The 257580-nt window shown below is 47.2% G+C and overlaps 5 protein-coding genes across 10 annotated transcripts; 2 read left to right on the top strand and 3 right to left on the bottom strand.

The window, feature by feature from the left end:
- Positions 1-794: 794 nt before the first annotated feature.
- LOC146198084 (integrin beta-PS-like) lies at positions 795-49937 on the top strand. Of its 2 annotated transcripts, none has more exons than XM_084593397.1 (21): positions 795-1141; positions 18885-19283; positions 22341-22448; positions 23656-23722; positions 24392-24523; positions 29823-29919; positions 30464-30554; positions 30622-30708; positions 30776-30859; positions 31132-31209; positions 33033-33218; positions 35544-35623; positions 35711-35765; positions 37797-37943; positions 38329-38462; positions 39164-39239; positions 39375-39683; positions 40616-40751; positions 40865-40981; positions 45247-45413; positions 46829-49937. In XM_084593397.1, the coding sequence occupies exons 2-21, from the start codon at positions 18900-18902 to the stop codon at positions 46910-46912; spliced, it is 2619 nt and encodes an 872-aa protein (XP_084449523.1). In that variant the 5' UTR covers positions 795-1141; positions 18885-18899; the 3' UTR covers positions 46913-49937. The 2 variants fall into 2 exon arrangements, with proteins under 2 accessions (XP_084449523.1, XP_084449524.1); XM_084593398.1 differs by having other exon boundaries at positions 40616-40748.
- Positions 8642-14299, bottom strand: LOC146198085 (uncharacterized). Its single transcript, XM_084591851.1, has 4 exons — positions 14124-14299; positions 13793-14011; positions 11545-11728; positions 8642-9082 (listed from the first exon to the last, which is right to left on the bottom strand). The coding sequence occupies exons 1-3, from the start codon at positions 14297-14299 to the stop codon at positions 11698-11700; spliced, it is 426 nt and encodes a 141-aa protein (XP_084447977.1). The 3' UTR covers positions 8642-9082; positions 11545-11697.
- An 8613-nt stretch (positions 49938-58550) lies between the features above and the next one.
- Positions 58551-196629, top strand: Utx (Utx histone demethylase). 2 transcript variants are annotated; one of them, XM_084593399.1, is made up of 25 exons: positions 58551-58749; positions 59298-59364; positions 59944-60217; positions 63409-63458; positions 71421-71479; positions 159663-159783; positions 160048-160102; positions 160890-160924; positions 161766-161859; positions 162523-162748; positions 163320-163640; positions 164990-165209; positions 166876-166995; positions 167950-168147; positions 168851-169084; positions 170432-170653; positions 171307-171406; positions 172621-172691; positions 176646-176780; positions 182701-182985; positions 183677-183836; positions 185975-186281; positions 192316-192442; positions 192868-193035; positions 195131-196629. In XM_084593399.1, the coding sequence occupies exons 1-25, from the start codon at positions 58673-58675 to the stop codon at positions 195155-195157; spliced, it is 3753 nt and encodes a 1250-aa protein (XP_084449525.1). In that variant the 5' UTR covers positions 58551-58672; the 3' UTR covers positions 195158-196629. The 2 variants fall into 2 exon arrangements, with proteins under 2 accessions (XP_084449525.1, XP_084449526.1); XM_084593400.1 differs by lacking the exons at positions 58551-58749; positions 59298-59364; positions 59944-60217; positions 63409-63458; positions 71421-71479 and adding an exon at positions 116361-117424.
- A 2862-nt stretch (positions 196630-199491) lies between these two features.
- Positions 199492-220564, bottom strand: LOC146198087 (lanC-like protein 2). Of its 3 annotated transcripts, none has more exons than XM_084593403.1 (10): positions 220429-220564; positions 219952-220040; positions 219223-219343; positions 215836-216043; positions 214928-215075; positions 212939-213079; positions 212192-212374; positions 204885-205061; positions 199753-199825; positions 199492-199694 (listed from the first exon to the last, which is right to left on the bottom strand). In XM_084593403.1, exons 2-10 carry the CDS (start codon positions 220027-220029, stop codon positions 199618-199620), a joined length of 1206 nt encoding a protein of 401 aa, XP_084449529.1. In that variant the 5' UTR covers positions 220030-220040; positions 220429-220564; the 3' UTR covers positions 199492-199617. The 3 variants fall into 3 exon arrangements, with proteins under 3 accessions (XP_084449529.1, XP_084449528.1, XP_084449527.1); XM_084593402.1 differs by having other exon boundaries at positions 220355-220488; XM_084593401.1 differs by lacking the exon at positions 220429-220564 and having other exon boundaries at positions 219952-220341.
- A 4560-nt stretch (positions 220565-225124) lies between these two features.
- On the bottom strand, positions 225125-248251 carry Rala (Ras-like protein A). 2 transcript variants are annotated; one of them, XM_084593405.1, is made up of 5 exons: positions 248064-248251; positions 244751-244880; positions 242398-242606; positions 236157-236331; positions 225125-226331 (listed from the first exon to the last, which is right to left on the bottom strand). In XM_084593405.1, exons 2-5 carry the CDS (start codon positions 244853-244855, stop codon positions 226218-226220), a joined length of 603 nt encoding a protein of 200 aa, XP_084449531.1. In that variant the 5' UTR covers positions 244856-244880; positions 248064-248251; the 3' UTR covers positions 225125-226217. The 2 variants fall into 2 exon arrangements, with proteins under 2 accessions (XP_084449531.1, XP_084449530.1); XM_084593404.1 differs by having other exon boundaries at positions 244751-244883.
- Between the last annotated feature and the right edge of the window lie 9329 nt (positions 248252-257580).

The following is a 257580-nucleotide window of genomic DNA, read 5'->3' on the forward strand; positions in this document are numbered from 1 at the left end:
ATACGCAAATATGAATGAGCACAATAAAAAAAATATTAAATTTGTTTTTATCGATAGTTTCGTGTCTTAAAGAAATGGTTTTAAATTATCATTTTAAATGGTTATACGATAAATATGTCACTTCCAAGGGCAATTTCGCCCAGATTGAAATTGTTAGAGGGGAGGGGTTCCGCAGAAACAGTTCACATTTTTGGTAGTCATTAGCGTAAAAGCGCAGATACCACTTGTCGAACTAATGGGTCGATCCACTGCAGGGAAACCATTGTACAGAAGCCTGACCTATGAAGCAGCCCTGCGGTCGCAGTACATCTCCGCAGTACCGACTGTCAGGCAGTCTGGCTGCATTAGGGTTCAATATATTCGTCAATTGTAATGGTATCGTGGTCGCCATTACTATTATTAGCTTTTATTATTATTATTATTTTTTTTTACGCGATCAAGCTGGATTAACCAACGCCTGCATCAGTCTAACGAAGGTGTCTGTATTTTCTTTTTTTTTTTTTTTTTAGCAGAACCTATGTAAGAGTCGTAGCCTAGTTATATCGTTATATGCCTCGATAGAGTGCCAGACTTCACACCTTCACATTGCCAAATGGCGCTGTCTTCTCTTACGTCAATCCTTTTTTCCTTCCTCCATGCGTCAATCGCTAGCGCAGCTAAAGCCACGGCCAGTCTCGAGGGAGAGCGCGTTTGCCAAAGCGAAACCGTTTTTCTACCTTGATAACAGCTGGCGCCACCATACCGCTTTCAGCTGGGTTACTGTTTGCGCGCCTGTCTGTAAACAGGTGCGAGCGTCTGCTGCCGTAGTGAGCAAGTTGGTAGTGAGCAATCGCCGGCATGTGCATCAGCGTGTTCCCGCCGTTGCAGTAGAAGGTAGACTCGTGGTGCAGCTCGTCTGTTCTGATCATCGCTGTCAGCGCCTCGCCCCCTCCCGCACAGGCCCGCGAAGCAGAGCCGGTTCGTTGTGCACCGGCTACGGGACTACTGCGCTCTAGTGGAGTAGTGCGGGTTACGCGTCGTCATCACGGGCCGCAGCGGGAGTCTTTGAACCTCCCGCAAAGGCCGCGCGCTTGGCTCGGCTGAGTTGCAGCACGACGCAGATATCGTCGACGCACCGCCACCGGAGGCATCGAGATTGTCGGTGAGTGGTCGCTGCTGTGTATAACTTGCACATGACGAGAGGCCTCCAGCGAGTCCCTTCTACTGAACGTGGTAGTACGTGCGCGTGACACATCATCGGTTTTGAGCACGCGTGATTCGCATCATGAACATCGTTGTTTGTATTCGACGCTGGTTTAGGATAATTCCGAGCAAAACAAACTGCAAGCCACTAAATTTGTGTCATAAGACAACTTTGACGCCAGATTAGGGGCAGGTCCACGAACAGCTGCCGCACCACAGTATCTCTCACTGTGCGGCAGGAACGGCCGTTTATATTGAGTTGCTCGCTTGCGCGCATCTTCCCGTGACGTGCTACCTTCTCGCAAACAGAATTCTGCGTTCATGGTTGAGAGCGCTTTTTGTAGTATTATTGTGGCCCATTGCAGTTACGTGTATAGTTCTGTGAGCGGTGTATAATGCGGTTACATTATCTAATCATCAATGGGATGTCTTTAGTTGGCAAATGACGCTGAATCAGTGCAGTGCGCTGATATTTTCATGCATTTCTCATCCCTGATCTGAAAATCAGCGTTGACATGAATCCCCATGTTGACTGCTCCTGCGGTGCCGTGGTCCTGTGTCGGCAGCCATACTAACAGCTTGCTCTGTCCACTTCCATCTTGTCAAATCTATACCTGCAGTATCATCGAGAGCGTAGAGAACCATGGAAGAGCATGCGAGCAGTGGCTAGCCACATTTATGACACAGTACCCTTCACGACTGCCTTGCTGCCGCAGGGTTTAAATACTAGCGCCAGTAAATGTACAGTATCTCGTGGAAATATCTGTACTAGCGAAATAAATCTGCCCCACCATGCTGTGCCGCTGACAATAACGGGAGCTCTTTCGTAGGGCGGATAAGCTGCTAGGCGAAAAAGTTCCTTCTCCATACGCCTAGTGATTTAAGAATGCACTTAACATCGCTGAGGAGGTGATAATCGGATGCTGGGCCTAGGCTTCGCACTTGTCACTCTCGTTATCTGTCATACACCTTGAGGCGGCGGTGGCAAGTGGAAAACCGCAGCGCCCTCGAAGGAAGCACGTTCAAGTACTGGGGCTGTCAGGTCGCATACCACACGTATGTACGTCACTTGAACTTGGTCAGGTTACGTGTCTGTGAGGTGAACTTGCATGGCTCCCGAAAGTTTCTTCGGAGCATTCTGCCGCCGCGTTACTTCACGCGAGGTCCAAGTATGAATTCATTCCAGTCATTCACACGGCTGTTGCCCGGATAACACGGCTTCCCCAGTGTTGCTCGGACAGAGGCTGCAATGTGGTATCTGTGGCGGTTCCGACTGGCCAGTGGTACACTCCGCTAGTTCCGACAGTAGTAAACTTTACGTTTACGCCGCCAGCAGCGAGTGTCTGGCCACGCCCAGCAGATAAAGACACTTAGTTCTTCGGACTCACGAGGCGCGTGTGACGTGTCAGCGCGTCTCCAGCGTGCGACGCGGGTTTCGACCGGATGGACGTGAGCGTGTTTCGGGGAGTCCGAGACGCACTCTTATCCGTGCGTCGTCGGCGCTTATCGGAGCCAGTGTTTGCCGAGGTGCGATTGCTGGACGTAGCAGGGGGCAGAGCGTAGCAGGCCGCGTCTCGATCCATGCGGCCATCTCTGTTAGGCACTGACGCCCAAGTACCTTACCTCGGTGACAGTGCACCCATGGAGGACAGTCGAACAACGGGCTTACTCTTTGAGCTCCGCTCCAGTCACGTACTCTGAGTCACTTTTCAGGAAATCGACTCCAGTACCTTTTGGGAGAGCCGCTCCGCCCTAAAATCAGGATGCTCCGTCACGTGCTCTACAAGCAGCGATTTCCTCTACTTGGCGCTCCGTACTATGTGTTCTGAATGCAGTTCTGAATATAAACAAAAGCAATGCAGCAAACAACGTCGCTTCTCCATCCTCAAACGAGGATGCAAAATTGGATGTTATTCTACGACGAGGTATTCAGAGTTTAATATTACTGAGTATTAATTTTTACGCGATGCAGTCCAGAAGGCTACTGAACGACCGCTCGTTTGCTGGCATCTTGCGCTTGTCAGTGTGTACTGCATGCTTAGTCCTGAAATTTGTCCGTCCGTGCTCAGTGTCGCAAAAGATGACGTTCGAACGGAATCGCAGGTGACGGACTTCTTTTTTGGCTGTGGTATCGTGTTTAAAATATTGAACCCAGCTGAACAACAGGCGCAATTAATACACAAGCGGTACGCGTGTATGACAGTTGTCGTCGCGTTATTCTCGGAATGTCCAGTTAAGTGGCCGATGTCTGAGAAGACATGGAAATGCGGCTTATGGCATATGCACAGGGAATTGGGGAGCGATGCATTAAATTTTCGGAACACGCCCGTGAATTCTCTCCCCCTCGGTTTTCCTCAACCGCTTTAACTACGCTGATGGAAATGCACAGGCCTCCAGTAAGTTGCGTCTCTAGTATTTACGCGCGCCAAACTATCTGCTGTAGCCTCCTATTTGTAAATACGAAACTATACTCGAAAAAAGCTGTCGCACGGCTTGTTATGACAGCGTTGGTGTGATCCACGAAAAACTAAAGCGAAGAGATAAAAGGGTGGAAACTACCGTAAGCTTTCATATTATGTGAAAGACAGTCCGACATAAAGCCCCGCCTTAACCAAGCTATTACAAAGGTGACTGCGTGTTCTAGGAGTAGGAACTGCTTCGGAATGAAGGAGTCTTGAAAAGTTCGATTCGCACCACCCCATCTGGATGGAGAAGCTCGCGTTGGCAGCGCTTGCCAAATAGGCCACGTCACGTTTTCTAGTGACGTCACATAACCGAACCACCAATCAGGGCTCGGTCATGTCAGCTGCAACTGCCGCGTACTAGGGGCATGTGCGTGATTTTTATCTCACCATGCTGACGCCGGAGGAAGAGGAAAGGCAGGGAGGTTAACCGGAAGAAGAAACCGGTTTGCTACCCTGCCCTGGGGGAAGGGGGCGAGTGGATATAAGAGTAATGGGTAAAAGAGGATTACAGAAATATGAAGTCAGCAAATAAGTGAAGTCAGTATAGTCACATCACAGCAAAATTACAGCCTTTCGATCAGGCCCGTTGTTTTCATGAAGCGGAGCAGTGCCCTTCACGCCGAATTTTCTGTAAAACTGAGTTTTCTCCACACTGCCGGCGCTTTTCATGAGGGATGATCACCTGTCGCCGAGCGTACAAGGGACAAACGAGAACCACATATCTGCGTTTATAGGGATGGCATACGGGAGTGTATCTGGAACCAAATGTTTATAGGCCATTCTTGAGGCTAGAAAAAAAAAAAAAAGCAGCGACTGCGACAGCGTTTCCTCATTGTAACAGCATGCAGTCTGGCGGACGATTCGCCCAAGCTGCCTTCTCAGGTCGCGAATAACCTTTGATTTGTCAAAACGTTCTGTGACCTGGCTTTGAAAGCTCGAACCGGCTTCCCTTTGCTACCGTGAGCCAGGAACCTGTTCTCCCTTCTTCGCGGGACCGTGAATGGACGGGCGTTCCCCCTCCCTCCCTTTGAGCCAGCAAAAGCCCCAGCGTGCAGCGCTCACAAATGGCTTTGTGTTGGAAAAGCGTTAGTACTACAATATACTTGTAGTTTAAAGGGCCCCTGAAACGCCATTTAAGGCCGTATTTTGATGCTACATGTGTTTAGAGGTGGTCTTAGTGAGCATCGAGATCACATTCAAAAAGCTCTGCGTGTTAGCTGTAATTTACAAATAATTTTGGAAAATTGCCGCTCGCAGCCGATTTGGGCGACACACCACCGTGCGTTTTCAGCCGCCCAGCCCATGCGACGTCATTGGGGTTAGCGTTATCATTGGCCATGGCCATATGACGTCACGTGTAATTTTTGCAATTATAGATTTTAAAATTAGCACTATTCTTCCTGAAAGAAGTATTTTATTCGTTAGTTATTATTGTACATTAAAGAAAGGTAAGAATTCTGCGCGCATCTTGATAGAAGCGGAACACTTCCGGCCGAGAGAGATCCGTCTGCTCGCAAAAGCACGTGTTGCCCGGTTGTCAGTCTTGAAATCTCGCGATCTCAACTGCTGCTGCTTTTTTTCTGGTCTGCAATGGACCACCATTGCTGTGTAGTTGGCTGTAAAGCCGAGGACAGGAAAGATGTTATAATGCGACATCGTGTCCCTACAAAGCAAGGTGTCACGCGGGAAAGCTGGCTCCAACGCGTCGGGCTGTCATCGTCGGACAAGCGCCAGGAGCTCAGAGTTTGTGGCCGCCACTTTTCCCGTGACGCATACCAGTATAATCCCAGTTTGGCGCAGCAAACTGGCCTCAACATGAGACGTCAACGCCTCAAGTCCGACGCTTTGCCGACGCAGTTTCTCCCTGGAATGGTAAGTTTTCTGGGTTGCGAGTTATTGTGGAAACACGCGTAGCATGGCTCGGAGTCTCGCATGGAAGTGCATGAAGCCTAGCGCAAGTTTTGCAGGCGCAGATTCCTTGCGCGCAAATCGCTCTTGCGAGAGGACCACTACAAGTTAAGGCGCTGAAAATGTATGAAAGGGAGCTCTCGCCCTGCGGCGCGCGGATAAGGGAAAAAAAAAAAAAAAGATAAGGCGACCTGCGCACATGGAACCATGAATTAACATACACTAACGTGTACGCGATCACAACAATCGCAGTATAATTTGCCTGGGTGGTGCAGTGGGTTAGGGTGGTCGACTGCTGTGCCCAAGGCACAGCGGCCGCTTTTCGACGGAAGCGCAAGCAAGGTGCCCGCGTACCGGTGCGGACAAAAGTAAACGGAGCACGCTTTTTCTTCATTTTTCACTCGGTGCATATTTGAAACTGGTAGTCGTGGGATGCGTGGACCGGTAGTAGACGCAAGTGCCCTTTCACGGACAAATATTTCCTGATCTCCAGTGAGGAAGGCAATTTGACTGAAAAAGCCTAGCTGCTCCGTTTACTTACGTCCGCACCTGTACATGTGCTGTGCGATGTCACTCAGTGCTGTGCGGCGCCTCGTCTGAGTCGAATTTGGGGCGTTGAACCCCATAAACCAAGCCTGACTTGTAATAAAAAAATACCAGCACACTAATAATACAGATCAACTGCATCCCCCCCTCCCCCACCCCCCATCCACCTAAGGATATGCTTATTTTACAGTGCGTTTAGTCTGCTCTTGATCTTTGCCTTTTAACACCTGTATATGCATGTCTTTCTCATTCATGAAGCGGAAAATTGAAGGGGAAATTGGCTCGTTATGATACAATTAATGAAAGGAGCCAACAGTCGAGTCCAAGGTAAATGTAGGTTTTTTTTTAAATACTTTTGTGGTGAATATTGATCAGAATTAGTCCTGTAACGATTTTAGGCAGAAAGATGATTAAATACCAAGTGGAAGGAAAAATAACATGTGGTATATAGATAAAAAAAAAAGAAGGTATCCCCTATGACCTTGCACTTGCAGACTTTTGTCTCCTTTCATTCTCATTCATGTGCAGAATAATAAAACTGCCATTAACACAATGTTGATTACGCACAAATTTCCTTTCTTTTCCTAGCATGGCAAACCATCATTGCCAGGAAGCCCGAAAGACCTCAGCACTACACAGGTTTCCTTTGGACAGGTTAGTACTGTTATCATGGTATTAATAACAATGTATATATACTTTTATATTTATATTTATGAATATTTAGGCCACATATATAACTTTGGAATATGTTGCACGCATATATGATGGCTCTATTGCTAGAAGCTATATAAACTAGCACAACTGTTGCTATGTCATTATGCTTTCATGCAGTTAGTTACGTGTTCAACCATTGCTTCAGGCACCTAACGGAGGTGATCCAAATACCACAGCTCTTCCTGTAGAGGTGAGAATATTTTGGATAGTTCATTTTGTCCAGTGGATGACGCAAGTGTTTTGACATATGTACACACTTAATTTTCAACTGTACTGAACAGCTTTGTATTATATTGCATATGATGGCTCTATTGCCAGAGTAAGTAAGCTATGCAAATTAGTGCAAATGTTATGTCTGCTTCCATGCACAAGCTCGGTCATCGCTTGAGGCACCTTCTGGAAGCAATTAAAATGTAGCTCTTCCTGTATAGATGAGATTATTTTGGAGTTCAAATAGTTAATTTTGTTTAGTGGATGATGCAAGGCTTTGGTGTGCACTGGCACACCAAAAAAAGAAACTCGGAGCACATATATTAACTGGATTAACATGGGAGACCCGACGTTCAAAAATAATGAGCTGCTGGATTGGTTCATGGAACAGTGTATTAGTCGACTGTCCTGCACTGTGTCTTTTGTTTGTGCTGCTAACATGCCTCCAAATTTTTCAGGGCTCTTGAAACTCCACAAACTACAGCTTGTCTGTGCAAATTTTTTAGTCATATCAGTTCTCCACTTTCAGAATATTTGTGTATGTGTAGCAAGTTGACAATGTTTGCATTTTGTTACGGGCAATTCTCTATACAGCACCTGAAAATGAAAGCATGAAAAATTTCAAATCTGCAACCATCATTATAATTATGAATATCTGTCTGCAGGAAGAATCACCAGCGGGGCCTTCAACTACTCGCACGCATACTGTGGCAACACAATGTGGGAGTGCCATTCTGTTGGTAAGTCATTATTGATAAAGATGTTGTAGTGTTGTGAAAATGTATTAAAGAGCTATATGATTGATTACATTAAACGTAGATGGGGTGCTTGCGAATAATTTTAAATATATGAAATTTTTCCAGGCACACAGGTGTCTATTGGATTTAAATCTCTAGTCAGCACCAAGGTTTAAACAGAGAAGCCTGCCACCAGAGAAGTCGGTGGCAGGCTGCTATCACTGGCCAGTTACTGCTATCACTGGCCGCTCGTTAGAACTTCTTTCATCCACTTTTGTGCATTTGCTGGCTATGGCAGGCAAGAAAATTTGTCATATAAGCACTGTTCATTAGGCAAAAAAAAAAAAGAAAACTTGACGAAATACGTCACCTATGTGTCACATATTCACTCATTCAAACCTGCAAATATACCCTCCCTGTGACACAGTCCATTCAAATGATAGCGTTCATAACTCTCATGCATGGCTTGACATGATTAAGGATGTGGTAATACTCACAATGGGTCAACAAATATTGTCTTGATGAGTCTATAGAGACCATGCCTCATACATACCTTGCACACCACTAATCTCGGACGTGGTGTTAGGTTATTCACAGTTGCGTCAGGTAGCAAAAGGGCAATTTTTCCTTACATAATATGGTCATGCTGTGTCTGCCTAGTGTACATTAGTGCTGTCTTTAGAGCTACTACGGAGCCATCACATGCACTTTGAAGTTTAATTTTGCACAAATATTTGAACAAGTCACTAAGATGCACAAGGATATTTGATTCTGTTGTGAAAAAAATATAAGTTGCGTAGCCCTAAAGTGTACCTAATTTGCCATGGCATTTTTCTGTTCCCTGTTGATAGAATGAAAAAAAAAAATGCATACCTACTATAAACTTTGACAGCAGCTTTATTTAGCACATTTTACAGCCAAGACATTCCGAGATGAACATCCACGGCTGCTACGTATTAGTTCATAATATTAACAATCACACGGCACCAATCGCTGACATCACTGCACTTCTTTTTCAGCGACCATCAGGATGAAACGGCCCAGTCAGCGATTGAGGAACCCCTCTACAAAGAGCGAAAATTCCTTGTGTTCGAGGGTTGCCTGCGGCAGCTTCTTGAGACCTGAACAATGTGCGGGCAAACAAGAACCCTTTACTTTAGCATAGCGGGAAGCCTTGTGACTGTGAAGGGGACATGCTCACTGCAGCATTCTTTCCTCTGAAAAAGCCAACCACTGGTTGAAGGAAAAGCAGCAAGAAATGTCCTCCTGGCTGCAGGCATCTTGTTCTCTGGCTGCGGTATAGCTTCAGTTCTTCGGTTCCTGCAATCCATTGGGGTGCAAGGCATCACAGAGAGGACCTACTACAACTACCAACGGGCATACTTGCTACCTGCCAAAATGAGGTTTGACAATAAGGATATCTCTCATACAACATTCAAGTCAAAGTATATGTCATTAACTCGATAACTAGATGCCGCATCCTTTCATGACAACAACTTGAAGCTACAATGCAACATATAAAACATATAAAATGCAGCATATATGCAACAGCGCAGGCATTGCAGTGCAATGCACCTGCTACTGCACATCTCTGTTGCCTTTGGCTACATGTTTAATAGACCAGCTGCATGCTCTAGCACTGAAGGCATAATTTTTGCAATATTTTTTTTTAGTAAATGTGCTGTGAGAAAAGTAAAAAGCAATGCAGCATTTGAAACCTGCCCCCCTCATCCTAATATGCATTAAGGCAATCACATGACTGCAAGTTTGTAGACTCTAAATTGAACATCTCCTTCTTTGCAGCTTTTTCAGCAAAGGCAAGCAGAACTTGCTAGTAAGCTTGTAGGGACAACAAAAGACCTGGCAGGGGATGGTCGCTGTGACTCGCCAGGCTACAGCGCAAAGTACATGACTTGCAGTGTACTAGCTGTGCAGAATGGAGCCATTTTGCACACTGCACAAGTTCAAGTCGGTGAGGTAATGCGACTCATCCTTTCCGACAACTGAGGTTCCTCCTAACATCACATCCTATCTTACGGCATTTCAACTCTTCTGCTCCAACTTCAGTGCACACGGACGCAAGTGGCATAGGCCTCAGTGCTGTCCTCGCTTAGCGCTATGACGACTGTGAACATGTGATTGCTTACGCCAGTCGGACTCTAAGCAAGACTGAGCACAACTACACCATCACCGAGCAGAAATGTCTCGCGGTTGTTTTCACCGTGCAGCGGTTTTGCTGCTACCTGTACGGAGAGCCTTTCGTAGTAGTAACCGATCACCATTCCCTATGCTGGCTACTCAATCTCTGTGATCCGTCTAGTCGCCTAGCCCGCTGGGCACTTCGCTTGCAAGAATACGACTACAGCATTTCATACAAAAGTGGCCCACGGCACGCAGATGGAGACTGCCTCTCCTGGTTGCCACCTGCCACGACGGAATGCGACGCGGACAACTTTGATCATTACGTCACTGCTTTATCTCAGAGATTTCCAAATACTCATACCTTTTGAACCGAGGAACACACCGATCAGCATCTGGAGTCGTTCTTAGCTGCTGCTCAAGACCCAACCTCGAACAGCCAGTTTTGCCTATGCCTATGTGATGGCCTGCTATACAAAAACGTTTACTCTCGTGGCTGCTTGCTCCAGGAAAGTGTCTTGTTTTTTTCACCCAGCCCACGACCAACTTGTCGTCCCCACTCCCTGTACGGCCGCCGCTACCGGCCAACTCTGCGATTACGATACTTCATTAGATAAGAAGGCTGTGAGAATCCGTTTTGCTACAGACTGTCGGTTAATTGAATATTCTTTTTGGCTTTGTTTAAACCTTGACCTGGCTTAGTATTTTACGCTGTGTTTTTGTGTAACTCTCGCCGTTACTTACTATCTCTGGAATACTTGCTTTGTTATTTTATAGTCTTCTTTATCGCAGCGTTTGTTCATTGTCGGTTTTTTTCTCTTGTCATTTATCGAGTCGTTTTTTATTACTATCATGTCCTGGTGTTTTATTAATTTTTTTATGCAGTGTAATTTGGACTACTACCTATACATGTTCCCATTGTGTGTTAAAAAAGTGACGCATAAATTTATTCCTTGATCACACACCAACACACGCACTTCACTGGTTGACCGGCCTAACTTTTAACTGTGTTCTCAAACCTCATAGAGGGACGACGGGTAACCGTAAAGTGGATCCCGCGCCTCTGTTAATCGTTAAGGCGGGGTCTGTGACAATATAAAACAGACCAAAACTGCAGGAAAGGTATTACATATGCTAAAAAATTACAAAAATTACAAATAGGTCAATGAGCTGCAAGGATTCATGCGATTTGCCAACTTTGAGAAAAATTTGTGGTACAACCTGCATACTCTAGTGCAGTGAAAAGAACTGCTCCCCCCCCCCCCCCCCCCCCCCACCCCTCCAAAAGAAATTGCACGAGTGCACTCAATTCTGCTTAGGTGCAGTAATGTGAAACCACTGCGAATTATGTCACACTGCTTAAATTGGTCCGACACTGCGCTAGCAAACCTCGGCCGCACTCGTCCAGATGGCGTACGTGTATGCCATATTTACCCAGGTTAAATGAAGGAGTGGTGCAGATGGTACTTCATGAAGATCACAATGTTTGAACTTGATGAAGAGAAGGATGCTTACTGCACAGCATGAGAGTGTGTTGCAAAGTGCATTGCTCGTACCGTAGACTGGGAATGCCTCAGCCCACATAACCAAAGTAGAAGCCAGCCGCTTGGAACCGTCAAAGCCGACAGCCCACCATCACACACCCACGTAACTGGTCGGAATGCTCTGCCCCAAGGCAGATGACCTCTTTCCCTTGGATAAGTGCTCCCTTCTTCTCTCCTTGCAAATTTCATCGTGGTCTTTTTCTGCAAAGCTGTAAATTCTTCAGTTCTGCTCCTTCTATCTGGTGCTCTGTTCTATACTGCCTTTCGTTTTCCTTTGACTATCCTGCACAGATGAATAAAATGTAAACACCAACACTGGAAAAAGCGACCATGAAAAGAAGCCACAGAAGAGGAGATATGCAGATAGAAAAGCGACAGTAAAAACTAGAAACATATTCACAGATCTCAAGGAAGCAAGATAACAAGCCAAGCTGTCAACAAAGTTCAGGCCCCAGAAATTGCAAGAGAACAAGTTAAAAACATCCTTATCAACAGTGCCAAATGAATGAATTATGAAAGAAGCTCCTCGCTCTATAAAATGCCAGAGGGATAAATATTAGAACAGGCAATGACAAGGTCTCCCAGCCCAACTAAGTGATTCCTGCGGTACAGGCTACAAAATGAGAAGCAGTGGCTACCTTAGCTGGCAGAATTTGTGTACATATATTCACTGTGAAAGGAGAGCGATGTAATGCACAGTTAGATACAGCTGATAATCAAGAAATAGGGAATTATGTCCAGGCATGACAGCTGGTGATAGCCGAGACAGCTAAAATAAGGCTTTTAGAGCATTCGCTCTACTTCTCCCGTGCACAAACCTCAAAGTGAATGCAATGTTGACTTTGAACTCTCACGCTGTGCAGCAAACAATGTCATCTTTATAGCTTAGACATGAGAGCACTATGCTATTGCCACAACCTATCACACCTCGTAGTAAAACTACAACACACTCTCCTCTGTACAGTAAACATCGCCTCCATCAATTTCTAATTGCAAGACATTTTCGTGCGCTACAATGATCATCGTCTTAATGTTTCATCTACTCCTTCTCCTTCATGAAACTTACGGAAATACACCATGCACATACGCCACCTCACTATAGACGGAGGTTGCAACCGTGCCAGACAGCCTGCCGAGACCATTGAACAAAGAGAAGCCAGACTAGCCCATTGCCAAAAAGCTGAGCAAGAGTGCAAGCGAGCCAAGATCGAAGTGGCAGCAGCAGCTGTGACTGCGGCCAATGGCTAACGCTCATGAAATTTGGTTCAAGGACGGTTGAACCTGCACAACGTTTTGAAAATATGCAGTGCTGCCCCTACACTTTGGCAAACACACCTGAAAGGGACCAGCTATTACTGCAGCTTGGAGATAAGAAATGTAACACTCTGCAAGCGTATTAGACTGTAAATAAATTCAAATTAATAATTCAGATCAGCAAATGCAGGAACAAGAGTTGTGGTTTGATCTGTGCTTCACCTGTATTACTCCACTGCTGGAATGGATGTATTCTGCGATCTGTTGTCATGTATTCACGGCTAGGAGTATCAATAAACAAACCTTCAAGCACTCATTTCATTGTGTCAGTATTGAGCACTCACACACTCGGTATCATTCAAAACACAGAATGCTTGTGCTGCCTCGGCATAAGCATTCTGTGTTTCGATTTTAATTTTTTTTTTCTATAAAATTCCATTCCAAATAAATGAATGTTTACGGTAGATGCTTAGAAGCATGTGCTCAAGCAGACTTGGCGATGCTCGGCATTGTCCTCCATTTTGGATTGTTTTTGGATGTGTATTTTTTTTTTACTAGGATTTGAATTTTCTTCCCAGGCTTTATTTTTCACTAACTAACAGTTCTACACCTTTCTTGCTTAGATATCTACAAGTTCTGGCACTTTAGAGGAACGAAATGTCTGTTCTTAAACAGTGCCACAAAACAGACACTTGACGCAGTGCATAACTTGGCGTTCATAAAATAGCATTCTCTATTTTTCCACCTTAAAAATAAACGCACTTCCATGCACCACTCGAAGCAGTGCGCCTGCACATGTGATAAAGTTTAGAATACAGCATGCAGTGAAGCGACAATCACCTGAGATTAAAGGGGAGGGTGCCTGAATCCCATGTAGCTCGCCGACGGAAATTCACGCCGAACCCGGCAAACGACGCAGGCTGGCAGGACCACCCTGTTGCCTTCGCCCAGCCTGCCCCAAATCCATTTGGTAAACAAGCGGTAGGCTATGAAGCGGTGCTGCCTGAAAATACCACGCTTTACAGTAAACGGATCATACACACACAAAAAAAAATAATGCGAATCTGTCACCTGACGCTTCCGCACTACCTACTTGTTTACATCTCCGTCTCCATCGATGTTCGCTCCCTCCTCCTCTCGTGCAATGTGCACAGCCCGAAGGACTTCGGGCGTTAGGCACACGCTTTGGAACGCTGGGTGGATCGTAATGCAGCCGCCGTCCTGCTGGCACACCACCAGCACCTCCGGCATGCTGCGGCAGCACACATCTTCTTCAGGTGTGGGCATGCTTTCGCAGCGGCCGCAGCGGCACCTGCGCATAAGTAAAATGTGAAAAGGCCGCGAAGCAAACACGAAATGGCATTTCGTGAAATAAGAAAGTTGTAATAACTTATGTGCAGTGGCGCGTGCGCCACGGAACGCACCATAGTAGGCCGTCGTCTCCGTTGCCAGCGGGTGGTTCAGAAGGGCCAGTCGATGGCGTGCTGCTGTCGTCGCTGTCTAGCGGATCACGAAACGGAGTATAATCATATGGATCAAAGTCCAGCTCGGCAGCGGCTTCACGCAGCCTCGCTTCGAGCTCGGGATCCATGCGACCCATGGCGACCGACACGCGAACCGCCGCTCCGCAAACACGAAGGGGAAAAAATCGGAGCACTACCGGAAGTAAACAAACCGAGAGTCGGTGGCGTCACTTCGTGACGCATTATGGGCGGGACGTCGGCCCGGACATTTTCCTTTTTTTTGGCCGGTGCATCGGCGTGTATGAGTTGAGGGCTACAGTGACGGGAGAGGAGGAGCGTCATTTTTAATATGGAATATCTGCGCTATTAAAGATGTTAGCCTAAAATTTTTTTGCGCTTTGCTGTCTAGCGAAGGCACGCCGACCGCTCGTGCGCCTTTCTTAAGCACGGCTTCAAGCTTTTCATGGGCCCTTTAAGCATAAAGTTTCTCGTATGGGATGCTGTGCAGCAGTATATAAAACTGCAAGGTGTCTACTCAGCAGCACAACCTCTCCCAGGATGCGTCACTGATTAAAAGAGAGACATAAAGATGAATCGCCCGCACACTGCACGATCTTTCAAGAGAAAAGGTGCGTCGCGAGTCGTTTCCTGTCTGAGGAAGGAGCGGCACTTCGCCGGCGGCGTTTTGTTTTTGCGCTTGAGGTACGGACCGAGATAAGAATCTGTACGTTCAAAGAACAGATCAGCCTTCACCCAAACCCCCCATCGTTCGCCTTATAACCCACGGCGTCCTTTGAGGCCTTTGTTCTGACAACGAGCAGCGTCAACGCACAGGATGTCTCCGAGGCCAAAAATTAAAGCGCTCTTACAAGTGCCTGCGTGCGGGCGTCTCAACGCTCTCATCTCATGTAGCAAATGCCTGAAACTTTTTTACACAACCCATAGGCGGTTCGAGTGCACTCGTAAACCACGAAAGGAGACTGGAAACGGCCCCTTCCAGTAAAGGCGCGCAAAGAAAGGAGAGTAAATTTAATACGACCGGCATTGCAAGTAGTTAGATCGCAATTGCAAGACTGGCTGTCTTTAACGTACAGGAAATCAAGCGCCTCCTTTATTCTTGTATATCTGTTGGACGATTTTATCTTTGTTCACTACCTCTCGATGGAAACTGAATACTTCCGCACTACAGTGCCAAGAGCTCTGAGCACCAGACGTATCTTAACGGACCTCTATGTGAGAAACGCTGGCCTAACAGAGTGCAGGAAGCAAATAAGACAACTCTAGGCCGGCGCTGTTGGTTCCGGACTTGTATAAGTGAAGAGCACGGAGAAAGGAATTTGAGCCGTAATGGAAGTGATACGCGGATGATGATTCTGCGTTGACAGCCGGTATGAGTCGTGGCCCCGACCTCCTAACTCACCGCCGTGACCAGGAGCTCTACATCCGAGTGCATCGCGTGCTTTCCTTGAGCCCCAGCTTCCCAGCAAATGGCGGCCTTACTTGTCTGGCTCCATATCATTAGCCCATTACAGATTGGTCAGTTCCTCCCGCAAGACTCCCTTGGAGAAAAGGCAGTTTCGCGCTAAAGACCTGCCGGCCGTCGTGCCTACCGACGGGGGGTAAAACGCGCGTAAGTGGCGACGGGTGAACAGCAGGAGCTTCTGTCGAAGATGCTGCGCTAATCGCGGCCCCCTCGATGAACCGTGCCTCTTCCCTGGTGAGGCGGCGCTGGGCGCAATTAGGGGCCCCCCGGCCGCCGCCGCCCGCGAGCCCCCCTCGGCGGGCCGGTAGCTGCTTGCCGCGAGTGGAAGACGACGGTGGGCCAGACCGCGCGCTCTACGTAGGTGTTGTTCCGGGGCGAGTGGGGTCCCTGCCCGGGGCATTTTGCCCTCTCAAGCTGGGCACAAGGAGCGGCCGCGCCAAGGTGCTTCGGTTCAGCTCCCTTTTACCGGGACGGTGCGCCGACCGCGGCCTTTGCAGTCGCGCCGGTGAGCGTATGAAGTGGCTCTCCTTCCTCTCTTCCGACGGCAGCGTGCTTTTCTCTTTTTCCGCGAAAGGGGCAGCCCCTGGTGCACACTGCCCCCTCCTCTTCGGGGGCTGCTGCAGCGCGATTCCATCGCTGCCTGCTTCGAGCCGGAATGCGAGTCTCTACCGGCTGGCGCCCCGTGGCGAAGTGCGGGGCCGGCATCGGACGGGAGGGGGCGGTAGGGATGAGGGGCGTCGTGCATTGGCAATACAGTCTTCGATGGGCTAGTCAATACACAGTAATGCAAACGACACGAGCGTAGGATATTATCTGTGAGAAGTCCTAGTGACATTGTGTGTATGGCGTCACATGGTTTCGGAATTCTCGCCCTCTGGCTTGAGTTTTAGATTAGATCGCTGCCATCGTATGTGCTTTTGTCGCAGACAACCATACCGCGATATATAAAGTAGATTGAAGCTGCTTTTCTCTGTGCACTTTAGCGCCCGTTGGCACTGTTCTCATTAATGAGCTTGCTGTGGTTGATCAAAGAGGGAAGGCGTGAATGTCAGTATTGATAGCGAAACGAACACGTGGGGAGCGGGGACGTAGGAGAGCAAGCAAAAGTATACGAGTGCCAATCTTCCCTAAACGCCTGCTTTCGTGCTCACATATTTTTTTAAAGAAAACCGCGACGAAAAGAAGGGAAAATGTCATTGGTGTTAACGCCGCAATGGCGAAGCGATATCCAGTACAATTAGAAAGACAGCAATTAGAAAGAAAAAAAAAAGAACCAATTAGAAAGACAAAAAATAATAATAATAAAAGAAGGAGACGCGTGAATTTTGGGTGCGTGCGAATATTCGAAATCTTCAAATAGCAAATCGATTCTCATTGTAGTGAATTCGGTAAACGAATCAAACAGTGCATGTTAAAAGTAACGAATCGAATTCATTTTCAAGATATCGAATAGGGCTCGCTGTGGTTTATTTCGAAGTCCGTTTCACTAATATGGGGGACACTTAAACTCCACCTTTGATGACCCATATATACAAAGCCCCATTTAACCAAGCCGTATGAATGTGCCTGCGTGGCCTAGGGTAACGTGCATAGGCATGCGCAGGGTTCTGCATTAGGGGGAGCGAAAATTGCGCTCACAACGAGTAATTAAGACTGCCATATAACGCCAATGGGTAAAGTGTTTAAGTAAATGGTGCATGAATGCACCATTTTATGGTTATAGTTATGGTGCATGTATGCAATAAGTAAAAAAAAAAAAAAAAAAAAAAACTACACGTACAAGAACTCTTTCCCGGGATGTCAGATTTCCTAGGTATGAGTGAACTCAACTCAACAACGTACTTCTGCGCTGCATGAAAAAAGAAAAAGAAAGGCATGGTGTTGAGGTTGTTCGTTACTTTCGGAGTGTTGCGGGACTGCAATGACAGGTTACTCCCGACGTCACTATAAGGCGCCAGCGAAGGAGGGAGCTGTCGGCACAAGTGGTCGTATAGAGACATTTTGTTTTGCTGACTATCGTCTCGTGGTCGTGGGACGCAGTCATCTCGAGAAATGATCAGTGTCCCCGTTCTATCATTGACTGCTTTTGTCGATCTATCAGTTTCAAGCTGTATAACAGCTGTAAAACCTATATTTAAATGTTCTGGAGTTAACACACGGTGATTAGAAGTCACTGAATCGCCGAGCCTATAAGGTATCCTCATGAGAAAACGAAACAAGTGAGCCCTGTTCAATAAAATATATGTCATGTAACAGATAGCCACCCGGTTTTAATTGGTAATTGGTAATTTTCGACCCCGTTGCTTGTATTTTACTTAAACTTTCAGGATATGATATTCGTGATGTTATAGTCATATGTACAAAATTTCACTGCGGTTCGATGATTCTTGTTTCTGCGCAAATGAACTTTAAAATTTCCGATCTGCCTCATTCGGGGAAGGTCATCTACGGGCAGCCTTGACCTCACTGGATGCTCGCGACCGTCTATTCGCTCTTAGTTTGCGGCAGGGAAATAGTTTCAGCAGAGTGGTTTAATGTTTTTGCTCATTTCAAACATACAGTATAGCTGTCACCTACAATCGCCAGTTTAGATAATCTATACGCGCACGATATAGGCTTTGTTAGTTTTGTTGCCGTTCGTGACGTCAGAGGTTGGTGTGTCGTCGTATGATCATTTGGTCGATTCCTACTTTCGATTATTATTTCATGGCTAATTTTTCTCTTTGAAAGTACTTCTAATGGGTATGGATTGAAAATTTTTGTCTACGGTCAATAAACGGGGGCTCTATGGTATGTACTCTGGTCATCAGGTAAAAAGAAGAATGTGCAGAAAACCCCAGTAGTTGCCCTTCTATATTACAAATGCATGTTCGGAGGTATGATATTATGTGCATGTTGTATCAAGAAAGACATAGACCGAAATTCAGAAGTCTGCATGAAGTGTTTTGTAATTAACCCACCGTGGTAATCCTGTCGTCTATAGTAACATTCATAATCATCATCCCAGTCGCCCCCAATTCATTCTTTTACTTTCCTTTTCCAACCTCTTCAGTTTGGAGTAGCAGGCCAGGTCTCCACTACAGGCCGACATGTCCACCTTTCCTTTCATTAAATCACTTTCTTGCGAGAACAGTACCGAGTGGCGAGAGCGGCTGCAGCAGGGCTGCCAGCGTCCATCAGAATGCATCATCCTTATTTATTCTAGCCAGCATTTGCAGTGTCTGCCTGTGGTCACGCAGAGCACAACCACGGCGATGAAGATCTTGGCTCTCTATTGCTGCCTGGTTTTTCTGCTGCTGGGGCCTGACTCTCCGGCGGAATGCCAGGAGACATCATCAGACCAAAAGCTGCCCCCAGACCACGAGGAATCTTCCGGCCATGACTCTTCGCCAAACCAGGAAGTGCCTAAGGAGCCGTCTCCGGACCAGGATGTCTCCGGGACTCAAGGAGTACCTTCGGTAACGGAGCCAGCCTCAGAAAAGGAGGCGTTATCCCACGTTGAAGAGATGTCCTCTGGCCAGGAGCCCGTTGAAGGCCCGGAAGCATTGGCTGCCCTTTCCTCGGACCCGTGCGCTTCGAGTGCCGACAACTGCTCAGAGTGCCTCAGGCACCCTGAGTGCGCCTGGTGCTCACAGCAGGTATGTGTTCCAGCTGCCCGGGCAGGTTCTCAGGTTGGCCATGCTAGTTCCCTTTTGAGATAAGAGCAAGTGCTTAGGATCATTAAAGTGCTTCTAATGAAGTATGAACGACATGGATGCCGCCTGAACTGCCTGGCCCGCGTGACGAGAATATGTAATGTCGCCGTGCGCAGTAGCAGCGCTGCAAGGATTTCTCAGGGCCAGTGTAATACGCGCAATATGAGGCTGAATCAGGAAAGGCCGGTAATTTTCTACGAACGAGCTGCGGGTATGCAGTTCTCGTTGATTGCTTTAGCTCGTCACCTCACCAGTCACTCAAAAGCTGCCGGTTGCCCCAACCGCTCCGATTGGTCCTTTGTGGCAGCCGAGCCAGTGCATTGACTCGTATTCGTATGCTGGTCCACAACCAGCTGCCGAGAACTGGTAGAACCCCACTGGCGCACCTGTTAGGCGCACTATGCAAACCTTCACCGCTGTCGCGTTGCAGAGAGCCTGCAAATAAGTTTGGCAAAAAAAAAAAAAAAAAGAGAAGCTGGCTTAAGAGAATAAACAAAATAACGTAATCATGAAACGATTATTGTACGACTACATTATACATATCTCAAAGCTAAATCAAGCAATAAAAGCAAAACAAATGATAAAAACAAAGAGGACGAGTGGTGCCTTTGTCGATGGAGGGAACAGATGTGTGCAATGCGGAATTCGACGCTCACGCCTCTGCTGGGCTGTTTTGTCTAGCCGCCAGGCCCTCTTCCGGCCGGCAACCGGCGCTGCATGCTGGAGAGGGCCGTAAGAGAAACTCGCGACCGCTAGCGCCGTGCTCGCGACGAGGGCCCTTGAAATCTGCCGCATGACGAGACTGCACTGTAGGGAGGTGGCTAAAAATGGTGCATGCAAGCCGACGATTCTGAACTTAGCGACAAACGTACCAAGGTCCCGATCCTGATACCGCCGCGCTTGCAGTGGGATCAAGTTGTGCCAGTCGCGACCCGGAGATCATTTTACCCGTTCTTTGTTTCTTTATGTTGCTGCTGTCTTGCGTGCAGATTGTTTATTCACTGATGAGCTGTGCTGGCATGCTGGCCAGCCTGTGTGGCCTCAAAACGGAGCGACGCTGTTGACCGCGAGGATCGATGCCGCGGGTCCCAGAGTGTGTTTAAACCGTGACAGCTGTTATTTAATAAAGTAAAACTGACTTTGTTGGTAGAGCAGTTTGGAAAATTACCAGCTCACACAAGACAGGGCTTGTGGTGTCCTCTTTAACGCGAAAGCCTTTCTGGCTCATGTAACGAAATCCCGTGCGCGAGATCTGTCATGTTCCGTGAGATTCCACGATAGTCCTTGTCTAGCGTTCTGCCATCTGTAATGCCATGCGCGCCAAGGAACGCCACGTGACAGGAGCGATGGTGTACCATCCAAACTCACACCGGAGAAAGCGTAACATATACTGTGTCTTTCCTTTCCTGTAAACCAATTATAATTATATGTAGCGCTGCGCAACGAACGCCGATAAGAGGCAAGCGATGAGAGGCACATGATAACAAAGGAAGGGTATGCTTTCGCCATTCTCTTCTTAAGATACCCTCAATTTTCTTGTCCCTGTCTTGTGTGCGCTGTTATTTATTCAAGTACAGTATTTCTGTATTTTTAATAAAATCGCGGGAGCGTCGAGCACACGAGGCTTGTTCATTGCGAAGGCTTGGACATCCCACAATTCCTGTTGCTGAATGCAGCGTCATCTGGTAGCCTGTTTTTATTAACGTGAGGCAGCCCCTGCCAGACATCGGTTGCTATGAATCGGAGCCCCGGAAGCTGCAATCAATTTTTTTGTCCTCTGCATACGGTGCGTGGGATATCGAAAAATCACACATTTGTGATAAACAGCCTAACATGCACTAGGAATCACTTGCAGGCGTTACGAAAAGCTAACTGTGTATCATAATCGGAGTGGGTGCATTGTAATGAGGGAATGATTACTCATTGGCGTCCACCCAGAAACATCGTGGGGTAAAGGAAAAAACCGTCGTGACGCAGATTTGGAACCAAAGACCTCCCTATCGGGGCCAGTACGGGCCGGTCACTTTACAAACTGAACTAACGCGGAAGGCTAGCAGGCCGGATTTCGAGAGCTAATTGGCCAAGAGTTGGCGCATGATAGCCGCAGTTGCTTACGCGCCATAAAAATTCCACATGACTGACCGACTGACCGACCTACCGACCAATCTACCGACCGACCGACCGACCGACCAGGCTCGAAATGGGAATGATGTTCCAAACTTTGGTAAAGTAGATTTTAATAAGCGTGTAATTACTTATTAATATTAATAAAACAAATGCTTTGGAGATGCTACCCCATAAGGCGACTGGAGCCTGCAGTCGTGCTTGCAACGTCACGCGTTTGCACTAATTCACTGCCATAAACAAGCACCAGATGGAACATGAACGAAGCGTTATCAGAACCTCGGCGATAACGCTTGTTTCATGGGCATTGCTTCTCACGAAGCAACTCTTTCCCTCCAGCAGCATCACTGACGAGCATGCTCGTTCTCTCGCTCGATTTCCGCTTTGCTTCGCTTTGGCGCCTTTTCGCCGACAAATCGACGCTCGCGCGATATCATTATTTATTTATTTATTTATTTATTTATTTATTTATTTATTTATTTATTTATTTATTTATTTATTTATTTATTTATTTATTTATTTAGCAAATACTGCCGGCCTGTGTCACAGGCCTTAGGCAGGAGTGGTGTACAAACATCCTGGTAAAAACAAGATGAGCATTACAGCAGAAGCAGGGAACAATCAGAATAAAAACCAGAGCATGCCACACAAAACCAAGTGCAGAGGCAGAGAGTTGACAAACGATGTCTAAGTTAAATATCTGGAAGGCTGTACTGCAGGATTTTCCTACTGCATCGAAAATATAAGCCTAGCTTCTTGACAGATCAGCGCTGAGAAAAATAAGAAAAATAATTCGACTCCTCGTGGAAGCAGAACGATCGTTGCTCGTCCTCTTGTTGTGGGGTGACACTCATCAGGACGTATGCCCCGACGCAGAGCTTCCCGCGGGGCGTGGCCCGCTGCAACCCGGCTTCGGTGCTCGTGGAGAGCGGCTGCAGCAAGGACGCTATCGAGGACCCGCAGAGCACCATCGACGGAGTCACGGTATGCGCCAACAGCGCTTGTTTTCCTTGTACAAGATGTGTTTGCGTATCGGGCGCCAAAAGTTTGCAGACCACGTGAATTCCTTGCATTGAAAGGTTTTCTTTTTATTCCTCTCTCTCTTCGGTCGCATGAGCAGAAACTGTAGGAGCGTTTTTCATAAAGAATAGGATAGATGAGGCAGTCGCTAGGACGAAAGAAGCCAGAATAAAGAAACATTGTTATTTTTCCCGGCTGCAAACATCAGTCGCGCCTGCCGGCTGCTCGCTGTTTCCTCTTCCCGCTCCCACCCCCTCCGTCCACCCACTCGCACGTTCGGTCAGTAGCGAGTCGGCGTTGACAGAAACGGGAAAAAAGAGGCAGAGGATGAAAGCCAACGTTTGCAGGCTGCAGAGTGGACAGAGCAGAAGAGGTTTCAGCCTCCTCTCCGGCGCTGTACCACCTGCTCCCCCCTGTCTGCCTCCCACCCCGTGTTCCGTCAATCAAACCTATTCCGCGCGCGGACGTGCGGTGGGGAAGTTGCCGGTGAATGGCTAGACTCGCTTGGCCTGAAACCTTCAAAAAGCTCCCTGCGACAGCACAGTATTTTGCGTCTCACTTGTAGTTTTCGAGAAGGGCTTAGATTAAAACGAGCGTTCTTCCCTCTCAGCGGGGTGTAGATGTTGCTCTGCGCGCACGACCGCGGCTGCTCTCCTTTAGGCTGTTTTTCTTTTGTGCCCTCACTGCGAGACTGTGGGACATTTACCGGCCCTGCGCAATGAGCATATGATATCGTGCAGGCATATTCTGTAGTAACGAGATCTGTATCTGCAAGCACAAGTGTAAGCAGGAGACAATCTTTGTCATATACTATATTGACCGCTTGTTTACTATTCAGAATTGTTGGTCAGGAACGGTTGGAAATAAACCTTACTGGAAAATACTCCAGTAATCTACAATTCACTTTTGACAGTGCTTTGCTGAGTAATTCTGGGGACGGATTGCAAGGCATTATACGTGATTAACACCGGAAAAAGCTGAACTTTTGGTGAAAATAATATTGTGAGGGGGTTTGAAGTAACCTTCAGTAGCCTCGACAGGGCACGACATTCCGTGTCCGAGAGAAGCCAAACATAGCAGATGAGATCATGAAAATTATGATGCATATTCAAGGCACAGTCTCCTGAGCACAGGCGTGGTTTGTGATGGGGTGCCTTTTTCTCCCTTTCAGCCCGTAGACAAGGCCGGAACTGACGTGCAGCTTCAGCCCGCGGAAGTGCGCCTGTCGCTGCGCCAAGGTGAGATGCACCGTCGCAGTGCCCCTGTTGCTATAGCATTGATGGCGAGTTTTTCGTGGCCCTTGCTTCTTGCCCTACCCCTTGGCCAAGAGCTGCAACTCTACATAAATATACCGCTTTGTGAGTGTGTGCGCTTCCCTGTAGACGACGTGCTGAGCGGTTTGTCGGCTGTTTGTGCTTCACTTTTATGAGGGCTTGACGCGTACCTCGCTGTCACACAGTAGATCTATGCACCGCATGAGAGATATTCACTTCAGAGCGTGCGAGAGCAAAGAGAACGGAGTCTGATCGCAGCTTGCGTCTTTACCGGTAGTATAGAGTGCCGACATCCGCGTGACCCCTCTGTTGATGCAGCTACAACGGAAGGAGTGCCAAGGGAATGCGGCACAAGTATTCATTTTGAAATATTGGAGCCGCTAACGTACGATGCTTCCTCTGTGGTAATTTCGACACGCTTGCTGTAATTATACCGTTGACGCCAAATGAGCGCTCTCCAGTGTTCACTTGTAAAGACCCTATACGCTCGTTAGTGATATATCGAGAATTGTGTGTTCGTGGAATTTGCTAATTCGCAAGCGCCTGTCTTGCCAGGTGTTAAGGTTACGCACAGACCCTTTACCTCCGTTTTGAAAGTTCCTCACCTCTTGCCGCTCCCAACGTCGCGTGCAGGGTCCAAGCAGACGTTCACCGTTCGGTTCCGGCAGGCGGAGGACTACCCTGTCGACCTGTACTACCTCATGGACCTCACGCACTCCATGAAAGAGCATAAGGAAAGGGTCGCCGAGCTCGCCGACGATCTCGGTGAGTGTGCCGCTGGTGGCGAACGACGGCCTTCTCCTGCGTCGCTGCCGCTCATGTGTAGCTCAAATATTCGCTCTCTTTTTTGGGGGCCTCGGTGGCTCAGTGGATTTGTAGGCTGCAGCGCCTTAAGCCTGGGAATGCAATCCCGATCATGCGAAACCCCCATTACAAATTGAACTTTTTCCCGGTGTGACGGCCTAGTCATGAAATGAGCCGCCATCGCGCGGATAGTTCGATGTTTACAGGACGGAAAAAATGTGTTTAAGGCGTCCGTTGATTTGCTGCTCAGGGCTGAATGAGCTCAGGGATCAGCCACGAAGCTTGGCCCCAATGAAGGTTTACGTCAGCGCAGTGCGCGACAAAAAAAATAAATAAATAAAAATAAAAATGACAGTGTGACGATCGGCTGAAGGCATCGTAAAATCTCTTGCCCATCTGTGCTACACAACATATATAGTTAACTCTCCAGCCTGCTGTGGCGATGCGTCACTCTGCGGGCGTTCGGGACACTCGCGCTGCCGCTGCCTTCTCAAAGCTTCGGGCCATCATGCTTTGGGTTGCAGCGCCGGCGCTAGCTGTTGGGCGGTCGGAAACGCATCCCTTCTCTCTGGAGATGCAGTGAGCCGGTCGAAAACGTGGACTTCGGACTCCCGGTTTCTCACGCGCTCGTTTTGTACTAACTCCATCGTGCCCGCACCGCTGGTTACCTTTTCTTTACTTGCTTGCTTTGTTCTTTTGGGCCGCTAAATATGGGTGCAATGACCCCCTGTGGCGCCGCTCTTACGAATTAAGTTACCCGCTTTCGGCGCCTTTCCCTTCGCTTCTCCGGATCGGACGCTTGTGCGAGGACTTAGACCAGGCATTTTGTTTGTTCACGCATCGCGTGCTATTTGAGGTTTAAAGTTCCCAGGCGGCACACGAGGCTATGAGCACGCCGCAGCGAGCTGTGGGGGATTACTTCGGCGTGCATGCGCTGTCATCGCATAGCCCACGGACTTCTTTCGAATTTCGCCTTGAAATGCAACCGCCGCTTAGATCTCGCGATATTGGGACAAGCAGCTCAACGTCAAAGCCCATGAGCTACCGCGGCGGGTTTTTAAATTCACGATAGCGCTCAGAAACATAGTCTACCCAACATACAGAGAGCACTAATCCACTGTGAAAGTATGAGCGAAAATGTAGCAATTTATGAAGATGTTTAGAAAAAACTTTTTTTTTTTTGTCAAGAGAAAAGCCAGAACCAGGAGGGTTATTAATTATGGCTTGTTTACAGTAGACGTGAACAGGATTACAAGGGAATTACTTCATCTCATATTATATTACGTTCTTAATTTCTTCCTATTTCTACTCTTTTTTTTTTTTTCTGTATCGGTTTGGCTGCGATTCTCGCGAATAGGCCGTCATTTTCGCTTCTGCACCAAAATCGTCGAGTCACGGCTATGATTCCAATTTGCATCGTGCTTAGGCAGAGAAGCTTGAGTGAGTATAGATGGGATCATTGGTGGACGCGAGTAGACGTTGGTATCAGTGAGTCACTCCTTAAAAAGCCGTGATACGCGCGGCTACTGTTGGAATTACATGGAAGTCAACATATTTGTCAAAACGGTTATTTCCTTCCTCCTCATTTCACTCTTGCTCGAATAGAAATATGCAGAATAATTCTTTTTTTTTTTTATTACGCCGTGTATCAATAGACAAACCGAGCATTAATCTTTGTATTCAAAGAAATTAACATTTTTTGACTTACATTCACTTTTGAATGCACCCGTACAGGTGGGGCCAAAATATTACGGCTCACGCTTTGTCTCATGGAATTTTCTCACGCGCTCGGAGACACGATAGTTTCCCGGACTCATACGCGGGCGTTCCAGAAATGCATCAAGCACCGCCTAATTTCCGTTACGTAAGGCGTGGCAACAGTTTGATCCTCTAAGCGTGCTCCGTAATATTATGGCTGAGACTGCTACACGTGGAGCAGTAGTACTTGACCTTGAAATTATAGGCGCACGGTTACCTATCATCGGCGACAGAAGTGGTCAGGACACCGAGCCGATCAGCGAATAGCAACATCGTTCGCCGCACTGCCAGCGTCGCCTGTAGGCGATCCGAGAGTGGCGCGTCCATTTCGCCTACACGATTACACCTTGAGTGGACGGCAGCGATGAAAAAAAAAAAAAAAAAAAAAAAAAAGAAAAGAAAAAAAAAAGAAAAAAAAAAGGGACACATGATTTAATGCAGTTATTCCGTATGGGGATTAGATGCGCTATAGAACGTCGGGTTTCACTTAGTCCAAGGCCCGGTTGTCAAGGTCAAACAGGCTGCATACAAATGCGGGCACTGCAAAATGGTTTACTTGTATAGCGTGCTATGGATATGCCATGACCTTGTGTTCAGGAGCCATTTCACACGGGCCCCGTCGCGGTGGTTCAGTGGAGGCTTCTCGACTGCTGAACCGTAGAACGAGGGTTCGATCCCGGCCGCGGTTTAGATGGAGGCTAAAAGCAAGACTTCCGTGCACTATGCATTGTCACGACGCGTTAAACAACACCAGGTCGTCGAAATTTCCAGAGCCCTCCAGTGCAGCCGCTTTGGGCCGTTGAAACACTGTAAATCAAACTAAATCAAAACAAATGCAATAGCCAGGCGTGTTTATCTATTTTTATTGTGGTTTCTTTCAAGCGCAAGGAGGACCAGACAGACAAGCAAACATCGACGAAATTTCGGAGTGGCGGCGTAATGCTAGCCCACTAAAAATATATCTCAGTCAAGGAGACATTTGCGTGCACTCGTGCATGGGTCCTTGGCGCTTCTGTCCTCGACTGTACGGGGGTCGTATGCATAACAGGGGTTTTTGCGAACACTTTCAGAAATTGTGAAATATAGGTCAGCCGAAAATTCTTTTTCGACTATTTGGGTTTTCGGTTTTCGACTAACTCGAAAACTCGTTTTAGGAAGGAATATTTAGCCTTGGTACTGTCGGCGATTTTGACTGTTAATTATCTAAAATTTACTAATCACAATTTTTAATGCGGCGCGTTAAAGGCCCGCTCTCCAGAAAATCCGGATTTGTCGGCGTTGGCCTAGTGGTCTAAAAATCACCGGCATGGCTTTAGGAGTTGGCATTTGGCAGGTCACGTGGTCATGGAGGCACTGATTCGTCAGTGTGCAGTATGACGTCACTAGACAATATGCCCGACCATATAAAGGAGGCTATGGCTCACTTACCAAGAGCCGACAACTCGGGCAGCTTGTTTGAGACGGAGGTTGAGTATCGCAAACGCGGTAGCTTATCGCAATGAAAGTTTGTCAACAGCTGACAGCGCGCGTCTGTAAAGCGAGCCGGAACCATCTGGTCGCCTGTTGCTATGTGTGTTTGCTGACTCCTAGGGCCGTCTGTTGTTGTTATGTCTGCCGTTGCATGCTCCGGCCCAGCTCGTGTTCTCCCTTCTTCTTACATGCTCTCAAGCCGAGAATAAACCTGAGTCATTTGCATGCGCGGCGCTATGGGGTGAAGGCGCTATTGGGTGACGGCCGGCCGGCCGTCATTGTGTAGCATTACTAATCCAATGAGGGTGATGGAAGCGAACCCTTGAATAAGCGCCACTCTTATAGGCCACGCAGGTGCGTTAATTTGCATGGCTTGGGCAAAGCGAGGCTTCATATCTAAGTCGGGTGGTCTTTCACACAATGTGGTAGATTACGACGATTAGTATGTGTGAGATAACAGAGCTGCAGATTAAGATAGTGATTAGGCGAGCAGCAAACTGCGCGAACGTGGATCCGCGAAGGAAGCCGGCAGACAGGAGCCATCGCGTCATGCCCTTAAAAGAGGAGCCAAAGTGTCCCCTATATATTTTTAATTAATTAGCTTGTGCTTTCGGGAAATGGCGAATTCATAGACGCGGAAAAGAAGCCGTAACAGTTTTTAAGAACAAAAGTTCAGCTCTCACTGAACTCCGGCGGCGCGAGGACGGAAACCGCGCGGAATCAAAATAGCGCCATGATCTAGATCAGCGCCAACTCATCGTCTGGGTCAGAGCGGCAGCGGAAGCCACCGGTGTTATGAAATAAAAAAATGTCCAGTACGTACGTTCATGCCCTGTAATTCGCTCGATAAAAGTCCACTCTGTCAGTCAGAGCGCGTGAGAGAAGCGGCGACTTTTTCGTGCTGCAAGGTCTACCGACCCCAGCTCTAACTTCCTGAGGCTACAACACTGTACTGTGCAGTTCCTTTTGCGTTGTGACTTGGAGTGAGAGAAAAAAAAAAAAAGAATCGTCAACGCCAACCGCATGACCGCCGTTTCTGAGAGCAAAGAAGCAAGAGAGAATACATACGCTTGTACAGAGCAGACACTGCAACGCACCACCAGCAATTGTTTACTTTTCACCGAACTTCCGGCGCACATCAGGCGCTCTGCTGCGCTTTCGAAAGAGGGAGGGGGGGGGGGGGGCAGCAACGGATTTCCTCGCGCTGTTGAGCTCTGGGAGGCAACCTTGTACTTGTTTAAAAAGCTGATATAACATCTTCTTGTCCGTGGCTAGGAACAAAGGGGTAACGAAAGATGTTATAGTTAATATTAGTTCATAAGCACATTTTTGAAGCTATAGTGATACCCTCAGCGTGTTTTTTTTTTAATATTTCGTCTTGAACAAATGATGCTCATATTTCGAATATTTTTATTTTATTTTAATTTTTGAAAATACCCTCGGAAACATCAGTCGTAAGATCATAGCATGCAGTTGGGATGGTGAAACTCCGCTTCAAAAAAAAAAAAAAAGAGTGACCCGCTTCAGCGTCTATTTTTCAGGTGCTTATGAAGTGTTGCGCCGTCTAGAAGCGGCCAATAAAAGCTCTTTGGTGTTGCCAATTGCCTTCTGAAAATCGGTTCGTTTATTGTTTTCTTTTTCCTCTTAGTTACCTCTACGACTCTTACGCCTAAGAGTTTGTACTAAAGCACCTCTTCAGCTGATTTTATTTGTCATGTGATGGTGCATTTATCAACAATGTGAAAATTAACAACTTAGACACAGTTTCCTTCAGTCGCGGACGCCGCCTATCCGTATGCATGCGAATTTTAACCGATAAAAACCGCCGTTTCTTGATTCATGGGCCCTATGGGCATTTTCGCAACTGGTAATATTAAAGAGCGACCTGACATGTTCGCTGCTCAAGCCGTGCTCTACAGTCGTAGGAGTAAAAATGGTTGATGTAACCGGCATATATAATGAAGGGCTATTGCAAATGCAGTGGCTGCTTGCTTTCAGTTCATACAAAGTGTGCCAACGTATATAATCGCAGTGGAGAACATGCTGAACGTGACTAAGAACTTCCGCCTTGGCTTCGGCTCTTTTATCGACAAGGTGGTCCTGCCCTACGTGGATACCACGCCCGCCAGGTGAGCGCGATCTCATTACCATTGACCTCCTCACCGTTAACCGTCTCAGCTCCACCAATTGATAGCTGTACTTCCTGCATGTTGCATAATAAGTGGCTTGTACTGCAACCTTAGTCCAGTGAAATCGTTTGCCTTCAATGCTGCGCAACAATTAATCTCTGCACTTCCATTAGCGGTGATTCTGGTTAAACTTAACCATATCATCTTCTGTAGCAGGATGCGGGATCGAATCCCGCGGCCGCGGCGGCTGCTTTTCGGTGGAGGCGAAAAGCAAGTCGACCGTGTGCTGTGCGATGTCAGTGCACGTTAAATAACCCCAGGTGGTCGAAATTTTCGTAGCCCTCCACGGCGGCGTCTCTCATAGCCTGAGTCGCTTTGGGACGTTAAACCCCATAAACCGAACCAACCAGCCTATATCCTGTAGCTGTCACCGGCGCGCCTTGTGGATATCTGTCGCCTCGCCGGTATTCGGCGTAGGTCTGTGCGTTTGCATCGCGGCGCTGTCGAGTGCTGTTAGATCGTAGACATGTTGTCAATGGCGCAGGCTGCAGAACCCGTGCCACGACAGCGAGTGCGAGCCACCATATGGATTTCACCACCAGCTTGCGCTGACGCCCAACAGCAGCCTCTTTACCGTAAGTATATGCGTGCTGCGCACTCATCGGGACCACGCTTGTACTGCAACGTGCCCTCTGGTCGCAGGAGAAAGTGTCCTCGGCGGGGCTGTCCGGCAACCTTGACAACGCGGAGGGCGGCTTCGACGCCATCATGCAGGCCGTCGTGTGCAAGGTGTGCGCAAATCATCCAGCGCCCTGCCTCATGTGTGTCATCACGCGGCTCCATCGTATCTTCGCAGGACGCCGTCGGCTGGAGCCAGAGGTCCAGGAAGGTCCTGCTGTTCGCTACAGACTCCATCTTCCACTCGGCGGGTGACGGCCTGGTACGCGGCTTTCGGCCTCTGTAGGCTAGCATCACGGCAGGCAACGTAATTAACAACATATGCACATAAAATGAAAGAGCTGTGACGTATTCCACAACTTTCTCCGTCTACGACAAAATCATGTTCGAAAATGAAGACGTCCGCATTTTTTGCGGGGTGCATGCAGTCACAATGACCAACCTAAATGTTAATTATTGCCTTCAGATATTTATAGATGCTTAGCTCTCCTTTCGCGGTGCTTCCCTTTTTCTGATCACCAACCCCGCTTGCAGCTGGGGGGTGCCATCAAACGCAACGACGAAGAGTGCCACCTTGACGAAGACGGCTTCTACTCCGAGAGCACGGAACAGGTACGATACGTGGCTCTTCTCTCGTCGTGTGCACAACCTCGTCGTTGACGAGCGTTGTGAGCGCACGTGCGTTGAGTGTTAATGCGCAGTCTTCGAAGAAATTTGTGCGATTCCACTTGATAAGCATCTAACGGGCAATGTTTAAAGCGAAATTGGCATGGTAGTCACGATGGATTCCTTACAGTATTTATTTTCAGACTCACGTTTTAGTACATATACATTTTGTATTTTCTCCAGCCATGTATTTGTATTCTTAATGGTTTCTACTTTGCATTGCACATTTTACTATTAATTCATATCTTTTATGTACTGACAAATATTTTTGCCCTTCCTGCTTGGGCCTATTGCAAGGGTCTGTATTATTTTCTAATAAATAAGTAAATAGGATGGCTTTTATAGAGTGCTTTTGGTACCCGCACCGCCATCTGTTGGCTGAAACAAAAAGTTTGTGTAGACGAGCCATACTCGTTATAAACGGGACACAGGGAGTCACAAAGCGCACGACGATCCAGCTAGGCTAGGAACTGAAACGACAGTTTGCTTGTAAAGAACCTGGTTCGTTCACGTTCGCTACACCATGGGTACAAAATTAAACTGTTATGTCGCGCGCGTGTACTTGTCGTTCGCTTGTCGTCCTTTGATGTGGGCTATTAGCCGGCGCTGTTTTGCTCAGTATCTCCTTCGAACATGCAGTGCGAAAGTCTGAGTGCATATCATCTTAGTAAATGACACATATAGCAATGTCGCTAGATTTCTGCGGCTGGAAGCAGGGAACGCCTGCTCAGCAACAGAATCCCACCGGCTTGAGCCGCCGCTGCGGGCACGGAACGAGAGGTTATTTTTCAAAGGTGCTGGTCAGAACGAAGGAGGAGGAGCAGTCTGTGTGCATCGAAGCGTCTGTAACTACATACAGGCGACGGGCAAGAGGTTTAATCCTACGCTTCATATGACCATAGAGCATATGTAAAATTTTCTGAAACTTAATTTATTTGTTTCGCTTCGGAGTTCTTTTTCTGCGAAACCTTCGCTACGCCATGTACCAGCCAAGATAACCTGTCCAGCCGCATGACCTTCAACGAACCAGACGTCACAGTGTGACTGTATAGTTTAACCTACCACCACTCGACCTTTGACGGCAGGTACAGCACTGCGTGTTCCCTCTTGTAGTTGGCGGCGTCCTCGACTCCATGATCGTGGCAATGTAATCACGGCAAAACCATGTCTGCTCATGCCTAAACTTCACGAAAGCAAAAACAAGCAAAACCGCGCTTTCGTTTACTAGGTTTAACAGGGTTAAATCTTATCCGTTTTTGTGTTCTTACCGCTTGCTTGTACAACTGTTTCCGCCCACTTTTCGCCTCACTTGTGTAAAGTCCTTTTACACTTGTGTAGTGGTTCTCTTTGCGTCTGCTAATAATATATATATATATATATATATATATATATATATATATATATATATATATATATATATATATATATATATATATATATATATATATATATATATATATATATATATATATATATATATATATATATTGTTTTCTGCTTATTCTTTATATCATGTAGTACAACGTATTTCGTTTAGATCGCATGCAAAGCTCTTGCAAGTGCAGCTTGTGTCATCGTTGTTAGAAACCGAATAAATGCCCTGCCAGCTGAGTGCATACAATCTTTGACGAAGCACTCTGTTTTACGCTGCGCTTGCTTACAACGCTGCGTGCACGTCGCTGCTTCTCTCGGTCTATCTGGGTTGCGAGCAGGGCAATTTATTTTATACAGCCTAAACTAACTAATGTCGATCTGGGTCGCCGTCGCAGGACTACCCGTCGCTGAGCCAGATTGTGCGCGTGGTGCAGCAGCGCAAGATCAACCTCATCTTCGCAGTGCCGGAGAAGGCGTTCGACGTGTATGACACGTTGAGCAAGTTCATTGAGGGCTCCTCCGTGGGAACGTTGGCCGGCGATTCGTCCAATATCGTCCAGCTTGTCCGCGACCAGTACTACGTGAGTGATCACGCATGTTCCTTGAAGCCCAGACTGGCGTGAAAAGCAGAGACACTTGAGCCGGAGCACTATATAGCGATGGTCTGGGTCAGGGCGCCAACAAGGAGAGAGTAACAAGAAAAAAAAAAAAAAAAAAAGAAAAAAAAAAAAAAAAAAAAACAAGCTGCTTACGGGTACGTGAGGCATGCCGTGTGCATGACTAATCTGCGAAGAAGTCCAACCTTGGAAGCGGAGCAGCGTCTAATTACTGCTAAGCACGGCGGATCACTGAAATACCCGCCGTGACACAAAACTTACTACTTTAGCTCCAGTTGTCGCTCGTTTGATTAAGTACCTTGCGCACCAGAAGCTGAGCTTGGCATTTGAACAAAGAGCGATCAGCCGTGATGCCACATTTGCCTCTTCCAATGTGCTTCAGCTTCGCTAACGGCGGTAGGGTGATTTAAAGGGAGGAGAAACTGAAGTTGGACCATATAGAGAGGTTAGCGACAAATAGGCATTACTTTCACTGAAAACGGAGCTTTTTATGAGGTGGAAAAAGTCGGAAAAGAAAGAACAGGTGTTGCCACCAGCAGCAGATTTGGCAGGAAAGTTGAACTGTCGCATGAATCCCAGAGACTTGCCTATATACCTCCATTCACTTAATGGTAATCGCAGACTCATTTTTCCCGCATTGCGGTTACCGGTTTAAATCGAGCTTCGGGGAAATTAATAAAATCAGTTTTCTCAGAAGAAAATGCAACTTTTCCGACCAGCCAATTAGCCTAAACGTAGCCAATAATGATTTCGTTTATTATATGTATATATATATATATATATATATATATATATATATATATATATATATATATATATATATATATATATATATATATATATCGTCTACCCATCGTTCTCAAATTTTTGGGTCTCGAATTCTTGAACAGTGTCGCACTTGGAAACGCACATGTGGCGTTTCATCTAAAAAAAAGTGGCAATTGATATTTGTGTTCGCGTATTCTGCATTTGCCGACGTAAACATCGTTATGTTGGTCGTTTCATTGCGGTTTATTACTCAGATGGGGGAAGTATATGTCTGAGTTCGTCTCAGTTAGCGACGCATAAAGACACAGGTCGAAGCAATTACTAGGTATCACCACCAGCGGAGGCACGTTAACCATGCATCTCTAACACGATTGATAGCGGTGACATTGGCGTAGGTCGGGCTACTCCGGGATCAGTTGCATGCGAGAGCACTCTATACCGCTGAGCGCGCATACTGTCGCGTCCCGATTGAGACATCGAAACGGGTGCTCCGCGAAAGCCGGAATGCGGGCGACATTGAACACGATCTTTTACGGTAACACCGGGTGTATAATGTGGCGGCAGGCAGCTCCTTCTACCTAGCGTAGACTCAGCGCACTCGCCCTTGGCGAACTTTGTGTGAGTGGCAGAGAGACCTGAAGCTCGCATACAGAATGCAACCGCTCTTCTACATGTTGGATGCGAGCTCTCCCTGCTTCCTGCATTCCTGACACCATGCTTCGCTCGTACTCTGCCTTATCACAACGACAACGCCCAGCCGTTCCGAGTTGCGAAATTGGCTATATCGCTTTTTTTTTTTTTTTTTCTAGCTGCAAGTGACGATGCTTCGCACTATCATGGTGTGGTCTGTCAGATATGCGTTACTTGTGCTTTGCCTGATTAGGAAGTTATCACAAGGCGGCGCCTACATTTAGCCCTTGATGTAAGGGAGGGCGAGAAAAAAAAAAAAGAACGAAAGACGCGTGGTCGAGATGGCTGGGAGAGAGCCGGACAAAGAGTTTGGCGGAACGCTATGCGCGTTGCTTAGCCGAGACGTCATATACGGTAGCGTGCCAAAGACGTTGCAGACAGGAGTGTCGATGCTCCCCGTTTCCATACTTTTACTTCACGGCCTTCATCATAGTGTTCGAAAACGCGGTATCAGCATTCTGATCACGAATGGGGAATTTCAGCCGGCATTACGCATGTGTATTTCCTCTGCTGTCAAGCGAAACCGTTGACTTGTGCAACCACCATATAGTGGCGGCTCCTTCTAAAGTTGCGTATAATTACAAATTGCGGGCCTGATATCGTAATTAGCGACTTATTGCCACGGGTTCTTTCGGTGACCCGAGATGGTAGTGGACAGGCCTGTCCTTTGACTATATATTGAAGTTTTGCAACCGAAGTGGTCACCATATACCTTCTATTTAGTGGATTGTATTAAAGGCATGTTAAATAAATTCCTGCTCGTTTTTCCGCCGTTTTCATGGCCGGCCCCGTTAGTGACCATAAAGTGGTGTGGTGTGCCTCGTGTTGCAGAAAATTCGCTCCGAGGTGGTCCTCAAGGATAACGCGCCCGAATTCCTAAAGGTCAGCTACAAGAGCCGCTGCCTGCGCGGGTGAGTGTCACAATTAAGCCTCACATCGAGGGCTGCGGGAGGAGATATCCCCATCCGGCTCATTCTGCAGCGTGCGTCTTCCTGCAGGTCCGGGTCCGAGAGCCAGACCAATGCGTGTGAAGGCATCCGCGTCGGAGACGAGGTGAGAGTTGAGGCAGATTCACTTATCACTTATGCTTGTTCTGCTTCATATTGTGCAAAAGGGACGAGCACAATTAAGCACAAATATCATAGACGCGAAGAGGCAGTTATATCTTATTTCAAAATAGTCTTTTCTCCATGCTTTGGCTGTAAACCACTTAGAGTCGGAATTTTACGGCGAAAGACTTTTTTCTAGCCGGCGTGTGCGTGCGTGCGTCCGCGGCAAGAATGATTAGGATGGTTTCAGTACTAATAGTTAATTAATGATGTAGTAATAGGTTTACGAACATTAATTAACAATAGCTAGTTAATTTTAAATAATTAATTAAATAATAATTATACTTAGTTACTTAGTTAATGCAAATTAGTCAATTACTATTATTACATGCGTGTGTACGTCCGCGAGAACTGTCCCACTTTACGAGATTCCATGGGATACAGCGAGACTCCGACGACATATCACCATGGTGACCTCATGACAAGTCGTGTTTAATAAACGGAACTCACGCCATCATGATGTCATGCCCTGTCATGACCGATGATGCCACCTTGAGACAACCAACCAACCATCTCCCAACCTTCTGCCGATGAATATGGTCTTCCATCTGTCAGTGTGTCTCCGGCCAACCAGTGATATATGTACCTCAAGGTTCGTTGCGAGATGTGGCTTCAGGTTCCTGTAGATCAAGGGTCTTAAAGTCACATTGTTAGGCGGGCCGCGAGGAGCAAATGTCGCCCCTCGTGGGCCATTAGCCGAAAATAAAAATAAATAAGATAAATTAGGCAAAAGAAAACAATAAAAATAAACCAAAACATCTGACACTAAATACTAATAAATAATAAAGTTAAGATCAACCATATGTCGTTCCCAGATATCGCCTAGCTCTCATTCTTGAAGGGAAGGAAACGCGGCGAGTGCTAGATCGATTAAACGATGGGCGGGCGCCACTTAGGTTTGCTCGGAGAGAGCTACTGAAAGGGTACAACGCAAATACCACTTATCCCCAAGGATAAAAAAAAAAAAAAAAGTAGACGTTAGATGAAAAAACCGGTTGTCCGGCGCTGCCTCTTGGAGTTAACTGACGCCTGTCCGAAATTAACGCAAATTAGGGAGCCAATCGCTCTTTTTAATTCCACAAAGAACGTATACCGTCTGGGAACGAGGCCATCTAGCTTATTTTAGTTGGAAACTGAATGTCGTGGTATGAAGCCCACTCATTAAGCTGGGCCATGCATTCGGAACAAAGGCTGGAATTTTCGAAGCCGGCGTTCCGCGTGTTCGGTACCTCTGCTATAGATCTAAGCGGGAACTGTGAAGTAGTGAATGTTCAATTTACGACTATATTATTGGAAAAATGACACACTGGAGACTCCGCGGAAAACATTCTCTTGAAGTAATTTTTGTTCGTTTGTACATTTATCCTAAATTTATTGCTCGCTAAAACACCTAGAATTTTCTAGAATAATTTTCTACTTTGAATATAGCATTTAAAGAATCACGACGAAATTAATACAACCGCACGCAAACATTTCGACTACATAATTAAAAGAAAAACGAATTCTTGTTGAATATTAAAAAAAAAAAAACAATTTTAAATTAGAGAGCATTGTGTATAGTATCAAGGACAATCTTCGTTGCAGTGAATTACATAACAGTAACTATAGTTGACGTAAAGAACCGAGATAAACTTACGCGTGATTCGAAAATGAGAAAAACGTAGATGTTATCGCGCACACCAGAGGAGAAGTTCGTGTACGGCCACTTTCCGCCTCGGCGGAAGGCGCGCAGGAATAACTGTTCTGGTATAAGCAGAGGAGAGATGACCAGAGTGTTTAGAAATTGAGAGTCCTCAGATATGTCCTCAACGGTATCTCTGCCTGCTGTCTTTAAGCTGTTAGCCCAGGGACAAACCAATAACCGAATATTTAATGGCAGGGCAGAGACTTGAAGGTGAGCCAGTGGTCAGTGGCGCAAAGGATTCTTTCTTCCTGTCGAGGTTGCGGGCACTAACAGGAATGATGCGGCGCACAGGTCGAGTTCGAAGTGAGCGTGGAGCTGCCCCGCTGTCCGGACGACGACGCGCAGAGCACAGCGTTCCGCATCTCCCCCGTGGGCGTGGACGAGTACGTCCAGGTGCGGGTGGAACCCATCTGCCGCTGCGCCTGCCAGGAGGTCGCGGTGAGTGCGCCTTCCTCGAATGGGAGAGATGTGAGGAAGATCCTCCGAGGGAGGAAAACCTTCGCATTATTTCTAAACAGCATATCGAAGGGAACCGAAACCTGTCAACATATATGTCACCTTAACCGGCGACCCGCCGCGGTGCTAATATAAGCACCGCGTGTTATATATGTAAGACCTTATATAAATCTTAAGTAATACTTTTCTCCATGGAGTGATATACCTGCAGAAAATGATTTTGTGAGTGGTAATGAGGTTATACTAATTCTTCGCTTTTGTTGTTTCCTGGCCTGTTGATTGTTTCCTCGCATGCTTTACCAAATTTATGTGGGCATGAGGTTGTTATGATTCTCGTGATGTCATTGTGCCGTCATCAAAATCGCAGGAAGCGAACAGCAGCGCGTGCAGCGGCCGCGGCAGCGCGGTGTGTGGCGCCTGCGAGTGCGAGCCCAGCTTCTACGGCAAGCACTGCGAGTGTCTGGGCACCGAACTGCAGCTGCACACGGCACTGTGCCAGAGGTCAGTATTTTCTGCCCCGAAAATACGCTAAACAATTACGAAATCACGATATATGCTTGATCGAAAAGGCTAGATTCAGTGGAGGGATTAAAAAAAAAAAATGTTGAAAAGGTGTTCCATCGACAGTGAGCACCTCATAAACGGACTAAAGCAGCACCTTTTGTACCTAGCACTACTCTGCATTCTGCAGCACAAAGCTGGGCAGTGCACATGCACACTAAGTTTTGACGTTAACCAGCAGGTGACGCAAGCGCACATTAGGGCCACTGAGCAGCAAAACACCGCGAGTCTCCTCCCGCCATTTCTTTTCTTGTGTGCGTGGCTACACCTCCGCTTTTATTTCTTACTATTTCAGGACACAGACTGTGACAGGACGCGGTCTCGCACATTTAATCGGTGGCTATATACATTGTACCGCGAATGCGGTCGCCTGTGTCTTTCACCGCGCGGCTCACGCACCATTTCAGGGCCAGCACGCTTCCGGTGCCAGATCATAGCATGTAAGGTCAAGTTGCACGTGAGGCCTCGGAGCTTTCAGAGGTGCACAGTGCTTTGAGCCTATTTATTTATGGAATTGGATGGATAGGAGCTGCAAGGTGCACTACAACTCGCATCCCTCTTCGGTGCGATTCTGGCGGCACTTTGCCGAACGGCCTTCTGACCGAGTGTCACGATCTCATTTTCTCGTCCACGTCCCGCAGGGACAACACGACCAAGGAGCTGTGTTCACATCGGGGTGACTGCGTCTGTGGCGAGTGCAAGTGCTACGATCCACCGGTTAGTATTCATCGTGCGTTTGGACGTGGGAAAACTTATGCCTTGGCCACTTATGCACACCCTGCCGGCAGGGCAGTGTGGCAGGGGGATCACCTGTAGTGCATTATGTGCATGAAGCACGCTCACATGGCGCAGGGCGTTCCGGGCGGCCGGGTGTTCGGCCGGTGGTGCGAGTGCGACACCTTTTCGTGCGAGCGCGATGTCGAGGGCCGCGTGTGCGGAGGCCCCGAGAGGGGCGTGTGCTGCGGTGGTGAGTGCCGCTGTCGGCCGGGATGGCAGGGCGCCGCCTGCGGGTGCCCCGCCAGCACCGAGACCTGCGTGGCACCTCAAGATGCCGACAGCGGCCGTCTCTGCTCGGGGCATGGCGAGTGTGTGTGCGGACGCTGCGTGTGCAACGCCGACGCCCGGGGACGCTTCGCCGGACCCTTCTGCCAGGACTGCGCGGTGAGTGGGACATTGGACTCCCAGCAGAGCGTCTACTTCTCTGTGCTGCCCAGCTGTATACAGTCTCACGTAGCAATTGTTAAAGGACACATGAAAAGCTATTTCGTGAAATAATAAAACGTGCACAAGCAATAGGTGTTCCATCAATCATCCTCACAGCGCAAAACAATTTAAGCTAGCTTCATTAGCACCGAACTTGTATACGATCGTAAAGGATTGCTGCTCCTCTCCCCCCTCAAGAAAAAAAAAAATCGCGATGCCGCCCGGCCCGTCCTGGCCACGTTACTAATGGGCGTCCAATGAGCGGGCGCGCGCCCAGCAGCCCCACTGACGTCAGTGGGGAGGTCTGCGCGGGGAGATCTGTCGCCCCAATCGGTTGCGAGCGGTCGCCAGGAGCACTTTTAGGAATTATTTGCAAATTATCGGCTCCACGCAAACTTTTTAAATTTGGCTCGAAAACGCACAACGAAACCTCTATCAATTTTTTCCATTATAATTTTACCGCAAATACCATTTCAAGGGCCCTTTAATTATTCACTTCGCTGTTACACCGATAGCAGCTGTGTCAGAATAAAAATATGTAGGAGCTAGTTCGGCAGATTGTAATGAACAGAAGTAATGTTAGAAAAGAGCTGGCATTATAATTAGCTTGTAATTAACGGTGCACCTGACGCACGGGGCACATGAGAGCCATCGTCGGTTATTGGCTGGTAATAGGGTACTAAAATGAAAAACATCTGCCTAAATTTCCAATAAATAACGACCTCTACATTACCAGATGACGTGATGAGCCTTGAATATTTGTTGTGCAAGGCCATAAGTGAAGGACATCAGGGTCTTTATCGGTCAGAGTGACGACGGTGTCGGAAAGTGTACAGTGCATGTACCAGGCATATGTGCATCGTGGTATCTCCCCCGTCCATCACGCGCAGGCGTGCGTGGGCCGCTGCTCCGAGTTCCGCAGCTGCATCCAGTGCATGGTGTTCCAGAGCGGTGAGCTGAGCGAGGAGGAGTGCAGACGCAACTGCAGCGCTCTCAACGTCGTCATAGTGGACGCTGTCGAAGGTAGTAAGTACCCCGTCAGCACGCATCACGGTTTGCTGGTTTTCCTCTTGTCGCTGTCATCCCTTTCAGCGTAGTGCAGCTGCGGCGCTGATGTCGTCTCCACTTTCTCCGTGCAGCCTCCGATCCGGAAGAGCGGAAATGCATCTTTAAAGACGACGATAGCTGCTCATTCACGTTTGTCTACTCCTACGACGAGCAGAACGAGCTGGTCATCAGGGCGCAGTCAACTAAAGGTGAGCGGTTCTTAGCGTAACGCACGACTGCTGGGCTGCTCTATTAGCCTCAATTTAACACGCCGATACCACAGAGAATATTACTTCGTGTCATTATTCTCTCACTTTAACCCAAAGTTATGATTCATACTTGATTTGCTTGTGGCCATGCTGCCGTCAACTGTAATTTCGTTGCGCAGTGGGTTATGCGAGACAACCGGTGTTAATGTACCTCTCAACTCTATAGCAAGGATGGCTTGACAGGCCAATAGCCACGCGAAAATAATAATAAAAAAAACATTTTAGTCATTATCTTTATCAGTCCAACAATACTTGTGGTCAAAGTGAATGCCGTCTATTCAGCCGATTGCTTACTGTGCCTGTGCACTGTGCGGCCCCATTCGCGAAGCAAGCGCCTTGAAGTTGACTGCAGTCAGGAGCCACTCAGCTATAGGTATTCGTTTGTAAGGGCCGTCCGCTGTTTTTACTTGACCGCTCTTATTGTTGACAAGAGTGAGCAGTAGGTAGATTCACACATAACTGGAAGCTTTATTTACAGGCAGAAATATTTGGGCAGGCGATGGGGCGGAGGGTACGGATGTCAAAGAATCGCGAGCAGCGGTTTCGTCGCCCCTGATATAACGTATGTAATATAGGAACACTACGTGCCGTCATAATTAATTCTGCTTCGAGAATGTGAAGACAGAATAGAATTATTGTCTTTGCTTTATTTAACATATTTGAAGACTTGAACCTTATGCTTGTCCATTTCGTTCTATCTCGCAGGTGAAATTTCAGTATCTTGGCCAGGTTTTACACAGCCTTTTCCGAGGGCGCATTATTGGCCGCCCAGTTTAATATGCGACTTTAAATGTTTGTGGGCACCTTTTAGTATACCATGTGCCGCATTACCGTTAGGGGGTACTGAGAGCCCGCCCGCCACCAGTGCGCTCACTCTGATTGGTCCCGACGTATGGAAGATCTTGAGGGCGCCAGATGGCGCCAACTATACCCGCCCACGCTATGCACACTATATATGGTCAATAGAGAGAGATTTAGCTTACCGCGATCCGCGATCCGCCACCGTGACTTTCTATCGCGGTGGGCGGGGCGCTCAAGCTGATTGGTCACGACGTGGCAGGTCTGTGTGCCGACATCCAGTATGTGGCGCCATCTATTGGCGTCAAGGGAGGTCTGGGCATGCGCAGTGGAACGCGCGGTGGCGGATCACGGTAAGCTAAAACTCTCTAATGAAAAATTTCCAGTGACTAGCGCACGCCTGCACAGGGCATGCTAACGGCGTCTATTGCGACGTCTCCATGACTTCGCCTTCGGCAGCTGCAAGTTGTTTTCGCGGTCGACTTTTGCTTTTCGTTAGGGCGACTGAAATAAGGCGAATGAATGCTAGCGAGCCTTTCTATAGACAGGATTATTTTTTAACCGTTTTCAAACTTGTATTTCGAAAACGCGAGATATATGTCTGCGCGATCTGTGCAGGCTGGTTTTGCAGAAAGGAAGACATCACGTTTCTAATATTTCAAGCACAACGACTGCACACAGATATAGAGACGACAGGACATGCGCTATACTAGCAACAATTTATTGAGGCAGAGAAACAACTGATTATATAGCCATTACAGGGCGGCGGGTTGTTAATCAGCTTTTTGGCGGCTTTAATAAATTGTTGCTAGTAGCACATGTCCTGCTGTCTTTCTATCTGGGTGCCGTCGTTGTTGCTTTTTAAATATTAGAAGCAATGCACCAATATGCACCGCATGTGTTTCGCAGACATCATGTACGTGCATCGTTAGTGCTTGATGATTAGTAATAACAAATTCATTATGCAACTTTTTGATTTTTCATCGTAAGGGGCAATATTTTACTGTAAAATCGCAGATGAACCACGTTTTTACATTTTCTTAATCGGCAGTGCGGCTTTAAATATTGAATTTCGAAAATGCGAATTTCTTAAGCCTGTTTCTGGTATTGCACATTCAGAAAATGGCTTTCCTCGCATGTGTATTTGATTATGTACAAGCTAACATGGTTTTGACAACATTACCATGCGCGACGACGCCATTATGCAATGCGGAAAGCCAGCTCAATGAAATTCCAATGCGCATTTTTGACATTTGATATTTCGAGCCCCACCGTTGAATAAATTTGAAAACGAGCTCCTCTTTGATTTTGAAAGCCTTCAATTTCGCAACAAGATATTGCTCCTAAAATCTAAATAAAAAAAAGTTGATTAGTTCATTTTATTTAATTAATCGTATATTAATCTAGCTCCAACACGTATATATGATGCCCGCCTTGCTGTAAAACCCACCTGCGCAGACCGTACAGACTTATCTCTCGTAGTTTTCGAAATACAAGCTTGTAAACGGTATCAATAATGATTGGTGACCTAGACAGGAAAAGTAGAAAGGTAGGCTTGAAAATCAATATGCAGAAGACTAAGGTAATGTTCAAAAGCCTCGGGAAGGAACAGCAGTTTACATTAGGTAGCGAAGTACTGGAAGTAGTAGGCGAATATGTCTACTTAGCACAGGTAGTAACCGCAGATCCGGACCATGAAAAGGAACTAACAAGAAGAATAAGATTGGGATGGAGCGCATTTGGCAAGCACTCGCAGATTATGTCTAGCAGCTTACCGGTATCGCTAACGAGGAAAGTATATAACAGTTGCATCTTACCTGTACTCACCTATGGCGCTGAAACGTGGAGGCTAACCAAGAGAGTTCTACTTAAGTTGAGGACTACCCAGAGGGCTATGGAACGAAAAATGGTAGGGGTAACATTAAGAGATAGGAAGCGTGCAGAGTGAGTCAGAGAAATAACTCAAGTTACCGACATTCTAGTGGAAATTAAGAATAAGAAATAGACATGGGCAGGACATGTAGTGCGAAGAGAGGATAACCGATGGTCGCTTAGGGTAGCAAACTGGATTCCAAGGGAAGGAAAGCGTAGCAGGGGGCGGCAGAAAGTTAGGTGGCGGATGAGATTAAGAAGTTCGCAGGGGTCAAGTGGATGCAGCTAGCACAGAACCGGGTTAAGTGGAGAAATATGGGAGAGGCCTTCGCCCTGCAGTGGGTATAGTCAGGCGGATGATGAAGCGGTTTCAAAAATCACCCTATGGATGTGATATAGTGTTGTGCCGGTGGGGTTATTACACGGTATCCCACCGTCAACAGGGTTGTGCCAAGGAGTTGGTTGCGTAGCACTCGTCGCCCGTTTCGTGAACGAGGGCTGTCAGCTCCCTGGGCGGTAGCGATGAATCCGAGTCGGCGCTGGTGAGATGAAGAAAAGGCTTTATACGCCATTTACAGGCATTCACTCAACGGGTTCGGCTCTGGGGCCGAAAGCTAACATAGCCGTACGCGACTGTTCTCGCGCAGCGACGGCCGAGGCGATTTCGCCGCGTCCGCTCTCTCAGGGGGCCGAACTGGTCCCGATAGACGCTAGCGACGAACTCACACTCGGAGTCTCGAACGGAAGCACTTGAGTCTCAGTAAACCGAGAATCCGCTGACGCTCAAATGGTCCAATCCTACGGCAGCACTTTCGCAGGGCCAATGGGAGAGCTTGCTGCGCTCTTGCTTCAAATATGCCGCGGGACGAGAAGGGGTCCGTCCACCGCCAGGGCCACGGCGCCGAGCTGTCAGGATGCTCAGCTCATGTTCAAACATATCGCTTCTCTCCCCTTGGCATGGCTCGCCTTTAGTGCACCGGTGCTGTGCAGAGAAGTATCCGGATTTTGTGAAGGAGGCGTTCACCGGAGAAGTTTGGCGTCCGGCTGAATTTCTGGGCGGCTTTGGCCGGGCACAACAATAGTTAGTGAAGCAAGTATACTGCACATTCGTGATAATTGCAGATTAATAGCGCGACTCAAATTTAATCTCTTTTTCCTTTTCTCTTGACGCTGCTTCCGCGCATGTGTCATGCTCGGCTGCTTGCGTTTTACGCGTGCGGCGCAGACCAGTGGCAGGAAACTTGCATAGAAGTCCATCTTCGGTCTCCGTTTAAGATACTAGCCCCAATTCCTCATAGCGGCCGGAGGAAAGCCTACTGAAGCGGTGTAAAAAAACGTCGTTGTCGTCGTGCGCAATTCGAACCACCACCAGCGAGAAAAGCAATGCCAGCGCCTTACACAACTCCGCCACTGCCGCATTTTATCGCCCCGCATGCGCGCACAGAGAGTCTTGATACACACCAGTTTCTTTCAGTCGCCAAGTGCGCTGAAGTAATTTAAACCGAAACTAGTGAGAGTTCCTAATCTTGACGCAGATTGCGGCCGTGAGGCCGTCACGTGGTACATCGTGGGCGGCGTGATCGGCGGCATCCTAATCGTCGGCCTGGTTATCGTGTGCGTCGCGCGCCTGCTCGTCTACCTGAGGGACCGCATCGAGTACAAAAAGTTCGACAAAGAGATCCGTGAGACCCAGTGGGGCACGGTAAGTGAGCACTTCGCAACGTCCTCGCGTTCACGTCGCGTTCTTCCTTCCGGGATTGTCATGACGGAAGTCTGGGGCTGCTTAAACTTTGGCGCCCAATAACGTTTCAAGTATAGAAGCTGTTTGATCATATGGTGAGATGACTGGCTGTCCTGCATCTTTGTCTGACACGGGTGTGCTAAGAAGCGGGCGCTTCGTATTTGGCGTGGCTTGACTTAGCTATAGTGTGTGGAGCTTATCACTGGTTTAATAAATGTACCCAAAGTAAATGATGGGTGCCAGGAGAGGATGGCAAGAAAACAAATTAAATAATTTCTACGGTATATTTCTTAAACGAAGCTTAGCTGAAACGATATTTATGGTAACATTCCAGTGCAGCATATATATCCGTATAATGGTTTCGCTGGCCACCGCCCGAGATCGAGTCGCCAGATAGCTCACCCAGTGGCTCGCAACAGATGAGGGCGACACAGTCTGTCAACGTTGTTCGTAGCCGCCCCTTCCCGTTGACGTCAACCGGCCTTACGGATGCACCAAGTGACGCGGGTGGTGCCTGAAAGGTCCTATTGCGACTTTACTATTTTTTTTGTCTTGCTTGGTAACGTGCACTGCGTTGAGGGGGAGAAACGCAGAATGTGAGTTGAGACTTTCATAAAAAAAAACTAAAAGAAGTGAAGCCGAAGTGAACACCGGAGAACTGTGGTCAAACCACAGTCTTGAGAATTGCAGAGGAGAAGGGCTGCATTTCCTATCGCTTACCTAGAGGGCCACTGTCCTCTAAGGAATTCAGAATCTGCTGGCACACCTTTCTCTCACTTGTGATCCCACAGGGGACACTTATTAAACGACGTCTTTGAAAGCGGTGATCACACAAAATGTAAATGCTCAGACAGGTGAGGATAAGAAAACAACCAAGCGAGCCTCGCGTGTAGTTGCCTCCTGTGCTGTTTTCCTAGCCGTTTTTCATTTTGTCCAATCTCGAATTTACGTTTCAAATTCGTTCATGAATTTGCATAATACCGCTGGCGTGCTCAACTTCTGAGTTTGTGGAAGCCCGCCATGCATTTTATTTGAATGCTAACTGACTGCGGCGCATTCATTCGTCACTCTTGGCTAGGAGAGGTTTACAACGAGATCTCGGGCACTTGTATGCGGAATCACCACGAATAAGTTTCTGGCATTTGATAATTGCTTAAAACCGCGCCTTTGAAACGCCCCGCCACCAAATTCTTTTTCCCCTTGACGTCTGACACAGGTGATTTTGATTAGCGCGCACCACATCTCTGCGGTGTCTTTCGTGTGGAGGCTAAGATCTTCTCCGCGAGAATATTTGATTATCTTTCTTCGTGAAACCTGCTTGCTATCACAAGCTAACATGCGTGTTCTCTTGTTTCCGCTGCATTTTTGACGACCAGGACACGAACCCCATCTTCAGGAACGCCGTGTCGGAATTCCGAAATCCAACGTACGAGTCGGGGCGGCAATACGTGCGCAGCTGATGGACGCCCCTGACGCGGAGTTCCGCGCTATTCGTGTCGTCCTTGAACGGGAGGACACTATAGGCTGACAGAAGGGCACGGCTTGTCATCATCATCGTCAAGCCAAGGAGCACATGATCATATGAGCCGTGGCTCATGCCTGTGAACGTTTTCCGATATTTAGTTTTATCTCAACGTCATTACTTGACAACTCAATTTTGCATATGCTGTTTCCTTATGCGGAAACAACAGGTGTTCGGAAACGCTAGTGTCAACATCTAGTGGTGAAGATAATGTTGTGATACGTTGTTTTTCTGTTCCTGCTCGCCCACTGGAGGTTTCTTTTGTTAACATAATCGGCATGCAAAAGTTGTGTCTGCATTTTCCTAAAAGCAAGCATATGCGTTTGTTGTCGTCACGCTACAGCCTACGCGGTACACAAAAGGTGCACATGCCGCGCGAAGGTGCTATACATTAATTTTGCTTGCTCGGGTCACTTGCTTTTGTGGTTCCTCTTTTGTCGGGACCTGTACCTGGCAGCACAAGATGTCATTTTTCTCTTTATTTTTTCATCCTCGTCAGAAGAAGGTACTCAGACAAGTGGCATTTCTTACTGATCCTATTGCCTTCTAACATTGATGCCCTTTTTGTGTGTGTGTGTGTGTGTGTGTGTGTGTGTGTGTGTGTGTGTGTGTGTGTGTGTGTGTGTGTGTGTGTGTGTGTGTGTGTGTGTGTGTGTGTGTGTGTGTGTGTGTGTGTGTGTGTGTGTGTGTGTGTGTGTGTGTGTGTGTGTGTGTGTGTGTGTGTGTGTGTGTGTGTGTGTGTGTGTGTGTGTGTGTGTGTGTGCGCGCGCGCGTGTGTGTGCCTTAATTGGCTCTCGTTTCCCGATGCGAATACTTAGAACGGCGGTATATATGTGCCAAATGTTATTGCTATGCTTGCGCTGCTATGGGAAACTTCACTTGTATAACTAGGTTCCAAGGGCGCAAGAAATACATTCCACGCAACGAGTTTTCCTTTAAGTTTACTTCCGCCCTTCTTTTTTTCCATTTCCGTTCAGTATATGTTTGGCTTCTTTTTTGGGTCTAACTTAAAGACATGAGCCCCGCTTCAATAATTGTGTCTGAAAACTTTTGACCATGCCATCATATTGTTCGTTTTTGAATTGTGAGCTGCACTCGGTAATGTATAGAGCTTGTATTAGGCTCCTCGAAGCAGTACGGTTTGTGGCGTGTATTTTTTTACAAAGGAGAAAAAAGAAACATCTACATTCAGAGTGAGAAAAGAAATTCCATCCAGCTGACTTCTGTGTACGCGCTCACGAGCACTGCAGAAGGGGTTATCCGCAGTTAGTGTTTATACCGAGTGTCCAGCTAACTTTAGCCAAGGGCGAAAAAATAAAACAGTTAAGATAGGCCAGTGAAATCATTTGTATACAGCTCCCAGCCATATGGCGCACCACAGGCAATTTATTTTAATTCTGCGAATAACTAATCAGTGATTAAGATAATTTTTCTAATTGATTAAGTATTGCCTTTATGCAATTAATGTGATTTGCAAAGTTGGAGAGCATCTTCTGAAACACCAATTTCATTTATTTTCGACAAAGAAAGTCTCACGAGTATCGTTTTTTCCAAGCTCTAAAGAAAGCACGCGAAATACAAAAAAATATCACGTGACTAATCAGATCGTGGTTAGAGTGAACGAAATAATCTTCGGCCGTGATTCGACTGCCAACATATCAGCGGTAGGCTGAAAAACGGTACACGTGAGGCTTTCTTTAACGGAAATAAATGGAATGGGGGTTTTAAAAGGCGCTCCCCAACTCTGCAAATACATTTATTGTCTAAAGGCAGTAGCCAGTAAATTAAAAAAAAAAGAATACTTAAATTATTAATTCGTTATAATTTGCAAAAATAAAAATTACCCGTGGTGCGCCAAATGGCTGGCAGCTGTATGGTTTTTCTGGGCTACTTCAAATGTTTCATTTTTTAACCCTTGGCTAAAGTTAACTTGGCCATCCTGCATACGTTTAACTCAGCTTGCAGTTAAGTTGGAAATTTCGTCATACTAGCCTTATAATGAAATGGGCTCAGGGGTTCACCGTTTAAGCGTGTGTTTTCATGCTTCGGCTTTACTTGCTGCAACGTGTCGCTTGATTGATCAGCACCTGTTACGCAACTAATTTACTGTAACTTCATTGCAATGTTCATTTACTGAGAGGTGACCATCTGTATAATATCGCACAATCCGTGCCGCCGCTGCAAAATGTGGAACAGAGGCGCGACCGTGAGTAACATGGCGTTGATTAGTTTCAAAAATATTCTTTGATCACTAACATTCTTTCCGCATACCTATGGGTGTTAAAGACCTTATCCTGCTGTCGGTTACAGGCTTATGCAGCTTGTTTTGAAAAAGAAAAAAAGAAAGAAAGTGATTAGACGCAATTGATTACTTAAAAATGAAAGAGCAATGAATTGATTACAAGTGCTTGTGACAATTTACATAATACTGTTACCTCACCGTTAAGACCTGCTTGTACTGGGCAGTTCCTCTTTTGCCAAGTTTGTTGTATATTTATGAGCCGTATATGCTAGAAAAGTCAAGCTTAAAGGCGAGCAAGTGCACGCATGGTTTGTGAAATCATTGATGACATTGAAACTCCCCCCCCGTACATCCCCGTAACAATACTTTGCATCTTTGAAAGACAACACATTGCCTCTACGGGTCGTTTATACGGTGGTACATCGCTAACATTTGAATGTTCAATTGCGTTTTCTCTTGCGTCACTTGGGCCTAATATGCCCTGGCCTCCTTTTCTCATGTTTCTGCTCGGCATTCGTGCACACACATTGCTCCGGCTTCTGCGCGTTTTTGTGTTGCCCGTTGCACACTCTTTGTGTGCGTTTTGTTCCTTTTTATACTTTTTTTTTCATACCTGTGTATTACGGGCTAGTCATGGTTCCGCTCGCAACGAGCTTTTTTTTTTTTTTTATCAGTTTGCTGTCTATAGTGTTTTGTCAAAATAAAGCCTGTCATTTAGGAAGTCTCGTAATCATTGATGAATGCCGGGAGTTCACCGTGTTCACTGCCTGTGGAACCGTCTACTTAAAGGTCACGCAACGCGTGGTGTCCGACCCTGAAAATGGACGGTATAGTGAGTGGGCCTCACGGGAGCTATTACATCGGCCCAGAAGTCAACCAATATTGTATCTCTGTGCAATGAACAAAAAGGCGCAAGCTCATCGTCATCATCGCCAAGATTGTGAACCTGTACACGTGTAAGGTGTATTGGTGTTTTAAATGGTGATGTGTACATATATTTTGCATTCGAATTCATGGGTGCGGTAGCTAGCTGCCTGTGTACTACGCTGGAGTAGGCGGGGATCATCGGGTAAATTTCAGGTTCTCGCCGCTCTCGTTAGGAAAATGGCGGCTGGTATGGCGTCAGTGTACACTTATGTGTTGGTGATTTTCACCACTCTGAGCGGTTGTCTCAACTGTTTCAACTAGACGGTACTGCCTGCATCATCCTAGACAGAAGGGCGCGTGTTATACATTTCCACGATAACGCCGGGCTTGTATGTCTAGAATGGCAGTCTCTGTGACCCAAGCGGTGCCGTTTATCGACCATAAATTAATGGAATAAACAAGAGATCAGGAAGAAATTGTCTGGCGTTTGAAACCTACCGTGGAAGGCGATGTATGGACGACATGCTTTTCATTTCAAATTTCAAATTTGAAATTGGCGCCGGGAAACCCAAATGAAATTTTCCGATGGCCGACCATCGGTAAATGACTGGGCAGAGCTCGGCAACCGGTATTCTTGGCTTGCCAATGCAGGTCCAGAGGTGGGCCCTGGTTGGCTGCTAATTGCACTGGTTCATAGTTGGCCAATACACAGCCAACTACCCGCAAAATTGTAGGAAATTAGTCGGCACCCAATGCTCGGCAGCCAAATTTAGCCTAAAGTAGGGCCGTGGTTGGCTGCTCACGAGGTTGGGTAATTAAGCACTTTGAGCCAGCCACGTATCGGGAAATGGTCAGGAATTAGTCGGTACTGTTAGCTCGGCAGCAAACATGACCCAAAATGGAGCCTTGGTTGGTTGCCCACGAGGTTTGCCAAGCAATGTATGCTTTTTAACGAATACATTTGCAAAATGTTCGCACAAAGGCGGTAGAGCAACGGTTTTAAATAAAACTCAGTAACATGAGCATGCCCTCTTATTTTGCACTTTTGCCGGGGCAAGCTCAAAAATGATTGAAATACTTGCGAGGCTCACTGGTTCTAAAATGAGCGCATCATGTGGGCATATATGCCAGCTCACTGAAAGTTGCTGCTAGATGTGTGTGTGCGGCACAGTAGTGTCCTCTTCGTGGTGTTTCTTTAGTGTGTTCTTTCTTGTACGATTGAAATTCACCTGGTCACTATGGAAATTGTCGTGTTAATTATGTTCACTGACAGACATTTGTCCTCTGCAGGGCTGTCAAAAAATCACAATTGGTTTCAGGTTTCAAAAATATTCTGAGGGTCACCATATTTCTTTTTTTTTTTATCACAAAGAACGCGTGCTTTGTTGGTAAGATGGCGAGAATTGGGCCTAGTTGGTTATTCATATTGGTTTCACCGCGCTAACACATTGAACGACAGAAAAGACAAACACCACGGAGCGCGAGGTGTGGTGTTTGTCTTTTCTGTCGTTCAATGTGTTAGCGCGGTGAAACCAATTTGTTGGTAAGGTTACGGACTTCCATTTGGAATTATTCAGGCAATGTTTTGCTTTGCTAGGATGGACATTCTCTGCAAGGTGAGCCTCCGGCCTTTTCCCATACCTCGGTCCCGCCTTGGAAAACATACTTGAGCCTAGTTAGACTAGGCTACTTGATGTCAGGTCTATACAGGGCCAGTATAACGCCTACTAGGTCGGCCGGTTTAATGCCAATACCCCGGAACGAGCTCAGCCCAACCTTGTTGAACGCGTTTAAGCCAAAGTCGGCCATGTCGTATGTAGACGGTGGGCCAACGAAGGGCCACTGTCAATTTTTTCATTGGAAAATGATAAAGGCGAAAATTTTGCGCCGAGTACAACCCCGTTAAGTGTTAATCGGAAGTGATACCCACAGATTGGCCTCCTATTTGCGCAGGAAAATAACCTATAAATGTTAGCGAGATAGCTCTTGGTTTCGTCCGGGGGACCTTGAAGCCTAACCAACGTCAAACTGAAACTTGGCCTGTCTAACCACAAATCTCGCAGTGTGTTGAGCGAGGCTAAGCTGGTGTATCACCATATGATAACTGTCCCGTTGACCATGACTGATGGCCTCTGACCATGACCTATGACTCATCTTGAAAGGTGATTTATTCTGGATGACGTCAGAGATCCCATGAGGCGCGCGATGAGGTACAGCTGGACACGCATTGGCAAAACAGCTACCGCACGTCAAACTTGAACTGTGCTTAACCACTGCTATTTTTTTATCAGTCCAGTCGTTGAGTTAAATGATACACTTGCATCCTTTTAACACTTTTGCTTGCCACTGTCATGGGCCTAAATATGAAGATAAACTTCTATATACGTATGGAAAGAGGCCAATCAAGTCGTCTTTTCCGGCGCGCTCTTTCCACTGAGGAATTAACTCGGCCTTATGTCCTTGGCTTGCCAGTACGCAGTGCACACGAGGACTGTAATAATGCCATAATAAAATTTTATTTGGAGCAGCGCTCCTCGTCCGTAAGCTGTTTCGCACCGACGATCGAGTTTGTGCCGTCACAGCATTCTGTAAATCAGATGGTGTGTGCTTTACCTCAAGACCACCATACAGAGGCTGGCTAAACGCGCTATTTACTAACGACTGCTTCACACTGTTCAAAAGCTGGACACAATTTGATGCTGACCTCGCACTTACAAGTCATCTTGGCAGAAGTACAAGTCATCTTGGATTTGTGAACAATTCATACACGAATTCTTTTTAATCAAACGTAACATTACTGGGCAACTCTGATCCACGTCTAGTCATATTATGCATTTTTCTCTTCATCCGGTATCGGCAACAGCAATTGTTTCCGCTAAGCAAACGACTGCATAGACCCGTTTTCTCTTCGCAATTTTGTTCTCAGAATTTTTTTCTCGCGACACTGTTAGCTGGTCTCGAAAGAATGTGGTCGTTGGAAATGGCGAAAAAAAAAAAAGCGTTTTTATAACTAAAACGGTATTTTAGTACACTAACACGACGTGTCAAGCGAAAAAATTAAAGAGCAGTGCAGAATCTGCATTAGAGTTATGCGAATTCACGGATATGCTGCTGTTGGTTGCTAGTGGTTGCTTCTAGTTACTTAATTCACTTCTTGTTTACCCATTTTAGTTTTTGGTACTTTCAAATTGCGTATCAATCCTTTCCTATGCCCTTTTTTCGGCTCTACTTCCGGTTGCGTGACGTCACATCCTCTACGTCACATTAATGCACTTGTTTATTAAGTTCAAGTTCAAGATAACTTTATTGCCGTCGATGTAGAGGCCACTCCCCTCCCTATGAAGACCCTAGGGGAGTGAGCCCCACAGGGGGACGTCTTTCGCAAAGCGTCCCGTTCCAGACAGGTTACTCGAGCTTGCTGCTCCGGAGCCCGGCTGCGGAGGAGGGCATCCCAAGTTTCTTTCTTTCTGATTATCCATTTTAGTCCTTGGTACTTTCAAATTGCACGCCAATCCCTTCCTATGCCCTCTTTTCGGCTCTAGTTCCGGTTGCGTGACGCCACATCCTTGACGTCACCCTAATTGACAAACTTAATTTAACTATTTTAGTCTTTGGTACTTTCAAATTGCGCGCCAATCTCTTCCTGTGCCCTTTTTTGGCTCGACTTCAGGTTGCGTGACGTCAGCTTAGTTGCCTAATTTAATTAACTTTTTAGTATTTGATACATCTCGACGCCACCCTAATTGACTGAATTAACTATTTGGTATTTGATACATTCAAATGTGGCGCCAAGCCATTGGCTCAGATAGGCAAGTGGAATTATCCGGGGCGTGGCAGAGTGGTCAAACGCTCGGCTGGGGATTCAAGGGATGGAAGTTCGATTTCCGGGGGAGACTAATTTTTCTTTAATGAGGAGGAGTCGCACATCTCAAGCGTTTCTGGGCAACGCTGGCAGAGCTTGGTGAGGGGGCTGCGCAGCTGGCCTTGGCTGTGACGTTACACGCATGCGCAGAACTAGGCTATGTGGAGCCACGCGAAGCTGCGGTCTGACACGGGTAGTGAAGCTTTCGCTTCAAAAGCCCTTATGTGCCCTGGTGAAGCCTTTTGCCAGGGGCAGGTGGCGGGTTGCATGACCGTCACTGTCTCCATGATCGGCAGGTTGTGCCACGTAATCAGACCATAAGACAAGGTCAAGCTGGCATAAGATGGTAAACTCGAGCAGCTCATATTTAAAATGGGAACCGAACCCGACACCCTTTGCTCCCTAGTCAGACACGCTACACTATAGCCACGCTACAACGTTCGTACAGCCTCGTTAAAAATCAGTCTTGCAAATAACTTACGATTGTATATTAATGAGTATGCGGGAGATGAGAGAGGAGTAAATTAAGGGATTAGTTTGATCTGGTTTATTGGGGTCCCAAAGTGCCTCAGGCTATGAGAGACGCGGGCCCCGGAAACTTCAACCGTCTGGGATTCTTTAACGTGCTCTGACATCGCACAGCCCAGCGTTCGGCCTCAGCGCTGTTTCCAACTCTTTGCAACTGGTTGCGGCCGGTACAACTTTTGCCTCCACTTCCCTGGAGGCGGAGGAGGCGGCGGTGTCCCTCGCCATAGCTACCACCCGAGCCACAACCATCTTTAGCGATTCTAAATCCGCCGTACGGAACTTCGCCAGCGGTCGGATCTCTACACCAGCCTTCCGGTTCCTCGCCTCCCTCCCCCCACCCGAACACCCTATTCAACTAATATGGGTGCCCGCTCACACGGGTCACCCAGGCAACGAAGCAGCTCACTCTTTTGCTCGAGGACATGGCAGGGACTGCCACTGCCTGGGGAGATGCTCGCGAGCGCATGGTATCCTATTACGAAATCTCTCTCCATTACCGTGATCAACGAACCATCTACCCTCCTCCTTATAAATCTATGACTAAGCTACAACAGGTGACGTGGCGCCAACTTCAGTCCCGTACATTCCCATCCCCTGCTTTCTTATCTTTGATCCATCCAGGACTGTTCTCGCCGCAATGCACCCTGTGAGGGGCACCTAAAGCTCAGTTTGAGCATATTATGATCAAATGCTCGGAATTCCACCCTCCAGCCACTTGGCAACTCTCCGACCTCGAGCGATGGGAGGCTGCGGTGTCCAGCTCTGACCCGGCCGTTCAAAAGCGGCTGACGGACTGTGCTTCGGGTGTCGCTGGGAAGCACCAGCTTCCGGCCACAACACGCAGCCAAGAGCCGACCCGTCATTAGCATGTAATCCCTTAAGGCTCCCAAATATAAAGTTTTTCACCACCACCATCGCACAGCACACGGGCGCCTTACCTTTCAGCGCCATCGAAAAGCGGCCGCCGCGGCTGGGATTCGATTTTATACCAGTGCGTCACCGTGGAGAGGCTTAAGGGATTATTGATTAGCGAGTAAAAATGGGTCTAAATCGGTTCGCAGGAAAGGAAAGGCGTGGTATCTGTCGCCTTTTCCGTGGACACCTGAACCGTACCGTGATGGAAAGAAGGAAGCTGGGCTGCCCCAGCTGCGGAGCTGGTTACGAGAGGCAACGCCGACGGCGACGACGACGCAAAACGCAGGAACGGGCGCCAAAAAGCTAGACGAAAGCCATTATAGCGCGGTGGATCGTAGCCTTCCACTATGGCACCTCTATCTCCCTCTCTTCTTTCACTCCTACCTTCCTCCCTTCCTTTACGGCGTGGTACATGTGTCCGCGAATTACTACAAATTCCTTTCCTGTAAACGAATTATAGAACGCCGGCGAACATTGATGCGTTCAATGAAATGCTGGTTGCGTTCGACAAGGGGCGCACGATGTACCGCCACGACAGGTCATGACGTCACCAGGCGATTCATGCATGCGTGCGGGGGGTGGGGAGTAAGGGGCCTCTATTTAAGGTGGACAATAAAAGATGTCATCCATCCATCCATCCATCCATGCATATACGAAGCTGACCCCGCAGGGCGTCCAGGCGTCCGTACGGCGCCTTTCATTTGCCGCTTCCTCGAACGCCGCACCACACAGCAAACAGAAGCAGACCCAGATGTCTAGGGAGGTGTTAGTACAGCAGGCATCAGCGGCATTTCAGATTGATTTACAGGATAGAAAAGGCGCATTATCTGCCACTCGCGGAATCCCGCTATCATCCTCACGGTAGACAAGGTTTCACGATCCGGGGTGTGGCGCAGTTGGTAAAGCGCTGTGCTGGGGATCCAAGAGGTTTGATTCCAGGTTGAGACAAGGTTTATTCATTTATTTTGAACTCTAGCTATCGAAAGCGTGACAGCTCTGCTGACAACCTACTGTCGAAATGAAAGAAAAGGAAATGAAAAAAAAAATAGATGTGGTTTAACTCGGTTAACCCTAGTTGAATTGCGATAGCAACGGCGGAAGCTTCTTTTGCCTGCTGCATTATTCCCATATTACACCCTATAAGTGTAAAATGGCCTCTCCGGGGTGGTGCAGTGGTAAGACACCCGACTGCTGTGCCGGAGTACCCGGGCTCGAACCCGACCTCGGCGGCTGCGTTTCGATGGAGGCGAAACGAAGAGGCGTGCGTGTGCTGTGCGGTGTCAGCGCACTTTAACGATCCCCAGTTGGTCGAAATTACTGCGTAGCCCTCCACTATGACTCCTCTTTCTCCCTTTCCACTTTAACTCCCACCTTTCTCCCTTCCCTTACGGCGCGGTTGAGGTGTCCACAGAAAACAAGTGAGGCAGTTACCGCGCCTTTCCCTTCCTTTCAATCAATCAATCAATCAATCAATCAATCAATCAATCAATCAATCAATCAATCAATCAATCTCTTCTGTCCGCACGAGGCAGCAGAGGTTGTTGTTGTGGCTGCAGGAAGAAAGAAAAGAAAATGCACGGGCCTGCTACAGGCTCTGTAGCTGAGCCACCTGCGCTGCCGCCACCGGACCGAACGCTAACTAACAAGGAGGCCGTCGCTTGGCGGCGCCTGCAAGCTGGGAATTTCCCAAGTCCCGTCTGGCTTTTCCACACGCAAGTGGAGGAAAAGGCGGACGATAAATGCGAAACCTGCGGAGAAAGGGGTACTCTGGATCACATAATCTGGCAATGCCTTGGTTCGCCTGGCGCCAAGGAAAACATAAATAGTAGAGAAGCCTGGGAACTGCTACTGCGGAGCGAGTCCCCCGTCAACCAGCAGCAAGCTGTCCGCCTGGCGGCTGAAGCCGCGAAGAAACACTGTCACTTCGCCTGTCTTTAGTCGCGGAGGCCCCGGCCTCCGTCCCATAGGCCTGCGTGCCGGGGGCGGGGAGTAGGGGGCCTCCTACATCGGTGGAAAAATAAAGTTCATAACAACAACAACAGCCACCTGCGCTGCATCGTGCGGGCAGAAGAGAAAAATAGACAAGAAAAGAGAAGAGGGAGAGAAAGACGCGCGCCGCAACAACAGCCGTCGTCCACCACCACCACCGAAACAGTGGCGGCGTGCAATGACGGCCTACAACAGATAAAAATCAGTGGCTGGCTAGTCCCCGCCGCAAGCGACGTTGACCTACAGTCCCAGTCCAGTAGGGCCAGGAACTGCCACCCTTCACCACCTCCGGCAGCGGAGGTGGCTCAGCTACAGAGCCAGTATCAAGCCCGTAAATTTTCTTTTCCTTTTTCCTACAGCCACAACAACAATAACGATGAGGTGGCAGGCTAGCCTGCGCCGCAAGCGGCGGTGACCTACCTGCCCCAGTCCCATCAGGGCTGTCTCTGCCTCAACAATAACGATGAGGCAGAGACAGCCTTGATGGGACTGGGGCAGGTATGTCACCGCCGCTTGCGGCGGGGGCTAGCCTGCCACCAAATTTTTATCTGTTGTAGGCGGTCATTGCACCCGCCACCGCTTCGGTGGTGGACGATGGCTGTTGCGGCGCGCGTCTTTCTCTCCCTCTTCCTTTTCTTCTCTATTTCCTCTTCTGTCTGCACGAGGCAGCGGAGGTGGCTCAGCTACAGAGCCAGTAGCAGGCCCGTGCATTTTCTTTTCCTTCAATAACGATGAGGCAATAAATGCTTTTAATAAACCTTGTCTCCACAGGGAATCGGACCTACATCCTTTGGATTCCAGCAGAGCTGGCGAACTTGAAAGATCGTCGGGGAGGCTCGCGCGTTGGAGTCTAGATTTAATACGGTTCAAGATAGGCTTTCTTGCACCGTGGTTTGAATAACCTTTCACGTGTTCTGAGGTGTTGCTAGCCGACGATTATGCTTGCGCATTCATTTTGAATGCAACTAGTGTCAAGCTGGTATGTGAACTGCCATAACTGATGAGTGATGGTGTAGGCTTGCGGCAACAAATCAAACCGAACAGAGTCAACTCACCTCCATTTCTTTCCATTGAGGATCATGTCTTTTTCCTTTTTCCCTCCACAACCGACCCATCATGATCATCATCACTGGGCTGAGAGCTCCCAGTGGCTTGTCAAACTTGATCAGCCAGAAGTCGGGCTAAGACGCATCAATGCGTGTAATGGCTCTGTGAGGCAGTGTTATGGTAGTTGTGGTGTTTACGGGTGCGAAGGTTTCCCGTTGAAAGCAGTAGGCTCAACTTATTCTTGAACCATGTTGCCTGAAGCGGAGAAAGTTGTCACAGTGCCTTTAACTCCCCAGGAACTGGCGTTGTTGGCTGAGGTTGACAGGCAAGTTGCTCTTCAAGCGGGGAAATAATTACGGAGCTCCTAATGACGCTCGCACACCTCTCAAGAGAGACTGGGGGAAAAATCAGTGGCCTTCTTTGTTAAAATTTATGGCCAATTTTTATTCAGGCTTTTTTATTATTTGCATGTGACGTAGTCAGTTCACATTATCGCTTTTTAACTATTTTGGTGCTTGCGCACGTCAAGGACGCCTGTACTGCTTCCGCGTCGATAGCTTTTCCTGAGAGCATTCGATGCAGTTTACAACTTTTCCGTCAATTTTTTTTTCTGACGGCAGTGCTATTCAAATCCATCATGTAGACGCTGACGGCTTGCACTAGCTTCAGTTTCATGTGAAAAGTTGTGCGATGATAACCTTAGCGTTGACAGGCATTGTCCAGTCTTAGTTCCAGTATCTGCAAAACAGGTGTCGCCGTTATTATTTTAGGCCCGAATTTTTTCATGCACATCACGAAGCTATCAAGCTTGCATAAAAGTGCTGTCGTGTATTTTGCGATGCAGTAGTGACAGCGCGTTTAATATTATTCCAGCCGCCTTTTTGGGTTCTGGAAGCTGAACGCTCCGGAACACTTCAAGAGGAAAGCCCTCGTTTCAAAGGTACAGCATATGCATGCTTAATAAATATCCTGTGACCTGGCATGTATTGCTGTGCTCCGGCACTGCTATTGTTTGGCAGCTCTTCAGCAATGCTGCGGCTATAATTTTCATTGTTCGAGAACTAGAATAGAACAGCTATTCAACATTATTAATAGGTCCGGTTCAAGATGTTAGTATGGTGGTGTGTCGGAATGTTAGATGGTGCAACTCATAAAATGGTTATCGTTGGTTGCCCTACTTGTGATTTGAAATTTAAGGGCACAGCTTGCTCTGTTGCTGTTAGAATAATCCTGCAAAACAGAAAAGTGTAAACTTGGTCTTATTAGAAAGCATTGTGAAGTTTACCGAGGCTGTTGCCATAAATCAGGCACTTGTAATAAATCCGTGTAGTTTTTCAGCTCAGAACGTTTTGAAGGAGCATTAGGCTGCAATATTTCATTCTTAGACTTTGCCTCTCAGGAGATTCCGCATACCTCCTTACAGCCAGCAAGTGCCTTTTTGCCAAACTATTCAGAGTGAAGCATTAATTGCATGAACTGCTGCCCTTGGTCTCTTTCAATGGTGTGTTCTTATTTGCAGGGTGTGCGTCACCTAGAACAAGTTCTAATTGCTCACCAGCAGCGGAGTAAACGTCCCCAAGGAGGTGATGCAGAGACATCCGGCCCAATGTCAGGAGGGACAGCACCGTCTCTGGATCCGCCAGTGGATCATGGCATCACTGACACTGCGATGAGTGGCGCCCACGATAGGATAAGCTTTCAGGGCACCGTTTCCAGTGCTCCTAAAGAAATTGATCCAAAGACTTACTGCAAACTGGGCCACTTTCAGTTGCTACTTGAGGACTATGCAAAAGGTACAGGGGCAATAAAAGTAAATTTATACTCTGTAATGCTTACAAAAACACACTCGAGTCATCCATGATTGTGTCATGGATGACTCAAGCATCTATCTTTGTTACCAAGCGCAAATGAAGCGGCAAAATATTTTAGCAGCAGAGCACGTACATTCTGAACTGTACGCATTCCTTTTGCTGCTATAATACCTTCTAAACCTGTTCAGCATTCAAGAATTTTTTTTTTGTCATATCTAGGGTTGTTCTGGTAGTATAGAGTCCTGTCTATCATGCAAGGACTGTTTAGCTAGCTATGTTTGTAGTGTGGTTTTGCTGGCCAGAAAACTGTTCTCAAGTTTCTTTTCTGCATGAGGTTCACTGTTTGTTCAGAACAGTATACAGGACTAGTGTTGCCAAGAAGTTTCTTTTCTGCAAATGAGGTTCAGGACAGTGTACAGGACTAGTGTTGCCAAGTTAGCGTTTTTCCTGCTAAATTTTTCGGGATTTTACACTGTTTAGAGGACAGAAATTTTGTATTGCGGGAAGTGGGATTTTTAGTGGTTTTTAGGCTTCGTTGGCGTTATTATTTTTTTTTTTTAGTTTTGGGTGAAGGCCTAATTTCTGGTATAATAGTTCTTTAAAATTATATTCATACTTACAAGAGAACATTGCTGTAATTGCATGACATCTCTGAGATGTCACAGTGGCGGATACCAGGAGACGGTCGTTGCGCCTTGATTTGATTTATGCGGCATTCTTTAATGCAACCATCGAGTCTGCTGCTGCCGGGCATATGGTTCGGCAGTCTGGGCCTTTTTAAGTTTGTGCCGAAAGGCAGGAAATAGGAGCTGCAGGACTCTTTAAGTTTAGAGACGGAAGTTAAGAAAAAACGCTCGCTCTTTGTGCAGTTAGATGTTTGTCAGTGCTTCCTGTGGGCCACGAGAAAAAATGCTGGAATTCAGTTGTAACGAAAAAAGCCCACTCTTACCAGCTGGAGCACCCGTGGGAGCTAGTGGTGCACGGGCCGAAATTTTGAGCCCTAGCCCGGGCAGGAGCCCGCTACAGACCCGAGCCCGGCCCGGGACTGAGCGTGGCCCGGCCCGACCAGGCACTCATATTTAAGGCCAGGGCCTGACCCGGCCGGTCAACCTATAATTTCAGTTGAAGATATGAAAAAGAGAAAAATAATTTCAGGATGATAAGTCTACCTAAGATCTTGGAATGTTGAGTTCTCGTGTTTGAAATGGATAATTTCTGAATATGTAGAGGCACATCGCGTACATAGAATGAACTTCTGGTGCAAAAACAAGTTATGCATTGAATTGAGGCATTTGCGGCACTCCCGGATAATGAACCCGGCGGTAGCGCTGAAGTTTCTTTCGGTGTTACAACTTGTGGCTGGAATGATTAACACATTCTTTGATAGGAAAGCAAGTTTTCAGTAGGCAGCTTGTTAGCTTCTCCAAATGTGCGCTAGCTCTGAACATAAAAAGAAAGGGGTTGATTTTATGGTCAAGTACTCGGGGAGCTCGCCTGGCTCATCATGAGCCTTTCACGTGAACTTTTCGCAACAAGAGAAACAAGAGGAAGCTTTTCCACTGCAGATGCTCTGAGCTGTGTCCCGCTTCAAATGATAACATGTCGAGGTGTAGGAGTAAGCTAGAACAGAGACATTTGATAGGCGACAGCTTGGCCTGAATCTTGAAATGGATACCTGAACATCAGCGTCGGTGTTACCAAAGCGGAGATGTGAAACTCGAAACTAATAGCCCACAAGCAGCCCCTCTGCTTAGCCACTGACGACTACCAAATATCCGTTCGCGGCGGGGAGGAAAAACAGATCGACATCGGGAAAGAACTTGGAAGCTCTGGCATGGGAAGACACGGGAAAATGCTGTGTTCTAGACAATTATCGCACTATGGTCATATTCGCGCTTTTGCAAAAGTTGCATGTGTTTGTGATCGGGGTGTCTGGACCGGCCTGGCCCGCCCGAGAGAAATATACCTTGGCCTGGGCCCGACCCGAGCCCGAGGGAGAGGGCTTCCGAGCGGCCCGAGCCCGGCCCGCGGGCCAGGCTGAGTACGGGCTTTCGGGATGGCCCTAGTCCGTGCACAGTTTTAGTGGGAGCACAGCTACACTCCAAGATGAACAAGTACAGTGATGCTTCCGACAAAATCTCTTTTTTTGAGCTGGCCAAGTTTGTTTTCTCCATGCTGATACTGCTCTAGTAGAATGCAGAGGTTTGATGCATGTTCTGGCATCTAAACATATCGGTGTAAACAGGGAACATCAGGTGAACAGGGATTGCAAATCCCATTTTAATTGAGCTAGGCTGTGAAGGCAGAGAAAAATTATGCTCGAGCTATTAACTGCTTGCAAATATAATCTAGAAGGTTGGCATGATATTAAGGTGTATGTTGGCAGCATTGCTGGAATGACATCTAGAACAGGGGGTACAAGCGGACAGTTGCCTACAGAGTGCTCGGCAAACCAAGGTCAAGCAGAACAGCGTCTTTTTGCAACTGAAAGGGCTTGCAGTCAGCATTTTGCGTTAAGGAAAAAAGTGCTTTTGCAACTTTAATTTAAATCTACAGAAGGAAAGCAGGATATTTCTGAAAATGAAAGCATTAGTAGTCCTAAATGTCTAGCCAAAAAGAAAAAGTGATCTCTATGATTTAATAGCAGTATTATGGTTTTCAGACAAATTAACAATATAAAATGCATAAAACATAGCTTCTTGACACAAATATTGAATTTAGCAGTTTTTAACAGGCTTTGGGGCTGCCTATGGCAGATTTTCTATTATTGACTTGGCAACACTGTGTAGGACAGTGCAGTCCTATTACATCAACACCACATACAGGATAGCAGCCAGCAGCAAATTCTGTTATGTGCTTTTTTTGTGCCAGCCAGCCTGTCCTTGCTTGTGGTTTTTTTTGTGTATTTGTTAATGTTAAGAGGATTGTCTGAATAGAGGTTTACTGTGAACCCTTTCAGTATAGTCATCTTATTAGATTTTGCACGTTTGTTGGATTACTTGCACATTCTTGTGCAGTAGCATTTACTGGCTGTTTTCAGAATATGCCTACCGGCAGGTACATCCAGGGAAACTTGCTGTTCTTGAATATCTGTTCTCTGTTTTCCATTTTTGGTACAGTATGCTGTACCTAGAGAACTCTTTCTCCCCCTAAGTGACTTATTTTTTTTACAGCCCTGTCTGCATATCAGAAGTACTATGCAATGAAGGAGGACCACTGGAAGGTGAGCTGGCTGCACTTTTCTCTGAATTGCCTAAAATTCTGCCTATTACGACTCAGGGTTTCATTAGTCTTTGTTATTGCTGTCATATTTTGTTGTCGTTGTTGTTGTACCTTAGGCAGCAAAATCTTGTTAATTTTATCCCTGTTCAATTAAAGATTTGCATAATTCAATCTAAAAGCACGGTCTATGCTGACAGCCATGCAAGTCTATGGCATCGGACACTAGTGAATTTGTACATGGGAAACCTTGCACCGGTTAATTCGAACAAGGGTCATGTCAAGGGTCAAGGTATGGCCTGCAAACTAGCGCTCGTTCAGATGAACCTCTCTGAACCTGTGTTGCATGGAGGTATGGTCCCCAGCAGCATAGATTCACTTTCGCTTCTCTCAAATTCATACCATCCCATTGCTGCCATCAGGAATTTAACTGCCAGTCATGTTGTTTTGGGCACTGCTAACGTCAGTGGCCTTTTAGTTTAATCTTGGTATGACATTACACCATTCTGACGCCCATACATATATTTCTCTTTCTTTCAATCACTTTCAACCAGAGCAAGGCCATTCGGGAAGAGGCACTTTTGCACTGTGAGACTAGTCTCCACTTGGTTTTAACGCCATATCGTTAAAGGCTCTGTTCACTGAAAATCCAGTGTTTGGTAACACGCGCAGGTTACCCAACGCCGGCTGTGTGTGGCAACACGGAAAGTAGCCAAGCCAGTTGGTACATATTTCTTAGCAAAACAATGCGCAGGGTATTGGGACACACCGCAGCGCTATGTCTTCTTGTCAGTTTACCGTCTGCCTTGCTACTTTCCGTGTTGCCACTGGCTTTGGCATTGTGAGTAAAAAATGACAGGCGTGGCACTGGCAGGTGGTAGCTGGCAGCTGGTATGGCCGCGCAATGCCTGAACGTTAGGTTGCCTGACATTACATTTGGCAGGAGCTGCCAACTCGGCATCTCCTTTCATATGGAAGGGGGATATCAGAATCAGCCTGCCAGAACCGTTGCATTCACGTTGCCCCTAGAACGCACATTCATGTTTATACAGCTTGGTTAAAGTGGTGCTTTATATGTGGGCTGGTAGCCTACTCTAATACATCACACCCTTAAAGGCGAAGCTTAAGTGCCCCGCATAATTCTTCATTCCAGAGGTACAAACAACCATATTCCAGGCATTCACTGGATAAAATTATTGTGATGCAAATGGTTTGTGGCAGTTCTTTAAGGCCATTTGATATTTCGAACTTTCAGATAATTTGGGCATTTTTTCTGTGCCCTTGAAGGCTGAACTAATGAGAGTTTACTGTATAGTTATTCCATATCTATCGTACTCGTTTTTTTTTTTTTCTCTCATCATTCGTCTCAGAGATGACTTATACCCCTGTCAAGTGCGCAAAATACAGTGCACTTATTAGGAGTGTCACTTACGAAAAGTGCACTCCACTGCTGCTAAACTGCGTAACGTAAGTGCACTTGCCAAAGTGCGCACTCAGGTCGGAGTGCGTTCGCTAATCAGACTTTGAGGGCTGAGTGCGTAGCCTCGCGGCAAAAGTTTCTTCGTCACAAAATGTATTCTGTAATAAGATATTCATACAAGTTGATTTTTAGTACATATTGTTACCGGGAAACGAGAGACCAAAGTGATGTGCTCACTGACAAAGACGACGATCAAGGAACGCGGACACGACGAAGCGTTGAAAAAGAGAACGACGCTGAGAGAGTGGATTCTGCACGGCTACCGAAGTCTTAGCGTCGAGTTCAGCCCATCGCAGTGCCGTCACATTAAGTACATCCCCGTAACATCTTGGTGGAGGTCGCGGGTTCGACACAATCTGACGCTGGATCTCCGCAGTGGCCGTCACCTCGGAACCGTCACGATGACAACCGACGCGGCTCCATCAACCTCCGCAACTCCATCTGTCGTCGTAGCCCACCCCCGTGACCCTGGCACATTCTGCGGTACAGATGAGGTCGACGTCGAGGACTGGCTTTCGCTTTATGAGCGTGTTAGCCAGCACAACAGGTGGGACGCCACGCTGATGCTGGCCAATGTCATCTTCTACCTTACTGGCACGACACGTGTGTGGTTCGAAACACACGAAGCAGATATACCCTCTTGGGATGTTTGCAAACAAAAACTCCGTGACCTGTTCGGAAAACCGGTTGGCCGTCAACTCGCCGCCAAGAGGGACCTCGCCACACGTGCCCAGACATCTACCGAGCCTTACATTACGTATATACAAGACGTTCTGGCCCTCTGCAGAAAAGTCGACAAAGACATGACAGAACCTGATAAGGTGGGGCACATTCTCAAAGGCATAGCCGACGATGCCTTCAATCTTCTACTCTGTCGGGACTGCTCTACGGTTGACTCCGTTCTGCAAGTTTGTCAACATTTCGAGCAGGCCAAACACAAACGCTTTGCACATCGCTTCAATCGGCTCCCCAACACTGCCCCTAGCTCAACGTGCGAGGATCTGCCGACCCTAAGGCAGCCTTCCAACCCTGAAAATGTGACCCGCATCGTACGTCGTGAACTGGAAGCGCTCGCTCCTGCTGCATCCAACCCGCCCTCCTCGGACAGTAACCTAGCGACGATATCCCTCATACAAGCCGTCGTTCGTCAAGAGGTTGCTAACTTGGGCGTCCCCTATAGCCACAACGTGGAACACCACAGTTCGAGCCCCATCCCTCCCATGGTCGCCCACGCTGCGCCCCGCAACACCTACACGCCACGCTACCGATACCGCAATCCTGAGGAGTGGCGCACCCCTGACGACAGGCCGATCTGTTTCACGTGCTCACGTGTTGGCCACATCTCTCGCCACTGCCGCAGCCGCTGGACATCACCACCTCGACGTTACCCTTACGTTGACCGCTACTCCGATTACGGTCACCGCCGTTTCACGCCTCGTTATGAGCCGCCCCGCACCGATACCACTCCACCTCCTCCTGTGTCCAGTCGCTCTCCTTCGCCGCCAGCCCGCCGTTCCCGTTCACCTCTTCCTAGCCGCAGTTCCTCGCCGTCCTCTGCCGGCCGCTTCACGGGAAACTAGCCGATGCAGCTCCCGGAGGTGACGCTGCATTGGTATCCCGACCTGGAAATCCTCTGCCCATTTCTTCGCCCTGTAACCTCCTCTCCCTGCTCGTGGATGGTGTTCCCGTCTCTGCCCTCATTGACACTGGTGCCCAAGTCTCGATCATGAGCTCATCATTTTGCCGCCTCCTCAAGAAAGTACAGACCCCCGCCGCTTCGCCCACCGTTCGTGTTGCCGATGGCAGTACTGCTGCCGTCACTGGGCTGTGCACTGCCCGAGTCACCCTTGCCGGTCATCACATCCCTGTTTTGTTCACCGTCCTCAACCAGTGCCCTCACAATGTGATCCTCGGCCTTGACTTTTTAACGCCCCACTCTGCCCTTATCGACTGTTCCAACGGCCTTCTTCGTTTGGACCTACCTGTCTGCTCAGAACATCCTCCATCTACACCCCGCCTTCGCTCCACCGAGTTCGCTCGCCTGCCCCCTGACTCTGCTGTTTACCTACCTCTGTCACCTTTCCCGCCTGTGCCTGACGGTGACTATGTTGCTTGCCCTATCACCGAGGTCTTTCTTGACCGCAACGTCGTTCTTCCTCATCTCATCGTACGCGTTACAAAGAACAACACCTACCTTCCTATCCTGAACTTCAGTCTGTCACCCCAAGTTCTCCCCGAAGGAATATCCCTTGCTACCTTGTCCCCTCTCACAGACTGCACCATTTGTGCACTCACTCCTGGCCCACATTCAAGCGTCCTTCCAACACCCGTACTCTCCACCACAATTACCGACCCTATTTCTGCAATGATTGCCTCTGATCTCAGCCCCGAACACGCTCAGGACCTGCACAACCTTTTGTTATCCTTCTCCGACATTTTTGACTTTGCCAAACATCAGTTGTGACTCACCGCATTGACACCGGCGATGCAAAACCTGTACATCGGAGGCCTTATCGTGTGTCCATTTCTGAGCGCCAAGTCATCCAGCAGGAGGTCGACAAGATGTTGGCCAACGATATCATCGAACCTTCTAACAGCCCCTGGGCTTCTCCTGTCGTGCTCGTTAGAAAAAAAGACAACAGTTGGCGCTTTTGCGTCGACTATCAACATCTGAACAAGATTACAAGGAAAGATGTTTACCCGCTGCCGCGAATAGACGATGCCTTGGACTGTTTACATGGAGCCCGCTACTTTTCCTCTATCGACCTCCGTAGCGGCTACTGGCAGATTTCTGTTGACGAACAAGACCGCGAGAAGACAGCTTTTGTCACACTTGATGGTCTTTACCAATTTAAGGTTATGCCTTTTGGACTTTGCAACGCCCCTGCTACGTTTGAACGAATGATGGACTCCTTACTCTGCGGCTTCAAATGGACGACTTGTCTATGTTACTTGGATGACGTGATTGTCTTCTCGCCCTCGTTCGAAAGCCATCTTCGTCGCCTTTCTTCCATCTTCGCACTTTTCCGCCGTGCCGGACTTCAACTGAACTCAAAGAAGTGCAGTTTTGGTCGCCGCGAACTTAAAGTGCTCGGCCATTTGGTGAATTCCACCGGCGTGCAACCCGATCCTGACAAAGTTCGTGCTGTCAGTGCTTTTCCATCTCCCCGTTCACCCCGTGATGTCCGCAGCTTTATAGGACTGTGCTCTTATTTTCGCCGGTTCGTCCCAAACTTTGCCGCTGTTGCTCGTCCTCTCACCAATCTCCTGAAGAAAGGTGTTCCTTTCTCATGGGGACCAGAGCAGGCTAACGCATTCTGCACCCTCATCGCTGTTCTCACCAATCCTCCTGTGGTGGCCCATTTCAACCCGTCTGCCCCGACGGAACTTCGCACCGACGCCAGTGGCCACGGGATTGGTGCCATTCTTGCACAGCGACAACGCGCCCAACACTGCGTGATTGCCTACGCCAGTCGTCTCCTGCCATCAGCGGAACAGAACTATTCGATTACGGAACGGGAGTGCCTGGCTCTCGTCTGGGCCGTTGGAAAATTCAGACCCTACTTGTTTGGCCGACCATTCACTGTAATTACCGATCACCACGCCCTATGTTGTCTCTCTTCCCTCAAGGATCCTGCTGGCCGCCTCGGCCGCTGGGCACTGCGCTTGCAGGAGTATACCTTTTCCGTTGTATACAAATCAGGTCGGCTCCACCAGGATGCAGACTGTCTGTCCCGTTATCCCGTCGATCCCCCTTCCTCTACTGACCACGAGTCGGACCCCTGTGTGTTCTCTATATCGGACTTTTCTCACATAGCCGACGAACAGCGCTTGGACCCAACCCTCAGTTCTCTTATCGACCGCCTCCGCACACACAGCCGTGACTCTTCCCTCGCCCTGTTCTTCCTTCATGGGAATACGCTATACCGCCACAACATGCAACCTGATGGCGCTGAGCACTTGCTCGTCGTTCCCCAACACCTACGCTCTGCCGTTCTAGAACAAATGCACGACGCCCCTACAGCTGGTCATCTTGGCCTCTCAAGTACATACGACCGCGTGCGCCGGCGTTTCTTCTGGCCTGGACTCTACCGCTCTGTCCAACGTTATGTAGCCGCTTGCGACCTCTGTCAACGCCGGAAGAAACCCCCTGTGCTGCCACCTGGACACCTGCAGCCGATTGCTATCCCGACTGAGCCATTTTCTCGTGTTGGTCTTGACCTCCTAGGGCCCTTCCCCGAGTCCTTGTCAGGAAACAAATGGATCGCTGTGGCCACCGATTATGCCACGCGGTACGTGATCACTCGTGCCATTCCAACCAGCTGTGCCACAGACGTTGCTGACTTCCTTTTGTACGACGTCATACTACACCATGGTGCTCCTCGTCAACTACTTACCGACCGTGGCCGCTGTTTCCTTGCCCGAGTTGTTGAGGAAATACTTCGTTCTTGCTCCGTTCGGCACAAGTTCACCACTGCCTACCACCCTCAGACGAACGGCCTTACGGAGCGTATTAACCGCACGCTCACCGACATGCTCGCAATGTACGTATCCGACAGTCATCGCGACTGGGATATTAGTCTGCCATTTGTCACCTTTGCATATAACTCTTCGCGTCATGACACTGCTGGGTACTCTCCATTCTATCTTCTCTTTGGACGAGACCCCTTACTGCCCTTCGACACTTTTCTTCCCGCCGCTGGCCCCGTCACAACCTATGCCCGCGATACCATCGCCCGAGCCGACGCTGCTCGCCAGATTGCTCGTCACAATCTCACCGTCTCTCAAGAAGCTCAAAAACGCCGCTACGACGCTCACCACCGCGATGTGCACTATCCTCCCGGATCTCTGGTGTTGCTCTGGCTTCCGTGCCGGCGTGTGGGGTTGTGTCAGAAACTTCCGCCCCACTACACGGGTCCTTACCGTGTACTACGCCCAGTGACCGACGTGACCTACGAGATTGCACCGCTCCACCCAAAGTCACCGACTGCTACACCCACTTCCGAAATTGTACATGTCGCCCGCCTCAAGCCATATTACTCCCCCTCCACACCGCACGCCTAATACGCACCGGGACGGTGCCTTTTGCCGAGGGGGGTAGTGTTACCGGGAAACGAGAGACCAAAGTGATGTGCTCACTGACAAAGACGACGATCAAGGAACGCGGACACGACGAAGCATTGAAAAAGAGAACGACGCTGAGAGAGTGGATTCTGCACGGCTACCGAAGTCTTAGCGTCGAGTTCAGCCCATCACAGTGCCGTCACATTAAGTACATCCCCGTAACAATATTTTTATTTGAGGAATTGTTTTATAGTAGCGAAGCGTACAATATCACATAACAGAAACATGATGTAACCGTTTACGCAACTTCCAAATTAAGCGCGGTGTGCTACTGTAGCGACGCCGTTTTCAATTAGGTGGCGGTTGTTGTTGTTGATCATGGTGTTTGTTGGTGTGTGATCTCTGAGTGATGGCCCGGTGAAAATTTTAATATATATATATATATTTTTGCCTTAATACTTAAAAAGCAGTATTCTGAAATTTGCGCTTGGAGGTAGCAATTTTGTTTTTAAAATATGTCCTTACAGTTGCCAGTTTCGTATCTACGGGTGCTAATACGAGTGCACTCATCTTTCCCGTTTAGCACTGCGTAGCGTAAAGTGCCTTTCGAGCTGCGAAGTGCACTCCCCGTAAGTGCACTTTAACTTGCACGCTTGACTGGGGTATTATCCTGTATCCCCTTTGCGTCATTGACTGAAACCCTGCGATGGCAGGGCCGTTGCAGTGACTGATGCAGAGAATGAGTTTGAAATAATCTTGAATGAAGTTGCAATGTAATCCTTATATTATCTAGTGCAGATGTGCCCTTAATGTTGATTACATCCAGCACACACTCAGTTTTAATGCAGTAGCATTAAATGCCCCATTTTCCAAAAAAATCTGATGTCTGTGTTGTCGGCATTGGCATTGTGAGCATAAGAATCATGAGCACGGCTATAGCAAGTGGTAGCTGGCAAGTATAATCTCCGTTCACTGGCGGGTCGTTGGGTTGTGTGGTGTCACAAGACCTCATGACATGACAGGCATTGCCAACTTGAGCCTCACCTCTGAGGTGGGATGTTGAGATCAGAATCCAGCCTTCCATGACCCTTGGATCTTGAGTTAGATATGCTAGCCCTAGGCCACACAGGCATCTTCATGCAGCTTGGGTAAACAGAAGATTTATATGTATGTCGGGCTGGTCTTTCTCATAATGTGGTATGTTACAACTGTATGATAATGAGTGTGTGTAATAATGGGGGCACAAATTAAAGATAATGATAAAGCAAGTTACAAAGTGCATGTATGCAAATGAGGATCTGCTAGGGGAGGTGGCAAAAAGGAGCCATTAGCGCTGCCATGGCATTCTTTTAAAGGCAGATCTTAGGTGTCTGTCAATTTTTTGTCCGTCTTCTAATTTTCTGGTGGTGTTTCATTACATAGGATGAGCCTTTCTTGTATGGCTTGGGCCTTGTTTATTTCCACTACAGTGCCTACCAATGGTGAGTAAAACAATTCTGACATTTTAGAACTGATTATGTGACACCTCATAACTAAAGGCCGCTCTACATTTGCTTTTCGACCGGTTCCGCAATCCTGTGGTCTGCATATTTTCTGTCTGCTTGCGGATGTGGTGCAGAAGGGGTGTTGTACGATTGTTTTGCCGACTGCCGATCAGCCGGACGGTTCCAGCGTCCCGATTGGGGCGCCCGGGCATCGCCTCCTGTCGAGTAACATGCTCCCTCAGATGACATTCAAAGCTGGCGTGCAAACCGTGCTGTGAGGTGCTGCCGATTTTGGCATCATGGCGCAGTTCGCTTGCCGTGGGATCACCATGCCATGTTTTCTGCCGTGCTCATCAGCTCTCGTCAGCTGCCAAATGAGTAGCGCTTCAGTATAGTTCTTGAGTGCTTACATGGCCACCACTGTAAATTTGAATTGGCCTTTGCTCGCATGGTTCGTAGCTGCCACCGCAATCGCTAGGTCTGTCCACTTTTCTGACTTTTCCAGTATGCCTTCGCTGATTTATCTAGACGTTTCTGCACCGAATTTAAATTGAAAACTGTCGAATGCAACATGCATTCATGTTTGACGAAGGACAAGCATAATTGCTGCTATTGATGAAGCCGTTTCTTGCTTTATTGTTTTGTGGGTGCAAAAGTAGCATGCACTGGTCCCATTGATGCCGAGTTATATGTGTGCAGTGAGGATAAAAGACAAGAGTCTGCAATGGCAACATACACCAGGCGTTAAAATCTTGAATGTTGAAAGAAACATTAAAAAATTAATGATATGACGGTTTGGGCATGTATAGATCAACACTGTCATCATCATCATCAGCAACCTGACTATACCCACTGCAGGACGAAGGCCTCTCCCATATTTCTCCAATTAACCCGGTTCTGTGCTAGCTGCATCTTAATCTCATCCGCCCACTTAACTTTCTGCCACCCCCTGCTACGCTTTCCTACCCTTGGAATCCAGTCAACACCGTGTTTACTGAAAACGCTGGATCAACACCGTGTTTACAAACAAAGGGGGCGCTCACGACGCCACAACTGAGGGTGAAAAGTAGGGTTAGCGTCCATTGGAATACATGGAACCGAACAATTTCAAAGCAGTTTTGTCATTTCTTGGGGCACCTATGATGTCGTTATTCGGCACAGAGCAACCATGGGCATCCTAGAACAGATCGTGAAGTTATGAAATTTCATTTATTGATTCCTTAGATGCAGTTCAGGGCTGTAACATGCAAGCTATAGCATGAGCATTTCGGCATGAAACATGTATAGCTATTGCTATCCTATTATGGCCCATGCTGGCAATTAAGGTAGTATTTACATCAGCTGCAGTTTGCCCTGTCGTTACTATGAAGTTTTTCCGCAGGGCTCTCTTTGTGCTGCTGCTTTATGAAAGCATTGATGTCGGGTGAATGCAATTTATTTTCATTTGAGAAATGTTTGTACAATAAAGCACATTCTTTTAATTCTAGAGTTTTCGAAACCAAATCGAATTATATTGCGTGATGTACTTAAAAAAGAAGGTAGCTGTGACATTAACACAACTAAAGAAAGAAAAAATTAAGACTATGGGATGTATTATATACCAGGTGTCGTAGCTTCCAAAAGTCTATGTGCCGTAGCCCAGTAAAATAATTCAGCTGTGGATTGTTGAAAGTTGCCTGGCCTAGTGTGGTGTTTCATTATAGAACCTTATAATGATTAAGACTATACAGTTAACATTTTAATTATTGGCTTCAAAAACAATTAGTATCAATAAGGAAGTAGTAAACTGTCTTCCAAAAGAGGTGACAGAAATGGTTGCATCAAGGTGACTTCTATTTTGCATAATTTTTTTTCACTATCTTAAGCAGCAAGAAGCTCAATAGAGAAAGCGTCTGCGTGACATTAATCCCACTTCAATAATCCCGAAACGTGGCTCAGAAAACAAAATCGGCTCTTGCCAGAAGTGCTCGTCTTGGTGCGGCTTTGCATGATGTGGGTGAGAGATGTGTCAGCAGCTAATTACATGGCAGCTCGGTTTGGAAGCGAAAGAACAAAGCTATGAAAATTATACCTTGATGCAAGTTGCAGATAGCTGTTTTTCAAGACTATCAAGACTATCTACAACTTTAGAATTGATACTTTGCTCCTGGGACCAATAAATAAAGAAGTCACTAATTAGTCTTTGCTAACTGCAGAATAACCATGGCAAATGGAAAGCCACTTGAAACTAGGGCAATCAACCCTGAATAGTTTTCGGTTGTTTTCGCTAGCCTAGACCACTCTGCCTAATTTTAAGTTTGATTAAAATTAGCTGGGATACTTGGTATGCATGGTTTGCTGGCATAAAGACTGGTAAGCTTTCCTCTCTTCCTTCCTCTTCCTCCTTAACAAGAAGAATAAGATTGGGATGGAGCGCATTTGGCAAGCACTCGCAGATTATGACTAGCAGCTTACCGGTATCGCTCAAGAGGAAAGTATACAACAGTTGCATCTTGCCTATACTCGCCTATGGGGCTGAAACCTGGAGGCTAACCAAGAGGGTTCTACTTAAGTTGAGGACAATGCAGAGTGCTATGGAACGAAAACTGGTAGGGGTAACATTAAGAGATAGGAAGCGTGCAGATTGGGTCAGAGAATTAACTCAAGTTACTGACATTCTAGTGGAAATAGAGAAGAAGAAATGGGCATGGGCGGGACACGTAGTGCGAAGAGTTAGGTGGGCGGATGAGGTTAAGAAGTTCGCAGGGGTTCAGTGGATGTAGCTAGCACAGAATCGGGCTAATTGGAGAAATATGGGGGAGGCCTTCGCCCTGCAGTGGGTATAGTCAGGCTGATGATGATGAAGCTTTCCTCTCGGGATCACCTTCAAGTAAAACGGTCATGATGCAGCTGTGGTCTTAAGTGATACGGTGGAGCTGATGCGCCCCCCTCAGAAGCCTTCCAGCAAGCAAAATTTCTCACTGGTCATTTTTCAAATCAAGATATAAAGACCTTGGAAGACTATTATTCAAGCTGTAATATTGTAAGGTAAATATAAAAATGGTTATATATGAATAATGCTCACATAACCATTGTATGCAAAGCATGAGTTGGGTAAAACATATACTTTGTTTGACATCTATTGTTCAACAACAAAGCGTATGGTTTTGTTTGACAAATAAAAAGTAATCAAGGAAATCGTTTCTATTGTTTTTTTTTTGGTTAAAAGGAAGCCCTTTTGTTCCTCTTAGAACCAAACCCCGGGGGCTGCCACCACCGTGATATGCAAAGGATTGATTACTCAACACATATTAACATGACATGGGCTGTCATGCTTTGCCAGGTCATAGTTACTTGAGGTGTAGCTTTAAGGTTGCCATGCAGGGAGAACAGACATCCACTTTGGTCTCATTGCACATTGGTAACACATACAACAACATGTAACAATGTTTTCCTGTGTGAATATTAGCACAGGTAGTACAGATATTCTGTGTTCAGTTATGTTCTGCTACTATTTAATTTGTGTTCAGTATGATTTTTAGGTACTCCTTTAGCATTATGTTGCTTCCCTCTATTCAGTTGCTTTCCTCATTTTCAAAGCTTCTTTAACCTCTGCCTTTGTTACTGGCACAGTGTCTTGACCGCTCTTCACTACTGCCAATCCCATTATTGTTCTGACTACTCTGGCTACTCTGTAGGTCAGTATAGAACTCCTCGGCTACTTTGGCTGTCTTGTCCATACTAGTGAAGACATTGCCTGCTTTGTTCTTTAGCGCATACATCTGATTTTTGCCTATGCCTAATTGTCTCTGCACCGCTTTAAGGCTACAGTTCGATTTTCTGCATGTTATACTTATGTTGGACACACTTTGCACCTATTGATTACCTTTGATAGCTCTGCCAGTTCTATCCTGTCTGTTGGGTTGGAGGTTTTCATACTTTGGCATCTCGTAATTAAATCTTCTCTATATCCTACCACCTACTTCTATCCAGCTTTCAGTAATGATATCTCTGAAGGTATCGTTCATCACTTCTACACTAAGATCATCTTCCTCAGTTAAAGTAGCGAAATGCTGAATTCTGCTACATTCCCTCTCACCTATAGTGAACTAGAATACTTTCTAGTGGCGCGAACGGAAGGAAAATGGGCGCCTCTTGCACGCCGGACGCCACTGACGCTGCAGTTACGTTTACTAGGACCGCGTGCGCGTCCGCAAAGGGAAGTCAAGGCTTGGCGCGCCGTGCAGTCTGCACATTCTTGCGATTTTGCCCTCGAACTTTCAGTTCTGCCTTCCATCACAGCAACTAAGACATCTCAGCTCTTCAAAAGCACCATGCGATGTTCGAAATGGCCAGGAAAAAAGACCAACTCGCACTGTTTTGCTCCGAGATGCCGAAGCGCGGCTATCCGGATGCTCCAGTCACCTTTGTTTGCTGCTCTGAGTGACAACAAACATCGCACAAAGTGGAAACGAAGCTTCTGAAGGCAGGAAAAGCCTCTCACAGAAACATTGGCAGTATGTGAGCATCATTTCGAGCCGCATCTCATCCTGCTGCGTGACTACTACATATATGATCAACGGCAGAAGTGAGGATATACCGTGTGAAAAGCCATCACTGGCACCTGATGCAGTGCCTATACAGTCTTGCCGGGTTGTCCGGCATATATTACCGTCAAACCCGTGAAGCCAAGGCTGGATGTGGGCAATATTGATGTTGCAGAGAGTTGTGCTCAGTGCAGATTCTTGCTATTAAGCCTGTGGCACCAAACGATAGCCGACATATTTTATACCGCGTGTCCAAGCTAACTTCAGCTAAGGGTTAAAAATAAACCATTTGAGATAGGCCAGAGAAACCACTTGCTGACAGCCACCTGGCGCACCAGGTCTGAACAAAAGGAAGGCTTCGGGGAAGAAAGCTTCGACTGTTTGCGTGATCTCGAATACTACCACTGGCTCAATAAAGCAGACAGCTGAGATTAAATTAAATTCAATTCCGCATAGTCATGGTATGTCCTTGGATCTCTAGCTGGCACATTTATTTAATCATTTATTCATCCTTCATATCATACCCTACTGATGCCCTAAGACAATAAATATCGATAAAAAAAACTGTGCAGGCAATTTTTCATTTTGCAGTTCTAATTTACTAAGTATTGCATTCAAATAAATGTGATTTGCAAAGTTGGGGAGGACCTTCTGAAACCCCCATTTCATTTATTCCCGATAAAGAAAACCTCATGTGCATCGTTTTTCCCACCTCTATAGAAAGCCCGCGAAATAAAAACAAAAATCACGTGACTGACGCATTCATGCGCTACGATATTGTTGTACTCCCAACCGTGCATGGTTTGAGTGACAGAAACCAGCTGCGGCCATGATTCAACAGCCCGGTCTCAGCGCTATACAGGCTGATAATTTTTGTATTTCGCGGGCTTTCTTTAGAGCTTAGAAAAACGATGAGGCTTTCTTTACCGGAAATAAATGGAATGGAGGTTTTAGAAGGCGCTCTCAAATTCCGCAAACCCAGTTGTTGTCTAGAGGCAATAGTTAGTCAATTAGAAAAAATAATTACTAATTACTTATCCTACTTCAAACTAACTGTGAGAAAGGCTTTAATCTTTTTTTGAAAAGAAAAAGATAAGTCACATGTAATAAACTTGGCTAATTTTACTAATTTTAAGGACAACAGAGGCCTTTTGTACTCTTCAAGTGATACCAGTTTGTGGCTGACATTGAGAATGTGTTTACAACCTGCTTCAGCCTAAATTCAAGCAGACAGCTTGTACTCAGTGTATGCTACTGGCCAAGCAAACCTGCTAACTTGGGTGCTCTGACCAGTGTCAAATTGGTGCAGCTGAAATCACTGCTTAACTACCCGCATGCACGTTTTCACAAAATGCATTAACCAGCGCAATGTCAAGCTTCGAAGCACCTGAAGATGAGCAGATGGATGCTCTTAGGACTGTTTGTGTAGTCAATAGTTTCACAAAACAACTCATTGTTAGGACTGTTTGCGTAGTCAGTAATTTCACAAAACAACTCATTGTTGATGGCTTTTGTCCCATGCACTCAAATAAAATAAAACAGCAGTGGAGAAGCCTTGTGAAGTACCTAAACAAAACTGCTATGCCCTCCTCATGTATGTATTTTTAGCACATATGTTATGCATATGAGATGATGAAAGGAAATTTAATTAGCCCCTGGCTTACAGCGATGATTTATAATAGATATTATTGCTGTGAACAGAGAATAATGTTGACGCCACAGAATATCGCCGGATGATTCGTTTCAAAGCGTAGGATTTGTTTTGTTTCGTTTTTCATGACCACTTTGTCAAAAAAAAAGTAACAACCTGAAGCTGCTCCTCACTTTACCAGTTGGCAAATTTCCCAACGCTAAGCAGATATCAAGCTAAAATGAGCATTCCTGGTTACCAGTGGATACCGAATAGCGCCGTGTAATATAATCATCATTACTGGCTAAAGGAAAGTTACTGCGGCGTGGTTGGAGAGATGCGAGAACCCGTGCGTGCGCACGATGCTTGGCCACTCTGCTACCAGTTTGCTGCTGACAGTTGACTTGGCTCTGTAATAAAGCGGGCTCTGCAGGGCTCAGAAAAATACCTGTATCGTACAAATGAATGTGCCGTAATGATTTACAGTGCGCGATAACTCGTCCCGCATGAGCTGTAGCAGACGCCAGCGAAATAAGAGCGCTTTCACCCTAGTGCAACAGCGAAAACCCGAATAATGTCGAATGAAACGCCTTCTATCATGGGTGGAGGTCCACATACGTCGGCATAGGGAAAAAATCATCACTTTTACTGAATAGGCGCACAAAAGCATCGGCACTATGTCGCACTATTGCAAGAAAGCATTGAAAAGTCGACTAGGATGGATGGATGGAAGGATGGATGGAATATAGGAGCGTCCCCTTTGAAACGGGGTGGTAGCAGTAGCTATCATGCTCATTTTTCTCCATATATCTTAATTATTGATTTAGAATGGTTAACTAAACCATCATTCTATTTATTAAATTTTGCTCCTACATTACTAACATTATGTCACTTCTCTGCTTTTAAGCCACCAATCTTCCAGCCGTTTTTTGCTAGTTTCCACCGCCGGTTTATTCACCCAGCCACTGTTATCTCTAAACCCCAGAGCTTCAGGAACAGTGATTGCGCCTGCATCAACTTCCGGATGGATACCATTGCATTCGAGTATAATATGGTCAATTGTTTCCCTGGAGTTTCCACATACAGCACATGCGTCATCTCCATTGTTAAACTTCTTTTTGTAGCTTCGTGTTCTAAGGCACCCTGATCTAGCTTCAAAAAGTAGGGCACTGCCTCTTGAGTTATCAAAGAAATCTTCCTTCCTGATCTGCATTTTCCACTTTCGGTATAATTCCACACTCTGTTTTTTTCCATCGAATTTATCCAATTTTTACCTTCTGTGTTTTTCACCTGTTGCTTAATGCTCTTTATTTCCCCGTCCTTGTTACTAGCATACTTACTAGTTAGTTTCCTAGTTCTTTTCCTCCATTGTGAGTCAACGCTTTTTAGGTACAGGTATTTAAATACCTTAGCTGCCCATCTGTTACTGTCCAATTTCCTCAGGCGTTCCTCATATAATATTTTACTCTGAGCTTCCCATACTTCGAAAGATGCCCAGCCCATATCTCCCTGTACCGCCTCATTTGTAGTGTTGCCGTGGGCACCTAGTGCTAATCGTCCAACGGATCTCTGATTTGTTTCTAATGTCGACTGTACCTCTGATTTTAGGCACAAAACCGCATTTCCGAAAGTAAGTCCGGGCACCATAATTTTTTTCCAAATACCCCTCAATACCTCATACCTATTGTATCCCCACAATGCCTTATGCTTCATTATCCCGGCATTCCTTCGCCCTTTGGCCTTAAGTGATTGCTCATGCTTTCCAATGTATGCCAATCCTTCGTTTACCCATACCCCCAAGTATTTATATTCTGCTACTCTTGGTATTTCATGGCCTTGTATTTTAAGACCCTGATCAGTTGAGCCGTTGAAAATCATCAGACCCGACTTAACTGCGCTGAAACTGAAGCCTATAGCGTCCCCTTCGTCTCCGCAATACCTAACTAGAGTTTGCAATTCTTCCAGACTCTCAGCTAGCAGCACAATATCGTCTGCATACATCAAACCGGGGAGGCGTTGCTCTACCGCCTTTCCACCTAACCTATATGACAGGTTAAAACCTAGGTTACTGTCTTGTATCCTCCGTTCCAGGTTTATCATATAAAGCATGAACAGCACCGGTGATAGAGGACAGCCTTGTCTTAATCCTTTGTATACTTTGACATTCTCTGTACTTCTTATCCCTTCCCACGTAATTTCTACTTTGTTATCCCGGTATATTTCCTGTAGGAACCCTATTATCTCATAACCGATACCTTCTTCTTGTAATATCTTCCACAGGAGTTCCCTGCTTACGTTGTCGTACGCCCCGTTTATGTCCAGGAAGGCCAAATACAAAGGTCTATTTTCCACTCTAGATATTTCTATGCATTGGGTAAGCACGAACAGGCTATCATCTAAGCGCCTACCATTTCTAAAGCCGTTCTGAAGTTCTCCGAGTATCTTGTTACTTTATCTTGTTACTAGTAGATGTTGCAGAGGCGCCATCTGGCGGCGTCAGTGAAAATCGGCGTGCCCGAGTGTCGTCGTTCGCGCCACTAGAAAGTATTCTAGGTCACTATACTCTCACCACTAGTTCATTGATGGACTTTTTCCTTACTAATCTGTTGCATTCCCTGTTCAAATCTAGACTAATTCAAGACTTTGCCATCATGTGGTCACTGCATCACACATTTCCAATCACCTCTACATCCTGCACAATGTCACAATGCACTATTCCTTCACAGTGCTCTATTTGCATAGCCCTATAATACCAAGGATTGAGACAGGTCAGTAAAAATATGTGCTCTGTTGGATTAGGTTTTTTGGCGAAAAGGTGACCAAGAGGGGTGCGATATGCATGTGCCGAAGACAAGGTGAAATGTATTTTTTTTGTTATATACTATAACCCTAGGAAGTGTGAAGGAAATGAATGCTTTTTCGGCTGTGCGCGTCTGATTACCGCGCTTCAAAATGGACACCCCGAAGCTCCGTGCGCACCGTTTTCGATGTGCTGCGGAAAGATGGCGCCACGAGTCCTTTTGCCAGTTCGCAGCACGCGCGCTTCATTAGTGTTCCGCACTACAGGAACACGCGTTTCTTTCACCGTTCGCAGCACGCGCGCTTCATTAGTGTTCCGCACTACAGGAACACGTGTTTCTTTCACCCAGATAGCGCAACCTAATTCCCATTTTACTACTGTATGCCTTGTCTGCCTAACAATGCTCGACGCCTGTCTTCTCGTTTGTGAGATCTTCCCGCTGCATCAGGCATCCTTTGTGAAGGGGAAGTGCATTTTAAAAGCGGGGGTTCTGAGGAAGGCTCCTTTGGTGATGGAAAAACCTGTCGGCCTTCCTTTTACTAATTGCGGTCAACTAGTGGTTAACGTATGACCCTAGGTCATTCGCTAATTGGCACTTGGAGATGACCTCGTCTAAAGAAAAGTTTAATGAATGCATAGTAGGCAAGGCCGTTTACAGGCCCTTTAAAGGGAAACAAGAAAACGACGAAATTTCATTACTATTCGACGTCTTATTTATGGATTGTGCTTTGAGGTAAAGGCTTTGGATTTCTGACGGTCTGTCTGCCCCTCTCTCTCTGTGCGTGCGTGCGTGCGCGCGCGCGCGATACAGTATTCGCATGAGCGAGTAACGAAGGATAACTCAGTCCGCAGTCTGTAATCCCGTGGATGGCATTGGTTTCGTGGTTATCTCATTCCAATCCTTAGAATCGTGTGGTCGCGCGTAGGCTTGTTTTGAAAAAAAAAAAAAAAAAAAAGGGTTGATTGATTGCAAACTGCGACACCACATGAAATTGATTCTTGAATTTGCTCTTTTGTCTCCTCCACCCACTCCTCCCTATTCGTTTTTTTTTTTCTTTTTTGCCACGGTCGCGCTTGTTCGTGACGGCAAAAAGCGCTTCACTTTCGAGCGTTTTCTGTCTCACACCGCTGGCCTTGGAATTCCATCTATGTTGGCGCGTGCCCAAATATGATTTCCGTCGTTCGTGTAAAAATAGGTTGCAGCTAACGGTAGCAAATTTCCTTTTTGCCCTGAAATCTGGCCTGTATGTGTGTACGTAAGCCTGTTATACCTAGTGGCACGGGCAGAGGCATATTTTATATTTTTTTGGTAGCCTCACCATAATATATGTATGTGTGTACGTGTGCAGTGGCAACGGTTCTACAAGTGTACTACTTCACGGAAGCATGGCGCATTCATATTTTTTTTATCCTTTTCAATTTCGTATCCATTTCCACCTTAGTGAGATCTGTGTCCCGGAAAGTTTCTATACATATTTGTTTTAATATGATGAATGGGCCCGCGCGAGTACTTCGGCCGCTCTTCCGCCGATAGTACCAAGCCTGTTCGTTTGTAGTGAAGTCTCGCGGAGGATCTGAGCCGCTCCGCCGAAGCGGTAAAAGCCGTCAAAGCGTCCTCGGGCCGCCTTGTTCGAGTGACGTTCCCTTTCAAGGATCGATGCCAGCCTGCAAGCCGTTGCTCGCGACGTCGTCTGCGCACTGCGCTTCGCCGCCTCTTCGGCTGCTTGAGAGAACGCGTTCGCCGCGTCGCGTGTTGGCGGCTGCAGTAGCGCCGCCCGAAAATAGAAACGGAGAGCGCAGGAACTAATCTCAGCAGAAGACAGCAGGCCGCCGCCTTGGTTGCGCTCGGACCGCTCGGAGGAGGGCCGCCAGCAGGCTTCGACGTTGTGGTGTTCCGCGTCGCGGGGGCGTGAATTTAGATTTTACCCGGCTGTGCCTGTTTGTGTGGTTGTGTTTTGCACACGCGACCCGGAGAGCGGCAGCGCCCCCCCCCCCCCCCCCTCTCGTATTTTCTGCTACTCCCCTCTCTCATCTTTCGACCGAGCCACCGAGCTGCGGCGGTGGAAAGAGGCACTTCCGTCGTTTCACCGTGGCCGCTGTGTTTGTGCGTGTGTTTGCAGCGCGGGTCGTCGGTGCTGTGCGCGATCCTCGTCCGTAGGCCGTTGCGCCAGCGCTCTCAAATCTGTGCGATTCCGACCGTGTGTTGTGGCGAGCAGTGGTTTATCTCGTCGCCTCCCGTCCTGTTTCCCTCGTCGTTCACGGCACTGCTGCTTGCACGAGCGGCCGTCGTCTGCGAGCAGGGACTCCGGTGCGCCGTCTGACTGCCGCTGTGACCGACTGCCGCGTATCGACCTTTCTCGGCTCCAGCCCGCGGATTACGTGCGGTGTGTGTCTACGTGCGCTACTACCGCCGGCTGTGGTGCGTTTCGCAAACGTTTATCCGCGCGGTTAACGGAACCACAGAAGCGCCGTTTTCTTCTTCGGCGGCTGTGCGATGTTGGTTGCGAAACTAGCCGTGATTTCAGCTCTATGAGAATGCACGCTTCGTCGCCGTGGGTGCAGTCAGATGTAACGCTGGAGTTAACGCGGTGCAACCAGAAAGCACGGCGCCTTGTTGCATACAGAGGGAAGCTCGGCACTAGTAAGGCAGCAAGGTATTTTGCGAATCGCCGCTGTTGTTAGAAAAAAATACTTGTGCTTCGCCTTTGATCCGAACTCTATTTGGTTGGCCATTTGGCCAGACAACCGCCCGCTGACGCGGTCTGTTCCATCTGGTCTTCCCCTGTGGGTCGCTCCGAAAGGCACCGAGGTCACGCCTGTATTGATCTGGCGCAGTTCAGGAGATGCGGGTGAAAGAGAGAGCTCGCGTGTAGCTTCCGCTTCCGTCGTGCTGTTGCTGTTTTTTCTACATTCACACTACATTGCTATACTAAAGTAAACAATTGTTTTCTATACATGCATTTACTAAGTTTTCGCTGTTTTATTGCATAACCAAGAGTGTCGCTAACGAAACTTTACGTCAATCGACGACATTCCTTGACGATCGAACAGGCCTTTTAACGGCGGGGGACACTTTTTTATTTAGCCTTATTCGGATGCCAGAGCTCAAAGGCGAGAACCTTCACTCCTCTCACAGTGCTAGTGTGACCGTCTACTTCGCCAGCTTTGTAGTTAGCTGTGGAAGGCGAACGCGCGTGGTGAAGCGCCCCTCGCGTGTGGGAAGGTCGTCCGTGAAGGAGGGCGTGCTCGGTGTTTACCAACAGTGACGTACTGAAGGAGAGAGCAAAGGCCTCTCCGTCGTATTCCTCCTCCTCACCGCGTTTCCTCGTTTGTGCGTGTGTGGCTGTTGCCATGGCATTGTGCTGGCGGCGTGCTCCCTGTGTGGTAGCCATGACAACCAAATCGCGAACTGCATGTCGGGATCGTTCCTGGCCAGCTGGTTGCGCGTCGTCTGCTAGTGTGTCGCGATGGTTGTTTGCCACACGTGGAAGCGAGCATTGTGCTGGCGCTTTGTTTCTGGTTTCGTTGGCTTAGGCACTGGTAAGAAGAAACACAGAAGCGGAAGAAAGAAGGAAAAGGCTAGAATGAAGGTCAAGAGGACAAGCGACACCCGACGTTCTTGTTTTGCAGCCATCGCCTGCGCCTAACTAGTACAAAAACGAAAATTTCCGCAGTCAGCTAACTACACTGCCAACCGTAGGTAGCGACGCAACCATACCAATCCCTCTACACTCATCAATTTCTATCAGCATTTAGCTGCGAATCATTGTTATACTGTCATTGTTCCAGTGGACGTTCCGCTTCATTATTCGCATCGTTGTTGTGAGAGTTGCACAAGCTCGCATTCTTACGTCGTGGGTGACGACACTTTCCGAAGCGCGATTTTGCATTACTATTACACGGCGTCACACACAGTTTCCCGGGAGTGCGCGGTTAGGGGCGGGCATTCCTCCAAGAGGCCGCGTTGCAAATGTGCATGAGCGCTGGCTGCTTGCAGCGTTGTTTCGCTTACGGGTCGGCGATTTGACTGATAGAGGCGAAAGGAGCGGTCTCTTTTCTGCAACCAGCGTTATTTGAACCTGTGTAGTTCCGGTTGCAGCCAACTTGCTTGGCTGTGCTGCCTGCCATAGGAAGAGACTCGCACATACCTCACCTGTCGAAGCGCATGTGTTCGAACGCTATTCGCTAAAGAAAAAAAAAAAGGAAGAAAAAGTGTTTGTGCGCGGCCTATCTGGATTTCCCTCCGCCCGTCGTGTCGACTACGTCTTTGGCCTCTCTCTCCTCACTCTCTGGGGGTTGCGTAAAGAGTGCGTGGGGGTGTCTGTTCCTCTTCGCCGCTCTCTGTGTGCGCGTGTGTGTGCACGTGACGTCACGGCCACTGTTACGTGGTGACTGCTGCGAGCTACCCCGGCTGTTCCGGCGTCGCTACTGGATTAAAGGTCGCCCGGCATCCCTGACGTGCGAGCGCGCGACCGTGATCATCGCCGCCGATCCTGCTGCTGGGGCTTCCCCTCCGCGCGCACGGCTTCTCCAGCTGCGACGAACGTGAGTTCTTCAAAGAGTTCCTTGTTCTGCGTGCCCGTGTGCCTTTTTACGCCCTGGGTTTTTTTTTTGTTTTTTTTTTCATATCATATCTTTCATATCATCATATCATTTCATCATATCCTCTCCGCTCCTTTGTTTCAACTTCATTTTACATCTATTCAGCTAGACCTTCTCCCCCATAAAATTCGCATCGTAGCCGATCCTCATATAAATGCAGCGAGCTATTCGAGCGCACTGGCTGATCCGTATCGTTTTCTGCCGAGCGGCTGCGCTTTGCCTGTATTGAAAAAGCCTTTGCCGATGCGTGCTCTTGCCCGCTCGCGCGCAGCTGTTGACGTAGCAGCCGGACGACTGTGCGGGAAAGGGGTCTTTTTAAAAGGTTCTTTTTAAATTGCCATCGTGTCATGTAGCCCACGTAATGAGCGGGGTATCCGCCAACAGCTGCTGCTGCTGATTTGCGCTGACACGCTCCGGCTGCTGACCTTGACCTCGGAAAGTGTGAGTTGCTCCTTTTAAACTGCTGCCTTGCTCGATTACGGGGGTTTCCCTAGACTCCCTTTTCCCGTCCACTTAGCTTATTCTCTAGTTTTCTTTTTTGTTTGTTTCATATTTAGTGTTTTTTTTTTTTCTTGCTTGTTTGACTTGCGGTGCTTGCTACGCGTTCATTTCTTGGGCGGGGACAGTTTGTGCATTTACTGCACTTCGCGAGCGCCACTTTGGTCTGCCACTGTGTTCAGTTGCACGCCGCGGTGACTCTGTTTCAGCGGTGTTATGCCGTTAGGCACCAGAGTTCGTTTCCCGACGAAGACGGCACTCCAGAACTCTCGTGTAGTGTACCGTGATATCAATGAAAGAAGTTCAAGGAACTTCCTGTAATGGACAGTCACCTCAGAACACTCAGTTAGGCACACCTCGTAAGCCAATAATGGCGCAACGAAAGTATCGCCGAGTGTGCTGCGTGACGGTCGGGACCTTGACTTTCAGCGGTGGCGGCGGAATCGGCACGGATCTGGAATAAATGAAAGGCTCAGTGAGAGATGAACGGAGTGAACGAGGAAAAAGATATAGGAGCAGTAGATACTTGTAATGTTAGCTACATGCACCCACTGTCAAAAGTTTGTGGTGCACACGTGCCGCCGAAAACCGCTATTTCTGTGCAGCTTGGAAAAAGATAGCTCTTGAGGAAGCCATCGAATAAGTCTTTCGTATATGAATTGGCTTATAGAACAAGGAAATGCGCAGCATGTGGCATATATATTGGTGGGCACCTGAACCGCACCGTAAGGGAAGGAAAGAGAGGGGTGGAATGTAGGAAGAAAGGGAAGAGGTGCTGCCGTAATGGGCTGCGTAATAATTTAGATCACCTGGGGATATTATCGTGCACTGGCATCGCACAGCACACGGTCGCTTTTGCGTTTCGCCATCATCGAAACGCGACCGCCGTGGACGGGTTCGAACCCGAATCTGCACAGTCACGAAGTAAGCAAACGCATTTAACTACTGTGGCACCGCGGCGGTTCGTCTCAGAAATGAAAGGCGCAATAATTTTCCCGCTTCTCGATGGACATCTCAACGGCGGCATGAAGTAAGGTAGGAAGATGACGTGAAAGCATGGTGAAAACAGAAAAATTGGTACCGAAGTGGAGGGTTTCGATATAATTTCTACGACTGGGGATCTAACATTCACTGACGTGGGGCAAGGGAGAAATGTGGGCGTGAAAGAAAAAAAAAATAAATTTACGTGGTAATGGAGGGCTGCGAAATGATTTCGACTACACACACGCGGCTCTTGTGTTATTGGTTGATAGGAAAGGAAAGGCGTCGCGTATCTGGCACACTTTCTCCGTGGGCACCTGAACCGTGCCATAAGGGAAGGGTGGAACTTGAGAGTGAAACGTAAAGAGAAAGAGGTGCCATAGTCGATGGCTGGTTGGTTGGTAACAACTTCACTTACAGTCCTGCGGAGCTTTCGTGGACGGGACCTAATAGGTCTCCCACGTGGGGACGTCGAGGTGTTGCCTCGTCGTCGCCTCGCGGTGCCTGCTGGACGGCCCAGAATTGGCTATCTAGTAATTTTGACCACCTGGGGATATTTAATGTGTACTGTCATCGCACAGCACACGGACGCCTCTTCGTTTCGCCTCCATCGAAACTCGGCAGTCGGGTGCTAACCCGGCTACTCTTGTAAGGCGCCGTAATCGGCGTTAGGCGTCGGGGCGATTCATCAAGACTGTTTGGGAATTTGGAAACATAGTCTGAAAATGACAGGGGCTCTTCAGAGTTCCCGCTCTGAAGCAGGTTTTCATTTCAGCATCTAGTGGCTTCCTCAAAATTTACGTCTTCCGCAACGCGCGTGCTCTGTAAACTTTTTGCGCCGGATGGCCATTAGGGAAGGGATTAAATTCAGCGCCCGCCTATAACGCACAATGTTTCTTGAAGCGAAGTATAAAGTTAAATTGTTGGACACATACACGACTGCTTTCAGTTTACATAGCATGTCATGTTCTTATCACTGCCAAAGCGTGTTTGGGAGCGTTGCGGGGCGTTTGAAATTCCCGAGCGAGGAGGTCATGTACTTGCGACGTCACCGGGTTTTCGGGACGCCACTTCTGAACGACGCCTGGGTTTCGTTACCGATGTTAATAAACAAATGTCACCGCCGCTGGGAGCCGCGGGTTAAACGCTGCACTGCTGCGTAGGCGGCCTTTATTATGCTTCTCTTTTTGTGTGCGCGGTATGCGGTTGGTCTAGGTGAGTGTCGTGACCTCTCGGCGTGTTTCCCCGGAGTGTTTCTCTCCTCCGGCACGCCCGCGCTGTTGCAACCGCGTGGCACTTGCGTGCTTTCGTTGTGCTGCTGCGGTGCGATATGGCTGACGTGTACATTGCTTCGGATACGCTGACACGTGCAGCGTCGTCTGAATGAGCCGCGGGGCAACGCGCTCGCGTGGGAAGCTGTAGGAACGCAGCCCATATTAGGCTCGTTCGGTCGAAAATGCGTCGCTGTTGCAGTTGCCGCTCACTGGAATAATGCATCGGAGAAACTACGCATGGCGATTTCGCACCGAATTTTTGACGCAACTGTTCATTGTGCAGCGCTCAGGGTGGTATGCGCTTCACATTGAATATCCGTCTGCTAGGCAAGTTGTCTAGTTTGCTATAGTTGTTGGAACCGACGGTATATGTACAGTCGGGGACAAAAATTCGCGGGACGTGAGTTCGTGGAAAAATATTTATTTCTGTGTGACTGGGCAAACATAGTGAAATAGATGTGCTGAAACACAAGGGGACGTGCACGCCCCGATTCAGAGAGAAAAAAAAAATATTACAGGGAAAACTAGCCAGGCAACGAAGAAATAGATGTTTGCCCAACAATCTACGTCCCGCTTACTTTTAACCTTGACAGTCCCGCCAATGGTATGCCGTTCACTATTGTTGAGATGGTTGGTTCGTGGGGTTTAACGCCCCAAGGCGACTCAGGCTATGAGAGACGCCGTAGTGGAGGACTCCGGAAATTTCGACTACCTGTAAAGAGTAAGTGTCCATTAATATGAGAGACGCCGTAGTGGAGGACTCCGAAAATTTCGACTACCTGTAAAGAGTAAGTGTCCATTAAAAACTGAAACAGATACTGCGCCTTCCTTCCCCCTCAAAACGAAACAACCAAAGACGTTTCGCCCCGCTGAGGTGGTGCAGTGGTTAAGATGCCCGACTACTGTACCGGAGTACCCGGATTTGATCCGGACCACTGGCGGCTGTGTGATGGAGGCGAAACGAAGAGGCGTCCGTGTGCTGTGCGATGTCAGTGCACGCGAAATATCCCCAGGTGGTCGAAATTAACATTGCCCTCCACTAGGATCCTCTTTATCTCTTTCTCTCTTCCCACTTTTGCTCCCACCCTCCCTTTCCCTTGCGGCGCGGTTTAGGTGTCCACAGCTACAAGTGGACAGACACTGCGCATTTCCCTTCCTGTGAACCTCTGTGAGTCTCTCGGGGCTAGCCGCCAAGCAAAACAGAGCCAAACTGTGCCAAGCTGTGCGTTCGCACGTCTTAATCGGTTTACGTGGAGTGAAGTCTGTGATAAATATTTATTAATTTTTTTACCATGCCGACGACTCTTGAAAGCTGATACTCTTGGGCGATGCATGAATGGCTGGCGCTGCTAGTATTGTACGCCAGCTGTTACACACTACCTGATTCGTTTATAGACCAACACCGATCTGTGACGTAAGCACGATGCGGTGGCGCTTCTAACGCTAGCGTGGTCCGACTAGGGGTGAAAAATAGGCTTAGCTCCCATAGGAATACATGGAAGTGAAATATTCCAAAGCAGTTTTCTAATTTCACGGGTCATCTGTGATGTCGTTATTCGGTACAGAGGAACCATGAGCATCCTAGAACAGATCACGAAAGTATCAAATCTCATTAACGAGGCGAAGTATTTTTAAAACACTGCGAAACGTATGCGGGTGCGAGTTGGAAGGGCGACCCATAGAAACACAACTTACCGCAACAATTTACTCGGTTCAGCAGCGTTGAACCCTTCTTATTTTTTGATGAACGATGTTGCATGGCACACTACATTCCTTTGCAAGTACTACAAGTCTGACGACTTGCGGGACAGTTCACAGCACGATAAACTGACCGCGCACAGTTGCAGACGGCAATGCGCCACCGGCGCTGTAGCTAGCAGACGCTCCGGAGCTGGAGGCGGCCGCGGTGGGTATCGCCAGATACGCTGTCGTCTGCTGCAATGCGCGAATCTCGTTCGGTTCATATTGTCGTATGGCGTTTGACAACTGCTTTTTAAATTGTAATTCTGTCTAGCACGTATAACTGGAGCGACAGTATTATCAATCTTATTTAGCCATATCAGACTGTAAGCAAAACTGCGCGATTCGGTACCCAGCTTGCCTTTTGGCGGTGTCTGGATTCATAACACAGGTTATTCGGGGAGTTTTAAAAGTAGACTGCCTCCGTAATGACGCACCCTACTTTATCACACACTTCTTCAAAGCGCTGGTCAACGTTTAACGACCGGCCATCACTTCTGATGTTCTGTGAAATGAGAAAAATGTTCCGGTTATAAGTTGTGTTTACATGTATTTCTCGGGTCGCCCTCCCAACTTGCACCCCCATACGTTTCGCGGTATTTTAAAAATACTTCGCCTCGTTAGTGAGATTTCATACTTTCGTGATCTGTTTTAGGATGCTCATAGTTGCTTTGTACTGAATAACGACATCACAGGTGCCCTGCGAAATGAGAAAACTGCTTAAAAATATTTCGGTTCCATGTATTCCTATGGGCGCTAACCCTATTTTTCACCCCCAGTCGGCTGCGACGCCGCAAGCGCCCTTTGTTTGTAAACACGGTGTTGGTCTATAGGAAGGGAAAGGCGTGGTAACTGTCTTACTTGTTTTCTGTGGACACCTCAACCGCGCCGTTGGGGAAGAAAGGAAGGTGGGAGTGAAAGTGGAAAGAAAGAGTAGCCGTAGTGGAGGGCTACGGAGTAATTTCGACCACCTGGAGATCTTTAACGTGCGCTGACATCGCACAGCACGTATAGCAAGGGAGAAAGATAGAGAGAGAGAGAGAGAGAGAGAGAGCAATGCGGGAAGGGTCGGCGCATTGGATGTTGTAGGAGGAAGCAAAAATACATAGAAGTCAGTGCTGTGAAGAAGAGTGCTTGCTCCACTACGCTCCGTCGGTCATGCATCGAGTGAAACCAAACATTGGGAGCAAGGAGAGGGTAAAGGGGAAGTAGTGGCAGCGAAGAAATAATCGCGGAAAGCATGGTCACTGTTGCACAGTGGTTAGGGCGCTCGACTGCGGAACCCAAGGATGCGGGTTCGATCGCGGCCACTTTTCAATGCAGGCGGAAAGCAAGGCGCCCATGTGCTGTGCGATGTCAGTGCCCGTTAAAGATCCCTTGTTGCTGTGAAATTTCCGGAGTCCTCTACCGCAGTCTCGGTCTCCCTCGTATAAGCCGAGTCGCTTTGCAACGTCCAACACTGTAAAACCAAACCAATCCCGCGGAGACTTGAATCGTTCGTAAGCGAGAAATTCTGCGGCCATTCGTCCTCAGGCTTTTTTGGGCGAGGTGTAACTTCCATTCCAATTCCATCAACTTACCGTGTTTCCGCTGCACCTGGCTGCTGCGCGAAGTTTGCGGGCGGATTTTAAAGTGCTCGAATGACGAAGTTGTGCGGTATTGGGAAAGGGATAATTGCACTTGATACAGTCATCCTACGGGAGATACAGTCATACAGCGGAAGATTCGGCCGGCCGTCGCCGCTCGCGACCACGGTGTAAACTCTTACACCGTGCTCGCGCAAGAGGCTGTCTCAAATAAACGCCGTTTCGGACGGGCAGCTGTGCGGCTTAGTGCTGCTCGAGCCGAGGCCGAGAAACAGGTCCAACGACGCCGTGGGCTGACTGGAAGCGCATATAATGAAAAATCAGTGGCAGCCGCGCTACCGTGAAATCGGAGAGTCGGAATTTGAAAGCCTTGTTGTTACCACACTGAGATTTTTTTTTTTTTTTCTTTTCATACAAAGGTTGCTGTAATTAATGGTAGCTCATTAAGTCCCCAAACTGGGCTATTTGCATGATGGTGATCCATTTTTGAACCGTGCGCCGTGCGTATTGACAAAAGTCGACACGCAAGTGTGTAGTCGATACTCGGTAGTCCGCGCTCCATCCCTGTCGTGTCCCTTTCCTGTTGACATCTGTAAACACAGTGCACGTACAGTGCAGTGATTGAGTTAAACTGGTGGGTTGCCGAGCTAGGCGGCGAGCTTGCATTATCGCCCTGGCGCAGGCCACTTATATGTAGGGACTTTATCAAAACGTGATCTAGGTCGTGTCCAAAAACATTAATGAAGGCTGCTCTAGGTGTCTTGAGGTATAATGGCCACCGCAGATAAATTAGAGTGTGTCTCGAAAGCAAACAGTACACTCGTATTTTATTAGTGTTCTCTCGCTGCCAGTCTCGGCAGACAGTCTATAGATAGTCTGCAGTCAGGGATAGTTTCCTTTATTTAGTTAAGGGAGGGTGTTATGTTTCTGGGGGCCCTCATAAATAGCGAAGGCGGGCGCTGTCCGTGCTCTTTGCACGTGCAAGGGAGGGAAGGGTAGCGCCATACAAGTGACATAACCAACGTGTTCCAGCTGCGCTTTCAGAAAGAAGCTTCCGCGGTTTTATTTGGCACCGGCGTCAGCGGTGCACCAAAGCTGCGCAGGCGCTTTAAAGGAGAATAATCGTACCGCCACGGGGGCCTGCGAGCCAACAAGGGAGTCCTGTGAAAGTCCCTTATTCGTTGCGCGCTTTGAAGGGCAACGGTGATGTGAAAAACAGATGGAGGAAAGGGGGAGCCGGAAAGGAGAAGACGACCTCGGCCGTCGCCGCTGCTTCCGCTTTAGTGCGGGCACAAAATCGATTCGTGGGCTTCCCGACATTGGACGGTCCCGCGCCCAGGGCCCGCGCCTGCGCACTGCGGCTTCCCGATGGCACCACGTTTTCCGCTATACGATCGTACACTTCCTGGTCTGCACTGCCTGCCGTCCCGCACTTTCTTCTCCCTTTCCATATCGGTTCGCTCTCTACTTCCGTACACACGCTGCGATCTGCTAAGAGTGAAGTGAAAAGAAAGGGCACGAACGAAAACAGCAGGCGCGGCTTCCTTCGTGCAACGCTGTAGGTTCTGCCGTTTGGGAACCTGATATGTTATTTCCATTCGATGCTACTTTTCCCTGTCTGCCCACCCTGTAGTGGGAGGGGGGTGATGTAGATGCATGCATGTCCCCTGGTTTCTGTTCCTTATCCCTGTAACCTTCCGTCAACTTCCGTGAGTATTGATTGTTCCAGGCTCCCGAGCGGGGAAATACCTGGTTCAGCTGAGTAGTCTTGCTTTGTGTGTTTCTCAGTTTGCGGCCATTCGTTGTGCGTAGTGCGCTTCCCAAGTGTGTTTGTTCATGAGAGAGAGAGAGAGAGAGAAGGCGTCTTTTTGATACACTCAGCGCTTATGTAAGAGGGTAGGGTTTTATTGCGTTAGCAATACTGCGCCAGGTTTCAGCCCGTCGCGTCGTCCCGGGAAGGGCCACGTTTGACCTTCAGCCGTATGAACGTGCCTTAGTGGCCTATAGGTGTAACGTGATTGCCAGGGTCCTGGCAAGCTGATTCTGACATAACCGTCCCATGTGTAACGAGCGACCCAAGTTGGCAGCTCCTGCCAGCCCACATATAAAACCCCGCTTTAACCAAGCCGTATGAACGTGCCTTAGTGGCCTAAAGGGGTAACGTGATTGGTTGGTTGGTTGGTTTTTGGGGTTTAACGTCCCAAAGCAACTCAGGCTATGAGAGACGCCGTAGTGGAGGACTCCGGAAATTTCGACCACCTGGGGTTCTTTAACGTGCACTGACATCGCACAGCACACGGGCGCCTTGCTTTTCCCCTCCATGGAAAAGCTGCCGCCGAGGCCGGGATCTTTTCGCCAGGGTCCTGGCAGGCTTATTTTGACATAACCGTCCCATGTGAAACGAGGGACTCAATTATTGTTAACGCAATTTAACCCGGTTTAACCAAAGAGACCTTCGGTTGGGAAAGTGCCAGAAAAGTTTGCAGAAGATAAGGAAAGAAAATTGGGAAGGGGAGGGGTGCAGAGGCGTTCAGAAAGTACTTGAATCTTGAATCACTGCTGTCAGTCCCGTTGCGCATCATTATTCGTGAATGCGAGCTACTTCTTGAGGTAGGGTTTTGCTGCTGCGTCGTGCACTCCCAGCGAACGGCGCAGAAACTCGCCCGTCTCCACATTCGTCTCCGAAATGGAATGAAGGCGGACGTGACCAGTGCCTGCGCACTTCCTTGCGGTACCTTTCGTTCCCCTATCGTTTACGACGCTCTAGTTCGGCCGGGGCTTTGGTGGGAACGCGTGGCTCGGGCGATTCCATTCTGATGCGAAAAAGCTCGGGAGATTGATAGTATATGGGGTCGCGGCTTCTCGAGAGGTAAGGCGTGTAACGAACGGTCAGGGTACATTTTCTTCTTTCCTACAACACTTTGAATGCGAGCTGCGGCGGGTTCTCACACGCATGCACCCGCACTCGACGTCGTCTTTTTCAAGACGTAAAAGGAAGGCAACCGGTCCTTGTGTGTCTCGGGTGGTTCGTGGACGCTGCCGTTTCCTTTTCTCTTTTTTCCGAACGCTAGGGAGCGCCTTGCGTAACAGCGCCCCCGAAGCAGCTGTCGCCCGCTCGTGTGGTGATGGTGGTGGACCCCCCTCCCCCCTCCTTATTTCTCTACGGAGTGCGAACCAGGTGCGCACGTGTTTTTGGCAATGGAGGAGGGAGCCCTTTTTACCGGCGCACCTGCATTTTCCTGCCGCGGCCAATCTCGCGCGGTTCGCGGGCATTGTGCGCGGTCGGATCGCTGTTTTTTATATTTTAATTCGTATTTTGCAGCGCACTGCTTGTCTTTCGGTCGCAGGCTAGCATCCCTGTCTCGGTTCTGTCCTCGCAGAGACCTCGCGAATTGCCTTCTAGTATGAATCGATGAGTGTTTTGGGATGGCCGGAGCTTTTGTGCGGAATCGATGTGACCTTCGCTAGAAATATAGTCGCATTGGAAGTTCATTTGCGTCACCGGTGTGCGTCCAACTGTGGGCCAAAAATGTGGAATTATTTACATCAGACCTGACCTGACCTTGCGTCCGCCGGAGACGGGAAAAATTATTGGGGACATTTATTTATTTTTTATTTATTCAGGTTACCCCTAAAGGCCCTCCCAAGGAGGATATTACATAGGGGGAGGGGGATACAATTGTAAAAAACACGATGCAGTTATCAACAATTACAATAAGAACCATTAAATATAACATCAAAAGAGGAAAGAAAAACAACACCAAAATATTCTACACATTTCCGTCACAGCGAAGTAGCTCTTGGAATTTTTTTATGTTAGCTTCTGTAGCGATGTGCGATGGCAAGTTATTCCATTCAATGATGGTGCGAGGTATGAATGAATTGGCATAAGATGATAAATGACACTTTGCGCGTTTAACTTTGAAGGCATGATCAAGTCGTGGGAAAATGACATCAGGGTATGACGCGAGGCTACCAGTCAGAGGGGGGTAAAACCACTAATAACGTGTTCAGTGTGTAGAACGAGGGCTTTTGAGCAATCGCCCAAAGTATAATTCCTTGGAAGAAAACCAGCGATTTTTCATTAAGTTTTAAAAACGGCGTCTTTTTTCTTTTTTGATTCGCGATAGGGTGGCGCCTGGTTGTGAACTTTGGAAGTATTCTTATACCACCGACTTCCCTGGTATCAGACTGTTATTAGAACTGTTCGATTCAGAACTCGTTCTCAGCACTAATTCTTAAAAAGTTCCGCCGGTGTCAGTCAGGTGCTGGCGAGGTGCAGTTCCGGCCAGTTCTGTGGCTCAGGTGCAGCGCGTCAACAGCACCACCCATCACTGGTGCGACATTTTTCTATCAAGCCTTCCCTGCTCGCCAGTTGCCGTTGGCCACGAGCTGCAAGTTCTCGTGCGTATTTTTTCGCGTCTCGCGAGGTCATGGACGACAACATTGCCGAAGTCACATTTTAGTAGTTTCTGACCTCCGACAGTGAGGGTGAGAAACCCGACTTCTTTCCTTCGTAGAAACACAGTTGCTGCATCGTGGTTCAGACCAAAACCAACTGGTTCGAACAGACCGAAATTAACCGAGTTTCCTTACAACTGAAGCGCTGTTGCTAGGTACTTCAGCTTTTAACTATTCAGGTTGTTACGACAGACGTTAGTGGAACTCGCCATTTTTATGGACAGTGACACCGGATCCGTTGACGGCGGGGGAAAATGCGCTGGGCCATCGTGGACCATCGAAGTTTACAAGCATATCTCATCGGCAGCGCGCGTCGTCTGCTTGCGCCAACACGTGCACAACTTTTCTGCACCTCCTCCTGAATGCCGCGGTTCTTTGTACCAGAGGCATAACCGTGACTGCACTGCACCAAAATCAATCGCGGACGGCGGTGCAGGGGGCGCTGTGAATCGAGCGCTTTGGTGCAACGCACCGACAACCGGTGCCGGCGGGGTAGAGAACCGCGGCTGAATCAAACGTAGCTATTCGCTGTAGCCATGACGTCACAGGCATACTTCCGATAGCTGCGGACGTCGTCTGCTCGTGCCCTTCGTGAACCCCTGAGTCAGTTCCTTCGTTCTGATCAGACATGGCAGTAATTGAATTACAGTAATGAAATTACTGTAATTTAATTGCTTTTTTGGTAATTTGTAATGTAATAAATTACTTTTTCGGTTTGGTAATTTATTAATGTAGTGAATTACTTTTTGGTAGTAATTTCGCAGCAAAGTAATTAATTCCTTTCGAAATTACGTTTACTAAACTGCGCCATCACTCCTTCAATTGACAACAAAGTAGAGTGCGCGAAAGCAGGAACGACGTGCTGCAATCCGAAGCCAGCTTAACGGATTGGCAAAAGGAGACAGAATTGAGCAGAACTATAGTCAACTAGAATACTCTGGAGAACAAGTTGTTGTTTTGTTTAATAGCTTTACTTAGTTTTTGCATGTATGGAAACTAGAAAGTAATTTCAAAGTAATTGAATTACTCAGTAGAAGTAATTGTAATGTAATTTCATTACTTTTGGCGAGCAGTAATGAGTACTGTAAATACTTTTCTGCGATTTTCAGCGAAGTAATTAGTAATGTAATTTAATTCCTTTTCAAAAGTAGTTTTGCCATGTATGGTTCTGATGGTGCTACATATGAAATCGGAAACATGTCGTTGTCGCCCTCCAACAGCTGTTGCCAACTTGCTGTCCGACTGTTGGGCGATTATACACACCGCGGGAACTTTTTGCTCCTTGCCGCGCCCTTGTCACGAGGAGCCACTCGCTTCGACACAATTTCGCCCAAATTCCTGCGCTATAAGTGGTGCTGTGAAAAATTAAATCGCGGAAGAGGCTTTTCTTTATTGACGACGAAGGAGGGCAAGTAAATGCTTGCGAGCATCGTACTGAGTCCTGCTGATGAGGCACCGCTATTTCGTACCGTTTTAAGCGTCGCTTTGGTGTGTGCGAGTCAGGTGATTGCGGAGAGAAAAATAAAAAATCACCAATTTTAGCGAATGAAAGTGGCCATCGAATGTAGCTGGGGCTACGGTGAACTGAAATCGACGATCGCTTACATCGCAGGGCTCGCGTGCAATCACCGCGATGCGTCCATGTGACCTGGCCCGCTGAACGATACTGCAAGCGGCCGGCAAGAGTCGTCGGCGATACTTGTGGTGGAGAGCAAATTAAGCCGATTGAGGGCGATTGCCGAACGCACGTTTTATCGAGCTTATTGTATTATGAGATACGGGCTTCCCTGTAATGCTGTGACGAAAGACGAACCTCCGTTACAACGGTGAGGCCGCCGACCCGTTCCGCAGTGCTTTCCGAAGCTCCGCACTTGTGCAGGCATGCTGCTGTTGCGCCAGTATAACAAGCAGTCCTTAAGATAACATTCGTCTTTTCTCATACACACGCGCACTTTATCGAACTGCTGCACTGCTCCGTGGTCTAGACTATGGCACCGAAATTAACGCCGCCGGCGTGCCGTCTGTGGCAGCCTTCACAAGTTTTAGTGAATGAAAATGGCGGTCGAGTATAGTTTTGGCTGCATTGAGCTTAATCGACCATTTCTTTCATCGCAGGATGCACGTACAATCCCCACGAAGAGCCGACCGGGCAACAGCCATATTGGGCTGTTTTAGCCAGCGCAAACGTTCACCGTGAGCACGTCTGGACAAATCAGCTCGGTCCATTATCTGATCACTGGTGCCACATTTTTTATCGGTGGCTCCAGAGCCATTCGCCGCGCTTTACTCGATCACTGCCTCAGCTAGGGTCCATGTCAGAGAGAAGCCGAACAGACGAAGCAGCCGGAGCGAGCTCTCCAACTGAAAGTAAACAAACCAACTGTTCGGCACAGACATGGCGAACACTCGCTTTCCCACGAGTGCGTGTTTTTCCCAGTCTCAAGAAATTAATCTGTAAACACAGTTTCAAGGAAAGGCAACGTCCGCATCACTCCTACCTCTCAACATGCACCAGAGACTGATGTAAACGAGCACTTACTCGACAAGATCGAAGTGGCCGGCAGAGAGGCGAACTTGGTTCAATGATAGTATGTATGTATGCGTGCGCGCGCGCGCGCGCGTGTGTGTGTGTGTGTGTGTGTGTGTGTGTGTGTGTGTGTGTGTGTGTGTGTGTGTGTGTGTGTGTGTGTGTGTGTGTGTGTGTGTGTGTGTGTGTGTGTGTGTGTGTGTGTGTGTGTGTGTGTGTGTGTGTGTGTGTGTGTGCGTGCGCGTGCAGCACTGATTCGCGCCCTCCTCCAGTAGGTTCCTGCGCGTAACTGTTCCCTTCCGCCTTCCACCCGCCGCGGTTGCGCAGGGGTTAGAGCACCTGACTTCTGTGCCCAACGATGCGGGATCGAATACCGGCCACGGCGGCAGGAGGTCGGAATTTCCGGAGCCCTCCACTACGGCGTCTCCATAGTCTGAGATGCTTTGGGACGTTAAGCCTCACAAAACCAAACCTTCCGACTTCCGTTGGCCGTTAGTGACACGTGTGGGCTGCAACACATGTGGCGAAGAGCCAGTCGTGCCACGCGATCGACACTTATACATTGTCCTCGTGTCAAGTCACTTGCAACAATGCTCCGCGTCTTTTCGTGAGTGTCAGCGTACACCAGCTGCTTTCAGCGACGGGCCAGTTTTCACGAAAAGAGGAAGACGAGAAAAGAAGGCCCAAAGTAGTTTCCACGACGGCCCCAGCTGACGTTTGTGCATGAGGCGTGTGCAGTCCAGCGAGCAAATGGCGCCGCCCAGCTCGCCATTTGAAAAGGTGTCATACACCTTTTCAATAAGTGGTCCCTGGGCGCTGCCATAGTACTCGCTGGACTGCGTTTCGCGCAGAAAAACCGGTTCCGCCGCTGCTTCCACCGTACTAGCGACAAGCTTGAAACGCAGTCCAGACTCCAGAGAGTACTCGGCGGCGCCCAGGGACCACTTATCGGAAAGGCGTGCTGTGAGATGGCTGTCTTCTAAAGCCAACACGTCCAGTGCAGCAATTATTTCCAATGAGATTTAGGTTATGCCACTGTGGCTGTGCCATAAGTTTTGCCACTGGTTTCATGTATGTTATTGAATATGTGTAAATGTAGTTAACTTTTTAGGGTGTCTGAGAAATTAGGCTAATTTGTTAGGTTGCATTTTCTATCCCTGAGAATTCTGAGGCTGATAAAGTGCTGGCAAACCGTTACTGTGCATTCCGGTCTGAGATTAAAAATTCTCGACGTGTCATTTGTTTAGGCCGCCAGCTGGCCGTCTTTATTATATCGTACTCCAAGCAGGATTTGTATTCATTGCTGTCGTCTTGGACTGTTCCGCTCACGATCCCTCCGTGTTAGTGCAGTGTTCGTGGCTATTCGTTTGCGTCGCAGAACTATAGAGTTTGCGATGAGTGGTGGCTCGACTCTCCGATCGGACCGAGAAATGCAAACTGCGGGCACACGCACGCACCACAGTTTCTCTTGCGCCGCGCTGTTGCGAGTGCGCTGGGATTGTGTTCTTTCCCGCATCACCCGCGACTGGGGAATCGTGCGGGTCACGACCGAGCCCACGTTGCGGGTAGGCTGGAAAGAGAGAAAAAAGCAGCCGGCCACGGCGTAAGACAAAGAAGAAAGAGATGGTTTTTGTCCGGCGCACGTTGACTGGAAGGCATCGATCGGCGATGCCCCCTAGCAACCCCCACTCCCGTGCCCTCTCTTCCGGCGGCGATCGCTCTCATTACCCGGTGACACGCAGAGGGGAGGTGTAGGCCAGCTGGTGGGCGGCGGCGGCAGCTGTGAGCCTCGCGAGTGTGTGTGGCCGCAGCAGCTGTTCGCGCCGGAGCCCCGGGATTGGCCTTGGAAGCAGCGCTGTGCTTTGACCGGGCTTTCGCTGCACGGACTTCGCGATAGCGTTAAATGCCCCGTTCACCATAAAATCCGGCGTTGGCGCTGTGAGGGAAAAATGACCACCATGTCGCTGGCAATTGGTAGCTGACATGGCCCAGTACTGGCTGGTCGTGTATAGTGTTGCCTGACATTACGTTTGGCAGGAGCTGCCAACTGAGGTCGTTGCGAGAACCTTGTATTCACATTACCCCTATGCTACGCAGGCACACAGCTTGGTTAAAGATCGCGCAATACTCTTCAACGCGGAGTTTAAGTGTCGCCCATAATTTTGTTTGCCAATTATACTCTGATGGTAGGGTAAATTGATGCTAAATTAGCGCACTGCCTATGGCTTGGGCGCAGGGATGGAGTTGATTGGGGGAGGGGGATAGCCCTTTTCTTGCTAGAAATTTTTCACGTGATGAATGTGCTTCATAAATTCGGCTCTGCTTGGACGGAAATCTGGCGTTGGGCACCAGCTTTCCCTGCGCGATCGAATTTTTGTCTCAACTGAGGAAGACAGCTTGGAAGCGCAGCGCGCCCTCGACTGTACAGCGGTGTTGAGTAAGTTCTTGCCCTAGTAGTATTCCTGCTCTCCCATGGTCTTGAACGAAATGAGGCTGCTGTCGTAGAGGGCGAGAGCAAAGCGCGGCGTGCTAGTGAATCGCGTGGGCTGCGTGCGGGGTCGCCCTGCCGTCGCTGATGCGTAGCAGCGCGACACTCCAGCGTCCCGGCCCCAAGGCTGTGTCATGTAGGGGCCAAAAGGCGCCGCCGCGCATCGTTCACCCGGCGATCGACGAGAGCGTTCCAAATGCGCTGACTCATCATCGACTCCCCAGCTCGATTCAGATTCAGGCTGTTTCTGCCTTTCCCCCACTCTCATCGGAAGGCGGTGAAAGATTGCCCGCTCGGCGGTAGGTGTGGAGGGAGCGCTCCACGGGCGGTGGGTTTGCGCGCGATGTTTGTCCCACGAGCGTGCTGCTGAGTCGGCGTGGTGCCCGTTTTTCGCTGTCCGACTGTTGTTGATGGTGTTGATTCCCCTCCCTTCACGCTTTCCCCGGGACCTTCGTTCTCTCGCCCGGAAGGTTGCCATACCCAATCCTTTCTCTATGAAGTTGTAGCCGCGTGGTGCAGAGCACGCGCCGTCAGAGGGCATCCTCGTTCTCGCCCTCTGCGATTTCATAATTGCTCGCTTATCGGGATTAAGGGCCAATGCTTGTAGCGCAAAGTGAGATGAGTGGGTTCAATCAAATCTGCCTTATTTCCATCTTCATCGTTCTGAGTTTGCATAGGGCGGACGGGGGAGTAGAGCGAAGCCGTTTGCAAAATATGAGACACATGTGCAGATGTGAGGCAACGTGCACCGCCATCGCACTGTGCACTTAGGATTGTTTGCGGCCGGGCACCCCACTCCGGCAGCTTTTACAGTGTGCCAAGCGCGACCAGTCTGCGACGGGACACTGCGTGCGCGCGGCTGTATCATTTTGCTGTGGCCGCTCGTAATGTATTTTCGAACAGTGCTTCTGCACTTACGCGCCAGCGACGAGCACTTGTTAAAATTTTCATATTTCGTAAATAGTGTGCAAACCAATGCAAACACGGGGTCCACTTAATTGATCATACCGGGGAATATTGCGCTACTTGATAGACAGGGGACAAGTGAAAGACAACACACGAATGAAGCGCAAACTTACAACAGTTTATTTTTATCGACAAAATACGTATAGCATTCTCGTCAAATCACGAACACATCATTCATGCGCGTGATCACGCACGTTATCACTTCGACCACAACTCCGCATCCGCACACCTATCTTACCTAGCTCCTCCTTTGTGAGAGCCACAGATGTACTTACACACGAACTGCGAAACTGGCTGCGAACCACCATTTCACAGGACTGAAATTGTAGGCAAACAAACAAACAAACAAACAAAAAAAAACAATTGAAGGAGAAGTCGTAGAAGCCTGAGTCAGCAGAAAAAGATACGTGTGTTAGTACATCATCTGTGGCTCTTACAAAGGAGGAACTAGATATAGTATAGGTGTGCAGATGCGGAGTTGTGGTCCAAGTGATAAGGTGCGTGATCACGCACATGAATGATGTGTTTGTGATTTTACGAGAATGCAACATGTATATATGTTTTGTTGATAAGAATAAACAGTTGTAAGTTTGCGCTTCATTCGTGTGTTGTCTTTCACTTGTCCCATGTCTATCAAGTAGCCCAGTATTCTCCAGTGTGCAAACTGCCCCTGTCCTTTCCTGCTATCGCTCCTCTGTACTTCTCGCTATCATCTCGCTGCTGCTTTTGTTTCCTCCAGCCGCAGCTAGGTATGTTGCTGGGCGCATATGTGTCCTCTTCTTCCTGGTCCTTTCTCGGGCAGCTAGGTAGTTAAAGATATTAAACATCAATTTCTATGGCCGGAAGCAATTTTTAATTTGAAAAAGAGGACTTGGTGACAGCTAACACTGCAAGTACTGCTGACATAGCAGGGTAGAATTACCAGCCGCAGGTCACAGCTTCAGCGCGAGAGGTGGACTCCGAAGACAAGCGATGGCGAAGAGATGTCGAAGCGCTGTGTGTTCTTTGTCTTGCTTTCAAATTATATGCATACACTACCACCTACCAGAAGCGGTCAATCACCGCAAAGTGCGTGGTTTGGCATGTGTGTCGTAGCCAGGAAATTCGCCCGATTGGCGTACTCGCGAAACCGCATTGACGACCCGACCCCTTGTTTGTAGCTCGTTTTTGTTGCCGAAAGCTGTCGCACTAATGCAACACTTCAGCAACCTGTCTTGTTATCCGGCCGTTCGTGCGTCGTTTTGACTAGCTGATGTTGTATTTCCACACTTTGACTCTGCCCAAAAAAGTTCCTGCTTCTCTTGATTTTTTTTTTTTTTTTGCATGAAATGAACACAAATAGCATACTCTCCCTTCCTGCCTTCGATATCCTAACCATTACGCTATCGCAGGCTACACCCGTGTTCATGCACGTGCATATTGGTGCAGCTCGCGCCGCGTCCAGCGAGGCGCTCTCGCCGAGCGGCCTGCACAATGTACCAGGGGCCGCAACCCCGCCGCAATCTTTTCTTTCGTGGGTGACGACCGGCGAATGATGTAGAAAAAAGAATTCCCGTAGGCCGGCTAGCCTTGCGTTGGCAAAAAAGATTGTGCACCCCTAGACCCGTTTCTCTCGCGCTCGGGACATTCCTGTTCGGCTCTCCGGTACGCTGTGGGTCGAGACTCGTAGATATGTGGTCCGTCAATGCGAGAGGTCTCGCCAGTACGAGGAGAAGGGCGATGCAGCTGCTGTTCTCCCCGACGGCGTCTGCAAGGGACCGTGGGAAAGCTTGTCACTCCCGAAAACCGACCGTTTGTTTGCGCGCTCCCGAGGCAGCCGCTCGATAGAAGAGGTAGCTGCAGAGCGTTCCTTCTCTCGCTGTGGGAGAAAGAGGGGAGAGCAGAGCGCCCTCGCAGAATGCTCTCACGCACCCTGCGGGCACATGCACCGGCTCTTTTATTTGTCGCCTTCCATTGTCCCCGTTTGTCGCCGAGCGAAAACCCTCTTCCCCTCCGCCCCTATCCCCAGGAAAAACGAGTATAGCAGGGGGAAAGGAAGAGGGGAAGACACTCCAGAAAGGAGACCTTGTTCGCTCGCTACGCTAACGAGGCACGACTGGGGTTAGTGGTGTTTCGGGATCACTCGCCGCTAGAAGGAAACCACTCAAAACAGGTCGAGCTTTTTGCTGCTGATGGGCATCGCACTTCACTTCTCTGCCAAGCACCCACTCCCCACTCTTTGTGCGGGAGAAGGCAGCCGTCTTAATTGCCTGTCTGGAAATGGTGGGGTGCGTCTTATCGCTTTTCCGAGGTTCGTTTCGGTAAAGGTCTCGTGGCCTATCTTGTCTCGCGTACGGAATGCTCTTTTTTGATCCGCACCGGCCGCCGCCGAGGATGCTTGTGACTCTCCCCTCGTCATGTGCTGCTGCTGTTCTCTTGGGCACTGCAACTGCCCCGCTGCCTACATGTAATGGCTGTGTTTCTCCCCTGACGATACAGCTGCGGTGTGTGTTTACCGACTCGGGTTCCCCTTTTCTTCCCCACGGCCTCTCACTTGCCGCGCTGTTGCTGGGCCAATTTTCTCTTCCCAGGTTATTGCGCCTACGTGTAGCGGGGCTTCCCCTTCCTGGCATCGCAAACGGTGCCGCCGCACTTGCTTTGTTCTTTCCGTCCCCGCGCGCTCGCGGTCTGTGACCCCGAGCCGCTTCATCTCGGCGCGGTGTCTCAACCGCCCCCCTTCCGCCATTTCAGTCTCCACGGTGTGCGCGTGCAAAAAACTGCGCCACGCAGCATTGTCTGGCCGGTGGAAGGGAGGGAGCTGTCCGGCTTCATTGATGGATATGCGTGCACGTGCGCGCCGACAGCGCTAACTTTGTCTGGCGCCCAGCGGGAGTCACTCGGCGGCTACAGCAGCGGCAGCTCACCCTCCTCTCCCGTGTGCCCCGCGTTTCCGAGGCAAGGTTCGGCAAGGGAGGGGTGAGGGGGGGGGGAGAGAACAGACCGAACGCCATCGACGAACTCGCTTGGAACACGTGCGCCTCGCCAAGCGGAGACGGGGTCCCCCGGTCGGGATAAACAGAAGCAGGGAGCTGACAGGTCACCAGCGCTGAACCGCTGCATGGCTGCTGCAGCAGCAGCGCGGTCATCGCTGCTTCCCTCCCTCTCCATTTTTCTTTCTTTGTGTGTGTGTGTGTGTGTGTGTGTGTGTGTGTGTGTGTGTGTGTGTGTGTGTGTGTGTGTGTGTGTGTGTGTGTGTGTGTGTGTGTGTGTGTGTGTGTGTGTGTGTGTGTGTGTGTGTGTGTGTGTGTGACCTATGCGGCACCGCTGTGTTGCGCCGTTGCTCGCTGTTCTATTCTTTTCTTTTTTTTTTTCTTTTGTCCTCTCGTTTGAGAGTCGGATCCTCGCAGTCGGGTCGCTGTAAGGGAGTAGAGAGAGGTATAGTTCATAGGGATAAAAGGTTGACTGGTGATTAAATAATCACTAAATAATGAGATCCAAAAACACTGCTAGGTATTAACTCGCAATGTAAATGTTACGCGTCCAGGTTACGTCGACTCTCCCTGGGGCGTGTACAGTTTATTAGGCAGGTGCTTGCGCAGAGCCCGTTACGTGAGCTGGCTTGTTGGGTTGTCGCTTACGTAACGGAGCAGTTTACGCAGGTCATTCGCGATTAGTTGAACGCAGGCGACGCGTTTCTTTTCTTTTTTTTTTTTTTCAATTCCTGGGCGGTTCCTAACTGGCATCTTGGTAGTGGTAGTTGTGTCAACTTTATTTCCGTTTCACACGTCATACTGCTCCTGACGTCACGTACACTGCGGATTCTCGTTCGCTTCGTACTAGGAGCTCAAAACGTGGAAAGGAAGTGGCAGTTATGGTGAGTGGGTGCCTTTTCAATATCATCACAGTTGCTCGCAGCTATGTGGCCGTGCAGTTTGTTTTGTAACAGTGTTTACTAAAAACATTGAAATGTGTAAAGACCAGTTTGTCTTTTTACTGCCCATCGCCTTGGTCTTAGAAACGGTGCAGGAATGGTATTTCCTGAGGAAGCACGCATCTGACGCTTATATTACGAGCTTAAACCTGCTGAAGATGAAAGAATAGATAGAGCAGTAATAGTTACACAATGCTGAAAATTTGCATAGAAAAACGAAACAAGAAAGGGGACAGTAAGGGAGTAGTGCGAAGCTCCGTGATAAATAGCAACCGTCATTCTGTCGGGAAAAATCACGCGCCTTTAAAATAGTGGTGTTGCCATCCTGCACACGCGGGGTGCACTATCAGGAGGCTTACACCGATGGCCACCATCAAGATAGCAAAAATATAGAGAACGTGGCCATGTGAGCGCGACCGCCGCTCTCATGTCGGTCATTTCCAGCTTGTTACCTTCGTTATGAAATACGTGGATTGCCGAAAATTGGTCATTACGGTGACATGTCGTTCTGCATGGTTTTTCTTACCAATACAAACTCGTGACCCTGAGAGTACTCCAAGGCTCTCTTTTGGCTCACTTTTGTTTGGTTAGGCATTAATGATATTTCAATAGGTATACGGTCTTCATTTATAATGATTACAGATGATTGTTTTATTTATAGAGTAATAGATGCCGATTCTGATTCACAAGTCTTGCAAAATGATTTAGACACTGTAACAGGTTGCTGTGCACGCTTGGACATGCCATAATTATAAACTGTTCACGTCACCTGTATAAGAAAACGAATTAGATGACGCTACATTAAGCACAACTACGGAATTTAAATTCCAGGCGTCTTTTTTACATTATTTACTATGGGACAGGCATGTTAACAACACTACAGCGGGAACAAGACAGCAGCTTAGGGTTTCTTGAGACAGAATTTGTCATCTTTCAAGTAACTTCAACACCGACCAATACTTGATTATGGATGTGTTTCTTGGGACCCTCACTCAGCTGAGCTTATAATAAAAAAAAAAAAAAATATCCAGAACAGGGCAGTCAGATTTGTTGTAGGAAATATGCAGCCGGAAACTGAGAATGACAGAAAGCTAGCGTGATAATTTTTAAATTGCAAGAACTTTTCAAATAAGCGTAGAACAGGCATAAACCGCGAAAAATTATATCCAGGAGATCAGATTTTTTTTTATATATATATAGGGGTGACGTCTTTTGCTGCTTCTTTTTGGTTAGAACTGTCCGAAATTGGAACAGTTCGCCGTCAAACACTGTGTTCCATAGAACGACGTTTTTTACCATCCCTACGGGGAATTGCTACCCAATAAACAGTAAACATGCTTTGCACATGTGCTTCTTGAAGCTCTTGAAAGGCGTTCTTCGAAGCTTCGCCGCGCAGTGCAGGGCAATAGTTTCAGGGAATTTGCAGCCCCGAAACCTCCACTATGTCTTTCTATATTTTGACTTTGGTTCTCTTTGCAAATTTTTAGCTTTTTGGGCCCTATTAATGCTGTGTGATTTCCTTTCTTCACTCCGTTGGGTTCGGGCTTCCTCCACTATTTTCTTTTCTTTTTTAATTATGATTGTTCATAGTGCACTGTAAGCACTAAAATCTTTGCATCCGGTAGGAGGAGCAAATCTTTCCCACCCAATTGTGTAGAATATGCTGCTCGAAAAGTACCGCGCGCCATTTCAAGCAAGAGGCGCGTATGTGCTCTCGGTGGCTGTCTCGTTTCAGACTGCTGGCTTCAATGGCTGCCATTTGTTTGGCTTTTGTTCTTTTGAGAGAATCTTGGCAGTAGGTGCTTGACTGGCATCGTTTCGACTGGATACTCTCAGGAACTGTTGGCGAGCGAACGCTGTGCGGTGTATCGCTTTTTTAGTGCGGCACTCTTGAGCAAGAGAACGGGGCGGACATCACGCGTTGCTCCAGTCGCAAAAGCAAAGGTAACTGCTGGCGGGCGTCCAAGAGTCAGCAGCGTTGGCACGCTTTGAGTGGCGCTGCAAGCATTGAAATAAAGCGGGCTCGTGCTGGGCAAACATTTTTAGCCCACGGCACTGCGCTCTAACTTGACTAAGTGTAGTTAACCGGCCGGCCTTCTTTCAGGCTCACGTGCGAGCGTATCCACTTTGGAAGTCGCGCTTGTTTTGCTTTGGAGTTGGGCTTGTGCGCGCTTGGAACAGGCCACGGAGTCGGTTACTGAGGGATCGGCATACCCAAACTTCAGGGCTGGGCAAGGTACTTCAAAAAAGTATCTTCGATACCGATACTCGATACATTGCAAAATTGTATTTCCGATATCGATACAAGATACCGAGCCGAAATCAATTTCCGATGCTGATAATCGATACTGAATCTTCGATACTGCGATACATCTGTGAAATCATTGAAACCATTAAAAATTGTTCCTTTCAAACCTTCTATAGATAGCTTTAAATTTTCTTTTTTTCCCACTAACTATTGAAATTTGGAATCGATTGGACGGCCCACTTCGCTCATTGCCAATTGAGTTCGTTGTTCAGTTGCCTAACAGTTTGACCTGTATATTTCTATGTTATCTGTTTTTATGTTAATGATGTTATTTGTTTCTGCCATTGTATTTACCCACTCTTGCTCTGTCTCCCCTCCGAGACAGCAGTATTTGTAAATAAATAAATAAAATCCCAATATGATGAAGGTGGTAATATTAGCGAAACTGAAAAAGTTTACCATGCTTTCTGAACTTTCAGTGGTACCTCTATCGCAGTTTTTGTTTCTACGAAAGGGCTTTAACGAATCCGACAGCACGGATTTATTGAAGCTCTGCTGTCTGGGCAGCTGGCCTTGTCAGAACTTCACAATGAATTGAAGCTATGGCTACAAAACTTGCACAAGTAGCCTAGCGAGCAATTTCTTTACGCTATAGTGTTCTTCATACGAACCGCCCTGTGAGCACTTAGCTACATGCAACTAAATCCGAAACTTCTTTTGCTGCTTTCCATTTCATAACTACACGTTACTTAGCCGATGGCCCTCTCCGTTTTCTTTGCTATAAGGCTCAGTGCTGCGTGCGCTTGAGGAACTGAGCAGGTATTTCGATATTAGTGCGATAGCAGACTTTTGAAGCTCACATTCTGTGTTAAAAGCTAGAGGATAACAAAAATAAATGGCTGAACGTTTTAGTTACTTCCGAAATAGCTCCGCGATGTGGGCGTTCCATAAGCGAGGCAAATAAGAAAAGCCTCCATTTATAATTCGAAGAACACGCCGCACTCTTACATTTGATGAAGGGGCCCTTTACCAGAAAATGAGAGTGAAGCATAGCCGCGTCGACTCGAGGACCTTGAAGGATAGTTAATAAAGTCTCACTAGCGTCTCTTGGGAACTTAGTCTGGTTTAGATAAAATAAAGAATTGTTCTTTTTAAGAGAGAGTGGCTAATGTGACGTCAATCAATTCGCATATTTCGAAAACATTTTAACAGTTTATTGATTTATGAAACAAGAGTATCTTCACAAGTTTTATTCACGTTTCGCTGAAACGCTGTCGGCAAAAAGAAAAAAAAAAATCTTTGACTGTGCATTAGTTATTCAAATTTATGCGTTGGAAAAGTGCAGTTACGTATCATTTGCGTCGTGTATTTTTTTTAACATTTTAGACGTAATAGTTTTTACAGAAGGAACCTAGTGGGAGCCTCTTATCGGCGTTACAAATAAAGGTGTTTGTTTCGAATCAAATGCTGTAAACAACAAGAACGGCGGTTAGCCGACTGCATCGTGGCCGACTGAGGCCTTAGACGGTCTTGTTCTAGCCGCCAAGTAAAGCCGACATGCGAATCTCAAGGGTCTGGAGAGCTAGGGTCGTGCATAAATTACTGCGTTCGTCAGCACACTGAGCATGCTACTTGACAAGAATCACATGCCTCAGAGACGGACAAGTAGGCGGATTGCGAAGGGTGGAAGAGCAGCTAGAGATGAAGTGCGCTTGTCCCTACTCCCTGTTTGTCTTCTTTGGTGTTTCTTTGTCGATTTTATTCTTTGTTTCTGCGTGTCTTTTAACGGCTTAGCAGCTTCGTGGTGCGCACTCGGTGCTCACAAGTAAACAACCTCATGAGCACCTACTTGCAATTGGCTCCTTCAGTTTTAAAGAAAGAGAATAGGTATAGATGGAGTAAGGAAACTTCGAGCAGGAGGGAAACCAGGAAGCGCTGCAAGCGAAGATGCCTCCCGGCTTGTACGAGCGCCTGAGCGAGCGCCGTCGACCAAATGTCTGACACTCAGTGACTTCAATATTTATCGGAGTATCGAGTATCGTTAAAATACGCGATACACCGAAAATGTATGCTCGATACCAATACTTCGATACTTTCATTTTCAGCACTCGATACCTGATACCGATACACAAAATGTATAGTATCGAAGATACATGTATATTCGATACTGCCCATGACTGCCAAACATGCCGCGGAGGGTGATCCTGCGCCACTAAGCAGTCGCATAACGTGCTTGGTCAGTCTCAGGGTCTTTTATAATATGGAGAATTTCGAGTGATCGTTTAAAGCATAAAAATAAAATAAATAAGCAGGAGCTCGCGCGCGTCTAGTTCGGCAGGCGGGGAATGCCCAGAAGAGCCACTTCTAAGTAGTTCACTTTCGGGAGCAACAATATTGGATACTGTTGGACGCGCTGCACTGAAGTGGTCTTGGAAACAGGCCGCAAGGAATGCGCGTGTTACATCATTTTCCACGGCTGATCACTATAGTATCCGTAGTGGGACTTGCATGCATAGGCGTTGTCATACTGGTTTCCCTTAGGGTTGTCATGTCACATAGAACAGGCGGCCACTGATTGGGACGTTACGTGGAGGAAGCCTGTGGCCTCCTATTGTGCACTCGCCCGAACGTCTAGTCCGTTGCCCGCCGAGGAGGATCTGATGACCGTCGCTGGACTTCCACTACTTGAGTAGTGTTCCTCGTACGTGCACGTTACTTTTCTGCAGCTAGCATGGACACGCCTGCATCTCGCTCTTTTTTTACACCTTCCCGGAGCGTCTGTAAGCATTTTATTGCCTCGTCCTCGGACGTATCCTCGCGTCAGTTGTAATTCGCGGGCGAGCGGGGGCCCGATCAGGCTTTCCTCGGCCGGTGGTTTTTGGCATCGCCGCCCTTTCCGTCCGCGTGCAGCCTCCAATTTTCTCGCTCGCCCTCAAAAACCCGGGCCGCTGGCATTCCCCCCCCCCCCCCCCCTCCCCCGTTTATCGAGCGGCAGCTGAGCCTTGGTAGTGGGGGTCGTTAACTCCTGTCCGGGCCTCCGAAGCCTTCTCTCGTTTGCTAATCACTCAGCTCTGCCCTCGCTGCGCGCGCACACCGAAGACCTTTTCACGAGCGTGCATCCTTCGTGCGCATGCGGTTCGTCGTGCAACTGCTGCGATCGTTAGCCCCAGTTGATTGATTGATTGATTGATTTCTGGAGGGCGCTTCGCTGTCGCAGCCGGTCGCGCGATTAAACGCATAACGAGAAAACACGGTCGTTTCTTGTGTGTGCCACCTCTGTCTCTCTCACTCTCACACGCACGCGCGCTTAGGTGCATCGAAGGAGGCAGGTGAGAATGTCGGCGAAGAAGAGCGTTCGCGCACTCGGGAAACGAGCGAATTAAAAAAAAATCGGTTGCCTCTCTGCATACGGCCGAACGGCAGATGGCGGCAGCTGCTGTTCTGCATGTGCGGAGGTGGAGGCCTCTGTATCCATTAGGAGGAAACAGAGCTGCTATTATCGTGCTCGTCTGCTTATAGTACTGTAGTTCAGTGGCTTGTCTCACTGAAATAGAAAAAGAAAAATATCGCTCTTGCCCGGGAAATCCCTCTCCGCCCTCTCGGCGCGGGTGGTGGAACGGCACGCGGAGCGGATGGAAGGTGAGTGGCCCTCTCAGGCGAGAGGTTGCCCCGCGGCGGGGCACGTTTCTTTCTTTCTTTCTTCCTCGGAGGATGGGCTCTGTTGCGGAGAGGCCGAGGATCATTCGTTCTTCTCCCCATCCTCATTTCCGCCCCGCGGCGATGTTTTGCCGCTAGGAACTCGCTGTTCCCTTCTCCCGACAGTTGTGGCCCCAGTCTTATGCAGAACCAGCGGCGATGTACGGCGACGACGAATGTAGAGCCCCCTCTCCATTCCTTCCGGCCGACGGGACTGTAGTGATGTTACGTGCGGCCGTCTTCAAGGCGGGCGATATTCGCTTCATCCTCTCCTCCAACTAAGCGTTCGTGCAGTCTCGTTTAATGAAGCCTGCTTATCCATACCCTTTTTAAAAGTCGTTGCAGCAGTTCTTAGCGCCGAAGTAAAGTGATTATTGGATCCGTACTGATCCACTGAACAGCAAAAATGGAACTTCGGGTGTACGCATGGGCTGGTTTCATTTGGACTTTTCTTCCATTTTCTGGAAACCTTTTTCAAGACAGTTGAACCGGTGAGCGTCCTCTTCCTCCTCTGCGTCCGGCGGCGGCGCCCTTTGAAATTCTTCGCTGCCCTCTTGCAGCACGGAGTCTCCGTGGTGGCTTTTCTGCTTGAAAGAAAGGGAACGCCGCGATTCCGGGCGTGCGGCAGCCGAAACTATTTCAGGAGCAGCCACGGGGTCGCGAATGAGAATCCCCGGCACGCTGCGGAGAAAGCTGCCACGCCCACTCGGGGCACGTGGGCCCCGTCTCTCCGGAAAAGAACCAGCACGATCATCTGCCTCCTCCTCGCCTTTCCCCTTGTTTCCGACCCCGCTTGCTGCCTCTCTCTTTTTCTCTCCGCGCACGGGACCGGTTGGTTACCTGGTGGAGTCAAGGGATCCAAGATAAGAAGAGGGGGGATGTGCCCTTGACAGCGATTTAGGAAAGATCATGTCCTGCTCTCTGTGAACACACTGTGGCTACTTGTCTGGAAGGCTGTCTGTCACGAATTTTCGACAGCTAGAGTTGTGAAGGGGGCGGTGAAACTATATTCATTGGACAACACTCGTGCATAGGTGGTTGACGAACCTACCAACGTACAAAACAGCCCGCAGTAGAGCAACGACACCTATGCTGCCAGGGCTGTCGATGCAAGCGTCTGGATATGGGCACCTCAACACCGACCTTTGTTTGTATCATTGCCGAAACGTACTCTTCCCTCTTTTGAAAATGAAATTATAGCGAAGGGCAAATTTGCGCAATAGAAAAAAAAAAAAAAGAAACGTGGGTGGTGGCTCCGGAGACGTAAGAATCTCGAGAGTCCGTCGACACCGTGACAGTACTGCAGCATAAGTCGGCAAGCTTGGTTACTCGTCGACTTTGTCAGTCCTTCGCCTCGGCTATCGCGCTGTTTCAAGATGCGTTGAACGGTTTTGCCTGCAGCTACGAGACGCAACCGCTGCCCTGATTGGCCCTCATATCTGTCCGGCTCGTTCAGCCACGAGTCTCCTTTCCAGGTCGAACATCCTCATATCTTGGCAGGCTGCGCTTCTCGCTTAATTTCATGTCGTTGCCCGAGCAAGGACGAAGATTGGGAGCGCGCTCTGTGCCCGCTTCTGTTTCTTGGGCACATTCGAACCAGCGTTACGGGCAGAAGTCCATTTGGTGATATGGTTCCATGTGCCTGTCGAGGTGTTGCTGTGCTTTGCTCTTGGCCTTTGAAAACCTGTACTTTCGGGGAAGCTTGTACGGCTGGAGCTCCCGGGCCAAGAGAAGGGCGTGGCGACGGTGTTTTGCGGGCAGCAATTGCCGCACTTGAGGATTGGGGGGCCACGTGACAGTGATTCAGCATCGTTACGAACTGCCTACAGTTACGCGCTTTGTTGCAGGCGTAACAGGGGCTGCAGAACTGGGGAAGGCGGATGAAATTGTGGGAACTTTGCGGGGGACTAGGTGGCCGCAGCTGGCACAGAACAGGGTTAAGTGGAGGGATGTATGAAATAGGCCTTTGGTCTGCAGTAAACGCAGTCAGGCTTACGATGATGTTGCACGCGCTGACGGGACTTCCGTGTACTGCTTGCGGGGAGCTTGTACCGGTGGGTCAGTCCAGTGCCGCTTTGCTGGAGTTGTCACGTACTCGTGAGTGGGAAACGAGGCGAGCGCTATTACTGATCGTCTCCGCGCCGTTAAACTTGAATTCTGCTTGCTTAAGCAATGGTGGCTGTTACGACCGACGCATGCGTACTGGTTCATCCCGAGTGCAGTTACGGAGCAAAGCGTCGATACTTCTTTCTGGCTCAAGACGGGCCATGGACGAAACTAGACGATCATGAAGCAACCGTGTTCCTGTCATTCTTTTGGACCTGTGCCGCCCGAAACATTCTTAAGTGAAAAAGAAAAAAAAAAGATGGGGGGGGGGGGGGGGGGGGGTTGTAGTCTTGTTGAATACTCGACTACATGTGTCTGAGAGAACAATTTACAACTCGCGTTCTGTCGCCCTGCTCTTAACCCATGGACGTTTCCGTTATTGCCGCTCATATTGTTTCCATCGTGACACAGCTGACTGCGGCAGCCGTTCTGGAGGCACCGGGCCGATAACTGGATGTGAGGTTGGGCATCGAGTGCGGCCGCTGGCGAGATGAGGGCCGGTTTGGAGCTCGCCGCGGGCGAAGGCGTTCGGTCGCCGCCGTTTGCTGGCCGAAGGGCGTGGCGGTCGATGCCGGGCGCAACATCTTTGTACTGCACATTCGGCGAACCCCTTAAAGAAGAGGAGCGTCCAGTTGCACAGGCATGACCCCTTCCGCTTTGCAGTGTGCTTTTCCAGAGGCCACTCGGCCGGAACGGTGTCCAGCAGAGCCTCTCGCTTCCCATCACCGCCACTCCCTGCGTTTTTTTTTTTTTTTTTTTTTTTGCCTTACTGATCTCTGGCTGACATTTTCTTACGCACGAGGTTCAGAACTACTCCCATTGCCTCGTTGTATATCTGCGGATTTCTTCACTAGTTGACTGACTTCAGATCATCGCTTGGGACTTGATTTAAACGGCCTTGCATTGCGGTGAAATGGCGTCTGCGCCGCAAGAGCACGTTATCACGGAGAAACTTGCCTAGCGGGCTGAGCACTGAGACCGACAAGAATTAGGCACCTGACGGTAGCGGGTCTTCCAACTAGAAATCCTTCTGCATATATTGCCTGGACACAGGGACCACATAATACCTCATTCCTTTACTTCATAAAATCGGTGACCCTCTTTTCATTTAATTTAATAATTTCTCCATCTTTCATTGCATAACCCTTTGTTGCCCCGAGTCTATAAATATCGTTCACACAAAAGAAAATTGCCCAGTGGACTCATCCCATGCCAAACGTCAATCATGTGTGTCTGCTTTTTGCACATTTCTTAAGTGCTCCTGGACCCTTATGCAAATCTTCCCGGACTTCCGCCAATAAGTATCGATGCGTTTTTTTTTTTTTTTTTTATGCTTTCGAGACTGCTCGATTCTTTTGCTCGCGTAAACAAGTTTTTGAAACGAGCAGAGCCTGCGGTAGCATCAGCGAGGCCCGGACTGGCCAGCCAGGAGGCGACAGCATTCGTCCGGTATCAGGCAGGGCGAGAGGGAAGGAGTGGTGCCCGTTTGGTTCCGTCGCCGGCGTCATCATCGTGGATTCTTCCGGGCGGGGCATGCTCTCGATCGCGCCCCTGCGACGACGATGGCGACCCGCAATGGCGGAATAACCGGTCTCAGCTTTGCGTCGGGGCTCGCGGAATGCCACCGATCCGAGCAACTCCTCTCTTGCACTTTCAACTGCCGAAAAAGAAGAACTGACCCCCTTTTTTTTTAGACACACTGGGTGTTATTTCCCATCTGGTTGTCAGTCCAACAGGAGCAGACGATGGACAGCATATTGGAGCCTTGTATATTTGTATGTCAAGATTTGCCGAAGCGGCCTGGGCATGGCCGTCACGGGTTCACGAAACACGACTCATTTAAGTCGCCTCTCGAGGTGGTACTTGTACGGCAAACCAGAGCATCCTCCCCTGTGCCTCATATTGTAGCCTGCAGCGTTCGGTAATGCTCGGGCGAAACATTGCGGCAGTGACCTCGGGCGCTTTGCCGTCCTTCCGCCCTCTTAGAGGAGCGTGACGTCATGTGACGCGACGCGCTGGAGTGAGACGGATTTGTTCCTCGTCGCGAACGGTGGGGGGAAGCGACGACAAGGATGAAGGCATCGCCAGCATTTTTTTATACGACGTGACCGGGCCGGATGTCGAACCTTCTTCCCCACTACGTCTCGTTAGCTGGCACTCGTGACTGCGCGTCTGCGCTTCGTTTTCCTGTTCCTGTGTCGAATCCGCGCCCCCTTTTTGCGATCTGTGATGTCTCTCTTTCCGGATCGGAAGTACTGACGATGTTGGGAAAAGCGGTACGTCAACTGGCGGGCACTGCGCCTTTCACTTTCGCCGCTGCTTGGAAGAAAGAGACAGGCCGCACGGGCCGCCGGCCAGTCGTTCGGGCCGGGTGGCGTGGAGAATCTCGCGCTGGCAGCAGGGCAGGCAAGAGGCCGACTTTCTCGGATTGTGGGTGTGTGCTGTCGCCCGATTCGCGAGATGGCAGCTTCGGCGCCACGTTTACGGAGGTACCCTTGCTGCGTGCGGGAGCGGCGGGGCAGGCGGCCGAGGATGGTGGGGGTGGTGGGTTCTCTCTTCCTAGCTTGCGGGGGCCCCTTTGTGTGCGGCGGGCGACGCTCGTACGCGTCGGCGAGGGGGTGCCCAGCGGGCCGGGAGAGGGGGATTCTTAAAGGGCCGAGGAAGAGGCGGGGAGGGCGCGTACACTGTGGCGGGGGCCGGTTCTGCCCCGAACGGTGTAGCGGCGGGGAGAGAGGAAAAAGAAAATGAGCCTGGAGGGGAAGCGAACTTGGGGGTTGCCCCTCTGAGAGAGGGTGGGAGAACGAGCGTCTCCCGTGCTGCCGCTGCTGGCGTCGGGCCGGCGACCGACGCTGCTCTGGTTGTTGTCCGTTTCCTAGGGCCGTCGTCACCACGATGCTGTGACGCCGCCGGCAGCGCAGCGTTCGTCTCCTGCCGACGACCGGGATTGAGGTGTTTCTTCTCAGAGGGAATTCTCCGACCACTCCTTGCGGCGGGCTCTACGTGGGCAGACGGAGCGCGCAGTGTATGGCTGGTGCTTTGTTCGGCCGATCTTCCGTCCGACGGTGTTGACTGCTCGCAGTGAGCCCCGCTCGGCCGTGTGGCGGTCAGCGTTTGTTGGTACCGTGAGTTCAGGTAACTCTCCAGACCGAGGTCGCTCGTGCGGCCGGGAAAGCACGTTACTGCAGCGCCACGGCTATTGGGGCCGCCGGTGTCGACACTGACGCGAAGAAACGGCGAGACGGGGCGAGCAACAGGGCGTCCGCCGCCGCAGCCGAGAGGTCCCGGCAACGACGCCGCATTCCTGGTGGAATTCTTGCGTGGGACTTGGGTGCCCCCCGTGCACGCAGAGGGGGAGAGAGACGCTTAGTTGCCGTCGTGTCGGCTCTTGGTCGATGTTTGTGTTGTGTGTTGTGCTGCTGTAGTAATCGAGGTCGTGGGTCTACCTACGGTGAAGGCGAAGTTGGTGGTTCGGGATCCGGTAGTCTTGGCCACCGCTACCGTGGAACCTAGAGGAACGGATTGACGAAGCGTGCCGTTTTCGGGGAAGTCAACTCGAGAATCAGCGGCGGCGGCGGCCTTTCTCCCTCGGGGCGACCGACGCTAGCGGAGAGGGAAGAGGCCAGCTCATCGTCGCCGCTCGGGGAAGTTCTGCGAGCGGGCCAGCGGATGTCCGGGGAGCGTGTGGGCGCTCACGAGTGCCGTGCTGTGGTCGCCGGTGTGGATGTGCGTGTTCGGCGGTGAGCGCTCGTCGGCGCGGGGTGTGTGCTTATTGCGGCTTTGACGAAAAACAAGGAATACACATTCATACTGTTGGAACAGACGCCAAGGCGGCCGACGGTAGGATACGGCCTTGACTGTGCGGATCGGAGCCGACCCTTGGTGTACCTGTCTTCCTGGCGCGTGGTAAGTTCTATGTAGTGATTGTTCACAGGCTAGGGCGTATTAGGTTCAGTTTCCTTTTCGGCCGTTTCAAATTAATAGTGTTTTGTGTACAGTGCTGTTCTATGTGAGGGGGGAGGGGGGCTGTAAGTCGTGGTTTCTTCCCTGCGTGCTCGTTACAAGTAACCGCTGCGCTGTTTGTCACGATGCGCAGTCTGTCAACCCGGACAAGCTGTATACTACAGGCTCTTTCGATGAGCGTCCGATCCGATTAGATGTTTTCGAGGCCGTTGCGATCTTCGTCAGCGTCGGCATTGTAGTCCGTTGCCTTGGTAGTGTTGTAGCTGAACTGCAGCATCGCGCGGCGTTAAGCGTGTTCAGCTTGTAGATATCGCCTCGGTGGCGATGAGCACCTGCTTCGCGTTACTGAGATATGTCGAGAGCCCCTTTAGGTGAAGTCAAGCTAGGGTGGGCTTAGAACATGGTGCCAATGGTTCGGTGACTTGATGGCTGAAATGAACCATTTGTGAGGACGATGGCACGTGTGGGCTGGTCGTTTCAGTGCGAAGTCTGTTAGGCGAATAGGAGTGAAAGTGGGTGATGGTGCGAGCTCGAGGTAGATAGGCAACCTTATCGCTGAGAAGCGATGAGCTGATTGATAAGAATTGCGAGGGAAAACGTGATTTATGACACAGATATAGTCCTACGATTTTGTAGCGCTTCTGAAGGCTAGACAGTCCTGCGTTATTCTTAATTTAATTAGCAGTACTCTAGGATTTCGACTAAATAAAACGAACTTAGCAATTTTGTACGAGTTCACTAACATGGCAGATGCGTATATTTCTACTTCTGAAGCAGAATTAAGTTACGCCTAAAAGATAGCCAGAAAGTCGGTTAGTATTAGTAGTAGAGGGATTTTATTTTTGACGTCCTTGAATGGGAGCGAGCGTTGTCTTGTTTGCATTCGGATCATCCATCTGTGACGCGACACCAGTAACCTATAGTGTTAGTCGCCTTGAAAACGCGTTAATATCAGCACTCTTATAGATGGCTCGGTATATGACGCAGTCATCGGCGAATAATGGAATGTTCAACGAACTATCATTGGGTAAGTCGCTGATGTTGTAATGGTGTTTATTCCAAGCGCAGGACGGTATGCGTTGATCGGAGAGCATCACACAGGCTGCCCCTCGTCGGCCTGTTTCGCCGCGCCGCCTGAGCTGCTGTCAGTGCGATCCATTACAATGTTATCGTCGTCAGCAACTTGACTGCGCCGCATTGTTTTTATCGATGCGGCAGTACTTGAACGCTCTCTCCCACTTCTTGAAATTGTACCGCTAGAGCTGTGAGGGTGTTGGCGGTGTTTCACCGTGCGGCCGCAACTCCCTCATTGTTGAGGCAACTATTTTGTTTTGTGTTTACATGCATACCTACACTGCTCTTTGTATCTTGTGAGGTACCTGCATGCTGCGTCTGCATGACATGATCGTTTACTGAGTGAGCGCTAGGGCCAGCTGGTTACTTCGTTGAGGTCAGTGTAAACCTGATTCAAGAAAAACTTGCGGATACCTCAGGTGATTGCCAGTGAGACGGGCTCGCGTTGTCGTTGCAAGCTGCGCCTGGTATTGGGTTGCCTAAGCAACATGCGCTTTCTTCAACCACCGAGTGACGAACGTGACCCTCCCCGCATTCGTGGCTATCGCCTCTTTGTTCCTGCCGACACGATGCCGGGAGTCCTTGGTCCGCGTGGGACCTCAGCGGTCGCGTCGGCCAAAGGAAGGAGCCTCCTCCTGCATGGCTGACACACTGGACGGCCAGTGCGTGCGGAGGTGACACCGCGTTCAGCGCCGTCCTCGTGGCGACCTTGCCTCGAGCACAGGCAGGGCCTAGCTCGTTGACGCGCTGCCAGCTCGGGAGCACTGTCGCATGTGACGGTGGAGGAAGGGAGCACAATGACGCCCGTGACGCTTCCTCCTTGGGCTGGACACGAAGCTGTCCTTTTGTTTTCCTCCCTGCGCTACTTGTCTGTGTAAGGCACGCCGCTGATTAAGACCGACCGAAAGAAAATAAACAGCGAGGACGAAGCTTTGCACTTGCGATAGTTGCTCGCGGATCGCTCAGGTTGGCAAGGCCGCTTGCTTGAGCCTTTTGTTTTTTTCGGCTTTAACGGAGCGATATACTTAAAACCCGGCGCACCGCGCCGTATACCATGAGTACCGGTCTAAACGAAACTGGTCTAAGTGACTGCTTTCGGGATGGTTGACGTGTTATTACGAAACGGGTCTGCCTTGGCGTAGCGGTCGCGAGGAAAAGTGCAGCTGCTGCTTTGTGTCTTTTTGTGCCGCGACGCACTTTCGATGACTGCCGCACGTAGCCTCTTCATCCATGTAGGAACCGCATTTGCGTCGATATGATCGCTCTTGGTGACGTTACCGTGACGATGATGGGCCATTTTTTTCTCCTCTTATGGGGTGTACAACGCTGATGTGGACTGCGTTTCGTCGTGCTAGCTGCGCAGCCGCATACGCTAGGGACAGGGGTGAGCTATCCGTAGGTTGCTCGTTCCTCTAACGGTACTTGACACAAGGGATACTCCTTAGCACTTGATAGTGAAGAAATGGCGAATTCGGAATCCGAGGTAGGCGTCACCTGCTGCTTCCGCTGCACGTCGTAAGTCGCAGGTAAGGCTCGCCGGAACGAAGCTATACCAGTGTATCGAGATGAAACTCACAAGGTGCATTAGATTTCAGTTAGAGTGAATACTGATTGGCTGGTACAAAGGAAAGTTGTATCTTTATCGGAGGCTTCGCGATGGAAGAAAAACTGGACCTGATCTAGCGAAGAATTATGGTTCGTCCCCGTGTTAATAGTCCCTGGACGAGGGATCATTTCAACCGCAAAGACGCTGATGAGTAATAAGTGCCTAATTATGGCAGTCGACCCAACCTTTTAGTGTAACCAGTTTCTGGACTTTCTCAGCACATATCTTCGTGTTCGTGCGCGGGATCTTCTCAGCACATATCTTTGTGTTTGTACGCGGGCTTAACCAGAGGTGGGCAGCCTCATGATGTTTGATGCTAACCTCTTGAGGGTGCCCACACATAAAAACTAGCCATTTCGTCACTTGCAGCAACAGAACGACATTGGACGTTTGAAAATCTGTAAAGGTATTGTACTAGTAGCTACACACTGTCGGGACAGAGGTGTAAACCTTATGAGGTTGCCCATCTCTGCTTTCAGCCATAAACGCGGGTGAAAGTTCTGGCAGCTCAAGTAGCCGAAGTCCGGAGTAGTGGGAATTGAGGTTCTTGTACCGATATTTTCATGCTTAGTATCCCACCTACGCAATACCCCCATGTGAAGAGGAGCCAATGAGTTATCTGAAGAAATCGGAAACATGGAGATGTGAACATCAAGCGAAGAACAGATAGAAACGCTGAGCTGTTGATTTCGAGCGATCGCATTTCAATCGTTCGACCCGAGACTTGTTTCGCTCCGTGAGCGGCCTCAGTCGCACCTTTCTTGCCTTCGGAAATGTGCCGACAATGCAAAAGTGGTGGGCCATGCTAAAAAAGCGCAAGGACAAATGAAGGCAACTGACGGCGAGCGCTGTGTCGACAAGGCTATCCGTGTGTGCATGTGCGTTTTCGACAAGTTAGCCCCAGTCGCTTAATTGCTCGCTAAGGAACGTTAAGGGTGGTAATGACCACTCTCCTGTTACGACGGAGCAGTGGCCCACAGTATGTGTAATGTTTACCCTACCAGCGCCAGTAACCACCTCAGCGTATCTTTTCGAGGTGGCTACAAAAAATCTGCGCCCTCACCCGTAGAACTTCGATTTCGTTCTCCTGGAAGGACCGAGGCTCCGCTCTAAAACTCCTTGCATACGTACGGGTGAAAGTCATCGCAGTCTCGTGCAGTGCGTGTTGAAGCAGAGCAGTCAGCTAGACATTGCCCTTTGCAGGCCCGGCGGCACAGCATGAGGACAGGCAGGAGGCACTGACTTTTCTTCCCCAGCACAGCCTGGCCACCCTTCTAGGGGAATTTGAGCTCCAATTTTCCCATTTACCCTCGGTTATGAAAACGCCAGTAAGCGCAGCCACCCAAGAGTAGCAGTCCAGGGCGGGAGTACCTGCTGTCGGGGTATCCGGCAATTTAGGCGAGGGTACGACCGCCATGAAAGGGCCTCTTCTATCCGGGACGAGGAGCGTCGGGGGCCGCCGTCGGGCGAAAGTGGGCGCCGCGGTTGTTGCGTCACTGGCGGCTGCTTGACCCGCTTCGCATGACCTTGGCGGGGCCACGGAGCCGGCCTTCTCTGCGAGCCTGGCTGCAGGGGTGCATGGCACACTTCGCGTTGTGCGCTCGCTCGCAGTGAAATCGATGGCGCAGTGCACGTGCGTGCATGCGCGTGCACGTGTTCGAGGGCTCGTTCCGCTCTGTGCACTCTTGCATTTCCGGCGCGACCTTGTGCATGAACGGTACGGGTTGCGCCTGCGGCTCGTGTCTGGAGCGCGCTTGCCGACGGCGACGTGCGTGTGCACCTCCGACAGGAAGCGGCTTCGCAACGTACCCGCGACGCCCGATCGGGTGTCTATCGGCGAGCGCAACTTTCGTCAGCGATTTCTGGCGCGCTTTGACATGTAGGATGACGGGTGCGGTCCTGTTTGCCTTGGTATTACTTAACGTCTTGTATGCCTTGGCATCATCACGTTTGCATTTTGCGAGACATCGGGCGCTCCTTCTTTTCAACTCTTGGTCGCGTTGGGGATGTCCGGGGAAGAGTTAAGTACGTCATTGATTGTTCCTCCTAGTTCTCGTTGGCAGCGTTGCCCAGGCGATTTGATGCGCCAAGTTGGTTCGGTCTTTAACCAGTGGTCAGCGCGCAACTGAGCCTGTTTGACGATGCCTCTTGGATCGCACACTCGGCCCCGCGGGTGTTTCGTTACTGACCTGATTAGGGAAGCCAATGAGTATTGACTTTCCTTCTCCAGGTCTGTCGAGGGTCGTGGATATTTTCCAAGGAGCCACGGCGTAGTAGCCGATGGAACGAGTCGTGTGAAGCCGAATTCCTATATATAGAAAAGCGTAATTGAGCAGGCTTGGGTTCGGCGTAAGACCGGAGGGCTATCGTTAGAAGCAAACGACCTGCACTTCAGCGGCCGAATGGCGGGCCCGTTTGGCCATTAGCGGCGTAATGCGCCACCTCGCATTACGCTGCCGGCGCTACACTTAATATTAAACTTGCGGACGCCGCAGAACCGGACCGCGTCTTCTCGCGGCTGCAACGACACAGGGTGCCTCGAATATGCGCTTTTTTTTTTCTTTCAGTGATGAGGCCAGCATTGCACCTAATTATTGTCCGGAAGTCGGGCTACGCCGTGATTGTACATGAATCCCGCTATGTAGGCAAGCTGGTCGGTTAGCGTTCATTTTGAGCCTCGTCCCTATGTATGTGAACGTGTGTGTGTGTGCGCGCGCGCGCGTGTGTGCGTGCGTGTGTGCGTGCGTGCGCGCGCGTGTGTGTGTGTGCGCGCGCGCGCGTGTGCGTGCGTGCGTGCGTGCGTGCGTGCGTGTGTGTGTGTGTGTGTTTACCAAGATACTTTGTTGGGCGAGTTGGTACTTATTCATTATTGACATAAACAGCGCATTCACGTGACTGTTTCGTTTTCTTCATGTTTGTTTTTCTGGGCCTTGGAGTAAACGGCTTAGGCTTAGTTGTGAGTCAGCGCATGTACTGTGGCTTTCTTGTTTCTTGTCCCTTGTTTTCGTGTTCGCGCTGTTTATGTCAATAATGTGTGTGTGTGTGTGTGTGTGTGTGTGTGTGTGTGTGTGTGTGTGTGTGTGTGTGTGTGTGTGTGTGTGTGTGTGTGTGTGTGTGTGTGTGTGTGTGTGTGTGTGTGTGTGTGTGTGTGTGTGTGTGTGTGTGTGTTCTCCTTTTGAAGCGCATCAAGGGCTCTGTTATACGGCTGAAAAGCAAACACTACTGTCTGGTTACTTTCGGCGAAGACCGCACATGTATACATTTGGGACTGGGAGTGGACTTGCCTAGAGCGCCGCGGAGCGGTGTTCTTCGGAATAAATCCGCGTGGTGCTGCTAGTTCCTTGCTGTTTGTTTGCATCGTCGCTTTGTTCATTCAATGCGAAACTCAGTACATGAAGTAGGATTTCGCCTCACTGTGTCTGCAGAGGGCGAGCCTTTGTTGCTGCTTCCACTTTCGGGTAATACAATCTTTAGGTGTGGAACGGATGTTGCCGCTTCATTTTTTTATTGCTCGCTCTCTTTCGTCGCTTCGGTCTCTGAACTTTAATGTTTCATTTCGCGGACCATGAAAAAAAAAAAAAAAATGTGTTTAGAATAATCAAGCTTCAATAAAGTACAAAATGCTGATCTGAAAAATCTATGCCAGCGCTTTAGTTGCATCATCAGGTATGACGAGGTGCAATTCTTGGAGCGTTACAGTTACATCTTAGAAGCCGCCAGTATTCGTTAAATCACAAGAAAACGGAGCGGACGCCTCCGGGATGTGCAGTGGTAGGGCGCTCGATTACTGTGTCCAAGGATGCGGAATTGAATCCCGGTCTTAGCGGAAGCTTTTCGATGGAAAAGCAGTGCGCCCGTGTGCTGTGCGATGTCAGTCCACGGTAAAGTACCCCAGCTGGTCAAAATTTTCGGAGCCCTCCGCTACGGCGTCCCTAATACCCTTAGAAAACCAGAAAATTGAGCTAGTACCGAGTTCTCACTTAGAGAGATCTTAGATTTGGATCTAGAGAGACCGTCTTCCCTAAAATACCACGAATACTTGACCGTCGATGCTGTGACTTCCTTGCCAGAACACAGCTTATGCACTCAAAGCTGCCTTCGTATCTCCGGCAGTGGAAAATCAGCGGAACATCATCTTCCGGCTTTTCCGTCTCGTTGAGGTTCCGTCTTACGAAGCTCCAGGTCTGGCATGCGAAAGTGCTTGATTACGCAGCGTAGGTCTACCGAGCGAGTTCTCCGAAAAAATTGTAACCGGGCGCCGCCTGGACCAGGTCATTAGAGGGCGGGTCGAGAGTGTCTCTTCGCGCCCTCATAAGAGAATATTACAGTGCTGCTCGTCTAGACCGCAAGCTCTACCCCGACCTTCATACTAATCTCTGCGTTCGGGAGGCTCACGTCCTTTGGCAGATACAACCGAATAACACCTGCACTGCTATATATACACAAATTCCGCCGCTATTCTTCATGTCCCAGCTGACCTTCCTCTTACGCCAACCTTCCCCACGGCCTATTTTCCTGCCCGGTTGCGTTGCAATCGGGTTTCTTTCCCACCCCCTCCCACGCTTTGGGGCCTGGCTGCACCGGAGGGTGAGAGGGAACAGCAACTGCTCGTCCAGCAGGCCATCGATATATTAGGCGCCTAATTGTTGCGCTTCAATAAAGCCTTCTTCTTTACTACTACTACTATTACTACTACTCCGCTGACGTTGTCAGTGTGGCCGACAAAGCACTCACTCAGGAGCAAACAAGTAGTTCCGCGCGCTACCGGTCTTTCTTAGTTCGCGGCGCCACCGCAGAGTGACGTCGATGTCTTGAAAACTGACTGTAGCACGAGGTCTCGAGAGGCTTCGTCCGTGCCACTGAAATACCACGATCGGTAGACAAACAAGGCGTGTTCGTTGGTCTAGACGTAGTGTCTGAGTTTAGAGAAATGTAATTCGCCTGGAAAGTACGTATGGTTGGACACAGCCGGCCTGGACCTGCTCGCGCACATTTTCGCTAGCTTAACGGTGCCATTTGCCCATAATTATCTTGTATTGACGAGAACCGAAAAAAAAAAAAAAAGATAGCTCGTCAAGCTTTGCTTATGGCTTAGCTTGCTTCTTTCAACGAAAGCAGACGCCCAAGCGCGTAGCCACCGATGAGTCGCCTGCCCCAACTTGTGCGTCAGACGGTACTGCCGCAGCGGCGATACACTCGGCACAGCAATAGAGACGTTACTTTATCCATATATCATCCAAAAACGCGAAAAGGCGCACAAGTCCCGCGCATAACTCATGTTCGAATTTTGATCCCATTTGGATGAGAATAGTAGCAAAACAGCGTCTAGCCAGATAAATACACGGAAGTGGTAGTTTGCTTTTTTTTTTTTTTTTTTTTTTTTTTTTTTTAAGCAACGCGAAACAACCGCTTGCGCGCTCCTACCGTGCCTTTCGAGCTAAGTGGTACGGTCGGGCCTGAAAGCGAGCACCGCTTAACGTACAACAGCTGTCGATAATAGAAAAAAAAAAAAAAGAAAAGCGCAGCTATAGAAATTCACTCTTGTCCAAGGATCGAGCCCAGAACCAACGCATAGCTATTCGGGAGAGTAGCCCTACCAACTGAAGCATCCAATGTGGTTAGCAGATGACAGGGCGAGTCCGAATTGATCAAGTCAGAGCGCGAACGGTGAATTTGTTTTCAGCTGCAATGTTTTAAGCACGAAATGCTTTCAGCACCCATTGTCGGCGCGGCGGAGGGAGAACTGTGCAGAACCGGAGAACATGAAGAGGAACTTTGGCCACTCCCTGGTTCATACATGCTGCGCTGCCGCTGGAACAGCCCGTATACCTCAGCTAGTGTTCACTCACGCCACTGGGCCTCAAGTCGAGCTTCATGGCTCCGCACTGTGTAGGGACTGAAACATGGGACGCCCAGCAGCGTCGCCTTGGCAAGAATCTTTAGCAGTCCTCGCCGTATTCCTCAATCTCCTGCGCTCGGTTCAACGTATCTGCTTGCTTCCAGCGCTCGATTGACCAAGCAGTTTTATAGCTGAGCACTACCGACCACTGCACTTATTAAAAAAAAAAAAAAAAAAAAAGAGCCCCATTTGACCGTCTCGCATGCCTGGAGTTTAAAATAAGGAAATGCATAGGAGGCGTCCAAACACAGTCGCGAGGTGCCTTAGACATCGGTCACATTAGCGCGCCGAATGCAAGGAAATGGCCGAAACCTTCAGCGGGTCTTATCCGCCTCTCTGTGATGTGGTCGCAACAGTTGGGCACAGCGACAGCGGTTCGGCCCCTTTGAAGCAAGGGCCTCCGCGGGCCGCTTCCCAGCGACGCACTGTCCCGTTTCGCCGCCACGAGATGTTATCGACCCTCGCTGGCGGAGAATAGGCAGGAGCCAGGTGGCGTTGCGGCTTGTACGGTGGCGCACTGAAGGGCCATTGTTCTTGTGGCCGGCGCGTACGGGCGTATCGGGGTCATGTTCCGCGCGGAATATGACCGTTCGCTGGGCGCAGTAGCGGAGCGGCACGTTTTGGAGGGCGTATGCGCTGCAGTGTTTGTTTCTCTTGGCGCATTGCGCTTTGCTCCGGTCTCGCAGTGTCGTGATGACACGCGATATGGTCGGGGGATAGAAATCCGCTTCCGCTGGCGTCCGTTACGCATAACAAGAGGCGGCGAAGAGCTTACAGGGACGGCGGTTGATCTTCGCGCGACCCTTTGAGTCGTCCTGTGGCCCCAGACATGTTTGCCTCTCATTTTTGGTGCACTATTTGGGGTAGCTGGAGGGGACAGGAGTAAGAACAGCGTGCGGTGAAGGTTCATTCCAGGAACGAAGCCCGCTGGCTTGGGCTCCTGGGATAGGTTTCCCTCGGCCACACAGTTGCGTAGGGAAACAGGCGGAGAGTACAGGCGGCCGTTATCTCAATGGAAAAATCTTTACTTTCAGTGCAGTGATTTTCATATCGAATCGTGTTGAAGTGCGCGTTTATGGGCGAGCATACCTGTGTTTTGTCGGTTTCTGTGCACCTTTTAGGGCACTTTACCTCAGCATGTATGGATGCGTGGCCGTTTTCATTTTTTTTTTCGTTTCTTTAGGGCTGCGCTGATTTGTTGTGCATTTCTGCGGAAACATTTCGCAGTTAAGGTTCACGTGGTCTGGGACGCGGCATCTCCCGCTCACGTTTGTAAGCAAGCTGCCCAGGCACGCGCTAAGGACGGCGGAAAACGAGGAGCGCGCACGTGTGTTCAGGGGCATTCCACAAGAGACGCCGTGTCGCGGAGGCAGCTAAGCGTGGCGTCATAAGTGACGTGAAACGCTTCGCCAGTTGCGTCCGGAGCTGCAAGAACCGGCGGGTGTGCCGCCTCACGTACTGTCGGGAGCGAAAGTGGTGTATACAAGGGCGTTTGCATCGAGGCTCCATGGTATATACGTACAGCCCGTGAGGTTGGACTGAACTGGTGGACACCGCAACATGTAATCCCCATATCAGAAAATAAACGTTTTTTTTTCTCACTCACGGTCGATCTGCATAGCGTTTCCCGGGTTATATTTCGTCTCAAAAGCTGTTTGCAGCACTGCGAAAGGCAGGGCGACCTGGTCGAATCAGAGTCATGCGCACTACAATAGGTAATTGTGCTCACATGCGCCTCTCACCGCACGAATTGGTGGGGGGCGACAGTGAGAGCACAATTATGTATTTTAGTGCCCAGGGGTAGGAGGCACCTAGGGGCATAGTTTACCTGTTATAGTGAACATGATCTTGAATGTTCCAGGGCTCCTCTGCCTTTCGTAGTGCTGCAAACATCTTGATATAGATGTTGCCGCTGCGTCTCGTCCCCGTTTGCGAGGGCAGCGGAACACACAACTCAGGCGGGGTTCTCGGGCCGCGGAATTTCAGAGCGAGCTCAGCCGTAAAATTTGGATAAACAGATAAACATGCTTATGCGGTTCAGCGCGTCATCACCACCATCATCCCTCTGCTGGACGAAGGCCACTCCCGTATTCCTCCAGTTAACCTGGTCCTGTGCTAGCTGCATCCGCTTGACACTTGCGAACTTCGTGTTGGGGAGCATTTCCAGCGGCCGCAATTAACTGCGCGGGCGAGACGCGTGCATTGAGAGACCTCATCAGCTGCAGTCCTCGTCCCGTATCCTGACTCTAAATCGCCCGGTCCCAGTGGACAAACAGTGCGACTTAGCACCCCCTCCGCTTTATTATTATTATTATTATTTTTTTTTTTTTTTTCAAATAGCCTTGTGTCGTCGGCTTTGTGAGCGAAAAATCACCAGCATGCCTCTGGCAGGTGGTAATTGGCAGGTGACATGTCTGGGCACTGATACCACTTAGCATGAGATCTCCACTCCATTGGTAGAAATCGCAATGCAAAGACTCGATGGGAAGGCGAAGTGTGCAGCCATTGTCGCTATTACGCAGATTTGTCTTATAGTATGATTGCTTTGCATATTCTCCCGATCCTTCCCCCCTTCTTTTTACATTTCGTCCCTCTCGTACCACGTCATCAGGGATGCCTGCTGCACTCGAAGCGACTGCTCTCATACCAGCCGATTGGGTAGACAATAACTGGCGTTTTACATTACGTACCACGGCTCAGCGCTTGTGCATCGATGCTCGCCGTAGATTTTTCTGACCTATGTAGACTGGCTTAAAATAAGCGTATTCGGACGAGGGGCATCGCTTTGTCGCTCGTTTCCTTTTGGGAGCAGTGCGCGGTCTCTCGTTATTTCCGATCGTCCGACAAAGGTTTTCGCTTTTTTTTTTTCTTTACGGAAATAAAGTTTTCACCACTACCACCACTCCACGTGTAGATAAGCACTGGGGGTCCAGATAGCGATTAGTATCACTTCTGTCTGATCAGACTATTTCTTCGAGCATCGTTTGTGCTGTCGGCCGAGTTTTGAACCTGTCTAGCGCTATAAGTAGTAGAGCATCTATGGTTCTTCAGTCTCTCACCACGCGGTGAGCGATACAAAACACCCTGGCTTACATCGAAAAATGGTTAACAAAAACGCTTTCGGTGGTGTAGCGCGAACCGGTCTGCCAGGTGACGTACGGTTGACGGCCTGTGCTCCACTACACACAGCGAACATGTAACGAGCCCGACAGGTGGGACGCGTGCGCCAGTGAGCCTCCTCCGCGAGGCTTGCCTATCCGGACCACTTTGTGTTCGCACCTGGCGCACGGCAGCTGTCTCGTGCGTCGCGGACGGGCTCGTTTCGACTCACTTCGGAATACGGCATTCAAGGGCGGTCTAAAATGGCCTCCGCTGCACGGCTAAGTGAATACGACGGGCCTTGGGCGAAACACGGCGAATGTGCCAGTGTGTATCGGCTTTCACTGAAGCTGCTCTGAACGTCTTACAGACAGTGCGAAGCTTTTATAGGGAGCGGGAAAAATAGCTACGGGAATACACTTGTTGGCTAGGTTAAGTAGGCTGTCAAATTTATGACCGGGGAGACGACGAGGCCCAATATACCGTCCTGCTCCGCACACTCAGTCATTCCAAATCCACTGACTTTTCCCCAAAAAGAAATCGCGGACGCCTTCCGCAGCACACGAAGGGAAGAGGCAGGGGTGTAAGCGCGCTGCTCCATTGGCTCCATTCTGCTCCAAACTGCTTTGCCTGCTCCATCCTGCTCCAAAATGCAATATTGCTAAAAACTGCTCCAAATTGGGTGCTTCGATTTTCTGACATCAAATATAGCAGAACTCGGGAACAATGTCACAGCGCCAGAGGCAATGATATAACACATCTTGCACTGGGCTTAATAGAAGTGAAATTTTTGTAAGGGAAGGAATCGTGGAGCATAATAAATATTAGTTCGCCAGTAAATTTAGTATGAGCCACAGGTGATTGGAGATAGTTAATTGCGAAAAAAAAAATGCACTATGCGTGTGACTTAGCACCTCCTTCCAGCCATTTGAATCGCCAGGGGAGAGAGTAGCGAGAGTAACAAACAAAGCCGTTAGGAAACTTGCCCGGCTGCAAAAAATACACGTCTTTGTAGTGCTTTTACTATGAAACAAGCCAGTACTTCAACATTGAGCTCTTTTGTCTTTGAGAAGCATGTCAGGCCTACGTCAGACAAAATCATATTGAAAATAAATAAATAAATAAATTAGTGTGAACGCTAAAGCTGTCAGTCACTAGGAAGTTCTAAAGTGTGTTGGAAAGGCATATGGCCTACTGCCAAGATATAAAAAATGAGCCCCAGCATTGCTCAAACAAAGACTGATAAACTATTGGCAGGAGACATGAAGTAAAGCTAAATGATGATATACCCTTCAGTGCCATTTGTCTATGTCCCAAAGCTGCTCCAAACTTGCTCGAGCCGCTACCACCCGTGCAGACCTCCTCTATGTTTACAAACAAACAAGGCGATCGAGGTGGCGCTGCAGTCATCTTCGATCCCACGGTAGGCAAAAAGTATGGGGGCGACACTGGCACTAAGCTTATAAAGCCGCATTATTGTGGTCTGAAGGCGCCTTTTTGGCAAACCAAATAACCAATTCTCTAAAATTTATCAGATAAGGCCAGACATAGGTTCAAAAAGATTCATGTAATACCCCGTATTTGGGGGCTTTGAGCTGTATTCTAAATAAAATAAGTAGATATGCACACGATATTGAGCGGAAATATCATGCCCATTCATGACTCCAAATTAGTATCACTCAAGTGCATCGAAGCGGTTGGCCCTACATTTGAATCCATCAAGTCAAAATAAGTAAATGCATTAGGTTAGACTAAGTGTTCAGTTATGGAGAGCACCAGCAAGCGTTCCGTTTGCTGCTGGTCTGTTCCAAGTGGTTGGTTCAGAAAACGAAGACTCCAATTATCAACGGCGTTTGACCTTAGAAACGTGCTCCGAAACATAATTCAAATGCTCCAAAACTCTCGTTTCTTTGCTCCAGAGCTGCTCCAAAATGGATTTATTACTGCTCCCAAAGCTGCTCTATAATGCTCGCGCCTGCTTCCATCCCTGAAGAGGGGAAACAACCAGCCCCTCCCCAGAAGGAAGAAACGGACCAATCTGGGGAGACTGAGAAACAAGCAAACCCGCGAAAACTCATCCAAGCAGCTCAGTTTGCGGGGGCTAGTTCTTCCTTGTTTGCGGTTATGTATTGACATTCATCGAAATTCTGATAGCGACATTCGTCATTTTGCATCCGCCGTGGTCCCATTGCGTCATTTCTTTATTGCGAAACTCGGGATAGTTCCTGTGCTTTTTGTTATTATATAATTAGCTCTTGTTTGGAAGTTCACTGCCGCCCCTATTCGGTATTCGCACTCGCAAAAGCAGCAGCAGTATCATTACCAGTGCAGGCCCACCTCTTGTTGTATAACCTCTTGCGACACACGGGCTAGTTGAGTGTAGTCATTCACGCCGTCGCATTATTGGGAACTTGATTATGCGTTGTCCAGCAGCGGAGTCATGTGCACATTGCGTGCAGATATTGACGTTATATAACACAATTCCATCTTCGCAAATCGAGCTGATTTCCCGCTATTTGCGTAGGGTGATAGACCACCGAGCACCATGTCGCATTTCTTTCGTCAGAGGCGTTGGGTAGTCGCCACACCCGGCCCTATGCGTTCGTCGATTTAAGGCAGCTTACTTGCTTCCTTTCATTGAACGGCACGTATAGCGTTCTGGATTATTTACAGCCGGCGCCTGTTTACTGAGGAGCCAGCATTCGCGAAACCGTTAACGCGTGAGACTGGTTAATAACTGGTCTGCTTTTTTTTTTTTTTTTTTTTTTTTTTCATATCGTTGGACAGTAAACAATCGGCACGCGGGCCTCCGGCCGGATGAGAACCGTCTTCGCGAACAGTCTTTCCACGACGGCATTGCACTACATTCGCGAGAAAGGCATGGTGGAGCACCTTCAAGTACATGAGTTTCCCGGTAAAGCACCACGCGGTTCGCCAAACTTCCCCGCGATGGCCCGCACCCCAAAGTCGGCCGGATTATTCGCGGCGGCGTCCTCCGTGGTCGCGGCTGCCGCCGCTGACTCAGATGCCGGAGATCCGCTGCCGGAGATCCGCTGCCGGAGCCGGCGCGTCATTCCGTTGGTCCCGCGTAGCGTACGTTTTAAGTAGTTTTATTGTGCTGGCGGGCGGTGTATGCTTCGACGTCATCGCTTCCTGCTACGGCTGCCTTGCCGCCTTTAGCGGAAAACCTGTGCCGGTGAACGGCCGCGCGGCTCGACTGGCTCGACGTGATGATGTAGCAGGCGCGTTTTTTTTTTTTTTTTCGTTTTTTTTTTTATCATCCCTTACTTTCCTTGGGGGCCATTTGTATCGCCGCCTGGACGCTGCGGTCCCGTCTCGCCCGAGGGGCGGCAGGTCTCTGAGCGCAGTGATCCCTCGCTTCTCCGAGCGTTTCTAGGTGCCGACTGCCTTGTGTCCCGTAACTACAGTGGCGACTCAACATTCGCGGAATTTTGACGTGGTAGTATTGTATCGCTGGGCTCCTGAGACGCGGCGCAGAGGCGATAATGCAGGCTTGGGGCACCCTTGCGGAATCTGACCGGCGTATCTTATCGTCCCTGATCGACATGAAACTAGAATGACCTGTGGGGACTGGGCGTACTGCATCGGCCTTGGATATCTCAGCTCGAGCGACCGGAAGGAGCTTGCCGACTTCATTCACACGGGAGCGGCATCGTTAGCGTGGCGGGACTATGTAGCTCGCGCTTCCGTAGTATTTCGCACACACCCTTGCTTACCTTCGGCGGCGCCCTTCCGGTGGGGTCTTGGTACTTTTGCGATGCTTCCTGGTGCACCTCGACCCTTGCTGTGTGCAGAATCGAGGCCTTCGTGCGTGGGAACTGTAGTTCGTGTGATCAGGTGTAACTGCTGTATACTCTCCCATTTGTGTAATCTTATATAATGGGAGATTGCAGTCGTTACCACGTCACAAGATGCTAAAAAAAAAAAAAAAAAAAAAAAAAAAAAAAAAAAAAAAAAACAGGCGTTGAGCGACTTGGTCAGTGAGGCGGGGGCCATAGGGGAAGGCTTCCGGTAATTCCACCTAGGGACTTTAACGTGTAGTCGCACATTACGCGGGCGATGTGCGTCGCTTCCGTCCAAAATGCGGGTCCGCCGGCTCGGTAGTTGAGGAGGATAGCCACTGATCGAGCCACCGCGGTGATGCATTCGCTTGGTCAGCTGGCGTGGTTACGGACTTTGCGAGGTATTAAAAGCGAAATAATATCTGTGATTAGTTGTCATCGCCGCTTTTTGACATCACTTAGCGTGGGAAGTAGTCGTATCAGCTCTCGTCTTGTCGAACTCTAGACGAGGCTCCAGAGCGCGTGCTGAGAAACGCTATGTTCTTAAACGTCATATAAGTGTCAGTGGCCGCGTTCTCGCTTTCCGTCCGATGAAGCCTAGTGGTAATGTAGGCATGCGAGCGGACTTACTTGAACTCGCTTACACAACTGAAGGAAATTATAGACGGCCTCTTCAATGCGTCGCTGAGTTTGTGCCGTCTCCGCGGCCGCCGCAGGCGCCCTTGGCGGAAGGGCTATTTTTCTACTCTCCCCTCCCGCGACGCGCTCCGGTGGCCTCGCGTGGCGGCGAGCATGACGTCACCTCCTGGCTCAACGCGGCTCCCATTCACGCGGGCTGTTTGCAGAAATACTACGGCTACGTGGCGCCGCCGCGATTGCTCACCCATCACTATTTCCTCGGTGGGTGACGTGCGCGGAACACGCTCTAGGCTCGGAAAGCAGCCAGTCTTGGTTTCAGCGAAAGACGCAGAGGGCTCTGTGCGGCGGACAAGAATGGGTAGGTTAGATTGAGACACGGTATGGGGTCCGCCGATTAAATGCTGAAAATATAAGCAAGTGTGCACCTGCATTTCTTGATGCTGTCTTATCATATATCACTTCGTATTGGCACCACGCATGTTGTGGTTCACCACATTTATTCCGAAGGGGGGAGGGGGTATGGTTTCTTGCGGTGTAGCGGTTATCCCATTCTCCTAACACGTGGGACGTCCCAGGTTCAATACCTGGCAAGAACACATGCCTTTTCTTTTTTTTTAAGCCAGCGAATTTAACTGTCACGTTTGGAACGGGATACATGTTCCATAATACACGGGCATTTCGAGCATTTGTACTTTGGCTCATACTCTCGGCCATGACCCTGTCCGTCCGGCCACGAGAAGTGTCACGTTTCTTCGCGAGATTCCGCGGGATACCGCGAGGTTGTGATGTCGTCACCTTGTGATGTCATCGGCCAATCGACCATGAGGAAGATAGTTAAAAATAAATACTCCCTTTCTCCAACGGGAGTCGAACCACCATCCCTTAGATCCCCAGAACCAAGTGCTTTAACCAACTGCATCATAATCATAATTCATAATTCATCATAATTCTTCTTGTCTACCGTGAGGATGATAGTAGCATTGACAATGACGCTGCAGTTGGTGATAACAATGATGACATTAGCAGTGATAATGACGGTGCATTTAGATGATAATGAGAGCAAACGGGATGCACCGTGTGCACTAGCAACGCTCCGGCTTTCGCATTTCTGCAGTGTAGATTCCACAGTGGGTTCTCGGATTTTTTTTTTTTTTTTTTTTTAAATCAAGGAAACGCGATGGCAAGTGCTCGTTCACTTCCCTCTTTTTGCTTACGTTCCGTCACTGATCCCTTCCACATCTATGTCTATTTCGAGGGTTTTAAACAGGTTCAACTCACTGTTTCCACTTTACTACTATTACGGGATTCCGATCGCTTGCTTTGGCCGCCGTATTTATGACGCAGTTCATAATTTTATTTTTGTTAGTCGTTTCGCTTTGTTCGCTTAGTGCGCTGTTTTAGCTGCGCTTCGGGCGACTGATTAGTCCAGACTGGAACGTTTGTTAAGGGCAGACTGTGGCGGCTCCGCCGTGTCGTCAGTAAAGCCGATACTGTGCTCGCCCCGAAGATTAACGAAAAGTTTGGAACTTGTCTGAGGACAACGCTAAGACCGATGGCCAGAAACGCAGTAGCGCACCATTGGATATGGAAGAGGGGCGCATGGATTGGGGGAATTTTATAGATCGAACGCCACGTGATGTCATTTCAGCCCAACAAGGAGAATGCACGAACGGGAAGATTTGGCCGAGTACTTGATCTGCGCAGGGAACCAGATGATCGAAAATCGACCGGTGTACTGGAATGGCACTCCGCGGATGAGGCGGTCAAGTGAGCGAGCTGTCGTACTTTGACTTACGCATAAAATGCAGCCAAATTTTGCCGTATCCTGTGGGGCTTCCCGGAGAACGGCACTTCTCCAGGGCCTTTCCTGCAAAGGAGGTTTATTGGTCTAAAGGAGTAAAACCAAAAAGTAGCAGCGCGCAGCGCAGCTACATGGCAAGTGCATGCAAAGTAGATAGATGACGATGACCATCGATGATGATTCAGGTAACTTCCGTCGACCGACAGAATCATGTTAAATATATATAACTGTTCAACTAAAGCATGGCAATGAAAGGTAAACAGTACATTGGGGAACACTCACTGCCAAACGAAAAATACGCGCAAAAAAGGGCAACAAAGAGAGAACACTGCACAAGGAGCAAATCAAAGCATGTGTACGTCGATGCGACTACTGAAAACATTCGACGTTTTCTTTCAACACTCGAGATTTTTAAAGCTTATTATGACAAATTAACCCTTTAATCGAATGAGGCTTAATTATAATATTCAAAATTATATTTGCGCCAACGTTTCTGTTTTTCGAGCTCGCTCGCTGGCGGTCATGTTTGGGTTGCTGCTCCGCTGACGGTTCGCCTATCCCGCCACGGGCCTTTTCCGCGAAGGTCTCGAAGCATTGCCGTGTAGCTGCGCGTCGGAATGAAGCGCCTTAATTCCCGAGGCCTTACAAGCGCCTTTTTACGAGCATTTCGCAAAGGTATCGAGGCTTTTGCCGTGATTCCCAAGGCCTTACAAGCGCCCGTGTTGTGACGAGGGAATTATAGTTGGCGATCAAGGTATCATTGGAACCTCGTCTGTCGCGCCTCATCTCTCTAGAATCTGAAATAAACATTTGCTCACTGTCCTTGTTGACGTCACTGGCCCGAAGGCTTAGTTTAAGAGAATCGGTAATTAGACTCGAGGAATTATTTAAGTTAACATGGTCCCGTGTGTGTCGAGTGGGTTTCGTCGAGACCGGATGGTTAGAAACGATTCTTCTGTAAAAAGCGGCGGAGGGTTCTCTGGCCTCCCGGTTTCTTTTGGCCGCCCCCGAGGGGAGATGTGCGAGCGGGTCGCGTGTGCTTGCCGGTCGTGCCGCGGCGCTTTCTCCCCCGGGGGGCGCCCAGTGGTTGTCTTGGCGCTATCGCGTCGCCTGCGCTCTTTGGAGTGTGACCGCGGAGGCGCGGGTCAACGGCCCGCCATGGCACGGAGGTGGTAGTGCTGCTTCTGGTGGCGGCTTCTTGCGTTGGCTATCGCCCGCCGGACTCGCCTATCTTGCGAGCAGGGCGGCTGGCCTTTCTGAAGGTGCTTTCCCTCCTCCTGCTTGCTGTTGCGTGGCTTCGCGAGCACGCGGAGAAAGGAAAGCACGACGGCCGAAGAAAGGCTCGAGTCGACTACTTGCACCGAGCTCACGGACAGACTAGAAACGCAGTCTGCGTTGACGCTGCCACATATCCGAACTCGGCTCACACCAGTGCTAGACGCCGACTTCAAGGAAATCACCAGCGCCTCTATCCCAACTAGTACCCCAACTGTAGCCGAAACAGCCACAATAGCGCTAGCCATACAGCATGGAGACGCCTCTGGACAGAACCTCAGTATAGTAACAGACTCAAAATCGGCCTTTCGGCTCATTCTCAGGCAGAAACTCCAAATCGCACCTATACTCAACACTGAGTGCAATCAAAAATCCACCAGCAAGCACCAAATCACCTGGACTCCCGGTGGCGAGGGTCTTCAGGGTAACGAGGCAGCGGATGGCCTAGCTCGAGGATACATGAACCGGGCAGGCAACCTCCCCCTACCCCCTCCTATGGCGAAAGTCTTCTTTCTCTCCGGATACAGAGACAAGTCTCCCCCCCCCCCCCCCCTCCCCCTCCATCCACACACTCCGTAAACGCACCGCAGGAGAGGCTAGAGACTGGCGCAAACTACAAACACTTTCCGCAACCTGCATAAGCCTATAACGATGTCTGTCCTCGGTGTGGCGAGACCCCAATCACATGCCACGTCACTTGGGGACGCTTCAGCGACCAACACCGCGGACACAAAAAAACTCTCGAGGAACAGCTGAGCTCAGATTTGGAGACCCAGAGAAAAATGATTGTCCAAGCCATAGCCACAGCGGTGGTCATTGGAATCCTGAAATAAGGATTCCACTCGAAATGTATAATCTCATTTAGCTTTTTTTTTTCTTTTTTTTTCCCCTTTTGGCAAACAAGTTTTCAACAATAACCACAACATGAACGCGGTTGCCGTTTGAGAAGAAAAGAGAACGCGATGCGATGGCATCGCGTTGGCATCGATTGATGATTACGCAGCAGCTATTTTCAGTTTAGTTTTACACTATACTGCAGATCAGATTCTTAGACGGCCCTAGCAGAAGGGGAAGTTATATAGATATTATTATAATGTTACATAAAGAAATAGTATACACAATATAGTAATCAGAACAGTCAGGAGTAAGATAGCGAATCATTTCGCACACTAATTAGGACATTGCATTAACGCAGAAGCGAGCAATGAATTCATTTCTTCAGATATGGAAAAAAAACTGCATACGCAAGGACGGGATGCGCGCACGCACGCACGCACGCACGCACGCACGCACGCACGCACGCACGCACGCACACACACACACACACACACACACACACACACACACACGCGCACACACACACACACACACACACACACACACACACACACACACACACACACACACACACACACACACACACACACACACACACGGGGAGGGGGAGGGGGAGGGGGGCATTTGGATTAGGACATAAGTTCTTTCTGCAATGAGAGTTTTCTGAAAGTTGCGTGATACCGCTGGCCGCTTCTGGGATTGCATCCTATATATAGTCACCGGCCAGTGTTCGTCGAGCCGACCACTGTCGGTGTGTTTAGTTCTACGCAATGAATAATGCGGGGTTTATTGCGTTGACCTTGGATGGAATCGCATGGTTCATGCCTAAACCTGTTGACGGTGATCTTCATGTTATTACCCTAAATAAATTTTTGACCATGCGCTTACAAACGCGAGAAAAATGGCGGAAAGTGAGTGCGCTCCATTCATTGGTTATTTTTTGGGGAAAGCAGCGTCAGTGTGAACGCAGTTGGGAACCGATTATAACTAAATGTCAAGGACCGTTCTTACGACTGGCTAAGTGTGTCGCCTCGCCACACGGACGTGGACAAGGCGTCTGGGCTTTACGTCTGTGGGCTGCGCCGTGACCTCTAGCGAGCATAATCCTGCGCCGCGCTATTGTACACGCGGATCTGTTTGCATTCGAATCTCGCGGGCTGGGTGCGATAAATTCGAGGTTGCCACCTCTGTCATCATAATCAGCCCGGCTACGACGGTTACAGAAGTGTCTCCCACGGCCATCTCCGCAAATTTCTCGTTGATCTCATGTGCTTGCGTGGCTATGTGTGGTGCGCTTTATGCTATTATCCGCGACCTACCATATAATTACTTTTTGCCCGCCAAAGCAGATCGGTTTCCATGCTTGTAATAATAATAATAATAATAATAATAATAATAATAATAATAATAATAATAATAATAATAATAATAATAATAATAATAATGGGTCCATTGGAAAGGAAAGGCGCGGTATCTGTCAACCTTGTTTCGGTAGGCACCTGAACCGCGCTGTAAGGGAAGCAAGGTGGGACACAAAATGGAAAAAAAAAAGAGGAGCCGTAGTGAAGGCCTGCGAAACAATTTAGACCACTTTAGTGTGCACTGACATCGCACAGCACACGGACGCGTCGTCATTGAACTGAATGAATGTAGATTTCGACGTTCCTTGGATTGCGTCGCGAGTGCGCGCAGACCGGGCGGCGTGGAGAGTTACCCTTTAGTACAGCTTGCCAGGAATTCTGTGATCTTCGAGGTCGTATCTGCTTTCCCTTGTGCGCCGGCCTCCGTTCCCTCTCGACGGTGACGTTATCCGTATGTGCTTCCCGGCTTGCGCGCCTACTGCGTTCCTTGTGGCGGTGCTATCATTGCTCCCCGAATACCAAATGGCTATGTGCTAGCCTAACCATGCGCGGTGTACGTTTGTAACTCATTGTTACACTTCTGTTATGTACTGACTGGTATGCATTGATAGCAGCGAGGTCAGACACTGAATTGATGGCAGACTGTTTATTAAAACTTTATAGAGATATTCGGTCTATCTCCAGAGTGTTGCCTGACTGGATGTTGCCGGCTGTGTCGTTGTGGTCGCGTTTCATCTCTCGTATCGATTTCGAATGCCTCGCTCCAAAAAGCGGGAAGATGAGCACATATTTCAGGCGGTCTGCGGAGTCTCCGCTCAAGCGAGTCGTGATGGAAGCGAGTGAACGTGTTCTGCGCGCGGAACGCTTTCTCGTGCCGGGGTGATTCCGGGTTACGCTTTCTCGTGCCGGGGTGATTCCGGGTTAGTTGGGCCGGAGAGGTGAAGCAGAGATTCGCGGGGAGCTCCCTTGGTTAGATAAGGTGTCTGTTTTGGCTTGTTTAATCCAGCGATAACACAGAGCGCGGGAAAGGAAGTGCATAGGAGAGAGAGACGTCCATACAGGCACTACCCCGCTCCTTCACAACCTCCCCGGAAAAATCTAGCTTACCCGCACCCGTCATACAGGAAATTTTGCTCCTCCCGAAAAAATTACTTATGGCTATGTGACTGCGTCCATACCACTCTCACTTGTGCCGATCTTATAGCACGCTGTATCTTTGGCTAGCTGGCCGGTACTTGATTATACTTGATTAGTTTTCTTTTACGTTTGGCCCACCTACCAAGGTATCTTACAGGGACAGCATTATATAAATGAATGCAGAAGTAAATATCGCCGTAAATCTCCCGCCGTTGTAATTGCGCAGAGTGAACTCGCAGCTAGTGGCCACGAGTGTTTTCAGATCGCCGGTCACAACGCCTCTGTGCAGCAGTTGACGCTTTATTTTCTTTCGATTCAGCCATTGTGTGCTTATCCTTTTTGTTACTTGTAGCTAAGGTGTGCGCTAGATGTGACATATGATCTGCAGTGGATTTGCGTATCTGCTCTGAAAGTTATGTTAGCGGCTCGGCGGCTTTTCCAGCCCTTTGCATTGTTTTCCCCTGACCGTCGGTTTTCAGCGCGACTAAAGAAAGAAAGAAAGTCTGTAAATCGTGACATCTCCGGTCGTACACCGAAGTTCATTACCTGAGCGAACGAGTAGATGATCGTTACTGAACGCGCATGCCCAGGTTAATTAATGCCTTTCACCGCAGTGTAGCTGTCGGAAACTGCTGTGCAGAATACGGCTGTACGCACAATTGGAGCGTTTGAGGATGACGTGAATAGCACCTGGCAGCTGTGCTACGATTGGGAATGCTGCCTTGTGGTACGTAATTCTCTCATGCATTAATTATGCGTGTCTTAGTAAGCAGGGGGCAGCAGGGGGCGGCAGAAAGTTAGGTGGGCGGATGAGATTAAGAAGTTCGCAGGTGTCAAGTGGATGCAGCTAGCACAGAACCGGGTTAAGTGGAGAAATATGGGAGAGGCCTTCGCCCTGCAGTGGGTATAATCAGGCTGATGATGATGAGTAAGTTGGCCGCTCAAGTACGCCGAAACGCCACGCTAATGCGAGTACAAAGGTTCGATTTCGGGCAGCTCTGCCACTCCCACGGTACCTTAGCTTTTAAGGCGAAATCCTTTCTGTGAAATCCCGTGCGCGAGAGTTGTGCGCGAAGTCTTTGCATCGGATCTCTGCGCTGATGTGTCACTTGCTAAGCAAACAACAGCGCAACAACGGAGACAAGAGAGTAGAAAGAAGACGGGACCAGCGCTGGTCCCGTCTTCTTTCTACTCTTTGTCTCCGTTGTTGCGCTGTTTTTTTTTTTTTTCGTTTTTTTGTTGTTTTTTTTTTGCTTAATTATGTACCAACTCGCTCAACTTGCCGTGTTACTGAAGTGTCACTTGTCAGTCATCCTGATGACGTTATCAGAAGAATGAAAATCCGGTTTTCACCGGGAATTGAACCTTCATCCCTCGGATGACAGTAGCAATGATATTGAGGGCAAACGTGATGCACCCTGTGCAGCAGCAACGCTTGGGCTTTCGCATTATTCCCCAGTGCTCTCGGAATTTATTTTTGTCGTTAATTTTCATCATAGTTGCACATCAGAATGCTGATTAAATGAAAGCATATAGCTTAAAAAGCATTGAGAGGATTCAAGAATATAGAAAACTGGGCGAGTTGGATTGGATTCATCACATCGTTTGAAAAAGGCTGGAGAAAGATACGGTTTAAAAGTACTTTTCACAGCTAAAAATAAGCCGGGCAACATCTGTAGTGCAGTATAGAGGAAGCTGGATACCCAAGGCGCCCAGGCGAGGATGAAGTGCACGGTAGCGCGCAGAAAACCGCTCATCGACTGCGGCACGGCTGTGGTGTATTCTATTCCGTTTTCGTGTGGAAAATCGTACATTGGCCAGACAGGCCGATGTATTAATGAGCGCTTGTTTGAACACCGCAGGTCAGTAAAAGGAGCTGTGTCATCCAACCTTGCCGCTCATTGCAGGGAGTGTAAAGACTGTTACCCCTATTTGGACAGAACCAATATCTTGTTCAGTCACCCTGATCGGACATGAAAAATTTGGTCGAAGCGTTTCTTATAAGTAGAGTTTGACGCGTGCGTAGCTACACCTTCCGTTAATCTTGGAGAAAAAGATTTGCGCTCTCGGTGAATATTTGGCGACGAGGTGTCAGCGGGTGTTTGTCATGTGGGAGGTTGATAGTTTTGTTTGTTGTGTTGACGTGTTCAATCCTCACTTTGCGCACGCGTACTGTTTTTAAAGAGCTTCGTGGTGGTTTCACGTGTCTCGTCTTGATTTTATCTGTGTTTGGTTCCTATATAACTATACCTTTCTATGAATAAAAATTCACTTGTTAGAAAGCGCTTGTGTCGTCTCCTGTTTTCTTGTCCTGTGTTTCTCGCTGCTTTAAGATGAATGAGAGGATTGCCTTTTCCTCTAATGTCTGCAGTGCTCATTTCGGTCTTTTGGCGCAGTGACCGGCCAAGAAATCTTAAATGAGTCGTATACCAAGGCGTTGATTCTTGCCTCTTGTCACGGTATATTTCACCTGTTCACCTGCTTGCGCTTGCCACGTTCGTGTTTTGCTGCGTAGTTTGTGCTCACGTAAGCGCTTAATAGGTTGACTGTTGGTGGGCTTGTATTCACCCGTCACGCATTTCCGTGTTTTGTAGCTCCCCCCCCCCCCCCCCCCTTCATACATATATATAGAGCAGTACATGATGGCGGTGGGTGGGATGGGGTGAGTGTAGTAATCGTCGGCCCCTGCTCGTCGTCTGGGAGGAGCTCTGTCTTTTCAAAACCGGTCCGCAGCGCTCGTTTCTGGAGGTCACGTCTCTTAATCGGTAGAACCAAATGGATACTGTCTGGTCTTGCGGCGTAACGTGTACTTTGCGAAATCAGACTGCAGCGAAGAGCAGTTCGAAGCCTAGAAATCGACGTGTTCGAGGTTCATTAAACCTTCTACGTTTTTTTTTTTTTTTTTTTTCTCGCAGGCACCGGTATGTGTAATCTATTTTTTAAAAAATTGTATAAACTGTTTTTAGTTCGTACTGCCACGTGTAGAACTTGGAACATGTCGATGTGCCTGATATGTAGTTGCTCGACATTGAAGTCGCTCTTTGCGCATTAAATCTGCAGCGGACGGTTTCTGACAGCTCTTTGCGCAGGGTTGAATTCACATGGAACTACGAATTGCTTTCTTAACGTACGTGTGTGACTCCTCACCAGTTTATGAAAGGGCTGCTGCAGTACGAAAAAGAAAATATAAATAGTAGTTACTGTTTCTAGGACGGCGACAAAATGCCTCCGTTAGTTTTTACGCGAACCATATACAGCTCGTTCGGTCGAAAAGTCGTCGGCGTAATATAGTAGGCACCGCGCGTCGTGATATTCGTGCGAAAATGTTATGATTGGTCGGCAGGGTTATGACGTCACAACCACATGACTGCGTGGGGGGATTTCAAACACCCCACATTCAAAATAAAGCTGCGCAACGAACTAGGAATGGCCCAAATGAAGCCAAAATTGGCGAGGAGTTTCATCTGTGGCAGGTATTTCATAAATTAGAAGTAATTCAATGAAATAAATTTGTCGTTTTTCGGGTTCAGTCAGGTCCCCTGCATTCCAGACGGACACGCAACGCATAGGCCGCCGCAACGCGCTCACGCCGGAATTTGTTTATTTACCCTCAAGGACTTTCGGCTTGAACGCGTTATGGTACGTATGGCATACTGACGCGTTTCGGGTGTGTGCTGATTAACAGTAATAATAATTTCAGATTATTTAAAAATAAAAAAACGCATTCTAGGACAAGCTTAAACGTCCTCCTTTTTTTCTTCTTCAGCTTTTTTTTTTTTTTTTCGTCCTCCCTTCTAAACGAGCACGTCAAGCTTTCTCCGCGGTGCAGCTGAATGGCGTTGGCGCACGGCTGGCATCTCATTTCGATGAAGATGGGGAGAACGCTGTTAGCCCTTCTCGGCTTGCTGTGGGATTACTCCCCTCTTTCGTCCGCCCGTCACTAGGATCTGCGGGGTGAGCGGATATAGGAAAAAATGTGGAAGCTTTTGCTCCGAGGACAAATGACCGCGTCGTCATGCATATGGAAAGCGTTCCCGAATGGCCATAGTGAGGGTGCTCCTTCCGGCCCGTTCGCCGGCGGCCGCTGCTGCCAAAAGCTTTTTCTTCTGCGCGCACTAGGAGAGGGAGAGGCGGTGCGCACAAGGATCGTCCTCGCCCACCGTGTCCTCGCCTCCTTCTGGAGGAGGGTGAATTGTGGGAGAGCGCTCTCTTCCCTCTCTTCTGCGGGAGCAGCAGTAGCGGTGACGTCATGGGGCGCCATTGCCGGGAACCTCTGGCGCACGTGCGCCGCTTCGTCGCACCGTCAGCCGCCAGCGCGCCTCTTTCCGTGTGCCGCGGCATCTAGATACGACTGCCTGCCCTGCGTCGTTTCTCTCTCTGCATTTAATTTTTCATTTTAATGCTGCATTGGTTCTCATAAATCGCGCGCAGGTTTTCGCTCGCTCGCTCGCTCGCTCGCTCGCTCGCTCGCTCATCACCCTCTGGTATGGCTGGGGACAGCGCCAGGAATTCAGGCAACAGCGCAAGAAGCATGGGCGGGACACAAGAGCAAGAACACACAACGAGAACACACAATAGTGACCTCAACTTTGGTGCGCACACACACACACACACACACACACACACACACACACACACACACACACACACACACACACACACACACACACACACACACACACACACACGCACGCACGCACGCACGCACACACACACACACACACACACACACACACACACACACACACACACACACACACACACACACACACACACAAGTAGAAAATATTTAACATTTATATCAGATACAAGTGCGCGCGCGCGCGCGCGCGCGCGTGTGTGTGTGTGTGTGTGTGTGTGTGTGTGTGTGTGTGTGTGTGTGTGTGCGCACCAAAGTTGAGGTCACTATTGTGTGTTCTCGTTGTGTGTTCTTGCTTTTGTGTCCCGCCCATGCTTCTTGCGCTGTTGCCTGAATTCCTGGCGCTGTCCCCAGCCATACCAGAGGGTGATGAGCGAGCGAAAACCTGCGCGCGATTTATGAGAACCAACACACACACACACACACACACACACACACACACACACACACACACACACACACACACACACACACACACACACACACACACACACACACACACACACACACACACACACACACACACACACACACACACACACACACACACACACACACACACACAAGTAGAAAATATTTAACATTTATATCAGATACAAGTACGCGCGCGCGTGTGTGTGTGTGTGTGTGTGTGTGTGTGTGTGTGTGTGTGTGTGTGTGTGTGTGTGTGTGTGTGTGTGTGTGTGTGTGTGTGTGTGTGTGTGTGTGTGTGTGTGTGTGTGTGTGTGTGTGTGTGTGTGTGTGTGTGTGTGTGTGTGTGTGTGTGTGTGTGTGACTCTACTAGGCCTACAGATTAAGCGCCTAGAAAGTCTCCAGTCTGTTGCACCAAGGCTGGTTGGTCGGTCTGCGTGTGTGCAACCAGTATGCCCTGTCGCTTCGCCGTGACCAGCCACACTGCAGCCGACTTTGTTTATCGATCACACGCTTGAGAGTAGCCCCGCGGGATTTTCTTGGAGCTCGGAAAAAAGGACTTTATGAGACATACCGTGCAGGAAAAATAAGGGGTGTTTGAAGGGGCTGTACAGTTTTGCATATCACACTTGAGGTCTTCAGCCAGCCTTGTAGCAGTTTTGCAATTAAACCTAATTGAGGGGGAACTATAGGCATATTTACTCTAGGCTAGTGCCAACATCATGCATCTCGTTCAATTCGCGTTCGTAATAACTTTCATTTATAAAATCTTGTCTTAAGGTACGTGGAACACAGCCTGTGTACTATTACGATTGCTCATTTGCGGTCCCGTATTGCAGCGCTGCAGAGTGCGTTTTGAGTCTATAAAGACCGCGTGCTCACTGCCTGGAAGTTTGCTTCCGGCGCGCTGTCAGCGTAGCCTTAGTGCGTCACCACGTTCTTCCGAAACATGCAAAGCGTGCGCCGTGGCATGCGATAGGCGACAGGCAGGTCACCGCAGTCAATTCAGGCGGAGATCTTGGTGAGTCGTCGGTAGTAGTAGTAGTAGTAGTAAAATACTTTATTGAGACGCAATACTTAGGCGCCTAATAGATCGATGGCCTGCTTGCTGGACTAGCAGGCGGTGTTCCTCTTCACTTTCAGCACCAAGCCAGTCCACCCAGGTCCAGATAGTATGGTAGGAGGTGGGAAACAATCCCGATTGCAATGCAACCGGACATGAAAATAGGCAATGGGAAAGGTTGGCATAAGGGAAAGGGCAGTTGGGGCATGATGGATCACGACGGAATTTGTTGAGATATAGCCGTGCAGTGGTTATGAGTTTGTTCAACTGTATTTGCAGAAGGATATGAGCCTCCCGAACGGAAAGCTTAGGATGACGGTTGGGGTAGAGCTTGCGGTCTAAACGAGCAGCATTGTAATATTCGCTGATGGTGGCGCGAAGAGACAGTCTCGACCCGCCCTCAACAAGGGAGAGCTGTAAAGTCGCGCAATTGAACGTAGCCGCCATTTTATTTATCTCTACGACTTTGCAGCCCGCCGTCGATTTGAGCAAGGTCTGGATTTTGTGCACGGTTAGCGCGTTTTTTGTTGGTTCAAAATTCAGTTGGGAGCGCGGCAGTTCTGAGCGACTCCTACACAGCCTGACGGGACCCATAACGGGCTGCAAAAGAAATTCTCAGCCCATCTGGGTTAAAAATTAGCTGGGCGGAATCGGAGTATTTCTGTAGTGTCACGTGACTCCAAACAATACGTTGCTAGTTTGGATTGTTGGGTCCAACGTAACAATCCTCTCGACCAATAATAATAACAATAATAATAATAATAATAATAATAATAATAATAATAATAATAATAATAATAATAATAATAATAATAATAATAATTGGTTCACAGGAAGGGAAAGGCGCAGTATCTGTCACACTTGCTATGTGGACACCAGAACCGCGCCGTAAGGGAAGGGATGAAGATGGGAGTGAAAGTGTAAAGAGAGAAGGAGGAGCCGTAGTGGAGGGCTACGGAGTAATTTTGACCGCCTGGGGATCTTCAACGTGCGCTGATATTGCACAGCACACGGACGCCACTTCGTTTCGCCTCCATCGAAACGCAGCTGCCGTGGTCGGGTTCGAACCCGGGAACTCCGGACAGTGGTCGGGCGTCTTACCACTGCACCACCCCGGCGGGGCAGAAAAACCTCTCGACCAATCCGAATTTTGTTTTTACAACGCTAGGCCCACTCCAAACAGTACGTCGCTAGTTTGGATTGTTGGGCCCAACGTAACAGTCCTCTCGACCAATCCGAATTTTGTTTTTACAACGCTAGGCCCACCTTTTGTGCGCGTGCTTTCCCGTTCGATGCGGTGAAAGCGGCTCTGGTTTTTGCAGCCATGCTTTTTTGTTTGTTTATTTTTTTTCCCCCTCTTTGTTGTAGAAAGCTGCGATCAGTGACCTCCTTAGTTGCGATAATGGATGCTGCTTGTTATCACAGTGGGATTTGCTGTCGTTTGGTCGAGCCCCATTTCTCTCCCACTTTTCATGTTCATTTTTTTTTTTTTTTTTTTTTTAGGAAAGCAGTTGTGATTGAATTGGGGGTAGCGTTATGCAATGCCTGATTATGTTATGATGCCCCGCCTTCGCAGTTTGCGTCGATCGGCCTCCACAGTGTCGTCCTAATAAAGATGCAAAAAGTGTGGTCACTTATTTTATCGGTCCAACAAATGCGCGCCTGTTATCTGTCTGCGACCAGATACCGTTATCGTCCACTTGCATTCATGTTTTTGAAGGGGTTTTTTGAGCTTGGTGGGAAGTTTGATAAATATATGGAGATAGCGGCATCTACTGATTACGTGTAGCAGGAAACCAAGCAGTTGATGCTCATTCCTTTTGCTGTGTGCAGTCAATATCGGTAAGTGATGCGTTGCAGCTCAGCACAAGCATGTGCCAGTAGCGTGTTGACGTCGTCGGTTGAACACAGCTTGACGTGTTTTAAATTGCCTTCCTGGTTTTGTTGCTTCGCTTGTTTAACTGGTGTGGTGCGTGAAACGAGCGTGTTACGCCCGCCTCCCGGAGCGCCACCTCTGGTTGAAATGTGCCGAAGTGCATGTTTTCTTGCCGGCTCGCGAGCCACTGTTGTTGGTTTCGATGTTGTGTGCTTGTCGCTCGCAAATTTTCCTCTCTGGCGTGTTCAGGTCAAAGAATTGCGAAAGCGAACACTGTACTGCTGTGGAGTTGGCCGTTATTCGCCGCGTCTGCGCTTAAAACGTAGTTATTTCTTTTCTAAACAGCTTTCCTCTGAAAGCGTGGCCTTCTCGACTCAATTTGAAGTTTGATGCATAGGCAACAGTAAATTTGGATCTTTTTCGCAAAATGTCGCTCGTTCATGCACACCACCTCCTTGTGTCATACATTTTATTTTTGCCACTTTAGTGCCCGTTTTGTTGCGCTGTAATATATATTTTTTCTTCATAGCCTTATGGTCGGCACATGTCGGGTATTTAGTTTAATATCTGGATTTACTGTCTCTTTCCTTTTGTAAAGCTCCAAACGAAGCTTCTACTAATAGATGCGTTATGCTCCTGCAGCCTCTCACATTGTACACCGAGCTTAGCACCTGCTTCGGAGCCTTTTTTTTTTTTCTTCTTCTTCTTTTAAATGTATTTATGAGTAAATAAGAGCGTGTTCGCGGTGGGAATAGCGCACATCGCGGGCGCTTTTGTCGCGGATTAAATTTGAGAGAGGTACGTGACGATTTTTACGCCATCCTCTCGTTTATTATTATTATTATTATTATTATTATTATTATTATTATTATTATTATTATTATTATTATTATTATTATTATTATTATTATTATTATTATGTGCGGCTCTCCCGCAGTAGCAGCTTGTTAGCGTTTAGCAGGCTGGTCAGGAGTGCGCCGAAAGTTCGATTTCGTATTTTCGGCCTTCATTCACCCTGTTGCAAACATAGCGGGCCGCTTCTCCATCGATCGCTACTTACTAGGGGAACGTGTCGAGGACAGGGGAACACGTGTGCAGTGCGTAGTACGCCGACCCCCGTTGCCTGCAGTGATCGCCTCTTGTGGAGACTGAGTTGCGAGCGGGGTCGGGCGTTTCGCAGAAGGAGCGCAGGAGAGGGGCGCTGGAACGAGTACCGCCTCTCGATAGCTATGTTTGCGGAAGCCGCGACAGTGACCTCTGTCTGTCCTCGCGCTTTCTCTTCGGCGGTGGGAAGTCGCTCGTGTTGTACCGGGCTCTGGCGATATGAGCGGCTTGTTGGCAGCATGGAAAAGACCCACGAGTAACTTAAAACCTAGGAAATAATCTGTTAGTGCCACGTGTGTGCGCGTGGTGACGTCCGTGGGAGCAGAAAGTTAGTTACGTAACCATTTTAGATATGTTTTCACAACGCTACCTGCCGTTGGAACGCCAGTCCATTCACTCCGCGTGCCTGTCGCGTGCACTTCTCTATCAACTAAAATGATTACGCTGAAATGATCCCACTCTTAAGCTCCGCCGTAAAGAGAGAGAGAGAGAAATGTGCAACTGCCAGGCGGTCATTCCGTCGGTGTAAGATGACCGTGCAGTTGCGTTTTAAAGCAGTTCCGCGGTGGTTGAGAGCGGGTTCAAGTCAGAGAGCTTCCGCGCTTGGATTGGAACCTTTCATACGTGGAAGCGTGGACTTGAAATATATTTTGGGGCGGCTTCTTTGTAGGCTGCTTTGAAATATCAACTCGCGGCCAGATCCAGCCGGAATGTTCTCCCAGGTAGCATGGTCCAGAAGGAAAAGTTCGCGGGGCGGAGGAGAACACACAAATAGTTCCTTCGGAAAGTGCGCGACGCTTCTTGTGTGGATGCGAAAGTAGCGAACGGGACCAGCTTTGACACCTCAGACGCCCCTGCGTGGCAGCCTTTGACAACCGGCTGTGCGGTGGATTAGACTTTGGATGGGCCATTGTCAGCAGTCGCTGACGCGATTTCACCGCCTTGTGAACGGTGTTCATGTGAGCAACTCTCTTATCGCTTGGCTCATGCATCCGTATGGGTGAGGGGTTACAGCATAGCTTTTGCGCACGACAGGTCGAACTCGCTTTTGTCAAAGGTTCCTGGAATGGTGGTTCACGTGATGCCCTCCTTCGACGTATCGATAGCCGCGTTATTCTTTCTTTCAAAGTGGAGCAGCGCCGATACCCAGAAAAAGACGGCGGATATTTAACTGCGTGCGTTGGTTATCGCCCTCGCTTAGTCGTCGTTCCCAAGAGCTCAGATAACCCCGTGTGTCTCTCGGCGCGCGTGTGTGTGTGTGTGTGTGTGAAATACGCTGAGTTGCGCGTGTGACCTTTCTTCCTACGAGACGATGTTTGTTTTTGGATTGCGCAAGTTCTCGCAATCCGCGAATTTTTTTCTGCGTCCTGCATTATCGGAATGTGCGTCCGGCATTTGAGTACGCCGGATACCTGGGTCGCGGCCTTCCCCGTATTTGTACGGCGCCTTGTCGCGATGCTGCAGCTGGGGGTGCGCTGATACGCGACCGTCGGCTGTCCATCCTTTCATACCAGTCGTGAAGAAGCGGCGCGTCGTAACCCCCTGTAACCCTCTCTGACGCACTTCTTTCGTAACGACTGATTCATAGGATGCTTTATTCACTCGTGTTTCCAACTGCGTAACCGCGTGGAGCCTGGCGACAGCGGCAGCGAATAGTACCGTGCATGCTGGTTTGTAAGAGCCATCGTTCAGTTCTTTTCCGGCTCGCTGGTGGCCTGTCGTCGAGCTGCTTCTGTGGGTTCTTTCGTCTTGGCGTGGACTTAATTTTGAAATCGCGCACATCTTTAAATGGGCTGTGTCGTAGAAAGAAAAAAAAAAAAAAAGACACTGAACGTGACGGGAGAGACACACAGGCGGCTGTGCATATCTCCATTGTACCTCTCTTCCGCCGATTTTTTAACTTCTCCAACTCGCCCATTCTGTGTTCTCGTTCCATGCAGGGAGGGGTACTGGAGAAAACCGCTCCAATTCTTTTTTTTTTTTTTTTTTAAGATATTCTTAAGTTCTGTTGTGTTATTTATGGTGACCATGTTGCCATTCGTTCGGCTGCAATCAAAAGGCGTTTGCTGCAGATAAATTTGGAGTGGAGAATTTGGTATTTACTTTTTTCCCGTATCTGAATTCGAACTCTTTACTTTGGTGGTGTCGTCGGGAAGGTTATGGACTCAACGATTCCCTATATGAAGTACTTGCATGGTAGTATGGTCTGCTGGAGCCTAAAAAAAAAAAAAAAGAAATGCAACAAAAAAAAAGTTTGCATGCGGAGGCGGCCTAGGGCAGTGATGCCTGTATTCCTTTCCTGGTTTCCTGGAAGAGCGCCGTTTTCAATGAAAGTAACATATTTGCCATTTTAGAAGCAAGTTATCTGCCGATATAGGCCTCCTCCTATTTGTCCTGGTGTTTCGCAGTCTTCCCTTTTCAACAGAATGGGGAATAAGCTCCTCGCCGTGGCTACTTGCACCTTTCTTTCTTTCTTCGCCTATGTGACGCATTAGGGTTGAATGTCTGTATGACCCACCCCGATGTAGTCGTAGTGTGGCACTTGATTCAGGCAGTAAATTAAGCGCCCAAGGTCACTTGATCTTCCATTGCAGGGGACAGCAGCTGGGCACGCCGATCGTCAGGGGAGACACCACCCACCCCTTCCCGAAATTACCTGTGTTGCATTCTCCCCCGCACCCTTCCTTTCGGGCTTTTCTTTTTTGACCGGCAATGTATAACACCCCATGAAAATATTTCTGGCTATAGCTCTTGGAGGATCGCGGCTTAGGCCAGATGATGCGAAGGTGGGTCAAAGCGCGCGGCCATATACTCCGACGCGGCTGGCCTGTCAGCTACGTCGGTGGCATCAACGCAACTATTGATCTAGGCTGGGATATGGGAAGTTGGAATAACTTGCTTGTGTGCCTCCCAGCGTTCCGTAGAGATTGAGTTTGAGCCCTTGTGCAAGACTTCACGGAACGGGCCAGTTCGCTCGCATCGCAGCCCCCACTTGTACGTGGGGATTTTGAAGCCACAGGAAGGGTCCGAAGTATCGTATGTTACGCGGTCGCAGTTCCGCTTGCACACGCGCCTCTCAGTTGAGGTGTGCATTTTACGGTTGATGTTTGACGGCGTTCGGAGTACCTGTGTTATGTCTCTGCTCAGAGCACCGGCATATTACTGGAAAAATGGGGCTGGGATCTATGACCGCTTGCCTGCGGAATCTCGTGCGCTCCCCCTGTTCTGACTCCTGGCAGAGTCCTAAAGAGCATTGAAGGACTCCGCATCTGGCTTACCAGCGTGTGGCTAGGTTTTGGACAAGGCAGAAGTAATGGCCGCGCCCAAGACGACCACCCTTTAAACGTCCGACAGGCAGCAATGAATGTGTCCCCGACATAACTGGGAACGAGAAGAGTCTTTTCTGACGGTAGCAGTCTGCGCACGTCCGCGGCGCGCAGGTCTAATAAAAAAATAGGTGTCGACCATGATGTGTTTTCTAACGTGCGACATCGCACAGTAGCCGGGCACCTGGCGTTCCGCCTCCATCAGTATTCTTATAACGTGGCCTTCATCACGTTATAAGAATACTGATGCGATGTATGGATGCGAGAGTTGGACTGTGAAAAAGGCTGACCGCCGAAGAATTGACGCGTTTGAATTGTGGTGCTGGCGAAGACTCTTGAGAGTTCCTTGGACTGCCAGAAGATCAAATCAGTCGATATTGTCGACCATAAACCCTGACTGCTCATTGGAGGGTGAAATTCTAAAGTTAAAGCTCAGCTACTTTGGTCATCTGATGGGAAGAGAGGAGTCGCTGGAGAAAGATTTGATGTTGGGAAAGGTTGAGGGTTGCCGGAGAAGGGGTAGGCAGCGAACGCGATGGTTAGATGGCATCCTCGAGGCACTGCAGATGAAGTTATGTGATGTTAGGAAGATAGTGAGAGACCGGAAAGCGTCGCGTGACATGGTCAATAGGGTCACGAAGAGTCGGACACGACTGAACTGAACTGAACTGGCCTTCATCAAAACGCGGCCACCGCGGCCAGGATCGAATTCGGGTCGCCCGGTCAGTAGCCGAGCGCCGTAACACCGGCGGGGCTAACCCTTTTAACCGATAGCCGGCGACCAGCAGAGGGAGAGTGGATCCTTTAGATGAATATCGGACGGACTCTCCTCGCCTACTGTTTACCTCTGTACTAAAAGGTAAATACATTTAGTTGGGTCTTTTCACCCCCGACCGAATAGTTCCTCATCACTCGTGCTTTGTTTCCCGCCTTCGATCCCGGTACATAGCAACTGGCTCGGCCGAATGCATCACCTCCACTTAGCTACAGACGCAGTTTCTTCCAATCACGGGACGGATCCATGTCTGCGGGAGGTCCATTCGATGCTGCGCTGCAACATCGGCGTATTTCTCCGAGTCTTTATACTGTAGTCATGATGGCTATACTCTAACTGCGACACTGGCGCGTGTTCTGCTGAGAGAATTTGATTTAAAAATGGGTAATTTCCCCCGCCACTGGATTCCGAACTGATAACATTAGTACCAAAAAGGACTCAGTGATCACCATTGAGCTTAAGGCTCCGTTTTCAGCTTTATTACCTCCCTCCCCTTTAAGTGATTAGGGCCTCTAATCATTTGATACTGGACAACTCCGTTTCGTGCTCGGTGTGGGCTTCCAATACGCCTTGCGCATTTTATAATGTCGGGAGCGGTACCACGAAGGGTTACGGGGCAAACACCGTGAGAACTTGGAGAATCCGAGGCATTGTAACCCCTGCGGCAGCAACGCAGAATGAGCGGCGCAAAAATGAAGAGTTGGGAAAGGGAGCTGGAGCAGTCCTGCGCGAGAATCGCAGGGCCGCCGCGCTCTGGGTGTCCCGTTCCCCATCGGCAGCGGGACATCCGTCCCTGCTCCTGCCTCCTCCGGCGCACTCCCCTTGCATCGAGGGTTGTCGTGACTCACTCACAGGCGTGTGGGGAGCAAGAGCCATTCTTTTTTTACGTTAACCTGACAGCGAAAGGCTTCCTTCCCTTCCCGTTTGCAAGCTTCCTCTGCCGTCTTTTTTTTTTTTTTTTTTTTTTTTTTGTGTGTGTATCCTTGTTTCTCCAACGCGGCATTCTATGCGTCACAGTGCCACTGTTAGAAGAGTGTGGTGGGTTCTGTGCGCGCCTACAGCGCATCGCGAGCTGCTGGTGAATGAGAGGAAAAAAAAAAAAAATGGACGCCATGTGCGGGGGGGAGTTTCGCGTAAACCCCGTCCCGCGCCGCCCCGACCGCGCCGAAGAGTCTCCGCACCGCTCTTTCGAGCAGGAAGCCTTATCGCAGAGCCCGCTTGCAAGGGGCAAATTGGCGAGAGGCCCCCGTGTTTGATTTACCGTGAAAGGAAGTGAGTACATCTATCTGCCTGATGTACTACTACGGAATCGGCACGCGAGCAAGGAGCGCCGCGAGGATAAGGATAGGCTTTACTGCATTTGGCAGCACACTCTCAGGTTATGAATTACGAGCGTACTGATATCCACCATGCATGGAGCAGTTGTATCCTTCCGGCACTCACCTGACACCTAAATTCGTAGGGTAACGGAATAGCCCGTAATTAAGGAGGTGCGGATATGTTTGTCGAAAGGAAGTTAGTAGCGTAAACAGTAAACCGCAGATAGCAGCGTAAATTAAGGAATATGGTCGAGTTCGTATTTACGTGAAGGAAATCGTGACGAGGGAATGCGGGACATGAGGTGCAGTAGAGTGCTCTTAGGTCACTCTTGAACGGGCGCGGTTGAGGGGGAGGAGGAAAGGTTGAGAGCTGATGATCGACAGCTTTCTTTTTTTTTTTTTTTGTTAATCTAATGGAGAATTTTTTTTTCGCTTGCGTTTTGTATTACTCGCCTATTAATTACTTGCTGAAATGTATTTTCCTCCGTGCGTATTGATTCTTTTTGTTTGTTTGTTTTATTCTTTTTTGTGTGTATGTATATCCTTTATGTATTTCATTGCATACAAATAAAGATCACTTTGATTGATTGATTGATCGATTGATTTTTTGAGCGGCCCCGTGGTATTTGGTGTTCTTCGTTGGCGTTTGCCTACAGAGATAGCTGCTTTTGCCAAAATGTGCTTTCGACTGGGCAAGCGTAAACAGCGCGGACTGCGACCATTTGGCGCATCGATACCGCTCTCTGTACGCAGCACCCTGGCGTACGATGTGTCATTTGACTATTACGCTGACACGTGCATGGTTAATGTCCCGCGATAGTCTTATGCAAAGCAAATGTATATATTAACGGGTAGCGCTAAAGGCCCCATCTAAAACCCGGCGTTGGTGTTGCGATTGAAAAATCATAAGCATGGCAGGGGCAGGCGGTAGCTGGCAGGTGACATAGCCGAGCACTGACTGGCCGTAGTGTTGCCTGACGTTACGGTTTGGCAGGAACTGCCAACTGGGGCCTCTCCTTTTATACGGGAGGGCGATATCAGAATCAGCCTGTCGGGACATTTGAGTTCACGTTACCTCTAGGCCCACGCAGACATAGTCATACGCTATCGCGTCGTACCCGTAAAGGGGGAGCTTAAATGCCCCCCTTAATTATTTTTCGTGATAATTTTCCCGCATTGATATTTGAGGCTTTCTGCCAGCGCACAAACTCTTCCTTAATCTCGAGCTTAGGTTATAAGGCACGATAATCGGGTGGATTGAGGCGGCGCTTCCGTGTTTTTTTGCGGGTAGCTGCACAGGGCTAAAGTAATGGGGGTCTCAGTCTCCCACTGGTCTGAGACTCCCTCCGCGCTTTATTGTAAATGACTACAGGAATACGATGCAGGATCTTCTATTCTTGTCGGTGGTTGTCAGAATATTTCTTTGCTGTTTCGGCAGTTCGGCGGTGTTATAATAAGAACTACAATTTTTTTTTTCTTTCTATAACCGGAGACCAAGAAAAATAATTTTTCCTCTTTGTATAAAATGATGCGCGAAGCAGGCCACCAGCCGCTTCTGTCTCCCTCTTCATTTCGCTTTCCACCTATGCTCTAACCGGTAGAGACTCCACTTCCGATGGAGCTAGACTTTAAGCACTGGTGACTGGAGGCAGCAGCGAGGGGTGTCATTGCACCAGCTTCGGCAGGGCACATCAAACACAGTTAAAAGGCCAGCGAAACGGGAGCGCACTTGCGCTGGCGCACTCTCACTCTTTTCCATCTAACTGCATCAGCGCAAGGGGACACCGTGAAATCCAATCGAGAGTCCTCCAATGCCATTATTTGTGTGCTCGTATACATTCTTTGTATGAGCGGCACGCAAAATTACAACCTTCCTCCCTGTCGGAGAGAGGGGGTGTACTAGAGACACGACGGCGTAAAAGGGACCCCCCTTCCCCCCTCCCTTTATTTTTTTTCCTGTGGCAAGTCTAGCGGCAGCAGCTGCGCGCCGCCGCCGCCATCTGGAGTGAGGGGACGTGGCCGGCATGGGAAGAAGGGCGGCCGCGTTCTCTTCTTTTTCAGGGGCGGCCGGAAGACGGGGAGGGGTAGCGGAGTTTGGTGTTGCGAGTGCGCTCACGATTCCAGAGGGGAGCGAGGAACGATGATGGATTTCCGCCCCTCCAGAGGAGGCACCGCTTCTTCTCTCCGTCGTGCGATCGGACATCTGTCTCGTCCCGCGTCGTCGCTGCTGCGTAGCGCGCGAGCGTGTGTCCACCTGGTTCGAGGCGCGCATGTCGCTGGGCAATTACACCAGTTCGCGGCTTGTTCCCGCCGTGGGACATTGACCTGCGCACCTTGGTGTCCGCTGAGCGACTTGCGACCTTGCCGCACGCGTCGCTGATTAGGGAGACAAGTTTTGAGAAGAGTTGATTGATCACAGAGAGCCACGGCTGACGCGTTTGTGATCTGCACGATGTGGGGTCAAAGGATCGTGTTCTCTCTGTCGTTTCACCTCAGAAAAGCGGAGCACCTCTAGATTGTAAGCTCTTAGCTACGAAAAACCAGTTCGACCCCTTTCGCACGCAGTTTTCGTGGCAATAATTTGAGCATAAATGCCCCGGCACCGCTAGAAGATAGAAGACACCTGCCGCGGGACACCGCTTGGCGCGACAAATCGCTGCCCTGCGCTTGCCTGCACGTTTGGCTGGCTGCTCGTTTCTTGGCGACCCGTTCACACCGCACCAGTATCGAGGAGTGACCTACTGCTTTGCCTACTGGTGCTTGGCAGCGGCTCTGGTCACTCGGGGGAAACTGGGGGGCTGCGAGGCGCCTCTGTGCTTTTTCACGTGACGCTCTTGCCTCTTCATTTCTTTGTAACAGCATAGCAGTACTGCAATGGGATCATGAATGGTTTGATATATCGATATTTCGATGTATACAAAAAAAAAAAAAAGCTTATCTGCAACCTAGAAGCGGGAATACATTGCACCCACGCTAGTGACGCGACTTGCCGCCCGCCGTCTCGAGCTGGTAGCACACCACTCACCTTTTAGGTGGTGTGTAAGGAAGTGCAGGATAAAATGTGGAACCTGGGCCAATTCGTCCGTCCCTGAACCATCGATCCTCTTTGCGAAGACTTTAGGTGTCGGAGAGCAGCAGATTCCTACGAGCGATCACGTTCTATTCAACTCCATACGTGCATTAAGCACGTTGCTTTAAAACGACCATATAATATTTTTGCGAATTTTGTGCATGGTGCCCACATAATGGTTTTGTTTTGTTTCTTACGTGCATGCATGTGCTTATCAAATGTACGCAATTTTCTGCGCTTGTGTGTGTGTGTGAGAGAGAGAGAAAATTCTATTTGTTGGTGCGCGTTCATATAAGTGTACGTGCCGTCAGTATAACTTGGACAGCTTGGCGGCCGCGCGATGCTGCTGATACCTCTTGAGACATGGGTTCAATCTCGGCCGCCTGGTGATGGAGGCAAAATTCAAGGCTTGCGTGTACTGTGGCTGCAGGCGATGGAGAGGATCCAGCGCCTTCCAATATGACGTCCCTTTCTTACTGCTGTTTTTCTTTTCTCGAAAAAAAAAAAAACAACAATCCATCTGCACAGCGCACGCGCCGTTTCTTCAGACTGCTGCCTAGGGTGTCAACAGCTTGCGAGCGATGGCTGTAAACAGCACAATGTGGTTTCCCAACTTCCCGCTTAGTTCTCGGGCGAGAAATAAGCGGGCTAGGCTGGTGGATCATGGCTGCGCAGTGCGCGCCTCGATTGCTTTCTTTTTGCTTCGGTGACTTCAGTCTTCTCTCGGAATGAACTTAATGGAAACCGATGATTGCTATTTAACGAAAAGAAAAGAAAAATCTCGAGCCGTCTTCGTCGTGACTTGGCCTGGTTGCGACACCGGATTTTCAACATTTCTAGCAACTTGCGCGGTTCGCAGACCAGAACAAGGAAGAGCGCGACCCCGGACACGTGCGGCAGCAAAACTTGCCACGGGCCGCGTGTGCGTGTATGTGGAGGCGGTGACTGGTGTCCACGAGCCGCGCCCCGGGCGGCTCGAAAAAGCAGAGGAAGAGGTCGCTTCACGAGCGCACAGCCGATCTCGTGACAGCAGTGTGTGGCTGAGGTACCGCTGCAGGCGCAACGGGAACCCGATCGCCCCCTTCTCCCTGATGCCCGCTCTTCACTCGTTAGCCGGTGAGCGCTGCGGTGAAGAGCGAAGGCGTGCTCGCTCCGACAGTGCCGCTGCTAAATCGCTCAAGTCAGCCGGTTCGAGAGCGAGTGTGCAGGGCTTGATACTTGATCAGCTGATCAAAGCTTATCGGTCAGAGAGAGAGAGCAAACTTTATATAGTGCAAAAAAAAATAATGTAGAGCTCCCATGATTGGGTCCTCATTCCAGGACTCCCGCGGCCTTTGCTGCCCGGCTGGCCCGTTCAATCAGCCAAAGCTGTTCTTTCGATTCCGAACTGGACAGCTCAGCCTCCCACTGCTCCGGCATGGCATTGTGAATTATAGGCACTGCATCCATTTTCTGGCAGGCCCATCTAATGTGACAGTGTCGGTTTGTGTCCGCACCAGGGACATGTGTCCTTGTATACAGTATATCTTGCTGTATAGAGACAGGCATGGATAAGAATTTGTTTGTAGCTGCCGCCAAGACACTGACTGCTCCCTGTAAACGTTTTGGGATGGAGGGCCCCTTTATGCCCCCCTTCCCCCCTTCCCCCCGTCCACACACACACATCGTAGCATTGTCGCTGTCATGCCTCCGGTGTAGAGCATTGACGTTTCGACACTGTCGGAAACAGGGTTGGCTTTATTGGATTCAGCATTGCATAGTTTGTGGCCTGTGCTGACCATTTGGATTCTTGAGATAGCAGGCAGAGATTGAATCATGCGTGTTTTCTGTCCGACTTATCCGAATGTGAGCTGGCCACATTAATGGCCAATGATCGTTCATGAAATAGCATTTCACTAGTGTCATAATGCGCTGTCCTGCTGCCTTTTAACTTGCTTTGTTTTCTTGGTTTCTATACCTATTTTAACAACTTGTGCATGCAGCCACAATAAAATGTAAATATGTAGTTTGCATTGTTTGCATTGCAATCTAACTTATTGTGCTTTTTCCTCTTCTTGCTCTTCGCAGGTCTATTAAAGCATTCCGCCAAGTGCTTTACATCGACCCTGGTTTCTCGCGGGCCAATGAAATCCACCTTCGCCTTGGATTGATGTTCAAAGTGATTGCTGATTACGAGTCCTCTCTCAAGGTTAGTCGTAATGCCACTGCCACTTTTCCTGCTTCTTTACACGTTTTGTGAATGCTTGCTCTTGGCACTGTTTACCAGGTTGAGCCCAAGGCATTGCTTTACCTAATAGTGCAAATGGCTGTAAGGTGTGCTGAGAAAGTATTTTGAGCCTTTGAACTTCTACCAGAAGCAGCTGTAAATACTTCTAGTAACCATAGTTTTCTGGAGTATAGAGCTGCAAATTTACAGTAGTATAGAGACCCTTCGTTTTCTTTCATCTTCCAGCACTTTCAGCTAGCACAGAGTGACTCAAGGCCCAGTACATTCACAAAAGCTGACGGTGAGTCGTCATAAAATGGTCTCTCAGGATTGCACATACCTTTTCAATGCCACATGCTAGTGTCGAAATCGTGGACAAGGGAACAAGCAGTTGAGGTGATGCTAAAAACTAATTGTTTTTTGTTCTGGCTTGTTCCAAAAAGTAACAAGCATGCTCGGCACTAATTGAAGAGCAGAATTCCCACCACTTTCAGCCACACTCAGTTTAAAGTCTGCAAAGAACCCTAGAGATCTTACATCGCAAACTGAGTGTTCAAGCTGCGTGCTGGCCACTTTGAGCGGGAACAAAGAAACTTATGAAAAATTTATAGCTTAATCTTTTGTCAGGCGTGACAAATGTAATTGGTTATTCGAAATTTTGGTGTTTTTATCTCTTATTATTACTAAAGTTTTAGAGAGTTTGGTTTCTTAGTGTGAGACTCTCTCAGGTGGCATATGAGGCCTTTGGATATCTGTTAGTACTGTCTAGGTCTCATGTTAACCTCCAAGAGCTGCTTCAGGCAGGTGGCCTGTTTGAATCAAGGAATTGAGCTCTATTGAAACAATTCTTTTGACATTTTTTTGTTTCACTTAGCACATGCTTAGTGTTATAAATGCATATTAGAACAGTTATCTATATTTTTTTTGTTGGATTGCGAACGGGTTGTAAAACACCAGTGGTAAAACATCATTGAAGTGTCACATGCCAGTTTAGCTACAAGAATGTTTCTAGCAAGTTAGTTTTGTTTTCGGCTACCAGAAACTCTCTATGCAAGGCTTGTCTTATATACTCTTGACCTCTATTGCAGTGCGTTTTCACATCGCTCATGTGCTGGAAGTTCAGGTAGGTATTGTTTGTACTACTCGCAAAACAATAGTTTATGAATGCTAAAGTTAATAATTAAAGCACTTGTACTCAAATCTATTCTATCAAGATTTGCTTGATGCTTATGTATCATTTCAACTGTATTGGTAGCTAAAATTTTGACCCTAGATAGTGAATTTAGTTGCATGCTTACTTCTTTCTTATGATGCATTAGACATAACAATACACAAATTGCCACGTTGTATTCACCTGCAACCACCAAACAATTTACTGTTGAATTTCTTCCTTGACGCTGTTTCATTTTTGGTTTCATCAACTGAATGATGGCTGTTACGTGTAGCTAGTATACAGGTCACGTTAGGTATGTCAGCTAGAATGATGAGAAAGTGTATATTAGCAGTTATACTGCTGTTATGCCTCATGTGACATAACAGCTGTTGTTCGCTACAGGAAGCTCAGACCGAAACAATCTGAAGTTCAATCGTAAATTTAGCAGTCATACTTGGCTACCACAGTGTGTGTTTTTCATGCATTGTCCAGTGCACTATTTTGAAGAAGAAAACATGAAGGTAGAAATTTGTCATCTATAGTCCGTTAAGGTAAATAGTTGAACCAACTAGCCAGTTTGGTTTGCATTGGAATTTCAGGTGTACTTTTCATAGCTCTGTGCAATTAGGAAGGACCAGAGTTGTAAATGCATGTAATTAGGGCTTCTGTTGATGCATTTATTCCTCCTTTTTCTGCTAAACAATGTGCCATGCTCTCTCAGATAGCCAGTACTTACGAAAAGCATGTGGTGCTCTAGAATACTGGCAGTAGTTGTTAATTTTGCTGAGTGCACTGCATGCCGCTGTTACAGGGAAAGCACAAGCAGGCGAAGGAGGCCTATGAGCAACTCCTTACTGTGAAGGACCTCAGTCGCACAGTGCGGGCTGAAACTCTGAGGCAGCTTGGTATGTACCCTTGGTAATTTGTGACGTTGCAGGGTCAGTTGCTGGCTGGTCATTTGATTTGTGACAGTGGAGTTGTTTGGTGCCTATATTTGGATACAACTTAAGAAAAAAAGTGGCTTTCGCCCCTCAAATTACCCTCCTGTAGCCAATGGGGTTGAGCAGTTCTTGTGAATAATCCCCTTGGGTCTGCTAGCGGGACAGTGCAGGGTGTGGCTGATCTGTACCTTAATCAAGTTAACTGTGACATCATGAGGGTCAGCCCATGCCATTGGCTAGAGGGCTTCCTCTGAGGGGCATCTGCCACTTTTTTCTTTGGTTGTATATGACCGTAGTGCAACAGTGTAGGTGCATAACACAATTTCTACTGTTTCAGTCTCCTTCATTTGTGCTCACACTTGCGAATGTGGTTCCCACTGTACTGGGTCATCAAGTGGCAGCAGTTTTTTCAGGCCTACTTGAGTGTGTGCCTACACCTACATATGAGGTTTTTTTCACACTGCAGGCCTTTTGGGTAGACTAACTGCAATCGCCTGCATTGCAGCAATGTAACAAGTCAAGCTTGGGGTGCATAATTGAAAGAGGGTCTTGAGACATGGAATAGCTATGTCTGCACGAGCGTAAGCCTGTTATGCCACTGAGATGACTATGCTGGGCTCCATGCAGGTTGGATGCACCACACCCTTGAGACATTGGGGGAGAAACCACAACGCCAGGCATACGCGTTGCACTGCCTCCAGAAATCAATTGAGGCTGACCCGTCGAGCGGCCAGTCACTCTACTTTCTTGGGCGCTGCTTCGCAAGCATCGGCAAGGTGCATGATGCCTTCATCTCGTACCGCAACTCAGTGGATAAGGCGGAGGCCAACGCGGACACCTGGTGCTCCATAGGGTGCGTTTGCCAATAGGCAATCACTTGGTGATGGTTGTTAGTGCTGGAGTCACAGACAACAGTTGTTGGTGGGAATCTTGTCAGCCCAAGTAAAGAAGTGACATTCAGGCTTGCTGCTTGACCAGTGCCACAGTTACTTTAGTCGGGGCACGCAAGTTTAGGTATTTCACCTTGGGAAGATTTCTGTCTAATTGCTTTCAATGTTGGCATGTTTCACTGTGAAACTTGTGTGATATAATGTAGTGGAGGTGAGAAGTTAATGTATCCTTGCTTCTTCAACGGGTAGAGAACAGCCTTTTGGTGTACCAAGCTGCAACGTTCTTGAGACTTAGCATATAGTGCACGTTAAAGAACCCCAGGTGGTTGAAATTTTCGGTGTCCTCCACTACGGCATCTCTCATAGCCTGAGTTGCTTTGGGACGTTAAACCCCACAAACCAACCAACCAACTTTCTGATCTTCTTGCTGTTCTCTCCTTGCAGCCAATTTGTTGAAAAAGGACTCTTAGTGTATTGCTAGCTTGGTCGTGCATGTTTGTGCTTGTCGTCATGTGCCCTGTGTGTGATGTGCAGAGTACTGTACCAGCAGCAGAGCCAGCCGATGGACGCTCTGCAGGCGTACATATGCGCCGTGCAGTTGGACAAGGCACACAGCCCTGCTTGGACCAATCTGGGCGTGTTGTACGAGAACTGCAGCCAACCGCAGGATGCCCTCAAGTGCTACCTCAACGCCATGCACGGCAGCTCCTCTTCCTCTGGCAACCTGGCCAGCCGGGTCAAATTTCTGCAGACTCAGCTGAGTGCCGCACCCCCTGCGAGTGTGCAGAAGCCCCGGCAGCTGCCATGCATTGAGGATGCCTGGAACATTCCAATCTCCCAGGAGATGGCCTCCAGGTAAGTCACTCTGCTAGCTGGACACAGGCACAGGTGATCATCATTGTCCTCCTCGTGCCTGTCATTGTAGTCATCAGCAGCAGCGGCCAGGTTAAATATGCCCACACCTGGAGAGAATGACCTCTTTCACTGACCTCCAGTTAACCCTGTCTTATGCCCTGATCCCTGCAAATTTTTTAACCTCATTTGCTGACCTGGCTTTCCACCGCCTACTGCTTTGATTACCTGGCCATCATATTTTTCGTGCTACTAATGGGTTAAATCAGAAAAACCGGAGTTTTTGTCTGAATTCTCGGCCTTTGGCCTTTAAAGGAGTATCAAATTTTGCTGACATTTTACTTTTTTTTTTGTTAATGATGCGTAAGGCATTCCAGTATATGGATCACCATATGGTTTTTGCCTACGACTGCTAAGTAACTTTTATTGGATATTTTTTTCTCGCCGGTTTTGGTTTCAGCAACCGAGAGATGGCTGTGACATCACAATCAAGTCTAGATCACGCACACCATGAAACATTTTTTTATAATTTCTGTCCTTGAGTCAGGCTGTCTTGAGTGTTCTGGTGAATTAAAACTACACAGGAATGATTATATGTCGCTTTTTTTTTTCATCCTTCACGTGACCAAGGCTTGACTTTGACGTCACAGCCATCGCTCAGTTGTTGAAACCGAAACCGAAATAGGCGAGGAAAGAAATTCGATTATAGATTATTCAGCAGTCGTAGGCAAATATAACGAGGTGATCCGTGTACAGTGATATCCTACACATCATTAGAGAAGACAAAATACAAACTCAAAAATGAAGTGTCTGTACTCCTTTAAGGATGCCTCTCCTCTGGTGGTCAGTAGGTGACATGGCCGTGCACTAATTGGTCGGCGGTTCCTGTGACGTCAATTGTCTTGCAGTTACTTGTTGTCCTTGTGTTTGCTTGTAGTGAACATGTGTGACTTCAGCAGTGATACATTTGCTGCTTGATTTAACCATATAAATTCGTATGCTGAACCAGGCAAAATCAGTTTGCTCAGTTTGCTTTGAAATGGATAGCGAGCCTGATCCTTCGTGGCTGTTGTTGGAGGCTGAGATACGCCGTACCAAGCAGCATAGACAACCTGTGAAAAAACAGTGACATCATCTACATCCACCATCTACAGAGATAAACAACGTCAAACTAGTGCCTTCACATGTTATGCTAGGCTTAACCACGTTAAACTTCTGCAATTTCTTCTCTCCCCTTGGTGGGCCCTACCAAACTCCTAATTTCAGCTAGGATACGATCAGCTCGCTTTTGTACCCTGAGTTGACCCTGCTCTCTTCCTGGCCATTAACTGAGGTGGTGCACCGTTGCGCAGGCAAAACAGCCAGCAGAATCGAAGCCCCGCTGGCTCGGCACCACAGCAACGCACTGGTTACCCTGACCAGGTGGATGGCAACAGTGCCAAGAAGCTCAAAGTGGCCTCGGGCTCTCCTCGAGCCATGACTCCAGGAACAAGTGAAGTGGGGGCGGATCACCGTCCAGCCGTCCCCACGGGTCCACCACCACCTTTCTACCTGAGCCAGCAGCAATTGCAGGTGAACATTTCCTCCTGCATAACTCTGTACACCCGCATGCTGTGGGAAGGATACCAGTTTTAGCGCCATCTTTTCCAGGGCATTGAAGATGGTTGGAAGGGTGAGGACGTACGTAGCATTGTATGGTTCTATGACTAAGTGAAGCTAAAATATCGATCTTCAAGTGGCAACTTAAATTTAAATTCTAAATAACTGAGAACAGTCCTATTTGTAATCTGATATACAATGAGTCTGTATATGGGAAGCTTTTAGTTGGCATATTTACTTAGTAGTCATTTCATTAGAGCAGTGAAGGAATATTCTGTATTCATGACATGTGAAGTGGACAGTGCAGTATAAGCAGTGCTTTACTCTGATGGTTAGGGTTACTGCAAGGCCATGCTATTGTGCAAGAGATGTGTTCTTAATAATATTTAGGACAGTGATACTTAATTTATTATTATGATGTGATATACTTATGCTTGGGCACAATGGCACAGTTGATTAAAAACAATGTGGTGTGAAACAAGGTCTTGTTATTGGAATGTGAATGTTGATACTTATCGTATTGTTTGCACTGTAAAATGTCCTTTGGGTGTGCTACAGCGAGTCATGCTGCACTCAAATTTATTTGTAAAAAAGATGTAGCTTACATTAGAGTTTTGGGGTTTAACGCCCCAGACTGACTCAGGCTATGAAAGACTTATCTTATGCTGGAAAAATATATACGAACATAACACTGAGCATCATGCTGACCTCTCCCATGCCCTCCTACTCTGTATCTCTTTCTACTCCGTTTCATACATCAAGTGCTACACTGCCAAATCTAGAGCTCTTGTTTGTGTTCCCCGCATCCGCGATGAAAAATAGTGCCTGTTTTTGGCGAGAGGAAATAATACTTGCTTTGTCTGCAAGCTTAATACATCTTACGTTTGCCGTCAACTCCGTAAAAAGCACTTTTCTTAGGGAGAAAAAATTGGATTTGGGAACTTGTGGTGATTTGGTGAACTTGAAACTGATAGGTGCCGCTCTGCTCTGCACTGTATGCAGAGTAAATTATTTCATTTGTGTGTTTTTCACTTTAATGCTAGGCCGGTGTGGAAACTTTCACAGCATTTCTTTGAGATTTGCTTCGTGAAGATTCATATGGCTATGGCTGAATCCATGTTTTATGCCTAACTGCAGCCAAGCCAAGAACATAACTATTCCTGGCATTCCTGCACCTTTTCATGTTTCTGGGTAACATTCTTAAATTTTGTGCTTCCTATAACAGAGTTGCCATCACCATCCTTTCTCACTTGTGTTGACTGTGCCCATGCTGTTTATGTACTTTGACTTGTATGTGCATTTTCCAGGGGGTGATAGTGATATTAGGGGTTATTTTTTAGCATATTGATAGTTCGGAAGTGAGCTTGGGTGCAGTCATTGCCATTTTAGCCAAAAACGCAGCAAGGGTAGTTCTTGTGTCTAGTGTAACAGCGTAGCACGGTAGTAGAGTGTAAAAGCCCTGAAATGTGGCACAGTGAGCAACACTACGTATGTTCTTATTTGAGAGTAAAGAAAAGTTACACTGGCTAGAATTTAGCATTTAGCGCTGAAATGGAATTTCGCATTGCAGCACACGTTGTCATTCATGTGCAGTGTGCTTTGTACAGATTTTTGATGGCGATGTGGTCGTGCATTTCAGGTGCTGGGCTACCTACAGGCGAACCAGGAGACTCTCAACCCTCAGCAGCGGATGCTGCTGCAACAACTGCAGCAGCAGCACCGAGCCATGCAGCAGCACAAGCAGCAGCTGCTGCTGCAGGTTGGTGCACAAAGGCCCCAGTCTCAAAGGGCACTCGTCCACACATTGTCTTTGCTCTGAAAACACAAAAGCACCTTCTGGCACCTGTTTTCTATATTGTATGCAGTCCATTTTCAGTGCAGAAGTGCATTATTAGACTCAGCTTTGTAAAGGCTTTTCAGTACAAAAAGAAATCTAGTGTATTTTGGCCAAAGCAGTCACTCCGAGTTGTAGCGCTGGCTTTGGCATGTACCTTGATTGATCAGTAGCAGTGAAGCATTTTGATTGGTATGAAAAGCCTATGCCCTTACAGGAAAGTGTCAACTATACGAAACTTGGCATGGACACAAAACATATTTGTATCATTCTGAACAAACAAAACTTGTATGCAGAAGCACTGGATGTTGACACTTGGATCTGTTTGCGTTCAAGAGATTTGCTTATAGCCACATGCCGCACTTGCTGCTCGCAGTACGTACCATGGGACTGGATATTGTAACATCACCAGTGTAGCACCGCTGTTCACCACTCGTATTGTGTACACTCAAAACTCGTGCATTTGTATTGTTCTGAGTGATCTGGTTGTATGCTTGAAGTTCGAAATCCTGAACACATCACAGGAAATTTTTAAGTGTGTATCATACTGTGATTTGTATGAAAGTGATGGTATCTTTAAAATTCTCAGCCTACACACTTGCTTTAGATGTCGCTTTAGATGTCCATTGTGTGTTATTTTTTGCATCACTCTTTTCGGCAGCAATTTCGGCAGCACTCTTTCTTCTCGGCACGTATTTTCACTTTTCTTTTTTCCGCATTCCCTTGTGTCCTGTAAGTATTTCTGTACACATTTTGGCATCTTTACCATATTTGCTCAAGCCAGTGATAGGCTATGAAATGAGCATCTTCCTCTTTCTTAGCAGCATAGGGGGTGTGTCCTCATTGTGTGACTAGCATATTTTGCATGTTCATTTCCAGAGGCAGCAGCAGGTGCAGCAGCAGCAAGTGCAGCAGCAAGCGCAGCCGGTCCAGCAGGTGGCTGGGACCTTTGCTGCGCCCCCCCGCCCATATGGGACCCCATATGGCTTGCCCACTGGCCAGAGGGCCAATGGCTATGCGCCACCCCCAGCCAGTCAGGGCACCACTCCGGCGAGCTACCGTGTCATGCAACCACAGGTAATGAATGCCGTGCTGGTCCGTGTGAACTCGTTTCGCTGGTGGCAGTTGTGCAGGTGAAGCTGTTTATGGGCGTGCATGGTCATGTGCAATATTTATTTGCATTTATCGAAGGAATGCATGCCCAACATTGGTAGACTAGCTTCAGTTCTCAAACTCTGGTGTTGTACGGAACCAACACCTTCCTGCATCTTTGTGGTGCTGCAGTTTCCCTTAGTTTCACTTGTTCGCTAGATGGCTACGTGGACAGATTGGAAGAAGTGCACTGTGCAGCGTTAGCATTGTTCTGTGGTTGTTGGTTGTGCATGCATATGTGTGCACATGCTCATGTGTAGTATGTCTGCGTACATGGGTACTGCATGTGTGTGTGTGTGTGTGTGTGCGTGCATGTGCGTGCATGCGTAGGCCTTTATACATTGCTCAGTGTGTGCCACCTCTAGTCATGTGATGTTAGGGTCTCCACACTGGAAATGGGTGCACTCATGGTGCAATGGTACACCATCATTGCGCTCATGTTTTGCCCTCTAGCTCGATAAAAGCTCTCGAGTTTAACCTTTGTGCTAGGTTTTGACAAGTTTTAACTTTCACTAGATAGGCTCTTGAGCTTGATGAAAGAGGTGCCGCATACTGCCTCTTTCACTGTGGCCCAATAAGTGGCACAGTGAGCGTGAGAAGTGTTGTATTGATTTTCTTTGCTTTCCAGGGCCGAGCACCAGCTCCCGTGGTGCCTCTGAGTGACCAGGACCTGCAGCTGCTGCTGTCACAGAGCAGCAAGGAGGGAGTGTCCAGCCTGGCCGAGGATATCCTGGCCCATTTGACGGGGCCAGACCTGCTCGACACCCCCCGCCTGGGTGAAGCAGGACTGCCCAGTGCCCCACTCGAAGATGGCACAGCAGCACCCAAGGGTGGGGCTGAAGAGTCAAAGGACGCTCTCAAGGTAAGAGTTTCACGGAATGGGGTTGTTATCATATTGTGGCATACACCACTTGAACACGTCGATTTATAAATGCCTGCATGGCTGTTCACATTATGAAAAATTGTGCTGAATTTTGGTACAGAATTTGCTTGTCTATCTTCAGAAGCATCCTGTATGCATTCTTGTGTCCTCGGGAAACAACAAAAATGATTGCCAAAAGCTACCTCTGAAGCTTCATCTTTTAATACTTTCTGCGATATTTCATTTTACATCACTGACATCAGAGATAAGAGTGCTGCCAACTTGGACTTGCTGGCTAGAACAAGGTGGCAAAGTGTTTAGTCCTGCGGTAGTTGTTGCAGAGCTTGCTGGAAAGAATTCATTGTGGTGCCTTCGTTCATTGTGCTGAAATATTTAAAGGAGAACTTTTGGGGACACAAATGCAAGACTGTACACCTTATTATGATACACTGTCCGGCACTTAGCTTGGCATTTGTCAGTATGTCTTGTACGAATTATACTTATGGTTTATTCAAGTCGGTGCGTATGAAAAACAGTGCAAAGCTAGCAAACATAGTTCCATAATAGTATACTTCCCCCTTCACTGTCACAGCTTTCTGAATATTTGGCATGTGGCTCTCTTTAGGGTTGTGTGAACATTCGAAATTTCGAATCGAATGAGTTGTTAGTCAGTTCATATTCGAAGAATTGATACTAGGAATTTTCCAATATTTGAAACTTACTGCAGCTTCATCGCATTGCACGCTTTGCCACCATGCCGAATCGCGGGGACTGTGCAGTGAAGCAGACGAGGCCGTTTTGTGGAGTGGTTGGTTAGTTTGGTTTGTAGGGTTTAACGTCCTAAAGCAACTAAGGCTATGAGAGACGTCGTAGTGAAGGACCCCGGAAATTTCTATCACCTGGGGTTCTTTAATGTGCGCTGACATTGCACAGCACATGGGTGCCTGCTTTTCGCCTCCATCGAAAAGCAGGGTGGGATTCCGAGGGTGGGATTCGTTTCCGCATCCTTGGGAACAGTAGTCGAGCGTCATAACCACTGCGCCACCCCAGCATCTAATTTTTTTGTGGAGTGGGACCTTCCCTTTTATGAAGATCCCAACAGTGTGCGCGAAGTAAAGCTCTTGATGAAATGGGAAATAACATCATTCTCACTTGGGCTGCATCTCAAATGCAGACAACAAGCAAAAAAACGATTAAATGGCTGTGGCAGTGCTCAAGTGTGTTGAGACAGGCGCTATTAAACTCGGCATGCTGGTAAAGCAAAGAGGTGCGGCATCATCACCCATGTAGTAAGGTGGCCTGCTTTCTTTTGGTTGGGAACTGACGGAAGCGCTGCTGTCCATGCAGAGTGGTCTGGCAGAGCGGCTGCTGCCAGGGCAGAGCAAGCCAGCCCTGTCCATTGCCATGGCGGCAGCGGAGGTGCTGGAAGGCTGTGCAGAGGTGGCACGCCAGGGGGGTGCCTTCCCGCTCAGCCTGCTCTCAGACGACCCGACGCCCCCACGACCCCCGGATCCTCCATCACCTCCTCCCACCAAAGAACAGTTGCTGCCCCAGACACCGAGTGTGTTTGTAAGTGATGTCACTTTCTTTTAGTCCTATTCTGTTTTGCCCTCGTGCAATACAGGGGAAATAAGACATGCGAAATAATGGTAATTAAGGCATATGAGCCTTAAGGTAATGACGGCATTAGGATTCGCTGTCTACAGAAGTAGACAGAAATGGCTTAACACATTGCGGTAGAAGGTGGTTGCAGCTTTGGCCAGAGCATGGTTTCATTCAGCCGAAGGGCATGCGATGAACTAACGATAGAATGCTTCTGTAAATGACCTTTGAAAGTCAGCGAAAGGAAGGGGAAAAGAAAGGAAATACTATTAAAGCTCGGATCCGGGGTAGAAGAGGAGAAAGAAGATGACTACACAGTATGAAAGAGTGCTGAACAAGGTTTATGGGGAGCCTCAGTTTGCAAGCCGAGCCAACATTTCGACGAGAGCCCAGACGATCAGAAGTCCCATGTCGAAACGTTGGCTCGGCTTGAGAGTTGAGACTTCCCCTCAACCTTTGTTGAGTGCTCTTCCACACCATTTAAGCCGAAATGGCTACAAGCCCTATTTATTAAAGGGAATGGTTGGAAGTACATTCTTGTTCCTTTTTGTTTGACCGTGCAAATCATGGCTGTGTTGGCTAAACACTCAGTGAATGGCCCCTCTTATGTTTATTTGCAGTTGGAGAACAAGAAGCAGGCCTTCTCTCCGCAGCTGCAGGAGTTTTGTGTGGCGCACCCCATTGCAGTGATCCGGAACATGGCCAATGTCCTCAAATTGGGTGTGTTGTTTCCCCATCAGCTTCTGTGCATAACATTATATGATTATGTGGTGTTTGGAGGACAACAAAATGCCTTGCTGCTTTCTGTTATATCCTGTATGTAAAAATAGACTAATGTGAATGCAGTTTCGAATAGCACTTGTAACTGAATTTATTCGCTTGTAGACCTCCTCAAGCAAAATTGCTTGCTATATCGCCAAAGCTTCTGTAGATGGGGCTTTGCTAGGCACTGCATGTCATAACTTTTCTAAACTTGTTATCTATATGCCATAAGTAAAAAAATCTGCTGTTCGTTAAAGGTGGCTACGGTTTGTGCAGTGCCTTCAGCAGCTTAGCACACCAGGCGGGAGTTTCCGCCACCAATTATCCTAACTAGAGCCTAGCTGCTGGCTGGAGTTTTCGCCACCAATTATCTTAACTAGAGCCTGGCGGCTCTAGTTAGGTTCATTGGTTTGACTACAGCACAGAAGTGTGGCATGGAAAATTAGTACAACAGGCTGAAGGCCACCCTCAAGTACACCCCGTGCTTATCTTGTCCCGTGGTTTCATTGTGCTAGTGCTGCCAGAAGATACCCATGGCTGCCCAGCCGAATGCTTTCCATGCATGGGAACTGATAGAAGAGCGCCGTTAGAAGCGCCACTTAGAGGATCGTGGCACACCATTCAATGACCAGTGACCGGTTAAATTATAGTTTGTTGTGTGCTTTTACGCAGAGGCCCGCCATGGTGGCAAAGTGGTTAGGGTGCTTGACCGCTGAGTTGAGGGACCCATGTTTGATCGCAGCTATGATGGCAGGGTTTGGTGGAGGTGAAATGCAAGGCATCCGGTAATTGTACGATGTGACTGTGATGTCAATGTGCGTGTTGAAAAGCCCCGTTGGCCAAAATTATTCACAGCTCTCATGGCATTCCTCATAGCTCTATTCACTTTGGAATGTTAAAAGCATATAAAATCAATACCGAAACTGATAATCTGTCTGTTCGATATAGCAAATAATTCAAATTATTCTGGTTCCCTTTATTTTTGGCAAAACTGTATTCGAAAATAGCCTATTTGCAGCCAAAAATCTGGCATTTACAAATCTTCAGTGAAATTGGTTCTACTTAGTGGCGGTAGTAAAGGCATTAAAAAAAAAGATTGTACATAAGCTGATAAAAAAAGAAATGCAGCTGAAAGTAGCATGAATGTTTTTTTTTTGTACTTCTTTTTTCAGACCTTGGCCTGTTCTCCACCAAAACATTGGTGGAAGCCAACCCGGACCATACGATAGAGGTTCGCACGCAGGTGAGCTTGGGCATAGGCTTTCTCCATTTTAAGATTAAGATTTTTTTATTCTGTGTTAGAGCAGGTGAACCTGTTGCCATTGTGGAAGGGGTTATATTAATGTGGCATTACTAGCAGCTCAAGGTAACATTTCTGTCAGTGCTCACATTATGAGTAAAAAGAGCAGCTTTAAAGGGGTGATGACAGAGTCGTTCGATGTATTGCCGTTTTATACTTCTGTGAATAATATACAGGTCTGTGATTCTACTCGCAAAGCTTTAGTGCCTAGCGCGCGGTGCATATTACAAAAAAACGCGACAGAAATCGGAATTCGAAAGCTCCTCTCACCGAGAGTGACCGCCATTTTGAAATGCTCGTGTGACGTCACAGAGAAAATGCGGCAAAGTGTCGTCTGCAATGCAGGCTGCAATATCAAAAAACACGTCTTTCTCTCTCTCTCTCTTTTTTTTTTTTTTTTTTTGGGGGGACTATTGACACAGTGGTCGTCCCTCATGTAGAAGTGCTTGGTCAAAATGTTACCTTTCAAAAGCGATATAGAGTAAGGCATGTTTTCTTCAGCATAAGGCATGCTCACAGTCAGTGGGCTGCACGGTTCCTCAGCTTATCAACGCACTCATCTTTCGCATTTTACCGGCGGTGACGCCAGCACGGCCAACGGTAGCCTATCACCGTAGTGCGAGGTCTTTGGCCCCGCGACGCCGACAGAACAGATCTGCGGACAGTCTTCCGATCTGTTTTGGTCGGATCGGAGGTCGAGCGAAAACTTGACTCCCGATACTACTCGAGTAAATGGCCTAAACAGCTGCGCTTGTCTGCAGCTTAACAAGGCATGCTCACAGTCAGTGGGCTGCACGGTTCCTTAGCTTATCAACACACTCATCTTTCGCATTTTACCGGCGGTGACGCCAGCACGGCCAACGGTAGCCTATCACCGTAGTGCGAGGTTTTTGGCCCCGCGACGCCGACGGAACAGATCTGCGGACAGTCTTCCGATCTGTTTTGGTCGGATCGGAGGTCGAGCGAGAACTTGACACCCGATACTCAAGTGAACGGCCTAAACAGCTGCGCTTGTCTGCAGCTTAACAAAGTTACAAAAAAGGAAGACAAGAAGCTACACTTTATATGCTCCCCCTTGTCATCAGCAATGACCTTGGCTAAAAATTTTTGTCGACGCCAAACTGCCGGCCCGTTCAGCAACGAGTAGGCCTAGTGCGAGTACGCGGAGCTCGGGTCTAGAGTTTCGGCGATTACGGAGTGCGCATTCACAAGCTTTGGCTGTTGCATGTGGCCACCGAGTGCAGTTCTGGCAGTAGCGACCCCAACTCGACGATTGCTTATATCACAAAGCGAGTGCACATTGAGTGGGAAGCGTCGATATGTGACCCTGTCTATCGAGCGCAGCTGGCAGCTGTCGGTACCGCTTGTCGCAGGCAAGGGACGTAGCATCCACGGCGCTTCTTGCAGCGCAGTTGTAGTTTGTGAAGAAATAAAGATGCAACCGATGCGAAAAGAAGTGGATAGATTTGTATTGCTAGCTCAGCTTGCATTTTATGCCGTGCGAACGAGCAGCATACATCCAGTCATTGCAACAACCATGCAAACAAACACGCTCGGGGCGCAGTCCTTATCCGCGAATCGGCGCATTCCTGTGGAAGGTTAGGGTTCAGACACTAAATAAATACTAAGTGTTGTATGCTTATGTTGAAGCACTCAGGAGTCATTTGCTGAAGCACTAGAAAAGCACAAGGTGAGGCTCGGGAGTCGGTCACAATCGCACGCGCGTCTGCAGGTGATGCGAGACTGAGATAGTGACGACTGGGAGGCTCACTCTTGTTCGGTGCGGGCATGCAGTGAAGCGCAGTCGAATCGCGTTGGATTTTGCGATGATGGGACTGAAGCGACGGTGGCGGCGACACATGCAATTTGTGGCACATGAAATGTGCGCTGGCCACAGCCAGACTGAACATAGTTTTGCAAAAATGCTTTACCAGCCGTAAATAATGAAGTCTGACTAACACGCACACAATAGCAAGCCAAGAGGTACCGCTTTGTTCAAAAGTTTTGTCTGCTCCTCTAATGTCGCAAGGTATTTTCTTCTGTCAAGGTATGCTTGTCTGAGATTTACTCTTAGTTTTTGGATCAAAAGAGCGACGGCAATAGCTCAGCAATAAGGAATATTATGCTAACACCTCCCCACTTTCGTGGTGCATGTACACGGCGGAAGGAAACGTTGGACATGCGCCTTTTTATAGGCAGGAGCACTTATTACTAAAATGAGCTAACTCTCATAACGAAAGAATAATATGCTTCTGATGGTATGCCTAAATTATACAGCATACAGCTTAATTATACAGCTCGCCGATTTCGGCCTCCTCGGCAATTTCTAGACAAGGGCCAAAACAAGTCCGAGGATCACTAATGTCACATATTATAGTGAAGGTTTCTCAAAGAAAAGAGTATACATGAATAAAATATTTTTGCTGAAAAAAAAAAAGTCTCAATGACCACCATCCTTGGTGCGCATGCAAGAGTGGAGCCGACACCACGAATAGCAGACGACATGGGTATATCTCGTTGTGATGTCAGCAACTGATGGTTGCTAGATCAGAAAGTTGATTTCGATAATAATAATAAAGATTAATTTTAAAACTATCTACTCAACCAAATGAGCTCAAATTTCAGAGGATTTATAATTTAACGTGTGAGGAGAGAAATGCTATAATAATTTTATGCTAAAATGTTAGTGTCATGACCCCTTTAAGGTGGGAATTGAGTTTATAAAACACTTTTAGTGAATTCATAATTGTGAAATTTTTCAGGAACATGTATTTTTGTATGTGATTCTAGATAGCTGATTTAGCAAAGCAGCAATGGGGGCTAATTGGTTGAACATTTCAAGAAATATATGCGCTATGGTATAAACAAACACACAGGGAAGCAGGAAAACTGATGTACACAGGACAGTTTTCCTGCTTCCTTGTGTGTTTGTTTATACCGTTGCATGCAAATTTCTTCAAATGTGGTTTAGCTTGATGGAAAACAATTCCTTCAGCATTATGCTATACAGTAAAACATTGTTAATCCGGATCGCAAGGGACCGGCAAAAATGTCTGAGTTAATCGAATTCCGGATTATCGAATGTACTATGAAAGCAACAAAAAAAATGTGCTGGGCATACACATACCTTTATTTCATGAAAAACTGCATTATTGTTGTTTGTTTCTTCATCGGAATATGCGCGATAACAATTTTTTTCAGTCCCATTAAGTTATGGTGCGCACGCTCATTGTCGCGTGACCCGACTCAAAATTCCCCCAGTACAGTGAAAGCCTCGGCGGCCACTTGCACAATGCGATATCGTGGCAGCGCCTTCTCATGACGTTATCACCGGAACAGTCTCGCCACCCTGACGACGATGACAATGATTTGGCTTCTCCCTTTGAAGTGCGCGGTCATCGGCGCCACCTAGCTACTGCTCAAATGACCCGCTATCGTCATCACCACATTTCGTGCCCTACAGCTTTTTCTTTTTTTTTTTTTGCCGCTGTTTTTTTAATTTTTGCCGAGCAATGCGCAGACCAACTCGCCTCGCGTAGGTTTCCCGTTGCCCGCTTGCTGTGGGTGCACATCCATGCTGTATCGCACGGTAACGCAGGAAAGTCGGTAGCCCTCATCCTCGGAGTTCTCATAGTTAAACAATGTGCTGGTAAATGCCCTCGGAGATAATGAGCATTTGCCGCCATTGAACTATACACAGTCTTGCCGGGACTGCCCAGTGAGTCAGAGGGAAAAAAATTTCCGAGTTAATGAGATCTGGATAAACGAGGTTTTACTGTATGTTATGTAAGCTTTTGCAAAGAGCTATTAAAAAATTTTGCTGCTTCTCAATACTCACTAGCAAACATGAACAGGCTGCTCAGCTGTGCTTGTTGCCTGGCTTGTGTTTGGTTTCAGCTGATGCAGTCGCCGGACGAGAACTGGGATGCAGAGCGGCGGAACATGGTGTGGCGGTGCGAGAGCCACCGGTCTCACACTAGCATTGCACGCTACGCTCAATACCAGGCTTCCTCATTCCAAGAATCCCTCAAGGTTGGCAGCCTTCTGGCTTGTTTATGCATTGGCATGGGTTGACGCTATATAGTCAGGAGGAGCCATGGTGGAAGATTCACAAATTTCTTGGTTTATTTTCTCGTGCTTAGCTGAAAATTGTGCCTCTCTGATAACCTGACTCGGGTAAAGGACTGCTAAACTTTATGAAAGCTTGTAATTAGGGACGTTTGTGTCAATACTGAAGTTTTCAACTGTGAATATGAAGAAAAAAAAACAACCTTGTAATATTGAACTGAGCATCGAATATCTGAACAGTGAAAAAAGCAAAAAATATTAACAATAATTGAAAGAAAGCAGCAAACATTGTTCTTTTTAATTTCTGAATTCACATGGTATCAGCAAATGAAATCATGGTATCAGCAAAGCAACTAATTGCACAGAAGTCCTGCCAGTATGAATCTTGTAAAGGGTTCCGTATACCTGGCTTTTGTGCAGGAAAGATCTGCATGGAAAGTGCTTTGCTGTGCGCACACTGTCGAAAAAGCCTCCTTCACAAAAGGGAAGGTCCCTCTTTGACAAAATGGCCCCATTGCATTTTGAGGATGCTTCACTGTACAGTCCCACGGTCAAGCATTGTAGTGAAGCACGCATTGCAATGAATTTTCGGTGTACAGTGCAGTCCACTTATAACGATACCAGATATAGCGATATATCGCTTATAACGATCAAATTGTTGAGATTTATCATTTTTTCTATTGCCCCCGTGTAAAAATAAACCAGATATAGCGATCGATTATTGGAGGTACATCGGATACAACGACAGCTTTATCGCCGCTCGGTAGATGTTTACCACCAAAGTTTGACTGAATATTCAATAAAAGATACAATATTAAGCAGACAATGACGTGAAAACTCGACATACGCGGCGAAAACGGAAAAAAAATGAGCACTATCATCATCGCAATCGCAGCCGCACAAAGGGTGCTGCTGCGGCCATGTCGTCATCGCCATCACCGTTTCTGCATCCGTCACGGTTCGTGGAAGATGGCAGCGACCACATTAACAGATGGCGCGATAGCTCACGAGATGAAACGGCAGATTCATCGGGATTTTTGGCAGGATTTCAAGGTTGAAAGCCTCGTGAAAAAATGCGGACATTCGCACTCTACGATTTTAACGATTATCAAGGCTGGGATGTCCTTCAGTTAATCCAGCCGCTAATCAGTTTCGTGCACGCGAAAAGGACTGCTGCCAGCGTACACGCTACTGAAGCGATGCTTAGAACGATTGTCAAGCTTCAGTTGCTGTTCAAGCGAGTGCAAATTTCCGACTTCTTTAAGTATGCTCAAGTTATTTTATGACTATTGATGTATACTATAATAAAGTGTTCAGTTCTCTGTACGATGATTAGCGTTGTTCAACCTGATTTACTCATCGCTAGTACAGTCAAACCCGGATATATCGAACTCGAAGGGGATCGCGAAATAGTTCGATATATCGATAATTCGATATACAGAAATCTGCTTGTGACGGCACTTACGATGCGAAAAAACGATACCGTATTTGTCACGTAATCAACCCACTCGCATAGTGAACCCACCCTTCACTTTTGCACCCGAGAATTCGGAAAAAGAAAAAAAAAAAGCGTTAAGGCCAGCTCGCTCACATGCAAGCGATTGAGCGATCTCAGCCACGAGCGGCAGCGACAGAGCAAAAAATTTCAAACTTGCCGCTCGAGGCTCGAGACACCGCGGCACCTCGGAATAAGGTTTCTGTGTGGCTGCGGCAGAAATCGCCAGCGTTTTCGCTGCATGTGGAAGGCGAGCGCCACTTTGTTTCAGTTGTCTCAAGTTGTCTCATCCACAGCTCATTTCTTGGCAGCGTGCCAAGATGCTGCGCAGCGATAATGTCAAGGCGCAGGGCGCGTTTATCTTTTGATAGCTCCTGTGGTGACCGGTAGCGAACTTGGCAGAGTGCCCGTGATGGCTGATTGCACAAGCCTGGTTGATTTATCACGCCGCGCTTGGAGTGGGCATCATGATCGCACCAGCTGACCACGTGCTTTCGTTTATTCGTACCTGCAAGGATAAACGACTCCCCCCCCATTCTCAAAAAAAAAAGAAAAACTTGCTGCTTTTTAACGTCCGCAGCTACGCCCCGCGTACAGCACAGCGATAAGAATGGATGACTCGCAAAAAAAAACACCACACACACACACACACACACACACAAAGAGGGAGAGATCTGCCGCTTCTTAACGTCCGCAGGCGCCATAGCCACGTCAGCCGCCGCGCGCAGAGTGTTCGCAACACACGCTGGAGAAAGCGGCCTGAGCTGGCTTGACGCATGCATAAGCTCGTGCTGAAGGAAAGAGATAGCTCGACAAAAGAATGGGCACACCCACGCACATGCCTTGCAAACGTCGTGTACTGGCGCGCGGGAAAGGATAACTGCAGATGGGCGCGCGCCTTTAGGAAATGGGCGTGGCGCTGCCCAGACCAGCCGTCGCTGAACTGTCCCCTCATTCCTTCAGCGCGTGGCTTGAAAACGTCACGCGGCAAACGGCCAAGGGTGATGCGATCGTCTTTGGGGAAGGCACACTTTCCAGTGCGTGGTGCGGAGTTCGATATATCGAAGACCGTTGAAATTGAGTTCGATATATGACGCGGCTTTCCTATACTTTTACATGGGATTTTCAAGGGGATATTCCGTGAGTTCGATATAACCAAAATTCGATATATCCGGGTTCGATATAACCGGGTTCGACTGTAGTAGGTAAGCCTACATGCATGGGAAAATATGTGGGTGTGCGCTTTTTTTTTTTTTTTTTTTTTTTTTTCACCAGTCCAGATATAACGATAATGGGTTATAACAATGGGATTTTCAGGTTTCTTCAATATCGTTATAAGTGGACTGCACTGTATTTGGTAATTTTCGAATATTGGCACAGCCCTACTTGTAAGGTAACTTTCTTGCACCCAGTTCATGGATTCACTGTCTTGCATAGGCTCTAAAAATGTATTCATTCTGAGCATGGGTCAGTTGAGAAACCCATGGCTTAGTGCTCTTATGGCAGCATTACTTAGGTTGTGCCGACACTTGCTAACATGTATATTATTTTAGACTGGGCAAGGGAGCTTTAAGCTGTGCGGTCTGATGACACATATTTTTGCATACTTTGCTGGGCAGAGCCAGAATTCGAAATATGCTTCAATATTATTTAGTCTCAGCATAACATGCTGAGCTGAAGCCTGGTATCATATACCAAGATTTGACTTCTGCTTCTGTGTAGCCCAATGCCACATCACTTATGCTTGTGTATGATGATGCTACCTGGTTGTCAAGTTCAATGAATTCAATGAATTCAAGTTCAATGAATGAATGAAGTTCAATGCACATTTATTTAGAAAGAAAGGATTATTGCATAATTGTAGTTCACAAAAAATAACCTTTGGGTGTCTAAAAGCAAGAATACTCTTGTAGACTCTAATTCAAATTTCAATGAACCAAAGGTTTTCCCTTTTTATTATAGAAAACGCATCTTAATATGATCCAAGACTAAATTCAGTTTGCCTCATGGATGTCTATGCATACAAATAGTAGTTTGAAACTTTTTCTCTTGCAAACATTGCAGGACAAAGTATGAATGAAAGACATTGATATGTTTACTCAAGCGGCAGCCTCCAGTATGTTGTATGGATGGAAAAAATTATCAGTAATGCACTGAAATAATGAAAGAGTGAAATGATTTTAACCAATCCTTGAAAAGACTGGAAAAACGTCCATATTATCTGAAAGTTGACCCGCAGAATTGCTACAAACTGCTTTGCAAAAACAATTTTGGACCGCAGCAAATTTAATTAAGGGAAAAAAAATTTAGGCAACGGTCCTTCGCTTTTCAGTGAAAACTGCATGGCAGCGACGATTTTTAACAATTCTGCCTTGCTGCACTGCATGTCAAATATAGAGAATATCAAAGCAGAGTAGGTCGCAATGCACACTTCCTGTGCGGGGAGTGCTTGTTTGCTTTGGAACAGTGAGATGCCTTCTAAAGAATCTTTACAAGTGCATAATGAAAATGTTTGAGCATTAGCCATGGTGTAGGAGCAGATAATGTTTCAAAAGTCTTGACATGGTGCCAAGTTTGCCAAGCAAGTAAGTCATTTGGCAGGCTACCAAGGTCACCCTTTTCAGCAAGAGTGGTTTGTGCTGTGTAAAATGTGGAACGAGCTAAAATTAGAGCCAGAACTGCTGACACGCTCAAAAAACAACAAAAATTACGAGACACTTTGGTGACTAAAGTGGTGAAAGGTGAAAACCTGAGTTCCGCATTTTGCTACACATTTGTTGCGGAATGTGGCGGTGAATGATGCTTCGAGTAAAGAGGGTGGCTACTGTTTCACATTCCTCCCTTTCTTAGGGCGTGGTATATGTGTCTGCAGAGAATTGTGACAGGTACTGCGCCTTTTCTATCCTGTAAATCAATTTCAAACGCCACTGATGCCTGCTGTACTAACACCTCCTAGACATCTGGGTCTGTTTCTGTTTGCTGTGTAGTGTGGCGTTCGAGGAAGCGGCAAATGAAAGGGCGTATGGACGCCTGGATCGGACGCCAGGTGTGGTCAGCTTTGTATATGCATGAATCGCCTTGTGACGTCATGACCTGTCGTGACGGTACATTGCGCGCTCCTTGTCAAACACAATCAGCATTTCATTTAATGCATTAAAGTTCACTGGCGTTCTGTTATTCGTCTACAGGAAAGGAAAGGCACAGTATCTGTCACTCGCGAAATCCCGCTATCATTCTCACTGTAGACAAGGGGAATTATGAAGAGCGTTTCATGATCAGAGGTGTGGCGCAGTGGTAAAGTGCTGAGCTGGGGATCCAAGGGATGGAGGTTCGATTCCCGGATGGAAGACAAGGATTATACATTTTTTTTTTTTCAGTATCGATTCAATGGTGATTGGGCATAGCTCTTCTGGTTGGTCGCTTCAAATTTGGCGTCTGGTGACGTCACTTCTCTATCGACCAATTGGGTGCGCCGCTTGCGCGGACAGCTTTTGTCGACGACATTATGAGCCATTAAAGGCTTTCACTTTAAAACAGTGATATGCCACTCAGCATCTGGCATGAATTGCTGCTATACAGCTGATATTCTGCGGGCTGGCAGCAAAATCGAGAAAGCAAAACTACATTTTGATGAGACACCTTTGATGGCTTGGATTGCCATTCGGACCTCAACGCAGCCATACTCAGCCCACAAGACACTGCAAACCTTACTTATCCAACATTAGCCACTGATCATTTGCACACCAAGAGTGTTAGAGCGAGTCAAAAAGTTTGAATTAACTAAAACTGCGTTACAAACTAAAAGTCTTTGAAATGCATTGAACCTGTAGGCAGCCAACCAAAATATTGAAATTCGTTGTCGTTTGAATTGAACAAGTGTCCAAGTTGTTGACTGTACCTGCACACACATGCTGAGGAGTGTACTCAGTAAATAGCAGAATTTAAAATTAATTTGCCATTTTTCATCAGAACAGTATGTTTTTGAAATTTTAAGTTGCTTACTATGTCGAATTAGCTTTTGAAATTAGTAAACTTCCACTTCAAGCATCTTGGGCAGCTTAAGCTTTGCTTTTGGTAAATACATAGAGGAATAGGAATTGTTTATTACCACAAGGAATCTCTGTGCTTTTGCAAGCCTTAGTGATAACTGTTTGCACTTTGGTACTAAAGATTACTAGGAACATGTGAGCATGGATGCTGTCATCATATATAACGAGATTCGAAAGACCTTTGCTGGTAGCAAAAATTGCACGTGTCAGGTTATGGAGGGGCATCTCAACATGCTCCACCTGAAAGACACACACACCCCATGCTCACAGTAGCGGTGGCCACTGCAGTGTTTGATGATGAGTGGCTGGTACTAAAGCACACGCCCTGTGGTGCCCACAGGAGGAGCAAGACAAGGCACAAGGTGTGCAGCGGGAGTCTGACAGTGACTCCAACTCATCGCTGCCTCGTGCATCGGCCGGTGGCAAGCGGTGGCGACGCAGTGCCCACTTCAAGACCATCAAGTTCGGCACCAATGTAGACCTGTCGGATGAGCGCAAGTGGCGGCCGCAGCTGCAGGAGCTAACCAAGCTGCCTGCCTTTGCTCGGGTGGTCTCTGCTGGCAACATGCTCAGCCATGTGGGCCACACCATTCTGGGCATGAACACGGTGCAGCTCTACATGAAGGCAAGCTGCTCTTCGTTTCTGCATACTTGTACTGTGTTGGACACAGGGTGAGAAGAGGGGTTCACGAATTCACACAAATTCTCGTGTTGTCTGAAAAAAAAAAAAAAAAGAGCTTTGTATTGCAGGGGCATGTCCAGCAGTTTCATGTTGCAGGTTATCTAGCATGCCTAAGTTTCTTTTTCTGGAAATGTGAGTTTATACAGGCTGTATTGACATGGCTGCCAAATTCCTTCGTAGGATGATTGTTTCGATTGATTTGTCTTCTGTATACATGTGTACAGATTGATTTTGTGTCTCTCTTTCATAGCTCTTTATTTAAAAACAAGATAGTATTGCTGGTTTACATGGTAATGATAAAAACATAAAATATTGAACTATTATGAGTCTGGCCGCGGTGGTAATAATTGGGTGGGGAGGAAGCGATGGCTTCAGAAAGCTTGCTTCTTGCTCACATGAGCCCAGAACAAACCGTAGTAAATATTTGAGAGCATGCGAGGAAGCATACTTCAGTCATTATGTACACGCACTTTCATGTAAATTGTGCAGGAAGTTGATATTGGCAGAAGCTTTAGCCATGTTACTCAATCTGAAATGACTTCTAGCTGTTGCTTAAGTTAATTCTGTGGTGTCACTACATAGCTTTCTCTCTCACTCATAATTGTTAATGATCATGGTGATGACCTGCCTTCAGGTTCCCGGCAGCCGTACACCTGGCCATCAGGAGAACAACAACTTCTGTTCAGTCAACATCAACATTGGCCCAGGGGAGTGTGAGTGGTTCGCTACTCCAGAAGAGTACTGGGGCGTCATACACGGACTCTGTGAGCGAAACAATATCAACTACCTCCATGGTATGTATCGCTCTGTGTGCTGGCTTGGTTTCGGGGAGCTTGCATGCTTTATCATGTATGCGATTACTTTTTAAAGGTGTGCTGCTCTTAGATGGTACGCGGCCACCTCACCCACATACTGCGGGTTCGGGCCAGAGCAAGCATAGCCAGCATGCACTGCATGCCTGCGCTTCCGTTCCGAAGTAAGCTAGAGCGCAAGTTATAAGCACGAGGGTTCATTACACGGAAAGCCGCATTACAAACAATGCACTAACCCCCAGACCTCTGTACAAGCCCTTCCATCCGCAGCACCCAAAAGCGGGGCCTCATTGTCATCATGCGCACAAGGCAAAAGCTACTGACGCATACGCAGTGGAGCCAAGGGAACTCGCAGGCCGCACGGCTAACTAAAGGGTCAAAATGTGCGCGATACATGACGAGAGAGGATGAGGGACGCGCAAAGCACATCTCAACGACACAGATCGCACGTCGATGGCTCAACGCGCACCGCCACTGGCGCTGGCGAGCGGTGACCGAGAACCGGGTCAAACCAGGCCCTCCCAACTCAGAAGCATCAGCGCCGCACAGGCGGGCGCCACACTCCTTTCGAGCCTGGTTTCAAGCAAGCATACATGGTGCACGCACGTTCAAAACCCACGGCTCCTGGAGGAAAAACGTACGCACCTGCCGCTGCCAGAGTCGATGACCGTCTCCTCGTTCGCTTCTTGCGCACAGCCTCGCTTCGAGCTTATTTCGGCATCAGGAGGTGGCCCAGTCGAGATGCAAGTCCGACACGGGAAGAACGGAACGGATGTTATGGCAACAGTTCTCAGAAGAGCTCCCTTCGGGAGGGGTCAGCAGCACGGCTGCCGTCCCCTCCCTTTCGCAGTGACCCCACAGAGGGTTTCTAGGTAGTAAAACAGCAGCCCCGTCTGCATGCTTCATGTTGTTCTGGGAACACAATCCCCACACATCATCCAAAGTTTGCCTGTCATGCTGCATATCTACATGTACCTCCTTTGTGTTCATAATTGAGAAAGGTGGGCATCGCCACTATTTTCTTGCTGTTGGCATTGAGAAAATGGGTTAGCTACCTATTTACTGTCTAAGTCATATAGTTAAATTCATGTACAAACATTTCTTGTTTTGTAGTGGCATAGGTGTGAATAAAAATAACAATACCCCAACTGAATAATTGGCATTCTGAGCATGCACTTGCATGTGGTCATTGGGCATCTTGCTGTGATTCACTCCTGTAGTGCATTCATTAGAAGTGGAAACCACTTTGTAACACCGTGCCTGTAACCATTCAGAACTCCTAAGTGGCATGTATGAGCAGAGTGGCCATGTGAAAATGGTGGGTTGGTTGGCAGGAGTGCTTTTAAATTCTGTTTTCTCAGTTAAATGTTGTTGTTTTTTGTTTTTTTCCCCCTGCTAAACAAATGCGAAAACATACTGTAAAAGAACCGGAGGAGCAATTTTCACTAAGGACAATAACTAGATGGAGTTGTCTCTTTAAGGTTGTGTGGCTCTGCTATCTTCTGCATGAAGTGTAACCTTGCCCTCCTCACTTATGCCAAAATTAGGTCTTGCTGCCATGTCCTTTAGTCCACACAGGTTTATGTACACTGCTGAATGTTGTGGTACTCGTATTCTTCTGTTCTGGTATCACTCGCAATGCGCTGGTGCCATGTAATCTTTATCCAGATGGTACGGCAATATGTGTACCTCTAACTTTCCTTTCCAGCTTTTCCTTGGCATTTGTGTATATGCGCAAAGTCGGACATGGCCATTTGGTGGCTACTTGACCTTACTCTCCACTCAAAGTGAAGTAAGAAAAATGGAATCATTTCTCAGAGCTCTATGGCTGAAGCAAAATAGTCAGTGCAAGTCACCTGCAGCCAGTGATACGCACCAGCTTGACTTGCTTCAGTAGCACGCTGCAGACAATGTCACATTGCACACAAGCACCTCTTACTCATGTGGCCCTGTCCTTTGGAGCAAGAGCTTAGTTGTTGAGCACAGGAGTACAACTGAGAGCTAGATGCTGTTTAAGGACATTGGTTCCTCTCTCTTTCTCTCTCTGCCGATGCCTTTTTGGCAGAGCCACATTGTGCTGTATAATGACTGCCAGTGATGCCTGTAACATTTCCATTTAGGATCGTGGTGGCCCCTCATGGAGGACCTCATGGCAGCGCGCATCCCAGTCTATCGGTTCCTGCAACGCCCAGGCGACCTGGTGTGGGTGAACGCAGGCACCGTGCACTGGGTGCAGGCAGTGGGCTGGTGCAACAACATTGCCTGGAATGTTGGTCCTCTGAACGGCACCCAGTTCCGGTTGGGGCTCGAGCGGTACGAGTGGAACAAGTTGCAGGCCTTCAAGTCCATTGTACCCATGGTGCACCTCTCCTGGAACCTGGCACGCAACCTGAAGGTTTCTGAGCCACAGCTCTTCGAACTGATCAAGTGAGTCTCTGTTCTTAGTGCCATACTGATGCGAACAGTTGCTGGGAGTAGATGCGCCCTGAGCTTGCCATTGATTGAGAGTGGTGACGAGGCTTATGAAGTACAGTAAAAGCCCGTTAATTCGAACTTCACGGGACCGGGAAAAAAGTTCGAATTATCCGATGTTCGAATTATCGAATGGCCTCGAAAAAATTGACCAAAACCGTTTGTACTACGGTAAATGTACAGTCGCGTAACGAACTCGCTCGCATAATGAACCCATCCAGCCCCGATTTGTGCCTACGAATCTGAAAAAAAAAAAAAAATAATAATAAAGGCCTCAGTCGTTAGCGGGTCCCTTTGTTTCGCTCCTTCACAGTCCACAAAACATTTCTTGGCAGTGCGCCAAGATGCTGCGCGGCGATAACGGTGTGTTTATCTTTTGACTTCAGCTGGGGCAGGGGGGAGGAAAGCGAACTTGACAAAGTGCCAGAGCTTATCCGGTTGTGCAAGACTCTTTTTCAGTATGTTCGCTTTATCATGCTATGAGCGACTTGGGCGGCTACTGCCACTCAAATCATCGGAGCGAACGGTGCTAAAAGCCGGCGGCGTCATGATCGCGGCTGACTCGCGTGCTTCCGTTGACGACTGATGGGTGGAAGGATGGATGGCTATCGCAAAAAAAAAAAAAAGTTTAACCCATAGTGCCCGTCCGAGATCATAGCCTTTTATGGGCATTGGCGGGGACCGCGCCGACAGTACTTATCCCTATTTCCAAATTAACAGGGTTGGAATTAACGAGTAGTTAGTTGCGAACTACTGAGGTTGCGCAGAAGAGAGAGCAGGCAGCCGCCGCCATGCACTGACCTTGCCGCGGCTGCGTCCCCTCCCTTCAAAGCCGCCGGCCGCCACGCCGGTCATGGCGGTCATGGCGCCATTTAAGTTTTACCCACTCTTCCATGGTTTTACCTGGTTCCTTATTCTGTCCACGTTTTGGACGTGCGCAGCCTCTAATTATGCTTACCGATCGCGGAGGTGTTTCTTTACTTTTTTTTTTTTTTTCCGCGTGATGTGCGCCAAGCCGCCCAGACGCGGCGGCGCGTAGTTCGAATTGTCCGTAGCGGAACCGACTCGCGTTTGAATTAACGGGCTTTTTTATACACAGATCTCTATGGAGCTTGGCCGGACCAAGTAGTGTAGTTTGAATTATCCGAAAATTCGAATTATCGAGGTTCGAATTAACGAGCTTTCACTGTATATGTTTCTTTTTCATTGTGAAAAAGAATGTGGTATACAGTAACAAAGAGTTGAAAAAGAAGTCTGCGTAGGTGCCAAGTTCGCAAAACATACCATACTTAAATGAATTTAATGATCTTCTTTTCTCACTTCGTTAGTCTCGCATTATTTTTGGAACCAAGGTGTGAATTTAGCGTGAACCTTTTTTCCCTTCTGCTTCTCAAGATAGCCACACTGACGCGCTCTTTGGAGACACCAACTTTTGGATGGCCTTGATGCCTTGAGTAAAATAGAGGGTGGCTTTGTACATGAAAAGAAGCTGGCAGGTGCCGCTGAGAACTGATGCATTTAAGACACTTCGTCTTTAATTTTTTGACAAAATTGCGCGTAGTGTAGGATATTTATTTGATGTGCATTTACATCTACTTAGACCTTCAGTGGTGCAAAGAAACAAATTTCTTCTCGTCGTTAAAGGCTCCAAAACTATTATTTCAAGGTCGCATTTGGAAAGAAAGAAATGCAAATAGGGATAGGGAGCGCGGAACTCTTGGCAGTGGTGCGTGGCGATGATGGCACTGCGTGGAAGACTGCATGCATTAGCACATCAGAGACTTTGCTGCTGTTGATAATACTGCACGCATTTGTGAAATATTGCTCATAGAATGATAGGGACATATCCGGTGCGTCGGTATTTTCTTTTTTTTTTCTGTGCCCTTGCCTCTTTTGCTGTAGTTGGATTGAACAACCTGTGATTGCGTTTTATAATACACGTATAGTCGCCGATCGATATTTCGGACGGCCAATTTTTCGGACCTGCCTGAAAATCCGGACCTTGCTATGGCATCGTCTCGCACTCCATAGAGTCAATGTATAACACCGACCGAAATTTCGGACGTTTCAAATCCTTCTTGTTCGATTTTCCGGACTTTTTTTATAAATTCGCGACTCGAGCTACTGAAAATGCAAACGCCGCTGCCATTTTGCTTTTTTGGCCGCTGCCATTTTGGTTTTCTGCAACCTCGAACCCATATGTCATATTGTCAGCTGATCATGCCATCGGAACCTCGCATACCACTGCGCATACCCGGTATAGCCTCGAAAGCAGGCACCGCTTGCTGCACCGTCCCGCCAGTGCAGCTCTGCCGTACTGCCGTCATGCACAGTCGTCAGTCGTCGTGGTCGCCACTCACGTGTTGTGTGTCGTGCTGTTGACATCGCCGCGTCAACTACCGGACACTAATGCTGGGCATTATCCAGACACCCAAGCACCTCTATCGGCCACGCGTGCTTAGTAGCATGGTGTTATGCATGGACAGCAGCAAAACCTACAGCGTCGACTTGTCTGCACTCGGCATGCTTTCCGATGCATGGAAAGCGGTGACCGAGGAGACACTGCAGAATTGCTTCCGCTACACTGGTTTCGCGATCAGAGATGAACTGCCGTTATCATCCGATGATAGCGCCAGTGAATCCCATCAGCCATCGTCTGCTGACCTCATCGAGCACTTGCGCGCTGCAGGAGCCGTTCCCCTGGAAGTGGTGCTGGAGCAGTTTGCTAACGCTGACAGCGAGATCGAGCTCAGTGCTGAACTCACCGATGACGAAATTGTTCCCAGGTACTTGAAAGTGATGACTCGGTCTCCGACAGTGAGGAGCCAGAGGCTGTGCTGCCAACTAGCAGTGAACTAATCCGAACTCTGATGGTACTTTCGGCTGTGTATAGCGAGAAACTCGCCCTTGCCGACACGTGTAAGCCGACATACTTGTACGGCAACATAGTGCCCCGCAGAGGCACATTGACCACTTTTTCAAGCCGCTTGCTAATTAAAGTGACTTTTTTTGCGTGAATTCATTTTTTCAGACTGTTTGATTTTCCGCTGGTTGTCTCGGCCTCTTGAGGGTCCCAAAAATCGGTCAGCGACTGTATATTTCCATGTTGTCTCAAACTCCCCTTTTTGTTATATTCCTGGTCACATTACAGTCAGCGACCGATTTTCATACCCTCAGGGGACTGCCAAAATGTCCGAAAAATCGGGAGTTCCGAAAAAACAAATGTGCCCCAAAAAGGTCATTTATTGCTTGCTATTGAGGCCGGAAAAAGCCACGAATGTTCTTTTGTACCATGGTCTGCTTCCATGCTAGCAGGCCCGCCTGAATTTCGGCGAGAGTCGTGTTGCCGTAAGCCGATGAAAGAGTAGCGACCGCTTGCATAAGCTCAGCTTGAGGCGGCTGTGTTGCGGCTGGCGAATCGTCCTCGTCATCGCTCTCAGACTTTGCAAGTACTTGGGAAATGATCTCTTCATCTGTCAGCCCAGCGCACAATTCCAACTCGCTGTCCACATCCGCGAAATCCGAAAGCGAGACGGTCGAGGGAATTTCGACACCTGCAGTGCAAAGGTCGTCGATGCTGTCACCACAACACCAACACTGTTGAGTGCTTGGAAAGATTGGAAAATGTTTCTTGAAGCACTGAAGCCGATTCGGTCAAATAAGCCAAAGTAGCGACAGAACATGGTTTTCCCGTTTCCGCAGCACGGCTAGGCCTAATCACTAAGCTCGGCAAAGCACGTAAAACGAGTGGAAAAAAAACAAAACAGATGAACAGGCAGTCTAAGTGGCCCATTCAAAGGTCTGAAGCAAAAGAAAAAGAAAAAAGCACTGCTGCCAGCAGCGCTGTTGCAGAAGTGGAAGCTGCTGTAGCCTCGAACCAGCTGAAGAACGGCACGGAGACTAGAGTCTAGTTTCTGTTATACAGAAACAAGACTGCAGTGTGCGATTGCTCTGGCCAAGTACAGTAGATATGATGGGATAATTTGAGTCAGTGGCCTGCATTAGCCCAGTTAAGTTCACCATCCTGGGCGGCTATGCTAAGATGCTTGAGCCCAATATCATCACAAGCCCGGTGAGGTGACAGCCCTTCGGAGCCGTGAGCAGTGCTGCAGAATGATTCCAATGCTTTAAGTACAAACTGCCGTGGCCCTAGTGCTCCCAGCACAAAGGCCAGTCCATGACATCGTTTGCAGAACAGAGCACGCAAAGGAGATGTGCTTCACTGCAGTGTAGCTGTGGATACTGCATTCAGCTGAACATTCTCTCGGTGCTTCATCAAGGCACAGCAAGACTGGATGCAGCAGTGCGCATACTTGTCATCCCTCTCCAGCCCAGTCGTGGTCAAGGCAGAATCTAGTGGAGACATTGGCATTGGAAGTGCCTCCTGCCTCTAGCAACGTCATGGCATGTTCCGCAACACAAACTTTCTTGCTCCGGACCTGTGACAGGTTGGCTGTACACAGTGCAGGCCTGCCCCATTTCTATGCATGGGGTGCCATGACTAGGAGTTAGGTTATAAAGTTAGCATGTTCCTGGAACAATATTTTTTGCCGGGGTCTCATTTTTTCTTTCTTTAGCTGTGCTTGGTTAAATTGAAAACAGTCAACTTTGTTATTTTTTCAGTGACTCCTAAATAACAGGGTTATATTCTATATAGGGTGTTTCTTCAGCAGAAGGGCTGCCCCAAGCCATTAACATGGGGTGCTACAAGTTGACATTGTAACATTTTTAAGAACATGTATCCTATCTGACCAAATCAGACAAGCTAAGGTCACTAACACCTTGTACTACAGTGCTATGAATGCCGTATAGAGTACATAAAAGAATTTTTAAGTTCACCTAAAAAAAATGGTACAACTGTCCCTGTTTGCATACAGTGCAGTCCACTTATAATGATATTGAGGAAACCGAAAAATTTGATCATTGTAACTGATTATTGTTATATCTGGACCGGCAGGAAAAAAACAACAAAACAACACACCCGTGTACTTTCCCACGCTTGTATGCTTGTTTACTTACTAGCGATGAGTGAGTCGAGTCGAACAATGTGAATCATTATAAAGAGCACTGAACACGATTACAGGGTTCTTAAATAGCCATAAAATAACTTGAAGAATGCTTTAAAAGAGTCGGAAATTCGCCTTTGCTTGAGCGGCAGCTAAAGCTTGACAATCTCTGTACCAGTAGGGCGCAGGCTGATGGCAGTCCTTCTGCGTGCATGAAGCCAATCAGTGACTGAATGAAATATGCAGCCTTAGTGATCGTTAAAATCGTAAAGTGCGAATGCCCATAGTTTCTTTGCAATGCTTCCAACCTTGAAACCCTTCCTGAAATCCCAATAAATCTGCTGTTTCACCAGGAGACCTAATGCTACTACCGTAGTCTTGGTCGGCACCATCTTTTGCGGACTTGGCGAGGCAGCGATTGTGATGATAACGCTTTCTCAACTGCACGCAGTGCCCCCTTTTGAATTTTTCTACAGTGATCCATTTTCAGCACATATGCCGAGTTTTAAATCATTCTCTTAGTATCTTATTTCTTATCAAACATTCAAACAAATTTTTGTGGTAAACATATTCCGGGCGGCCAGGATCGTATCCGATATGCTGCCAATAATTGATCCCTATGTATGGTTTATTTTTACGTAAGGGCAGTGGGAAAATTGATTAATCCCAAAAATTTGGTCTTTATAAATGACATATCATTATATCTCGTATCGTTGTGAGAGGATTACACTTTAGAACGTTAGGGGAAAAAAGGGCAGAGATGGTACCTATAAAAATGAAACTTGATGCAAGTTCTCAAAGATTACCAGTCTAAACAGTTTCTAGTCTCCGTGATGAATATTTTCTTCCTTCCGCGAGTATTGCTTTATTGTGCCCTTGAAACTGCGAGATTCTCCTTCCAATTTTTGGGTCAGATATTATGTATGAACCTTCATGTTGTCATTGCAGTGTATAGACTCATGCGTCCTGCGGTCTTTTTGCAGGTACTGTCTCCTGCGGACTCTGAGGCACTGCCAGATAGTGGTGGAGTTCGTTAAGGGGCTTGGCAAGGAGATTCGCTGGCACGGGCGGGCCAAGAATGAGATTGCCCACTACTGCACTAACTGTGAGGTGGGCATCCTTTTGTTCGCTGTTGCGTTTATTATACTGGCAGGATTAGCACAATGGTCCAGTTCATACCAGAGATGGTGAAGAAATATGGTGTAACATGAGCATCTGTTTTCTAAGAGTTGTATTGATAATGGAATTGTACTTGTCTCTCGCATTTGGTCACATAGAGAGGAGCCTGCACAAATGTGCAACAGCGTAGCATAATAGAAGTACTCCCTCTTTCTTTTTCTTCTCTTTACAACGAATGAGTACCAGCTATTGCTTGAAAGGCAACTGGCAGATAATGTATCTGTTGCTGATGTAGCATTATACTCTGTAAGAAAAGCTGCTCTTTGATGAGGTGTCTTGCATGGTTCCAAGTGAGCAGTCACTGCTGTTAGGTCTTTGGTGTGGTTTACCTACTTGTTAATCAAAATATATTGCAGGTGGAGGTGTTCAACATCCTTCTGGTGAAAGAGGTCGACAAGAAGCATGTGGTACATTGTCTTGACTGCAGCCGACGCCTTAGCCCACGCCTCGAAGGATTTGTTGTTCTTGAAGAGTACTCCATAGAAGACCTCATGGACGTCTATGACAACTTCTCCCTGCAACCTGTACGTAGTCTTAGTGAAATCACAGAGACTACCGAATACATCCTTCTACGTATATGGGGATACAGTAAAAGCTTGTTAATTCGAACTTCATGGGACTGGAAGAAAAATTTGAATGGCTTCGAAAAAACTGACAAGAACCATCTGCATTACGGTAATTTACTGTATGAACTCGCGTAACAAACCCACTCGCATAATGAACCCACCCATCCCCGGTTTTTGGCTGAGATTTTGAAAAAAAAAAGCATCAGTAATTATCGCATCCCTCCGTTTCACGCCATCACACAACCTATTTCTTGGCAGTGCGGCAAGATGCTGTGCAGCAGGGATAACATCACCGTGTGTTTACCTTTTGATGTTAGCTCTAGTAAAGGGGGAAGTAAATTTGGCAGAGCTCCAGCGCTTTTCCGGTTGTGCAACCCTTGCTTTCAATATGTTCGCTTTATTATGCCATGACCATTGGGGCAGGAGCGTCTATTGCCACTAAATCATTGGAATGCACGACAGCAGCAAACGCCTTCTGAAGCAAAAGATGCTAAAAGCACGCATCATGATCGCGGCTGACCGCGTGCTTTCGTTGACGACCTATATGCAAAAGCATGGACGACACTCGCAAAAAGAAAAAAAATTTTTTGCCGCGTAATTCGTAGCGGCTGTCCAAAGTCAGCCTTTCATGGGCATTGACTGGGACCGCGCCGACAGTACTTATTTGTATTTGCGAATTAACAGGGCTCGAATTAACAAACATTTAGTTGCGAGTTTCGGAGGTTGCGCAGAAAAGAGAACAGGCAGTTGCTGCCGTGGCTGCCAACTCCTACCTTCCGGCGCCGCCAGCTGTCGCGCCAGTCATGGTGCCATTTAGGCTTTACCCACTCCTCCATGTTTTTCACCTAGTTTCATCTTCTGTCCCCGTTTGGACGTGAACAGTCTGTAACTATGCCGCTCTTTCGTGGAAGTATGTTTTTGGCTACGTGTTGCGTGCCGAGCCGCCCAGACGTTGCAGCACGTAGTTGGAATTATCCGTAGCGGAACCAACCGCGTTCGAATTAACGGGGTTTTTTGTACACAGATCTCTATGGAGCTTGGCTGTACCAAATAATGTAGTTTGAATTATCCGAAAATTTGAATTATCGTGGTTCGAATTAATGAGCTTTCACTGTACCATGCTTGCTGCATAATTCCTCGTTCGCTCTTAAGCTGATTGTATATTTACCAAAGCCTTTAACTTCTGGATATAATGTGTTTCCAGAATTTTGGAGTTAAAATCGGGCAATATTTATTTAGCCGATATTCAGGTACAAATCAGATTTTTAAGTAAGAAATTCCATAATTTGAGCCCTTTCATGTTATTTTGTAGCAAACAACTTCTCGTAAGTGCTCCTTTTGTTTGGGGCATGGGATGCTGTGTTTCTTGCTGATTATTTCATTAACAGTACCCCAATTGCATGTCGCACTAAATTTTACTGTATCAATGTCTGGGTATTGAGCAACAGTGATCAGTGAATAAATCCAGCTGGACATGATTGGTGGAGTTACGGCCCATAAGAATATGTGTAAATAGAACTTTTCAAACCTGTTTTCTGGTCTCAAGCAGATATCCTGCACAGTTCTACTCGAGAAGGAATTTGGCATAAGTAAATGAAAGCGAGGCAGTCTTGATAGCGGACAACCACACCAATATCTTGCAATCGCATACAGTGTCACTGTTGGCACCTATGTTTGTTAACATTTTTGATTTATAGGTAGGCCTTCCCCCTCCACTCCCCAATTTGAAATGGTCACCTTTGTGAAAAAAACGAAATTCTGCACGACAGTATGTGGCACTTTGTAGTATTGCAGTTGTGATAGAACCTTGTGAATGCTTGTCTTTTTGTAAATTCTAAAAGTGCTTAAGACTGAATGTTTCACAGATTAAATTAGCTTTGTTTTATTTGCATTAAATACTAGGTAGTATACTGCTGAAGTCCACAGTGCTTGAGCACCAGCTGTCATTTTGCTTTCTGGCTCACCTGTCTTGATCAGATTGTTAATGTAAAATCTACTAGCAAATCTGCTGAGATTATTGATAGATTGATGTTGCTCTACTTTTTGCACACAGGCACAAACGCCATCCAGCTCATCATGACAGTCGGCAGGGAGTCCTTGTACCATACCACGACTGCTGGAACAGTCGCCCAGTCAGCCACAGCCTGAGCAGCTGGCCTGAAGAAGAGTGCCCGCGTCAAGGTCGCTGCATGCACCTCTGCAGCAGCAGCAGCACCATCACCACATATGTACATAGCAGACTTGACACACTGAGAGGACAGATGCTGCTGTGTTGCTCATCCAGAGGCTGTGGACTTTTGAGTTAGCATACTTATTCTGTCTAGTGTGGGGAAGAGGAAGGCTTCTGTTCTGCATTCACACAGAAGGAGGGTGTCCTCTTTTCTTTTTGTACAAGCACTCATTGAAGAGAAATGAAAGTTTGTTTTGAACCGAGTGAATTCTAAAGGAATAGCTTTGGCATTGAGCGGACACAGGAAGAGTTTTGGGCACAGTTTTGTCCAGTGTGGCAAGTTCTGAACTCTTTGAAGTAGTGCACGAGTTGGGCATCTGGCACCTGCACGATCAGCATTAAGGCTGGCTTCGCTAACGTAGACAGCAAAAGTATGTACGATTGCTGCGGTAGCCATTAATGTAAGCTGGTGTTTTGGTCCCTCCTTTTGTGGAAGGGCTGCTCGCTTGGCTCTGTGGCATGAACTGTCCCCAGAAAGAGGATCATGTAGCAAGGTTCAGAGTGTAGTGAGCTTGTTGGTTGCCTGTTTTGTGTGGTCCTGGTCACTCTTGAGTACCGTATATGCTCGAGTAAGGGCTGCACGTATAACTGCACCCAATATGAAGGAAAAACAGAAGAAATGCAGCACTTTCTTCTTAAGACATGCATGCCTAAAGGTGCATGACATAGGTAGTGAAGACAGTCATCCTATCGTGAAACATGTTGGCTTACACCTTGGCCACAACGAGTATTTTCTGAACAACAAGCTACGCAGCGAGCGCTCACTGCAGTAGTTCACCACCCTTTGTTTGATACATCAGGACATTCAGTGAACTCTGTTTAGAAAATCTGGCACGCGACATTTTGTTTGCTGATGAATGGGGTGGTCCGGTCTGATGAAGGAAAGCCCTTATGCGAGCACTTACGGGAAATAGTTGCAGCAGCACTGTACCTGCTCCCAGTGCAAATTGTCATCCCTTCACCACATCTGCAAACACTGCCATCTTTTTTTTTTTTTCATTGCCTGCCTGTTCATTGGAACACTGCCACTTTCCATCAGGGGCACAACGCATTTTTGGATACCTTGCATAGTGTGATAGCTAGCCAAGTTCGATAATCCTTTCTACCATTGTTGCAGCTGGAATCAAGTTTAGTGCGATGTGGCTACACAGATATTGCTTGGCGACTCAACACGATATGTTCCATGAGCAGTTAAGACACACAAGTGACCGCCTGGGCGCCAAATGTCCTAATCAAGAGGAACATTCTCATGTTGTAGTCAGAATGGGTGCTGTGTGCAAGGCGGTTGCCGGTTAAAAAAAAAAAAATAAATAAATAAATAAGCAGCACTGGTGCGGCATGCACAGAATTTTTGGAGTGAAAATGATCGTGGTCTGCGAAAGCAAACATAATTCTGGCTTGTTGATTAGCTTGTTGTGTCATGAAATGACTGAACTTTTTTTGCTCACTGAAAAATTGTGTATGAAGGCAAAGCCGGACTCTCCTGAAGGCATTATGATGTCCCATGATCTCACTTCATGCATCCACATGTATTTATACACACAACTTTGTAATAGAAAGCAGCCCTTGTTTTTGACCATTGCCTCGCCCTGCCTCTGTTTTTGTGTAATTTATCTCGTGTCTTTGCATTTACAGACAAAGTTTATGTTTATTAAAAAATGAACATGCAATGATGCGTAGAGCTTTCCTGTTGTGTCCTTACTAGCCATTCCTGCTGCTCATTTTGCAGCAGCAGACGCAGTTGACCAGTGTGGCCGTTTGTGTGAAGGCCCATTTTTTCCAGACGTAAAAGCATATGGTTAAGGTATACTTCAAACATACCTAACATGATACTTTAGTTTGAAAGTGCAGTTAACTTGACGAGGATTATGAAATAATGCTGTGGGGCTTTAAATTTTTATTGCATAGTCTTTCACAAATGTGGTAGCTTATGACTCTATGCTAACAAGTATGTGGGAGGAGATAATAGATTATAGTGATTGAGTAGCAAAGTGCATATGCATGAATGAGGATCCACAGTGGGTACCAGTAATGCTGTTACTTCATAGCTTGGAAGATTGAGTTTGTATGTCCCCAATCTTTTTTTTTTTTCACATTAATTTTTTGTTGGATAGTGCTATTGGTAGTTTTGAATGACTAGGTAATTCTCTGAAATCATAGGTGCTGCAAATAAGGCCTTAAAGATCAATTAGCAAAATTATTTTGCTGTCTGCAGTGTTGTTTGCTGTGACTGTGGGCTTATAAGATGCTAGATTAAGTTCTTAATATTCAGCACAATACATGGCTGAATACTAGTGACTAATCTGGCAAAAATTCAAGAACAGTGTAGTCTGCAAATTTAGTTTGATGTAGTTCAATTGGCCTGTTTTTTGAAAAGCTGCTGGCTCGTGCCTCTTGTCCACTATGAACTGAACTGTGCAAACACAGCTTCAGCAAGGGTGATTAGGAATTCTCAGCCATTACATAGGGAAAATTGCAAATAAGACTGAAGTAGGTTTTTCTTGTAGTCTAAAGCTTTACTTGGCATGACTGGTGGTTTCATAGAAGAAATTCAGACTTGGATTTCAAATGCAACCACTTCGGTAGGAAGTAACCAAACCTGGCAACCTTGTCACTGCCTATCGTAAGAAATCTAATCCTGTTGCCAATACACAGAATAGAATACCTTGTTAAAATGAAAGTAGGGCAAGTTTCCACAATGCTTCAACACAGTAAAACCCCATTGATATGCCTTCTAAAAAAGGCTGGAAAAAGGACACATTTAAACTGCATGATTATCAAAATGTAACTTTAATTAGGTATAGAGACGCATTTTATTTCTCACGGAATTCAGATCGAATTTGTGTTGTCCTTATGCGAAAGAGGTTTAGCAACACGTCTGGTACTTTGACCGCAATGATGAGCCAAGATCACTTCATTGTTTCCAGATGCTCGACTTCTTACACCAATGGAATGTGGAGAAGCCTTTGCAATGGCTGGCTGCCACCATGCTTTTGCTCTTTACGCTGCCTTCCCTAGGTCTGGCCTGCTCACATATAAGCGAGCCACCTCCGCTGCCTCGTGCGGACAGGAGAAAGTAGAGAAGAAAGAAAAAGAAGAGAGAGAGAAAGACGCGTGCCCATAGTTATTCCCAAATGCTTCACCCTCTTTCCCTTAAGACATTGCAAAGAAATCGCTGCATCTCTCCACCTTTATACGTTAGCTTCGCCCCCTTGCGTCAAGAAGCAGCCACCAGGGTTGGAGAGCACTGCTGCTCTCTAGGTCGTGCGACGTGCTCCCGGGCTCGGCCCGCTCTTAATAATGCACAAGCATTGTATGGCTATGTTGCAGTTGTCCGCACGATTGCGTTCGAATGAATGAGTTTACATAAGAATGGTTGCATCAAATGGAGCATCAAAAAATCTCATATGCAAAACCGCGGTTAGTTAGAGACAAGAAAGGAAAGGCATAGTATCTGTCACACACGGAATCCCGCCAACACATCTCGCAGACAACACAGCAACGCCCGGGCTTACGCATTTCTCCAGTGCAGATTCTGCAGTAATCTAAAATTTTTTTTGTAACATGTGGGATTGATTGCTAAATATATTATATGGCCATCATTTGTGGAAATTTCGAATGTAGTAGCCAAAAAATCGTTATCCGGGAATGTATCAGCTGGGAGAAAAATTGTGTAACACTATGGGAGATTTTTGCTGCCCGCAATTTTCAGTGTATGAACCATGAAGTCCTATCAACTGAGAACATAGAGTTTCTACCACCAGGCGTCAGTCGGATGCTGTGTGACGGCTGTTTACTGGATGCTGCCTTTTCTATACAGCAACGGTGTTGCGTGCAAAATGGGCACTAGGCCAAAGGCTACCCCCAAAGTCTCTCCATGTTCACCTTGTCATGATTTTACAGTGCTGGCACTGCCGCTAAGCTGCCTAAGGCAGAGCAGTCGACCCAGCTCCATGTGAAAGTGTTCACAGCAACGATGAATTCGATAAATGCGAACAGTAGTGCAACGCCACAATTTTCAACTACTATATATGTTTAGACTGCCTGATACAATAATTCAGTGTACCCGAGACTGACTGCATACAAGTCGCCAAAAGTGAAGCTGGTGTTGGAGAAGGTGATTGGTTCAAATGGATGGGTTGTATGGTTCATGACCAGCTTATGCTAAAAGGCAGCTTTCATTTTAGTAACAAATGCAAAATGCAGTTGACGCCGCAGGACAGAAGTTTTTATTCAGAAAGCCTCTACACAAAGGGTGATTATGAAGCATAGCTGTGGGGCCACAGCTGAAGGTGTACGAGTGGAGAAGGTCACAGCTGGAATGCAGGGAAGGCAGACTTGTCTGGCTCCAACATGTCGGCCATGAAGTAGACTGTGCCAGCCATGCCTGTTGGAGGAAAGAACACTTGCTCATAACCTGGTGTGGAACTGGGACAGGACCTCACCTTCAAAGAGGGAGAAAGGTCTGTCCGCGATGCGGCATTGGTGCTGTCCATAGTCGAAACACCATTCGCAGAACTGCATTAGAGACACACGCTTAATGTTATGTGCTACACTGCAATGCGTAGTTGGAACATTTAACAGCCAGTGCAATGAGGTGCAAAACAAAAGTCATTGAGTGTAAAGCCAGCCAGACCTTAATTCATTAGAAGGTCACATTTGCTGCCACCAGTGCTGGAAAACTACTGGGCCTTGCAAACGTCCTTGTAAACGTGTAGTCTCGTAGTAATAAAAACTATAGTAGGCCAGAATTCAAACCAGAGCCATTAATCTGAAACCACGATGCAGACTATATTTACCGTCGGCCATGAATATGCCCACTCATTCACAGGCTACTGCAATTACAGCCAGCTAGTGCTGATGGCTCATTACACGAGACACTGTAAATAAAACAGCCAATTTAGCCAAAATTTTCGATTCCTCAATTATTTTCATTTGTAATCCTCGGGGAGTGTTCATCTGCCTGCTGATAAATAAAATTATAAAATTACAGAAAATGTCTTTTTTTTTTAATTTGTGCTTGTCAAAAATTGTGAATGAATTCTGCTTCTGATGGCCCCTCCGCATTGCAAATTCTACTGGTTGTCAACGACACAGCATTACCATCTAGTATCCCCATGAAAAGCAGAAATTAGAGAAGAACTTTCACTGTGTCCAAAGCCGCATTTCTCCGACCAAAAGCAAAAGCATGCTAGGTGATAAGATAAATTATAGAATAAGCATAGGTCGATTTTCTCAGCTTTTCCTTTTTGAGCAGTTGCTGCAACTAGACCCTCCGGCATTCCACAACCAATGACAGTGAAACAAATTCTGTCTGTCACACATGACAGATAAGACACTGCAGAGATTTTAATGCCACTTTTAATTTTTCTACACAGTCAACCCACTTACTGCAGCGGACGCAATTATAATAAATGCTCGCTTATAATGAACGAAGGTGGTCAAAATATGTATAAAGGCTAGGCACTGTCGGATAAAGCGTACAACAGAGGCCATACCACTCGATTATAATGAATGGAAAGACTCGTAGACTCGCCCTCATCACTGCTGTCGATAGAAGTGCATGCACAACAGACATGTAGTACATCCAGTGCTCACTTACCCTATGCTTGCTTCGCCGCTGCTCCCTTATTGAGAATTGCAGATGTGATTCATAACCTATCATTGGACTTCATGATTGTAATAATAATAATAATATAAATGCCACTTTCATAGAACTTCGCATTTTTGTGGCTGGAATAAAACACGCCCACTTATTATAAACTTCTGATACAACTAATAGAATCCATACGACTGTCAAGTTCGTTACAAGTGGCCTCAGCTGTACATGCCTTTAACAGGTTTCTATATTGAGTTTGTAGAAACAGCTGTCATGTGCATATATGCATGATAAATTTTAACTCTTACTTTAAATGTTACTAGGCCTTGGTTACAAGAATTTAATATATTTATTACACAGAATACGCCTTTGCAAACATGCTGAAACCCAGCACCATGACTGGACTTGTGTGGTGATGTTATGCACTTTTCGTGCAGCCTGTGCACTGGCCGTAGATACAATGGGAGCTGTTCTAAGCGAGTCGCGCCCTCTGCCGTCGCTAGGGGCGCGATGGGCATGCATCTCTCTGGCCGCTCGCAGCGGCCAGTGCACACATGGTTTCTAGTCTTCAAGTGTTCACTTGCGGGATTCAGGGTGCCAAAATAAAACGATGCGGAGAGGTCATGTACTTTTTATAAAGTGTGATCACATAATGACTTCAAAAAGCTGGCTGCTAAATACTGTAAAGAGGAGAAATCACCCTCTGGTTTCATAAAGCTAGGCAGAGTATGCTACTACGTACTGAAGACTTCAATAAAGAAGCTGTACTTTGATTCATTTCGTATTCTGCATCCTCGCAACATGCAAATTGGAAGCGAAAGCTGGCTCACGCCGAAATTAACAAGCTTTTCATGCAAGCTTATGTGAACTTGAGTATCGAGGAATGCAGACTTCATGAGTGCAAGCTTATGCTTCCTCTTTAGCTGCATCGTATGTGTGGACTTTCCTGAAGTGCGTGATGCATCAACAGCAAATAATGTTAGTTATGAATGCCACAAGAATTAATATATGCGAGTTCATTCTTGTGGCACAGTTAAAAATTGATATGTAAATGTTTTTGGTATGATATGACTAATATGAGCTAGCAGTGATTCAAATAGGAGTGTAATGAGGGGCTAGTTGGTAAGGCATTATACTGATGACATAAAACTATGCAGAAGACAGGACACAGAAAAGAGGCAGACAGGACGAGCGCAGTCTACACTCGTCCTGTCTGCTTCTTTTCTGTATCCCGTCTCCTGTGTAGTTTCATGCCATCAGTATAATGATTCAAATAGATATGAATTCCCTTTACCCTGAAAATATATTCAGTTCACAGAGTCAGGGACATCCCCAATTAACTGCATGCAGTTCTCATTTTATTTATGCATGTCAGAGCTGTTCAGGCTATGCTCAGGCAACAGTATATGTCCTCGTTATTTCTTAATGTACACAGCCTGTGTTAAAACATCTCAAAGTCCAATCTTCTACTGTATTTTTTGCATGTCACAAACACAGCCATTACAGAAGCACACTGAGCATAAGATCAACTTAAGCCCAGTTAGGTTGCATAAAAGCTGTTTTTTATGTGGGCACCTTGTTTCCTGCATGGTATGAGAAGAAAACACACCCTTTAGTTATAAAGACGTTAACGACAAAGCTGCAAAAGTGCAGAGCCTATAACACAAGAGCAAGCTTAACCTTGAAGACCCGTTCGTCACTGGAAACAGATTACATGCATTGTCTGATGTTATCGTTAAGTTCATTATACCACGCGGTGTATCGCATTTGACCAGCCATTTTCGTGGTTGAGTGAGGGGGAGTGCCAGTTTCATTGGCGTGCATTATCTCGAAACATTCTACAGTGGCGGCATCTTTTCACCTTTGAAAGTGTTTTCTTTGCTTTTGCGCATGTCCCTCATTCTTGGGCTGCTCCCCGTGCCTGTAGTAAAGTGAGTGCAATCACTTGACTTGCCGCAGGTTCTGCTAACAGGAATGTGAAATATCTACTATTGTTACACTTTTATGCGAGACCATACTGGGCTCGCTGTGCCAAAACCCATCCCATACCCCAGTATGAAGGGGATGCTTTCAAGGACGAGTCAAAAACGTGCCGGCGAAAAGTTGTGGCGCCAGCATGCGGTGGCCACCAGAACTTCGAGACCTGATATGTATTTGCCAAAAAAGACGAGCCTCGGCGTTCTAGTGCAAGCTACACTTTTATGCAGGTTTCTCAATGCTGAACCATCCCAGGTAGACACAAGCTGCTATTGCATCATACCCTTAAAATGTGTCCCTACAATTTTTAGTGTACCTTTAGCAGCGCATTCAGTACAACCTGTTTTCCTGTTCCAAGGTGTACACTCTGCCTCGGGGCAGCAGATGGCGCTCATTACCATTCTCACACATGGGATTGCAACTGAGTAACGCACATATCATGTATAGGCCTGCAGCCACAGACGTGACTAGCCTGTATGTTTTAAGGTCAGTCTGTACTGCACTAAAAAAATGATCCCAAAGAGAAAGCATCAACACACTTAGCATGCTAGTGGCAGTTCCCCCTACAGAGCAGTGGCAGGGTGGCAGCACCACGATCGTACAGAGGTGGCAGACAAGAAGCTGCCCCAGTACGCAAGCCGTACAAAGTGTGCACTGCCGCCACCATCGTTAAAGTCCGGCCAGTACATGTGCACTTCGCCGCCTCTACGACACCCTGGCTGTACACATCAAAGGCTTGGAGACACTGGGCCAAAAGCAGGAGTCCTACACCATGCTTCTCATGCCGATTGTACAACGAGCACTGTCAACGGACATCTTACTCGACTACAGCCACAAATTTGTCATCGAGACAACTACTTCCATGGGCGGGAACGAGGAATCGACCGATGGCACTTCGGAAAGCTCAAACGCAAGTGACAAAGGTACGATGACATCCTTTTAGCGATTCAAAATCGAAGTCGAGAAAATTTGGCTGGGTTTCACCAAAAACTCTCAAGAAATCAGAAAAAATAAGCCGAAACCACCTTCGAAATCGCATAAGCCTTTGCTAACCGCAGCAACCCTGCATCAAAACGCAACCAAGGAAAGTTGTTTCTTTTGTAACGCCGAGGAGCACGCGACACAGGAATGCGATGCCAAACAAAGCATGGATGAAAAGAAACGGCTTCTACAAGCGGCAGGGAGACGTTTCAAATGCATGCGAAGAGGGTATCGATCAAGGCATTGTAATGTGCACCTAAAATGCATGAAGTGCGGGAAGAAACATGCGACTGCAATTTGTGATCCGTCCTATGCGGTAGCGCGCAAGAGGGAAGCCACTAGCGGAGTCACCAACGCACAAGTTAGCCTTGAAGTTGCAGCAGGAATAGAATCCGCTCCTGCGAAAACTGTCTTGCTTCAAACGGCAAGTTAATTGCGGTGGCCTAAAAGCCTGGGCGCAACTGCGAGTCCTTTTCGACGGCGAAAGCCAATGCTCGTACCTGACATCTGGAGCATCAAAAAGACTGGGATGCAAATTTCTTGATGAAGAAATGCTAAGTGTCGGAGTCTTTGGCGGTCACTAAGAAGAAAGAGTGTTCAGGAGAGTATTGGCCGAAGTTAAAACTAAAAAAAAGAAAAACATGCAAACTAGAGGTTCTGGAGACAGACGTCATTTGCGATCAGCATAACCCAGACCACCCGTGGCATTGATGGACAGGCTGAGAACGCTCGGTTATGAGCCCGCCGATTTCAGTAACGACGAAGGGCTAACTACTCGCCGATCCACCAAGATTGGCGATAAACTGAGAGCAGCGGAAACGGCTGTAGGTTGAACCATTGAAGGACCAGTTCAGGGCATGGACGAAGGACCCTATTGCATGCAAACGGTTTCCCTGAGAGCATCGGCTACGGAAAGAAGTGCAACAGACAGTGCAATCAATATCTTGGAAGCAACAAACACCACAGCGGGTGCTTTCTCTCATTGTAACCAGGTTTAAGCAATGTGGAGCAGGACTTTACCTTGGCTGCTCGGTGCAGGTACTTGCAGTCCCGAGTGACCTGGTACATACGCAGGAAGGCATAGCCATTTCCAGCTGTGCCATGGCAAATGCCATAGCCCTTCTTGAGGATGCCACGATGCCAGATCACCTCTGCACACTTCTTGGCTAGCTGTAGGTAGTGAGACTCCTTGAACGCCTGCCATTGCACACAGCACAGTCAGGCAGAAAGATCATTTTAGGCCATAAAAATACAGTATACATACAAACACCAACAAAAACTGTATAACATATGAGAAATGATTTAGATGCAAAACACATTTAAATAAATGGCAATACTTTAGTCATTGCTAAGCCTAATCAAGCCTAATTAGGCTTAGGAAGGCATAATTATGAGCAAAATTTGTTCGGGCAGCAACATACTACTGTGATGTGACCTTGCAGGTCTACTTTGCTTCATTTCTGTGCCCACACAGGTTTATTTAGTGTTAATTAGGCATAATTAGCTTCGACCTTTACATTGGCCATGATACACTCATGGTCACTCGCGGAAAACCATGGTATAACCATGTACAGCGAAGTTAAGCTAGGCTGTCGCCATAGCAACACTTGGTTATGTGGACAAAACTGAAATCTGGAATTTGGCGACCCACCACAGTGGCTCAGCTGTTAACACACTCGACTACTAAACCGAAGCACCTGGGTTTGAATCAGACTGCAGCGACTGCGTTTCGATGAAGGCAACACACAAAGGCATCCATGTGTTGTGCAATGTCAGTGCACACTGAAGATCCCCATGTGGTAAAAATTATTCCACAGCCCTCCACTAGACGACCATTTCTCTCTTTGCACACTCCCATCTTCCTCTCTTCCCATACTACAGGTCAGGTGTCCACTGAGGAGTGCGACAGACACTGCACCATTCCTATAAGCCAACATATATTTCTAAATCAGCAAAATACGATAAGCTAGACTTTTATAGTACTTTTGCACTAAAACTACTTGAAACTAGTGATAAATCATTCCAGAAAATTAATAAAGAAAATACTGACGCACTGTTATGCTAGGTTGATGTTTGGCTATGAGCGGCTTGAACTTCCTGCAAAATACATCCTCAACTAGAGTTCTCACAGAAAAGTTTGAATGGAGCAAGGGAGCAGCTTCAAGGTGCAGACGCATCTAAACCGTCTCCTCTTTTTCGTGCAGGCTTATGTTGCGTGCGGCGGTCTTTTCCATGAAGGCACAGCTGGGCCAGAGTCACCATACACCTACTATCGTGGACTATGTGTGCCTGTATTACCCATCGTCGATTGTCAAAGCTCAGCGTCAAATAACAGTTATGTGAACTTACTGGAATTTTTCCGTGCACGTCATGGTCATGCCAGAGCGACATCGACATCGTTTGACACATTGAAATACGCCCCCCAAGCGTTTTTCGCCAGTGAGCAAGGGAGCAGCTCCAAGATGCAGACGCATCTAAACCGTCTCCTCTTTTTCGTGCAGGTCAGTAATAAGCAATGTCTTGAATTTAAGAGTGACTCGTTATGTTTGGTTGTGCTCCCTTGCTCAGAGGTGCTATGTGAGTGTCTGGCGGGTTCTTTTGACTCATTCTGCCTTCTGGTGCTTTTGCTAAGTGGAGACGTAGAGACCAATTCAGGCCCCTTGACTGTGTCTGAACAGCTGGAAACCATAATCGAAAATCAGAAAATGTCATCTAAAGAGCTAAAATGTATCAGGGAGAAATTAGAGGGCCATATATCAGAGTCAAACCGAAGGCTGACTGCCACTGAAAAAAAAAAATAGAATCATTTGCACCAACCTTAGAGGGTACAGGAATTCAAAAGTTCAATTCTGGAGCTACAGGAGCAGATTTCATCACTGTGTAGCAAAGTTGAAGACCTAGAGTAACGCTCTCAGCGTAATAACTTGATTATCTTCGGGGTCAAGGAAGACAGCACAGAAACTTCGAAGCGCCTAAAGGATGCTGTGTTAACAGAAGTGTTTGAAGGAAAACTAGGAATTAAAGTTGGAAGTGCTGAATGCATACACTGTATCGGCAGGCAATCTGAGGGTAAGAGCCGGCCAGTAATAATACGGTTCTCCAACTTTGATGAAAAAAATGAACCTCCTTAGGAATGCAAAAAAAAACTAAAAGGTTCAGGAATGTCATTATCTGAGGACTACGCTCTTCGAATTCAAAAAGTACGAAAGCTGCTCTGGTCTACCGTTAAAGATAGTTGCAATCCCGAGGACAAGGTATACTTAAAACTTGACAAGCTAGTCATGAATGGGAACATGTATGTGTGGAACGAAGAAGGAAAAGAAAGATGAATGCTTGCTACATTGAATGAACATAAAGATGACTCTGGTGGCCAAACTGGTGATAGTGACAGTGCTGCCTCTTCGTCGAGACGTGCAGTCACTCGACGTCAGAAACGAAAGAATTACAAATGACGGGCAGATAAGAGCAAACCGCTGCGAATCATTTCTCTCAACGCACAAAGCATCGCAAATAAGACAGCTGAACTCGAAACGCTCCTTTACAAACTGGACCCTCACGCTACATTTGTGACAGAAACCTGGCTACATTCTGACATCCCTGACGATGTAATTGTTCCCCCCGCCTACAAAATTTTGCGACATGATAGGCCGACGCGCGGAGGAGGAGTCGCGATAGTGCGGAAAGTTTGCCTGTTGTACTTATGCCTGGGATTCCCAATCATAAAAGTCTGTTTTGTAAGATTGATTTCTGTGGCAACACTATTGTATTGGGTGTAGTATATCGACCTCCTAATGCAGATGTCGCTTTTCTCGAAGACCTGTGTGATTACGTTCAACGGGTTCGTGGCGACCGAGTGAAGTTTATTTTAGCTGGTGACCTTAACTTGCCTGATATCGATTGGTCTCGCAAGGATGCTATGTGTGCTAATTCTAGTCATTCTGAGCTCCTTTTGCATATTGCCTTTGCATGTAATCCGACGCAGATTGTTGAGAGACCAACCAGAATATGTACCTCTGTATCCCACAATCTTGATTTAGTGTTCATTAGCCATGCCCTAAGTGTATTTCTGTTGATGTTTTGAAAGGTGTATCTGACCACAATCTCGTTTCGTGTGCATTTTCACTGTAAGCTTATGCTGAATGTGAAAAACGACCCATTGTCGTGAAAAATTTTAATAGAGCTGATGATGTGGGCATCCTGGATTTTCTAGAGACTCATTTTGACAGTTTTAAGGCTGAGATGAATGTAAATGTATTATGGTGCATGTTTAAAAAATATGCTTTGATTGCTTGACAATGTATGTCCCTAATATTGTGAAGAAAAAGAAACATAACCCATGGATTATGCAGGACATAATCCACACTAAACGTAAATTAAAGTGGATGCGGCGTTCTAGTAGACGGAATGAGGCAAATGTGAGCATGTTGGGCAACATATTACTCATTTTTTACTAATACGCTTGGTCGTTTTCTCAGAGAAGCTCCAGAAAAGTTCTGGCGTTACATAAATGGCACAAAACAACGCAATGTCACTAATAGTCAATGGTTCACCTGTCACAGGACCAAAAAACATTGCTAACGTATTCAATGAGTATTTTAAATCGGTGTGTGCTGATAAAAACTCAAGTTTTCCTTCTAAGCCAGACGATTATTCCTCTTAGATGCCAGATGTTGTCGTCTCCCGCGAAGGTATTTTTAACCTGCTTTTGAAACTTAACGCCAAGAAGTCCAGTGAGCCTGATAACATTCCACCAGCTTTTCTTCGCTGTTATGCAGAATGGTTGTCCCATTATCTCTTTGTTATCTTCAATGCCTGTTTGGCTCAGTGTGCAGTACCATCAGAATGGAAAACTGCACGTGTCGTACCAATCTTTAAGGGAAACGAGCCAACTTGTGTATCTAATTATCACCCGATTCCTTTGCTCTCGATCAGTTGCAAAATGTTTGAACATGTGATTTGCCGTGCCTTGACAGAATTTTTGGAGTCCAGCAATTTTCTTTCTAATGAACAACATGGGTTTAGGCGTGGCCTATCAACAGTCTCACAACTGATTACCACTTGTCATGATTTTTTTATCGCAGTTAATACCAAACTACAAATGAACGCTGTTTTCCTAGATTTTGCCAAAGCCTTTGATAAGGTTCCGCACACTAAACTCGTAGAAAACTTTACATTGCCGGAATCAATCCTAATATTATTGACCTTATTAAAGCCTACCTAGAAGACAGATTTCAATATGTTAATGTTAACAATGAGTACTCTCATATACTACCGGTTTCATCTGGTGTCCCACAAGGATCTGTTCTAGGTCCTATTGTATTTCTGATCTATGTAAATGACTTAACAAATATAGTTGACCCAGAAGTTAGAGTTAAATTATTTGCTGATGACTGCGTTCTATACTCTACAATTAACTCCACAGTGGACCAGATTAAGCTCAACAGTAATCCGCAGAAGATCTCTAATTGGTGCATCCAATGGGGCATGTTTCTTAACATTAATAAATGCTTGGTCCTCAGAGTTTGTAAAAAGGAAACTGTCCTGACACATCCATATTGTATAGCTGGCATAAAACTTCCAGAATCTGCATCTGTAAAATACCTTGGCGTCCAGATAAGCAATAACCTAAGTTGGAACGCTCACATTGATGTTATTTGCGTGAAAGCTCTGAAGGCTCTCTGGTGTTTGCGGTGTAAACTGTCAAAGGCCCCAGCAAACGTGAAGTTGGCAGCGTATAAGGCTTTGGTGCGTCCTCGTCTCGAATATGCATGTTGTCTATGGGACCCTTACACAGCCAAGGATATTTCAAAATTAGAAAGAGTGCAAAGGATTGCAGCCCGTTTCATCTGTAACAGATTTAAGAGCACGGATAGTGTTTCAGACATGATCAACTCGCTAGGTTTAGAATTCCTTCAGGCAAGGCGCACTGAAGCAAGGTTGAAATTTTTGTACCTGATATACAACAATGTGATTAAAATTAACTCCCATGATTACATTACTCCTGTTTCGCGCGCAAGTACGCGTTTTAATCACGGAAAAATGATAAAGAATTGCGAGCATACTCTAATACAGTTAAGCATTCTTTTTTTGTCAAAACAATTGCAGAATGGAATAATCTGCCGATGTGTGTAGTGAACAGCCCGAATGTAGAAATGTTCATAGATAACCTAAGAGCCTCACGCATGTGAAACCTTGTTTATATTTTAAATCATCTGTTTTCCCTTCCATGAAGCTCGTGTAACTTTGTTGTACCTTTTTTGATTATATATTTGCTCACCCCTGCTTGGAGTCAAATGACTCTGCAGTATTACTAAATAAATAAATAAAATATCTACACAGGATTGTGTCAAACAAACGCTCGCTATGCAAAATGCCCATGCTCTTGCATCACAGTTTCAAACTCAACTGAATGAGTTCGAGAAAATGATTAACCAGTGTTGGCATACCATTACGCCACAAGATGTATTGCTCACAAAATGAAAAGGTAAATCGCACAGGTCACTACCCTACTTGCTGTGGCAAGTTTAACCTAGTTGACAATAATGCCCAGTGGAAAGCAGCACACAACAGTACAGGGTGTGTCAAGAGTAATACAAAATGTAAGCACTCAATACCTTAAAAGGCATACAGACACAAGTGTAGTGCAGCTTTCAGGGAAATGCAGAGAAACATGCGAGACACTTTCCGTAATAACAAATTATTCAAAGTATAGGTGCACTGTATGTACACACTAGCTTTAGTCAAAAAATTTTATTACTTATATTTGCCACAAAAAGGTGGTGCTTCAGCGCTGCCTATGGAGATAGTAGATAAATGTGTCAATAATTTTTTTTCTTATCTACAAAAACGTTGTCTTTCTGTCTATTTTTGCAAAAACAGCACCATGCTATTATACCTGCTTTTCAGATTATACTGAGTTTTTATTTTTTCTTGACTCTCAGATCACCCTGTATATGACACACAAGAATAGATAGCACAGCCCTACTGTTTTGTTCTGTGTCAAGCTTTGCTGTGTGCTGCTTTTTGCAATGCATCCTTATTGGCAGCTGAACAATGAAGGATGCTTTGCTTGCGAGGTGCATCACACATGTTGAGGCCAAAATATACTGACTGCAGATCTCATACTTTAAATGCTGCAAAAATATATTCATGCGTTAAGTTTAACCTCACACTCAGCCAATAGTATGATTGGTTTAAAGGCTAAAACTTGTGAAACACAGTTTGAAAAAGGATTTAGTGCTAAGTCTTGTTTGTCCTGGCTCAGGAATTGACACAAATTAGAGCAAAATGCTGGTTTTAGGTGAGCAGGTGGCTAACCCTCAACACCAAGAAAGTTGATGCTCAAAACAAAAAGCTTTTTAAAAAAAGAAGACAGTCCAGGAAAAGCATTGCATGAAAAGGATTCCCACCTTATCCCTCATCCCAAGAGTTGGCCATAAATTAGCACTTGCAAAACATTGTCTTGCTGATAGTGATAACGGATGACACCTCTCTTCTTCTCACCGGTACAAAAAGATAACGCAAAGCAGGAGAAAAAATTAAAAATAAAAACAACTAGCAGTTACACACAAAAGCACTCCTCAAAGCCAAGGCAAGTATATACTGCAAACAAAGTAGCTCAGATGGCTCTGGATGCAATATGGGCACTGCAAAGTTATAAGGGGCTGTCTAATATGTAACAGAAAAATAAGTCAACTGCAACTCAGGACACCAAGCAAACATAACCAAGCAGCTGCCCATTTGGATTAAAAGCTACAATACCAGCCAAGAAACCCAATCCACAAAAATTCATAAATGCTCTTTTATGTAGGTTAAAAATAAAAAATTAAATAACTTTCCAGCTCACTCTAGCTGAGTTAATAGGAGATTCTTTGCTATGACAACCACACATTTTTTTAACAGGCACACAGTGCATAATGAGCTAGCCCCATAGTGCACGGAGTAAGCCTACCCTGCCCCTGCGTGCAGAAGATGCGGGCTCATCAAGACCGACAGGATGGGAAAACGAAATAGGAGAGGGTCCATGCCTGTGTGGACAATACTAAAGAGGTTTGGTTTGGTTTGGTTTGGTTTATGAGGTTTAAAATGTCCCAAAGTGACTCAGACTGGAGGGCTCCAGAAAGTTCGACCACCTGGCGTTCTGTAACGTGCATTGACATCGCACAACACGGGCGTATTGCTTTTCGCCTCCATCGAAAAGAAGCCCCCGAGGCTGGGATTCGATCCCGCATATTTAGGCACAGTAGTGGAGCGACCTAACCACTGGACCACCAGGGCAGGGCAATACTAATGAGAAGAGAAGTCCATTAAGCAAAGTGGGTGCCCACCAAGTGTGCCAGCAACAGCAGGTGAATGGTGCCGGGAGCCCCATGGCACCAGTGGACCAGCTTGTCTGTGCTGCTTCCTATTGACGAAGGGTAGTTTCCAGACGGGTACTGCAGAGAAGCCAGCCAGTCTATGCTGGGCCGCACAAGCCGATTCAGCTCAGCCTCGCTGAGCACATGCTGCACCTGGCGGACAAAGGTCACATGACTACGTGCCCATACTGGCCCCTTGGAACAGCCCACAAACACAGCCATTTGTGTGATTCTTCAGCTGCATTGCTGTCAGCAGTGAAATGCTGGCTGATGCTACCGAGGTACAAATGGCAGCTGGTACAAAAAAGCAACTAAGCAAATAAAAACTTTCCCGGCTATCCGAAACTGACATTTTTGCCAATGAAAACTGCCATTTGTACAAAATTGCAAGGTGAAGTTGAAATTTGTTTCTAACACCTACTACACTCTAGCATTTTATTTTAGTGCATTTATGCAGACATTGCTCATTTTTCACAAATTGCTGCTTTTCTCTCCATGCATGCTTTTCTCATATCTACAGTCCAAAAAAAGAATAAAAAGCTGAGCATTATCTTATCGCTAGCTGGACTGCAAAATTTTTCTTTATTGTTGCCAACAAAAACTCTACCATAACTGCTCTTTTTGCTGAGAGTGAAAAAACAAACAATCAAGGCAATGCTCCTTCCAGCACACCAGTTGTGCCTGCTGCATAGTTTTACAAAAGTTTGGTCAGCCTACCTGCAGCAGCATGTAGAAGATTCCTGCCAGACCGTGGGCGGCACCCAGGTAGAAGGAGCCATGCCACTGGTACATGAGTGGGCAACGGCTTTTTTCCTCAGCAGAAAGCTGCTGCCCAGACGAGAGCACAGCCTCCACCACCTTGTGCAAAAAACATACCCTTGCAGTGTGCCATGTCCAGCCTCACCCTACACCTTTTCACGAGAAACACATCAGGATCAGCAAGCACTCTAAAGAAAGTGCTGCTCTTCCTACACCCTTCATCTAATCACTTTCAGTTGCTAACATGGCGGATTAGAAAACTTATAAAAAAAGTTCACTTTCCGAGTGATTGATGGAACTCACATGCTACACATGAAAGCAAAAATTGTATTAGCTTTTCTCAGGGTGCCGAAAACTGTCTCACATCACCCAAAGACACAATTACTTGTGCAGCATTAGTAGTCCACTTATTTAATTCTAGCTTTACCTTTCTGTACATACATATCCAAGCTCTGGGTAATGCAAAAAATATATATGGATGTGTTAGATAAGAACAGTAATCCAGGTCTCATAACCATTTTCGTTTTCAATGAAATTTTTATATTTCGTGGGCAAATGTCTCGACACAAAGAAACGAATCTTAGTTTTGCAAGATACTGCGTAGTTTAAAAAAATCACATACCACTAGAGGTGGAAAACGCCGTTTTTGCAATTTCAAAAAGTTGCAAGTTGCTGCTTCCGCACTAAGATCTGGTCGTCTATTACTTTTTACTTACTATATTTATGCAACTTTTACTTTTACAAAAACTATTAGAAACCCGTTATGTTCTTGCAGTTTATTTAGGAGCCACGTGCTGCAAAAAAGCTCATTTTCAACCTTACATACTGGCATGATGATTTAAGTTGTTTGCACCAAAACTTTTTATGTTTATTATTCGGGTTGCATCCTTAATTTCAAGTCCTAATTTTCAAACAAAATTTAGAGCTCTCGATTGCTAGGTGTGTCCCCCACAAGGCATCAAAATCACCTGAAATTTGAAAACAGCAAAAAAGGGGCAACTTTGATTCCAGTTCAATAAACAATACCATCTTCGATTTTTTTTAAAATCCCTCTCAAGAACCCTCAATACCTAGAAATATTACAGACTATAAAAGTGTTGCGTTATGCTTTTAAAGTTATAAAAATAAATAAAGAACCTAGCGCTTGTTCTGAAACTTGTCACTATTTAGCCCTACATTCTGGCATAACTCAATAAAGTGTTGCCACTGAAACTTTTTGTATATATTATCCAGGCCTTGTTCTTTATTTCCAGAGTAAAATTTAAGGTCTAGACTCATCCATTCTTTCTCCATATTATAATTAAATCGGCCAAAATTCAAGAAATTTTAAAATACACCCTGACTTCGATATTTATCACATAATCTACAAACAATCCTAAGTACTTTATAAATATCAGGTACTAAAACCATTGCATTATGTAAACTAAAAGTATAAAAATAAACAAAACTGAAAGCAATTTTTGTATCCCATGCAAGTGATTAGAGCTTCCCTTAAGGAAAAGGCGTCAAACTTTGGACTTAGTATTTGCTGGATCTAGTTATATTTTATCTTATGCAGTATCCAAAGCCATCTTAATGCTTATAAAGCCGTTTTATGCTTGTTGACAGTGTTGACAGGTTATGCACAGCTGGCTTAAGCGATATGGACAATGACAATGGTAGATTGCCATTTCTGCTACTGCTACGATTGAGTAAAAAGTCAGCCCTCTCATGTCTGGACACAAGTGCAAATCCATCAAATGCATCTAGACAAACCAATCTGTGCCTGTGCTATAACACCATATTTCAGGTGTTAATGCTGACCCTAACAGCACCCTGGCAACTTGTGCATCCTGGTCGACATGCACCATAACATGAGCAGAGCAAAGCTATTAATGAAATATCGGAAAATAAAAGCAGAACTTTGAAGGCCTCTATCTAGACACAAATATTAAAACAGTGACTCACACTCCTTAAGAGGCTATCATCAACAGCAGTGGGTGACAAATGCTTGCGGACGTACAGCAGCGCGAAGAGGTAGCCCACACGCCCATACAGCAACTCATCGGGAATGTCAGCTGTGGCGGGCACCACATATTTGCTCAGGCTCAGCAGTCTGCGAAAGCAGCAGTCACAAGAAAATAATCAGAGTACATTAGCAATAAATTAACTTTTAAATTAACAGTTATGGTGGCCACAGAAGTTGTTCTCTAGCAACTCTCCATTTCATGGCACTTTCACCTTATTGTCGTAAAACATGCCACATGATGCTGGACTGAAACACACAGCATTCATACACAGTTATGTTTTTTTAATTCCATCCTTATCACCCATCTTTCTTTTTCTTTTTTTTAATGGAAACAGGATTCCAGTCATCAGCTCACTCCAAGTCTTCAGCCTTGATTGATTTGATACCAGCTCTGCCAGCCTCTGGATTCACAGAGTGCGCCAGGAGGAGTCTCCAATGCTGCTACTCATCGGCTGGATTTCTCAAAAGTCAGGTAATGCCACATCCACCATTTTTTATCTTCTCACACTTTCTGTGCTACAGCCAAGGTTGATCTACTAAGCCCAATTCTATCACATGACTTATGTCGTGTGAGACCACTTCGAATCTATCAATGCAGCGACAAAGCAGGTTATTACAAGCCCTCCACGCATTATCTCCATTCATGTTCTCAAGTTCAAAGCACAATTAAATATGGTTCACCAATGCTGCCAAGCTCATGAAATGCCATAACATACCTGAAGTTGCAACTCTTGCAAAGTAGTACATAGACCTTAATCTATTTTACAGTGGCAAGTAACCCATTTATCATATTTCAAGAAGAGAGCATGATTCAGGTGCACTGCTGTCAAACAAACAAAACATATACTTTTTGACTAAATTGTGAGAGTCCTGGGACCTCCCAAGGCGGTTGTAGAGGTCAGCTCCAATGGCCAGAGGCCCCGGATCACCACACAGGAAGGAATAGCGACGATCCTTGAGGTTTCCAAGCTGTCTTTCCACAAATGGCAGAGCTCGGTTCAGGTATGAAGTATCTTGCAGCACATCAGATAAGCGCATGTACATGAGTGCCACACCTGCATTCATATAGCATGGAATTTTTCACTTATTCAACAAAAGCAACCCATTCTGCAGCTCACAACAGCAGTTAATAACATGTGAAAGTATGTGTGCTCTTCCTTCCACCTTACCATTTGATCACATTACCTATAATCTTAAAATTCACCTGATCATACCTTACAGCATTGCAACAGGGGAATGGTGGGGAGCAGTACAAACATGAAAGGAATTCAAAACAACGCACATGAACAAAATCACAAAGTTTCACAAAGCTTGTGATGAAGTCAATAATAGCTAAGATATAATAGTAATACACTTCATCCTTACTATTCTAGTACAATTACAGTTCAGAGAAAATGTGCTAAGAGTATGAAAGAAATAAAAAAAAGATATGGGGGCCATTTAAGCACCGCCTTCAAGAGTATGACATCACAGCACTGGTGGTTCCCATCTCGCCGCTCTTTATCTATGCAACTTGCTTAATTGCTAATCCCTTAATTTGTGCCTCTGTTATATCACAAATACTCATTAGCATATAGTCCTAAGATACCACATTATGTGAGAGACCACCCAACATAGATAAAAAGCCCTGCTTTGATCAAGCCGTACAAATGCGCCTGTGCGGCCTAGAGGCAGTGTGTCTGACTTTGGATGCAAGAGTCCTGCCAGGTTCAATTCACATCTCATCCCCCCCCCACCCCCCACCCCCCCCTTTCTCAAAGGAGCCATCAGAGTCTGCAGCTCCTGTCAACTCAATATCATGATGTCTCGTGACATCACACAACCCGTGGGCCAATCAGTGTCCAACCGTGCCACCTGCCAACTACCACTTGCCAGAGGCATGTTAATGATTTTTTGCTTGCTCTGCCAACAATGCCAGATTTTCTGAAAAACAGGGCCTCTAATGCTATCATGTTAGAAACTAAAAAATACCCAATAAACAATGAATTCGAAAACTACAAAGCCATTAGAAGTGACGCGAGCCTCGTCACCACGTTATGTGATGACAGATGGTGCAGTAATGCAATTTTCTGCTGCTCCACCACGCATTGAATATCCTGCATATTTTTGCGGCTGTCAGAACATTATCTACGTTGTAGGTGCACTTTAAGCAATGACAGTCAATACAGCAAAAAGCTGTTTTAGTACTGAAAGCACAGGTTTAAAACTGACAGAAAACACCTGTTGAATACAGCTGAACAGAAATTGCACAGAGAAAAATGTAAGCAAACCATGGCACTCAGTTTTTACTTTTACATTTCATAGAAATGACATCAAGATGTGAACTCCCATTTTTTTCACAAGAGTCCTGTCACAAGTCAATTTGACCTCAGATGCCTGTAATACTCAAAAGTCGAGCATCCTCGATAGCCCTCCACTACGGCTTCCCCTTTCTCTCTTTCCACTTTCACTCCCACTTTCCTCCCTTTCCTTACACCGCGGTTCAGGTGTCCACAGAGCAAGTATGACAGATACAGCGCCTTTCCTTTCCAATGAACCTATTATTATTATTATTATTATTATTATTATTATTATTATTATTATTGTTATTATTATTATTATTATTATTATTATTATTATTATTATTATTATTATTATTATTATTATTATTATTATTATTATACATATCCACGTAATGACCATATATCACAAAAACTGTGACAAACCTGTCGATTAACCCCATTCCTATTGGTCGACCATTCTTGGTGGCCATATTGACCAATAGCAGTGAGGCTAAATGAAAGATTTGTGACAGTTTTTGAGGTGCGAATGTTGCATAATTCAGCCCAAAAAGTAAACCACCAGTGATTTCCCTAAACAGACCTAGGGGGATGTACACACCCTCTTGTTTTTCTCAAGGCACCCCCTCCAATTCGTAAAAATTATCTTTTTTCAACGCCCGACGGGGAGCTTTGTTTAATAATGCCGGAAGAGACACATGCGCGAAGGGACATCACGTTCCCATTGCCCATACCTGGCATGTGGTGAAAGAAATCACGGCTTCAACATGAAAGAAAGCACTGCGAATACGATGACCACTCTCTTTCGTCACAGCAAAGCCACCTTCTCCATAAATATGTCAATGAGCTACTGAGAATAAATACTGAAGGCCTGAAACTGCCAGACACCCGAATAGCCACTGACAATGACCGACACGTTTTTATTTTATCTCTAAAATGGTGGGATGTTACAGCAATAATCCCAGGCAGATAGGTAATTGTTTGGAATGGGGGTTAGAATGCACACATTTATTTCTGGCAGTTTAGTTTTTCTTTCTTAGTAAGAAGTACACATAGATGGATGTCTTGGTTTAGATTTCGTTTGCTAACTTTGTTGTTGAGTGAATGGCCGGCAAGTGCAAAGTGCCTGTGCTTCCACATATTCAATCAATTCTCAGCTGTAAATTTATATGTATTTATGTGTGTGTGTCATGTACATCTTCGTGGCTGATATCAACTCTTAAATATACACCTTTTGCCTGTGTGTACAGTGTTGAACATGGATAGATTCAAATTCCTGGGGTGTGTTCAATTATTGTGTTGATTTGTTATACTGTAGTGCAAAGGGGCACAGGTTTTACAGCATTTTCCAAGTCTGCGTTATGCAAGTATGTGGTGTTGAACAGCAAGTATTTCCAATAAGGTTTAATGCTAGCAGCCTGAATTGCTGCATATTTTGTGGGCACACTTTATGTAGTCCTTGTTCTTTTTTTTTCCATTCACATAAATGCGACCTTTTTTTTTTTGTGTGTGTGTAGAGTTTTCAATCTTTCTCATGCATGTCAGTCATAAACGCTGCCAGCCCTACGCGACACATCAACGACAGAAATAAAAATATTTAACATGACCACTACTCTACCATCTGCCCCACCTCCCAAGAAATTTAGATGCAATTTCAAATCATGAAAAAACCCCTACACAGCACTATGAAGACTGGCACTCTGTGCATGAGTTACAAGATGAGAGTTAAAAAAAAAAAAAAAAAAAAAACACCGCACCCACACACACAAAAAGGGGCACAACCTACCGAAATCCCGGCCCTATCTGCATCCAGGCTATGAGTACAAACTGAGAAGCCTTTCTTCTACAACGGCCTGGTGCACATGTATTCAAAGCTCATGTTTATTCAAACTTTAATGCAAACAACATGGTATTTATTATATTTTGTGGACAAGATTAAGCTTCACTGTATGTACCTGTGGTGCCTGTGTACACGGATGAATCTGCCCAATCTGTGCGTTTTGCAAGGTTGCGCTCCAGTTCACGGAGGAGATCGGAGAGGTGTCTTTGGATTTCCTTTCGAAATTCTTCCGTCCACTGAAATAAATTATAACAAAAATGACACTTTCTTCTAGCGATCAAAAACCTAAACCGAGTCAGATGGGCAAGTTGTTGGCTGCCCCTTTTTCTTTTTAGCATCACAGGTGCACACCAGGGTGCAAAACACCGTTTCCTGCTTGCTTTCGCTCCTTTCGCTAGTGTTCCTGTATATGCTCCCGCATATCCAGCCATATATAGCATATACAGGAAGCTTTCGCATGCACGCACGATCAAAGTATGACTAGTATAGTGAACTAGAATACTAGTTCACTATAATGACTAGCAACGCATGATCGATGCCTCCACTGCAGCCTAGAAGTGACGGTTTTGCTCCCCAATTCTGTTTCTTCATAAATAGCTGTCACCGAACAGAACAAGGCCAGGAAGTCCGGAATTGCTGAACTGAATGAGAACCGAAAGAAGCGATGTACTGTTCAACAGCCAGCTCCGACCACTGCCAGCATGAAAGCAATGATCCAACACAGATAATGTGACTCACAAAATGTAGCTAAGTTGCACCAAAAGTCTGTAGTGGCACACCACGTGCAAGTAAACACCACCGCAAGAAATGGAAACAAAAACTGTCTTTCTGCTGCTGTACGCACCTTCCCATCGGTAAGCACCACATCCGACTTGCCGGGATGATAGTCACTGAACTCGTTTTCAAAGGCCCGGTCACTCATGCCTAGATCGCCTAGACAGCCAAAGACGCGCCGAAAAATGTTGACACAGAGATTGCAGTCAAAAACCATAATTTCCTAAACGCACCGCGCGCACAGCAGCTACGGACAAAATACATCTTCACCCTTTTTATGTCACGAGGCTATTGGCAGCACCTACGTGTAGCTAGCTGCATATGAAGTAAACGAGTGAATTATTTTTGCACAGCCGAAACAGCACGTCAACCGCAAAATAATGCCCCTGCTGGGGTTGGCTTTTATCACAGGTTCCATTACATTGCGCTAATCCAAGTTTTCAGCGACTCAAGCTCAAAAAAAGGTGACCCACCACGGATGTACTACGCTACAGGCGCCCAAATGTGTGCGGCAAGACAATGCCGGTAATGCAACTGCAATGTTTACCTCCACTGGCGTTTCTAAATGCACGCACGTTGCGCACGAGCTTATTATGGTGTCGAAATTAAACGTAATGTGCCCGCCACTATTTTGAGGGGAAATGAACGGCCAACAGCGGGCCATGTTGTGCGAGCGCGCGTGATTTAAACTATGAGGGACGCCGTAGTGATGGGTTCCAGAAATTTCGATCTGTTCTTTAACGTAGTACACCAACATCGCACAGCGCAAGGCATCGAAAAGTGGTCGCCGCGGCAGGGATTGAACCAGTGCCTCCTTGAGTTATCCAAGAGGCACTGATTGAACTCGCGTCCTTTAGTTCCACCAAGTCGAGCCACTGCGGCGGGCAATCATGTTACAATTTTCTCCACTCGCAAGCGGGAGCCAAAATAACCACCAATAATTACGCCACTACGTCCTATAGCTTGGAACGCACAGTGGCTGTTTTAATGCTGAACCATTGGGAAAACATTTAAGTATAAAGCAGACGCATTCACCTACCGTTGTTAATGTCAGGAACTAAACTCGGCTATTCGGTATGCACGTATTTAGTTCCGAAAAATATTTGATTGGTAGGTTGGTTTGTGGGGTTTAACGTCCCAAAGCAACTCAGGCTATGAGAGACGCCGTAGCGGAGGACTCCGGAAATTTCGACCACCTGTAGTTCTTTAACGTGCACTGACATCGCACAGCACACGGGCGCCTTGCTTTTCGCCTCTATCGAAAAGCTGCCGCCGAGGCCGGGATTCGATCCCGCGTCCTTGGTAACAGTAGTCGAGCACCGTAACCACTGCGCCACCGGTCAACGCTGCAGAACCGCAATTGCTGTTGTTGGGCTGAAAACGCCGTGCGTGCCTAGCGTCTGCACTAATCTTTTGTTGTTTTCTTCAGGATTACACGCTTGAAATCGGTATTCGTCTAAAAAAGCCCAGCATAGTGTTAAATCAGCAGTTGCTTCGAGCTTGTGAGTCTGTTGCAGGCAGGCAGGCAGGCAGTTCCGAGACACACCTCTGTCACAGGGTCACTTTCGATCCTCATTGAACTCGATCTGCATTCAGTTCAGTTCAGGCGTTCAGTCGTGTCCGACTCTTCGTGACCCTATGGACCATGTCACGCCACGCTTTCCGGTCTCTCACTATCTTCTTAACATCACATAGCTTCATCTGCAATGCCTCGAGAATGCCATCTAACCATCGCGTTCGCTGCCTACCCCTTCTCCGGCGACCCTCAACCTTTCCCAACATCAAATCTTTCTCCAGCGACTCCTCTCTTCTCATCAGATGACCAAAGTAGCTGAGCTTTAACTTTAGAATTTGACCCTCCAATGAGCAGTCAGGGTTTATGGTCGACAATATCGACTGATTTGATCTTCTGGCAGTCCAAGGAACTCTTAAGAGTCTTCGCCAGCACCACAATTCAAACGCGTCAATTCTTCGGCGATCAGCCTTTTTCACAGTCCAACTCTCGCATCCATACATCACAACTGGAAAGACCATAGCACGGGTTATACGGATCTTGGTTGGCAGACTAATGTCTCTGCTCTTTACTAGGCGGTCAAGGCTAACCATTGCTCTCTTTCCCAAAAGCAGGCGTCTCCTAATTTCATGGCTGCAGTCTCCTTCCGAGGTAATCTTGGCGCCCAAGAACAGAAAATCTGTCACAGCTTCCACTTGTCTATTGATGCTCCAGGACTTGATAGGGCAAGACGCCATGATCTTCGTCTTTTTAATGTTCAGTTTAAGCCCAAACTTCTCACTCTCTTCTTGTACGCGCATCAGAAGTCTCTTGAGATCCAATTCACTTTCTGCCATTAAAGTGGTATCATCCGCATATCTAAGGTTGTTGATGCGTTTTCCAGCGATCTTCACTCCAGCTGAAGACTCGTCCAGACCGGCCTTCCTCATGATGCACTCTGCATATAGGTTAAATAGGCAGGGCGACAGTATGCAGCCTTGCCTCACCCCTTTCTCAATCGGAAACCAATCAGTAAGACCATGCCCAGTTCTGACTGTGGCCTCTTGTCCTTCATACAGGTTCCTGAGGAGACAGATGAGGTGAATTGGAACTCCCATCTCTTGGAGAGCTTGCCACAATCTGCTGTGATCTACGCAGTCAAACGCTTTCGCATAATCAATAAAGCAGAAGTAGATGGGTTTCTGGAACTCTCTTGCTTTTTCCATGATCCAGCGGAGGTTGGCAATTTGGTCTCTAGTTCCTCTGCCCTTGCGAAACCCAGCTTGCACGTCCGGAAGCTCCCGATCCACATACTGCTGCAGCCTACCTTGGAGGATTTTCAACATCACCTTGCTAGCATGCGAAATAAGTGCGATCGTGCGGTAGTTGGAACAATCTTTGGCACTGCCTTTCTTTGGAATGGGGATGTAAACTGACCTCCTCCAATCCTGTGGCCACTGCAGGGTTGTCCAAATCTTTTGACATAATGTATGCAGTGTGTTAACAGCGTCGTGGTTGAGGTTTTGAAGCAACTCAGCTGGAATACCATCAATTCCGCTAGTTTTGTTCTAAGGCCCATTCAACTTCACTCTTCAGGATGCCCGGCTCGAGATCAGTAATCACAACCGTCCTATGTTGGGTTCGCACATCCGGGTCCTTCTTGTACAGTTCTTCTGTGTATTCCTGCCACCTCTTCTTTTTCTCTGAGGCTTCAGTGAGGTCCTTGCCTCGTTTGTCCTTTATCACGCCCAGCTTAGCACAGAAGCTTCCTTTGATATCTTTGTCTTATACAGAGCTCTTGTGTTCCTTAATTGGCTGTCGTCCTCAACTGCTTGGCACTGTATGTTCAAGAAGGCATTCTTATCTCTCCTTGCTATTTTCTGAAAATCCGCATTGAGAACCTTGTATCTTTCTCTTTCCCCCATACCTTTTGCCATCCTCCTTTCCTCAGCTATTTGCAAAGCCTCTTCAGATAACCAGTTTGCTTTTTTGCATTTCTTTTGCTTTGGAACTACCTTAGTTCCAAAGGTAGTTCCAAGTTCCAATCTGCATAGAGGTTTTCAAAAAGGTTTGGTTTGGTTTGTGGGGTTTAACGTCCCAAAGCGACTCAGGCTACAAGAGACGCCGTAGTGGAGGACTCCGGAAATTTCGACCACCTGGGGTTCTTTAACGTGCACTGACATCGCACAGCACATGGGCGCCTTGCTTTTCGCTTCCATCGAAAAGCGGCCGCCGAGGCGTTTTCAATAAGGATTGAAGCATCCCGTGCTACACGGGCGTTTTCAATTAGCATTGAGAAATTTTGCTCATGTGCGCCTTAGAGCTCACTGATGACGAGGGTGTCGATGACCGCTTTGGAGTGTGCTTGAAATCTCAAGTGTGCTTGATGAAGCAGCTTGAAGTGAAGCAGGCTTAAGCTCGATCGCTCTTGAAAGTTGCCGTGTGACGACCTCGATCTGCATCGAGTTGAATGCTGATCGAGTTCAACTCAATGCAGATCGAGGTCGTCACACGGCAACTTTCAAGTGCAATCGAGCTCGATCCTGCTTGACTTCAAGCTGCTTTCTCAAGCGCTCTCAAGATTTCAAGCACACTCGAAAGCTGTCGATCGTCGACACCCTCATCATCAGTGAGCTCTAAAACGCACACGAGGAAAATTTCTCAATGCTCATTGAAAACGCCCGTGTAGCACGTGATGCTTCTATCCTTCTTGAAAACCTCAATACAGATAGAGTTCAATGAGGATCGAAAGTGACCGTGTGACCTATGAATGTCGTTAATCACATGAACAATTTTTAACACTTCTTGCTAATCTTCCCGAGCTTAGGGAATATTTTTCAGCGACTGTCAGCGGCTCATAATAGCCAAACAACAGCACCGACCAGTTTTCATTATCTACAGTTCCCGTTGAACATGAACTCATCTTTATGGTTCTAGATGCAGAGTACTTGCAAAGATGAACTTGTGCGTGTAAGTACCGAAGCACATTTTTTATTTGTTAAAATCTAAACTAAAACAGAAAAGCACTGGTGCACCGACACACTTGGCAAAATTAATATCGCTGTAATCAGGGAAAAGAAATGACGAATTGCAGCCAGTAGCACTGCTAAATCATTAATGGGATTTTCACTAGTATTGTCGCCTTACCTACAGGATGTGCACTCTTCAAAGCTTGACAACGATCGCATCACTTTCTCTTGTCAGAGTTCACTCAATAGCTAGCACAAACTCAACTCAGTGATGCACTGGTATTCCAAACGGTGGGCAAAAGAAAATTACAAACCTGTCTAGCAGCAAATGGTAATTATTGAGAACTCATGTTGAACTGGTTTTGAGCGACACTGTGCAAGAAGTTGGTCAAGCCTTGTTCTTGCTTTCAGCGCCAAACAACTCTGAAGCATGCAAAAGAAATTTGGTTATTGTTTCTCTAACGGAAACAGCAAGATATATCTGGCGGATTAGCATGCAACAGGAATAAATGTAGCTGAATTAAAGCTGGCTCAACAAGAGTGCACTTAAGACTGTTGGCATGTTTCAAGAACCTTTTGCATTCACATCTAAAATGCAAGGAATCACTGTTAACCCCCATAAGCCACATGGATTAAGGAAGCAGTATTGATATAAACCAACATACTTACCCAGCATTGCAGACTTCAAAAAATAATGTAGTTTTCCTCTCCCATCATCTGACATGACACGAGTTTACAAAAGGTTGCATGTATGCAACAGTTTATAGACAACATAGTCCAAGTCTGATGTCTTGGTTTATTGTTCAAATACTGAATGCTGCCAATTGCTGCACTACATGAGCCTGCACATGTACCACAAGAAAACACTTGTCCAAAATTAGCCTTCCAAGAAACACAAAAGTACTTGTTCTTTTGTCTTTTGGCACACAACGAAAATTTCACAGCAATGTTATCATGCACACCTATACAGTCCAATCAAAGCAGCCATTGAGATGCAAAGTCTGTCATAAAAAAGATGTGTACATATGCACATGTGTTCGTGAGCAGTACCTGACAGCCATAATTTACAAGACAAAAGGAGACATCAAATTCAATCGAAACCAATCGCAAATACACGCATGCCACTATTACTGCACTGAACACAACGGTGGCACGGCACTAGTTTTGAACAAGCTGTTTAAGTGTGTCCCTATTGTTTACTTGCATACAAACAACAATTCAAACTGATCAAAAGCAGTGCAATGCCTGGAAACAAACACTGCAGCAGTTAGACATCCACTCAATCTGCCAGACAAATTTATATTACAAGTGTTGTGCCAATTGCTGCTGGTCCAGCCACAGCCCAATGGGCCACTGGTGTACAAGAAGATCTGTTCTCACTGTGCCCCAAAGAATGCAAGTAATCTACAGATGCCCAAGGCACAAAAGGCACAGCTCCCTGCCAGTAGAGCTGCTGCACGGCTGTTGGGGAAGCGCCCCTCCCCCACACCGCTTGCCCTCATGCATCCTGGCCACAATTCTGGCACAGGACTACAGCAGGATGCTGCAAAGAATGCCGCAAACACAGAAACAGTGTGGAGAAAACAAATTAACAGGAACTGTGCTATCACTCAGAATGTATTAGTGACTGTAACAAATGAACACTGCTTTTCAGCTGGCCTCAAGAAAAAAAAAAAATAAAAAGAAGAGGACACCAGGCTACAAACTGAAGGCAACAGTGTCGTTGTGGAGAGGTGCTGACAACGTGGCCCAGGGCTCGATGGCAGGCATGATGCGTGCAGTTAACAACAGATCAACAGTTGGAACACTAAAAATGTAAGAAAGAAAGAAAACAACAACGAGAATAGTAGAATGCCGGCGGGCAACGGAACACAGCTAAAGAATGGTGCACTTCTTCTTGATGGGACGAGGCTTCTTGCGTGGCCCATTGCTAACAGCCTTTTCGGTTTTCTTCCGGTTACGGATTTCTCTCATCAGGTCGAAGAAAACCTGCATACAGACACAGAAGTTTGAAAACCCGCTTGCGCGGCTCTTTGATTTGTTCGCATAAAGTGTTGAACTGTGCTACTCTTCATTTCTTGCTCAAGAGCAAACATCAATGACAAAATGACCAACATTGGCTTCCCTTTTTTCTTTAAGCATGTCACACTAAAATGTAGTTCTGTGCTTAGTAACTGCATTATACACTAGAAATACCATTAGGTTCACAATGAAGTAAATTAACATCATCATATCAGGGCTGGCGCAACATTTCAAGATTTAATGCCATCAAATGGCATGATGATGGCGGCACCACTTCTACCTAAACATATGTCTAGACATGAAATATATTCAAAGTTGCTCATATGAAAGAAATAATTTGTAGGAGACATTCTACTTAGAAAGCTTAAAAAGCAGCTTACGGGAGGTATGGTAGGGTGATTTGATTAAAATGTAAATTTTCGAAATTCACCACCAAAAAATAATGCATAATGTGAGGATCAGGCCCAAGCAGCAGCGAGTGCCTGAGCAGCAATCGGACAATAAGTCCATTATGTGACCCTTTTTCCAAGCCTTTCACCCCAGAAGAGCCGAGCACCAGGCCGGAGGAAAGCTTGTACCCATTGAAAAACCGGTGGGTAACCGGCGGCACCAGGGATCGAACCCGGTACCTCCCGAATGCGAGGCGGATGCTCTACCACAAGGCCATCGCTTCGGTCCACATAATGGGCTGTTGCCGCGCAAGGCGGACTTATTGTTGTCCGATGGCGGAACGAATCACTGCCACATCGGCGCAACTATTTGGGCCGTGACCCCTTTTCCCAAGCCTTTCTCCCCAGAAGAGCCGAGCACCAGGCCGGGGGAAAGCTTGTACCCATTTAAAAACCGGTGGGTAACCGGCGGCACCAGGGATCGAACCCGGCACCTCCCGAATGCGAGGCCATTTAAAAAAAAATGGCATCAAATGCCACATATTCTCATTAAGAGTAGTCCTGAGGCATATTTCCATGAACACAGCCTTCAAACTGATGTTCTACAAGAAATAAAACAAGTCATTTAGGGTTTGCGATTGCCAAGCCTTCCAGGCAACAGCTTCCGTGACAGTACACACAACACCAAAAAATCAGTGAAACAGAAGAACTGCTGTCGCTGCCCTAAAGCATTTTTTATGTCCAGCACGATGAAAATTGCTACTTGGGGTGCTGAGCCTTACTAGAATGTTCAGAATGAAGCATTTAATGATGTTTTAAATCATTTTGCATATTAGCAAGTGTATCTCAAAATTTCTTTGAGCTGCCTTCGTAAAGAGTATGGTGAGAAGGCAAGGCTCAGCAGCTTCTCAGAAAGCAAGGAACAATAGAGAAAGAAGAAGAACCATAATTAAGATCAAGAGAGCAAGATGTTTTTTAGAGCGCACCTATTTGGCGTTCTTGGGTTTCGCGTCGTCGGCGCTAGCAGCGACTGACTGATGCCGCTGCCGCCGCTAGCAAGTCAAGTCGCTTCCTGCGTGGCTGCGAGGGTGCTCTCCGGTTGACGAAACGCCGGCTCGACGGTGCATCCCGTTCTCACTCGCTTCACCCGCTAGCAGCGTCAGCGGCATCAGTCAGTCGCTGCTATCTGTTCGTCGCGCAACATTCCTATGGACCCACGCGCTGCCTCCGGCAACCTTCCAATAACTCAATTGCTCTCTTCATTTCTTCTACCACAAAGCTTCTTCCATGATAGCCAAGAACTGTTAGTGGAGTGTTTCTTGATCTAATATGTGTAAAAATTAAAAAAACTTTTCTGTAATTGTACATATACGTGTCTTGCTCGAAATCTGCCTCAATCTATCGAAAAGGTGAAACAGATGATGAGCTGCGCTCAAATTTCACATTAGGAAGTAATGTAATCGTGGGCAATTTTTTTTTTATTGTAGTGATCCCTCATAAATTATTGCTATAACGTGGAAGTATAAAAGTGCATTTTTCTCCATGACATTACTGAAATTTTTCAAATTTAGTGTACCTTTTTTAAGAAGCTGCTCGGTCGACTACGCTGAAACTTTCCCAGATTATACTGCAATCTGTTTTCAATAGTCTGGATGTAGAACTTTAAAAAGCTGTTATAAGTGCTAAAAAAATTAATAAGCATAGTTTTCTTTTATGAATGATGACAAGTGATTTCTTTTTCCAGATGGAGCAAGTAGGGACCTTTTTTTTTGGTGCAGTTTGAGGCTGCTAACAAGTGAAATTCATGTGCAAACTTGATCACACTAATCTGTTATGCAGAGAACGAACATTTCATTTTATAAATGCCCTGATTTTGGAACTCAATTATCAAATAGAAAACAAAGCTGAGGTTAACAAACTACACAACTTTAAGGCCACAGGCATCCATAATAAAAAAAATTTCAACTTGATATATTGAGTAGTTTTTTAGTTATAATGCTGAGAGTATCCATTTAACCTTAAACTCACAGGTTAGTGCACTGGTCACAGTCAATTGCAAGTACCAATAAAAAATAATGCCTGTAAGAAGAAATGTAGGATCTCCTCACATGACAAATAGAAGCTTTTTATAACAATGCATGCTGTTCACTGTGAGCAATGGGATGAACAGGGATGCGTTTCATGAATGAATGACTGGTGGCAAGCTCTTAAAAGTTCTGAATGGCGTCCGAACAGCATAAAAGCAAACATTAAGTTTGTCTACTTGTAACCAAACATAAAATTTGCAGTATTAGCCCCTTGAAAGTTATTATGCATACGCTGTGTGGGCAGCAGATTTTATGTTTGTAGAGTTCCCTTTATGAAAACACTGTAGTCCTGGTACCCTATTCAATCAAAGTTAACTGGTCCACATTTGTGCCAGCATTCTGCTACATGATGACGATGGCATATATTGGAACTGGGGGAATTTAAGGGAACACAGCACACACGCAGATCGTGCTTCTGCACTTGGAGCTATTGTGGAGGCCCACCCGATGTGCCGAGTGCTCAATGACCTATGACATCTGCGGGTGGGCCTCCAGCAAACTACTGTACATTGTGCCATAGTGCATAAATTTTTTATTTTTACCTACCCTGTCCTTTCTCCCTATCATTCAACTATTTGACTTCGTCTACCGCTTCCTCACTATCTCCTTATTTTCGTTGCTTCAGTTCAGGTGATTCAGATATCAAATAACAGATGCCGGGGCTGTCAAACATCTTTTCCTTACTTTTGAATATATAATAAAAATAACCATACACTACCTTCAGTTCCCTCTGTACCATTAGACCGATTAGCGTTTTGTCAACATGAAATGAGACCAAAGATATATTTTCTGAGCATTTCGCCCCAAAACCCTAAGTAACAATCCAGAAGAGCGAGAGGAGAGCTTGTAGTGATTACAAATAGGTGATGGGCACCCAGAAAAATTTAGTCGTCTTAAATGACCACCTCCAACTCCAATTAGACAGTACATTTCAGCTATGTAGTTTGAGCAAAGCTAAATGTCAAACAGATTTTTCAATATTGTCTTGCATCCTAAATAAATGCTTTAATTAAATACACTGCCCATATACAAAAATAATGTTTACTTTTACAGCACCACAACATAAGGAGTAATGACAAACTTGTTTGTCTGCTCACAGATCATTGTAGATAAACAAATTATAAACTGTCGAATATCACATCTCAAAGCTACACATGGGTTATGAATGGGCAATAGTGGAGGGCTCTGAATTAATTTAGAGCACCTGACTTTCTTTGAAGCATGCTGACAGCAAACAGGCTCATGAAATGAAATCCCGTGCCTGAGAGTTGAACGCGAGACCTCTCAAAGCCTCCTAATAGGAGGCGTTGACAGATGGATTGCACAGATCTACAGGAGGCGTTAGATCTGTGCACGAGAATCCGCGAGATGTGCTCTCCTTGTCTAGTGTTCCTGCCATCTGCAATCCCATACTTGAACGCGCGCCAAGGACCGCCACGTGACAGGAGTGATGGTGTACCGTCCACACTCACACTTGCTGGAGAAAGTGTGACAGATACTGTGCCTTTCTTTTCCTGTAAACCAATTAAATATATATGTAGTACTGCAACGAATGCCGACAAGAGGCCAATGATAAAGGAAGTGTAGGCTTCTGCCGTTCTCTTAAGATAAATCTAAGAGACCTAATTTTTTTTTTGTACTCAGTCCCGATCAAAATACGCTCACGGCTGGTTGTTACAACCCCTAGCTTTGGCTGAACTGCAAGATCCTCTGTGGCCAGACTCACGGCATAGACTTCACAACATAAAACACGGTCTCTTCGATTTGGCTCGCATTGGCTATACTAGTTCTGAAAAGTGCTGCAGCGGTGCCAGGCGGTCACGTGAGCGTGCAGTGCCAGTCCCGACACCGGTGTGCAACGGCAGCTGCCAAAACGAGTACGTAAGTGCAGGACCCTGTAATTTAGCAGGCACGTGCGCGCAGTATACATAGCATGTATCGCATACTATAACATGATCACGTCCAATTTTGAAGCCAGCTCAGAAAGCGACAACAACTATGGCGACAATAACATTGACTGCAACCAACTGACCAATGTACGCACGGCTGCATGATCGTTATATCGGTCTGTGAAGATGCCATTCATGTGCTTGGGTACGAGACAATTAACGTTGCAAGCAGCTGCCACGAATATTAGTTTAAATAAGACTGCCTAACGAGACGCTTGACTGATGTTTTGTCCAAAAGCCCTGCGGCTGAAAAAAAAACCCACATGCTTCATTGCACGGTGTTTATATATATATATATATATATATATATATATATATATATATATATATATATATATATTTATATTTATATATATATATATACAATGACTCTCAGAAGTCTATGTACTCAGTGGGCGACGCAGAGTCTGTGGACGCTTTTGTGTGCATCGGTTTCTCACACACACATTGCACGGCAGAAATGACTCAATCAGTTGCAACTGATTTCTGTTAAAACCAGTGCCACGCAACATGATACAAAAAACTACGTAGGACAATGTGCGTGAAGGTGTCGTATCGTGGCCACGTATCATGCTATATATGTGACCACAACTATAATACCGCTCCCGAGTCCTGACCACCAACAAGGTGCTAATCAACAGCACGCAGCCAACTACCCTGTGTACGCAACCATTCCTGGATCTGTTAGCAACGAATTGTCCAGGTGCTGAAGGAAACAGACTTTACAAAGCTCTGCAGAACGATGCGCAGCGTCGTCTGCTCTTGGCTGAGAGGCATGTACGCCATGCTGCACTTTTTTCTGCACATCCTCTGGAGTGAGTGCATGATGGGCAAGAATTGGTGCAGAACTAGTCCGGCAAAACAAGGACGGCGGTGCTGCACTACTTGGACTAGTACAGTTGACACTGTCAAATCTAAGAGACCTACAGTGGCATATAACCACACAGTCAAAGCAATTACTATAGACAGGTGATTGCATTGCAAATCAGACAGCCATGACACCATGCTACATTGCCTGCAGTCCAGAGCTACCCTCAGTCTGTCAAATGAACATGCGATTGAGCAAATTAGACTTCCTTGTAAGAAACAATAAGCATGAGATACTGGCATAGTTTTGGCCAAGTCTGCTTAAATTTTAGGCAAATATAGTTGAATATAGCAACATCTGGTGCTTGAGAAAGAGTGACACAGCTCTCAGTGATCATTATTACCACAGGGTGTGCAGCAAACACAAGGACAAGAGAAGACTCAAATAAATAAGTGCTGGTCTGAGTCTTCACTTGTCATTGTGTTTCTTGTCCACTTTGCGTTAATGGATGACCAATTACCTCAAATACATATGTACACTCCACTACAATGGTTACTTCATTTTAACTGTATTTTACCGACAAACATATTCTAGAGGCTCACCTGTCACTCAGTACAGGGTAAGACATGAACACACACCAGGACAAACTTTTCAGAGTTAAGCCATAACACAGAATATACAGGATAATTTTCCTTAACTGTTTAGGATTACCCACAATTAACTAATCAAATTTCTATTCTGTAATTTAAGGAAAAATATTTTGAAATTGAAAACTGTTGACATCAAGGATGAGCCCCAATTTTAAAGTTTATTAGTTAGCAGTGTGGTACAAAACACTGAAAGTCAAAAATGCTCATTTAAAGATGCACTAAGTCTGTTTTGCCAGATTGCATAATTATACAACAATGTCATTAGGCACAGGAACTTTACGAAAACGTCAACTTCAACATTATCAAGGTCACAAAAGACATCTGTATACAAAAAAGAGACAGTCTAAAAACTTTAATAATGATAACTGGTTCAGAGGAAAGGAAAGGCGCAGTATCTGTCATACTTATTCTGTGTACACCTGAAACACACTTTTGGAGCAGAAAGAGAGAAAGGGGTCCCATAGTGGAGAACTTCAGAGTAATTTCGCCCACCTGGGTATCTTTAAATTGCACTGACATCGCACAGCACACGGGTGCCATTTCGTTTCGCCTCCAACGAAACACAGCCGCCGACAGTCGGGATCGAGCCCGTGTACTCCGGCACAGTGGTCTGGCATCTTAGCACTGCACCATCGCAGCAGGGCATCTCTAAAACCTTTAAAATGAATACTTTTGATCTTCAATAATTTGAACCACACTGTAGACTAAGAAAGTTTATAAACAGGGCTCATCTTTGCTGTTGACTGCCTTCAAACATAATTTTGGTCTTTAAAATAAGAATTTTTTAATTACTGAAGTTAAATAATGGCCTAGTCCATGGTGTTAGAAGTAGTTTAGGTGATACGACGGCGCGCCTCCACCATGCAGCCGCCGTGAAGATCGTTGGGACGAACTTGCTGGCAAGCAGAGAGAGGGCGCTACATTGAGTCGGGCCTGCAACGTCCACCTGCCACACTACATCTTCGTGCGCAATCTCACATCAGTTGCTAGCCAGCGCTCGCTTGAGAGGCGGACTCAGTGACAGTTGTTTAAAATGGGTCCTTATACTGGGTACATGGACAACGAAAAAAGAAAACACTAAAGTGGGCCTCAAGCCATCATGAGGCTCTGCGAGCGGCTGTTTTTTTCCGCTGCCGGAGGAAGACTTCAGTTTACCATTGCCATCAGTGTTTCGAACACTGCGGTAACTTGACCCAGTTATGGGTTTCAGGAAGATTCCCTGCCGCGGACCACTCAAGCGCTACTTGTGTGAAAGGCAGAGACAAAGGGATAGCGAGCAGGAGCTAAGGTAAAGCCTAATCTCTGGACCTGTACAGGTCATCTGCCGGGAACGACTATATGACAACTCCCTGGGCAGTGGCCTGCTGGCGGAAGCCCCCTGCGGAGTGCTGCGGACTCGGGTGTGATGTGGCGAGCGTGCTCCATGAGCGATCTCGACACAACTTGCGCCATCTGTGGAGCGTCGGCAGAAATGATCAGCCAAGTAATTTTGTACTGTCCAGCGATTTTGTCGACCTCCGAGATCCGAACAAGTTGTCATCTGCCTTGGGATTTGAGGAGCATGTTGAAAGGGAGTCCACAAAGCGGCGTCTCGAACTCTGGTGGCAGTGGGGAGCCCTGCGACCTTGGCGGCGTTTGGAGACAGCTGTGTGACCTTTGCGCTTGTGATCATAGAGCCTGTACAGCGAATTGGCAGATGTTTTCCTCTGTTCTTTTTTTTATTTTTTGGCTCCGTCGCACCAGAAGGCAATGCAGACCCGCTACAAAGGGCAAAGCCACCACCACCATCATCACAGCGAGCAGACGCTCCACCGCGCTTGTTGATAACACCGCATTTACCTGAGTTTACAGTCCCTATCTTTACAATCACTTCAAGAACACACGTGGAACCAAAACACCTTTTATTTGTTCTCTGCATAGTAACTTGAAGAACATTCCAATGTAAAATCCAAAGTGCGTGCTCAACCAATCAGCAAAGCAGCGCCCAAGCGAGAAAAAAACATATCCGTTAACGAACTTCGCCGTCGCGTACCGATCACATTGGTGCCAAAACACTGATTATTGAAGTGGATTAAAATATCAGGCGCTACGATTTCGCCGTTATGATTGGGCTTTATGGCACGGGGAAGGTATAAGGAACCTAGAGGCCGGCTGGAATTGGTCTGGCGAACATCACTGTGCCTGTTTAAAAGAAAGGCATGCTTATTTGCGCCTCACATACTGACAAACTACGTGTTTCCTGCATAAAACGTTGACTTCTTTGTGTTACAAGGTGTTTTGCCTACTTGTTCATCCATATATTACTGCTGCCCTACAAGCCAACAATTCAAATTTTTTTGCTGACTGAGGGCTATACAGAAGTACTTTTATAGCACATCATTGCCCTGTGTCGTATCTTCTTTCTGCTGCTGTTGTAAATATTTTGTTAAAGATGTCTTTCCCTACAGCATGTCACTACCATCGTTATCACTTGTTAAGCAATGCTAGCATTATCGATGATTGCTCCACTTCACTGGCGTCTGTCAAAGTATATCATGTGCATGCCAGACAGTGCCACTAGCCTAATTTCCTCTGCGCTGCAGAATAGCATATGAAGCTTGTTTGCCTTCACAAAAGTACCAACTTTAAAAATACAAATACATGTTATGCAGCCTCATGAAATCAAGTAGGAGGCTTTGGGCTGGGGAAAAATAAGAATTATAATGGTGAAAACGTAATATATTAAAACAATGTGCCGCCTCAACAGCACATGACCATAGCGACTGTAGACCGCGATTAACTGATTTAGCGTTTAAAACTGCTTATATTCTTTTGGCATGCAAACCAAGGTATCAAAAATGATAGCAATACAATGTAGAGTTAAGCGGGAAAAGCATGTGAGCGAAAAAGTGAGCGACGCGACAAGGTGGCGCGGCGAAAGCGATCATGGTTCGCTCCGTCGCCTACTGGGGAAGACGCATGCACGCGACAGCGCGAACAAAGCGAAACGGCGACGACGCTCTGTAAGTTGTGTGGCTGGCATAGTGGCTTAGTACACCGCAAAACTACTGCCAAATGCAATAACAGTCATAACGATTGCAAGTTATTTTGCAACAACAAGGCTTCGCACGACGCGTGCATGCGATTCAGCCTTTAATAGTGTCCACTTAAGGCAAGTAATAGAGAGTAAATCAGCTCCGCTTCATCAGAATTCACAGGATCACGCATAGTGTTTCGACATATGTCGCTAAAATGTAAAAGTCTGGAAGAGTACAGTGTTGAACGCACTTTTTGTTTTAGGTGGCTTTGTACAGCAGACTGGCAAGCGAGCTAGAACGACAGACGCACGAATACATAACTCAAAAGAGGTGCCAGGGCACCTGCTTCCAGTCGGTATTATGTATCGCCTTCTGGAAGACAGAACCGCAAAAAAGTAAGCGGCAAATACTTTTCATGTATCACCTCACAAGCTGTTCGCATTCTCAAGCTGTGCACACAAGAGCAAACTGACCATGAAACACATAAGACAACTTGGAACAGGCCCGGCAGCGGGCACAGTCAACCCGACGCCTGCTAGCGCTATCTCAAGGCAGATGAGGGAGGTAGGGACAAATGTCCCTCCTCCAGAGGCCGTCGTATCATCTAAACTACTTCTAACACCGTGGCCTACTCATTAAGCTCTATCCCATACTTGATGTCTGCCAAGCTGTAAAGTCGTTCAAATCACACTCACAAACTGCACAGACATCTCGGCTTTTAAATAGTTTTATAAGCTTAAGAAAATCAGCCTGTATTTGCTTAGCTAAGAAGAAATGGAGCAGCTATTTATTTCTATGAAAGTAATTGGAAGGCTTAAAATTAATGTCTAGTTTATGAACCATAAAAAGAGGTGTTCAGGAGATGCGGACAGCCTGCAAGACGAAAGCCCACCTTGTCCACATTGGTGCGGTTCTTGGCCGAGGTCTCAACGTAGGGCACACCCCACTGGCGTGCCCGCTCTTGGGCCTCCTCAACGGACACCTTGCGGCTCTCCTCCATGTCTGCTTTGTTCCCGACCAGAATGAATGGTATGTGTTCGTCTCCTTTCACTCGCAGGATCTGCTCCCTGCACAACATTCACCCTTTCTCATTACATCCGCTAAAGTGCTCGAGAAAATTGGGCAGTGTAACAACTGGTGCCGGACAGTGGGCCGCTTTTGCGATGACCGCCGCCGACTTCTGAGAGGGGGCGTGACGTGTATTTGGGGCGCTGCGTGCCCCACTCTGTGCGTAGCGACTGTAGGGATACAGGGGGTACAGCCGAGCAGAGCAGTTTTTTTTGGAGCTATTTTCACAAGCATGCAAATGGTGCAGTATTAATAAAGGGACTACTTATTCCAAGTGCTTAAGTTGATCGCTGCAATTTCTTTACGTCTCTTTGCAAATGCCGTAGAAGTTGGGTATTTCTTAGGAGCAGCACGCGACATTTGAATTGCTATATGGAGCTCCACAGACAGCCAGAAATCATCCAGAAGAGCTATTTGTACGCATTATCTTTAATGAAGCGATGTTTTTGGATTCTTTTCTCCCATAAGAAAATAAAGGCTGCTACCAAGAGCAAATTTATTTGTATTTAAGGAATTATATGCGGAGAAAAGCAGTTGATGCTTATTGTGCTCTGTGACGGCTCTTTACAAATGCCTTATATTTTACTGCTTGCGCTCCTCAATGCATTTTTTAACGTTTATATTACATCCTCAGTAATCTGTAATATATATTTTCAATCTGTATGCTCAAACCACCACTTGTACAAATGACAATTTCAGTGCATGAGCAAAACATTTTTTCATAAGCGTATTGATTTCAAGCACTGCGACAGTTACTGGCAAAAAAAAAAAAATGTATATACACAACTCAAATATTCATTAAGAAGGCTTTCACCATAGGATATCAACCTTGAGTGCAAGGCTGTTCCAAAAGACATGTAGAAAAAAAATCATGGCTTGCTCTGGTCATACAAATCTGCAGATATAAAAGAAGAACTTTAATGGTGTTCTTGAAACGACGAACTTCCTGAAATTCCGAAGAAAATAACTTTATTACTGAGTACCCGGCAAAAGGTTACAAATTTTCAAGAACAGAGGAACTGGTTGCAAATGCTGAGCTTAACTGAGCTGACCGAGTGTATTTCCATGGCATCCTTGAAAAGCACGCAACTCGCGCCCTACCCGTCGGTCCCATTACGGCTAAGAATTAAACTGCGCAAACATATAAAGCTTCATCATGACCAATTAGGAATTCCTAATCATGTCAAAAGTTTGAAACAAGCTGAATACAGACTGGTGGCTACAGGTGACGCACTGTTGTCAGCATCATTTGTGTTTGAAACAACGCAGCATCTTTTGAAACAATGGAATATACCAGTTGGATTGTTTTGCAAATGGGGTTACTGATGGTCGGCTTTAGTCAGTGCTTGAATGCATATGCTGCACGTATGACTTTTTTATACATCCTGTCTCCACACTGCTCTCTCTTCAAGGTGCGGACATTCCAAGACTAGACATCGGTGCTTTGGGAATTTTAAAGCAAGCTATGCATGGAACAAAGAGCAAGTGAAGCATGCTGTGTGAGTCAGAATTCGTACATCTCTCTCCAAGCTTTTTTCTGTGAAGCCTACGTCCTGTCATGTTGTTTTCACAGATCATTGCAAACAGAAATTAGCCCTTGTAACTGATATATTTGTAAAATGTAGCTAACAACTCGAGATGGCGCACACACGAGCGCCTGGCCGGCTGGCCTCCCAGTTGCTGGTGGTAGCGCCCTTTGCGCTGCGATGCCTCCGTCACCGCAAAAGCGGCCCTCCACTCCCATGCATTTGCTGCGCTATCGTCAAACTGCCCCAATCTGCAAAAGCATTATACCTCCACATGCCACAATCCTTCAAGCACGAACAATGCCAGTTTCGAAAACAGTTTTCAACTGGCAACTGTGCTAACTAAGCGAGACCCCTCCAACAGAGTCCCTTGAAATAGCTCTCCAGCAATGCTTACGCCACACAAACAGATGAATGAAAACAAAAGCGGTTATACAATGCAAGCTGAAGCCATACGTTAAATTATTTCTGAGCTGATAACAGATGTATACAAAAAAACCTCGTTGATATGCTCATATAGAGTGTGAGAAACTTATGTGGAAAAAAACAACAACAACAACAATTATCAGGAATGCAACTGGTGAATAAGTTGAAAGGACACTTGTTGTGAGTTTCACTTTATAAAAATGCTGATGTGCATTTGTTGGCACACGGGTTAAGCAACTCCTTTTCCAGTTTGCGCATGGCAACAAAGAAATAAGCCATAACCTCTTCCTAGAAAATCTCAGATACTACTTCAACCTCTCACCCATAAAAACTGCAGAGAAGCATCTAATCTATGACTGTCGCAGCATTCTTGCTTTTTACGCTGTGTTTCCTAGACTCTGCTCACTTGTATGTAAGCGCATCATAGTTTCCATATGATTCCTGAGGTACCATGAAGAAATCATCACGCTTTTCTTTAAGTCGCATTCTTAAAGCGACGGCTCACCCTTGTGTTAATGCACTTTTTTTTCTGTGCTTCGCCCTTTGCATTTAGACACCATAGAGAAGATATCCCGTCAGGCGACTGTGGCTGCTTCCAAATCTTTCCAAACCCATAAAAGCTGACAGACTGAGAGTAAGTGAGGTCCAGCAGATATGTAGCTATATTCTTTGATAAGTACATAAAACATAATAGGTAGCCTTCTTTTTGTTTTCGTGCACAAGTTAATAAATTTACTATTCTAGGTTAAATACGAAATCCAAACCAAATAGCCTTTCATCTTAGGCATGTAAGTTCGAACAATGAAATATGCGTTGAGACAAAATTTTATTCCCAAAAGCATGATTGTACGAAAAAATTTAATTAAATTTGGTAAATGTACGCTTGTACTTAGAAAGCAAAATTTTTCTGAAATGTACAAACTGTTTGGCTTCTTATTGGTCCATTAAAAAAAAAAAAAAAAAGTTCTATGTAGAACAGTATTCTTGGCACAAAACTGGATAAGCAAAACGAAGCCAACGATAAAAACTAATCTAACCAACAAGTGGACACTGATGATGTTCCAGCCTGGTTTTTGTCTTCATTACTGTCATAACTGAATTCTGACAGTAAGGGGAGCATGCTCAGACTCAGTGCAGCTTGAGGTGTCGATAAAATCAACCGCAGACTAGATGAAGTCACACAACATTTTCAAGCTGGCCATTTTTGTTTTCAACTAAGATGCCACCGCGCCTTCGGAATGGATTAAAAAAATGGCACCTAAAAAAAAAAAAAAAATAAATAAAAAAAATAAAACAACATTAAAAACGAAGCTTCAGTTGTCTGATTACATGCTAAATAGCACAGCATGTCCTATAAGCACTACTCGGTCGATGTGAAAGTCACTGTAAGCGGACTAAAAGATTTACCACGCTTTTGGGGCACATTTAAAAAATGGCACCACGAGAAAGAAAAGATAATTACATTGAATGAAAACTAAACTTGTCTATATGCAATGCAAGAGGCTCTAAAATCACCGTGGAGATTTACCGTTAGTGAGTTGACGACGCTCACTAGGTGCAGTAAAGAAAGAGTTCAGTTACGCCTTTGAGGGTACGACACGAGATGGTTAATGACTCCCGTTTGCCAGCTCCCCTTTTGGATCTTCATTTGTGTCTATTCCCTTCGCTAATCACTTCATCGGTAATCTTATTTGTGGCTCTGTTGCCCCATACATACTAGTGCACTTGTTAGCATGGTCATAAGCTATCACACTGAATAACAAGACCACCCGACAAGATATAAATCCCCACTAACTAAGCTGTACAAATATGGCTGTGCTAACCAGTAGGGGCAGTGTTGTCTAATTAAGGATCCAAGCGTACTGGAAAGCTGGATTCCAATCAGAGTTCCAGCCTGAGCTGGCAGCTCCTGCCAGCTCGGTCGCGTCATGTGGTCTTATGATGTCACACAACAGTTAGGGCACGGCCACGTCACCCACCAACTAGCACCTACCAGAGGCATGCCGATAATTTCTCGCTCACAACTCCAAGAACTCCGACGCTAAAGTTTTTGGCAAAACGGTCTTCACCACTATCGTGTTTATAATAAAGTCAAAAGTCTCCCTTGCATGAACATTTTGCAGCAAGAAGCATGCGAACACTAGTATTTTCTGAAGTATCGTAACATGTGCCTGTTATGAAGGAGCTGACACCCCACTTTTAAGAACCATACTCGTATTTGCACTGATAACTCCAGTGCTTAGAGAGCATGATTCTGCTGCAGGTGTATCAAACAACATGACAAACTTTTACATTACTTTTTCTTCTCGGGGCCACATCTGGTCTTTAATGTTCTCGTGCTATAGACCTTTGCAACGAGGGCCTCCTAAACGTCACCATATTGCTCGCTGGGCTGTTGTGTGTGCCTGCCGTCAACACGGTGGAGGCGGCAGCAGAACCGGTTTGCAACAGTCCACAGAGGAGGCTTTTCGACAACGGCCTCGCCCGATGCAAAGGTCTATACTCTTGGGACAGATCTTATGGCACTGTGGTGGAAGCTATGAGCTCCAGTCATCAGCTTCAAGATGCGTGCGGTTAACCCGCGAGTGCATGAGGACAGTACGACTGTGGAAGCCATCACCATACTCGTAGCTTCTACTGCTGCGCTGCAATAAAGTGCCCACAATTACAGAAAGAAATATGAGCATGTTAGCAACTGCATGCTAGCAAAATAAGCAAATGAAGCCCACAAGAGGGTAGTCTCAATTATTCAAAGCAAAATTCTGTTGGGTCAAACCGGTGGTTAACTCGAGCTGATGCTTTGAATCCATCAATATCAAATGTCTTTCTCCAATTCGAACTCTGCATAATTCAAACACTTTTTTTGTTCCGTTCGATTTCACAATCGTCAGACATCAACTGTAGATCGAATACCTAATATACGTATACTTTTGCACTGCAGGGAGCAAAGTTGAGTACAACTCGAGCTTCGGGTAGACCTCATTGCCAAGCCATTTTCCGGCAGTGCCTGCAGTCAAGACTGATGAGGAAATGGCTGTCTAGAAGCATATCAGTATCTTCGATCAGTCCCTGGTTGGCAGAAACGCTAAAGGGCACTGCAAAAGCAGTGAGTGATGTAAAGTCACAATATACACCATTTTTGCTCCTGACAGCAATGGAGCACTTGGCATTCTGCAAGTCAGCACTGCCTAGCATCCGCCAGATGGCTTGCGGATGAGTGTCCAGCTCTGATACACCTTGGCTATAGCAAGGCAAATTGGTGCTTTCAATTGGAACTGCCATAGCGCTGTGATCTTGTACTGGTTAGCCATATTGCCCTGAGTGCTTGTTTGCAGCGACAGAACTGGCCAGTGCATGAGAAGTGTCACGGCACTGGCCACATGGTTATCAATGCAAACTAACAAAAATGGATACTATGTCTGAATGGTACACACATGCTGAATGCCCTTTCCAATCATTTTTTCTTCAGTCTTGTGTTTGTTCTCATGCAGACTTACAAGCTTGCAAATACGAGGTACACACTAAATGCTTCTGTTCCTTAATACAAAGCAACTCCCAGGTATGGTTTCCAAGGAACTTGAAGTGCTTGTCTTACGCTCGCCAGAACTGGTGCTCGGAAGAGGCAAGGGATGCAATAGTAACTAAAGCGCTTCATAGCCAAGACGAGATTCTAAACACAAAGTGGCAACTATTCAAAGCGCCAATTTGCCTAGAAATACCCAAGACATAATGGAATTCAACACTGACTCACAGACTAGAGGGCCAATGCTATACTGCGCTGACTGTGCCTGAAACACTTGCTTCGCTGTTTGAATTTCTTCTCGTAGTGATAGTACATGTGAAAATGATACATGGCAACATGCTACGAGCAGCCTGCCACTCCACTTGTTGGTGCAAGTCAAACATTTTTCAATACACTTTGTATTAAGACCCCCTTAAAACAGTGCAAACAAAACTACCTCTTGGCTGACAATGTGTTAACAATTGTTGAGTAGGACTAATTATAACTGCTAAGATGCATTATTTAATGATAACTAAGCTTAGCTATATCAAAAGAACATTCTTTTTCATCTGCAATTTAAGAAGCCAGTGCGAAGGGCAGGAACCAGGTACCTGAATTCTGTTGTCGCAGCAAAGTTTTCGGGTTCCTCAATGCTAAAGACGCACAGGAAGCCTTCGCCTGAGCGAAAGTAGTTGTCTCGGATGGCAGCATAGTCCTCCTGGCCAGCTGTGTCAAGAATGTCAATCTGGACCTCCTCCCCATCTAGGATCACCTTCTTGCGGTACGAGTCTGCTTTGGTTGGCTCATAGTCCTCCACAAACTGAAACGATAATATCATGCACACACCCAAGTTCACTAGCTGCTGCTAGCACATTCACCACATCTACTGAGCAGGGCAGCAGAAAGGCATGACAAATGCTCCCATTGATGGCAATAGTGTATTGCTCTAGATGTATAATTCATTTTTGAGAAGGCCAACAGCCCCTGAAACCAAGAAAAGAATATGAGAATGTTTCAATTCATTGTGGAGACTAGTAGTGCAGTTCAGTAAAGCTGTTTCTTGGGCTAGTTGGGAGATACTGCACATTTTTGGCAAAGCCTGAAGCGCAAAATAAGAAGACAGGGATGCGAGACACACACAGGCTTCAGGCTTCGCCGAAAATGTGCGCTAGTAGCGCATCCATTTTAAAAGATAGCATTAAAAGCCCTGTTTTCCAGAAAATACAGCATTAGTGTTGCACACGAAAGATCACCGGCATGCCTCTAGCAGGTGGTAGTTGGCAGTTGACATGACCAGGCCCTGATTTGTTTTCGGGTTGTGTGATGTCATGAGATCAGATCAGGTGACCACCCCCCCAATGGCAGAATCTGCCAGCTCTGCCTTCTCATTTGAAATGGAAGGGTGAGGAACATCAAACCCTTCGAGTCCTTTGGATCCTAAGTCAGACATGCTACCCCTAAGCCACACAGGCACACTCATGCCACTTCATTAAGTGGGGCTTTATATTTATGTGAGGTGGTCGTTCACATGGTGTAATAGCTAACGAATGAATGCTAAAGAGTATGCTTGAGATTACAAAGGTATGATTTGGTTTGGTTTGTGAGGTTTAACGTCCCAAAGCAACTCAGGCTATGAGAGACACCATAGTAGAGGGCTCCGGAAATTTCAACCACCTGGGGTTCTTTAACGTGCACTGACATCGCACAGCACACGGGCGCCTTGCTTTTCGCCTCCATCGAAAAGCGGCCGCCGAGGCCGGGACTTGATCCCGCATCCTTGGGAACAGTAGTCGGCTGCCGTAACCACTGTGCCACCCCAGCGGGGTTCAAAGGTATGCATTAAGAGACCAGCGACTAGCGAGTAGAGTGCATGAATACAAACAAGGATGTGCAAGGCAAGCCGCAGACAGGAGCCATTAATGCTGTGGCGTCATACCTTTGAAGGCAAAGCTTAAGCATCTATCTCCCTAATTTTTTTTTTTTACCTGAAAACTGATTAGAAAGTGAAAGAAAGAGCTATGTGCCACTAATGAGGTCTGAATGCACAAACTTCTTATGTCACATGCAGTGCTCCGGCGACTGAGCTATAACGGTAGCTGTCTAATAGTCTACTTTCTAAGGTATTTATGTTGCAACTAACCTAAACTTGAGAGTATTCGCTAGTGCCTTTTTCAACTACGACAACGAACATGGTAACGACCTGCTGTACCATAAGTGTCACATAGAATGCGATCAAGCAGTGAGAAAGGCAGCTGTGCAAGAACATTCTTATACTTCCTACTGCCAGAACCAAGGACCTCATTAGGATAATTAGTCTAAGCAGACAAGGACAGTGAATTGAGAGGCTTGATACTGGCAGTCGTGATGACACAGAAAGCAAAGTAGAGTTCACGCACAACTGCCTACCTCACTGTATCACTAACTTCTATGTTACATTTTCAGCATAATCTAATGTCCGTGTGTGGCACTGGTGAACACCTTCAAGGTTGGTATGCGTACAACACACTTGAAAGTGGAAGACTGGACAGCCGCCCCTGCAGCTCAATTGCTACAGGCACTGCGTGCAACATGCAAACGCCGTGGGTGCAGTTAAAGGCCATGTGGTTGTTCCTTTTTTCTGCTTTTTAGTCAATTATCTTACAGGTAAAATATAGATACAATGCTACTAATGGTGTCCATGGGACCATCAGGCTGACTTATCTGCCTTTAGCCCCTCAACTCCAGGGTTGCTGCAAATCCCCAAAACAAAAATTTGAGTCCTAATTTCCCACTGATCAACACCACACAAATAAATAGAAATATTCCCCAATGCTTTCCTCAGCTTCGGCGACTATGACCTTCTTCATACTTGTGTTGTAATGAGCCCCTATTCCCTATCCTTGCATTCTAGTCAAATCCTTTAGTGTCAAACAAAGCTGATGTGCTTGCCAGCACGTAGAAAGCTTTAGCAGCCAAGGTTCTCACCTCATCGTACATAAACTGCAGTGTGAGTGCGGATTTGCCGACACCACCGCTGCCAACCATGATAACCTTGTGTAGTGCAGGCTGGGCATTCTTTGCTTTGGACATCTCGTCACAGGTTGACCAGCTGCTGCTGCTGGAAGTGGAATAAAGATACATAAATCATTGCATGGAAGTGCCCATCAACACATCAGCACATATGCAAACTCACTGGCTGCAGAATAATGGACGAAAAATTATGTAGTCAGGACAATACAGGCATTCTACAATATTTCATTCAATTAAAATGAAACCAGCCAGTAGAAGTGAAATGCGAGCTCCATCAAGAAAAGACCTTGAGATACGCATTTAGCAAGTCTTCCAGTAGTGGAAATAGCCATCAGCATTTTAGAGCCGGCTTTGTAGGATGCAAAAAGTCACTTTGAAGCAGCTTTATTATTTCTTGAAGTGTGATTGTGAAAAACATGGCAAAACCTAAATGTGCAGTCTCTCATACAATAATGCCTCGTGTTTAGATGCGAAAGCATCCAAAAACTGCATGCCACCGGCAATCCTTAGTCATGAATTAGAAATTGCCAAGAAGAAAATAATTAAATCTTCTAAACTTTCAATGAAGTTGAGAACAATACTCCTTGCTTGTAATTACCATTATGAACTGCTCACTAATACATTTAATATGTCACAATATGAACAGTATTTGTCACAGATCAGTTGCAAGTTTTTGTGGTGGTTAGTCAACTCCACGCCCCACAGCAGTATGCATGCACTGACTAAAGTTACAGCAATTTTCCGCTTGTAAAAAAGGCACAGGTGCCGTAACTCACTATATGGACAATGGATAAAAGAAACCAAAAGACAGTGTGTCAATTTCCCAAAATATACAACTGCTAAATACCAACGGAACCTACTGCCTGTCATATTTATAGCACCTAAAGCTACATTTGGACATCTATCTAGAAGAAGCTTCAATGTTAACTGTAACATTTAATGAACTTTTTTTTAATGCAATATTAAAATAGCATTAAAAAGTGCTCCATTTAACCTGATTCCCACATTGCTCAGTATACTTTGCTATGAAAATGCTGTGCTATACATGCTTGCACATTCCAATCTGAAATATAAAGAATTTCTTCTCCACTGATAGCAATGGCAACAGCAGAATTTGCAGTTGCTTATCACTGTGCTCCTGAATAAAGGACAAGACAAGGCTGAATACACTAGCATGTTGTGTTAAAGCAAAATAAATATATCAGTGAAGCACACACGAATGTGAAGAAGCAATTATTGCTGCATGCTAAGGACTGAAATGTTAAACTTGACAGCAACATAAAGCCAGGAGACCATCAGCTGTCCTTGAGCAGAAACCTAAGCGGACATGCAAATATTTAAAAAGCAGGGTCACAAAAGGGGGTTGGGTAATTACCATTTAGGATGGCTTATGTAACATGGACTTCAGCTTAGCTTATATAAAGCCTAGTGGTTGCAGGAACACAGTCCAAGGAAAGGAGAGAGACCACCTTACTCCTGCTGCATGGACAAGCTGCTTTGCCTTTTCTAGCAGCAATATTAAGAAGCAAAATGAAAATGGCCTGAAGGAAATCACATTTTTCATGCTCTCAACTGTTCATTATATTGAAGCAGTCAGAAATTCCTAAAAACTGCTGATGACACTACAATTAATAAGGTAGCTGATAACCACTGGCTGGCAGAGCATAACATGTACATGCATCTCTCTAACATATAGCAGTCATTATACTTTAGATATGCTAATGTCTGTGCTGTGAAAAGATCTCTTAACATGTCTTCTAAGAAATTTGAAATGTTGCAAAAGGCTGCACTGATGTTTGTATATCCATATTTCACTTGTTGGCGGTGCAAATGTCAATGTTTCGTAGCTCATGTCAGGCCATTTGAAGGAACAGTGAAATAAGCATTTGGCAGCGGCATATTAAATGTTGCTCTATTTTAATTTGCCACACACTGTGCAAGGTTTTGAGTTCCCATTTCAGCTCAAATGTTACCATATCTGGTCAGAGGTATAGTGCATTTGTACAGATAAAATGCCAGTCAGGTGAAACCTGATGAAAAGTGGCCATTTCCAGTCCATATGCTGTACACTCCCCTTTCTGTTTTCTCTGCGATGAGATGAAATGCTGCAGACTGAATTATTCTGGAGCTGAAGGGAGGGCCTTTAAATCCATAGGCTGAAAATATAAGACTGGTGCAAAAGCTATTCATCGAAATACGACACTGACTCAAACCTCTAATATATTTAATATGCGGCTAAAGCGATAATCCTATATGCCTTTGATAGCCTGATAGGCACGAAACAATACTGTTGACGACAGGGAGGAGCAAAGTCAAGGAAGTTCTTCGCTTAGTTGCTGGGCTGGCCGTAAACAAGGCATTGATTTTGATTATGTTCAAAGACGATTACTCCAACCAGCATCCGCTGAGGACAGAGCGGCCTTATCACAGCAGCTGACACACCCCGCCGGAACGAAGGCAGAAAAATCTGACTCTGCAGACTGCTTGGATGACATAACACGCATGTTAGAAAGACGGATGAGCGCTCTCGTATCCGATGTCTAAACCGCGGAGGGCTGAAGTATACAAACACTGCTCACACCGCTGGAAAACACCGTGCACTGAAGCGCAGAAATGAGCACACGCGTATACTTGGGCGGTGAAGAAATACGCGCGCCACGCTGACCTAGCGAAGGCACCTGCCTACCGGGACGGATAGAAACGAGGTTGTGCGACCGCCGACTTTGATAAGCAAACGAAGCGGAATCCGCAAACCAAGTGACAGCCGTACGCAACACTCCAACAGGCGACAACGGCCGGCCAGTTTGGCCCAACGACAGGCGAATCCAGGGTAGCCGGTCGCGCGGTAACAGATCATTAAATGAGCAGTTTACGCAACCCGAACACCGGAAACGGGCCAGGAAATTGTCTTCCACCGAAAACAAGCAGGCACCATTGTCAAAAGCGGGGCGTAATGTGTCTGTGGGTACTCGATCGCTGGTGAGCGCTTGAAGCAAGTTGAGGCGCACAGACGGGCGGCTGCTCAGCCAGGGCGTCCAGTGTCAGCAACTACGCCCAGCAACCGCCCCAGGTGACCGCGGTTTTCTAGGCGCAAATGTACCTATTGAGCTGCTGCCTACACCCTGATCTGCCACAGCTCACGGTATCAAAAAATGAAAGGAAACTGGAACAAAACATTTTCCCCTGTGCAATCCGACACACGCAAGAAATCGGTCTCAGCCCGCCTTCAAGAAAATAAAATCGGCAAAAATGCACGACCCAGACGTACCTTCGTTTTCTTCAGCGGTGTTTTAAATCACAGGCCCGTTGGTGACGAAAGTAGGCGCATAGTCGATCAACGCCTTCTTGAAGAGAGTATTAAATCGCCGGCTGATTGAGCGTGTCAAACAGCATACCTGTAGCACATCATGCAGCAAGCATAAGCCATGGACGCTGTGAGAGCTATGAATCATGGGAGGTTGCTTGCGTTACATCAGGCGACTTGAGGTAGCGCGACGATCGTGAATTGCAGCCGTTTCGGCGCTGTTGTCGCTACCGACAACAGAAAATGGGGAAATGTAATGATGTAATCGCGGAAAGCGCTCATTGCGCTCACCCACGGCCGGTCTCGAGGGCTCTCTTGGTTCTCCCTTGAGACCGGCGCAGCGTTGCAACGGTACTGCACCGGAGCTGATCGTGGCGGACACGGCGTTGACCACGACGGCCACGACTGCCAGATTTAAATTTAGTTTCTGAACCATCGCACTTCGTGCTTCGCGTGCAGGGCAAGCTTATTGGTTAATGGACACAGTTTACTTCTGGATAGTGAGAGAATTACTGACACTTCTTTAGTATACGACGGCTGATCCCCGAGTTGAAGCATTGCTCCCGCCAGTCGGTTCAAACTGTGGTGTACCGAAAAGCAAAGTTTTTAAAGACGAGTTGCCGCCATTTGTAAATTCCTTCGCTTCTCCCAGTCTACTAACATTGGCTACACCCCTCACCAGCGTTGCCATCTGGTGAAATTCGCCACCAGATTTCGGAAATCTGGTGAATTGTTGGAGCTCCTGGTGTCCAAGTCCGCGAACTACTACACCAGACAAAATCTGGTGATATCTGGGGAAAAGCACTCAGCGGCGTTGCTGAGTGCTTTAGCTGAGACGTTTAGCACTAGGATGCGCAAGCGGCCGCTAAATCTCAAGAAAAGAAAACCTGGACAGTATTGAAGTGACTAAAGTGCAATACAGGTGAATTGTTATGCATCTTTGGAGTTATGGATCTTTATGCCGGCTTTGACCGCAAACTTCCAGAGGACTCTGCAACATTATGGGTCGAAGTTGTCTAAGACGAAAATGCCATGAGTGAAAAGCCCTACAAGGAACTGGCATTGTATGCACTGGCCTGTCTCCCATGCCCAGTGTCAAATGCAGCAGTGGAGCGGGTCTTCAGTCGTCACATGTGTGAATACCATGTACTGAAACAAGAGTCGCTGAAAACTCTGGATGCCATTGTACGGATTCGCTCAACATTGGCATTCAGCCAGATGTGCCAAGGTCATAATGTACTGCGTGAAATTCGATATCACCGATGATATGATAGGCGGGTTCTGCTCACATATATATAATGCCCAAAGTGACGATTAGGGGCTCCATGACATGCTTTTAGATTAATAAAATGAGTGATGACAGCTATTTCTTGGTAATGTTAAGCATTTTATGGCAATTTTGGATTCTGGGGAAATCTGGGGAAATTTCATCGAGGTTCTGGTGTCGCGGCCACTTTCCAATCTGGCAACGCTGCCCCTCACGTAGTGGTTGGGGCGTCAATCGCGAAGTGCATGTTCTTTCTTTTCCTCAAAAAACAATTTTCACTCAGCTATCTTCGCATCACGAAATGTCGTTTTGGGAAGGAAAACGGGGGAAGCTAAAGCCACCCTCTAAGTTTTACAACAGTTATTAGAGGGACGCTCAGTACGGGCAGAACTTGACCTTGATCGATAAGCCACGTTTACATGAATGCGACAGTAGCGCATCGCATCGCATTTCGTAGCGCCTCACGGTAATGCGATGCGACAGCGTTCACATGTAGCGCATCATCTCTAGCGCGATGGTGGCGGCGCATGGTGTTGTATATCGAAGTCAAAGCCACACTTCCTGTACGAGCTGCGTCCGGCATTATTCTGCGTGGCGTTTCTTGGCGCGCGTTCAAGTAGTTCGGGAGGTTGTGAAGGGTGGCAGCTCCTGGCCCTACGGGGCTGGGACGTGCGGCGGGGGCTAGCCAGCCACCGAATTGTATCTGTTATAGGCCGTCATTGCACCCGCCACTGCTTCGTTTGTTGTTGTTGTGGCTGTAGGAAGAAAGAAAAGAAAATGCACGGGCCTGCTACTGGATCTGTAGGTGAGAGAGAGAGAGAGAAATTTTAGTCGTCCAACAGAGTGACTCGGAGGTTAGACTCGGAAGGTGGGACAGTCGACTTAGTTGCAGGCCGGTAGTTCTTGGACTCCGGCGGCATCTTCGGCTAGTCAAACAATTTCTCTTTGGGCTCTTGGGTCTGAGCTTCGCAGAAGGGTCTCCCAGGTGTCTCTATATTTTTAGCCCTGCCTGGTGACTTCGCACATTCCCATATTATGTGATATAGAGATCCCCTTTCCTTACATAATGAACATAGGTCTGATCGTATTTCTGGCCATATATGGTTGACAAGAACTGGGTTCGGGTATGTATTTGTCTGTAGCTTTCTCTATGCTACTGCTTCCTCTTTGCCTGGTGGTGGTAGGACACTCCTACTGCCGAGCCACCTCCGCTGCCTCGTGCGAACCGAAGAGAAAGTAGACAAGAAAAAAAGAAGAGGGAGAGAAAGATTGATTTGGTTTTGTGGGGTTTAACATCCCAAAGCGGCTAAGGCTATAAGAGACGCCGTAGTGGAGGACTCCGGAAATTTCGACCACCTGGGGTTCTTTAACGTGCACTGACATCGCACAGCACACGGACGCCACTCTGTTTCATCTCCATCGAAATGCAACCGCCGAGGTCGGGTTCGAACCCGGGTACTCCGGCATAGTAGTCAGGCGTCTTACCACTGCGCCGACGCGCGCCACAACAACAGCCGTCGTCCACCACCGCCGAAGCGGTGGCGGGTGCAATGACGGCCTAGAACAGATACAAATTCGGTGGCTGGCTAGCCCCCGCAGCAAGCGGCGTCGACCTACCGTCCCAGCACCGTAGGTCCAGGAACTGCCATCACCACCTCTCTCCCCACTGCTTCAGTGGTGGACGCCGGCTGTTGTTGCGGCGCGCGTCTTTCTCTCCCTCTTCTTTTTCTTTTCTTCTCTATTTCCTCTTCTGTCCGCACGAGGCAGCGGAGGTGGAGGAGGAGGAGGAGGAAAAAACTTTATTTGCAGAAGAATTCGAGGCACGCAGGCCTCCTGGGTCTCCGCACGACCCCACTCACGATCTAAACGTTCATATTATGTTTATCCATGACGTATGCGGCCCGGCTGACGACGATCTTCTGCCTGGCCGGGTCCGCTGATCGCAGTGAGGTCTCCCAGTCCTCCCAGGTTCGGAGAGGCACCGGCCCGGCGGGGGGAGGAGACGCAGGGCAGGATAAAAGAATGTGGGTAAGAGTGGCCTTGGGGTGGGAGCACAAAGTGCATATGGGGGATACCGGCTGAAATTTCGAAAGTAGAGCTGGTGTCGGTAGAGTTCGTGTCTGCAGACGACGCCAGATTGACTGCTCTCTGATAGTGAGGGATGGGTGGGGTGACGGATAGATGAGGCGCTCAGCGCGGGAGTTTGCGGTGAACTCAGCAAACGAGTGCATACGATCCTTCGAGAAATCCCCCATGAGGTCCGCCTGTGCCCGGTTTCTAGACCCTCGGGCTAAGGAGTCGGCAGCCTCGTTGCCGGGATTTCCCGAGTGCGCAGGCACCCAGATGAGCTCAATCCGTCGGGGGAGGTAGGAGGTGGGCATGTGCAGCAAGTGGTGCGCCGGAGGATGAACCCGGCCCCTGGCATAATTTAGAATGGCAGTTTTTGAATCACTGAGTATGTAACTGGCATCGGTGTATGCCAGAGCAATAGCTATAGCGGTCTCCTCGGCTTCTTCAGGGGTCGTGCCTGAAGGAAGCTCAATAGTTAAGGGGGAAGTGTGGGGGTTGTGGACAACTGCAGTGGCTCCGCTCTCATCGCAGGCGGCATCTACCCAAACGGCATCGGGCTCATTCCCGTACCATTTGTGGAGCGCTGCCGCGCGCGCCTTCCTGCGACCTTGGTCATAGTGGGGGTGCATGTTCCGCGGTAATGGTTTGACATAGATTGAAGTGTAAATTTGGCTAGGGAGTGTTAATAGGGATGAATTGTTTGCAGGAATAGTGATGCCTAGCTTAGTGAGTATATGTCGTCCGGTAGTTGTAGCAGCTAATCTGAGGTATTGTGCTTGTAAATGGGCCTCTCGAAGTTCATGTATTGTATTATGGACTCCAAGTTCGAGTAGTCTCTCGTTACTAGTGCTTTTCGGTAACTTAAGTGCTGCCTTTGTTGCTTGCCGAATTAATGAGTCTATTTGCTGGACCTCACTGCATGATAGTTTGAGGTATGGTGTAGCATAAAGAATTCTGCTGAGGGTATAGGCGTGCACTACTCGAAGTGTGTCCGCCTCTCTAAGCCCATGTGCGCGTCCTGTCACCCTTTTTATGAGTTGTGTGGTGTTTGCAACGGCCTTTTTGAGCCGCTTAATTGTGTCGACGTTCTTTCCATCCTGTTGCAGGTATAGTCCCAGAATGCGGATGGTATGAACCTGTGGCACTTGTCTTCCCTGAATTCGAATTTCTATGGGGCTTTGGTAGGTCCGTCCTTTAGGGGGTATGATTAGTAATTCTGATTTTTCTGGGGAGCACTCTAATCCGATTGTTGCGGTAAGCTTGGCTATCGTGTCTGCTGCTGTTTGTAGCGTGTCTTCGATTTCACCGTCTGATCCGTGTGTTGTCCAGAGTGTGATGTCATCGGCGTATATGGTGTGACCGAGGTGAGGGATTTTCTGTAGTTCTGCGGTTAAGGGGATAAGGGTAATGTTGAACAGAAACGGGGAAAGAACGGAGCCTTGCGGCGTCCCCACGTTGGCAAGCGTGTACGGTGAGGTGTGGAGATTGTCGATGTGAAGTGTGGCTGTCCTGTGCTGAAGGAAGGCTCTTATGTAGTTGTAAAGCCTAGGACCAGTTTGAATGTTCGTGAGTGCCTGTAGGATTGCTGTGTGTTGTACATTATCAAACGCTTTTTTGAGATCTATTGCTAGTATCGCCTTAGTATGCGTTGGTATATGTGGGTCAAGCACTGCTGACGTTAGCTGCAGCATAGCGTCCTGCGTAGATAGACGGGGCCTGAAACCGACCATTGAGTGCGGGTATTGGTCCGTGTCATCCATGTATGCAGTTAGCCGAGCTAGTATAACCTGTTCAAAGAGTTTTCCTAAGTTTGAGGTGAGCGATATTGGGCGCATATTCGCTGGGGAAATTGGCTTATTGGGTTTTGGTATGAGAATTACTTTCCCGTGTGTCCATTCTGCTGGGAGTGTCCCTTCTTCCCAGTGTTTGTTATAGAGGTCCGTTAGTTGCTCCAATGATTTATCATCTAGATTTCTTAGCGCCGCATTTGAAACCTGATCTTCGCCTGGCGTTGTGTTCTTGAGCTTGTGAAGTGCTGCCCGTATTTCTGATGTCGTTATTGCAGCATCTAATATATCATTTGGTCCTCCTGCATAGGAGGGAAGGGATTGTGGTTTACCCGGGGTGGTGTGCATATGCTTTAGAGTAGCTAGTAGGGCATCTGTGTCATCTCTGTGTTGATGGGTTAGTCTAGCTATTATGTTTCGTGTATATGTCTTGCTCTGGGTTGGGTCCAGAAGGTGCCGAAGTAGGTGCCATGCACGCTTTGTGGTGAGATTTCCTTTTAGCCCTTCACATATTTGTGTCCAATTCTGCTGAAACAATTGCGCTCCATAGTCTTCAATTTGGGTGGCCAGATCATTAATCTTCTGATTAAGTTTGCGGTTGTGCTTCTGTGTGGCATACCGTTTATTTAAACTACGGTGGGCCTCAAGTAAATGCGCCATTCTGGCATCTAACGTTGGCACATCTTCGTTTGTATCAATGACCTGCGTATTATTTTCCTGGTCCTGAAGTAGTTGTCGCACCCATTGCCTTAATTCTATGTTGTCTTCAGCAGGGGTGTTTTGTCGTTGTTTTCGAAAATTTTCCCAGTTCACCAAACGATGCTTATATGTCTTTGGCGTGCACTGTGGTCCCTCAAGGGTTAGGGCGATGATATAATGATCGCTGCCTAATGTGTGTCCGGTTCGTTCCCATTTCAGGTGCGGGATGTGTCTGCCGAGCGTGAGATCTGGGCTGGTATCCATAATACCAACTGTACCCTGTCTGGTGGGCATTTCAAAATCATTATGTACGGATAGCTGTGACTGCTGTATCTGATTGGACAGAACCTCTCCTCTGCTGTTTGTACGGCTGTATCCCCAATCAGCGTGTGCGCAGTTTAGGTCCCCCGCTATTAATAAAGGTGTTTTCTTGGCTTCCTTTGCTATGGTCCTAATTAGATTCGCGCAACGAGATGCGGGGCTACTAGGAGGGTTGTATATATTGGAGACTATTAATGATTCTTTAGTAACATCATTCGGTATAATTTCTACGGTAATGTGTGCTACCTAGGTGGCTCAGCTACAGAGCCAGTAGCAGGCCCGTGCATTTACTTTGTTGTGACTGTAGGAAAAAAGAAAAGAAAATGCACGGTCCTGCTACTGGCTCTGTAGCTGAGCCATTCAAAACTTCTTAATAGAAACAAAACGTCTACCTTGATAATAAGCTTTGAATTTTTAATCTGTACATATAAATCTTAGTATTCTCCTCTTAGTATTCAGAAGATTTGGACAACCCTGCAGTGGCCATAGGATTGGAGGAGGTCAGTTTACATCCCCATTCCAAAGAAAGGCAGTGCCAAAGATTGTTCCAACTACCGCACGATCGCACTTATTTCGCATGCTAGCAAGGTGATGTTGAAAATCCTCCAAGGTAGGCTGCAGCAGTATGTGGATCGGGAGCTTCCGGACGTGCAAGCTGGGTTTCGCAAGGGCAGAGGAACTAGAGACCAAATTGCCAACCTCCGCTGGATCATGGAAAAAGCAAGAGAGTTCCAGAAACCCATCTACTTCTGCTTTATTGATTATGCGAAAGCGTTTGACTTCGTAGATCACAGCAGATTGTGGCAAGCTCTCCAAGAGATGGGAGTTCCAATTCACCTCATCTGTCTCCTCAGGAACCTGTATGAAGGACAAGAGGCCACAGTCAGAACTGGGCATGGTCTTACCGATTGGTTTCCGATTGAGAAAGGAGTGAGGCAAGGCTGCATACTGTCGCCCTGCCTATTTAATCTATATGCAGAGTGCATCATGAGGAAGGCCGGTCTGGACGAGTCTTCATATGGAGTGAAGATTGCTGGAAAACGTATCAACAACCTTAGATATGCGGATGATACCACTTTAATGGCAGAAAGTGAAGTGGAACTCAAGACACTTCTGATGCGCGTACAAGAAGAGAGTGAGAAGTTTGGGCTTAAACTGAACATCAAAAAGACAAAGATCATGGCGTCTTGCCCTATCAAGTCCTGGAGCATCAATGGACAAGAAGTGGAAGCTGTGACAGATTTTCTCTTCTTGGGCTCCAAGATTACCTCGGAAGGAGACTGCAGCCATAAAATTAGGAGACGCCTGCTTCTGGGAAAGAGAGCAATGGTTAGCCTTGACCGCCTAGTAAAGAGCAGAGACATTAGTCTGCCAACCAAGATCCGTATAACTCGTGCTAGGGTCTTTTCAGTTGTGATGTATGGATGCGAGAGTTGGACTGTGAAAAAGGCCGACCGCCGAAGAATTGACGCGTTTGAATTATGGTGCTGGCGAAGACTCTTGAGAGTTCCTTGGACTGCCAGAAGATCAAATCAGTCGATATTGTCGACCATAAATCCTGACTGCTCATTGGAGGGTCAAATTCTAAAGTTAAAACTCAGCTACTTTGGTCATCTGATGAGAAGAGAGGAGTCGCTGGAGGAAGATTTGATGTTGGGAAAGGTTGACGGTCGCCGGAGAAGGGGTAGGCAGCGAACGCGATGGTTAGATGGCATCCTCGAGGCACTGCAGATGAAGTTATGTGATGTTAGGAAGATAGTGAGAGACCGGAAAGCGTGGCGTGAAATGGTCCATAGGGTCACGAAGAGTCGGACACGACTGAACTGAACTGAACTGAATTCTCCTACTGCGTGCGTTAGTATTTACTCTTTTTTATTTTGGTTTTTCATATTTACATTGCCTTCTCTATTCCCTAGCATTTATTTCTATTTATTTTTGCGATGTAGTTATACATCTCAAAATCTAATATCTCTGCACCCCAATTCTTGGCCGATCCCCCTGTGTGGGTATGTGCCATCAAATTAGAGGAGAACGACAACAACAACCACCTCCGCTGCCTCGTGTGGACAGAAGAGAAAACAGACAAGAAAAAAAAGGAGAGAAAGACGAGCGCCACAACAGCAGTCGTCCACCATCACCGAAGTGATGGCGAGTGCAATGACGGCCTACAACTGATAAAAATTCAGTGGCAGGCTAGCGTCCGCCGCAAGCGGCGGTGGGCTACCTGTCCCAAGCCCTATCAGGGCTAGGATCCAGCCCGACCTCCCGTGCATTTTCTTTTCTTTCTTCCTACAGCCACAACAACAAGTAGTTCAAGTGTGGGATTGCAGATGACAGGAACGCTAGCCAAGATGAGACTTCTGGAGGAAAGGCGCAGTATTTCTCCGACAAGTGTGCGTTTGGATGGTACGCCATCGCTCCTGTCACGTGGCGTTCCTTGGCGCGCGTTCAAATGTGGGATTGTAGATGGCAGGAACTCTAGACAAGATGAGACTTCTCAGGCTTTCGCCGTTTTTTTTCGTAGAGGGGTGCTCTGCCCTGATGGGGCTGGTACAGGTGGGTTACCGCTGCTTGCGGCGGGGGCTGGCCTGGCACCGAATTTTTATCCGTTGTAGGCCGTCATTGCACACGCCACCGCTGGTGGCGGACGACGGCTGTTGTTGCGGCGCGCGACTTTGTTTCCCTCTGCTTTTCTTTCTTCTCTATATTCTCTTCTATCTGCACGAGGCAGCGGAGGTGGCTCAGCTACAGAGCCAGTAGCAGGCCCGTGCATTTTCTTTTCCTTCTTCCTACAGCCACAACAACAACAACAACTTTCGCCTTTCGCTACTTTAGTCGTTTAAGTCCCTTGTAATTATTGTCTCAAAGCTCTGCGAGCGCGTCACCAGGCGGACGCCCGAGAAAACTCTCTTCCCATAATTCCTAATGCGATGCGACCGAGTTTAGATGCAGAGAGAAAGTCGACTTACCCCTCTCAACCCAGCCCCTCCTGGCGTATTAATGCGATGCGCTTACCTAGGGTGGTGGTGGTTAAAACATTTATAAATAACATGGTTACAGAGAGGTGTTTGGGTTAGAGACGTATCGGTCTCCCCTCCTCACAATACTAGGTGGAGTCCCTATTCCGGGGCCTCATTGGCAAGCAACGCCGCCCGCGTCCGTTGAACCAAGGCTTTTTGAGCCTTGAGGTCTTGACAGCCGAGCAGGGCCGCCTCCCAGTCCTCTCTAGTTGGATTGGGGTCGGGGGGAATGAATGGGTTTGACTGGCACGCCCAGACCATGTGGAAGGTGTCAGCCACCTCCCCACAGTACTGGCACGCACCATCAAAGGACGGGT

This window comes from Amblyomma maculatum, chromosome 2, assembly GCF_055883805.1.
Source record: "Amblyomma maculatum isolate TAMU_Amacu chromosome 2, ASM5588380v1, whole genome shotgun sequence".
Lineage (NCBI taxonomy): Eukaryota > Metazoa > Arthropoda > Arachnida > Ixodida > Ixodidae > Amblyomma > Amblyomma maculatum.

Excerpts from the sequence above, each read along its gene's own strand:
- Rala (XM_084593405.1), bottom strand. The coding sequence starts at position 244,855 with ATGTCCAAAGCAAAGAATGCCCAGCCTGCACTACACAAGGTTATCATG. Across the intron at positions 242,607-244,750 it reads TGCAGTTTATGTACGATGAG|TTTGTGGAGGACTATGAGCC; the intron begins GTGAGAACCTTG and ends TTATCGTTTCAG. Across the intron at positions 226,332-236,156 it reads ACCGCACCAATGTGGACAAG|GTTTTCTTCGACCTGATGAG; the intron begins GTGGGCTTTCGT and ends GTCTGTATGCAG.
- LOC146198085 (XM_084591851.1), bottom strand. The coding sequence starts at position 14,299 with ATGGGTCGCATGGATCCCGAGCTCGAAGCGAGGCTGCGTGAAGCCGCT. Across the intron at positions 14,012-14,123 it reads GGAGACGACGGCCTACTATG|GTGCCGCTGCGGCCGCTGCG; the intron begins GTGCGTTCCGTG and ends ACTTATGCGCAG. Across the intron at positions 11,729-13,792 it reads GGAGACGGAGATGTAAACAA|GATAGTCAAAGGAAAACGAA; the intron begins GTAGGTAGTGCG and ends TCATCTGTGCAG.
- LOC146198084 (XM_084593397.1), top strand. The coding sequence starts at position 18,900 with ATGAAGATCTTGGCTCTCTATTGCTGCCTGGTTTTTCTGCTGCTGGGG. Across the intron at positions 24,524-29,822 it reads CGAGCTCGCCGACGATCTCG|TGGAGAACATGCTGAACGTG; the intron begins GTGAGTGTGCCG and ends ATATAATCGCAG. Across the intron at positions 33,219-35,543 it reads TTGTCCGCGACCAGTACTAC|AAAATTCGCTCCGAGGTGGT; the intron begins GTGAGTGATCAC and ends CTCGTGTTGCAG.
- Utx (XM_084593399.1), top strand. The coding sequence starts at position 58,673 with ATGTTGCCTGAAGCGGAGAAAGTTGTCACAGTGCCTTTAACTCCCCAG. Across the intron at positions 71,480-159,662 it reads CACTACAGTGCCTACCAATG|GTCTATTAAAGCATTCCGCC; the intron begins GTGAGTAAAACA and ends TGCTCTTCGCAG. Across the intron at positions 166,996-167,949 it reads AGCAGCAGCTGCTGCTGCAG|AGGCAGCAGCAGGTGCAGCA; the intron begins GTTGGTGCACAA and ends GTTCATTTCCAG.
- LOC146198087 (XM_084593401.1), bottom strand. The coding sequence starts at position 220,098 with ATGGTTTTTGACTGCAATCTCTGTGTCAACATTTTTCGGCGCGTCTTT. Across the intron at positions 219,344-219,951 it reads TGGTGCTTACCGATGGGAAG|TGGACGGAAGAATTTCGAAA; the intron begins GTGCGTACAGCA and ends AATTTATTTCAG. Across the intron at positions 199,695-199,752 it reads ACCTTTCTCCCTCTTTGAAG|GCATGGCTGGCACAGTCTAC; the intron begins GTGAGGTCCTGT and ends TTCCTCCAACAG.